A 278500-nucleotide genomic window follows, 5' to 3' on the forward strand; every position below is an offset into this window, starting at 1 on the left:
GAACAGCGAGCCCAAATTGTTTCTTGTTTAAATTGGCCTGTTTTTTTCAGCTGATATCTCACATCATAATCCATTTTCAATTGTGTTTTTTTTAAACTACACAGTATTCCAGTAGACATGCTATCACCAGGTGGTTTTATACAGTATATTTCCTTTGACATCATTTTTTAAACAATGTTAAGAAAACAAAGTCAAAATGTTAGCTTTGTGTCAAGCAGTTTAATGAATTTATATCTGTGTATACAGTAACATCCACTCTGCTGTGTTAGATGATGGTGACCTTCCTAAAGTCCTGGTTGCTGTTTCAATGGTTCAGTGCTGCTTCTGCTTGAAATGAACCACCCCAGCCTGTTTCTGTGTGCTGCTGGGAAAGGAACACTGCACCCTGCTCTAGAACAGTACACTGTTCTAGAACGGTCTTGCACTTGGAATTCTGCTGCTCCAGACAATTAATAGTAGCAGAGTCTCTCCACTTCTTCTTCAACCAATCCCCTGGGGGGAAAAAAAGTAGGGTGTCAGATCTAGACACAGATTAGTGTGTTCCCTATCTATATATCTATAAGAAAGCCCGGTCCCCACAGCTGTGGAGTAATTGTGTTTCTTATAAAGGACAGCTAGCCACATAATACTGCTTGTACTACAACTGCCCTCCAAGAGAAGAAAGAAGACCGAAGGGTTTTGCTCTAGTACTTCCATTAATCACCTTTCCTCCAGACTGACTCTTCTCATTATAGACCTGTATCTAAACATAGGCAACGGCAGGAGTGAATTGAAGCAGAGGGCAAGGATGTTTATATATCAAGAAGAAGAAGAAGAAGAAGAAGAAGAAGAAGAAGAAGAAATGACACCGAGTCTTCAAGGCAAGGGGAAGTGGAAGCACCTGCCAGCGACAGCTTGGAATCAGCTTCCTGCAAGCCTGTGGCTCCCCTGAGACTCAGGAAACAGTAGCCCTCCTTCCGAATGCTTCTTGAAGTGCTCAGCAATGACAAAGCTGCTCACAGCTGCTATCTGGAGCATTCGTCATCACTACTGAGGGTCCAGCCACACTTTCTAGCTCTGACTGAGCTCCCCCTTTGCTCCTTGGAGGAATCTGTATTTCAGCACTCTCTCCGGCTTCTATTGTTTCATTCAAGATTAACCTGTTTTTAAACTAAATGTCGATAGTCTTTAGTTCTGCTGCCCTCAGTATAGCATTGGATTTGACATCAATATTAATAGGAAAAAAAAAATCTAAAACGTTGCCACAAATAATGAACTAATCTAAGAAGCTCTGAACTCCAGACACCTCTGCAAGCACAGTAGCGGTCTTGTGGCTGGAGCTGCGTTACCTGTAGGCTGCAATCTCGATATCCAGGGCCATCTTCTCGCTCAGGAGCTCTTCGTAATCGTCGGCCTGCTCTTTAATCTCCTGCTGAAGGACATTGTGGCTCTCCTGCAGCTCCGCGGCGCAGTCCTGAGGAAACAGAGACACGTCAGAGGGTTCTGCCCAGCTCGGCTCCTTACGAGAAAACTTTCAGTTACACCATTCCCTTCTGACAGAAGTACCTCCACTCGTGTCAACTGCTGGAGTTGGAGGCTTCTAGAATCTGAAACATACAGTACCACTATCTCCAGACCGCCAGGTGATCAAGAAAAGAACAGCACTGCTGACATGGCCACACTGCGCAGCAGTGGCAGTCTGTGAAGTCAGATCTGTCTGGGGCATATACATTAAGGGGTCTGTTTAGTTGGAAGCGAGATTAATGATGATGTGGCTTTTGATGGGCTCAGTCCTGCTCCTCTTGCCTTTGTTTTCAAGTACACCAGTGTGGGGGTGTTGGTAATGGCTTTTATTTGTGTCAAGGCTGTGCTCTCCTCACCTCCAGATGAGCGATCTCCTCTTCGTGGAGAACCTCCTTGTCCTCGATCTCCCTCTCTAGAGCCTCTCCACACTGCCGCAGAGCCTCCAGCTCCTTCTCCAGCTCAGCGATCTGCGGGACGTGCAGACGAGAGGGAAGAGCACAGCACAAAACAGCGCAACTCAAAACAGCACACTGCCGTAACGACTATGGTAAACTTTCTTTATCCCAGATAGAGCTGGAGTTACAACTTCTTTCATGAAAAACTCAACTTTTTGTGCAACTGGTTCTCTTCAGTAGTACCATTTAAATTAAAAAATAAAAAAAAAAACTACAACACATTCATATCACGTCATATCCTGAATATAACAGCGATAGAAATAAGACTCCTAATGCTTAGCAGTTGGATCCATTCCTGCTTTTACTATGAGTTTAATAAGACACACCTGAGCTTGTTACCTGTACACTGTGGCTAATTAAGCTCGTATTAAGCTGGAATGGGCAAAACTGCTATGCAATACCAGTCTTATTTCCATCCCTGTATAAAACCATCTACAGGATAAAAAGTTAAACATGACAACAGATTAATTGTGAAAACTCTGTGACTAGAAGCCTGTTTTTCTAGAATCAGACGAAGAGGCTAAAAAGCAGATTCGTCTTTCTATAAGGTATTTAGAATAGCTTTAATTTCCTCCAGCTGGAAGGCAACATATTAAATACAGAATGGGTTACTTCAAAGTTAAAAAAGATAAGAGGTGAGCACTGATGGGCTGAATGGCCTGTTCTCTTCTCTGATAATTATACAATTATATAGAATTACAGTTATCAGTTCATGTCCACAATGAGCTGTGGAGTTTAACTATATTTTTTGGGGAGATTTTATTTGAAGCGGTTCAGCCAGAACTCGTTATCAACACGGAAGCGAGTCCACATTCAATCAACCATCACTCCTGGGTGCTGGAATTAAACTATGAATGTGGTCTGGACAACTGCCCTTGGAAAATGTAAATCTAAATGGGAGGTTATCATTAATCTGCAGCAGCTGAACTATTAGAAACAGTATGGATTAGACAATTGAGACTGCACAATGGTTATTGGTTTAAACTGTTTTATGAGCAAAAAACTTGTAAGCATTAGAAACCATATAATTGGAGTAACTCACGTCATCAAAAAGGTTATAATGGTCAACAGGCGGTAAACCTTCACCACAGGAGCAGACAAGGGCTTCGACACAATGGATTTGTCTTAATGTTGTCAAAAGGTTCGTCTAGACTTCCTCAGAACGATCTGATTCTCAAGCAGGATTAGACACGAGGGACCACAGAGGTGTTCCTCTAAACCTACCCGTTTCTTCAGTTCTCCGACATCGCTCACGCTTCTCCCTTCGACCCCGAATTCTGTGCCAGCCTTCGGCTTCTTTGTTTCCTCGTCCCATGTGATAGCAGCTGGCTCAAACTGGAAAAGCAGTACGGTTTTGTTAGTTCTCTTGCAGGTCATGACTATGACCCGGGCTGCACACAAACAAGCGATTAATGTGACTCTGTGACCAGACTGTACCTCTTCCAGTACAGCAAGGTAGTCAGAATGAATATGAATAAAGAATGCATACAATACAGCCACTAGTGTCAAGGACAATAGAATAATTCATTCATTTTATAAGGATGATGCTTTAAGATCTAAAGAGGAACTTTACTTTAAGGTAACAGTACAAACTTAAATCGCATCATGTGACTAGCCAGAAAGATGTCCTCCATTCCTAATGGCATCCGAGCCTGCTATACTCTATAGCCTGGATCTGAGGGGGGGCACTGTTTTGAATGCTGATGGATGTTTGTGAGCGAGGATAGGGGAAAGAGGTCAGGGGTCACTGCAGAGATTACAAAGATCAAGAGTGTTCAAATGGAGCCTGATCCTAGTAGTTGGAAGCTGTCTGCCTGGAAGTTATGTATGATGTAAATTATCCTGTATTTGATTCCAGGATAACAGTGAAATGCCCTGCAGCCTCACAGATAAGCCTAGTTATATCTCTGTGTCTTGTTATCAAAGATGGGCTAAGAATTTAATCATAGCTTTATAATTACACCTTCCATCTTCCAATAGTGAAGATTACAAAAACCTCTGAATGACAGACAGTAAAATATAATAAGACTACTACAGGTATTACTTTTTACATACTGTGAACTACCAGTACTGATTTATTAGATTATATATATTATATTAGATTATATCTTTTTTTTTAATGAATTGGATTGTGCCTGATACATACATAACAGTTCACTGGGCTAGAAGGCATGATCGATAGACAAACAGAAGGCATGATCGACAGACAAACAGGCCTATTATAGACATACCAAAAGACAATAAATATGCTCAATTTAAAATAAAATTAAACCGCCCCCTCTCCCCCCTCCCTCACCTGCAGGTTCTCAGCCAACTCCCTATAATACTCCTTGATATCCAGGACAGTGGGGATCACATCAGGGGTAGGGAATGCCAGGCTAACCAATGGGGCACCGTCACTAGGGGCAACCAGGGTCTCCACACGCTGTAAGACAGACAGACTAAAACTATAACTGTGTTATCAGAAACAGTTTTTAAAAATGAAATTACTGAATGCTCAACAAGTCTGTCACAAATGGGTACAGGTGACAATAAGTGGACTGTGTTCCTTTTCCCTGGAGCTCTGGGATACAGTATCCAGGTGTGTCACGGTGTGTATGGAAGTCACTGTCAGTACCAGTGGGTGTGTTATCAGATCTGTCTACCCTCCCATTCTACTCCCACTCCTGTTACCTGGCAGGGGGAGACGCTCCACACTTCATCTCTTGTTCCCCAAATGAGAGTTAAATTGTCTCTTTGTCAGAGAGGGCTGCTATCAGCGCTCTGATCTCCAGCATGGAATATCAGTGACTTTTAGTACAATCCAGTCTCCATGTGGCACTGGCACTAGAGTCTCATTCATTTGCAGAGAAGATGAGAAATTGTTTCTGAACCCAGACCAAAACGCTGGAGGGAAGTTACTGTATCCCTTTTTATTTTTCACCTCACTGCTTTTGATTAAAGCTTTTATTGTTCATTTTAAACTGACATGACAGTGTATTTATTATGAATGAATTTTATCAGGAAAGTGTGAGTAGGATGAGAACAGTATCCTCTGAGAATAGTTTCCATTAGCGCAATAGGGGAAGAAAAACTCCATCCATTACTGATACATTTTCAGAATATGCTAATTAAAATAATTCAATCTCTGAACTTTACAGTGACGCCTTGATAAAAGCAGCTAGGTATGTGCACAAACCCAAAACCAGAACTGAGAACCATACTGATATCTGTGATTCCACACCTTGTGTGCGCAGCAACGACCTAATATAAATCTTAGGAGTGGAAAATTGGAAAGCGATGGTTGGCGGTTTTGGAAGACTCTCACCTGCTCGTGCTCCTCCTGCATCAGCTCCAGCTGCTCCTCATAAATGCCTACCTGCTCCTGCAGCGCTAGGCACTCCGCTGTCACAGCATCCACCTCCTGGAACAAAACAAATAGAGCACCAGGTCTCCCTCGGACAACAGGCCTCAACAGCAGAACAAAACCAAAACAGCTGAGAGAAGAAGGGGAGCTGCAGAATACTGCAGACTGAAACGAGGTGTGGGAGAGAGGTGTGAAAAAAAAGCTAGAGAGTATGTTTAAATTGCCAAGACAGATCGCTGCCAGGTTCGGAGTGTTTTGGTGCTGTTCCCAATGACTTCCTAAACATGCATGTCAATGGACACGTTTATGCTTGCAGCCATAGTGTGAGTCATCGCGTGATCACAATATATGCATGTCAGGAAAAACTGCAACTCACTGCAAATCAGTTTAATACAGAGAGCCTGAGGGAGGGGTGACTGTATTTCTAACTGAGATTATTTGAGATACTATTGCAAGCACTGCAGAGCACAATGAAGCAGAGTAAACCCATATACAAGCATGATGCAGCACAGAGATGGAGTAAAGCATAAAAGGCTTTTAGAAATAGGTATGGATAAAGAAGCATGAAAAAGAACTGAAAAAGCTTGGAATCAGCCTAATGAAAGCAGATTCAAGCATGGCAAATCCAAAAGAAATCATGTTAAGAGAAGGATACTATGCCAATTTAATGGTAAATTACTATTGAAATTGAACATTTTTAAAAGGACTGGAATGTCAATTAAGTAGGCATAATTGCCTTAGTGGATATGTTGTGGGTTTGAGTCTGCAAGTCCAAGTCTGTGTATAGGTGTCTGGCTAAACTGATATATATTCCAGGAGTGAACAAAGACTGATGCATGTATGGAAGTGTTGCAGATGTGTTCAGCAGACACCTTGCACTTTCAGTTTATATATGAGCTGCACTGTACAGTATGTGCTTGTGAGATATTAAAGACAGGGCTCTTTTCACTGAAAAGACCTGATGAGTGAAAAGATATTTCAAATGCTATTCTCGCCACCAGGTGCTCTAGGCGTTGATGCTTCATTTTTTACGATCTCTCCACACGCTTTCTCTTTTGTGGTATGACCTTGGATTCCAAAACAACAGGAGCCAGCTTTTTTGTAAGTAATACCATGCTCAGGCCCTGGTAAAGAACTATTCCGAATAAAATCACAGATTAACAAACAAAGGCAAAAACAAACCAGGGAACAGATTCTCCAAAGATACAGAGTTGGATTGGCTACCTGAACAGAAGGGTTAATACCCCATGATAACACAAAGGAAGGTCTTTCTCTTACTTTATTTGCAGATTGCAGTATCTGACTGCGGGGCTTCTTGCATGTTTAAAAACAGTGCAGTGTTAAAGAATTATTGAGAATCAATGCCATGTTCTGTTGAATTGTCACAGTGGTGTCTCTTCTAATCTACACAGTGCTGGATCTGTACATTATTGTATGAAACATCTTTAGCCCAGAAGCTTCAACCCTATTAATACTACTATCTAGCAATTCCACCTTAAATCAGCTTTGTATGAACGTCAGTCTATATATCAAGGGTAATAGGTGTATGTCATTTGTAATACATGCATTAAAATGTTAAGATGCATAACAACATTGCACACATGAGAAATGCAATGTGCACGCTGCATGATAATATATATGACTGCAAGAGACTCATCTGAACTCTAAAGGGTACTATTCAAAGCTGTTGAGGGGGGGGGGCTGTGCGGTGGCATGTTGATTGTGTTTGATACAATGGTTTCAAAGGCAGGAGTTGGGTTTCACTGTGGCTCGATGCCCAGGGACTCGGCTAAGTTTAGGCTGTTTAGGAATCCAACAGCTGTGGCCGACGCGTCTAATCTGCTGAGCACTGCATGCTGAAGCACAGGGTATGTTAGCCTGCAGTGACACCTAGTGGAGGGGCTGACAAAAGCAGCTTCTGCTATAAAGTCAAGCCCTATTCCCAAAGCTCACAAGTTATTTACAGACTGCTTTGGTAAAGACTGGTTTGATGAATTAATATGTTACGTTATTATCTGTGATTATTATCTGGAAGCTGGTACTATACACCATCGATCTGTGTGGTTCCATTGTTTTTAAATTAGAGAGTAAGACATATTATCCTTGTTCAAAAAATAAATAAAAAAAATGTGGTTTTCTATTACGATTTGCTCAAATCAGATTTTTTTCCAGCACTATTAATAACAACTTGCATGATGTATATTATTCCATTATCTTGCAGTCACCCCTAAAATGTTCTATCACGTGATAGGAAAGGAATAACACTTGACAGAGTCTTCAAATGTACTACAGTATTCACACCCCAAAGTCTGATGCCATTAAACAGCTTCGACATGCATTGGACCATGGGAAGTGACTCGGACTAGAGCGGTTCTTAAAAGTTTCAAGCTGGCATTGTGACATATCTACACTAGTTGAAACAGTCAGCCAATCAGATTGCTCCATGTTTCCTTGCCGTTTTGTAAAGACTACAATTCTCAGCTGTGGGAATACAAGGCAGAGCTGTGTTACCGGAGCGATCTCCTCCCTCTGCAGCTCCAGGAGAGCACGCTGCTCGGAGGTGTGTCCCAAATTCTCTTGCAGGATCAGAAGCTGTTTCTGTCGGGCATCGATATCGGACAGGATCTCTTCCTGTGGAAACAAAGGGGCCTCGGTTACAGGAAGCCATTTAAAACAGGTGCTGACACACGTTAGTTATTTGTTTTAAGGATTTGGTGTGGGCGAGGCGGGGGTGAAAGCTGGTGAAAGTCTTTTACTGTTCACACCTGGGCTGACACAATCGTTTGCTCATTACCTGCCACGCACTTCATACCTTGGGTCTGTCTTGGCTTGATAACAAAAAAAACAACCAAGGATGATTATATAAAATGAGTCTACCTTCTGATTTAGTCAGCACTACAGCCCCACCTGGTGGCACAAGTTAGAATGACCTGTAACAGTAATGTCCCAGATTAAGAGTGCAGGTCCTCTTTACCTTCTCCTTCCTGAGCCTCTCCACCACGGCGCTCAGGTCCAAGATGTTCTCTCGCTGGCTGGTTGAGGAGGGGGAGGTGCGACTCTCCAGCCTCCTCTCCAGCTCCAGGATCTCTGCTTCCAGCATTTGATTCTCCTCCTCCAGACAGTGGGCCTGGGCCAACACAGGGGACAGTCAGAGTGGAACCAGATATCATACCTGCAGCTGCAGCTTTGCAAGTCTAGCACCTTGTCCCAACCACAGCCTGACATTTTATAACTGAAGCCACTTCTATTAAATTCCAAATTGGCTACGGTCTGGTTTTCCGAAAAGCATCGATTTGTAAAATGAACATTAGCAAAGGCCATACCATACTTTGATTGCAAGTGTCTGTGAATTGCAAACAAGGAATCAAGCTGGATTCCGGGGGCTAATAAAGCCTTTTAGGTATCTTTTATGGAGGAGTTGAATGAAAATGTACTCAACTTTACAATTAAAGTGTCGCAGAAAACGTATTCAAGACAAAACTGCTCTGCCTGACACAATGCCTGCCTGTAAACTTACAATCAATCAACTGTATTAACATCTTTTACTGAAAACAGTGAGTCTCTGCTGTTTGTCAGATTGCACTGGAGTTGCTGTTGAAGGCTGGTGACTCACCGTTTCAATGAGGTTGACCAGCCTGTTGTTGAGAGCCGCTATCAGACCGCGGTCCCTCACACAGCTCGACAGACCCTCTCTGTTCAGAGTCCGGGCAGCAGCGAAGTCCGGCTCCACCAGCTCCACACCGCGACCAGCTCTGGAGACCAGACACAGAGAGCGCTGCATTGAGGCGATCGACACAGGTAACCGCAACTCCAGCGTTCTTTAAAAGAGCTCTCATTCTGCATGACTGGTGAAAGGTAGCCAAACTGAAGCTTCATTTCTATTAATGCAGATGTCCAGATCTTCACAACAACGCTCAATCATAATACTAAGGTAAAACTATGAGAACTGAAGTAACTATTTGAGCTAGTGTCAGTCGTCTTAGACGTTTTAAATAACATGTTATTAAGTTCTATTAAATAAAGTAAATAAGTTAAACTATTACACCAACAGCATGTTTAAAAATTTGGAAAACACTCATCTTGTTTTCTTCAAACTTAACGGAAAGACATAGGTACTTTGGTGAAACAACAGCAGCAGCAATTTAGCTGGCATCTTGCAGGCGTGGATCAGTCGCTCACCTGGCTGCTACTCGGTACTGCCCCCCACACTGGAGGCTCGCTGCTGGGCCCGAACCCCACTCCTCCTCCTCAAACAAACGGCGGTAGGACGAGACACGGAGAAGACTCATACTTCCAAGGGGGTGGTGTGCGAATCAGCAGGCACGGTGCAGAGGCGAGGGTTATAAACAGGGAGTGTCACATATAAGGGGAATTTCACACCCGAAAGAGGGATCTCTCATGAGCTCCCGAATAACCTAACTAAAAGTGTGCCATCACCACTCAGGGATTTAGCAGGGAGCAGACACAAGCACAGCACAACACTGCTTCCCGTTAAACCCAGTCTAGATCTTCGAGCACAATATAAAGGCAGAGAGTAAGCAGGACTTATTTTTCATAGTGATTTTCCTCAAATAATATGCATACATTTCCAGTGTTTCTACAGTACACTGGCCATGTTAAAGACAATATCAAGCACATCATTTCTGTGCCTGGATGTTGAGGAATAATGTGTGTACTCATCCTAATGGCTCTCTATAAAGCCTACAGGAAACCACGGAGATTACCAAGTCACAAATCTTTAACCTGCAAAGTGAGGGTTCCTCTGAAAGAAGCCAGCATTAAGGATAAAATGTTGAAAGCTCCATAAAGAAAGACATCTCTTTAACCAATAAAACAACTGTTTGCTTTTGCATTACAGAACGCAGGAGATATTTTGGAAACGGTTCCTTTACTTTGTACTGGAGTATGAATACGCTATTAAAGTTGGAAACGAGGGACAATGCTAACAGAGTTCATTCCTTCCCATCACAGTCACGTTTGTCAGAGAGTCGAGAGCTCGTTGGGAGCTGTCATATCCACTGACTGCAGCATTTATTACTGTAGGTCTAGTTGCAATACAAGGACACACAAACCCCTAGTTTTACATGTGCTGAACCTGTGCTAGGGTGATGGAAACAAACAAATTCACTTAAATATTAGGTGCTGAACTTGGAAGTACTGTCCAATGTTGCCAGGATAAATTTCACACATGGGAGCTGTAAGGGAGGGGTAGTGTTACGGAGTTTGGAGGAAACAAAGCACAGAAAGCACAAATACTGCAGGCGTTCAGGAGCTGAAGGTAGCGTTCCCTGGGAAGAGGGCCTTTGGCAGCAATAGGTTCATTTTGATGATCAGTGGGATGGTTTTAAAACTGATCCCAATCCAGCCCAGCCCGCTTGCATACTTAATTCATATAAACCATGTCTCAGCCTGCTTGCATACTGTACTCTAGACATATGCAATTTGATTGTTGCATATGGCTAGAGCTAAATCTTTACATCTGTCTATGGTGCACATACCAGCTAAAAGGTAGTACCACTGCCTTGTAAAGTTCCACTGCACATCAAGCCTCAAAGAAACTGGTAGATCAAAAAGTCTCTATGAAAGCTTTTCTGCCAGTCCTATACTCTCACCTGTGAGTGTACTTTAATTTATCTTTACCTGTTCAGTTACTCCCAACATCAGTTAACCAAGCAGGCCACTGACAAACCGAGCCTGTACTGTACAGCAAGTCTCCCAGTAGCTGAAGTTGCAGTGGTTTCAAGCTCTTTTCAGTTCCTTTGTAAGGAGAGGCAATGTGAAAACGGACAAAAAACTGTAAATGGAGGAAATTTTTTTTTGTATTTAGGGAGTACCGTTTATAGGACACAGAATTCAGATAAATATATACATAAACATTTTTTAACTGCACTTACAGTACGAGACATTTTTACATCACAGAAAGAAACACTACAGTATGTACACCAGAGTTAAGACATGAATGTAGATAGTTAATGCAGTCTCCAGCGTGCAGTGAGCTGCTCTCTCCCGCTGCACACCGTGACTCATCACTGGCAGTCTGTAAATTGCAAGTCTACTATACAAGTTTCTATGAGAAGCGAAATGGTGATCTAATCAAGAGCAGAAGCCAGAGTCCTGATCCCTTGATATACAGTACCTGGTCAATTACTGTAGTTTTAGAGGAACCCAGTTCCTTGAAATGTAACCTCTTACATTGTGGATTGCACAGTGATAATGATGGCGCCAGATTTCAATCTGTCTTCAAACTTTAGTGTGTATTATTATGTTAATAATGAAGTTGAATAGTAGCCAATAGACCCGGGTTCGATTCTCTGTCTGAATACAGATGGTAAAATAATACAGTTGGAGCCAAAGAGAACTGGGGCTGATGTCTTCCATCCTGTGCATTTCTTACTTTGGATTTAAAAAATAAATAACATTATAATACACCAAATTAACATCCCAAAATGCATGGACATGTAAGTGCGTTTTGGGTTTGCCAGTGGGTGTGCTTGTGGTTTCAATTCTCTCTCAGGTTGAACGCAGGTCCCATTCAATATGGTAGCAAAACAAGCTTCAGTTGACCTCTCATTCCTATAAATACAGTTGCAGAGGAGAACCACTGCAACGAACAATAAAGTGCTCGTCCCTATCCTGGTAAGTAGTGTGGAAGGCTTTACCTTAGCATGTGGGTAACTAAGGGCACGTTTTTACATTGAGGAACCAGATTAGTATCAGGTATTTTGGCACAGACTCTAATGACCCTCCATTTTTTGCAAGGTAGGATGAATACTGCATTATTGAGAAGTACCTGGGAACAGGAGTTGAAACACCATAAGAATCCTATGTTGATAGTTTATGGCTTTCATCATTAACAGCATTGGATATGCCCTGACTGTACACCTTCAAATAGCAGGAGATACAAGTTGTTTCTGGTCTGTCCCTGCATGCACAGTACCGATAGCTGTGTGGGGGTGGTGAGAGGTAGGGTGTCTGTGTGTTTCAGGTGCAGATGTCATCAAGTATACTAGACCTTAAATAGTTATAGCAATAGGAACTCCATTGCGGAGCAGTTTGAGCCATTCCTGATTTTACAGTCTGCTTCATTAGACGCACATAAGATTGTACTTGGTGGTTAAATAAGCTCACAGTTGGATTGGATCACTCTGCCACGCAATGGGGAGTCTTATTCTCAGTCCTGCTTGCTGGTTTACTGCATTGATCGCTCCCCCCTCTAAACAATTCCTCTATCCACAGCGACACACATCTCTGTATTAACAGGCTGCATGGTCAGGACCAGCACCCATGACAGTCTTTCATCACTGCCCACAATCCTTAACCCTTTGCCCCCTTGGTACGTCCTCCCATTGCCACCCCTCCAACCGGCTGGCTGCTCTACTCCTCATCCCCGCCCATTAGGAACACCAGCATGAAGTCTATGGCTTTCTGACGGTCGTGGTGAGTCTGTCTTCCAATCAGGTTGGGTGGGGGTCGGATCAGGAGGCTGGCAAAGAGCGTGGCTGAAACACAAGGGGTGGGTGGTACAGTAATAATTATTATACAGTCTTCTCACACAGTCTCAGTATCTTTACTGAACTCAACAGATTCAATGACATGCTCGCACTGAGCACAATACACCAGAACAAATCTATATTTGCATTCAAAATACCTGACCAAAAATGCTTGTCAGATAATTATGTAAGGAATTGGGCCAAACCAAACGTTTTCAGGACTAAGCAGGTACCTTTAAATCTAGTATCCATCACCCAAAAAAGCAGCTGTTAGATGACCATTTATGGCAATGTGTTACCCTGATCAAAGTGCCACTGTTCGAGATCTGTTCAGCCCCTCTCTCTCACCTATCATACTGGCGTTGAGATTGTTGTCTTCGGAATACTTCAGGAGCTCTCGCAGGAATGCCATGATGTACCGGAAAACATTGCGGTGAGCCCGGGGCAGCTGGGAGATCACCTAGGGGAAAGCAAAGAATTAGAATCATGTGGAAGAGACATCCTTCCACTGTACATGCAATCTACCCTGTGCAACACATTTTACACATATAAAACCATGTGATACTGCAGATCTTGTATAAGCAACTACATTGTCGCTCTGCTTACACTAGTGCTGGAGATAAAGCTGCAATACAGTGGGAACTGACCTAGCAATTTATTCTGGCCACTGTTCAAATGTCTTTTACCGGGATTGTTTGTACAACTGATCACAGTTGTCTCTGCCCCAGGCAGATATGTGTGTTGGCCAGTCACAAAGATTCAATGAACAATGCTGATATCTGCACTGTTTCCTTCAGGATTTCCTACAAGGGCTGTACCTGTCTGCAAAGCCGGCTGTCGTGGGAGCAGTCCAGGCAGCGCTGGTACAGTTCATAACACACCACCGGCTCCGGCAAGGCCTCCAGGAAAATGAGCAGGGCCTCGGCTACTGAATGGTTACTGCCGGCTGGAGCGTTCTGTTCAGGAACCAACACGATGCAGGGGGAGAGGCGTGAAGTCAGGGAACAGGAGCCCCTAGTGCCTCGGAAGCCTACATCAGTTCAACAGTACAGACAGCCTTACTGTCTTTCTGCTTATACACCATGCAGTCCATCTAATTTATGTAGTATTGATTCAGTTTATATCGCCCATCTTACATACATTTAAAAGACAAGACACACTACTAAATAACATCTACTTTTTGAGATGCTTTTCATAAACTACGGTTCACAAAAGGACCCTACTTTCATGATGCAAACGTTGAAGACTATAGATCTGCTGCGGTTTGGAGTGATTCATTAGACCAACTTTGCATTGCAAGGCAAAGTCCATTGCTGGCTTTTTAGCAGTGAAATGTCTGGCTCTTTAACAACCAGCACACTGGGGTAAGACTCTGTGCTAACTTTGTATCTAGGTAATCAAACGCCTTGTTATTTTACCACAGCAGGGATCAAAACCCTTTGCTATTGAGCCACACTGATTACATCAGTTTCATGCAGCCATTTAACTTTTGCAATCTGGCCTGGATGCCTTTTACCATTTTGAAGAATTGTGTCACAAATTCCCTTAGCTGCCTCTGTAACTCTGTACCCACACTGCTGTCTGTAAGCCAAGGCTGCAGGATGTTTAGCTATCTGGAACTGGGACTGCAAAGGATACGGATGGTGTTAGGAATGCTGGTATCCAGACAGTTGATTATAGTCTGCAGCTCCTCCTGCATGCCTGGGGTCTGGAACAGGTCCTCCTGCACACCAGAACACAAAACAGATTGTAGTCTTATTTTTTTTTAACAACTCGTTTTACACTGACATTTTTTCTAAAGGACCCTTCAGTGTTTGTGTGTGTTACTGACCCACCTGTCGACAGGCTTTTGTAAACAGATGGTCCACCAGCAGCCAGACCTCCTTGGGGATTTTCAAGGGTTTGTCTTCAGTTCCAACGTTGTCCACTGGGAGGAGATCTAAACGAGACCTCTCCTGATTGAAAACAAACAATACAAGCTCTGGTTCATCGAGACGGGTCTTCAGAACAGTTTGTAAATCATACTGCTTTCAAGCTTACTGTACACACTGCATTTCCAGCTACTGTAAGAAGTGACTCAGACTATGCTAGGGAGTAACTTCAAATATTAAAACCATGCACTGTCCCTGAACAACTCTTAGCAGCAGGCAGAAACCAAAAATGAAGATCTGCCAACATATAAACCCACATGTGCGAGTGCATTCTAGAACTACCATTCATTGTTTGAATTTTAAGGTTTTTACCGTCTCAGTGAGGCTTTCTTCTCCCTGGACATGATGCAGCCCAAAACAGATGTGTGTTTGACAGAGACAGAGAGAAATAAAGACACAAGACATAAATTGATTGATAGAAAGCAAAAAATCTCCTAATCACAGACTGATGAAAAACTTTTAAGATTGACATGCTTCGGAACCTTTAGGAACAGTGATCCGCTCCAATTAACAGCACAGGTGTAAGATAAGAAAAGCATTGAGAGTGTTATCAATGCAGAAAAGCACAGGCTGATGGAAAGTAAAGCAGCACTTAGGGGGTATTCCTTACTTCCCTACCAGCTTAATGCAAGCAGAGCATTAACCAGCCATGCATTTTGGGCTTACAATGCAGAAATGACTTCACTTATCCACCTAAAGTACTTCATTTTCCCATCCTCACTCCAGTATGCAAGCTGAGAATACAATTTGAAAGCGACACCATACTATAAAGTCATTCACTTCCTCTTTCCAAAGAGTAGTCAGGGTTTCTTTATTAAACAAGCAGCGACCCTCTAAAAATAGCTTCACTTCCTCGTCATAAGGAGCCATGCAGAGATTCTGACGTAGCTCACGTCTCTACTCAAGGCTTGCAAGCTTAGAAAGATAAATTAGAAGAAATAAATAAACCAACAAACTCCACTCCCCCCAAGCACCAGTACCCCACTGCCTGCCCCAGCCCCTCACCAGGTCAATGAGCTTGGTGATGGGGATCTCTCGGATGGGCTTCTTCATGCGACACAGGGTCTCCAGGGAGGTGCCGTAGCAGCTGGGCAGGTAGTTGCCCCCGATGGTGAGGAAGTAGTCCTTGCCCCTGTCGAGGTGCAGCACCAGGATGTCTTCAATGGAGTCCTCAGTGGAGTTGAGCATGGTGACAGAGTCCTTGCTGACATACACCTCCAGGGAGATCTCCACCATCTCATCTGGAGAGCAGACAGACAAGCACAGCCGGCTTACATTCACATATCACAGAGAGCACACAGACGGAAGCATTCAAAGCTTTCTCATAGCATTACAGAAACCGTTCTTCATAGCTCTCCTACTCATTTCCACAAACCTTGGCAGCGTTTTTTTTTAATCTGTTTGGTACTTGAACATTAAAATGCATTGTAAACCAGAGGCTTGTAAGGGGGGGGCCCTTTATATAAAAAAATGTACCACATTTATGTACTCACTGGGCTCCAGGTAGCCATCACATGGCTCCACACGCAGCCAGGGCTTGCAAAACTGAGTGTCGTTCAGTTTGGGGATGAAGGCAAAGTGACAGGGGACCTGCCCATCGTTCATGATCTGGAACTTCGCCCTCTGGAGCTGCCGGAATCTCACGTTCTCAAAGATGAACTGCGGAGAGAAGACTTGGAGATAAAGGAGAACAGAACCGGCACTGGGAAAACATATTTATCGAAAACGGCTTATTACTTAATTGTTTGTTTTCTACCATTCTATCCAGGCCCAGGTTTGCTGGGGAAATGCTACAAGTTTTCTGTGTAGGGCTGCAGCTGATTCTTATCTGATGTACTTACCTCTCTCCGGGTGAGGGACAAGGAGGGGAGGAATTCGTTTTCCATCCTGTCCATCATCCGCACGATTTCTTCAAACACCCTCTTGTAGCGTCGCTCATCCACGACCTTGACCTGCGGGCGAAGAGAGCAGTGGGACACAAATCAGGACCGCACAGAATCAGAAAGACAAAAACAGACTTCAGCATTGTGACTGCTCAAGTATTTGCTGTGTTTATGTTTCCAAGCACGGCTCACAGATGATTCAGTAGTGCTAAAAAGAAACGCAGTTTATAATTTGTTTTTATTCCTACCGATTATACTTGAGGGGTTCAAGGGTAGTTGTCGTGTGCATTCAGAAAAGTTGTGTAACTCCCCATGGTGAGAACATGCACATTTTGCAATAATATTAGTAGCTTCTTAAAGCTTGTTTTAAGGGCTTTGCAAAAAAAATTACTCAGTGAAATAAGGTCTTGAGCAACACCCCCTGGTCTGACCCTTAAGTAATCGAATATACCTGACAACTAAGTAATAGTGTTTGTAGCAGTTTGATGTGGTGGCCAACATACTGTCATACTTAGCAGAGACTTGAAACAGAAGAGGAAGCAGGCCAGGCTGTGTTTTAATATCGGACGCTGACCAGCCTGTATTTATAGATTAATAAATAAACTCATTCATCCCTCAGTTTTAATGCTGGGAGCCGACTGGTTTGCAAGTTACTATTTGAAGTGTTATGCATCCGCTTTGGAGTATTTATAGATCAATAAACGTGCTGATCAGTTCCACCTTTGGAGATCTGACTGTTCAAAGGTTTCCAAGAATAAATAGCTGGTTTGCAATTTGCAAAGCTTTTTGTTTGTAACTTGTAGACAGTTTTTTCACTGTTGTTTATATATTTGCTCTGCCCTTTAATGCTCTATATATCCTGCTGGGGTTTAAGACAGTAAGATCTGCCACTGTGTAAATCATTCAAATATACTTTCGATTGTTTTGTTTTTTCATTTCAACCATCTGCTAAATGCCCAGGGACTGCCCACAGACCAGCAATGAATGTCTAATTGATATGACCACCTGCAATGAAGACCTTACCCCCACACTGAAGAGGGAGCTGACAGGCTTGTGGTCGCTGGTCTGTAGCTTCATGTGGCTCCTGTAGGTGAGCTGCTTCACACTGCTCCCTCTCCACAGGATCCGATCGCACCAGGCAGGGACACGGCACTTCCCACTGACACACCAAAAAAATACAAAGCCAGAGCATGCAGAACGGACTAAATCATTCACACTGGCTTATTCGAGACACCTGCTGGGAGAAGCAGAACTTGAACAGCTGCGTGTTCCTTCTTAACAACTGCTTAGGCTGCAACCAACCTGCCCCAGTGATAAACAACAGGCTTCAAAGCCTGGTTATTAATGACAACAGGATTTCAAACAAAATGAGAAAAATGATCAAACTATACCTGGAGTCCCATCGATCAGTTTTCGGGTCGTATTTGTACGTCGGTATGAAATTGAGCTCTCCTTCATTGAAATCTGTAAACGCTTTCTTTGTCTGCCTCTGGATATTCAACTAAAACAAAAATTAAAATTAAAAACGGTCAGTACATGGGATTTGTTCTCAGCTGTTTAACGAAGACCCCCTTGTGCTTTTATACACTAGATAATCTTCCTGGTTCTAAACAGGAACCAAAGAAACGCCATTTAAAAACATGTGCAGCAGCTCACTCGGACATTGAAAACCACAGTATTCATACCTTTACTGTTTATTTAAAACCACACAGAACAGACCTACAGCCTGTAATAACTGAATGCATTAAACTAGGTTTTGAACAATACATTAAATCTAAATGTGCTGTATTCATTTTAGAAATAATTCTACAGCACGGACTGTACTGAAAACATATTGTACCACATGCAGCCACCACCACAGCAGCAAAAAAATAAATAAAATGCCCCCATTTTAATTAAATGAATGCAATTTCCAATGACAATTTTCAGGTTTTGAGAATTGTTAGACTACAGTATAAAGAGTGCACCAACTCCTCTGCCTCGGCTGGATGTTTTCCTCTCATCCTCCCCTCTCTCACCTGGTCCAGTTCCTGTAGCTTCTTGATTTCATTTTGGCTGATCAGGCTTTTGACGTCCGCTGCATCAGCAAGAAAGAGGCGATAGTTGAGGTCTCCCAGCCAGATCACCACACTGTAAAGGGAGAGCATCAGATTTATCAGGCTGATTGTAACTCATTACATCACTGGCTTACATGCCTGTTACTGGGCGGAAATCCCTTGAAACAAGCTTTAAAATGATACGAGTTCAAGTCAAATATTTTAGTCTAGTTCATCTCCCAAATGGTAATATAATCTGATCCAAGGTCACTAACATGGGATTTTTTTGTAAGCTTCAGACACATTCTCACCATGCGGGGTGTGAGTTTCCTAGCTCTTCCTTTGCAGCACACCTACAGTGGGGGTCTATTTTAATGAAACCATGAAAACAATCTAAATGTTACGCAACCTGAAATTAATCTTGAAACTGATTTCTCCAAGATCCCCCCCCCCCCCCTTGACTCACTCGTGTTTAACAATGCTGCTCGGCGGTTGCCCTGGCACATGGAAGCTCATCCGAGCGCAGATGTCCTTGTAGTCCTGATTGCGCCTCTCAAAGTCTTCCACATGCGCAGCCAGGTGAGAGTTTACGATGCAGAAACTGGTGTTGTGGAACACAAACCTCACACCTACCCCGCCTTTATTACCCTGAACAAATTCAGAACATATTAGATTTAGGAGACACAACAACGGCACGCTCACCTGTGCTCTTCTGACTGTAGACTCATACCATACTGTCATGCCTTTACCAGGTCAATCAATTGGGGACCCATTCTATTCTACTGTGGCTTCAACATTCAATACTGTTTAATGGTTACATTATATTTATTCATATCTTATAAGACTGAAGCACACAAAAGCATTTACTTGCTTTATTTCTCTGGCTGCTCACCATTTTACCCATAATGCCAGTGCCAGTGGATTCTTTCTCCACATCAGAGATATACTTCCGGTGCTCCTTCTTGGCGTAGACGACCAGCATCATTCCCACCAGTCGAATGAGGCTGATCTTGAGAGCAAGGGAGACGAAGCGTTATGAAGGCATGAGCTGAAATGTGTGCGTACAGTACTTGACACTCGCACAAGCCCTGGACCCACTCCTGGATTTCAGAACTTCCTTCAATGAAGTATAGAAGACTTTGATGTTACATACATTCTTTCCTTATATCTGCATGAAGAACTATTAGCAAACCTGCAGACTCAAGGATGAGGTGCTGTGATGAGATCAGAGCAGGTTAACCAGAGGCCTTTCTGTTTAATCTGTCTTGAATAAGAGAGGTTCTGACAGACAGGACTAGATCCAGGGCTGGTGCGAGTTTCAAGCCCTGAGGTAGTGTATTATAGTGTGGTTGCTACTCAGAATTGATGAGTATTTTATGGATGGATTGGGAACATGAAACACTTTCAGTCTGATTCATAGCGCTGTACCAAGCCTTCATTACGACTCTTAATGTTTCAGCACACCACTTTACTTCATTTGTAGCCAACACAGTTAAATCACCTTTTGTGAGAATCCAAGAATGGTGACAGTATCCAGTAAAACGTCAAAGCTAATTCAAGCACGCCCAAGCCTGAATACATTAGCTCATCTTAGGAACGCCCCAGGAGAAGAGAAGATGAGAGCAACATAAAACAATAGCTGCATTCAAATCTATTTCTCTGCTTTAAGAAAGCATGCAAGTTTAAAGTACTTAACTGAGTTAACATTATCCATCAATTATATCCAATACAATTAAAACTGTTTATGAAGAGGACGTGGTCCAGTAGGTAGCAGTCCTGTCCATTACCTGTTATCTGGGTTCATCATTTTATACGCAAAGGCAGACTTTAAATTCTGAAGTGCTTTGTGCATAATGGTGACTCTTAATAGTGAAGTATTAACTTGTCCTGGTGCTGCTGAATTTAGTGTATGATTTTCAGCTGGAGTTTTCAGAGACTCACTTTTTTGTATTTGGCTTTGGGGTGCAGCCCCTTCTCCACAGCGTCCACCCACACCTGCTCCCTCGCCGAGTCGAAATAGAAAAAGGCCTCTGTGCTCAGGTCCAGTTCCTGAAAACTACAGGCACGGCAGAAATAGGAGAGTGATGAAATGCTTTCTGTTGTGCCGCACACTGGAGCAGACATACTAACTTTCTAAAGCTACATGTTAAATCTCAGAGGAGCCTGACTACATCCCATTAGTCCAGCACACAAATAAACACAACATTGCAATTATCTGTCCATCTCCATCTCTCTATGTCTTTTTAGTTCTCCAAAGACGATTACAACCTTCTATATACAGTAGCTATGTCCTCATGTATGTTCCCATTAGTATGCATTCAATATAACAAACCGTAAAGTGATTTTTATTCCTTCCTGATACACATTTTTCAGGTGCTAAAAGTGTACTATATCTACTATAAGATGCTATATCCCCATGCCCACACACACCGGTTCCCACAGCGTGGTACAGTACCTACCCAATACAGTATACATCAGGGGGTTCAGGGTCACAGCTAAGCCAGGCTTCCAGCCCACTGTCAGGGGACTGCCCGTTCACGTTCCACGTTCCCGTAAAAAACCTGGGTGGTGCAAAGCATATTTTATTGCACATTTGAACAATCCTTTGCAAAAGATCCCCACATTCTAAGCAAGTCGCCTCTCTCTCTCCTTTGCCTGCCCATTCAGCTAAGGTTACATTTTTATATCTATTTAATTTTTAGGATCAGGCAAAGCTATCTTGTTTTTAAAAGGTAATTTAGTCCAGCTGCAAGCAACTCCAACCGAAATGATTCAAACAGAATCCTTGTTCGTCTATGGACTTGGTGTGTAATTCTTCAGTATAAGAACCTGCAGTTACTGTAAAGCAAGATAAGGGCTATGAGCCTCCCTGTCCTATTGGGAATCAGTGACTCATGAGCTGACCTGTCTAGTGCATAGTGCTTTCTACAAAGACAGCGTTCCTCAGTGCTTCTCACCTGAAGTTCTGGATATCCACATATTCCTTCTCCTTCTTGATCAGGCAGTGCTTGATTAAACCCTCCCTCTGTCCCGACTGGCTGGTCGGCACAAACAGTTTCCTCATGGTATTGGTCACATTGGGGTTGTCATTCCACTTGGAGCTGCAGGAAAGACACTGATGAGTCACAATACATGCAGGCTGAAAAAGGACGTTATACTGGAATAGTTAGTAAGCATGATAAAGAATGCTTTAGGCAGCAAGCTCAATAGCAGACGATAGAGAATGCAGATGCATTAGGTAAGAAATGAAACAGTCATAAAATAGATGTAAAATATACCTTTACCCTGATTTAAAATGTTTTAAAGCAACCTCTCCATTATAAGTGCTCACATCCTTACTATACATGTTACAACAATACTGGTAAATTACTCTTCTAAAAGCGGTCAGGTTGAAATGCTGCCTAATTACATATACATATTAAAGAAAACAATGCACACAATAGAGAAAGGTACTCACTCTCTATTTTGAGAGGCAGTAAAATGCCCTTCTTTTGCTGGTGAAGACAGGTGCCTCTCTTTTTGGATTGGTGCTGCTGCAGGTGCACGTGCAGGTGCTGGGGCAGGGGTGTGCAACCCTCTCCGAGGCGGGACTGGGAGAGGTGTTTCTTTATGAGTCGGGACAGGCGGAGGCCCACAGGGAGCACTGACCCGGTTGTGCTGGTTCTTTTTCTCCTCCACTTTCAGAACATCACTGAAATTATCTTCAAAACCAAGATCTATAAAAGGAATGGACCAGGTCACTCATATCACACTGGCACTCACATTCCAGACAGCCATGGCATTCCACACTGGTCTACAAATGGCTTTCACTGATTAAAGAAGAAGGTTGTTGCCTGGTGTGCTCGTGTCTACACAAGGGAAACAAGGTCTAGAAAGGGCCATGAAGGAATGGAGTAAACAGACACAACTCAGCTACATTTTAGAGTCATATTTTAGTACAACAGAAGATCCCGCTTTTGTACCTAAAGCAACTGTCTATTTGTTTTCTTAAAATATTGGTAAATAAACAAAAACAAATATAGACACGTCCATTGCACACAGCTTAAAGTGTATTTTTTGGTGTTGAACATATGATACAATACTTTGCTACCTTCTGTAGATACTTTCCAATCAGTCCTCAAAAGCCAGTGGATTATGTGTTGCTGGACAGATCTACAATTTTGTGTTCAGTGCTATGAATGGTGACCAGTTAAAATGAATAGCTTTTCTCAATACAGAAAAGGATTATGATGCTCAAGTGCCAGTAGTACAATCCTTCAATACCTGCCGCTGGAAACGCATTGGTAGGGTTGCTAGCACTGGTAGTAGTGGATGCTGCATTGACAGGTCTGCTTGTGTTACTGGGCCCTGGTGCAAAGTCTGATCCAAATGGGTCCATCCTGCCGGGTGGCTGGCTTTTAGATACAACTACAATGAAAGAATTGATGACATGTAGGTGGCAATATGACTAAATATTATGAGGTTATTAGAACACACAGTAGCATTGAAACACAGATTCATGTTCTGGACTGAGCAGTTTCATGAATATCAAACATAATATATATTTTCTCCCATTGCAGAAGTTACACTGAAATGTGCAAGTGTAGAATGATTTCCTTCCTTCTGCTTAAAATGAAGTAAGCACAGGACCGCTTTCATGAACTATAGAACAGTTAGATTTATTTCAAAGAGCAAAACCAGCAGGTTCAGTCTATACAAAACAGTGAGAACAAAAAAATGTCTATTTTGTTTGTTAAATGAATCATTACTATAAATGGAATACATTATATATTACATTTGCATGCTGTCAGGTAGGCATGAGACAGAACTGTGTCATTTTAAGACTCAATACCTACTTCAAAAACAGGAAGAACAAGTTCTCAAATAAGTAATGCAGTTCAGGGACATGTGAAATGTTCGGCAGACTTCTTGAATGAAGTTGCTTCTTGAATTAAGCTAACCCCTTACCTTGCTGCTTAGCTCTTTTCACCTCCGTTAGGAAGGACAGACACCACTCATCATCTGGGAACTCAAACAGCAGCTCTCCAGTGTGGTCCCCTCGCACCCGGATCCTGCACGAGGCTGGAAACAGAAAAGTAGACAGAGGGACGAGGATGGTTAGAATCTTCTTGAGCAAAGACTATGACATTTCTCCAGTGCAAAAAAAGGCTCAAAATCTCTAAATGTTTCTGTTTACTACCTGCTGTGTGGTTCTTTGCAGCCCTGTTTAACAACAACGTACCTAAAAGTCAAGGCAGGCTGGTCTAGCGTTAAGCCTAATGGCCAAGAGCCACCGACTCACCGTGTGACTTTGCAGGTTAGGAAATAAGGCTTGTTCTGCAAGAGGATGCTTCGACTCCGGAACTCATTATGGTGCAATGGTGTTTCGTTAGTGGTTGATATTATACAACAAGAACAACAGTTGTAGCAGAGGATATTAAACTCCAAAATGAATAGGACACAATGAGAAACCTCCCTATATAAACCTTTGTTCATTGAAACTGCTCAGAGTTGATAATTGATACTCACAATTAACTGGGATGTCTATGAGAAGAGCCTCTTCTGTGTCTGAAAATGACAACAGCAAAGACAAAATCATGTCATGTGACTGCAGGAACCACTTTTCAACATCTGAACCGGATTGAATTGCAGTGCTTCCTGGGTTATTGATTAGCACGATGACGTTTGTAAAACGCAGTACATAGGAAGCACTAGACTCCAAGTGGAAAGATTATCTAAGCTTTGTGAACTAGGCTCTTACTTGCTGTATTACATTAGCACTTTTGTTTAAACATATCAGTTATGCCCAGATTTCAACTAATTTCAGAGAGTTACCTTGTATGATGTGAAACCTGCTGTTAACTGGTATGGTAATTTGTGGCACTGGACTTTTCACAACTACATCAGGATTCAATAAGATGTCCAACCTAGAGAGAGAGAGAGAGAGAGAGAGATACAGTGATCATCAAGAATGTTTACTGATGACATAATGAATAACATAACAGAGGAATGAAATCATGTTTCTGTGCACTGCAGTGCAATGCATTTTAATTTCACAAGCTGCTTTGTAAAAAGTGGTCATGGTTATTTGCATGACACCTCTATATATCAGGATTTCACAAAGGGTGAAGCCATCCTGTGCTCTGTATTAGGAGATATACTGCACTGCTGATGCAGGAACAGGAGCAAGCATCTAAAAAAGTAGAGGTGTTCAAATTACCTGGCAGATGAGTGGCATTTAAAAAGACTTGCAAGTCAAAAACTAAGCTAGTGGTAGAGGCAGAGAATGGAAGCACTCCAACTACTGAGAAAGAAAAAAGAATGCAATTCCCATAGTTCTGCAATCCCCGGTATAGGGCTTTACTCACAGTGTTCCTTTCACTCCACTAGGATTTGGGAGAATTATTATTAAGCCCATGATCTACTTTACCCTCCTGATGTACGCTGGAACCACAAACACTCTTACTCTCTCACACAGCACAACCAGAGCACACCTACAGTTTTCATACTAAGGGGTTGTAAGCATGCGAGTCTAATTAAGCTCTGGAAAGCCAACTAGAATGTATGCATAACGACCCTGAAACCCAGCCACACTACAATACTGGCAGATCAGCTTGCAAAATGATCACGCAGTACCCGGGTAGTGCCTGCAGTCTGGCCCATGTAAAGTCATAATTTACTGTTCTGACATCACAAGCCAGCGGATTATCATTGTCAAGAACAGTCCTGTGTAAGCAGAGCACAATGAAAAGTTACACGAACTTAATCAAATGTCAATTAAAAACCACCCCAACACTTTTGTTTTATTGCCTGAAATTATTCAGGAAATATACAATACATATATTGTACTTCTGTCTTCCATGTGGCACTCAGTGCTATAAACAGTCCAGCAGATCCTTCATCTAATGCAAGACAGAGTGCCTTTATTGGTGTGACCTAATGCTGTTGCCCCAAGCAGGAGGACTGCCCCCTTTTTTGCCCTGTAACATCCTGTAAGCACAAACTTATTATCAAGAGACAAAATGTCATGCTACCACAAGTAATCTTAACAGCTCATGCCCTGACTCTCTGTGCTGCTGAACTGAAACTGAAAAAAAACCACTTCGCATCTAACTTCTGTCTTTCATGGTCTAGATTCTATTGCAGCTTTCTTTGTTTTCTGCCAGATCAGCTCTGCTTGTGACAGTATCAAGCTTTGGACACATGCTACTGGAAGTTGTTCTAGGCTAAAAATGTAATTAATTAAAGTCTGTGGTTAATTCAGGAGAAGAACTGATGCTGCTGATCAACACAGCTACACAAGGAAAATACACAGATACATTATCTACAATATAAAACGCGTTCTTTCCTGCATCCTGCTTGGCAAAGCTGAAATGTTCCGGTTACAGATTATCATTATTGCTCCTGACATTTCCTGAAACTACTGTTAGATGCTGGCTTTAAATGAATGGCTCCGTTGTAATCTAAAAGGGACAAAGAACAAACTACAGTGTCAAAAACCTGGACAAATCACCTGCTGGCAAATGAGACTTTACTGAGGCTGATGTGCACCATACAAGATCAAACTACAGTTGAGGGGATCAATCTATACCCTGCTGGCATAAGGCACAGCTGGATTTTTTTAGAGCATTTTACAGCACTGGTGACTCGTGCTGGATTACATTAACACCCTATCTGTGGTTATCACTGAGCTACACCTTAAAACAGATGGTTGATACAATTCAGCGTAGAAGATACTGTAATGCTACTGCCAGATTCTTCAATGTCTTGGTGAACACAACTTTAATAAACAAAAGAATACAAACTCACATGTACTCTCCTGAGCGTTGAATCAGAGACAGCAGCCTGGGCTCCTTCAATCCGTCCTTCACTGCCAGGCCTCTCACAGCTTAAACACAAGTGTTAAGGAACAAGTGGCAGCCTAGGGATTAGGATGAAAGTTTCACAGGGCTTCTCTCTCTCTCTCTGCACAGTTTTAACTCTGTTTAAGCAATGCTTTTACACATTGTGCTTCAAAAAGGTTGGACCTGATCCTCTCTGAAACCAAAGCAGGCCCACCTCTACCGTGGTTAGGTCTACAGAAATAAGGCAGCGCTCTCAGCATGCCGGTCCTTTATGTGGGATGAACTGCGACTGTTAATCTAAATTCAAACCGGGGATCTCCTACACAGTATGCAGCAGTTAAAACCACTTAATCAGAAATAGCCAAACTAGAACTACTGAGAATGAACTCTGGCAGAATCCGCTTTTCCAGTGCATACAAATGAGACAGAGATTTCAAACTGGAACCCTTTGGGACTCTCAGAAGAGGAAACGTTTTAATCTGATCATTCATTTTTTATTTTATTTTTTTAATTCAGTAGTCACCAATTGATTTTTACCGGGAGAGGCAAAGACAAACACACACTGTCCTCCTAAGCGGTGCCGTCAGCCGACCTCTTCTTTTCACTCTGCAGGCCTACCAACACAGAGCTACAGCGTCGGAGGACAACGCAGCTCCGGGAAGCTTACAGGCAAGCCCGCAGGTGCCCGGCCAGACTACAGGGGTCGCTGGTGCGTGGTGAGCCGATAACCCTCCCCCTTCCCCCCAGCCAATTGTGCGCCTCCCCTTGGGAGCTCTCATCCACAGTAGGCAGTGGAATAGCCTGGACTAGAACCGGCGACATCCAGGCTACAGGGCGCATCCTGCACTCCACACGGAGCGTCTTTGCTGGATGCGCCACTTGGAAGCCCCTAATCTGATCATTCTACAGAGCTGCCTAAATATATATATTGCCTCCATTATTGATTTACTATCACAGTTGGACAGTTTGAAAGGGAAGCTGCTTCACAGGCTGATTGCTCATTTAAATAAAGAAAGCCATGTCAGAAACATCCACCACCACAGCTACAACTTCTCATTTTGACCCTTTTCATAGCAATCACTAAACTCAGCACAGCCTCTCGTTTTTGGTCATCTGTTGCTGGTCACTACTCTGGGGTTTCAAGCAAGTTAACTGGAGGACAACCTGATATTTATTTACAAATACCAACAGCTGCTTTTGAAGGCATGCCGAATCACGCCAAGGACTTACACAAGCTAACACTCAAAGTCCCCAAGCATTGAGGAAGAAACTGTTCCCCTACACCACCACAAGATCAAAGCTAGACAAAATGTCTGATTTATGAATGTATATAAATGGAAGTCTTTCCAACTCTTGTTGCATTTCTTCATGTGTCCACAAACATTGCTAGGGTATTTCAAATACAAGTATGTTCTTCCATATATACTAACATGTTTTGCTCCTCTTCAGCTTTCTTTACATCAAGTACTTGCATTATATTACAAAACACTGTTCTTAACCTACATTATAATAGACAGGCAGCAATGAATGTTCTAGTCCTTGTACTTAAGTATAAAATGTACAAACAGGGATCCTAACCACATTTCTATTTCAGTACTTTTTGTCAGTACATTATAATTTGAACGAGAATGTTGCAGACTGTACAGTAAATGCCTGCGTTTCAGTTGAAATGTATGCATTAAATTGAAAAGGGTTGCCATCGACATATTGTGTGATATAAAATGTACAAGGAGTGTCGCGTGCCACACCTGTTTAACCACATCTATATATAGACTACTGAGGTGCGCTTTGCTCGCCTTTATCAAAGAATTGGCCCAAATATGAGCAAAGAGTCAATACCTTGTAGATTACCTTGCAGATTACCTTTAAAACAGCAAATGTTTGGAAAAATAAATCTGTGCAGCACACAGTAAGTTTTACAAAGGTTGCGTCAGAATGTGAGGTCACATCCTGGCCCATTTCACTTGCAAAATAAATATTCTAGCTATCAACCAATACGACTAGACTTTGAAACCACTCCACCTGTCAGGGATCATTTGCTTAGAAACAAAACCATATGTAAATAATTTCTTAGTCCCTTCTACAAACCATATTCCATTATTCCTGTTGGTAAGATTATTTAAATGGTGAAGGTTTATAAACTACACCAGAAACAGTGTCACTTTACAGAGACACGAATCTAATTGAAATGCATTTCATTTGTCAAAGGGACCGAATGTAAAACACATAACCCACGTAGCATTAAAAATGTTGGTTTTAACTTTAACGCCTTTCTTTACCAGCATGAATAGCAAAAGAAACACAAGACGTTTCGGCAGCTTTTCCTTACAATTCCCACTCAAATTATTTTCCTAAAGGTCCGGGTGTTGCAAGAATTTTAAAAAGCGATGCAACTCAAACCTGCATACATTTTCCGGATCTGAAAGCACTACACTACGTGTGTGGGGGTGTCCTAGAACAGATTATAAATACTAAAGGCGGAGCAGAGGCAGAAGTATCGATTTGACAGGGAATGTGACACCCGTTTACCTTACCCAGTTACCACGGAAAACACTTTTTTTTTTTGTTTTAAACGAAGTGTTATTTATTTTTAGTCGCACTTCAAATAAACTAACATAAGACAAAGTAGCGTCGCAGAAGGTGAAATGGTGTTACAGGTAAGCGTGGTTGCCATGGTAAAGCTGACAACTTCCTACCTGATAAATCTCCCACACCATAAAGAAATATCGCCCGTAATATTACAAACAACTTATTTCAGGTGTGGGACGAACTGCTATGCAGAGGAATTTGTATTTACATGACAAATCAATCGGACAGCCTGATCAAACGAAAACCCAAGGTGCACGATATGATTATACCGTTTGACGTTGGGGGGTTTCTAGAGCAAATGGTTTTGCCTCACATTGCTAGCGATATGTTATAATCATCAAAGGATATTATAATGCACTGATCTTGCCCCAGCCCGAGTCTCACTGCCGACTTGTTAACCGGCTCCATCAATAATTCCGTCCGTGATGCTGTCTGGACTGTGTTGGTTGTAACGTACACTTTGTCCAACCGCTTCCCCTAGGCTCCGGCCCCCAGGCAGGAATAAATCCTCGTCGGTTTCGCTCCCCGGCTACTGACAGGCAGTGCCCCAAACCAACACAGCAGCCTCCCGGCCGCTCGCTGACTACACCCGGTTCACTCTCCAGCGCTGTCCACACAGGCAAACTGTTCCCGGCCGAGCCGAAACACGAATCTACAGTACTCTGAAGCTTCGTGCTGCCCTCTCCCGATCCAAACCGAATTTTAGCTGACCGGTACCCAGTTCTACACAGCGGTCTTGCCTGGATTCTTCTCCCGCACTCACGGTAATAACAGCAGCTCAAGCACCGACCCCACTCCCTGCGACCCGGAGCTTGCCTCAGTTCCGACAGGGAGACAACGGGAACACCTGGCTGTCACAATTGTGAAATATTTATAATACAAAAATAAAACACTGCCATCTAACGTTGAGGACGACTTAATTTTAATACAAACGATTTTGACTTCTAATTCACCACAGGTATGGAGGTAGCCTGTGCTTGCATGTTGATATTGTGGGTGGGTGGTATACTCCAATAATTATTTCCTTCAAAAATAATGAATATAGAATTATTAATTCAAGTGATGGGATGGATTTTTTTTTGGCAGTTTTATAGCTCAGTTGGTTTGACATATCCTACCATTTAATTATCTTTGTCAGTGCTATTAGTAGTTAGTATGAATCATTATCATTAATTATGACATTCCAAATGTAATGTTTAGATTTTAACTGTATATACATCTATATAATTTACTTAAATCTTGTTTGCGACTTTTTTTTCTGAAGAAAAAAAAAAATGACTGAAGACTACTTACAAGCCCAGAATTAAACGTCTGTGTTTATTTGTGTTTTGGGTTTGGGGAATGTGTTCTGGAAAAACGACAGTTTGGTGTAGAGAGCTGAGACTAGCTGACATATCTTCACAGTGGTTTCTGCACAGAGTTGCAGTTTGTTTGTTTTTTATCTCTGGATAAATCAGATGACTGGATTCATACCGTTAACCATGCACATTAACTATGTGTCAGCTTCCAATGTTTAAGAGTATAAACAAAATACCAAAGAATGAGCTGTATAATGTAAAGCTGCACAGCATTGCAGTTTGAGACTCTGCAGCTCAAAGAGCAGCTCTCCGATTCTTCTACTGGCACTCTGGGATAGTGCTTATCTCTGTCTCAGTGCAGTCTGTTCAGACTCAGGTTTTGGCTTGGCAAGAGCCTATTGCACCACAATCAACATTCACAATATTGCATATTGAGTGGGAAAATGACATAATAAAATAAAAACAAAGAAAAGGAGGCTCTTAACTTTATTCCAGTTTAAAACAGGACACATTGAGAACCCCTTTATTGAACACTGTTTCCTAAAGCACACACATGTCAATTTCATTGGTAATTCAGAAGCAAAAGAGTAAAGGAGTAAGTTTGCTCATTATTTAGGTTTTAGGATTGCCTTGGTTTTGGTGTTGTCTTACAATACAATACAAAATAAACATTTAACTTGTTCCATTACTTGTTACAAAGCATAGCACACTATTCAACCACTAGGTGGCACTGATGTAGAAAAAAAATCCCCTTAGAATTAAAAGAATCTGTCTTAAAGGGGAATTGATATAACCATGGCTTTTTATTTATTTATTTATTTATTTATTTTTATCAGAGCTCTACATTCCACAGTTCTATTGTTAATCTCAAGCTTTGAATTAATTGCTCACTTGCTAGTCCTTGTCAGTTTGCATGTGAAGGGTTAGCTAGCCTCCCAGCTGATCTGTGCCCCTACAAAGTCGCAGCAAAATCACAAAAAAAATATATATATCATCTTGATTTGTTGATTAAATGTCTTGTTAGGAAGCATGTGAAACAAGACATTTTAATTGCTTTTTGCATTAAAATATCTTTAACATGAGCATTGTGCAGCCAGCATCATTTAGTAGCTGCTCTGATCTTGTGAATGGCATAGGGGCTCGAGTCCTTGTGCAGCCAGATTTCATTGTCCCCTGGCTCCTTGACCTCGGCTCTGTCCACCAACTCGGCCGTCACCTCCGGGCTGAAGATGTTTTCAGAGACGCGGTAGGAGCGAGTCAGGCGGCGGAAGGAGGAATCAGAGGATGTGTCGTCATCATAGTCCTCGATCTCCTCCCGACTGGGGTCCTCCCCTGGCAGGTCTACCTTCAACTCCTCCTCCAGCTCCGAGCACAGGCCCTTGATGTCTCGAACCAGCGTGGCCTTCAGCCCAAACAGGCAGGACAGGAGGACCAGGCCGGCGCAGATTCCAGAGACGAAGTACAGAGCGACTTTCTCGGGCCACCCTGAAGAGAAAGAGCCAACGCCATGTGAGCCTGCGTCCCACCTGGGTCAAATCAGAATTCCAGCCCCCTCCCCAAGTCCAGAAGGAGCCCCCTCCAGCCTGTACACAGCAAACAGACACGTACCCCGGATTTGAGCAAAGATTTCCAAAGAGCTGGTAAAAATCACCAACTTGTCCTGAAGCCTGGACACTCCTGGGCCTGTATACCAGCCTCCTGCAGGCGAAGAGGGACTAGGCTTAAGGCTTCTTGAGAACCAGGGATATTTAAAGCACTATACAAATTTCCACATTTCACCTTGGGTTCCTTGAGATTCTAATTAAAAACCGACTGTGATTGTCTGATTTAGTTCTTACAAAAATTGATCAGGTCTAAAACTGCTGGATTACATTAAAATGCTCTAAATTTACAGTCAGAGCTGATTTTGTGTTTATCTTTTTGTGACACTGGTGTTAGTCTCAAAACACAGTGCATGAATGAAGGTGAAGTGAATGAGGTGGAGGTTAGTTTTCAATGGGTGAAGGCTAAAAGGTTTTACCGTGTGTGTAGTCCGAGAGTGAAAAGGGGTCTGGAGATCCCCTCCCCAGCTCTTCCAGAAGGTTTCTAGGGACTGAAAGAGAAGTCCCATTAACAAGACCCCAACAGCAAAGAATCATTAAAAAACATACAGTATTTCAGAGCTGTGATATACCATGTAACAATTAGAAAACTGTTGCAAAGAATAATGATACGATGCTACACTATAGAAGTATATAAATAATGGCACAGGGAATGTGCTAGATTCTCAAAGCTATGTACTCCAACCAACTTGATGAATACTCACAAGCCCTCCAATTTTATACCTGAGTTGCTTGATTTTTGGTTGAATTTTTCTTTTCTGCTAATTTTGAGTAAAGAGCTTTGAGAATCAAGCTCAATATTCACTCCGTTTTCTGGCATGACATATTTGCTCTATCCACAACAACAAAATCTAAAAGGGAACCTGGGCATGGTGCTGAGTCTCACTCACCGCACGTGTACGACACCCTCAGGTGCTTCCTCACCCCCGGGAAGCAGGGGTCCCCGAAAGTGTGCATGTCAGCAGACACCGAGCAGTTGGGTTTGCTGTGACACCTCCGAGAGACCTTCTTCAGGGCCGAGGGGGCCAGGCACTCTGCAGCACACACAAACAACATTCATCCACTAGAGGGAGCTCCTGTCAGTAAATGCAGTGAGAGCGGAACTGGTTTGATCATTAACAATGCGCAGGTACCTACAGGACTTTAATGAAAGAACCCAACCTGATTTGCAAATGCCCAATCCAAAATGGTATGGTGGGTGGTCCAAATAAAGCGGTTAGTAAGTGTATATCATTCAAGCTCCAGTGGTTTGGACTGAAAGGAGGGTCCTGTGGACCAGCTTACTGTACTGGAGTTCCACAAGCATCTCTCTCTGCAGTACTCACCAATGTCAGGCCCTGTGCTGTTCCCTTGTGGACACTCAGGGTTCCCATGGTGTAAATGGCCGAACGTGGCTGAGTAGATGGCCAGCACGGTCTGATTCTTACACACCAGCCTCAGCTTCTCATTCTCACACACGACTTTACTGCTGTGATTCTCTGAGGGGGAGAAGAGAAGCAGGCTTGATCTTGCTCCACTAAGATCAGATTCTGCTGTCTTAATCTCATTTAGAAATAAATTCAATGACAAACGACTGGACAAGATATCTTTCGCAATGTCAATGCCTTCTTAAACAAAAGGAACATTTTTTTGTCTGAAGTTACAAACTTTTCTACAGATGTCTGTTTTTTTAGTCATATCTTTTTTAAGTAATCTTCCTGTTTCTTCTCATAAATTCAATTTCTTCCAATAGGAACCCTATTATAATCATATTATCTGGTTGCTATTATTAATGCATCATCAATTTTTGTATCTATAAAATCTATAACCTAAAATCTATCTAATCTACAAGTCCTGTAGTAGCTTCTATTGGAACCACTGTATATCCCAGTAGACAAACTCTCCAGATGCCAACACAAGACAAGGAGATACTGTTTTGGCTCCAGTCTATGGCACAACACTACAACACCAGACAGGGCACCGCATCAGAACAGCAAAGTCTCTGTCCCAACTTCCAACCCTCAATCCTGGATCATGAGGTAAGGCTACTCTAACCCCTCCAGCCCGATACCCCTCACCCCTCATGCCCAGCCCCAGCCTCACCTGGTCTGCACTTGAAGGACACGATCAAGTACTTGCTGGTGCTGGGACAGGGGTCCAGGCCGAAAACACGACTGTTGACAGGCAACTGGCAAGTTCGCTGATCCTGGCATTCAGCAAATACTTTCTGCAAGCAGAGAAAACAGACCATCAAGGAGACAGCGTGCAACAAGAGCCAGTGATGATCGCTGTACTGTCATTAGTGACCCAAGTTAAAATGCACAGAAGTGAAAGCTGCAGTGACCTTAGTTCCTACAGAACATTCTGGTCTTGTTTTGCCTGCTGTGCTCTGTACTTGACCTTTGTGACAATCCAATTGTTGGTTTAAGCTGCCACACCCCTCTCTGTACGGGACATATGTTTCCATCATGGAGAGGGGTGTGGCTGGCGTTGCTGTTTCGTAATTCAACAGATCTGGCCTGTATCCTCATTTAAATAATTATTCCTTCAAATACAGATTGCTTTAAATCCTGTATTGCTGCTGCGGTCCCCAAGCGTTTCCAAGTTTTTGTGTTTAGGGATATTTCCGGGAGCAGGAACAGCAGGAGACCAAAACAATACCCCCAATGTATGTTGAAAACAAATATGTATTCCCTGTTTGAAAATACAAACCTGGACAGTTGGAGTTAATTGAGGACTAGTTTTGAAAACCGCTGCTATGCTTACATGCATTATCAGGAGTACAGTATTAGCAAGCTTGCAGTGATTGAGATATTCCAGGTATATACATATCGCATTGTTCTTTGTAGCTGTAAATTTACACACAAAAAAAGGAAACTGGCAAATAATGTTATCAGTAAAAAAAAAAACGGTTATACTGTTGCATTTTTTAACATATTTTTTGTAATATTTTAATTTAATTTTTTGTGTTGATAAAGAATTTTGCTTTGAATTAATCACTGGCCGCAAAAGTTTGTAGGAAACCTGTACAGTGGGGCTGTCACAGTACCTACTGTAATGGCTATCGAGGACTGGCAGTCCGTGCGCTCCTCCGACGTGTTCATCACAGTCGGGCAGAGATTCTCACTCGGGACCCGGCGTCCGTAAAACGCAGAAAGGACAGTGATGGAGGTTTTATAGGGACACGTGACGGTGAGCCGTTCCCCATCACAGGCGTGGACCGTGTGGTTCTTCAGTATCTTCTGTAGGTAACCTGCAGGGCACACACACACACGCACACGCACACACATACATGAAAACGTGCCAGAAAATAACTTTGTGTTGAATATCAGATTTACTGAATAGCCTACCACCGTCTATTTTGGGAAGCTGTATAAGTGGCTGGTATGATGTCAGCCGGGACGCCACAGCTGGGGATTTTTAGAGAATTTTACAGCCCAGTTTAGTTTGCTGGGGGTTCCTAATGCACCAGGACATAGCATTAGTCACTTTTATTGTCTTGTTTGTAAACGTGATTATTTCAAAGAATTCGAGTCCTGTTAAATGAATGTAAGCGTCCTACAAAGAGCGCCCGCCCAGCCCTTTTCTAAGAACAACCAGTGATATGGTGATCTAGCATGTTCTGAATGTTAGAATGAACTCATAGCTCACAGCGTATTAATCATATTCCGGCAGCAGACCATGCAAACAGGGAAGTAGGCGTTGTTTCTACAGTAAAACACAACTTAAGTATTAAAAGCTGTCAGTCTAAATACATTTGAAGGGGTACCGTTTAAAAAAAAAAGTTATGAAAATCATTCTTAACAAGAACAAATAGATATACCTTTAAGTTATATCGTTGTTTTCAGGGCCAGGGTTAACAATAGCAACTGGTGCTCCATGTCTTTAGTACCTGGGGTTAGTAAATATATTTCAACTCCTACACTGACACGCGCTGTATTCCCTTCCGTTACCCAGCAACGCCCGTACCAGGCGCACGGGTACAATGAACTAGTATGTTAGAACGGGCTGGTACGGCAGTCACCAGAAACACACTTATTATTGTGACAAGCAATGTGCTTCGGAAGAAGAAGAAGAAGAAGAAGAAGAAGAAGAAGAAGAAGAAGAAGAAGAAGAAGAAGAAGAAGAAGAAGGACAGTAATAATATACAAACTGTGTGTGATATATTTGCATTCATAAAACTACTTAAATACAATTCTCATAAACATTTTACGTTGTGCTTTGAGTGTCAAATAGCCCAACAACATGTTGCTCTCATGGGGTCGTTGATTATATAAAAGAAAAAGAAAAAAAAAACTTGTATACTTTAAAAAAAAAAAAAATGTACGGTATATTACCATAAGTTACAATAATGGTGTTTGGAAAACGGGCTGTTAATTCAAAGTGACATGTTTTGTTGTTGAATAGAATGTTATTGGCGACTCCCAGTTGGGCCGGGGTACCCAGCAGGGATGAAGCTATCATTTCAGAACCAGCGTATTCCTACGACTAACAAAAACATTACAGCGTAAACCAGGTACCGCGGAGCGTTCATTCAGCATCACTGTGACCAGGTTCCATACGCGAGCCTGCAAAATGTAGCATAGCATACACTGATCATTCGGTGTAGTATACTTCTGAAATATATGACATGGTCATTTTAATAACTGGATATTATTGGTGAGGATTCTGGGATTAGAGTTAAGGTTTAGCCTAATAGTATAGGTAACTAAATAGCAGAGCATGAACAAAGCCTCAATGATAAATATAAAGTGGGCTGCGGTTTCAATAGACAGCAGAGTTGTGTTATGTTAACATTTATTATCAGAAAACACACATAACATAAACAAATACTTCAACCCTGACTGACCGCATGCCTGTCCCCAAAGCAGAACGCGTAGCAGCTGTTTGGCAACGATTTGCTAGAAAGTGGAGGAGGTTTTCTGAATATAAAAATTCCAGTCCAAAGTTGCTCTTAAACTTTTTTATTATTAATTTACTAAAATGTGCTACTCACCTGAAAAATCAGGAGCCGCCAGCAGACGAGATGAGAAACACAGGAGGGTGAGGGACAGGGACAGAACAAACGTAGAACCGCCTAAACTCTGTACCCCTCGCATGGCGCAGCTGTCACATAGCGGCTTTATGGCAGACCCGTGTAATATGTGATTGAGTTGCGATGTCGTGCAAAGCTGGGAACCATGGACCCGTGCTCCTATTGTCCACGCGACTAAACAATGGCCTTCTTCATTATCTGGTGAAGAACGCTTGACTTGTTTGCAGTTAACTCCAAATCTACCATATCAACTTGGAACTGTCTATATACTGTAATAGTGTATGGAATAACTACATATGAATGTCACGCATTAAGATTTTTTTTTTTTAATAGAGAGAATTGTCCCTTTTCATGCATTCTTCATGTAAGTTAGCAGCATGTTTCCTCCATTCTCCTTTAATATATGGGCCCATGTTTTATTTATTTATTTATGTTCAAAATAATCCTCTATTGTAACATGGAATTACAATAAATATTAATCACATAGTAATGTTTTAATTAAATATTATATGGGTTGTTTAAAATGCACTGGACACTGTTAGTGCCAGGATAAGATTATTGAATGACTTGGAATAAGTCAGTCCTGAGTGCTCTGATCAGGCACCAGGAATTATGTTATTATTAGATCTTCTGTGCCCTATTATCTTCAGGAAATAGTGGCTTCCTCTTCCTATAAAACAAGATGTATCTTGTGTTTTCTTTTTCTGTAGTTCCTTGGTCAATTTTTGCTTCACCGCTGTATTATAAACATTGATGTTAGACTGCCGCTCCCTCGACTTGTGCTGTTAGCCTATTGCAAAGATCAAGGGTGGGTATTAGCATAGCTGGGTTATTATTTAAAAACCTGCAAGCAAACTGGATCCACTAGCTTGAACTCTGTGTAATACACTGCTCCAGCGAATCTTAGTAAGGTCCAAAAAAGGCATCCATTCACTGTAAGAACGAATCATTTGGGAAAGAGATGAAGGGTTGACTGGATCATCTCCTGACCAAAGCCACGGCTGTTTTTGTAGGGCATTTTACAGTACCAGGGAATCTAAATGGATTGCATCAATCACTTTGTTAGGGGTATGTAGTTGATCCAGGGTTATTCCACAGTGCACCCAAAAAAAATTAAAAATTACAGGGAGCTTATCTCTGCAGGGTATAAGGTGATCAAATTGACTCCTTAGATTAAGAGTAAAAGGGACTTTCTCACCCTGACTAAACTTCATGCAGCCGTCTTTAGGAATCCACGTAGCTTTAAAGGTTGTATCTGTTTTAATGACACCCCAGTGCTTATCTCCCCAGGCTGGCTGTTGGATCCTCTGAAGAGCCCCACGGATCCCGGAGCTTTCCTTAGTGGTGAGTACAAAGGAAGTGAAGGTGAAATAACTCATAGGAACTGAAACAGCCTTCACCACCCTTTCCATTCATCACAATATCAGAAAATCCTGGCAAGTCCAAAGAAGGTCCTCCCCTGCCATGACACTGAGTGAGTAAGCCTGCATCGTGAGACCTCATCGGAACCTGCTGGCCATCCCTTTGTTTCATTTCCCTTCCTGGTGATGTGGCGCTACAGTAGTTATATTACATAATGCTTACTGTGGAGTTTAAAGACAGGTATTTACTGTAGTGTAGGGCTATAGTGTTTACGACCTATTTTGTGAATTAAATACAGTATGTAACTAGCATGAAAATGTTCCCTTTGTCTTTGATCTTGCATTAAAATAGTCCGGCATCTATATATAACAATAACCCTAACCCCAACCCCAACCCCAACCCTAACACTAACCCTAACCCCAACCCTAACACTAACCCCAGATACTGAGTCAATAGTACGGCTGAACCTTGAAATACTAGCACTTGTGAAACACCACCATACATGGAACTGCAACAAAATCCAATGCTATTCAGCAGAAAAATCCAAGACTGATGGAAAACTTTTCCACAGAGAGACATCCTCCCCTCAACCAGATTGTCAATTACAGATCCTTCACCCCATTCTCCTCCTGAACTTTCACCTTTTCCCTTCCCTATAATTCAGCATTTCGATTGTATTAAAGTTTGTCAGATAACAGTGATTTACCACCAGAGGGTTTCTCGTGGTTTATAAGAACTGTCAAGTTGTTAGCCAGAGAACATGGGCTTTAAGCCAGTGCTGGTGTCAGATTAACTGGGGTTAAAACCCTGGTGTCGAAACACTTGATTGTTCAGCCTCGCTTGGCTCTTCTACGCTGCACTGAGGATGATGTTGAGTGCTTACAGACCCTGCCTTGGCTTCCTTCCACGTGGTTTTTTTTTCAATTTCCTACATTTGTTGGGAGTTTCCAGTTTGAGGATTTGTTTTTCATCCTCCCAGCTAATGGAAAATCCCAAACAGAAACGCAGAACATTTAAAAGTCTGGTGTTTTAATTTTGATATCTGGGTGAACTCTTTCACTGCCTCTTGTTTGTGTGTTAGCTTTCTGCTCTGCTCATCAGTGACATCATTTTCAAACTGACGTTTATGTTAATATAAGATACAAAAAACAGTTATTTATAGACTGAGCTTTACCGTTGTGTAATTGAAACAAAAAATGTATCAATTGCTTTGCAACATGCCCATATTAACCTAGTATAAGGACTAGTCTGAGAAACTGCCACAGAATCCAGTGGGCAAGCAGGCAGCACAGTGGCATTGCGATAGACATCCCAGTGACCTTCAGGGTGCACCTCCAAGACTAATGTAAAATATTATCACAGAAAAGACAAGATTGCACGTCCCGTGTAAAAACACCATTTAAGAGTTAAAGGACACTATAGCAACTATTTTTGAAATGACTACTACATTACAGCGAAGTGGAAAATGTGACCCTGAAATGTTCCCTAGTGTCTGGAAACAAGGAAACATGCAGCTTACTTACACAAGCACTTCCTCGTGTGGGTAGCTGGACTGGGAGAGACTCCACTCCGATCCCTTTGCCAGCACTCTCAGTCACGATGAATATGTTTTAAGGTCCTGAAACACCAGGAAACTGCCAGGCATTTTATTCTGCCAACTACTGGGGCAACTAGTTGCATGTAACTATACTGGGCAGTGCCGCTACGGATTCTGTTGTGTCTCCTGTTGGTGAGATGAGATGCGGCTAAAATCTCTAAAACCATAGATGCAAACGAGCCTGGTGGTGCATGGTGGTTAGACACTCGCTTGCGGTTCACACCCAGCCTCCTCCCTGTTACAGAACATTGTAACACAGTTTTAAACCAGCTATTCAAATCAATGTGATGTTGCCCTTTTTCTGTTATTTTAAATAATTGACAATGCAAGTATTGTGTAAACAGATGTAAGGCCATGTTTACCACAACAGAAAAACATCTGATCTGCATTTGACAGTACAGTGGATATCGAATATGTCCTCTGTGTGTGGGTCTGTGTTTAATAAGTCATGAATCACTTTGTGTCTGCCTATTACATGTTTCATATTGTTACAGTTTAATAAATTATGCATATGACCACAAACTGAAATGTTTTCAAGTTTCATTGTCCCTGCTGGGCAGCTGTTTACGCAACATAACTAGAATCAACGCCCATCTGGAAAGCCCTCTCGCTGTGTGTCTCTTATGGGTTTTTAAACAAGAGTCTAGTGAGATAGTTTAGTTTTAGCAGGAGGGTGGGTGAGTAACAGTTCCAGGAATCCCCTCTCCCCTCCCTCCCCCTCCCTCCCCCCTCCCTCTCTCCCTCCCTCCCTCTCTGTCTCTCTCGTTTAGGAAGCACTTAGCTGTCAGGGTCCTGAGGGACTGCAGAGCACACTTTAAAGTACTTTCACTCTCACTCAGTCCAGTCAAAGCAGCGGGGCACAGAGGGGGAGAAGCCACTGAGATTGCACGCTGCACATTCAGGAGCTGGGGAAGAGAACATCGCTACTGCTGTGTCGTCGTGGTTGTTGCTGTTGTTGTTTTTGTTGTCACACCTGGAGAAATGTCTCTCAGAAGGTCTGACCCGAAAAAAGAACCCAGTATTGAGCTGTTCATTAAGGTGAGTCCTTTTCAATTCCTTTATGAACCTGAGCTACTTCTGCTGAAACTTTGCTGTAGCACTGCACCTTTGAAAGAGGGCAGGGTCCCACATAGGCAGAAAACAGCAGAGGGAACAACACAGGGATAGTCAATAATTTATCGTAATCCCCAATCGTACAATCAACCACAAACACAACCGTTTTAGATAGCGTCAGCAAGACAAGAAATCGAAGCAAAGTTATGCATAAGAACTACACAAAGCAGCTAATTAATACAGTAATTAATATCCAGGTTTTTCTACGCTTTTTGGATTTGACAGAATGTAAGATGGTCCTTAAACGTCCAGTACACCCAAAATATAAGCAGAACTTTTCCACCTTAAATACCCAATATAAGCAGCACAGCAGTCCAAAGGTGAAATATTACACAGGCTGAAACTCTTAAACCGGGGAGGAAATTCATCATAAAAAGACAGACCCTGAATTGAATCGAACGCTGAGTAATTCATAGACCTCTGTACTTTTTATGAACTTGACCCACTCCTGACATGCGTATCAATCACAAGAGTATTCGATTCAGTAGAGTTTGTTTGATCGAGCACAAGATTGCCAACTCCTAAACTAAATTAAAAACCATCCCTCAACCAGAATTGACATGGTTGTGTGACGCAGTGGGAACAAACTACAGAACTTTACTGTAGTTCCATTGTAGTTCTAAAGATAAGCAATGGCATGCAATGGTTCCAGTGCTTTTAAAGTGGCCACTGTGATCACTGCTGTTGGAGGGGGATACACTATCACAAATTGACAATGGTAAAGGGGAGTTCAAGTCTATAGCCGTGTAGTAAAGACAGCTTGGGACCTGTCAGTTTTGACTGTCTGTCTTCCTTGTCAGTCCGCTCTTTATCTCTACACACAGACTGCGAGGAGTGTTGCCGCCAGCCAGTGTCGTCTTATCAAGCAGCCCTGCTGTTGAGACACTCAGCCCCCCGGGCTCCCACAGGCACCTAGCTGGAGCTGTCGCTCCACTGCCTGATAATCCAGACACCACAGGCAGCGGCTGCAGGTTATGGATCTGAAGGGAGGTTAAATTGAAAAGCAAAAAACGTGATATTTCATGAAACTGAGGCTGTCACTCAGTATTCAGTATGTCTTCAGTATGATAAAAACAGACCCGGTTCAGTGCTGCCTGGGCCAGGGCTCAGAGTATTAAATCACATAAGGTGCTGCCAGTTACATGAAGTGTCTAATTACAATGTATTCACATAGTACTGACATAGTAAATACATGTGTACTGACACATAATTACAATGTTATCAGAAAAGGGTTAGGGTTAGGGACAGGTTTAGAGTTAGGATTCGGGATAGGATTACGATTAGGATTAGGGTTAGGGTTAGGGTTAGGATTCGGGATAGGATTAGGGTTAGGGTTAGGGTTAGGATTCGGTATAGGATTAGGGTTAGGGTTAATTTGTTAGCTAAAGGTCTTGGCTGACCACGTTCACTGTCATTACAGGCAGGTCTCGACGGAGAGAATATTGGACACTGCCCATTCTGTCAGCGTCTCTTCATGGTTCTGTGGCTTAAAGGAGTCAAGTTCACTGTAACCACCGTCGATATGAAAAAGTAAGGAATATTCCTTTACACAGATTACACACACATTTTGCAAGATATGAAGGGAAACACAGCATGTGCATGAGGAGTGGATTCTCAATGAGATTCTTTGGGGTTGAAGGATTTTCTTTAGAGAGAATAGTGTGCTGGAGTCAGAAGGGCTGGAATAGAAAGATATAAATGTTCAAATAGAAAACAATATTAAAATGCTAAAAGAGACTCCCATAGACAGTTCAAGATGCTTGATTTACTGATTAAAACAATGGCACATGAATTGAATCGAGCCAGGTGCAATGGCTTGGGTAGAGTTGGAAACTGTGCTCTTCCTAATATCCCTAATGAAGAGCACAGGCCCCTTTAACCAGGACTGAAACTCCCTTTCCTGTTCTGACTCCAGGAAACCAGAAGAACTCAAGGACTTGGCACCCGGGACCAACCCCCCTTTCCTCCTGTACAACGGAGAGCTCAAAACGGACTTCCTGAAGATCGAAGAGTTTCTGGAGCAGACCCTGGCGCCCCCTAGGTGGGACGCCCTGGCACTTCCTTTCGTTCAGATCACACTGCATGCTATACATGCGACGCAGACAGTGTTAACACGGCTACACTCATGCGATATCACTTTGACATAACGCTTGCTGTTGAGTGTCAGAAATAAGCATTGGATTCTTATGCAATTAACCATGTGCTGAAGTTCCATGTTAACAGACAGTCAATAGATATGCCATGTGTGTATCTATCATTAGAGCATTTTAGCAGCCATTGATTAGCATGTGAAATACTTTATTAGCTTTGAACTAGATGAATAAACAGCAGCTAGGCTGTCATTAGGAAAGCTTTTTAGTTGCTGCGTTACTGTACTGTAGTGTAGAGTAAGAGGCTGATGGGTGTGTGAGAGTAGATAGTTTTCCAGTACAATTACTTGGGGTTTTTTTCAAGGGGAACTTCTTTCTATTTAAATATACTGTTTAGAATGCTTACTGGGTGGCTTCAGTCTGCGCTAGAATCGATGCCTGTAAATGCTGTTTAATGAACTGGTATTAACACTGGCTGGAACACAGCACAGGATTGATCAGGAGGCATTTCTAATACATTCGAGCTGCCGATGAGTTCAGGTGACAACTAGGGTCTAATATGAATCAGTGCGGAGTGAATCATGAGTGTGCGCTGTATAAACTCAACATGAATTGAATGGGATTGGAGTCAGTAAATGTGATGTATCAAAACGTAATAATATAAAGTGTTATCCGAAGGTTTACTTGCAGCCGTTAGCATGTGTTGGTGAAGCAGGGAAAGGTATGCAGTCAGTAATCAGCAGAACCCATGCTGTAAAGCCTCCAGTATCAGTAGGTGCCTCGTGTCTCACTACATGCAGTACGTCTAACATCACTGCTTTTATTCTCTCAATTCCAGGTATCCCCACCTCAGCCCGCAGAATAAGGAGTCCTTTGATGTTGGCAGTGATATCTTTGCTAAGTTCTCAGCGTACATCAAGAACAGCTCAGCAAACAAAAGTAAGGACCGGTGATAAGCGACACAGTTCAATAGTGTTGCAGTGGAAGCACTAAGGTTTAGTCTTAATGTATACACAGCGTTTTACACAGAATCATTATCAAGGGTGTGTGAGGTGTTTATTTCTGGTATGGTAACTGTATTGGGTGTGTGTTTTTATTTATTTCTGAAACAAATTATTTGTATTATTTTTTTTTATTTGAGATTCTATCCATTTGTCTTTTATTTCAAAATGCGCACAAAGTGGTCCTGCTTTTTCTTTTCCTCCTGAGATGCCCTGAAGTGCATTGAATTGTGTTCATTGGATGCACTGGTCATTTTTACCATGTCTGGAAGTCAATTCAGAGAAGGGGGCCACGCATGCTAAATACACTTGAGAAATTCACTTTGAAGTCTTATCTACACTGTCTGGTGTGTAAAAATAAAAGCAGGGCCTCTTTTAAAACCTGCTCATTCAACATCAGGAAGCACATTTCAGTCATGTTTTGATGAGACTCGTTTCAAAATGGGCAGAAAAATTAACTGGATATTTTAATGAATAATAATTAAAAAAAAACTGTGCAGAAACAAATGCTATTGTTATCAGCAACACTGAAAACAAAAGTGCAGTACAAAGATACAGTCGATTCATAATGATAAAGACATATAATAATTCATAATGATAAAGACATATAATAATTCAGAATGATAAAGACATATAATAATTCAGAATGATAAAGACATATAATAATTCATAATGATAGAGACATATAATAATTCATATGGATATACCATGGGTGCTAAAACAATGCTCAGCTGTCAAGTGTTTTTTGAACAAATGAAAGTGCTGCCGTTAGACTGCCATAACAGTGCGACTCTTGTTGTTTTTCACATAGCTATCACTATGCTTCCCTATACCTCTCTATGATATACCATGCCTTCACTCGATGGCTTTTTGCCCGTGACCCTAACGAAGCTGTACCTCCCTGCTCACTGCAGATTTCGAGAAGGCTCTGCTGAGGGAGTTCAAGCGGCTCGATGACTACCTGCGGTCCCCCCTCCCCGAGGAGATCGACCCCAACAGCACCGAAGACCTGCTCGTCTCCCGGAGGAAGTTCCTGGACGGAGACCGGCTGACCCTGGCGGACTGCAACCTGCTGCCCAAACTGCACGTCATCAAGGTGAGCACTCCAGATCCATCATACAGAGCGGGATACGCGGCTGTAGAGACCGCGGCTGCACCCTGCTCAGCCAGACACGTTAGTGCAGTGTGAAAGGAAGTGGGGAGAGAGTAGAGATTGGGTCGTTGATAATCAGACCACTGCGTAAACTAAAGCAGCTACTGTACTTCACTGACCCTGCACATGATTCTCACTGTTACAGTTCGATTTATTGGGTTAGACCTTCAAAGATGTTCACACCAAACTGTCCGTCAATAGACCATTTTTTCATGATGCAAAAGTTTTTTTTTTTTTAAGCTGTCTAAGTATGGATTGTTAATACGTTCTTAAAGACGGAATCATTTCCTTTTTCCCCCTTGACAACGCCAGTAGGTTTCTGTACATTATTTTGACTCATCGGTGAGCAAGACGGGTGATCCATTCACATGGAAACCAAAAGCAAACCCGCAGCAATAAAAACTAGCAGAGATTCGGTCATTTCTAGAAAACTTCCTTTGTCTCGTTGGAGCCTAATATGTGATGAAAACAAACACACAAATATTTTAAAAAAAGATCTTAAAATCTAGTAACATTACTATTCAATGGGTTTTGATGATATCTTTAGGCCCTATTGTTAAAGTGTTGTATTGCTTCGTTCCATATTTCATTGCATGTTCTATATTCCCGTGTGTATCGTTTTTCTAAAATGTATCTAATGTATGGTTTCTCCATAACCCTATTAACTGAAGACTTTGACTTTCCAGATAGCGGCTAAGAAATACTGTGATTTCGAAATCCCGCCTCACTTCACGGGGGTGTTGCGCTACCTGGAGCACGCCTGCCAGAGGGATGAGTTCAGTCACACCTGCCCTGCCAGCGGCGAGATCGAGCGGGCGTACGCATCCGTAGCAAACAAGAGAACATGAACTGTGACCCGCGGCCAGACTCGCACAACTGCACTAACACAGCGAAGATCATGGGCGGCCAAATACATTCACTGAACTTTCTTTTAAGGCGTTGCATTTGTATAGCTTTTTATACTCCTATAGAGGCAAGAATCGTGTTCCTGGGAGCAAACCACTGCTCCGAGTGCTGGAAGAGATAGAGATGATGAGGATGATGATGATGAGGATGATGATGATGAGGATGATGATGAGGAAAGCCCTCTGAGAATGAGGGTTGAGTCTTATTTATGAATCATAACGTCATGGTGGTATTTGCAAATTTGTATTTGAATGTAATCTAGGATCCACAGCCATTTGACATACTCCATTTTACTACACTGAGATATTGTAGACAACTTGTAGAATGATAGATTATATATATATATATATATATATATATATATATATATATATATATATATATAATGTGTGTGTGTGTGTGTGTTATTTGGTATTGTATATAAGGGCTTACTGAAACTGTTTTCGTTTATACAGATTTAAAACCTGAAGTCATTAAAAAAAAAAAAAAAAATACTGTAAAGCCTTGAATATTTGTGAGCCTTTGTACATTACATACTTCGTATATTGCAACAGGTCGCCAACTTTTCTGGAGCAAAATAGGTTTTATGATTGTGATTCGCCAAATATTTTGTTCACAAATATTTATGGCTTTACTGCCACCCAGTGGTGAAAAAAATAAACTTCACCTACTCATTCTAGCGTGCACTTGTGTGTGTGTGTCACTGGCAGCCATAAATGTTATTGTGTATTATAGTGTATAATATGTTTGAGCTTGTGAACGGTGGATTGTTTTTCCATGTGTAATTGTATCAGTTATTTAAAAAACACTGCATTAGCTTCCTTAATCACACCCATTTTTTTTATTAAAGTATTTAAAATATGTTCTCTATTTTCTACTAATGCATGTTCTAGCATTGTGCAACCCACTTTCAAATAACAGGAAAGTAGTATGCTGAGCTTAAATCGTCATTGAAATATAAATTCTTAAGAGATTTTATATCCAAATGAAAAATGCATTTAACAAATGTACAGCGATAGTGTTGCGTGTAATTACCACCCACATATAAGCTTGGATAGCACATAAATAAACCTGAAATTCCAGTCAGATGTTCACTTGTGTTTAATTACAGGAGCTCTGTGCAATCTGTAGCAATGATCAGCATTTTTGGAGACGTACTGCACATCATTTTCCAATATAATACATAGAAAGGCTGACTCGTGTCTGTTTATTGAATAGATTCCATCTGCTGTCCGTCACCCTGCTGGGGGAGAGGGGGCTCAGTTTGTCACACAGTATTTCCAAAAGCAAGCTGTAAAACAAACAAAAAAGAAAGCATTATACATGCACTATCAAACCTCTCTTTATATACTAAGAGTTCTTTTTCACTGATGTTTTAGTTTAGTTGTTTAGAACCACTCTTCTCCTGAGGCCTCAGAATAGCTCTGTATTGTACTGTAAGACCTCTGGTACCCCTGAGTGTAACCATTAACCTGCTCCCCCTGCAACACTCGAATCTAAACAACAAGAATGCATTCTTTAAAGTAAATGAAATAGTGTAGCGAGATGCATCCCACCCTCCCACCCCACTCCCCCGGTGTTTTTAAAGACAGTACTTTGTGCTCCATTCCTCACCTCTCTTGGCTGGTTTTTGTGTGTTCTGGTCTGATTTCACAAAACTGTGGGTTATCAGTTTCTCTGCGGCTGCCAGTTTCAGCACTGCAGACTTGATATCATTGGCCTGAGATCAGAGAGATTTGAGGGGACAAGGGGGAGAGAGAGGGGGAAGGGGATGGAGAGGCAGAGAGAGGAGGAAATGATGACATCACAAACGCAGCGTGGTTCTAGGTGGCTCTGTGGGTTATTTTGAAGCCCAGGATACAGTGAGTAGAGTAGCACACATCTCCAAACCACCACACGTGTTATCTGAACATATCAGGCTGAATGTTTCAGTGAGCTTACATTGAAAAAATGATTTTTAAACATAGATATTGTAATGGAGTTGCCCCTTTTTTATTGATTAAGGTGGCAACCCTCACCAACACAGTCTTCTTTCTTGAAACACAGAGTTAAACACCAGGATAGATGGCAACGCTGTTGCGTGCTTTCACAAAATAAACCAAACAAAACCTAACCCACCTCGGGTTTCTACCTAAACAATTAGACTTCCTGTATAATCTGGGACATGCTAAACCTGTTTACCACAAACAAAACAAACAAGTTCTTTCTTGTCTTCCTCTCTCTTTCAATTCAATTCAATTCAATTCAGTTCAAAGATGTTTTATTAGCATGACTACAGCACAAGTATGCCAAAGCAATTACAAAAATAAATAATAATAATAATAATAATAATAAAAAGAAAAAGAAAAACATCATACCAAGTGGTTACAGAAAATACATCTATAAAAAAAAGATACAATAAATACTTCAGTAAAACAGACCCATATAATTATTTGTACACACGTGTGTGGGACGGAAGGGAGTTTCTGTAAGTGAAGTGTAAGCAGACAGTCTCCTGGTGGAGTCTGTTTGAACACTGTGGTTTTACTGGTCCTGTCTCAGCTCTGATATATTCAGCAGCTGTGAGTGCCGTGTCGCTGTTCTCCCCCAGAATAATTACCATCTTATCCTCTACCTTCAGTGTCCTAAAGTTAGAGCTCTTTTGGGAGATCTTTGTGAAGAAATAGTCTAAATAGTCTGTGATTATATAATGTCTCTGCAGTGCTCTATAGCATTTTAAGGTTTTGTGTTTGTTGAGCCCAGCGTGCCATGAATGGATTTCTAGATTCCTTGCTAATTGCACTGATCAGCCTCTTCTGGGAGTTTCTGTTGTTGCCGTTCCAGTTTGTTCTGTCTGTCCTGCTCTGCTCTGAAATCTTTTTCACAATCACTGTGTCGGATTGCTCCTGGCTACTGACAGCTATAGACTGCAATGATTTTGGGTCGCTCTGTTTCAGGTGTAACCTGACGACTCGTCTCTCAGTGTGGAGCAGTAGTGGGTATCGCCCGAGCTCAGCTCTACAGGCATTGTTTGAAGCACTTCTGAGCACATTTTTACAGAATAGCACATGCATACTTTCTGCTAGGGTTTTATCCCAGTCATTGTAATCTGGGCTCAAGGTTGGACCCCAGACCTCACTCCCATAGAGGAGAATGGGCACAGTAACACAGTCAGATAGTTTGTTCCAGGTTATGATCTGTGGATTGCTGGTATAGAATCTGGTTATGATCAGTGGATTGCTGGTATAGAATCTGGTTATGATCAGTGGATTGCTGGTATAGAATCTGGTTATGATCAGTGGATTGCTGGTATAGAATCTGGTTATGATCAGTGGATTGCTGGTATAGAATCTGGTTATGATCAGTGGATTGCTGGTATAGAATCTGGTTATGATCAGTAGATTGCTGGTATAGAAAATCTCTCTCTCTCTCTCTCTAACAATCTTAACAGCACTGTTTGTACACAGACTTACCATATTGCTGATCTTCTCATGCTGTGAAGAATCCTTGGTACCTGAAAGAGGATCAGTAGTATTGTTATTAGAGGTGAGTGCTCATGAGCCGGCCAGTTTACAGAATGAATAAGCTCCCCATTTATGTACAAACAGGAATGTCAATGGTTGGGTTCTTCCCATTCAGTACAGTCCAGGACCATGTTAATGTCCTTAATGGTTTCATTGCACAGTCCAAAACGTTTTCCCAACCACATCTAAAGCTTTTTTTAAAGACCTCTTACGCTGATGTGAACAGGTTAGGTTGGGTCATCACTTCAAAACTTCACTTTGCTCTGTAATGCAGAGTCATACAACTTGAATGGCTGAGAAACTCAAATGATGAGGTGCTACGTTGCTGTGTCTAACGATACATGTTGAAGCTCTATGTGTGTAACTTTTGTCTATCGGACTCAATAAATGGAAACTTACTAACAGAGCAATTGGTATTGTGCACACTCATTCACAGACATCAAATGTGTTTCTTTACACACACACACACACACACACACACACACGCACACACACACACACACACACACGCACACACACACACACACACACACGCACGCACACACACACACACACACCTCTTGTTAAGGAAACATTGTTTTGTTTTCCATTCTGCAAATTAGATTACTATCTTGATACTTGACGTGTATGCAGTCAAACCTGTTTATAAATGATCCACGCAGAGGTAAGTGGTTTTTAGAGACAGGTGGCCTTCATATCCAGGAGATTTAACACAGGAAAAATAGACTGTACATATAGTGGGATTTACTGTATTAAAGCCCTTAATTGAGATTGCTTTGTTTGTACTTTGAAAGCACCCACCTTTCACCCAGGCAGTCCTCAGTGTGCCCTGTGTGTCCTCATCCTGTGTCAGTAGTAAGGGATACACCTTCTTTAACTGTCTCATCCCTTCGGTTTGATCGTTGTCTGTCAGGTCCCCCTCCTCACTGTCTCCCATCCTCTGGTACAAATCTGTAGAGAAGAGAACAGGCCATGGGAAACTCGTGTTTGCATAGATGTGGCTAAACAAACAGAGTAATCTTAGAAAAGAACATCACACAAAGGAACTTGTTTTACTTGTGTCTGTAATTCATTTTTCTTAAAGAAATATAGTTATTTTTACAAAACTGGAACCTCTACATCTAAATGACATCATTTGAGGTTATTTGAAAACTGCTAGGGCAAACCAAGAAACACAAGTCGCACCTGGAACGCACTGAACGCACTGGACTCAACCCAACCACACGCCCGCCATAGCAAAAACAGATTGGATGTCGCCATAGAAACATCATCAGGGTCTAAGCTGAGCTCTGTAATATTTGATTGAATCTTAAAAAAATCTTAAAGCTGTAATGAAACTCCTAAAAACCAAGCGCGTGGTACCTACCTCCTTGTGGCACATGGTTGCTCCCTGAATACAGCGGGTAAGCCTGCGACCAGCATGTTGCAGACAGCACGGCTACAATCGAAACCAAAGCCCAGGACTGCATGACGGTGTCTCGGTGGTTTCAGGTTTATTCTGCTCTGCTGAGATCGCATGGGTCCCATTTTTATATCTTCCAGCACCATCTATCTTGAGCAGATCGATAGTGTATCATGTCATCTCAGCCTGCCGGTTAATGGATGGACATGACAAGACCCCTCATCACGGCTCTCATTAAGGCACGCTGTCACTTGAAATCTCCCCTATCATTGCTTGTACAGAGAGCTTTGTCAAATGTTTACTCAAAGCTGCAACAATCAGTCCTGGCTATGAGGTCACTTCCTGTGCTATGAGGTTAGAATACAAATACATTATTTCTCTAGTACAATCTATGGTCACTTTTGGTCTGTGACATATGCAAATGTGATGATAACTGTGGACGACAGTGAAAGGCGGTTTTGCCCTTTGCTCTGGTGCGTTCATAGTTTTACCTCTTTCTTGAATCAACAATATTGGACGCCAAAGAGTTTTTGAATCAATGCTGCTGTTTTCTGGCGTCACGCTGTGTCTTTTTCACAGTAGTTTTGATATTTATTTCTTTTCCTATCGTTAATCAATGGGGAGCAGCCAAGCACAGCCCACACACATGGTATTCACAGGAGGCTGCAGAAACAGGGGACAGGGTTCTGGCTGAATGTCACTTCTGCAGTATTGTATCCCTCTTCCAACTCTCTGAAGTGGGTCTCTTGTGACTGCCATACCTTAAGAGAGAGTAGCTTCAAAAGTCATTTCCATTGCTTTATTCCCCTTTCTGTGATCTGGTATCTGCAGTCGTTCTCAATGCTTCTGGGTTCTGATGTTCCAATACTGAGTTCTTGCCAATTCTCTCTAAGTCTGCCTTAACCTTGCCTGGAGAATCTAAGTGCCAGAACAGAACAACCTTTCTCATTCCATTCAAATGATGTGACTTTCAACTCTCCCAGCCCAACCCACTCTCTGTCTGTATAAATGTAGGTGAAATATGAATCTCTGTTTGACAGTTTATCAGCATGATTGACAAGCAATGAATGAAGGGTGTTACCTTTCTAAATCTGCTCAACCAGAGTTTGATGGTTGTCTTGGGGGTGAATCTAAGCAGTTATTAAAAGTGAAATTATCAAAGGTAGTACTTTTCTGAAACTGTCCCAAAACAGCATTGCAACCTAAACTAAATGTCATTGCACCAGCCTACTCTGTCAGGTGCTTGCTTTCTAAAGGAGTGCTTGAGAAAAAAAATGAAATATAGTAAGTACAGGTGACAGAGCTTCGACAATGACCCCGGTGGTTTCTTTACATTTTTACATTTCCATGTGCAACGGGCAGTGCTGTGCGATGAGGTTAAAAGCTCTGCAACCACACCTGCAGACACGCCTGGCTGTCTTGCATGGTATAGAATGTGAGGTGCCCAGCCTCAGCACTGTAGATATAGAATGTTTCCATATTGTCTATGGAAAAGGCCACTTTGTCAAGACTCAATATGCTGCACCTTTTCCACACACTGCATCATCCCTAAACTACTTTCTATGTTTAGACTCCGTCCTTCATAGAATCCAAAAAGCAATGCGACAGATTACAAGGCAAACTGCGTCATTTAACAGCTCTCTCATCCATCAGAGCCTGCAGAGAGATCTGCACACTCTCACCCATCAGAGCCTGCAGAGAGATCTGCACACTCTCACCCATCAGAGCCTGCAGAGAGATCTGCACACTCTCACCCATCAGAGCCTGCAGAGAGATCTGCACACTGTCATCCAGAGCCTGCAGAGATCTGCACACTCTCACCCATCAGAGCCTGCAGAGAGATCTGCACACTCTCACCCATCAGAGCCTGCAGAGAGATCTGCACACTCTCACCCATCAGAGCCTGCAAAGAGATCTGCACACTGTCATCCATCAGAGCCTATAAGTGGATTCTCTTTAATGCTCCTTTCAAGTTTGATGAGAAACCTTTCATTTTGACAAAGAGTCCAGTATATCTCGGTTAAAGCACACCTCATCCTTGCTGTCACCATGTGCGTAGGAAAGGATATTTTAAAGCTCCACACCTTTGTCATTAGATCATTATTTACTAGCCTTACGATTTTTCAATCGTAGATGCTGCTTCCTAATAGCACTAGCAACATTGGGCACTATTCACAAAACATTAAGGTCTGTTTAAGGAATGTTTTACTAAATATTGTACATTTAAAGCCCATATTGTCTCGTTAAATCATGTTTGCAGTCCATGAATCCTATCTTAACTGTTTGGGTGGATTAGAGATTTATGATCATTATTATAAAAAAACAATCCAAGAATAATCTGGGAGAATTGATGTTTGGTGTGAAATATTTTGGTTCTTTTCTTGTGTTTTATATATATATATATATACATTTTCATTTAACATTAACAAGTTTAATTTTCCTTGCACCCAAATACATTTGCCTCTATATGTTTTAATTGACATCATCCATTAGTACATTTCCAAGTGATACATTTGATCATTTGTAGTTCAGTAGTAATAACCATTATATTTATGAATTTGCCTAAATCAGATTTAGCAATTCTATTTTCAAATAGGTCTTCCAATTCTAGTTTGTTCACACATTTTTATTTCAAGATTAAAAAAAAAAAAAAAAAAAAAAAAACCTGAAGCTGTTGGAGAGTATTAAAAACTTTAAAATCTTCTCCGCTTCTCATAATGCCAGACAGGTGAATGATCTTCTAAATGGGTTTGCATATTAGGAGCTGAAGCCACCTTCCTGACTTTGAGTGAAATGTAAATTCATCAGGAGCACTCATAATTGAACTTATAAAGAAATGCACAGTGTTATCTAGAGGCAAAGTATGCACAAACTGTGTATGATTTCAACCTGAATGGAAAGCCCAATATCCTTGCTGTACAGTATCAGATCAAATGATAGAGGGCTTAGCAGGATCTGTTTAACTAAACAACAGGATATCCGGCAAATTAACATTGTGCAACTGTGGATATCAGCAAGGAGAGCTAAGAAAATAATCTGAAAGAAACCCTTTTTATATATATATATCCTTGTTCTAAACGAAAAAACAGGATCAGGGAAATGCATCGAGTTCCAGCATCTCAATAAAGTGTGGCATGTCCCTTGAAAGAGAAAGTTATTTCAAAAGCTGCACAGCAGAAATAAAGTAATAAACTAATAAAGTGAAAAAGGTGACTGGCGGTTCAAGAAGATGTCTTTTTAAAAAAGACGAAGCGTCTGTAAAATTAGTCTGCTGGCCAGGCCCGGGGGCAGCGTGAACGCTGTGGGGGGGCATCCACTTATTTAGGTGGGGGGGCTCAGTTCAGAAAAGACAAATCAATGAGCTCATATTCTCTACTATTTTAATTCACTGTGATGACAATAAATAAAGAAATAAATAAATCATACGACAGCGCAATATTATGAACTATCCACACAGCGCGAATTACCACAGCTCTTTCCTGGGAAGTGTTTCTTTTAAATTATTATTATTACCACATTAGCAACAATACTTGAAACGAATACAATCATACAGTGACTCTACAGAGACTGCAGTAAACAGATTCCATTTAACTATTCTGTCAATTATTCTTTTATGTTTACTGTGAACTAAAACATCACCTAAATTAGCTTCTCTTTTGAATGCTACAACTGGGGCCTTAAGAATTTTTTTTTTCAATTCTTCTGAATTATGTAGAATCCGCAAGTGTTTCCAAACTATCTTAGAAATATTAGGCAAAAGTTTAGAGTAAGTCATTACTAATGGGTCTCTCTTTACCTTTTTATCTCTATTTTTATAATCTAGTAGACCATCTATTTTAAGTGTATCCATTTTCCTTAACTCCGTCTCTATAATGATGTATTTGCATCACGTTGATCACAAATTTTTTTTAAAAAAAAAAGTTGCGTGAAATACAACTAAAGCACCTGGAACAAACTACCTATAGTCCGTAAACATAGCAAAGCCGTCTAACACGTTTGCCTAGAGCCGTCTAGTTTTTGCATATAACTTCTGACAGACATATCTATGCAACTGTTTAATTAATGACCATGTGACTGTGTTTCTATCCATACAGTGCTGAAACTGTTAGTACACTTTCTTGTCATAGTCAACAGCTGTTGCTGATTCAAGTAAAACGGGAAGCACCTCGTAAATGAAGGGCTGCGTTGTTAAATGCACCGATGTAAAGCTGATTCACCGTTGTTAAATTCACCGGGAGTTGCTCGATGAACTGTTGTTAAATGCACCGGTGCGTCACCGCTGAAGCAGCGGATTCACCGGCTTTGAGAGTCGGTGAACTGCAGCAAAACCAAATGACCGCTCCCACTGTAGAAGTTTGTCTTGTATACGGAGATACTGTATTGTCAATGTAATTGTAGATTCAGAGACACCAAATCTTTTAGGTATGGAGTTGTGTATTTTTAAGAAATATATAACAGCGCTAATAAACAATACCACATTTGCCAATTATCCAGAATAGCCGACTGAGCTGGTGACGTACAAGAATTCGATATGAGAGAGAACACATTATTTTATTTTTTTTATCGTGTATGTTATTTGTCCTTTTATAATTCAAACAAATATATGTTACGAAGTTGCGAAAAGTGGGCTAACTGTATTTGAAAGTGTATCTATTAATATATTCATATTAATAAGCAATATTGCAGGCTAGCTGCTGTATGTGTAACATCCAAATTTGCATAGCTTGGGCTGGTATGGCTGGCGCGTATCCATCTAACGTTATCCAATCCACACAGACTCCGTAGTAAAATAAAGCAATACAACTTTTATTCCTCAGGTTTCCACAGGTTAGTATTCACAGTTATTTTACAGGATTTTCAGCGTAATAACAGAGAAGTTATTGACAGGTAATTTCCACAGAATAACGAAGATAACACGACACGTTAAGAAAACCGTGAGGCTCCAAAGCTATGTTTACAACAGAGTAACAAGTGACCGTTATTTTCCGAATTTATACAAAAGCGCGCGAGCCCCAGAACCTAAGAAAGCTCGCTCTCTTAAAGATATACTACCCTATTACTGTAAATGCGTAATAGACAAATATAATGTATCAAAATATGTCTTCTCATAAATAATATAGGCAAAAAATACTAATTGGCTCCTACAGCTGCTTTCTACATTTTAATGTAAGAACAAGTTAAGCTCCTCGTTAGTCGGTTAAAGATAACTAAACCTTCGTCCCAATAAGCGTTTAGCTCTCACAGGTCAGCCACAGCCTTGCATGGCGCAGCAGCAACCTTTCCATTATTAATATTATCAGCTATGTTCATTCTCCAAACGGTTAAATTTCCCGCTCCGATGAGCACCAAGTGATGTCACTTCCGACTCAGCTAGCCTTGACGTCATGAACACGGAAACAGGAACAACAAGAGAAGGGCTGGCAGCTGTGAGTGGAGTTACTGTCGGTAGCGATTGAGCTAAATTGAGTTTTTTTTTAAATGAACTGAAAACGAAAAGGTAAGAACCCTTTTTTTTCTTTTTTTTTTATAACTTTAAAATTATTTTGGTGAAGTAGCTAGTAAATGCACAGGCGATAAACCTATATCCGTGTATATCATTATTTGAGTATTTTTTTTTTAAATTTAGATTTTTAGCCACACGCCAAATACAGTTTAGCTTTCTATTTTGAAAACCAACTGTATTGATGATATGGGATCTAGAGAAGGGTCAGATTGAATTGGTGAAAAATAACTTACAATTGTTACAATATATCACATTATTTTTTACATACAGTTGCCCATTTATCCAGTTCGGTTTTTACTGGAGCAATCTAGGTAAAGTACCTTGCTCAATAGTACAGTAGCAGTGTGGGATTGAACCCACGACCCTACGGTCAAGAGTCCAGAGCCCTAACCACTACTCCACGGTGTTAATTTGCATTAGAGCTGTAGAGGCTAAAAAAAGTGTTATGAAGATCAAACCCTTGAGCAATAATATACAGTGTACTGTACGATAGCGGAATGGACTGTCCCGCATACACAAGGATTACAAATCGGTCATTTCAGGATTGATATATACAGTGTGTTTCTTTTATTTATTTATTAACAAATGCTAAACTTCTAGGGTCACAATTGCAGCGTACCAAATGTAGTCCATTTGATGTGTTTAACTAGTGGATTAAGCAGGATTGTTAGTACAGATATGGAGGATTTTCTGTGGACTCAATCACTTCTACGCTACAATTGACCCCTACTGTTTTACCCAATCAAGAATAAATAACTTCATGTAAACAGTTTTAAAAAGCTGGAGCTTGGGAAGTAAGTGTTGATTTGTTTTTGTAGTGTACTCTAGGATATTACAAAGGAATATTGTATTAATAGACCTATATAATTCGGTATGTTCGTATACGAGGTCACACAATTATGTTTTTCAATAATGTTTTCACTTGTAACTAGAGTTAGCCGTCCCGGGTTCTGCACAACAACGGGTTGTATATAAAATGGAATTATTATTATTATTATTATTATTATTATTATTTATTTCTTAGCATACGCCCTTATCCAGGGCGACTTACAATCGCAAGCAAATACAAATACATTCAAGTGTTACAATATAAGTCATACAATAAGAACAAGAAATACAATAATTCTCAAGTGTGACAAACCACAATTCACTAATACAGCAGATAATAGTGAAAGTTACATCACGATATGATTAAATAGTGATAGTTACATCAGGATATGATTAAGTACAAAATACTACAGGTTAAACACTTGGCAGATTACAGTATTCTGAGGTACAGGATTAAATGCAGTAAAATAGGGGGCAGATAAGAGCAAAATAAAGCATATTTAAATGAAGGGTGATAGTGTCCCAGGATACAAACAGAGGAATTCTACAGGTGCTGTTTGAAGAGGTGAGTCTTAAGGAGGCGCCGGAATGTGGTCAGGGACTGGGCAGTCCTGACATCTGTAGGAATGGTATTAAGTTGCATTTAGGCTAAATGATTCAAGTATAGCCAATGGTATTGATGCCAAATAAAACAGAATATGCAATACTGGATCAAGCAAGCATGGCATCTCTCCTACCATTAGTCACAGATTGACGTTGTTGTTTGCATAAGGCAGTGGCTGTAAATGCAAACCCGGATCACACTCGTGTAGTCTTCTGAATTTGAGTTTAGAAAGTTGTACGTCAGCGTCTGCTTTCGCCTGGAGCTCAATTAGCAAACATTGAGCTTGTTTGCTTTATTGCTTGGTTTTTTTTTTTTATTAATCAAAAAACCACTTGATTGCATATAGTACAATAGGCAGGGGATGCAGACAGAATATCACACAACACCGGCTCTGAAGCGGTGTAGTGGGCGTGGATTGAAAGTCAACATCCCATCTGCATTTTTTTCAAATACAATGGCTGGTCAAGAACGAGGTAGTAATTGGAGACCGGATGAAGTTAAGGATTTGTTAACTTTACAATGTGGGATTGGAAGCTGCTAAACAGATGCGGCACTTTGAACTGTGCAGTAGAATTTGTGGGCACAGGCCTTGCGCAAATCCTGTTCATGTGCTCGAGGGAGCACATTAACTGTATGTGTATATAATAAACAACGCATCAGCAATTTCTGGTTGCTTTTACTTGGTTAAATGTGCAGATGCGTTTTTATATGCATGTTATATGTGCATATGTTTTTATACACACACACACACACACACACACACACACACACATATATATATATATATATATATATATACACACACACACAGGGGTGAAATTCTCAACAAAAAAGTGCAAGTACTGATATGCACTGCCGGGTGTAAACATTTAAAAAAAAAAAAAAAAGACAACTGTAGAGACATCGTGTTATGATAAGACTAATTCAATAAACCCATCAAAGCTTTACACAAGTAAACCCGCAGTAAAAATTGCACAGGCTTATTTTTAAAAACAGTTCTAAAACTAAAGGGACTCTCCAGGTAGCCATAGACAGGTGTTTTTTTTTCTTCAAACAGTTCAAAGGTCTACCCATAGTACCCAAAAAACATTAACTCGATTCTGATGTGCAAGGATGGTTATAAAACATCTGTTGCATAGCAGTTTGACTGGTTTTACTAAGAGTCTAATAAGACACACCTAAGCTTGGTACCTATACACTGGGGCTAATCAAGCTGGTTGTAAAACCTGGAATGGGTGAAACTGCAATGCAGATGGAGTCTTATTTCCTTCCCAGATGTGTGTATAATAAAGTAGTCCAGTGTGAAAGCTTTTCATTGTGCAATATTGAAAACCAGATACTGTAATCATTATGGCAGTAGAAATGTATTGTGTGTGAAAATGACTACAAGTAAATCTTTTTCTCTTCTGCCAGATTCAAAGATGATTTCAGAAGGCAGCTCCTTCATAAAGGGTATGTTGCTGGGGGGTCTGTTCTGCGCGTTGGTGACCCTGTTAGGGGATTTCAACAAGGGGCATCAGTCAACCACAGACCACCATCACCACCACATCCAGGCACCAAGCGAGGAGGAACTGCTAAAGCTTCCCGAGCCCAAGAGGTTAGAGCTGAGCCAGAACATCCGTGTGTACTGCGCCATCCTCGTGCAGCCCAGAGAACTGTCCTACTGGGCAGCTGTGAAGGAGACCTGGAGCAAGCACTGTGACAAAGCTGAGTTCTACAGCTCCGAAAACGTCAAGGTGTTCCACTCTGTCAACCTTGACACCAAAGACAAGTGGCTCATGCTGAGGAACGCTCTGAAACATGCCTACGCCAACGGCAAGGGCTACAGCTGGTACTTCGTGGCACTCCCCTCCACGTTTGCGATTATCGAGAACCTGAAATTCTTCCTTTTGAATAAGGACCCCGGCCAGCCCTTCTACATCGGACACACCGTTAAATCGGGGGAGCTGGAGTACGTTGAGCTTGAGGGCGGTTTGGTGCTGAGCGTCGAAGCCCTCCGCAGGCTGGTGGGGGTGTTCAGTGACAATGTCAAGTGCCCCGAACAGGGCAGCGCGCTTTGGAAACTGACTGAGGAAAAGGAGCTGGCTGTGTGTCTGAAGTACACCGGCGTGTTCGCTGAGAACGCAGAGGACTCGGAAGGAAAGGAGATTTTCAACACCAAATCGGTCAACACTCTTATTAAAGAGGCCCTGGCTGAGAAGCCCCAGGAGGTGGTGAACGGCTGCTGCTCTGACGTAGCCATCACCTTCCACGGCCAGTCTCCGAACCACATGCAGGTCCTCATGTACGGGGTCTACAGACTCCGTCCTTACGGGCACACCTTCCACGATTCCTTGATATTTTTGCCTCCAGTTGATTCCGACAATGACTGAGCTTGGGCTGCATCGGCAGCCACACAGAACTGCAGCCCTGTACAGAACGAGTCTAGAAACTACTTTATCTGTCCAATCTGTTCTCCTTCTAGGGCTTCGTTCAGTGGTCCGAAGGTATGAGGTTTCAACAATTTCAGTAATTCAGCAGCAGTTGTCAGCCTTCAGAGGATCTGTCACACATTGCATTCATGTACTGATCAAAGTTATTATTTTCTTGTTAATGGTTGTTAAAAGCTGACAGGGTGGCTGTTGTGTCATTGTGGTGTGAGGAAATCATTATCTTTTACTACTTAGTGCACCAAGCCTGATTCTCAAGGAGAAACTGAGATTTGAGACCCTGTGATTTATATTCAAGGACATATTGCCAACAAAACATATTGAAGAAACAAAACTGAACACAAAGCTCCTGTACTGAGAGCTCACTTATTTTCTGCAGGTCTGTGTCACGGATGCATTGGTGTAGCCTGTACTATTGCATCCGTTCATCAGACAGTTATGTTGTTGCCACGTACCAGACTAGGGGGTAAGTTCACGCAGAATTTGTCACTTCAGTCAATCTAAATAAAATATTAAAGAGGGCATAACATTGTTAGTGAGTATGTGCTTAGAGGTCACAGGAGAATAAGTAAGAAATGATATTAGTTGGAGTCATATCTTATTCATTAAGAGCCACGAAAAAGATACGTTTCCAAGAATGACAATCAGGCTGTTTTTGTGATGGCAGAATGTTTTGCAAATAGATTTGGTCTATATGAATATGCATGTATTGCACAGGATATGATTGATGCAATACTCTCAATTTAATCAGTTCACAGTCTGCTGCAGTACCTAATCTATTTAAAAGAAAAAATACAAGTACAGAAATCAAAGTACTGCATTTAATTTGGGTGAATTAGTTTGAGACTTTTATATTTAATTTTGTATTTATATCTGAAAATCATGTATAGACGATTCAGACTATATATATCCTAATTGATATTCGAGTCAGAATTAAAGAAGTAAGAAAGTCAGCCTCAATCGGGTCGTTTCATCACCCATGTGGCATGTTTTCCCCAGGATCATGTGCTTTGCACTGCAGTGCTGGTAAATAGGGGATTGGATGATTGATTGTTTATCTTCCATTAAGAGGAACTCGTTCTGCTTCTTTTATTAGTTGTAAGGATGCCTCCTGGTGCCAATTCAAAGGTATTGCAGAGAATAACCACCAATAAATTTCACCCAGTGAAAATGAGTGACATACTGCAATTTAAATAAGCATCTACAAATGTACAGTATAATATAGATAGGAATGTATGATTTAGATAGTCGTTTCTGCTGATAACCCTCTGACATTGACCTGGGGGCATTTATATTTCTCAAAGAACCACCAGCTAAAGGTCATTAATACACAAAATACAAGTCAAGTATTTGTTTTTTCTGTATTTGTTGGGATATGTTAATAATAAATTAACCAAATTGTTGGTTTGCCAAGAAACTGAGATCGTTATCTCGCAATCTAGAAATAACCGTTCTAAAATGTAAAAATCCTGAAATAATGCTGTCGGTCAGCAATGTAGAAAGCTTTGAAAATGATGTATTGAGATCACCTGCATTCATTATCTGCAATAACAAAATATGAGATTCTTCTGTGTTTGTATGTAACAAGTGAAAAAGCATTGAAGGGACTGCAAATGTAAAATGTTTTTCTAGTGAAGTTGTACACTTTGCAGCGGAAGTGACAGCATGTACAGTGAAGTCTCTACAATTGAAAAGTGTGCTCTACTGTCATTCAGGTGGGGTCCACAGAGAAGCTTTCGTAACCCTGAATCTGCTGTAACATGAAGATATTTTTGCATAGCACATCATACTTTTTCTACTGGTTTTGGATAATTTGTGGTAAATACATAAAACCTGACATACTGGGAATAATTGATGGCTTCTTGTCAATAAATGTTTGTGTCTGGATTTTTTAAAAACTTGTTTCTGTAAATGTCTTATTATATGATTTTTTAATAAGTTGGCTATTTTTAATGTTTTAAATAAATCTGAATGCTTTCATTTACAACACATTTTCCACAGATAGTTACAGCTCTCATTTCACACCCTAAATTAAATCACTTTAGCTACACTTTATACTGGCTATGCCACAGCTATAATCCTGATTGAACCCAGGCAGAGCTTCAGTGTTCTGGCACTGCTATCCTCATTGTGACTAAGCTGGGATAGAGAGAACTGCAATCATCTCATGAGAAAAGAGCTAATCTGGGGAACCCCATTTAGCATCAAGCTTCACACTTTAGTACACTTGAAAAAGAGAACACCTTTAGAGCAGAATCTTAATTTATTTGTATTTTGTTTTGCCATGAATCCGGGTTTTCATTGTGTATTGTTATATATTCACAACAAGTCCATTGTCGTACAAAGCAGGTAATCTGCACACATTCCTCCTGAAGTTCCAGCTGGCAGGGACAATACATGACAATGCTTCTGCCACTCCTCACTTGTATGTCTTCATGTGCCACAGACCATCATTTAAATAGTGGAGGTTCTCAACGCCAATTCCTTTGTTGACTTTCTCACTGTATTAAAATGTGTGTGGGGGAGAAAAACACATTCCTCATCATCAGCATTCCAACATGATACAAATCACTAAAAAGCATGACTGCATCCTGATAAAAACAGGTTTTGAACACACCTGCTACTACTGGTATGGTGGAATGTTCTGCACTACACTCTTTAAAAGTAACTTTTTTTCATTGTTTTGTATTTACACCATTAAACTAACACTAAATGATAAGACCAGGGTATGGGGTCAACTCCTGGTTTTCAATTCCGTTAACAATTTCTTTTTAAAATCAAATCTGACACATCACTGATCAAAATCGCAATGGGCAGCGTTCTGTTAAAATGAGATTCTCACAGTGGCAACAAATTACTTCAATTGAATCACTGTTAGTCAGATACACTGACTTCAAATGAAAGCACTTGAGCAATCACAACAAGCATGTCTTTAAAATATCAATTCCAATTCCTGTACCTTTAAAAGGAATTTGATTTGTGAATTGGTTTCTAAATGGAATGGGCCTGAACCCTGTATAAGACAGACACATGTTCTGTTTAAATGTGTGTCTTTTTGACTCTATCTCATCAACCTTTTCCCTGCTGTGATAAGCTGTTTCTTGGAGCATTACACAGCAAAGCTGCATCAACCATCTACAAACCAGGTGGATTCCCTGCTGGCAACGCAAATCAAACCCTTTGACAATTTATACAAACAAATTGAGTACTTGCATGTTCTCTGCTGACATCTTCATGACACCGACGCACAGTGCATTCTGCTTACCCTCTGCCATTATAGCCTGGCACCCGAGGTCAAGGAGCCTACTAGCTGAGGTTCAAAGCCTTACCCGAAAATCATTATTTATTTACTAGAAATGAATTAAGTGTAGTTTGTTTCCTGACTGTACATCAGCAGCCTTTTCTCTGGGATCATGTGCTTTGTATTGCTGTTAAATACTTAAACTCAGGCTTTACTTAACCCTAAACTAGTGTTTACATGACATGGAAGATGTAAATGCAGTACGACCTTATCTGAGGATGCCATTTGGAAAACACTTTCAATTAAAATACATATTTATTATGTGTCCACAAACGACTTTTTCCCCAGCTATTGCCTATTTTCAATATGTCATGCACACAAGGGTTCTGTGTGTAATCTCTCTTAAAATGTGTATGTATTATTTAAGGGCATTTTCGTTTTCCTCTGGAAGGATACAACCACAGTATCTGCTTCTGCTGGGTACAGCTTGGCTCCTGGGGATGTGAGGCCAGGACACATGATGTTTGCTCCACTCAGGACAAATTTGATAGCTCCTTTATCTACCTGCTGATGTGGAAGGATAAAGGGATCTGGGAAAAATATAGAAATAAATACAATGATGTAAATCAGTGATACATTAGACATGTTCCACTACATGTAGACTTGAACTGCATGGGTCAAGAATTTAGAATATTATAAATGTATGCTGATGCACTGAAGCCACAATACTTACAAATTACTTTATGTAATACTAGCCAGGGTACAGCTGATGCAATTGTTTGGACTATTTTGAAGCTCAAAGAGATAAAGTGGTCAGCAATGATATTCTGTTGAGAAGATATGGTGAATCCTATATCGCTATTAATCACTGACTAACTTGACAAACTACAGCTATCTACAGAGCTTTTTCTGGTTATGTTGTCCTCTATTCAAAATGTTATAAAAAGGTAAAAAGAACATATTAATGTTATATTATTAATACTATTACAAAATATCACCATGATCCACTTCTTATTGGAAAATAATTTCATAAAAGCTGAGGCAAAGGTTCATCAAAAGCAGACAAGCAGCTCCCAATATGGCTTTTAAATGTTCTACAGCTCAGCCTACTATATAATACTGGGTGTCTTCACAGCATGAGGAAAACACTCCCATCTCTGAGACCTACATTCACAGTATGAGGAATAACACATCTCCATCAATTCACATGAGGAGCCTGGAAGAGAACGCCATGCTGATCAGTTCCAACACATTTGTAGGTAAAATGCTGTGTGGTCCAGTGGTTAAAGAAAAGGGCTTGTAACCAGGAGGTCCCCGGTTCAAATCCCACCTCAGCCACTGACTCATTGTGTGACCCTGAGCAAGTCACTTCACCTCCTTGTGCTCAGTCTTTCGGGTGAGATGTAATTGTAAGTGACTCTGCAGCTGATGCATAGTTCACACACCCTAGTCTCTGTAAGTCGCCTTGGATACAGGCATCTGCTAAATAAACAAATAATAAATAAATGCATTTTATATGTACTGCACCTCCTCTACAGTATAATCCGCCAGAGAGTTTCCTCCACCACTAGAGATCATTTCAAAAAATACACTTAAGTCTTCTTAGTTTTTAGCTGAAGTAAAGTCACCAGCCACCTGTGATGCAGAAATAACAGCAAGCGCAGGGAACACAGCCTGCATGAAATCAAAGTTGACAGTGCATGTCATAGCTATACTTAACAAAGACGGTGGTGTCTCCTAATTTTGATTTAATTCAGGCCGGGGGTGCATTCCCTTGACAATCAATGAAAAAGAAACCATTGAACCTTACATTTATGAAGTAATCTCAGTGTTGGGTAGAACGGTCCTTCCCTCTGTCTGAAGAACAGCAACTCTCCATTGACTGTCAGGATTTCAATATGCTCGTGGCTGAAAATGTACAAATACCAATGCCTTACTTTAAACATGTAAAGCATGGTTCTTAATCCAAACAGAAATCAATTCATACACTTAAAATCAGAAAGGATAAATGCTAAATTTATAGTCTGGCTACTGCACTTCAAAATGCAAAGTTTCCCCTAGCTGATGTCATGAAATAGTGTAAATAAACTGGTTCAGTACAGTACAGGTGTTTGTGGATATATACATATTACAACTCAGAATGATCGGAGGCGCCCCCAAGGTTCTACTTAGCATTTTAAACTGCATATATGTGAAACTATAAAGATTCAAAAGCGAATTCCGAATACCGTACCATCGAACTATCTTAACCGGGTCCTTCTTCGGCATGATCTGATTGAGCCATGACTCAATGTCCGGGAAATGCTCCAAAAGCTGGTTCTTTATCCCTTTGATAACAGATGTTTTGAGCTGAATGCAGTTGGAAACATTTTCCTTGTCATCAAATCTGAAATCAAATAAAAAAGACAACAAACGATGAAGGCTATGTACTACTGTATGAACCATTTTCTGGTCTAATTTTTATTTTGTGATTATTAATTTCAAAGACAATACAATAAATCCGTTATGTATGTACATATGTTAAATTGAATGCATAAGTTAAAAAAAAGACAAGATTGCATCCAGTTACATTCAGAGTTATCATAAGCGATTGCTTACGGTCAGTTTCTATTCTCATTTTATTTTTTATTTTTTAGGTCAGCTATGAATCTAAACACGTAATGACACTTGTAAGAAGACTTTATACAAACGCATAACTTCATTGGTATACAGTCAGTATATAATCAGTCGTTTTACTGCAATAGCAAAACAGCCACACAATGACAACCCCACAGACAGTCCAACGACAGACAAAAAAACCCAACTTTTTAAACATCCTCGGTGATGGTCTTTTGTAGAATTCGATTTTTGCTGATATTCTTTAGTAGAGCTCAATCAAACCCAAAAAGTATAAATAAGATGCTCTCTCTCCACGCGTCTCCCAGCGCCGGATTCAGATGTGTTTGCAACAGCAACAGACAGCAGACACACACAGCACGACAGTACAGAGCGGAATGCGGTAAGAGCAGGACGTTTGCCATAGAGATTGATGTTAAGACAAGAGCGGTCACATCATTGCTATAATGGATTTGTCACGCCACAAATGTATATAACATTATAATGCTGAAATACAAATTATACTTAAAGCGTTGTTTTTTTAAAAAAAAAGTATTTTAAAGTTTTTATTTTTGTCTGCCTTTGTTTCATTTGTAATTCCTCAATTAAAATTAAGTGTTATGTACATGTTGTTATAGTTCATGTTATACTAATAATTAAATAATTATTAGTATTATTCATGTTTTAAAACCATTTTTACTGGCTGCAAAAACAGCGTGACAATAGTATTGAAAACTTTCAAAAAAAACTTTATTTGTACTCCAAAGTTCACACAGCACCACCTCGCGCCTACTACTGCAAACACCCGCTTTTACACTGTCGACGAAATACTGAAATACTTCCGGTAGGTCACAACATGTCCGTACACAGTTTAAAGTAGCTTTTCAGAATCTATATATATTCAGCAGCCATTTGGACTGTTTGCCACGTTAACTTGGATTAAATAGGCATAATTAATGTAAATCTAATTTTAAAATATTTTTCAATGTGTGGGATAGACGGGCGCTGAAGAGGAAGCAGTAACCAGCCATCTTTTTTTGACAATAACAAGAAAGAAAAGGGGTCTAAAGAGTGGAGCTTTAGTTTGATTTTTATTATCTGTTTCCATTTAGAAAACAATTCAGCATTCAACAAAATCAGAGGGGACGAGGCTCAGAGAAAAGCATAGAGCATCAACGTCAACATATGCAAACAAAACCCTCGTAGGATTAATAGACTGGTTATTTGATTTTTGTAATTTTTTTCATGTTTCCAACAGGTTTATCTTCCCCTAATCCCCCGCCGCCAGCTCAGGAGGTCAGGCCAGCAGCTTCTGATGGTATTAACAGTAGCAGCAACATTAGCTCAACGTCCAAAAAGAGGAAAATAAACAGCTCCGAAAGGGAAGAATTTGAATCGATTTCCTCGTCTCCTTCCAAAAGCATTGGCAATTCCCCCTCCTCCGGTTCTTCTACCTCTCACCACGTCCAGAAGAAGTTGAGGTTCGAGGACTCTGTCGATTTTATCGGACTGGATGTGAAAATGGCTGAGGAGTCCTCTTCTTCTTCATCAACGTCTTCTAACAAGAGTAAAAACCTCTTTTTGGCTGCTGGCGTTGGACATCATGCCAACGGGCTGACAAAAACTTCGACAGGGTCCACAAGCTTCTCCAACAGCAAACCCGGAGCTGCCAAGAAACTAGTTATAAAAAACTTCAAAGGTAACATTTCCTGTCACTAGCCCTGCAGTAAAGCAATTTACCAGTTTCATTCTTGATTAAGAGTTTAGTGCATTCACGTATCCACTCTGCGAGGACTCTGGTATAATGGACAATGGGTAACGTTAACTTTGAAGCTGTGTAATAATGTAGCAGAAACATGTTGCATGGACCGGTATGCTCTTGAATCATGATCAGTAAATCTTCTGGTCGGGGCACAGTGTAGAGAGCTGCTATTTCAATGCATTACCAATAGTAATGTATTTATTGTTTACATGGAACAAGTTGTGATTTGGTATTGCGTACATTGGACAGCTACTGAGGTGCTGACCTGTGTTATAGCACTGCTAGGAAAATCTTGGAATAGTTAGTCGATCAAATTGAAGTGTTTGTATTTTGATTTAAGATTTAATCACGACAGCTCTCAGTATGCTGTGATATGATTGAATTGTGATAAGAAGTCCTCTGTTTGTAGGGATTGCTGATTTTATATGTTTGGTGTTTGTACAAAAACGTACTATGCCTACTAGAAAAAGCTTTTAACAAGTGCCAAAACCATCTGATTGAAGTATTGCCAAGAAAGCAGTCCCTCCTGGGATTATAGCTGCTCTTTGTTGATGTGTTTATCTGCTGTGTATTGACTTCTTCAAATCTATTAAATCCGTTTTTTGCCAGGGATAATCTTTCTTTTGCATGACTAAGGTCCACCACAGTATAGATTTAGTTCAGTGCAGTAGCCCCCTTTAGAATGTACTGTACTTAGGATACAGTTTTCTGTGGCAGTACCTGACTTCAGAAATGTATGTTCACCTCTGAACTATTGGAAGTAGGATGATGAAGCTTTTGTTTTAACTGCTTTTTATTTATTTAATACTACATATGGAGTACACTGAAGACCATGCAAACGTTATCCTAATATTAACATTGGATATTTGTTTATTTATCCACCTTCAGCCTCAGATTAACTCACATTTCTAAACCGATAATTATAATTTTGGGGGACGTGCTGTACATGTTAAGAGCTAAACTGTAGTTGAAATGTTTTTTTTTTTACATTTATTATACACTGGAGCTCAAGATGATATTTCGTTGCCTCCATGCTTTTCAGGGCAAGTAAATGAAAGCTAAGCACACAACACACAGGTACATGTGAAATTGAGGTTCAATGTTAACTTGTGGCTCGCATTGCTTAAATGAGGTTTCGATTTGCAGAGAAACCGAAATTGCCAGAGAACTACACTGACGAGACCTGGCAGAAACTGAAGGAGGCAGTGGAGGCCATTCAAAACAGCACTTCAATAAAATACAATCTAGAGGAGCTTTATCAGGTGAGAAGCACACTACAGCATTAGTGTTCACACCAACAACATCTCATCATTGCCCTTGCAGTACTCATTTAATTTAACGTCTGTGCTTCCACATGGTGTAATCAGGTTATCTGGGCTGGATGTTTGTCACTGATGTACTGAGAGTACAGCCAGACTTCTTTTTGAGCTGATCTGGTGCATGTGGTCTTCTGTTTGTTCTGTCTTGAGTGTACAGAGGACAGAGTGGGCTGATATGAGGAGTGCAGAAACACGTTTTTTTCTTTTTTGTAAAGAACGCATTTACATAGGAGCGTTTACAGGATAACCAGTATAGTATAATGAAAAGTGTAAAAATGGGCATGTAATTAGCATATTGGATTAAGTTACTGGTTTGCAATGCTTTTTCCTATACTAGTAGAGCGCTCTGCAGTTGTGAGTGGAGTTATCTTTTCTAACCAAACCTGTGTGCTACACACTACTCTGCGTGTTGTTGATTACTGTTGATCCCAGCCGTGTTATGCAGCTCTACAGCGCAGTGTATTTTGCTTTGAGTGCTGAGCATCACAGTATTGATTTCATTCAGCACAGCAGCTGTTTCCCAGGGTCAAAATCTATATCTTTGTTTTTTTCATGTTTGTTTTTTTTAAAGCGATGACCTTAACAGCGTTCTAGATTGGGAATCAGAATGTCCTAGGTTTTTATTTAGCTAGCTGTTGTGAGATTTGTAAAAACAAAACAAACAAACAAAAAACAAAGGAAGACATCCTTTAAATAAATTGAATGAGAGCCAGAACTCCACTGCTACTTGTAACACTTGATCTTTTGTCCTATAGAGGTTTATTGTTCAGCTATTTAAATGAGGTCTCAGTATCTTGAAGTACAGTAGATCCCCATGCCTTTCATCCACTGTATACAGACAGACTGACAGGCTCCCAGAGTTTGATAGTCTCAATTTAGTTTTGTAACAGTTGGATAAACAGTTCTCTAGATTCTGTTCATAACAGTAAAAATGTAAGTGTGATGTTCCTACATAGACAGACAAGCATCTCCATATATACCCAGATATTAATGCACTCAATAAATTGTCCACAAAAAATCCAAAATTGCATCACATTTGAACAAACACTTCTCTAGATATCCACATATATCCAAACTAGCAACATCACTTGTAGTACTTTTTAAATAATGGTTTTAATTCATTCTTTGTTCCTTTTCTCTGTTTTAGGCTGTTGAGAACCTCTGTTCCCACAAAATTTCAGCAAAACTTTATAAGCAGCTGAGGGCAGTGTGCGAGGACCACATCAAGGCTCAGATCCATCAGTTCAGAGAATATCCTTTACTGGGTGAAGAAGAAGCTGGACCACAACGGAGTGTCATATTATTGGTTCATCACTATATAGATAGATAGATAGATATAGATCTCGATCTCAAAAGATGTCATGTAGAGGTGTTGCCTGTATTTGTAGTTGATGATGCTGAAACCACACATGATGAGGGGGTAATAATGCCTGTTTGTAATATTTTCTCAGTGTCGGGGCTATAACCTAGACAAATAGCATTAGTCATTTTGCCGTAATGGGTTAAGCAACACTCCTTGGTCCACTTGTGCTGCAGTGACCCAGATGTTATAAGGGTTGTATGCATTTCTCCATAGTATAGCAGCTTCCTTGACCTAACGTTACGGATGCGTTAGACAGCGTGCTGTTCCTGAAGAAGATAGATAAATGCTGGCAGGATCACTGCAGACAAATGGTAAGTTTATGCAATAATGAACTTGAGTGACATCACAAACAGGTGCGTAAACAGGTAAACCTGGACTGACGTCATTACTACGTTTTGTTGTTCTATTTGCAGATCATGATTCGAAGTATCTTCTTGTTTTTGGATCGGACTTATGTTCTTCAAAATTCAATGCTGCCGTCTATTTGGTAAGTGTAGTAAACAGCTTGTGAATGGAATGAGGAAGTCTGTTCAGTCCCAGTGCTTTGGGATTCTCCTGACGAGCTCCATGGCAGGTTTAGAGTAAATTGATAATGCAATATTGGAACAGAACCAGGAACCAATCGGAATGATTGTGAACACCGTAAAATAATAAAGGAAATGTAAAAAAAAACACCAAAAAAACATTGAACTCTTTTTCTAGGGACATGGGACTGGAGTTGTTTAGATTTTACATAATCAGTGATCAGAAAGTGCAGAATAAGACGATAGACGGAATCCTGCTGTTGATTGAAAGGGAGCGAAGTGGTGAGGCCATCGGCAGGAGTTTGCTCCGAAGTCTTCTCAGCATGCTCTCAGATTTGCAGGTAAGTAGCTAATTAAAAGCATTCTCTGGTCTGTTTCAGTCACCAGTCAATACGTTTGCTCTGAAGGCATCGTGTTTTAGTCTACACATCATGAAGGGTCTGCTGTTTCAAATATCTTTTCTGCTCTGACACTTAGATTTACCAGGATTCATTTGAACAGCGGTTTTTGGAAGAGACTAATCGTTTGTATGCTGCCGAAGGTCAGAGGCTAATGCAGGAACACGAGGTAATTTTGACTTCATTAGATGAATGCACTTTTTATAAACTGATCCAATAGCATCAACAACTAAAACTGCACAAGTTAAAATAGAAAGGGGGGTATGCCTTGGTCATTGTTGCAAAACTCTTTATTCAGAAGTCTTTATTCATATTGATTGAATTGGAGTTGAATCTGACAGACACGGGTTATGATGGTTTAACACAGTTTTGTTTCAATCACGTTTTCCATCCCTGCAGAGCTGTATATATTAGATTTTCTTTTTCAGGTCCCAGACTACCTGCACCATGTAAGCAAGCGCTTGGAAGAGGAAGCTGACAGGGTTATCACGTATTTAGACCAGAGCACACAGTAAGCCTTCCTTTACTAATTCAATTGGCAGATGCTGTGTTGAGTTTTTATGTCCGTACTCCAGTTTAACCGGCTACAGTGGCCAGTCGTTAAGGGAGGAGGGGATGGTGTTTATAATAATAGTTCATGCCTTGGTCGTTTTCTAATTTAATTAATTGACTCCAACAAGAGCTTTTCCCTATTTTACAGAAAGCCCCTTATCGCTACTGTGGAAAAACAGCTATTAGGTGAACATCTAACAGCCACTCTTCAGAAAGGTAATTTTTTATTTATTTTGTATTTTCTAAAAGTATCTATTCCAGATGATCCTATAGCTTGACCTGGAAGACAAAACTACAGTTAATATTAGTAGGGCAGTTTCATTCTTGTCGGTATCATAAACCTTCCTGCAGACTGGTGTCTACCACACGACAGATCTATTCCCTGTGCAGCATGTGTTAGGACTCCCTACTGAGGTTTACAGATGTGCTGATACGCATCAGACTTTATATGGGGCGCCTCATACCTGCAGCACAGGAACCTATTCTGTAGTGTGGTGCCAGGGTACATGAACAAATAAAGTTTTACAGAATTTGAAAACTATGATCAAATGTTTTACTGATGATTACTAGTATTCTAGTTTCATTAAGAAGCAAATCAAATGTTATCTGGGAAAAAGTGTACATTTTCAATTGTTATTTTAAATTGCTTTCCCTAGGTCTAAACCACCTTCTAGATGAGAACAGAATCCAGGACATGTCCCTTTTGTACCAGCTCTTCAGCAGGGTGCGAGGGGGTGTGCAGGTCCTCCTTCAGCACTGGATTGAGTATATTAAGGTACTGGTAGTGGGGTTCACAATTCTTCTCCCTTTCTAATGCTTTTTATAGCAGTTTAAGAATAATTTTCAATAAATGCAAACATATTTAATAATATGAAGTCCAATCTTTTCTTGCATGTATTCATTAATATATGTATGGATGCTTGAATGGGTCACTAATAAAGAATATGTGTATGCTGTGTGTGTATTCCAGTTCTGCACCACTCTGTTATCTTTGTGTTTTTAAATTCTGACATGCCTCTTCCACGTTCCTCGGGACATAGACTTGCACGCTGTGCCTGTTGAGAATGCTGTGTAGCTGAACTTTTACTGTGGGTTTACTGTGCGTTCTGTAGGCCTTTGGAAGCACGATAGTAATCAACCCTGAAAAGGATAAGACAATGGTCCAGGAGCTGCTAGATTTTAAAGACAAGGTGGATCACATCATAGACATCTGCTTCTTGAAGAACGAGAAGTTTGTCAACGCCATGAAGGAAGCTTTTGAAACGTTCATAAACAAGAGGCCAAACAAACCAGCAGAACTAATTGGTAATTTTTTATTTTTGACAGTAAACACCTCATTCGTTCCTTTTTATGAGAAGTCATTCTGAGGCCTTTATTTCAGCTGTACTACAGAATGGGTTTAGCAGAAAGCTTTGATGTGACGGCTATAGGGTCAATGATTATAACAACACTGGACATAGTGCAATATTAAATGATGTAAAGGAATATCACATTCTCATTCCCTTTGCTTGGAGAAGAAGACTAAATACAGTTGTATTTTATCAATAGACGCACTGTAATAAAATGTGTGTGGTGGAAATCATTTCTGTAAGCATTGCAAGAGTTTTCTAGAACAAGTTTTGGTAGCTCTAATTTACTTTTCTTTTTATGTCCTAGCAAAGTACGTGGATTCAAAGCTGCGTGCTGGCAACAAAGAAGCAACGGATGAAGAGCTGGAGAAGATGTTGGACAAAATAATGATCATATTCAGGTTCATTTACGGTACAGAACTCGCTCTTAAAATGAACCTGCTGCACAAACATATATTATGCTATTTTCATTGATCGTTCACTTGCAATTGGAGATGAGCGATGCAGAATATAAAATGCAATATACCAATTTACCTTTTTTTTAAATTGCTTGCAACAGGAAAAGATGTTTTTGAGGCATTTTACAAGAAAGATTTAGCGAAGAGGTTACTGGTTGGGAAGAGTGCTTCAGTAGATGCTGAGAAGTCCATGCTGTCCAAACTAAAACACGGTGAGTCAAGTTCCTCCTAAACCATTAAGAGCAAGTGGCTTCAAACTACATTTGAATATTTAGAGATTTGTCATCTTACCTAGAATTCTACTCATTGAGTTTTTTGTTTTGTATTGTTTTTATTTCAGATGTACTGTAAAACTTGAAGCTACTTCTTTTAAAACTGTGGGTTATACTACACTTGCTGCTTGATTGTTTGAGGTGGGCTAGGTGTTAATTGCACTCTAGACCTGTGCAGTGTGTCAGGCTATGAAGAATTGCTCTTCGATTTCTAAAGCTTCTGCTCAGAACTAATCAACATTCTGATCATGTCTGGGAGGGTTCTTTGTTTCAGTTTATTGAACCTTTGTATTGTATTTCAGAATGTGGAGCTGCTTTCACTAGTAAATTGGAGGGGATGTTCAAGGACATGGAGCTTTCGAAAGACATCATGGTTCAGTTTAAACAGGTAAGGCTGAATTGCAAATTAAAAACTTCTGTACAGCAAATAGTTTGTCCAGGCTTCAATTCTATAGATTGGAAGTGTTTACCAATACAGATTGATATGCCTTCATCCCTGCAAGGTTCAACAGATCAATGTTTCTCTGTTGCACGTAATTCCATTCAAACTAGAGACTTGCTGTAATTGAATATGCAGTATTGTGTTGTTTTCTCTGTAAACTGTCCAACAGGTATTTCTGTCTCTGCAGTTGTGTGGTTTTTTTTTTTTTTGTCATTCATGCTCAAGTGCGATATGTTTTTTTTTATCTATTTGTATTTAAACTTACATGCAGTATTGTTTGTGGTTGCTGTATTGAGATCTACTTGGGTTTTATATCACTAAAATAAACCCCAGTGTGTTCACTCAAGCCACTAACTTGTTTTATTTTTTTTCAGTACATGCAGTGTCAAAACGTACCTGGTAATATTGAACTGACAGTAAATATCCTAACAATGGGCTACTGGCCAACATACGTGCCTATGGAAGTTCATCTACCCGCAGAGGTCAGTATTCTTTCAATAAAGCCAAGGGCAAAACAAAATACACGAGAGAATAACAGTTACATGTTTAACAAATAAAATGTTGATACACTACATATATTGATCGTAATATTTTCTCCCAGTATAATTTTCCATGCGTGTCAAAATTAAATTCTCTTTGGCGACGACACCACAGTGCATTTTAAAGACTGGTGGATTTGCACGCAAGGGTCTTGAATTTGGATCCTGGCAGTTGTGCTTGGTTTTGTTTAAGCTTGAAATCAGCCTGGCCGCGTGGCCGTGATCCAGGTCTCGGTTGTGCCACAGAGAGCACTTCTTTAATTCTTCTGTGTTTCAACTGGAGGGTTCCTTGCTATGACTGCTCTGCTAACACTAGGTGCAATGCGCTGGGCTGCATGAGAGCCCGAAACTGCACCAACATTGACTTTCTAAGATCAGGGCTGTAAAAACGTGTTCAGGAAAAGGAGAGCCGCTGCTCTGTGAAATTAATTTGTTTAATGTTTTGTTTCTACATTGTGTTTTTGACCTCTTTTAGATGGTAAAACTGCAGGAGATTTTCAAAACGTTTTACCTGGGGAAGCACAGCGGCCGGAAGCTCCAGTGGCAGTCAACACTAGGACACTGTGTATTAAAAGCTGAGTTTAAGGAGGTAGTCGCGGTTTTTCAATTTCAGTTTTCTTTCCCCCCCAATTATTATTTCCCAAGAATACAAATTGTAGATACTTGGTTTATTGTTTTCCACCCTTTTTTGTTGTTTTTGTCCTTTTTTAAATGTGAATGCAGTGCTGATTCTAAAAACAGCACACTTAAGTATTTTAGCTGATCCTGTAGGGTCAATTGGCACACATTTGACCAATATTCTCCAACCTGAATGGAGGTGTGGCATGTGTAGATGCAGCAATCGTTACACTTTCATTTTTCCAGCAATGCGGCATAATACTAGGAGGTGTTTTATATGTGACCCACATGTTAACGAATGGGCAGGGAGGGTTCTAAGTTGAGTCTTTTTTGTGCACAGGGTAAAAAGGAGCTGCAAGTGTCACTTTTCCAGACTTTGGTGTTGCTCATGTTCAACGAAGGAGAAGAGTTCAGCTTGGAAGAAATCAAACTGGCAACAGGAATAGGTATATATCTCCCACAGCGATTACAAACTCAAAAGTGTTAATTAGGAGAAGCTTAATGATTTAAATCACAAAATATTTGAAAGTCTTTCTTAATGTCTTCCTTGTTAATAATACACCACTTGTAATAACACCTTTCTAGATGCTTTATAAACGAAAGCATGACCGTTCTAAATTGAGATACGCAGTTAAAAGGGTGCAATTGACTTCTAGTCAGACTGAAAGAGCTGGCAGTAGATTTCTTGAGGTTGTTGAATTTGTCATGAAATGTTTTATCTGTATTATCTATACACTGTTTTGAGTAGATCATGTGTCTTGTGATCTGGAGCTCATTTTGACATTTCTGCCGATCGTACTGTTGCAGGTGGTTTATTGCAGTCATTCCTTTTTTTAATTTTTTTATTATTGTACTGCAAGCTGTGGGCCAAAATCAATTTCCAAAGCAGTTGTAATAAATTGTGGGTGTAATTATGTGACCTACCTTGGAGAGCCTGTGCCAAGGAAAGGGAACGTTGCATTAAATTTAACACATACATGTAAAGTTATTTCACATACTGTTAATTCAATGGGCAACTGCAGACATTTCATACTCTGGTGTTAATTTTAATGATCAAACGGGTGGATCCCACTGTGTGGGTAACGAAAGAATGTAAAGAACCTATTATATTGCTTTTGAAGGCTCTCCTTGCACAGGCCGTGGAATATTTCAGCAACGATGATTTTTGTCTTGACAGAGGACGGTGAACTGAGGCGAACTCTGCAGTCCCTAGCCTGTGGCAAGGCCAGAGTCATTTCCAAGACCCCGAAGAGCAAAGATGTGGAGGACGGAGACAAGTTTACCTGCAATGATGACTTCAAACACAAACTCTTCAGGATAAAGATCAATCAGATCCAGATGAAAGAAACGGTACCTTTTTTATTTATCACATGCGCTTTCTGTGGACTGAATTAGCTGTGCCAGAGCTCCGGCAGTGTCGACGTTGGTTAGTCTGATGTGACCTGAATCAATAGCACTGCCAGTGCACTTGCAGAGCACTCTTTATTTATTACAAACACAGCACAGAGGGTACCACCGTATCCAGGCGATGCACGCTTGTAAAGATCAGTTAAAGCTTTATCCAGATGCAGACGTGCTTCAGCAGAGTTTGGGCATTACAGTAAAGCACTGGCATTTCCTCAAGCTGTGTGGGCGTAACCTTCAAACCAGTCCTCTTTGTTCTCCACGGCATACCAGATCATCAGAAAAAAGTAGCAACCTTTTGAAGATTATTTTATTTTAAAAATATATATAAAGGTTTTCTGGGCTATATTTCAGGTCAGCTGTTTCCTTTGTACTGCAGTACATTTTATTTTTCCCAGGTGGAAGAACAAGCCAGCACTACAGAGCGAGTGTTTCAGGACAGGCAGTACCAGATCGACGCGGCCATTGTCCGGATAATGAAGATGAGGAAGACACTCAGCCATAACCTCTTGGTGTCGGAGGTCTACAACCAGCTCAAATTCCCCGTCAAGGTAAGCATGTGACACTCGCACCCGCTGGAAATGCATGGCATCTGCACCTAAGAGACTAAATGAACCCAGAGAGAAATAAATGGACCTGATGAAGGACACTTTTTTTGGGGGGGGGGGGGGGGGGGGGGGGGGGTTTATCTTCAGGCCTTGGAGTCTAACAAATAATAAAATAGTGTTTAAATGATGACGTACAGGATAGACCTTATATGTACCCATTCATTATAGTGCAGTACAAAACATCAGTGATCCACAACTGAAAGAAATGAGAAGGGCCATTACTGTCTGGGGAAGCATTCAAATGGCTATAATTAAAGCATACCACCACTAGATGGTGCTCTAACAAGTCTGTTTCATTTAAACTGTTTATAACTTACATAATTTAAGCCAAAGAATACCCTCTAATTGATGGTTTATAACCATAGTACATACCGAAAGAAACTAAATAAAGCTGTCTCATGATATATATATATTTTTTTTTTAATTAAAAATGTTCCCTAGTAAATTGTGATGTTCGTGTGACATATTCTAGGAGTTCGACTCTGCCACATCAAGAATGCATACAATAAACCATTTATTAAAATAATACCTGCATTTTTAAAATGAGATTTCCAGACTTGTATGATCATATTAAAGTAATACATTAAAGATAGAAATATATATATGGCTTTGTTGCAATTTATATAAAAAAAGCTACCATCTATACAAAATGAAGAGAGAGAGCCAGAACTGAGCTTCTTCCTTAGCATGAAGTCTATTTGACATATATTAACGGTCCTGTGGTATGACATTTCACTTGCTTTATTAATCTGAATGAATGGATTGTGAAGTCACTCATCAGCACTGCAATGGGCGTCTTGCAAACGAGCTGCATCGTGGGATGCAGTTCATGTAGTTTCCAGTAATATAAAACATTTTATATGTATTTATTGATTTATTTTATTTGTTTTTCTTGAAGCCTGCTGACCTGAAGAAGAGAATAGAGTCACTAATTGACCGGGACTATATGGAGCGTGACAAAGAGAATCCCAACCAGTATAACTATGTAGCGTAGAGGAAGCCCTGCACATGCCCTCAGCTGCTCTGAGCACTTGGTCTGGTCTCCCAGTCTCCAGTGGATGTTACTACTACCCTGTTGAACCCACGCAACCGACAACTGAATGGAAGTAGCCTCCTGGAACAAGACTATTACTGGGGCCTGTTTCCTGGGGACTGCATGCCCATTTTCAGAATGCTGGTAAATGCGAAGCAAAGGTTTCAAAGAAAAACTAGACACTTAACAAAGCAAAACAAAATGTGGGGGTCTGAAGAAGGAGATTTGATTAAACTTGTTTTAAAACAGTATTTATTTTGAAACTTATATTCATACATTGTGCGTTTTTAAGGCATCCCAGGACAGTCTTCTTTTTTTTTTTTTTTTACGTTCCACTTTTGTTTGTCTCGCACAACTTGCCCCTGGCAGAGTCATCCTAAACTCGATATTTCATCACAGATTTGCCACTTCTATAAAATTCTAATAAACTGATGTTTGTGCGTTTCATCCATGTCTGTTCAGAACCCAAGACGGAGGAAGTTAGATAAATGCTGTTTATTACACAATTTAATTACACTCTAGAAAGAATACACTTTTTATTAGTTTTTTATGTCTGGTCTGAACTTTTCGTAATCTAAAAAGATGTGAAAAGTATCCAGCCAAGGGTATAAGCCTGGAAAGGATATTGTTGTAATGTTATGTTGTCAGTTTTTTAAGTATCGTGTCACTAGCTTTGATATATCAAACTATTTCAATTGGATCTTTCTTAAATTTAAAAAATAAACTTATTTTCAGCAGAAACGTGCCAAAAAAAAGGGGTTCCACTCATTTTTTTTTTTTTTTTACGGGGGAAAAAAGAAAAGAGCTACAAAACTCTTCTGTTGCTGCTAAACACCTTCATTTGTAAATGCTTATTAAAAACTAGAAGCTGCTTTTTGGAGTCTGTTCATACCTCTAAGTTCTTTGTATGTAGAGAAAATATAAAAATAAAATGTTTTAAAGGCCAACAAGCGAAGAACCACCAGATCGCTATTGAGGGTTTAAACTAAACGTGGCACCTGCAGCTGGAAACTGCTCAATGTTTTAATGTTAACACTTCATCATGATGTTTCTGGGACGACGCTGAAAGGTACCAGTGGTTGTATGCACTAAATAAAGCACTCGGCTTGGTGTATTGCACAGTAACTAGAGGCCTGCGGGAGCCGGTATATTTGTTGACAGTTCTGAGATTGAAGTGTGCCAAGTCATGCTGCGTCAGACTGCTGTCCAGGTTTGAATTCAACATAACTCTTGATGTTTTTTTTATTGCTTCAGATTAAAAAAATGTGTAGACCTGTTTTCTTTTTAGTTTCTATGTCCAAGGTTCTTGTGCTCAAAACCCCAAATCATCTGTTTTCTTTTTTTGTGGTGCAAGAATTCAGGGATGGGGGAAAAGACTCCCATTGCCAAGCGGTTTGATCCAGTCCAGGTTTTACTGTGCTTGTTACCTGTACAGTGTGGCTTATAAAGCTCGCAATTAAACCAGGAATGCGTACAATTGCTGTGGAAGTAAGTTTGACCAGAAATGTATCTTTTGCAATAAACATTGAAGAGGGAATAATAAACTGTAATCATTTCTGCAACCAATAAAAGCACATTTTTTAGTAGTTTCATACAAGCAAAAAGCCATCTTTATGGACTTTTTATAGATTCCAAGAGCAATGTAACATGAAGTAACGAATTGTAAGTGACACGTTTAAGCAGTTTCCTCATGATTACTCAACGCTGCGGCAGTTATCATTTTGCTAATTGAACTTTGAAAGAGGAGGGGAGAGCATGCATTGCATGACCCTAAGGTTGCCATTGTAAGTTACTAGAAGAACCGGGAGGGTTGTAGTTCTTCAGAATTCCTTTTGTAAAGTGTCAGGAAACGCTGAACTCTAGTTCGTAAGGAGACCTACAGTATTATATGTAATGTATGCATTTTATAATACTAAACCATGATTCATAGCAGTCATACACTTCCAAAGTTTACTGGATCACCCTAATTCTAAATCTTTTTAATTTTAGATTAAAACTGAGGAAAGAATAGCACAGTATCAGTGAGCTTTTTTATTTCTTCTAGAGACTTGTTGGTAATGATTCAGATAAAGGCATGGTGTAGCACTGTAGAAGTTCTGTTTTTCGTTTCTGAATTGCAGCACGTTTCCCTGTATTGACTGGTGTTCAGGTATTTAACCCACAATGTGAACCTTTTACAACCCGTACATAGAGCTGCAATATAAAACCTTTTCAGAGTCATCCGAGAACAGCTGGTGGCTATGCAGATAGCACCTGCTGTTTCTTGTGTGTCAGTGGTTTTTATAAGGGGAAGTTCTTTTTTTAAATTTTATTAAACTGTTGCACCACAACCAGTACAATTTCTTCCTGTGGTAACACTGTGTGACATGTCTGTCAAATACTGCTCATAATTTCTGCCCTTGCCTTATGTTCAGCTTTTCAGGTTCTGTGTCTAGTAAAGTGTTGTGAAGCTTAAAATTGGCAAGATCTGAATCATTATAAAGAGGTACAGCCTCCAGGTCAATTTTAACAGTAAAAAAAAATGTTTGCAAACTTAACCAAAGTCAAATGTGCAAGACTTTGAGCTGGAAAGCATGTTTTTAAGGTTGGAGTTGAATCTTTTTGCAGGCATTTTCTCTTTGTATTTATTTTTTTGTTATCATTTTGAATTATTTATTAGTACTTTTTGCATCAGCTGCTGCAAGCTGATATGATGCCAAACAGGATTCTGTACAAGTTTAGTGCTCATGTATCTGCAGCTTCACTACATGCTAACATTGTTGTCATGCCATCCACATTAACGAGTGCTGGTATAAAAAAGAGAAAACAAAGAAAACTGAAACTGAAAGCTACCTGTTTTCTTTTTTAAATAAACACAAATATTTAGCAGGGCTAGGCTTACATAACACATGACAAGCCAGGACCATACCGAGTCAGTCTTTAGGGAAGGGGATGAGGGCAGAACAGTAGTTTCCTATCTGGATCACATGGTTTTTATCACCGTTGAGAAACACTGTCCAAACAAATGAAAATGTTGTAGCTGTGTTCTTCAGCCATTTCATTTCAGCATACTAAGATGCACCATTACGAACAATCTTTACTGCAGAATGTGCTCCCCTCTGCAATGTTAAAGACCCCTTGAGGGTACCCTCCACGTTCTGGGTATTGATGTAATAATCAGTAATACATTCAAGTTTTTGTTTTTTGTTTTTTGAGACCGAGGCCTCATTTACAAGGGGAGCCACAGCCTACATCTTTGGTAGAACAGCTAAAACCTTTTTGATCTTTAGTAAAGGACATGGGTGACAAGGGTATGTTATAGACTGTAAATATATGTTCCCTTGGAACAGTGAGAGGCTGTTCTCTAGTTTTTTGTGTCATTCAATATATATATATATATATATATATATATATATATATAAAAATTAAAATATTGGTTTTGTATGTTTGTTTTTTTGTTGTTTTGTATCTCCATCTATGTTACATTTCCCCTTTAAAGTGAACAGAATAATTTCATAGCTGCCATTTGCTTATATTGGTCTCAGGTGTGCAGTTTTGAAAGAAACACATAGTATAGTAAACATTGGCTTTGTATAATGCATGGATACAATTTGTCAAAATATCACTTACAAGTACTGTTCAGTATTAACATTAACCCCTGTGAATGCTGTAGATAAACTCAATTAGAAAAGGGGTTAGCATGTCATACACAGTAAATCTGTTTTGAGAGCATGTCAAACTGAGAGATCAGTTATATTAAGGTACTTTTATATTTCTGTTACCCTGGGTTACAAATGGCACTCTCATCAGTTTTTTTTCGATGGCCTGTTTTGTCATTTGTCTATTAGCAGAAGTAGAAGTGGGGTATGGAGAAGTATATAATCGAATTATGTTATTTTAATTTCACAGGCAAGGTTACTATATTAGATTTTGTGGTAAACCGCAGTGACAGGGTTTAATCTTTTTTTTAGTGCTTCTGCTTTTGCCTGTCAAAGCCTGTGATCTGTGGTTCATTTTTTAAGAGGAACGATTTAAGTAACTGAAGGGTTTTTAAACTTGAAATCTTACATAGAAATGCCTCAGGGTGCAACCAATCTTGAAATACCATACTAAAACTGTAAGTAAATGACAAAACTAATGTTATGATCATCCTGTTAAAACCACAGGATTTCATAATATGCATAACTAATTAAATCCTGAATCGAGAGCCCCCCCCCCCCGACTCCACACACACAAAGCAGGATTGTTTGTATTCATTGATTAAATTATCATGAAATCAAATCCAAGGGAACACGAACAAGTGAATTATAGGCAGGTGTTTGGAAAGGGGGCTATTTGTAGTATTGAACCAATGACAAGATAAAGGGCTGAGATGGTACAGCAGCTTGCTCCTTAATTCACATTAAGGAAGCCTTTCATCTCTGCAGGCCTGGGTTTTCAATCCAGCTCTGGTCCCATGGGAAATTGGGAAATGTGTTTGATTGAACCATCACACACATGGCAGTCTATGCATTAGGGTTACCAGATTCAGAGTGAAAAAGCGGGACCTTCTTTTTTCTTCAATTCATGAACACCATAGCAACTCTGAAGCAGTTAAAATAACTATATAATAATTCAATTGAAACTTAAATGTTGGGTGTATTTATTGCAGGTCAGAACAATGTATTATATATTTAATACATTGATGATTTAACAGGTTTACTGTGTCTGACCGTGACCAAATAATATGGCTGACACCGTTTTCCCAGACGTCTGGTAACCCCACATAGAGAATCGGGTCAGGATTGAGATGCAGAGTTGTGAGGGAAAGCTCTCAAGGAGCCTGCAGACAAAAAAAATTTGAAAAGTGAAATGCTAGCCCTGTATATTTATATAAGTACATGTTTTATATACAGAGAGTGGGAGAGAGACAGCATAGGTGAATTCAAAGAAGAAAAATCACAAACACAAGACATTTCCAAGACATAAAAGACACTGCCTGTATTTGGTGTACTGCTTGTGGTTTGAACTTCCTGAATTACTGCATTCAATTCAAAGTCAGGTTTAGTTAGTCAGTCACGGGCAGCAGTGTGGAGTAGTGGTTAGGGCTCTGGACTCTTGACCGGAGGGTCGTGGGTTCAATCCCCAGTGGGGGACACTGCTGCTGTACCCTTGAGCAAGGTCTAGATTGCTCCAGTAAAAACCCAACTGTATAAACGGGTACTTGTATGTAAAAATAATGTGATATCTTGTAACAATTGTAAGTCGCCCTGGATAAGGGCGTCTGCTAAGAAATAAATAATCAGTCGGACTAAATCAGACCCAGGCTGAACTCAGAAGGAGTGTGTGAACACTCGGGAAAACGAAAGGGAGAGTGATTCAGGAGGCGCGGCACACACAGTTACCAGGCAGAGTACAGCCAAGGCACGAACATTTCCAGGAAGTCATCTGACTAGTCAGCTAAATATTACGGTTTCCAGTTCAGGTCACATTGGAATTGTGGGCTTTATCAAGCACAGCCTTTCTGTTTGTCAAAAAACATAAAAAATATAGTCTGATTAGAGAAAGGGAAATGTGAAATCTGCTTCTTATGCAACTATTTTTGTGTTTTTTTTGTACTCACGGTGATAGAATAAAACGCCGTTGTGCAAAATGTGGAAAAAGAGGAAGATACACATTGAAGGCGTGTGAGAACATGACCGTTTATAAATTATGATCAGTCTATAAAAGAGAATTGTCGGCATGAATGCGCAAAATCAGTCATAAAGAGCAGCTTTGAACAACAGAGGTGCACAGGGCACGGCTTTTCCCTGGGAGAATCCTGTCCCAGCACGGCTGCTTCCCTGGAATCTCTGCAAATGACAGTCTGCAATTTTAATCTATTCAAAATAACTGCAGATATAACGACTACAATATATTGCTGCACAGTAATGCTCTTATACAACCAAAAATAAACCTGTTAGACTGAAATTAGTATTAGTCTTTTATAACAACGACTCCGCTTGGCGTCAGCTCGTTGCAATGTGTGTATTATAATATAAATGACTGAAGATCTTGAAGCCCTTCCCCTTGCGTACTGCCGCAGCGCTGTTCGTGGTTGGAAGTTTGGAAAAAAATCATGTGACTTTCATTTCCTGCTCTTTGAAGTCAGATCAGTCGCAGCAGCGGATCCTCGGTTACTGTAGTTATTCTCTCTGTCTGTATTCCGCACAAGCTCCCTTTTCAAAACCCGATATGTACAGCTGCATTGGCCTAGCTTTCCTTTTGCTTTTAGGATGTGGTGAGTATGTGAAAATAGCACGTTTTTTTATTGCATTTGATGCATTTTGAATTACGATGGAAACTTTTAATGTGCCTTGGCCTGGTCGATTCCATGTCCGCACTACTCGCTTTGTTTTGTTAGTTAGTTGGTGCTGGCATGCGTCAAAATTCATAGTTTATGTAAACGGTTTGTCGTTTTAATTTGAGTGCGTGCTGTATAATTTATTGTAGAATGTTTTACTTTTTAATTTAGTTTAAGAATTTGTTTTATATTTTTATTCACGGATGTTGTTAGCAAAACAAAAAAGCATTAACGTAATTTAATCTTTAATAAACAATTCTGGTTAAATGCAGTAACGAATATTTTTTTCAACCGTTTAACAGAATTGATTAGTTTATACCACATCAAATATATGGGTTTTAAAACCAAGCTACTGTAGATGGCATTTTTGGCTAAACTTATTTTGAATTTAAGTTACTATATATTAACATATATTTTCTATATCTTTAATACTGGTCTATCTACTGCTAGACAGTAATAAATAGCTGTCATTGTTAAAGTGATGAAGTGAATAGTATTACCAGTAACAGTGTTAGACGAGTTTTATATGCATAATTTTTAAAACACCAGCGACCGTTGCTAGTGTGTGGTGACTTCAGGAGACTGGCCTGCCAACAATGTTCTCTCCAAATTCTAACAGTGCTGTATCAAGCTCTGCACCGGCCTTCATTGAATCTTGTTGAATAGGTTACACATAGGAACCAGCACGGGTGTTTTTTCGTTGGTTTGTTTATGCATTTTTAAAAAATGAACTCGCAGACCTGTTATGACAAGCAAAAATGTTTTCCCTTGCTTTTCACCACTGTAATAATACGCTTATCTAGGCGATCTCCTGAGCCCTTATCTCAAAGTGCATGTGATTTCAGATCAGGTTTCACATTACCTACTTCTGCAAGTCATGTGCTGGTGTCCTAACATGACAAAAACGCTTATGCTGTTTTGTCAGTATATATTAACGGTGTACCTTGGCCTCAATTACCTGTTCAAGGTACATTATGATCATAAAGTACAGGGTAGAACTAACACTGTTCCAGACACTACCAGTACAGTGATACTGTCTCCAGCTGAGCGAGGTGTCCTAATTATATCTTTATAGTTGTACAAATATCTAAAACCAGCTGCATAATTTGGGTAGGAGATTCTTTAAAACACACTGAAGGAAAATAATGAGAAACCTGTTTGTCTCTCTTTCAAACTCTGTCACACATGCATCTTAAACAATCGAACATATGGAAATATATGTACATCACATTTTTATTTGAGTGTATACAGGTATGACATTATTAGGAGGAACGCAGCCTCATTGTACACAGTGAAATGCCAAATAGTGCTTCCATGTGACTTATAGGCTTGCCGTTTCTGGAAGAGTTTTTGGATAGGAGCCCAGATGTAATGTGTGCAGCAGTGGTGGCCATTTGCCCAAGCCACCATATGGGTGTGATGTGATTAAAATATGCAAAGGTGAAAGGGTAGCATGCTGCGTTTTTACTGTGGTGTTCACTGCACCCAGTCCTGGGTTTCAAAATTCTCTTGTTTAGGTATGTTATACCCCTTTTCCACTGGCACGCCCGAGCCGTGACGGCAGGGGTGCTTCTGCACTGGCATGTCCGAGCCGTGAGGGCTGGGGTGCTTCTCCACTGGCACGCCCGAGCCGCGAGGGCTGGGGTGCTTCTCCACTGGCACGCCCGAGCCGTGACGGCAGGGGTGCTTCTGCACTGGCACGTCCGAGCCGCGAGGGCTGGGGTGCTTCTCCACTGGCACGTCCGAACCGCGAGGGCTGGGGTGCTTCTCCACTGGCACGCCCGAGCCGCGAGGGCTGGGGTGCTTCTCCACTGGCACGCCCGAGCCGTGAGGGCTGGGGTGCTTCTCCACTGGCACGTCCGAGCCGCGAGGGCTGGGGTGCTTCTCCACTGGCACGTCCGAACCGCGAGGGCTGGGGTGCTTCTCCACTGGCACGCCCGAGCCGCGAGGGCTGGGGTGCTTCTCCACTGGCACATCCGAGCCGCGAGGGCTGGGGTGCTTCTCCACTGCATGTCCGAGCCGCGAGGGCTGGGGTGCTCTCCACTGGCACGTCCGAGCCGTGAGGGCTGGGGTGCTTCTCCACTGGCACCCCCGAGCCGTGAGGGCTGGGGTGCTTCTCCACTGGCACGTCCGAGCCGTGAGGGCTGGGGTGCTTCTCCACTGGCACGTCCGAGCCGTGAGGGCTGGGGTGCTTCTCCACTGGCACGTCTGAGCCGTGAGGGCTGGGGTGCTTCTCCACTGGCACGTCCGAGCCGTGAGGGCTGGGGTGCTTCTCCACTGGCACGTCTGAGCCGTGAGGGCTGGGGTGCTTCTCCACTGGCACGTCCGAGCCGTGAGGGCTGGGGTGCTTCTCCACTGGCTGTCTGTCAAGACGAGCGAGAACCAAACAGTGAAACTTTGGCCTCACAAAACATCTAAATCTGGCTCGCAGCCAAGCAGGGCCAGGGGCAGATTAATGATTTTCATCACTACGCTGCGTCAGTCAGTACACTCGAGGAAGACGAACAACATGGCGTGTAGCGAGTGGGAGGAGAGAAAAGTGCAGCCTTGGGACACTGAGGAAGTATAGGTGTTGCATCTCAGTTGTATTCAGTAATATATGAAGAATGAAAAGGAAGAAAAACACAACTAACCTCTGGATCTGCCATTCTCAGCTCAAATACAGCGCCTCTTAATACTGCATCATCCACATGCGAGCCAACACGTTCATTGTGTGTTGTTTTGTCATCTTTATTTTCACCCAGATGAATGTTTTAGTATTGGGAGATCAATCAATCAAGGGGTGGTCCAAATAACATAAATGTTGGCATTCTCTCTGATTTTTTTGAACAACTTTGAGCAACAGCAACATTACCCATGCTTATTTTTTGTTATAGCAGGAATCCTCTTTTTTTTCTGAATTTTGCATAATAAAACCAGAATGACATGCATACATCCTCTGCCATTGCTGTAGTCAATGTTTTAAAGAAAACAAGTAAGTAATCAACTTGTCATGTGAGTTAGCCTGTGCCCATTTTTTTTTTTTTTGGCTTTTTTGTTTTCTTCTTTTTTGGTCTCTAAATAGGTTGATAGATACTTTAGTGGTTGTGTGACTGAACATTTCACGCGTTTTAGTTTGCTGAATCTGAATTTGAGGTGTCTTCCGGAACATGCGTGCCAGTGTGGTCAGTTTAATCTAGACTGAAAGGAAAGCTGCTAAATTCAGAAGTGAAACTGTTAACTGCTTGTGTTGACTGAGCATTCATGTAATAGTATACTTTTGTACATTTTAATACAAGCATAGTTCTAAACATTGGCAGTGTTAATATATGTTAAATGTTAATAGCAGTTGTGTAACATACAGGTTATTTTATACTGTAAAGAGCATATTGCCAGGAAAACTTGGAAAGCAGTTGTGTTTTCAGAGTATTTATTAGTAACTAAACTAATGTGTGTAATGTAACTCATCACAACTCCATTAAAGTGCAAAGTTTGTTTAATATTGCGCTGAGATCATGCCGTTTAGACCTAAATGTGGAGGTGTTGAAATGGACTATTTGTCTTAGATTTAAAATGGTACTAATATTTAATACTTCAACTTTAAGAGATAAAATAAGTACTTTAAGTTTTAAAATACTTTAAGATTGGTGTCTACAGTATGCTCAGTCTGAAATGATACAGCTCCTACTTTTCTTAGTGAATACCTTGCATATTTTCCCAAAACATATTTGATCAGTTCAAGGTGCAAGTTTATGCTTTCAATCGACTAGCTATCTGGGGTAGACCTGAATATTTTTATGCACTCTTAAAAACCCAAGGCCTTTTTCTGCAGGAACTATATTTAATTTAATTGTCAGCTGCAATGCAAAAAAGAAATTCAAGTATGGGTGTGAATTTATCACTTGGAATCTGGGGTATGCTAAATGCTGTGAGCCTTTCTATGGCTGAATGGAACACTTGTCACCAGTTTGTGAAGAAGTTATGGATTGCATGATCACTTTGCTATTGCAATGTTCATTCCAAATGCAGCATTTAAGCATTCCACAGGATGCTGACTATTGAGTTGAAGAGAAGAGCCATCAAGAATCGGCAGTCTGTTCTGTCTCTGCTGGATAAGTCTAATGAGACGTTTATTTATTTTATATCCCTCTGTCTCTCATGGGGCTACAGCAGGTCCCATCACAATATGGGTAAAAGATCAGTATCAAAAGGGGATCTGCCTGCACTGCCCCAAATCTTAATCATTAAATAGTTTCCAACAAAGGTCTTGGATGTTTGGAACATCTATATAGACCTGAGGTCAAAATGTAGTGCCAGGATGCAGCTACGTTCGGATCCCTTTCCTGCAGGCTCCCCTGGGTCTTAGTGCTGTTACTGCGCTGGCAGTTGTGAGTCTTTCAGGCATCCTGGTTTTCCATTGAAAAATGACAGTGGCAACAACTGGTGTGTTATCTTGTATATAACGGATATATTCTTTTCATGTAATTGTTGTTCATTTTGTTGCATCCCTAATTTTTTTCCCAAATCCAGTTTTTGACCGTGGGGCAGATGTGATACTGATTTTAATAAATATGTCACCACTGATCTATCTTGTAGTTAACATTGCATCGATCCGGCCAAGCAGATTATTATTTATTTTTTTTCTTCCTTTTTCTTTTTTCATTAGACAAATTAAAAAGTAAAGCAAGCAATCAATTAAATACATTTCAGCAGAATGACTACATTTTTAAAGTATAGGCTTGCCAGTGTTCTAATGCATCCTCCTAATATGTGTGTGTGTTTGTTTTTAACATACACAGGGGTCCTACAGTCTGATGCAACTGTAGCAGAAGTTTTAGATCAGAACAACAAGACATGCATCTACGCTGAAATGATGGTGAATTTCACAGTTCAATATGAGACCAGCAATTCTACACTTGTAAGTGCTTTTTAATGGCTATAGTAATGATTTAAGGTGCGTTTTGGTTTTTGGAGTGTGTCTGGTTTCATGTGTGGTTTGTGTGGCTGTTGCATGCCAGTCAATTTACACTGTGTGTGTGTATGTATGTATGTATGTATGTATGTATCCTATCTATCTGTCCATCTATCATTTGCAAAATGTGTGCAGTGCTTTGCAAAAGTGACAAATATTTAATATTTGAAGGAAAGTGATATTTTAGCTTGGGTTCATGGTATTATTTTAATACTTATGAAAGACCATTTATGGATAGCTCTCATAACATTAAACATACACAATATAGTAAGTGAACCTTTAAAGCACTTGGATTACAAGTTGTTATTTGGGTCCAATCTAGTTGTAAATTTGATAGTAATAGGATACAACCAAGGTCCAGAACCATGTTTAAAAGCATCTGGGTCTCAAGTTTCTAAATGGGTCCAATTTACTGTCAAAAGAACACTTGCAGTAGGGATTCTTGTCCATTGTGTTGGTGCTTTTGGTTACTTGTTGCATTGTGTTCATGCTTTGCCTTTTCTTTAGATTAAAAATGGTCATGTGCCTCCTTGAACTCTCGTTATATTGCTAAACCTTTGTCATTCAAATGTACTGGATCAGTACTGTAGACAGTCATGTGGAGATACAAATAGCAACTGATACTGTACCTGTCATACGTTGATATTCTTGGTGAGTGGTTTATGATTTCACAAATGTACTTTGTATTTTAGAGCACTGCAGAATTTGTCCTGCCAACAAATGTAACAACAGCAGGAAGCATTTGTGGCAATAGGACGGTCTCCCCTTTTTTAAAAATCAGTTTTGGGAATGGCCACTATTGGAGCATTAACTTCACACACAGCAATACTTCGTACCATGGAGATGTTTTTATCTTCGGCTATAATGTCAGTGACAGCACCATCTTTCATAATGCCTCTCAAAAAGGTTAGTGTCTGTGCTCTATTTGTATGGGACAGAGGGATGGATTTTGTATAATTGTGCTTGGTTGCAATTCCCTCCTCCTCCTCCAAGTTACATATACAACTATGTGTTTACAACTGACACCTTGTAATGTAAAAAAAAAAAAAAAAAAAAAAACCTATACAATATGCCCACATTAAAATAAATTAACTAGATTTGACTTTCCTTATTGGATGTGTACAGTTTCTTTACATGTTTTCTTTTGCAATTCATTTTAGGTGTTATCAAGGTTGTGGCCAATGATACAATGCCACCTGTGCCCATGGATCACTACTACAGATGTATGAGTGATGACGTTTTTAAGCAAGGCAATGTCACCCAGACCTTTTGGAACGTCAGTATTCAAGCTTACATTAAAGATGGAAATCGAAGTAAAAATGGTAAGCATAAAAATAAAATGTTCCTTTTTAATGCACGGTATGCGAGTGTGGTGTTTTTCTGCCTGTCCCGTTGAACCAGAACATATTGTGATGTTGTTGTAGTTTTTCTGCTTGATACGTGGTTTAAATCCTATTTGTACATTTTTTTTTTTTTACAGCCACTGTGTGTAGTGCTGATACCCCGACCACTGTAGCTCCAGTGACAAATATAACGACTATAGCTCCAGTGACGAATGTAACAACTGCGGCTCCCACCACTACTCCTAAGCCAACTCCAACCCCAAAACCAGATAAGGAAACCTACAAGGTTTCCAGGGGCAATGACACATGCCTGATTATCACCATGGGACTGCAGCTCAACTACAGCACCAGTGCCCAGGTACGGGACGGCACAATCATTTATTTAATCCAGGAAATGTCCTTTCCTGGTGAACTGCAGTGCAATCCTAAAACCTCCCGATGCATTTAAATATATCTCCACACATTACTAATACGCTCCAGCTGGATATTTCTGTACAGCTGCAACTTTTCTAAAAGGCTAAGAGTACAGGAGAGGCTGTGCCCAGCACATATGGGAGAAAGCACTGGGGTATCTAGCTTGAATTCTTGCGTGTGTTGAAGAAGTGAAATGTGGTATATGTTGCTCCCTATTTGTTTACAGTTGATTTCTTATGTTTTTTATTTTAGGCACCGTGGGAAGTGAAGAACATTGACCCCAATGTAACCACTGCGTCAGGAACCTGTGGTAATGACACCTCCACCATAACGCTGAATGAGAACAACACCATTTATCTTACTTTCTCCTTCGCTAAAGTAAGTCCTTTAGCTGTATCTGAACAATGTAACTATATGAATTGTTCATATGTTAGAGGCCAAATATGCATTCCGATAATGCAACTTTTTGACCGGATGCATTGTAATGCTAATATTCAAAGATTAATGCAATGTTGGTAACCGTGTCTTTTTTTTTTTTTTTTTTTTTTTTTTAAAACAGCACAGTTCAAAGACATTCTATCTTAAAGGAGTGAATGTAACCACAGTTGTCAATGGCTCTGGTAAGTCAAATGAAATGAATTGCGTTTCTTTAAGACTTTACAGTTGAGTTCCATCTAAATAACATTGTCCAGTTTCAGAAAGATGCTTGTTTATGGTAAAGCTATGCATTGTTCTTCTAAGTGGTTTAGCGTGCAAATATACATGGAACACTGTCACTAGAACCAGGTGCATTCCTTCTGATATACAATTCAAAATGTCCAATTAGCGTACTGTGGTTAGGCTGCAAATTCATGCCATAGCGGCATTTTAAAGACACCCACGTCGTGGATACAAGGACAAGCATATTGGAATAGGTTTTAAAACGAGGAGCTTTGTGGAAGTGAAAATGTAGCAGTATGGATGGAGCATGCTTCATTTACATACCTTTATTTATATTCAATGTATCTTGAATGTTTTAGCACAACAACTTGGAATTAACAACAATCTAAGTTACTGGGAGGCAACCCTGGGCAGCTCCTACATGTGCAACAAGGACCAGGTGTTCAAGGTTACTGACAAGCTCTTCATCAACACATATGATCTGAGGGTGCAGCCTTTCAACGTGACCAATGGAGAATACTCTACAGGTATGTTCTGGAGATCTCTATCAAGTAAACTAGGGGTTATGAGGGGTGGATCATTCACTATATTCTGTACAACCTGCAAAAGTGATGCTTTTTATATTCAGTGCATAAAAGACAAATGGCTTAGCAGCTGACCTTACAACTACAGTATGAGGCCCCCTTTGAGAGCCAAGTTTCCTGATTTTTATTGCATGAGAGTAGCTTTTATTTACTTCATGCTAATATTGGACTCTGCTTTTGCCCAGATAAAGTAAGATATATTAGTGGTGCAGGTGAATCAAGACGTAGCTTTGCTGTAGTGTACGAGCCATGAAGTTGGATTGTACATAGTTAGCTCGCTGGATTTTACTTGGGATGTGTGTTACTTTTAATGGTCATGGGTGATGTGCTAACAAAATATTAAACATTCCAAAAAAAAATAAAAATCAGTGTGTCTTCAGTTAACAATATCCGAGTTAAAATGCTCTAACTAAATAACTGAACCTTGCTATTACAATGGACAGTCAAACACACTCTTTCTATTTGAACTAAACTCAAGTTGTCCTGAAAGCCATGTCTTATGTCTTCCGTGTAGCTGTCACTGTTAGAAAAAAAGGGTGTTGTAAAAATTTGGTTCGTTTTTACCCACCTGTTTTTTGCATTCCTAAAATCAAAACACAAAAAAGAATGTGCTTTTTATTAATTTATTCATAATTACATTTTTATGCATAATTTCTCTCTGTCTGCAGCCCATGAGTGCTCACTGGACGACAGCAGCCTTCTGATTCCAATCATTGTTGGTGCTGCCCTGGCAGGCTTGATTGTCATTGTTGTGATTGCTTATTTGATTGGTAGAAGAAAGACCTACGTCGGATATCAATCCCTTTAAAGTGATGAAAATCATGAAACCAGCTAATCACCCCGATGGTTTCGTTCTGCAATCTCACAAAATCACTTTGTGTTTTTTCTTTTTTTTTTCACTCCACGGAGCAAGTGCAGGTTCTGTTTTTGTAATCGACCAGTCTGAGCTAAACTTTCTTCAGACATTTTCCAAGGCCTGTGAAACAGCTGTCTACCAAAACCTACAGGAGTGTCCTGTCACAAGGGAAATGTGTTCAAATTGCTCTAAATCTTTGCACAGATTCCAGATGCTGTCTTTTGTCTGATTTGCATCATGGGTATGCTGTACTAGGATCACCACCTGTTTACCAGTAGCTACTGAGAAGGTATATTGGGCATTATAAGGGAGAAAATAATGACTGCTCTCCCATTCCAAATTGTGACTGTGCCAGCATCTTACTTCTGAGATTTAACCAAGATTAAGACTCATCAGGCAGCTATCCGGCCATAAAACATTAAAAAACTGGCTAGATCTTTGACTTGTAGTATGGAAATATGCAGAACAGTTGATCAGCTGCAATCATTAAATGTATGAATCTCTTGAACTTAAGCAGAGTGTTACATAGTACCCACAGCTGTGTTTTTTTTTATTGACTTAACCACTTATAACCCACAATATTTTTAACAATCTGCGAGATACATTGAACCTGCACTTGTCTCCTGTATAGTTAGCCCTTTGTTTTAATTTCTTGAATTCATCCGTGTACATCTATAACTCAGCCTTTATTTTTTAGCACTTAAATTTGGAAGTTGTACATGTTATTTTATTTCTCTATATACTGTAATAAAAAAAATATATAAAGGGTGTTTGCCACTTTATCCATGCTGCAAATATAAAATAAATAGACAAACAATAGTGAATTGGCCATGTCTATATTTAGTTTAGCCTCCCGGATATGGGAGAGCATAGTACTGCAGATGAGGATACTTGGATACAAAAACACTCCTGTGCAATTGTAGGGCATTGTTCATTGCTTTCCTACTGTCATGTGCACTTTGAAGCTGGCTTAACTTTAAGCTTACCAAATTCCTAATGTGGTGTATTTTGTAATATTAAAATATACGACAATACTAGAAGTCATTGTCGTCTTTGATGTAACAATGACAACAAAAATGGAATCAAAACAGTAAAAAGCTGTGTAGCCAGTGTTCAGATCTAGCTTTATTTCAGTATAGCAGTGCAGTTACACTCTGTAAATAGAGAGAGGTTAATGTGTTTTATATGTATTGAAGGATTGTTTTGGTTGTTTGGTGCCGACCCAAACGCTTCTCACTCTGGCACAAATGCGGAACGTGAAGGTTGAGTTGTAGCTTTTGAAATGTTGCAGTGACCTGCTGGAATTTGGTTGAAAAGGGACTTCTCATAGTAACTAGCAAATATTAGCCTTTATTACCATGATCCCTTTTAAATAGATAGATGCAGTTTAACACCTCCTTATTCTAAATTTGATTTGACATGAAATGCACTTACTTGCTTTAACAAAGATGTCATTCGTAACATTTCATAATGTGTTTAAAATAGCTGCTGCTGCTTTTATGATGCCAGCATGCCTCACTGCAACATTTAGTCTTTTGATTAGGGAGAAACATATTTAAACTGGTCCAGTTCCAGCCAACCATGGGATCATAAAAGGAATTTCTTGTGTGTTTTTTGTCTGCACATGTATATATTCGTTTTTGCACGGATCTTGTGTCATGTGTTCTTGCAGTGACCAGTGCGCTGATGCCTTTTTGTGTTTTCTTTTGCAATATTTCTAAATCGTATAAGTAACTTGCATGCCCCATTTCCACGCTGTTTTAAGGGAATATTAAACGTACAGGGTCCTTAATTGCTAGGCAAGGTCGTAACGGTTTTGTTGCAGGAGTTGCTGTGTTCACTTTATTGCAGCCAGCGCTTGGTGAACCTGTTTCAGTACTGTAAGTGTTTTCACTTAAACTGTGCAGGGAATCTGGAGGATGCTTATTTTCCATTCTGTGTTTTAACACTTATTACTTTTACAGCTGTAAGGTTTGGAGGGTAAAGTAATTCACTTTCTATATATCCACGTCACAGTGCACAAATTCTGTCCCTGTTTAAACAGATCAGTCATTTAGCAGCTGTCATAAGATACTGCTGTTCAGTTTTGACATGTATTGCCCTTTTAGTATTTTTGTGGATATTGTTTTTATTACAAAGGCTGTACAAAACAAGAAGGAGTATTTGATGGAATTAAAAGCTTTTTTTTGTTTTGTTTTGTTTGAAACATTATTGTGAATTAAATAGTGCTGTTATTTAATCAAAAAACACGTTCTTTAACAAAACATTCATTAATCTGTGAACGGGGCCCCAAGATGTAACTAGGCTGGGTACCGATACAAACTTTTCTTCATAGCTGTAAATTTAAACAATCAGAAATTCAGTGCTTTTTAGATTCCCCCCTACAATACTGTTGTTCTCCATATTCATCATGGCTTTGTATAAACAGTTTTATTTTCAGAGGAAATAGTTTGTGAAACTCCCAAATGATTCCATACTAAAACTAAATGATTCTACATTCTTTAAACACTGGCAGGCTGGGATAGGGATGTGTTTGACGTTGCATCCACTTGGGGGCACAGCCATTCAAGCAGGGTTTTTCAGTAGTTCAGTTTAATTGCATTTGTAAGAGATTTAAGATTCAGAGTCAATGAGACGTTCTTCATGAGAATCAGACTTTGCTCCTGGTGCAGTGAAACAACAGCGTGTTTGCGCCCTGTCACTTGAAAAAGGGGAAAAAGAAGCCAGTACTGTAGTTACACTAAAGTGTTTTTTTTGGAAGCTTATTGCCGAGGTTTGCTAACCTCGCTTTAATAAAGTGAATTTCTTTATCCCCTCCTAATGTATTTTTTCACATTTCTGCATCAATTCTGAGTCTTTCTTCAAATATCAAAGGTCACGCAACTCAAATTTTATTCTCAAAATTGGGCTACTAAAAATGTTTGTTGGTTTTGCTAGTCTAGGTTATAAAGAGTTTTACATGTTAAGCATATTAGCTTTTAATGGTTTAGTACTTTTTTTTTTTTTTTTTTTTTTTTTAATTTTGCTTTCGCATTACTTTTCATCCATATCCAGCTGAAGATTGCTCTTCTGATAAAGAAAACTACATTGTGCCCATAGCGGTCGGAGTAGCCCTGGCAGTTCTAGTTATTATAGTGCTGGTGGCATATCTTATTTGGAGGAGTCGAAACCGCAGCGCTGGATATCAGCAGTTCTGAAACAGTGGAAGGGCTTGGAATGTTCCTCGTTGTCAGAGCTAGCACCCAACAGTGCCTTTGCATTGGGGGCAGGAACACGATGCTTTCAATAGTAACGTAATAATGACTTGACGCTTTTTATTTTTAATAACAGAATTGTGTAATGGAAGACCTGAATTGTGTAATGCATTTACTGAACCTGCCACTTCAAATGAATGGGGAAATATGTAATCGGCAAGTAATCAAATACATATAAACAAGAACTTTCAGTAAATGGGGAAAGTCAAATTCTAAATCTTAATTGAATTGCTTATATAACAGTTATTTGGACATAATTTGAAGTATTACTAAACCTGAAACTAATGATTTTCATCTCTAATAAAACTATAGATTTAATAATGAAGAAATGAGCCCAGTTCGCGTTCTGTTCATGTTTTGTGTTTAGAGGCGGTTTATAAAGTCCTGCGTTCATTATTTTAAAGCTGTATATTTTAAATGATTTATTTGTGTTACTCCTGCTGTTGCTGTGTTTTGATGTTTCAGAAGTTCAATGCAAAATGTACTTGTTTGTAAACTCTTTTTTTGCAGGATTACTTTAATTTCATTGTGTTTTTTTTTTTTTTTTACTGCTTGATAGCTGTTTGCCTTCCAATGTTTTGTTTCATTATCACTGAATTTCAATGACCACCATTAGTTTTTTACTGCATTTTGTTATGGCCTATAATTTGCTCAATAAACCTAATTTTCTACCTTGTATGTGTGGCATGCAATGAATTTGGGTCATAATTATTTGATATTCATTTTAATAGGTGGGGAAAAGCAGTCAAGCAAAACTGGGATTTTATATTAAAAAAACAAAATACTAATAAAAAGGTGTGTCTTGATTCATCAGGTGTGTGTGCAATTGTTGCTTACATCGACAGGAACAGGACATTATGAGCGACTGACCTGCTAGCATTCTTAAAGGGTTTAGTGGCCTCTTCATTTTCTCTCTTGTGCTGACTGACCCTCTTCTCTGTCTTCTGTCACAGCTGTGGAGTGCTTCTTGGACTCTGACCTGAGCTTTCTTGTGCCTGTTGCTGTCGGGGTGGCTTTGAGTTTCCTAATCATCCTTGTGCTAATCTCTTACCTGATTGGGAGAAGGAAAAGTCGCACTGGCTACCAATCCGTATAACCCTTCTTTGCTGTGGCGGCTGCTGCTGCTGCTGCTCCTGCTAACACCACTATAATTCTGCTTCTGTCTATTACTAAAAGTTGTAACAGGTCTCCACACTGCTGGCAGGGAGGGCAAAGGAGTCGGTTCTGGAGCAGTTTGTGGCTCCTAACATGGTGGTGTTTTTATATAGATGCTCAAATACCTGGAACCAGTTAACATTTTACTGTATGTATGTATTTATTTATTTATTTATTTATTTATTATATTTAAGTCCCAAACTTTTCTTTTTTTAGTAGATAAAAAGCAGAAATATATATATATATATATATATATATATATATATATATATATATATATATATATATATATATATATATATACAGTGCCTTGCGAAAGTATTCGGCCCCCTTGAACTTTGCGACCTTTTGCCACATTTCACGCTTCAAACATAAAGATATGAAACTGTAATTTTTTGTGAAGAATCAACAACAAGTGGGACACAATCATGAAGTGGAACGAAATTTATTGGATATTTCAAACTTTTTTAACAAATAAAAAACTGAAAAATTGGGCGTGCAAAATTATTCAGCCCCTTTACTTTCAGTGCAGCAAACTCTCTCCAGAAGTTCAGTGAGGATCTCTGAATGATCCAATGTTGACCTAAATGACTAATGATGATAAATAGAATCCACCTGTGTGTAATCAAGTCTCCGTATAAATGCACCTGCACTGTGATAGTCTCAGAGGTCCGTTTAAAGCGCAGAGAGCATCATGAAGAACAAGGAACACACCAGGCAGGTCCGAGATACTGTTGTGGAGAAGTTTAAAGCCGGATTTGGATACAAAAAGATTTCCCAAGCTTTAAACATCCCAAGGAGCACTGTGCAAGCGATAATATTGAAATGGAAGGAGTATCAGACCACTGCAAATCTACCAAGACCTGGCCGTCCCTCTAAATTTTCAGCTCATACAAGGAGAAGACTGATCAGAGATGCAGCCAAGAGGCCCATGATCACTCTGGATGAACTGCAGAGATCTACAGCTGAGGTGGGAGACTCTGTCCATAGGACAACAATCAGTCGTATACTGCACAAATCTGGCCTTTATGGAAGAGTGGCAAGAAGAAAGCCATTTCTTAAAGATATCCATAAAAAGTGTCGTTTACAGTTTGCCACAAGCCACCTGGGAGACACACCAAACATGTGGAAGAAGGTGCTCTGGTCAGATGAAACCAAAATCGAACTTTTTGGCAACAATGCAAAACGTTATGTTTGGCGTAAAAGCAACACAGCTCATCACCCTGAACACACCATCCCCACTGTCAAACATGGTGGTGGCAGCATCATGGTTTGGGCCTGCTTTTCTTCAGCAGGGACAGGGAAGATGGTTAAAATTGATGGGAAGATGGATGGAGCCAAATACAGGACCATTCTGGAAGAAAACCTGATGGAGTCTGCAAAAGACCTGAGACTGGGACGGAGATTTGTCTTCCAACAAGACAATGATCCAAAACATAAAGCAAAATCTACAATGGAATGGTTCACAAATAAACATATCCAGGTGTTAGAATGGCCAAGTCAAAGTCCAGACCTGAATCCAATCGAGAATCTGTGGAAAGAACTGAAAACTGCTGTTCACAAATGCTCTCCATCCAACCTCACTGAGCTCGAGCTGTTTTGCAAGGAGGAATGGGCAAAAATTTCAGTCTCTCGATGTGCAAAACTGATAGAGACATACCCCAAGCGACTTACAGCTGTAATCGCAGCAAAAGGTGGCGCTACAAAGTATTAACTTAAGGGGGCTGAATAATTTTGCACGCCCAATTTTTCAGTTTTTTATTTGTTAAAAAAGTTTGAAATATCCAATAAATTTCGTTCCACTTCATGATTGTGTCCCACTTGTTGTTGATTCTTCACAAAAAATTACAGTTTCATATCTTTATGTTTGAAGCCTGAAATGTGGCAAAAGGTCGCAAAGTTCAAGGGGGCCGAATACTTTCGCAAGGCACTGTATATATATAAACACAAAACATTTATTTAAACTTTTTTCAGAAGTTCTGTCTTTGAAATGTTATTTGGCAAGGGCATGCTTTCTCAAAAATATAAAAGGAAGTCAAAATAAACAATAGCCACTCTGTGTGTGTAGTATACCATTTTTAAAAAAAATATTCATCAATCTTAAAAGTAGTGGACAAGAAATGTGGGAGGCAAGCAATGGAAATGTGTTGATTTTTATATCATATACAGTACATAATGCCCTCCCTTCAGCAGAACGCAGGTTCAGTGCTTCAGTGCTTGCCTGAGTATAGCATCAGCACACTGCGTCCATATTATCCTATGAGATGTTAGCATAAAATTGAATTTTAATAGAGTCGTCTTCACAAATGCTAGTGTTCGACTTCATCTAAATATGCTGTGTTCAATTGTTCTGTATGTAAACAGAAAAGCTGAATCCACTCTTTGAAACATACAGTAATAAGAGCTTCAAATAGTGATTCAGATATATATTAGTGGAGTCTGACAATCGGTGCTTGTTGGGTAGAACATGCAGGAATCGTAGGTGTGACTATACTGTGTACAGGTAGCTACAAATTGAATGATTTTGACCCAAACATAGAGCCTACAGAGACTGCTCTCACAAAACTGGCTCCCAAAGGTTTCTGGGTCCTCTTGAAAATCCTGCTGTTCTGTTAACCCAGGATGATACCCCTGCAGTTGATTTGTTTGTTTTTGACTCTGTTAAATCACATGTATATAATCCCACACTCTTTTATGAGTTGAAAGTACAGAAGGTGGAACAGGACAATTGAACAAACACAAGCTGTATCTGATCATGCCTGATTCTAGGTGCAGCGATTGCACGGTCGTCCTTATCTGTGCTAGCTTTTTATAGTGCACAAAAATATTCATTTATTACAATACAATTATAGTACATGTCATTTTTTTTTCAGGTTACTTTGCCTTCCCAGTTGGGTTATTCAAATATAAAACATGTCTATGTTGGAATCCACAGATGAATATACCTGTATGCATTAGCCAGCTGCAAGATATCCAAAGGTTTTATAACTTCATTTCAGTTTTGAAGGATGCTCTAAACAAAAGCTGTAAATCTTTCACTTGTATACAGACCAACTGTTTTGAGATGAACCACAACAACAACAAAAACATGCATATTGCAAAATAAACCTGAAATGGACAACCAGCTTTGAAAATGTCTTTTTGGTCAACGAATGGAAGGTTGGGGATGATTCGTTTTGGCAGATGGACTTTTATCAAGTGGTTTTGCTGGTGTGTTCCTGCATTGAGAGATGCAGTTCTCTCAACCATGCTTGAAATATGTATTTTTCCCCTCTCCAGTCGCCACTGAAGTCAGTTCTGAATGCACTTGTGTGTTTATGTATTTAGATCAAACCCGTTTCAACTCCTTGCTCAAGAGCTTTTGGTTCCTGAATAAATAAATACAAAGTTGAGCTTCTTTTACAGAACTTTGTGTGTGTGTGTAAGATGTATTTTGAAAACCTGTTTCAACTCAAGGCTGAGATTGTCATGCTTTTGTTTATTATTCCACGCTGTAGAACGTTTGTGCCTGTGAAATACGAAATTGTAAACTCAGTGTGCCCCCTTCTGGTTTTAATACTTTATTGCACCAATCTTTTTGCCTATGTGAAAATACAAAGAGTAGACACTTCTTTCAGATTAGTTTATTTAGTTCAGCCTTTGATTGTGCATATTATTATTATTATATAAATATGGTACATATTTCTCACTCAAAAACTAAATGATGTACCAATCCCCCATCTTTCAACATTTCAAGTATGACTAAACAGTAAGTGGAGCTACACAACAGCATCTCATACAGAAGAAAATTGTATCTTTTAATAGAGTCTCCAACATTAAAACCTGAATTCATAGTTTCAAATTTAATTTAAAAATGGGAATCCTGTAAAACCAAAGCAAACCTTATAAATGTACTGGCCAGCTACCAGCTACTCGCTGTAATAATCCTGGGGTCTGCCGATAACTACTGACAGCAATCCCAGCTTTAGTCATAATAAAATGTATGCGTGAACATGACATTCATATAACCACTGTTAAATTCAACGAAACTGAATCCACTGGTTACAGATTACAAGGTAGTTTAAACTGGCCACACCCACTGCTGCCCATTGCTTCAACACCCTATTACAGTATTAAACAGTTACTTCACTGCTCTGGAACACTACAGAACAAAGGCACAATCTAGTAATTGAAAAAAAGTCATCTCCCTGGATGAAGTAAAATTAGCAGGGCTTTTTACTTAGCAGGCCTTTTTTTTTGCTTGAAAATGTATGCATGAACCAAAAGCATTGAATTAAGATTGACTTGTGTCCATATATGGACTGCCACTGCTTGCTTCTATCGGCATGCTGTTTACAGCACAAGATCATATGGTGCAGTAAACTCCTGCTTGCACAGTGGTATATAGTAGTATAGGGGTCGTGCCTTTCGGTAGGGAAGCATTCAGACTCTACAGCGGTCTGTCCCAGCTTTGTTATTCACAATCACTTCAGAGCTTTCATGAGTTTGGATACCTGGAGCAGGTATAAGCGTTCCTATGAAGTACCAGGACTGTATCGTTCAAAGTTAATATGGAAACGGTCTAAACGTGCTCTTCATGTGGTGTGAGCAGCAGGGGCCCCTAAAGCGCTGTAAACAGCCGAAACGAAGGGCCCGGTTCATGCAGTTCTTCACGCTGGAGAGAAGCTGAGGGGAATTTAAAGTTGTGAACGTGTCAGGGTATCAGGGGCAATGCTGAGTTCAAGGTCAGCTTTGCTTTCTGAATTGCAACTTGAAATGCCCATCAGCGTTTACCTGCAGCTGGATTTGTTGAAATTGCTGGTAAGTATAAGGAGCGCTGATGAATTGTGTGAATGTAATGCTGTTAAAGGGACTGGTTACAGCCAGACAGGGTGCCAGGAGGGTATCCTCTCACAGCTCTGCCAGAGAGCAACCTCCATCCCCACCGGAACTGCCCCAGCCTGCCTGCCCTTCAGTCCAGGGACTCCCTCAAACACACCTGCATGGCCTGCCCCACAAAATGGGAATTTCTGATGAACATATTTCAGTAGCAAATACAAATACATCAATGTTGTTTTAATACATTCAACATTTGTAATTTATTCTTGACAAATGACATGCCCTTTTACATTGGGAGACAAACTGTCCTAGGATAGTAACTATTATAAGTACATATACACTGTATATTCCTATATCAGTAGCTTCGTAGTGTTCATTTTTCAATCATATGTGCTTTTAACCATTTAGTCTACTGACCATGTGCTTAGTGTTTTTTGTAAGGTTTTATCTGGTGATACAGTACATGTCACTGTAATTATTTGGTTAACATATTATTAATACTGTCAAGTTTATAACTCCTTTCTTTGTACGTCGATACAAAGAGCTATAAAGCCACGCTGGACTGGCTTTGGAAATGTTACCCAGCGAAACACAAGGATGGAGTCTCGATGCCGCAGATCCAGATGGTCCCCCTCTTGGGAATATGTTGGTTCTGCTGCTGCTGCTGCTGCCCGGCGAGTCAGCGCTACGCTCCGATCTGGAGTGTGAACGTGATCCTGCCGAGGAAGCGGTCCTGCATGGAGTCACTCTTGATGCCTTTCCCGTTGAGTTTGCACTGGACAGTCAGGGGGTTTTCTGTTGTCACTTGAGGGAAGCGGATTGCCACCAGCGGGGAGGTGTAATTCACCTTTGGGAAGAGGAGCAAGAAAATCACATCAACACTGGAGAGCACATGCAAAGCATATTACTGAATATAGTTGGGGAGAATATTGTGGCTTGCTAGTTTTAGTTCGGATACAGGCAGCATCATTTCTAGAAAGAAAACTGAATTTCCACCACCATCCGCTGGTCTAGACCCCTGAATACACGGGTGGATGACACATGCCATGTTACCCCCTTTCACAGAACCGTGCATTAGTGAGTGCTGGCAGGGTGACAGCTGGAAGGCATGCTAACGGACCATGTGTTACATGCCAAACCAGTTGAGAGTAATGAGACAGAGAACAGGCAGGAGAAGTGAAAGCAAACGCGAAACAGAACAGTGTGCATCTCCCAGCTCTGGTGCAGTCTAATATCTACTTACGTGGGTCAGTTTCCCGTAGTAAGGATAATACATCAGATTGAAAAAGTCATATGGATGGAATTCTGCAGCTCCAAAACGATCCACATCTCCTTTCTGAAATCACAAATAATTACTGAAACCCGTTCCATTAAAATATATGTTAGGATCCAATTGGCTAATATATTTATGAAAACATACAGAAGTATAATATATATATATATACTGCATCACTGATGCATCATTCATATATTACATTTTCTACTCTTGGCACAGTGCGTGATTTTCTACAGAGACAATAGAACCGAGTTTGATAAATCGAATAGTAAATGAAACATTAACACACAGACAGAGAAAAATAGACAGGAATAGACCATTACCAGAGCTTCACATGACACGGTCACTGGGGTCCCTTCTCCAGGCAGGTAACCAATGATCTAAAGATCAGCAGAAAAGAGTAGAAATCATACAGCAGTACACGTGTCGTGTCGCAGCGTAACACCCAAACAAACAGGCACAAGCAGTGCCACGGAGACGGTAGTTTTGTAAAACATCTAACATGCAAACACTGCAGTATTGCAGGGAGACTCACACTGACGTTTACACATGGGACCTGCTGTGTCAATACACGCAATCTGTCACTCAGTTAACTTTCTCCTCACACAGTTCTGCTGCCTGCAGGACCAGCACGCTGTACTGCATCCACTCAGACATTCTTTCCTTGGAAATATCTAGGCACATTAAACGGTTTGTGAACACATACACTTGAGACGTTCTGTGTAGTGTGGACAGTTCTTAATAACGATATGCGTGGGAAAGCCCTTTCGTGCGTTCAGTGGTGCCAGAAAACAAAATAGTTCCAATACCACTTGCAACCACCAGGTGGCAATGTAAACCAATCAAAATCTTAGAAAGCAATGCAAGCAGCTGTAGCATTAACTATCCCCCTATAGAATGTGTGTCAGATAAAGTCAAATGAAGCCTGCTGAATAATGACGTTGACATATCGAATTACATACTGCTTTGCAGTTTTCTGTATACTTAATAAAAAATTGACAAGAATTAAAAACCTATTTAAAATGATGTTCATGATTTTTATCAGACGACACCTTGTGTCCTTATTGGGCCCTTTTCTCAATGTTAACTTGCCCTTTATTTGAAGGCTTGTTCTGATTGCTTCAATACAGTTAGGTGTTCTTTATGAACTGAAGCAGGCTCCTTTTCTCCTGGCATATAAAAACCAGCTCCGCTCTTACCCTGTTCATTTTCAGAAGGATGCACGGCTTCCCCTCCGAGTAGCCAAAGCTTGGATCTTCGATCCCGGAGCAGTTTCCCAGCGAGGAGCGTTTGAACTGGCAGGCTTTCCTCTCGGCGCTCTCCTCTCTGTCGTCCTGCTTGAAGTACACATCAGGGGTGCAGGCAACGTTCTTCCTTTCCTGTTCGACGTCATTGTAGGCTGCCGGAGGAAAACAAGCCCTACTGTCACTCAGCCGAACACAGCGCTGTCAGCTCTACTGGGATTAAGGGAGGGATCTTGTGCTAATACGAAGGTGTTGTTTAGACACTACCAGCTGTATTCAGCACAGTTAAACTGTAGCCTAACTAAGCTTTGTAAGAAATCTTAAAGTGGTCTTAGCAAGCAAATTCTATACATCTTACCTGTGGTGCACCATATAGGTCTCACATATGCAGCTTTTACCCTAAGCAGTGTCTTCAGGGTCAAAGTATATCCCTGGCTGCCCAGTGTGTCAGTCAATAGGGGAAGCAGCTGATTGGTTAATGACACGACAGAAGGCCCCGAAGGGGTGGGGACAGTTTCACTCACCAGGAGAAATGACCAAGGAAGTGAAAGGTTAGCAGAAAGCAAGGCTTGCAAACAAAATATTCTCTTAACCTTGTGTAGGACCAGCTGTGGTGTTTCTTTCAAAACTACACATCTGAGCCCTGTATAGCGAATGCAGATTTACAGAATGTTTTTTTTTTTTTTAGCTGCAATCACTTTACATTTATTAGATGATCAGTCCAAGCACTGTGCAATTGAGAATGATTGTAAGCCACTTCAGTAGAAACACAGGGAGTCACACCATGCTGTAACGTGGATCAAACGGACAACTCACGTGTCAGAAATGCATTCAGGGTCTCCGCGTACTTGGCCCATGTTTTGGGATCCGATGCATTGAACGCGATGTCGAATCCACCGACGCGGGGCGAGATCATCACTCCTGTCGAGCGGTATACAGATTCACAGAACTGCGTTATTACAAGGATCTCCCGCAGGCTCGTGTTATTCAGACGTGTAGATTAACTACCATTCTGAGGTGTGTTATAAAAAGGCAGGGCTGGGCTTTTCCAGCAAACTTTTTCTACTGCCTGTTATCAGTGTTGGAGAAGTTTTAAAAAGTGATCCGTTACTTGAACACAATTGTAACTAGTCACAGTAACCTACCACTTTGAAAGAAAGGAAAGCAGTTAATGGAAATGTAACATAATGTAATGTTTGATCCCAGTGTGTGTGCATGGGGTAGGATCATTGTGCGGTATGGAGTGTTTTACCTGGAGGGACCACCCTGTCTCTGTAGGTGGGTGTGTATGGACTGATAGTCATCATCAAGGCGTACATGCACACCGTGAACATGGCAGCCAGGAAGGAGTAGAAGATCGTGTAGAACAAGAGGATGAGTCCTTGAAGAAGATACAGCTGCATTAATACTTACATTTAATAAGAATAAGACCTCTGAAAGACAAGCTTCCCAATGAACAAATATATCAGCAGGAATATCTAAATGCTTTGGGGCTGTCCTGTCTGTTGTGACATTGCTATCCGCACTGTCAGATAAGAGCATTCTGAGTAAACCTTCAATAGCTTTTAACAGACAGTCGTTGGTATCCATGTGCCACATTAGAAATCCATGGGATCAACTGTATCCACTGAGTTAGAATAGTGTGACATCACTAAATCCATCACAGGACCATTCTCTAGCAAACCGGGACCCCATCTCCCCATTGTAGAGGATTCTCATCTCCAGGGGGTATTAATGGTGCTTTTTTCATTGCACAGCATGGGCTCCTTTGACATCGCAATAGTGAGGAGCCCCCTGGGAACTCTCCCATCTGCCCTTTCACTTCAACAGCCCTTAGTGTGGGACTCAGATCACTGAATTTAACCACGATACTCAGACTCAGAAAATAAGTCCAATTCCTCCAAAGCCTAACCACTTAGTATCTGAAATTCAAAAACCGTTACTTTATGTTTTTGCCTAAAAACAAGCACTAGGACCAAGATTACATATATATAATCCACATTACCAAAGAAGGTGCAATAACTAAGAGAGTGGTCTCTAAATGGGGTCTTTTTACAAGCTGACATGACAGAGCACACAGCAGCATCCCTCCTGCTCTGGTTCATGAGCCGTCGGAGGAGGAGATGAAACGGTTAATTGGATTTGCAGCTCTGGCTGCTCTGCGGCTCCAGGACTGTGTGAGGACCCTCAAGGTCACCAGAGTTTTGGGAAACCAGTTAAGGAGACAGCGGAGTTGTATGAGAAATCTGAGACCTGGCAAGCAGACACACAATTAATAAGGTTACGTGGGGAGTTTGTTTTTCCCAGGACAGCTTGTGTTGTGAGATACTGAATCATCTTATCTCTTATCCCTTATACACAGTGACCTACAACTCTACTAACCAAAGCAGGTAAAGTACAGTACAGCTGCATGTTCTGACTGTTACAGTGTGGTATATTCACAACAGCAGGTTAACTTCAATGTGTGGAGCTTTATTACTCACTAAACACCTCATTCTTAAAACTTGAGCACCTTTAGCAAGCATAAATACTGTAGTTCTTTGATTATTTGAATTACACATTTTCACAAACATGCTTTATGACTGATTACAAACATTGACCCCTAGGTCTTCAGCAGCATGTTCTGGGCTAGGCTGCTTGCCACCTTTGAATTCCATCAACTCTGAGATCAACGACAATGCTAATTACAGATGTGTAAATACCGCGGATTGACAGCAGACTTCATTTAATTAACGCAAATGGGGAATTCAAATAAAAAGACGAACATAACAGATCATTGCTTAATACAGCCCTTAACGTTTCGTGACAGTGTCTGTCTGTGTGTGTACTGCTCCTCTGCTCTAAATGGACCTGCCTGTACTCACCCCAGCTTTTCCCTGACCTCCCCATGAACGCATGGGTCTCGGGGTTCCACCAGAACAGCTTCAGCTCCTTCATTACTTGCCCCCATGATTTTTTGTTTTTTCTCTCTGCTGGCATCTCGTCGTCGTCTTCCTCCTCCTCCTCCTCCTCTTCCTCTTCCTCTCTGCGGGGCTCGGCTGTGACTGCCTGAAGCAGGGACAGAAGAGAAATGAGAGGCGGGCCTGAGATTACTCCAGACACCGATCCCAGCCACACTAGAGTTCCAGTTCTTTAATAAGATGCACCCTGCTGATGCCGAATGACTGAAGAATATATGTGTTCTTTAAGTCTTTTAAGATCTTCTCAACCAGTTTAGAAGCAAATACAAAAACCTTCAAAAATCCATTACAGAAGGTCCAAAGCCAGCAGGATTTAAGGATTAGGATTTCAAGTGGATTGGAACACTGATATTACTGACAAGCGTGGATCTTACTGCTTTGGAAAATCACTGCTTCCCTCCCAGGTTATACAGCTGCCATGCAATAGAGTTTGAATGTAAAGAGAAGTCAAGCCCAAGCCCACAGTGTCTTGAAGGCTGAAGTAAAGGGCTGTTCTCTCATGTGAGGAAGAGCTTCGATCTTAGTCCTATCCCGTATTCTCAGGATGACTAGTTAAGAGGAGAAGCAGCTTATCAGCCACATCTAGAGGGGACTGGGCTAAACATAGATGATTAAGGTAATTGAAGGATTAGTGGCGCTAGACAACGCAGGTCATTACAGGAAGACATCATGTGAATAGTCATTGGTATAGCACGCGGTGTCCGGCTTACACTGAACTCAGCCTAAAGAAACAGAGTTCTTTGTTTTTAAAGAGAGTAGTCCACAGCTGTAAACACTAAGACTTGTCAATGTGTCTTTGTCTTAATTGTGTGTGTAGCATCTGAAATAAATTAGCAGCAAAGATACCAAACAGATGCAGTGAAAACCCAGTAACAGCATCAGTACAGTTAAGTTTCTTCTTCTTCTGGTAAGGGATGCAACAGGCCCTTCCCAGGGCGACATTTTCCTATGCTGCAGATGTGGTATTCACAGTACCCTGAGGGACATGTGGTCAATCGCTGAGGTCAGCAGCGCTCAGCTTCAATGAATACCTCGGGATCCCAACTCACACTGGGCCTCTAAGCCGACTTTCTATAGTGGCCTGAAGCAGATTCGTTTCACTCAGGCGTTTTTTCGACAGAAAATAATAACGTGTGAAACATATCCTATCAAAGTGTTTATACTGCGGTTTTTAAATAACTTGTTTTTTTAAAAGAAGAAAATCACCCGCTCATTTTACAAAAACAGAAACAAACAAAGAAACATTATTTAAAGTCTCTTAAAGCACCCTCGAGCTGTTTTTGTTTGTGTGTATGTTTGTTTGTGTGTTTCTTGTAACATTACGCTGTAATTTTATCCTTTAAAAATGATTTCATTTTAAAGACTGGAGCATTCGCTTTGAAAAAGTGAAGATCGCCCCTCTAATATACTGTGGTGTGCATCCCTCAGATTTCAAATGCATTTATTTAACCAGGATAGACCCCTTGAGATATACATCTCATTTACAAATGGGGTCCTGGCACCGTTTATATTAACAGTACCATCGTAGCCTTGTCCTATGCGCAGAGGGGTTACCCAAAATAATTTTCTTGGTGGCCAAAAAAGTTATGATTGGTGCTTATTTTCTGTATCTTTAAGACCAATCGTATTCATCTGGTCCAGTAGCCTGTGTTGTTTTTTCAAAGCGCTCATTCATAAAACACAAAGTCGAGCTTGCCGTTGTAACTCACCGGGTTTGAAAGGTAGTTTCCATGGTACTGCTCGGTGGCTCCTCCCGCGGTTGAATTCTGTTCCATGACCTGGACAAAAGAAAAACGTACTTATTAAACCAATCACATCTACAGCGCTTTCTCGCATAAGAAAGCTCTGTCAGCATATCCAACAAACCATTGACTAAAAAACGGCATCATATTAGATTTTTTTTTTTTTTTACAAAAGCCTTACTTTTTACATAAGATGCATATATATATATATATTTAATGTTCTATACAACTTTTTTGTATTTATCAGAGTACAAAAATATTTACCTCAAAAGTCTCTGTTTGCAGTGGTGCTCTGGGTAGCGTGTATCCTACGACTTGACCTCACAACAAAAAAACAAGCTGTCAAAAAATAACTTTTGATGGTTGCGAGCGCATGCAACGAGAGCTGTGGAGCGCTGGAGGAGAAGTCGTCTTCTGTCCAGTTAGCCGGTCAATGGATTCTTGTTGCGGGAAAAGTGTTTTTTTTTTTTTTTTTTTGTTCCTCCTTTTTCTTTCTATTGGCAGCGAGACAGCTATCCAGTTCCGCAATATTCTACACACGCACACAGAGTCTCACAGCAGCGAAGCCTCGCTGGGTTAAAAGAAACGATTTTGTTTCAAACCAATGTGCTTCTGTCAATCAGCACTATCCTCAAATTGTTGCATGGACAGAATATTCATACCAGTTCTATTTTTACCGTCTTGGCTCCGAGGCTCGGCCAGCGTCTTGAAAATGTGCAGGGTCAGTTTACCCAGCATATATATATAAACCTGAGACTCTCCCTTCATACACCCTACAAAACAGCTTCATAATCTTCCGCGTATCACTTTGTTTTGTTTTTTTCCCTCATACAATTCTCAAAGCTCACGAAGTCTGGATATCCTGGAAAAACAGACCGTTTTTATTCTTTTTTCAATATTCCGCTCTTTTATAAATTATTTATAGGGTGATCAAACAAAGAATCTAAAAAAATGCTGTGACACCGTTTAAGATTTCTATAATAATCTCAAACTACTAGGATGAATTAATTCTGGACTGTATTAACTAGGAGGGTAGTACGTTCTGGATTCTTATAATGGTACAGAATGTCACTTGAACTTTGCCTTATTGTAATGTACATGAGCGCAGCAGCAGGGGGACGAGGTAACTCATATGCAGTAGTTTGCTAAATAAGACGAAGGTCAGTGAAGTCCAAATGTTTTCATTGTCCAGTAGTGCAGATTGGAGCCGGATAAACGAGGCAACCGGGTGCAATTTGGAGCTCGAATTCCCAGAATGGAATTTGGGGAATGCGCAGGTCAGAGGTGACGTAGCGTGCAAGTCAAGTCAACATAGCATCTCATGTCAGAGCAAGCACTTTCCCTTTACTCGTGTAGAAGAAATATCAATACAGGTTGCTTTTAAAATGTGTTAAAGGGCTCTTTTTAAAGATACGCATCCTTATACAACATTTCATTTAATACACATTTAAGAAGAGACCCCCTCCGTGTAACGGAGGCCGAAGTGTGATAACGTAACAGCTCAATACATGTTTTTTTCTTTGTGGCGCTAATGAACTTCCATAGCCATAGTTCATAAGTTAATGTTACATTCTGAAACTAATCATGTGAATATTTTACCGTAGTCTCCTTCCCTATCCGTAAAGTGCTGTTGAAAAAAAAACTCGAGTCTCAGATCCAACGATAGATGGCGCCAAAGTCAACAGAGAAATGTAATGTCAGCATTCGGTGAGAAATTACAAATACATGTAATGTAAATTGAAAATCCTATGGCGTATGATCGCATTTTCATAGCATTGTAACATATTTTTAAATGTATGAATATTTGTTTATATATAGTTAAATAATAATAGTGTCATGTTGCATTGTTTTGTGTTGTTAATGCTTTAAATTAAGGTGGTGTTCCCCTTTAAAAATAATATTCAAACCACATACAGTATACTTGAAATGGTTTCGCAACAGCAAATAACAGCTCAAAGAGGAGATGTATTTCAAAATAAAGAAAGGATACAACAACACAAAAAATACAGTACCAATTTTTATTTAATTTTGCATCTATTTACATTTTTTGTTAAAGATAGTTGGTCGTGGTTATGCATATTACAGGTATAATCTGTGGAGTTGTACCGTAAATAACAGTGTATGTGCTTGACAAAGAAGGCTCCATGACATTTTACGTCAATGAAGCCAACGCAAAAACAGAATGAAGCCAGCAAAAATGCAAGACAAGATATGTAATCATCTCATATTCATAATTCCACGGCTGCTGGAGGATTATCATGTGTTGTTAGATACAGACGCATGCTCAGTTCCCCCAGCTGCTCCATACCGCGCCGCTCCGCTTTCCTGGAGACCGGACGAGGGCCAGCTGTGAGAGCAGCGCAGTTGAAAATGAGACTGCAGCAGCGGGGAGAGCGACTGGCGCTGGGAAGAGTTGTCTGTCTTTATCGCTGAAAGACAGGAAGAAACCCCCGTTGACCGATGAGACGGGAGCCATAGGCCGCGTCTTTCAAAATACTAGAGGAATTCGTCAATGCGAAGAAAACCACAAATTAAAATCACAGGAAGGGCACGATGCATCCCGGACTGAGCCAGCGAGCTAGCAGAATGACTGTGCCCCAGTCTGATGGTAAGTGCAAGGTCAATACAGATGCAATGGGACGGAACCAGTGTGCAGAAGGTAGCACCATTGCATAGTATTGTGGTGTAGGTGTATTGCGCTGGGAATGGCGTTTTCATTAAAATAAATTAAATCAATCAATGCACTGCACGCATGCCTACATAACGACCCTTCATCTAAGTGTGCTATTGAATTGTGTGTGATTCCATATCCTCTGTATTTCTAACACGTGATGTTATTTGGGTGTACAGGAGTTCCCAGCAGGGTGGTGTAGGACCGTGTTGTTTACCGTGGTATAGTTTAGTACTGGAGGTTTATGGTGGCTGACTGATCTGTGAGGGACCTGAGGGCATTGGGGCTCGTGTGCACGCAGGCTGGCTTCTATGCTTCAGTCACTTCCATTCAATAAGAGGGGTTCTGTTTGTGTTTCTGAAACAGCAGGTTGCGGTGTGGGCAGGATGTGATGTCTGGCTAGACAGGAGGCTCAGGTGGGGGGAGTTTCCCCGTCAATTCAAGCCAAATGTGTTGGCGTGTGACTAGTTGGGGACTTGATTTGAAGTCTATAAATAGTAGCGATAAAGTTAACCCAAGACTGCACTTCAGGTTTATCACAGAGTGGAACAAGAGGGCAGAAATGAAAGCTGAGGAAATTTAGGTTTAGAAGGCAAGGTAGCAGGAAGCACTTTTTGAAACAGCCTACAGGTGACCTACAGTCATAGGATCTAGAACACTGGGAACATTCAAAATAAATAAATAAATAAAAACCTGCTCAATTGTGACCTTTTAAATGACACCCCCCTAGCAGGGGTGAATGGTGCTCTAACCAGGGTCTGATATTTATTTGTCTGTTGAGCGTGTTCACCTCTCAGAGTACAGTGCCCTTTTCAGGTACAGTAAAACCTCTGTTATCCAAACTAATTGGGATCAGGGGGTGTTTCGGATAATCGAATTGTTCTGATACTCGAATTAGGACAGTGACATCATTTTTTACATGAGTTCCAATCAAGAAACCACCTAAAAAGATCAAACTCCCCCATGTACCTGTAAATATGTAACACACGTAGTACTGCCCTGGTCTGTAAATCCCAGAGGTGGAGGGCAGGTTAGCCCTGTCTCTATGACAACGACACGGCAGATAAGCTCAGTACACAATTAGCCAGGCTAACAAGGGGCTTCCGGATAACAGAGGTGTTCAGATAATCGGGGTTTGGATATTTGGGGGTCAGTGTGAGATGCCTCTTTCATTTCTCTGATTCCCCTTCGAGGGCGGGACAGTGAGACAGCCCAGTCTGTAAACAGTATATGAGCACTTTAACTGGGTCCCAGAACACTAACATAATTGCATATATTAAATAGATAATATGCTGTATTTGTAAAGCAAATTAATAAACAAGCACATTTAAATAATGTTATATATAACCATTCATTTAGATGGGACCATCACACGAGTACAAAAGGGGGTGTTAAAGTATTAAGGGCACAACGAATTGACACAGTTAGTGTGACATTCCAGCCCTCATGCCTAGTCCATCTGCCATCTCCCTGTTCTTTCACAGCTCCAGTGATGTACAATGCTGCTAGTCTGCTAGTCAGGGATGGAAATAAGACTCCTATTGCATAGCAGTTTCACCCAGTCCAGGTATTATAGGGAGCATAACAAGCTCAGGTGTGTCTTTTAAACTCACAGTAATACCAGGAACGGATCAAACTGCTATGCAAAGGGAGTCTTATTTCCATCCCTGCATTATTTATGGATAATTAACCTTTTGTTTTGTACTTGCTTGTCCTTTCATCTGTAAATCACGAGACAGAAACACAAGAGAATGAGATCACCGGCAGGGCTAAAAAAAAACCAAATCTCCTACCTGGAAGCGTTTATTCAATTTCCAGAGCTAGTGAGAGAGGCTGAGGAGTGTGTCTTCAGTACTTCGTTGAACTCGTGTACTGTATATCTGTTATGGATCTGCTGGGATCGCAGTGAACCTTTCTTCTATGAAATCCTCCCATGACAAGGCTCCCAGTGCAGTAGGATTTATACTGTTGCTAAGGAAAATGTTTTTGTTGCTGCTGTAGAAATGCACATTTATAAACGTCATGCCAGTATAATCTAAGTCTCTTTCTTCAGCCCTGGCAGTAGCCTTGTTACTGTTTCTTCCCTGGTAGTTGCTTTTGTACTGGTGTAAAGACCCCCCACAAGGCTGCTAGCAATAAATATTGTGATTATGCTGTGATCGTGAAGCTCTATAAAATGGATTGCAGTTTACAGTTGGCATCGCTTGTGTAAATTTTTGTTGGAGTTTAGTGTAATCATGCCATTAGGTGAAGGGGCTACAGAAGAGTGAAAATGCAGCTCGGATGTGCACACAGTCATAAACATTTCATTAAAAAACGAACAAGCGCCTTTCTGCGGTTTGCAGCTCACGTGTGAAATTACCTGGGGGCCACCTGACAAACACGTGTCGGTATAGGGAGGCAGTGCGTGCCGTAACTGTAGATCTGTGCCCATTCCTCAATAACCACACAGAAGAAGTGTGTGCCACACAAACGAGGAACACGATGCTTTTACCACTGCAGAGCAGAAATCTAAAGGAGTTCGCTGAAGGAGGACGGGCAATAGGAACTGTTTAATAGCGTTTTAGTGTTTCAAAGCAAGCCTGACCAGTGTTTATTTGGCAAGCCAGGATTACGATTAGATGCCAGATGGAGCCTCTTACCCTTTCATGCATGAAATATCAGAAATCGCTGAACGAAAGTAGTTTTGGACACATAATAAAAATGGTTTTAATTGTATTTCATGGGGGGAAAAAATTGCATCCTCATATGAGGTCATGCATCTGTGTCTTCCGTATGCCCCCATGTAAAGACTAAAATATATAGTTTTTTATCCGTCTCCAAATGACATCAGCGATGCATGAAAGGGTTAATGAATACAGGAAACTGGAACTTTTTGAATCTGGCCAGCCCTGTTTTGTTTCCCTGCTAACCAGGAGGTCTCTGAAATCGAGCTGCAGAAGAGAGGTGGAAAAAGCTGAGATGTCTCTAACAGCACGTGGTGATTGGTCAGTTCTTTAGGTTCTAGTGTGTGCAGCAGTGCCAGGCAGAAGCAGACCCTGCTGTAATAGGAGCTGTTCCATTGAAAATCGATTGGAATGTGGAATCCTATCCACTCAGAGAACAGGGTGTGCAATCAAATAGAAACCTGCGCTATGTAGCACACACTTGTTTCTATACCTCCCTTGTCTGACATGTTGTCTGTACTATATAAAAGCACCTTGCTGTTACACGTCACTTTAAATCACAATGGGCAGAACTGAGATCTGACAGGTAGCAGTGATAACTTCAAATACTAGGTATGAAATGCTGATTTTATACAGGGAACCGTCTCAAAAATGAGGACTCTGTTCTGGAGAACAGGCTGCTACCAGCTTCCCTGAAGGAATTCAAGACAGTAAACACTGAGAAGTGTGCATGTGCTGTATCAACACATTACAGTCGAGTCAGTGCTTCACTTACTGCCAAGGGGGTGCTGCACCCTATTGACAGTGCTATGGCGTGTGTTTCATACCCGCACTCTCCTGCCTGCTTTCCCCAAACTAATCATTGTAGTTGCCTCTGTACAAATCGACAGTGTGTGCCTCAGATGTCTGCCTCCTTGTGTTTTGATTTGAAAGGTTTCTACGAGCGAAAGAAACGCAACTCCATCATGGTGACTGTCTCTCTGCTCGTCATCTCAGTGCTGATCCTCATCATAGGCGTGGCTGCTACCACCAGAACGCAGAACGTCACCGTGGGAGGCTACTATCCAGGAGTCATTGTAAGTAGTCCTTCATATTTCACAGTTGCCCCGTTACCTTCACAAGCAGTTCTGAAGTAGAGGTTATAACCTTCCTTTTTGTTAATGGAAGGATATAGGAAGGTATGTGGCTTCTGGCAGTGGTATTTCCTCACACCCAGAGCCAGTGAAAGCGTTATTCCGGGGGAGGGGTACTGCAAGGACTGAAGCTGTGAGGGGAGCAGCAGTTCTGTCTCATCACGGATGTGTACTACGATGCTGGACCGCTGGACAAGTTCAAAGGAGATGGTGCCAGCTTTGAATGGCCTGCTTGTGGTTCATCAAAGGAAGCTTTAATCACTGCATCAATAGCAGCTTTGTGTGACAGTGATGTAGTGTTCTGGCTGGGCACAGGCCCCGCTCATGTGGGCTGGCTGCCCTGCTCTGCCTTTCATCAGTGACGCTGTTATTGTAGTGCTCTGGAGTTGAATTGACCTGATCGATCCCATACATTCATTGTCTCCTGTCAAATGGGCCAGTGCGTGTACATTTCATTGTTCACCAAGGAAGCCTACCATGTGACACGTCATATATAGTAGACCCCGCTAACGATACAGCCACCTGAAGGTTGATTGTATCTGACGGAAATTATTTCACGTTACAATTAGCTGCGCCGTTTCATTGTTCTTATTTAACTATAGCTTAAAATAAGATTGCATTTGCTGCTGTAATACACAAGCTCGTTTTAACCCCACTATTCAAGGTCAGAGCAGCCAGATAGGAGTGGGGTGGGTATCTGCTTGATATTCTAGATTTATCTCTGTTGCACTGCAGCTGGCAGGCGTTCTTCCCATGGCTCTCACTGTATCGCAGCCTCAAGCTCTAGTCAGCAAAACCACATATTCTCCAGGTGTAAAAGCTCCTGTTCCTTCTTACCTGTCAGATTTGAATTCCAAATCCGCATTCCCATCTCAGACATGAATGTTACCAAGGCACTTTTTTCTTGTTTTTTAAACAATAACCGAAGCCTCAAGGGAGTGACCCATAAATCCTGTAAATCAACAATGCATTCTGGGTCTGGATTGCAAATACAACGTCTCCTCCATGAAATCCAGGGAAGCCCCAAGTGAACCCTAAATAAAGCTGAGGCAGGGTGGAGGAGGAGAGCCTCTGTGCGGAGAGTTGTTACTGCGATCAAGGATACAGATCACAAATGGGGCCTTAACGTAGGTGCAGGATGGAGCTCTGCAGCGCCCCCTGTATTTCACAATGCCAGCGTTCGCTCTTTCAGTGAATTCACAGATGGATCATGTTGACAGTAATTTGTGTTACATGGTACAGTAGAAGGACCCTTTACTAATTCACTGTTTTCAATATTTCTACGTCAGATAGCAAAAAAATAAAAACGAGGGGCCACCATATAAATCCCTGTTTTTATTTTTTAAATGACGAAAGCACGGCCGCTATATTAGGACCTTTGGAAACTCCAGTGCACTGTCTGTCACGATTAAGCTTGTCAATGAGAGGCAGCCGCGGCGCAGGAGAAACATCTAAACATTCGGTTCAGAAACTGCATCTGAGCTCCGACGCTGTAGATCACTTCTAAATATGGCACGCCCTTCTGTGCTGAGTGCTGAGCTCAGGCAGGACACTTTGTTCCCTCCAGTTCTATTTACTGTAGCACAGGGGCAACCGACCCTGTGAAGTAGTGCAATCTCAAAAGTGTTCATTGTTAACAAACTCAGACACTGTCTAGACAGGCTGGAGAGCCAAACAAACAAATAACCTGTAGAAAGACTGCAGGGAAAGGGATTTATCCAAGATCTACTACAGTAGTATGAGGCTACCATTGGTGGGATGGTATTTTTGGTTTACCAATGGCAGAGCTTGTTAAACTTCACTCCCGCTATAAGATGAGCAGTAAGCCAGTTTTTTTTATTCCTGTAGCTTTAAAACTTAAAATAAAGGACAGTAGTAGTGCATGACTCCTTTCAATAATATTCTTGCTCTGTATTTACATGGCCAGTGATACTGCTGTCATACAGTATGCGACAGGTCACTGCCTGCAAGTACCCTTTTAAATGCTTCTTGTTGTTTCTTGTTTTCTTACAGCTTGGCTTCGGATCCTTTATTGGAATAATCGGATCCCACTTGATTGAAAACAAAAGGCAGATGGTACGTCCTGCCTGGTTTTCTGATTTTACAGATCCGTTCTGCTGCTCAGTATTTACCACTGCCTGATTATTTGTGGTAAATACTGAGCAGCAGGGAGTGATTGCCGGTGCTTTAAGAAGGACGGAGTTAACTGTAGTTCAATGCTTGATACGGGGCGACTAGAAACGTTGAGTTGTGCTGCAAGACGTACCCGAAATAGAAAGGTGAAACTGGAGGAGGATGGCGTGGCTGCTGGGAATGTGAGGATGGAGTCTGGAATGAATGGGACTGCAGGAAACACAAAGAGCAGGAGCTCAAGCCATCAATACTGAGGCATTCGAGCAGATCCGTGTTATATGTGTGTGAATCCTTTCATGAATGAAATATCTGAAAAAACATGAAGTGCTTTTGGATAATAAATATATTTTTTCATTGCTTTACTGTATATAGGGGGAGCTTCCTCACTATCTTCTAGCCTCACATGAGCCGCAGGTCCTCATATAAAGACTAGAAGAGAGGTTTTTTAAATCGCCATGCAAGAAAGCATTAAAGTATATGTCACATTCATTTCTTACTTGCAGGTTATCCAGTTACGTGTGTACCTGTAGGGATCTGCGTTGTTTTGCTTACAGGATTATCTTCCAGGCTTTAATAACTAGTCCATGCTTCTGAAAAGACTCCCTAAGTCTGATTGCTAGAACGTGATTGATTGTCCCTCCCGGCTCCCTGGCAGGGTATTGTTTTCAGTGAGACGTGCAGGCTTGCTGCTCTGCTGGCTGCAGGTTTGCAGCAGAGGGTGGGTGTGGTGCAATGGAATGCTCCCTGCATGTATTTACTGAAAGGTACAGATTGCTCTTGAAGGGAACCAGCGTGTCCGAGCAACGACTGATCCCCAGACCGCTCAGGCTTTTTCTGTCTCTATGTAAACCTGAACTAACATGGTCAGCTGCTGGTTTATTGGGCGGAATAAAACCTGTTCTTGCAAGAAAGAGCCCCACTTAGTTCATTTAAACAGGTTTTACTGGATGTTAAAAGCAAGTGGCAGCAATCAGGGTTTTACAAACAGCCAACGCAAGAGACTAATATATTACATTGGCAAGTCGCCAAGCTTTTTTAAATAAAAAGAGATGTTGTAATCTATTTGACGAGGGCACACTCCAGGAGTTGACACAGCAGTAAATTTGAGTAAAAGCCACAAGGTGTGATTAAGATGTTAACAGAAATGAGGTTTCAGCCAAGCAAACAAGCATTATTAATACTGGGGGGGGGGGGTGTCAGCCCGGAAATATAGAAAGAGGCAAAGCCTGTACTTTACTGCAATCCTCCTTGGACACAACAATGATATATTGAGATTCAAGAAGCCTAAGAGATGGGCAGCCAGTCTGCAAGGATTTATTTATTACTAATAAATCACTTTAATGTGAGCATGACGCTCCCCTGTGGTTAAAAATAAATAAATAAAAAAAAGAGTATTATAAAAATAGCAAGGCCCGGATATGAGAGTGGATTCATTACTCGCAGTCCACTTACATCTGATCTGTGCTCATCCGTTTCTTGTTGATTTCAATGTACAGAATGGTTTTTTTAATGTTACTCATAATACTATCTCCTGGTACATTTGCACAGTGTTTTTTCCCATGCTTCCCCTAGTTTACCATTGTTCGCCATGTTTCGTAACATGCTGTACCATGCCTCTCTGGGCTTTACAGTGCTGACCTGTGCTGTACCATGCTTCCACTGTGCTTGATTACACTTTGCTTTTCCTATGGGAAACGTTTCTAAGGGATAGTATAGAACGTGAGTGATATGAGACTATTTCCTAGTGTGGAATGTAAGTAAATCTATGAGGGTATGTATGGGACGTGCCCTGTGATCCTCAGAAACAGCACACGTTGACATGCTTGTGCTTGTCTTGTTTTTCGTACTGCTGAATGTCTTCGGAGTGAGTTATGTTACACTGCTGTGTGTCTCAGCCCGGTTTAGAACGAGGCTGTGTGTTGTTCTGTTTGTCTCACCCCAGTAGAGGCTAACCGGGAATGGAGTGAAATTCAAGCATCAAGGGGCAAGGCAGAGCTCATGCTTCATTGTCAGAGCAAGTGTGACATCTAGTGGTAGATGTGTGTAATGCACTGTGTTGACTAAACGGGCAGGGATGTAAATAAGACTCCTACTGCATAGCAGTTTCACCCATTTTAGGTTTTACTATGAGCTTGATATAGTTAACAAGCTCAGGTGTGTCTTATTAAACTCGGCGCATGAATCAAACTGCTATGCAGTGAGAGTCTTATTTCCATCCCTACACTGCCTTTCAAATCAACAGATTGAAAAACAAACTTGCAGAACTGTGGCCAGTGTTAGAAAACTCTCAGAAAACAACTTGTGTTTTGCTAGTTTGATATTTAAAAAGCCCGACGTTTCCCTGTGAATGACGTGTCCTGTTTGTGTGCTTGTCCCTACAGCTGGTAGCCTCCATTGTGTTCATCAGCTTCGGGGTGGTGGCCTCTTTCTGTTGTGCAATTGTAGATGGAGTGTTTGCGGCGAGGCACATTGTAAGTATGTACAAACCAAACGGAATGAAGAGCCTGTAATGCTGCCAGGGCTTTGCCTAGCAGATAGGAAACGGGCTGGCCTCTCTGGACAAGGACAAGCTCTTTGGAATGCTTTGGGTAGATCAAGCATTCCTGAAGACTAATGCACAAAGCCTACAGTACCTCCAGAATATAAATATGTGTACATTTCTTGTGTTTATTTTGTAACCTCCAGGATCTAAGACCCCTGTATGCAGGACGATGCCATTACTACTCATCTGTTGAAGAAAAAGACGTAAGTTTCCAGCGACTGATGTTTCTGCAGCGATTTGGAGAACGCTTTCATTAGTACACAGTGGGCATGGAGGTGAAGCGGTGTAGCAGAGGGACGTTAAAGAAGAGAACCCAGTAGTTGCTTGACATCTCTTAGGTCTTGGTGTGTTGGTAAATGACCTGCAACCAGCATTGTGAGCGTGCATGAGTCTTTTGAAGTAGATATTTTAAGCAGTAAAGAAGACTTCACACATGCTCCGTTGCCTTGCTCTCTTCCCTCTTTAGGTGCCTTGTCAAATGTCGTCACGAGCCTCCTGCAGCCTCAAAGTCAAATCCAACACGTGCTACTGTTGTGACCTCTACATCTGTGGCAAGTATGTTTGCCCTGTGCTTTCCCCAGGTTTAAATCCCCGTCACTTCTATTCATACATAGCTTTATTTCCCAGTTTCAAGCCCATCTCAGCTCTAAAGTCATCATTGGTACATAAACGCCTTCTCCTTCTCTAAGCGTTACACTCCACTGTCCAATGGCAGCCTGTTGTCCATCTCTCTACAGATCTCGCAGTGAACTGGGGGCAGGATACCACGAGTATGTGGACGTTCAGAGCTGCCAGGACGTGATCCATCTTTACCACTTGCTGTGGTTTGTAACGATACTGAATATCGTGGCCCTGTTTCTCGGGATCGTCACAGCTGCGGTGCTTGGAGGATTTAAAGATATGGTAATTTAGTTCTTTAGCTATTTCAGCTTGTATTCTTGCATCCTCTCACAATGCCTGTCGCTCACAGGTGGGGGGGGCTCCATATTATTTTCAACTTCTGCCAAGTACAGGAAGCATGTTCTTAAATTTTAAAAGGCGAGTGACATTGTATGGATAATTACACAGAACCACTTAACAGGCTCAAAGAGAACGTTAACTGAAGATGAGATGCAAATTAAAAGCAGATTTGTAGTTTTGAAAATGACACCCTTACTACAGTGTTATAAGCAAGAGGCAGAACATTTGAAAGGCTTGAAATGATTTATTTTTAAACTAAAAGAATCGTGAATCAGCAGGAAGATGTACTGTTAAATATCCTAAATATATAAGTGTCCTTTCTGTTGTGAGGAACGTGTAAAGAGAACGAAGAGAGAGTGATGTTCAGTTTTGTGAGTGTGTGTTTTTACAGGGCCCTCCTCTCGCCTCCTGTGAGCCGGAGACACTGCCCGCCCCGATGACCTGTGAACCCCAACAGCAGGTGACCCCCTACAGCAGCTACAGCGCCCCACACCTACCCCCGTACACTGCCTACGACCTGCAGGTACAGCACTCTCCCGCAGCCACGGCTCGGATCAAACCTCCACTGGTAAGAGCAAGACACCCCCACCCATTAACTGTGTCCCTCTATTCCCAGAATTCCATCATCTTCCCAGCAGCCACTCCGTCAGGCCTTTCAGATGATTCCCAGTCGGGCTCCAGCTACATGTGGGCGTCCCCCGCCCCTCCGCGTTACTTCCCGCCCTACTTCTCTCCAGATGAGAAGCCGCCCCCCTACAGCCCCTGAGGACAGGCTCCAGACCTCCTCACGCATTGCTGGAGACACTGGCAGGAACTTTAATGTAACAGGGGAAGGGTTCTGCCATCATCATCCCTGCAAAGAAGACACTGTGATTTTTTTCTACAGGAATTTAATTTCGGAACTTTATAGACCGGAGCACCGTGCACGCTACTGTACAGTACTGTGGAGGCTTCTCCAATGATCTCACCGCTCACGACAGCGAAACCTGTCAGCAGCCTTGCCTGAGCTGCTTGTGTTTAAGTGGTTTTAAGGAATGATAACCAAAGCCTTCCATTTTCATTGCTGTGCGCTGAAGATCTTTTGGTTCTTTGCTTTAAAAAAAAAAAGTAGATATTTTAAATCCACTACTATAGATTCCAGGTACCCAAATGATCATTAAAGACAGGAAGAGGAGCCAGTGCCAAGAAGATGGGGTTTAAAAGACTTGGTTAGCATGCCTTTAAGGATCAGGGTTATTTCTGAACCTATTGATAGGAGGGCTTTACAATGTGAAAAGTAACTTTTATTGGACGTTTTACAAGCAATATAATAGGTACAGTATGCATTTGCCTGTCGTTGAGGAGTTCCCTAACCAGGTATACGAATAAGAAGACTTTCCTCCTCTCCAGCCACCATGTGGACATCTCCAGGTAGCAAGCCATGATGACGGCTTTTAACAGGACCTCATGGACAGCACGTCACTTACTGGTCTACAAACAGCCTTAAAAAAGACCTTTGACAATACCATTGTGTTAAACATCATCATAATAATAAACCACTGTATGAGGGGCTTTTACCGATGTAGCAGTTTCAAGACAGTGAAGTCCATTAACCTTACATTTCAAATGTGCTTTCTGTTATAACAGTACTGAAAAGTGCCAGAACTGTGATTCATGTTGATCCGCTCCATCTCAAGAAAGAGGTTTGGTGGAGGATTGTGCCCGCACTGCCGTTGAACTAAGATAGCAAATATAACGTTAGTTTGGAAACGTCTTGGCGCAATCCGGTGTTTAACTAGTTTTTTTTTTTTTAGGGTTTTAGCGGGGCAGATCGGTTCTCCTCGGAATCCCGCGAAAGTAAGCGGGTCACCTCGGGTCGACCTGTACCCTTTCAAAAATTTCTCACGAGTTTTGAGCGAGGAATTGGGTGTCACCCCGACTCATTATTTTCCTTACTCATTAGTTTAAGGCATGCAATCCAGTGTTTTAATTTGAAAGTGCTTAAGCTCATGAGTTAAAAGGTACAATGTCAAAAGTTTTGATTTGGTTATATTACAATGTCACTCAACTTGCTGGCTTCAGCACGTACATTGCTGCCATGTGTTATCATGTGGAAGAGCCCATGTGCTTATTTTGTTTCTTGATTGTTTTAAACCCTGGACTCCATAACTGGATATTACAATAAGCAAAAAAGTGTGTTTATAAATATCACAGCAGTATGTCATTTTGTTTGCATATACTTTGTAATAACACAGCATCTCAAGACATGGTAGAAGGTTACTGATGAACTCAGAGGGAAGAAAATATTGCTTTCCTTTAAGTGAAAATTCAGTTATTTAAAAGGTGTGCAGCAGTGACGACATCATTTAGATCTTTTATTTAACATCATGTAGTCAAAGAAACTACAAAATAATATCGCAAAAAGTCTACCGGAAGCCATAATACTAGTACAGTATTTCATGTTCCATTTAAAAATGCCATTTGTCAGCTTTTTTCGTTAAGTATGTGGGAGAACTACAAAGCGGTATGTAATTCAATATGTTAACGTATCATTATTCAGCAGGTTTCACTCGACTGTATGAGGCAGTCAGTTGATTCTATAGGGTGCTGCAAAACTTCTGGCCACAGCTACACAGTAGATTACATCAACTGGAACCTGTCATCACTAAAGAGTCTTGCACTGAAGTGGTCTTATCTCCCTGCAAGGAGTTTAAACACTCAGTTCATACCTCACCACTTACTTTTCTTACCTTTTCTCCCCCTTCCTATTCTGTGCATTAGTTAGCAGAAATAAGTAGCCTTTTAACATGAAAGAAATTGGGTAACTTCAAAAATTACTTTATTAAGAAAGCTGCCAACCACTACATCCAAAATGCACATATGAACATCCTCCTGTAGCTCAGTCTATATACAAAATAATTGGGGACTAGCGTTCTGCTAGCTATCTTATCAGGCTGTTCTCATTATGTCAGCAGGTTTTGTACCTATGATGTTACACACTTGATAAAGACATTCCTCTAGGGCTGGTTTTATTACACATTACAGCAGATGTTACATTATTGCAGATGTTTCACAAGCCGTGTGCAGACAGGCATTGTCCTGTTTGACGTGCCAGAAATGGCAAAATAGGAGGTGTTCACTTCTTTACTTTGCTGCTGCATGGTGATCTACACGTGAGTTATGAACCTGGAATGAAGATAGTCTCCAAAAATGTAAGGTTGTAAATGGTTTAGTTTTTTCACCCAAAAAGTGTTGAATTTTATTTTTTTTTCCATGCATTCTTTAAGGACTAGGCTTGCATTGTTTTCTCAATTTAAAGGCGTTTTCTAAGAACATGTGTCCGTTTATGTATAAAGGAATAAAACAAACTGGATTTATTATTATTATGATGTTATTTATTTTTGCTCGTGCTATGAAGAAATGTGTACTGTATGTTTTTTACAAAAATGACAATTAATTGAGATGAACATTTCAACTCTTAACATTGAGGTTACATTTTTTATTTATTTTTTTTAAAGATATCATGCTCCTCCACTGATGAAAGAATGTGTTTCTCTTCTGATTGGTTCACCTGTCCTCCCATGTTTTTTCCTTGGGAAAAGAAATGTCATTGCTACGGATACATACAGTGGATTACCTGGGAATTGTAAAAGTGTCCTGCGCAGAATGCAAGCCCAGTGCTGGAAAGCTGGAAAAGAACTCTGAAACCAACTCACAACAAAGAATTTCTGTATCGTGGTTTTACGAGATTTTAAGATGTTCCCCTTCATGACACAAACGCTGAAAGAATGTATATTCATAAAGTTTTATTTAAATTTTCGAAAGCACTAAGAACTATAAATAAGATACAAGAAACAAAACAAGAATCTAACTCCAAATACTATGTTAAGTAACAGGCTTTAGTACAGTTATTTACAGACGTTGTTTGAAAAGCAGAAGCACTGCTTTGACAGTTAATTTTGACAGTTGGAAAATGAGGCAAGCACTGTATTGTAGTTTAAACAAACACACACACACAAAAACAACTTGATCTGAAGTGCTTTCTACTGGCCAGCACAGGGTTACAATGTCACAGGCACATGTAGCAAATAGTGCTATAAATAAGGGTTCTTAAGCATCCAGTATAAATCACGAATGCACATAATGACCTTATTATCAAGAACATTCAATCCACTGACAACCTTCAGGCTGCCGTGTCATATTCTGCATGATTTTCTAACACCATGAATCTATATTGTCTCCCCACGCTAAATTGTACTCAGAATTACAGCACGGTCTTGGAGATGCATTACATGTGTCCAGCATACAGAATACGTTTCCAGTAGACCAGAAACCAGAGTCTTTTCAATCAAAATACCTAATCGTTGCTATTGAGAAGTATGGGACTTTTCACCCGAACTACAAGAAGCATTTCACCCAGAACCATACCAAGACCATTTAACAGTGCAGCCCTGCTTTGCTTGCCCAAATACCTTTTTAAAACAATCAAACTATTGATAACTTTGTTGCTACCTAAATTGCTTTAGGTATGACTAGCATGCCAGTGGCATACTACAAATAAAGTGTTTTGAACTCATGAAATCATGAACACATTCGGTGTACAAGACCTTTACAATAAAGACAACCTGAGGCTGCATGCCGTCCTCATCTTGTCTGGATTAGCCCAGCGCACTTATATATCACTCTCCCAGATCCAGACTGCCCTAGCTTCAGGGATCTGTGCATGCAGAGACAGCAGTCAGCCTCTGGGGGTGCAATGGGAAGTGTATTCATATGAAAGCATGATCTGTTATAAAAATAAAGTAAAGTCTGCTTGTTGTCACCACAGGATGGAGTTAGAATAAAAATAGCGGTGTCCTCTACAAAATGAAATCAATAACTTCCTCCATAACAAAACAACCATCCCTGAACCGCAGTGCCACACATTGCCATGCACCCATGCCCAGGGAACGTCGAAGCCGTTGCTGATATTTGATTATTAGTGTCCAGCCATGCATGTGTTTGCCTGGATACCCACTGTAAATCACATTTTTGTTCTCAATCCTCCTTTATTATTTTTGACACAGTTTAATGTTGAGATACAGTTCAGGTTTGGTCCGTTAGATCAGGGGGTCAGATTGACACAGGGATATTTTTTCAGCCCTGTTGACCCCCACCCGCAGTTACACGCTTTTTACTAATACAGTAGTAAAGTTACTGTACGTCATAAAGCAGATTCCACTGAACGTTCATATTCTACCAAAATATGAAAAGAAATGAAAATGAATTTAACATGGTGACAAATATGTTTGCTAAAATGGGCTTTTTCCATTGGCTGCACTGTAAATGCATTATTTCTTTAAGAGAATGATACTGTTTCTCCTAAGGGTGAAGTCAAATCCTCCTTTTCTGCACACATCAGATGCGGAGGGCTGTTAGTTACAGGGAAAAACACAACTATCACTATACGTTACATTTACCCCCATACATAAGCACTGGGCAGGTCAGCTAAGAATCCTACTGAATGCTAAAATTCATCCTCAAAACACTAAAGTAAAAAGTCATTGGAACAAAGTGCTAAACCTCAACTCTGCAACTGGGATATTTCACAGTGAAAGTTAGACAGAACTACATTTCCTATGCATGAGCCACATAGTGCCATATCTGGAATCAGGGTTTAGGTCAGCTCTTTTCCTACACGGAATTCAATTTTACATCAATACAATTAAGCACTTCAAATAGCTATCCCTTTTTTATTCCCTTCAGCTGATTTATCTTCTTTTCTTACACTCTACTGTACAGAACATTGTGTTACTTTGGCGGATCTACACTAATTGGCTTGGTGGCCTTAAGGAGTCAACCGGCTGTGAAAGGAAAAAAAAAGGAAGATAATATGTCAAATATCCAGCACCATGTTTCAGAAATATCCCCTTTTCAGACAGCAGACAGATCACTCCCCTTCTCTCTCTAACACAGCAACTACAATTCAAGATTAATTTCCATTATAAAAAGCATTGCCTACTCTTCAACATTATTCAAATAGTGTATATTATTCAATATATATATGCCGAACTGTTAATTATGGACATCAACCTGTGAACGTAAATAAACTGTATTGTACAGACCCTCTGTTAGGACATCATTCCTGCACTACTTACATCCTTACATGGCTTTATCAGTTAAAAAACATGAAAGCTGGATGTTTCTGCTAAACATGAAAATCAGGTAAAGCCATTCATGACCTTGCTTTTCTATTGAAGGAATAGGCTTACATAAATGCTGAACATGCAGAAGTAACAGTATGCAGTAATGGGTTCAAGACAGAAAAAAACAAACATTACATTTAATGATTTTCTTTTACAACTTGTATTCTGGACATTGCTGTTTCTGCTTTATTGTCTGTTTTTATTCTTAAGTTAATAAAAAAAATTTAAAAATGAATAGCACAGGCTTTAAACCAGTTTGATGACTCACTGACCCTAACCCACCGTCTTAACCATTCCGCTCCGGTGAACATTCAAAATACCCACCAAAAGTACACCGTATTACACCTTTCTAAACAGCTGAGAATCTGAAGATATTAAGAGAATAATGTTTTCACTCTGTGATGAAATACACCCTACAATTACCTAGTTTGAATGTTAAAAATATTTTTTCTTTCATAAATGTCTCTAAGTGTAATTTAGGTGATCTGCTACCTAAAAACTGTAAAAGCATCACTGGTAACCACAACTCACGAACTAGGATCAGAAAGAATTCTATAAATACTGGGTCTGGTTTTCATTTCACACCAGATTGTTTGACAGGTGCATTCTTGTATGTAAAGCAATTTCGTCTGCTCTCCGGTAATGCTGCGCTCTAAAATCATGGTATATACGGAAACCCAAACCTAAGATACTGAACTGCTGCACGTATCTCTAACAACTTGAAACAGTTGCTTCACATTCTAGGAAACCTATGCCTTGCAGTTCAAAGAGCATCTCATTTTGCAAATGCTTATCTTGGAATATAATCTGTAACTTGATTTCTTTTTTTTTTTTTTTCTAACCCAACTATGGATAACAGAACTTATTAAAAGAATACTTTTAAACAAAAAGTAACCAGCTAAACGTTATAGTTCACCTACCACAATTAAAAAAAGAGAGATTTAAGTGACCAAGGTTGCTTACTAAAACCTAGCTGCCTCAGGCCACCAAACCAGTGCTACGTTGAGACGTCCTACATACATGTGACTCAGATTCACACCCGACATGGTTTTAGAGTAGGAGTTTGTCTTGGACCACAAAGAGCAGAAAAAAAACAACTTGCTGTCTGCAAACTGCTTTCAGTAGGACTCTGGTATAACAAATTCAAACTCGGAAGTGCCTTCAGAGGGATGTACGTAAGTCGCTGGCTGCCCCGACCCAGGATGGACAAAAATATCATCCCAGTGCACTACCTGCTTGCCCGTTGCGAGCGGCTGGGAGCCTGGGCTGAACCCGGACCCCGCTTTGCTGGGATCCACATGGTACACGAGTCCGTCCTCGTTTATAATGGGTATTCCACCCGAGGGGTTGGAGACGTAGGAGTACGGCCTGAGCTGCAAGGATTTGCAAGGGAGCAGACGGTACAATTTGGATTCGTTGTCGTCCTTCTCCTTTTTCCCAGAGGGATCCTGGTTGTGAACGGACTTGCAGTGCGAGGACAACACCTGGTAGTTGATGAAATACTCTTCGCAAAGCAAGCACTGGTAGCGGCGCTCTCCTGTGTGATGGATCTCGTGCTTCGTTCTGTACTCGGCGAGAGCGAACACCTTGTCACAGTAGCGGCACGGGTACTTCCTCTCCCAGGAGTGGGTGTTGAAGTGCCGCCTCAAGCTCGTCAGGCACACGTACGACCGCTTGCAAACAATACAGATATAAAAGATCCGTCCGTCCATAATCAGCTCATAATGGTCATCGTGCTTCACTCTGATCTTTTTCCGGCTTGGGGAGGTGTCCAGCTCGTCACTTGCAGCCGTTCTGGATTTCTTCCCCCCACCGGATTGGGAATCTCCTTCCCCGGGGTCGTCTTTCACTGGAATGACGATGTCATAGGTGTTCTCTCCAATATTAGCGTACACCTTGCACCCAGTTGACAAAGCGTCGATTTCAGCACCTTTGTCCAAGGTTATGATCTTCTTCCCACCCGTGATGTTTTCAGAGTCCTTCGCCTCAGCGGCTCCATTTATGGAACGGCTTGCCGACCCTATGTCTGAGAGCTTGATTTTGAATTCCCCAGGTTTGCTTGCAGCATTCTCTAAGAGAGCGATCACCTGCTTCTTCTGGACTCCTCTGGCTTCATGGTTTTCCTTTGCTTTAGTGCTGGGGTACATGCCTGTCGGGGAACTAGTCACTGGAACTGGGGTGGATGGGGGGCTGCAGAAGCTGTCCCAAGATGAAGAGCCGGTTGGAGAGGCAAGATTCATGCTGGTGTCAGGACTTTCATGCTCCAGGAGGGAGGCGAGGGAACTGGAGTCAGGCTGGTTATGTGAAGAGCTTGTGCCAGGTGCTGGATTAGCTTCCTCCTGTTCACTAGTGGGTATTGTTACCACACTAGAGTTTTTCTCACTGCTGCCCTGAATCAACCTAGAGGAGCTAACAGGAGCAGGCGGACTGTTTTCTGCGGTCTCCTCTTCTTCTAGGTCGATAATTTCAGAAGGGTTGGTCTGACCTTGTGTCGCTGTGCTGTTGGACTGACATTGTGTCGCTGTGCTGCTGGATACACCAGATTTTGGGGGTGTAATTTCAGAGCAGAAGATGACATCGTCGCTATCTGAATCATCGTCAACAAAACCTTCGGACTGCTTGAATTCCTCGCTGGACAGAGAGAAGGCCTCAGTTATAATGGGCATGGCCTCACCACCTGCCTCTTGGGTAATTAGATCATTTTTGGCTGGGATATTTTGCGAGCCTGGGCCTTTGGATGCTGAACTGGAACCCACACCGTCCGGTACAGAATCTTTTGACAAACCAGGTAATCCTTTGACCTGGGAGAGGGGCAAACCCAGGTTAGCAATGAATTTGACTCCTAGCGTCTGACCAGACTTAATGAGCTCCTCCAGAATATCCGATCGGACCCGGATGATTTTTGAACTGTAAATGTAATTCAGTATTTCTTCAAAAATCTCCGCCTTTATGAAGTTAAGCTCAATCACCTGGCCAGCAACTGAAAAAAGCTGATGGAAGTAAGTGCTGGAAGACGACAGGATGTTTTTGTGGGCTCTGAATTTACGGTCCTGTACGATAATGGTAACATCGCAGAAGAGTCCAGTGCTGCGCTGCTCATTGAGAGCCTTCAAGAGTGTCCCAGAGTACTGAGAGTCAGCTGCTGAAATTAGCTTAATGCTCGCCATCCCTGCAAGTTGAAAGGAAAAATGTTGCATTAGCAGGCGTCTTACAGAAAGCATTACAAAATAAAAGGATCTCATAACATACCCGTAACATTTCAGTATAGGATGTCCACATAAAAACAAAACTTTACTTTTAAAAAGTGCCATGTACTTTCAATGATTATTTTTTGTACACATGCCTCAGTCCTATTTACTGCATATGAGCAAAATGCACACCACTGGCAGACAGACGGCCTGTGTTTATTCTGCAACGAAGTACTGGCACGTCAAAGCGCTGATGACAAGCTGTGTTATGGAATAGGAAGTAATAACAAGTAGTACATACAGCCCACTTCCTATTTGATTGATTGTTGCACTACAAGCTTTTTTTGATTTTGTAACTCATGCTAAAATCAAAAAGGTAGTAGTATCAATTTGTGAATGGATGTAATAGCAATTATAGGTGACTATGAAACCCATGTGTCTGTCAAAGCAACAGTATCTATCAGTCATTTGCCCAAATCCCATCTCCAAGCGTGCATATCATAAAGACTCGATCGGTATCGGTGAAAGTAATTTATTTTGGAAGTCCGTAGGTCAACAAAGTATTGTTAATGCATTTAGTACTGAATGTCTATCCAGCCTCGCCGATTTCCGTTCTTGTTTACTTTTGTTTATTGTCTAATTCCAGACTATGCTCCACAACGACTACGAATATACTTATTTCGAAGCTGTGGGCTAGACTTTTCCTAATAAAAATAATAAAGGAACATTTGTATTTTTAAAAAATACAAATGTCATCGCCTCCTACTAGAAATCTTCTAAACTATATTATAAACTGCGGTCCAATGCAACTTTTTTTTATAGATAAATAAACACACACATACATACATACATACACTGGACCTCGACATTCAATGAATACAGTACGACCTCACTAATACACTAATCGGTATTTCGAATCGTTTCCCCTCACCTTTGTTGATTTAATAATGAAGGCAGCTGGCGTAGTATTCTTGAACTTACTGCTAAACATAAATATAATTATTTCTCTATTGTATCCAAATCACAAATACCTCACAAAAAGACAACACAAAGATGCGAGCGGTTTGTGAACCCAGGGAAATACTGAGTTGAACAAGGCCTACTGCAGGCTTCCGAAGCCTCCCTGCTGACGAATACAAATCTAAACAAAAACACGTTAATTTCAGAGATGTTCTAGTTTATTGAAACATTTATATGGCTTGTGGGCGACTCGGACTGCACCTTGGGGGTTCATTCTTTTTAAGAAAAAAAAACACAAATATCTATTGATGACTAATAAAGAAAAAGCGAAGCATCAGAAAAGGAAACTGCTCTTTCTTCCTGGTTCATACGAGGTTGCGGCCTATTTGGAATTAAAATGCTTTCACCTTTTCATAACAGGAATACAGTCAGTAACCAACAGTCGTCGTGTTTAAATGGGGATGTTATCGTGTAGCTGATCGTTACCTGCAAAAACAGTCCTTCTCTTGCTCCTTTTTGGCACTATCCTCGGCTTCTACAAACAAAACAAAAAAAAAAAACCGCAGCCCTCCTTTCAGCAGCCGAAATGAAAGAGCTGCCACTGAATTAATCATGTGGGCCAGCAGGGATCGCTAAAGACACCAACTGAAACATTACAATGTTTAGTATTAAACAGTTAAAGATACTACAGTACTACAGTTGAACCTCTCAAGTATACAATGAATAAGAAGGGATTATTAAAAATACAGAACAGCAGTGAATTTAGAATGGCACTGTGCAAATCAACTCTTTACTTTTGTTGTATGATTGCACGATGGCCTCTATTATTTCACAAAAATAATTATTGCAAGTATTTTCTCATAAACGTACACTTGAAATTATTATTTATAGCTATACATATGTCGATACACAGTCCAATGTTGCCTTTATAAACATTTACCTTAGGAACTGATCACCCTGGTTCACACAACGAGAGGGGACATTTTTCAGCAGTGCACCAGTTTCCTGTGTATGTCCAGTAAACAACAACGTCGGAGGTGTGAGTGAGTGAGTATGGGCACGTTGTATATTGAAAGGTGTGTTTTTAATATTAACCGGTATTTTTTAGTGTTGTAGTCTTGTAACGTTAGTGTTTTATAGTTTAAATATGTAAACCTTGACGAGCATTGGAACATTTGTCGAAGTAGGTCTTAGATCCACACTTTCAATAAGGCCTCACTTGAAGGTAACGGTGTTAGTCTAACGCTTCACTAGTATTACTGTACTGTAGTTACAAACTTTCATGAAAGTGTTTTAGATTCAAAACTGTTAAAATGTGTGTCGTGTTGCAGTACTGATGTACCCGTTTAGTACTAAAGTGAAGCTTACCCTATTTAATAAAGTAGTAGTTGACAGTCCTTGGATATTATAAATCCAGTACACAAAACACAGTGTCCAGGGTTAAGGTAGTTTGAGAGTACATCAAACAGCCTTGTCAAACAGCCTGACCTGTGGTATATACCAGGCTTTGAAATAAGACTCCTGTTGCATAACCACTCGGTTTTACTAGGCGCTTGATTAACCAGTGTGTATAGGTAACAAGCACAGATGTGTCTTATTAAACCCAATGTATAACCAGGAATGGATCAAGTGTAATGTGGGTCTTATTTACATCCCGATATAGTCCAACAGTAGTCCTGTATGCCAGGGCTTCACAGCCCTGGTCCTGGGGACCCCCTGTGTCTTCTGGTTTTCATCCCAACCGAGCTCTCAGATACTTAACTAAACCTTTCATTGAATGAACTGCTAATTTGCTTCATTAGACCTTTTTACTTGTTTTCAGCTCTTAAACAGTAGCAGATTTCAAGTTAGCCGTAACATTTTCGAAGTAACTTGAAATTTTTTAGGAGGCTTTTAAGGTCTAATTAAGCAAATTATTGGTTTAGTTAAGTACTTGTCAGCTCGGTTAGCCCAGAAGACACAGGGGGTCCCAGGACCAGGGTTGGGAACTCCTGCTGTATGCCATGAGACAAGTTGTTTTTAAAATGTAATTTACTATAAATCCAGTTATTTGAATTGTAAGCTTTACAAACAGAAAATATGTTTAAACAGAAACCCAATCAGTAATGTTGAACTGTCATGTGAGTGTGCAGTTTTATTTTATTTGAGTGCATGAAACTTTGAATGGTACTTAAAAAAAAAAAAAAAAAAAAAAAAAAAAAACAAGATGAATCTTTATCAGCATGCCTGTCCTTTTGGTATCTAGTTGTTTTAACATGTTTTATCAAAGGGTGGTGTCTTTGTACTATAGTGCCCTATTTTAAAGATCAAAGAACACATCTTAAATACTGGCACTCATTTTTATTTTACAGAAAAAAAAAATTGACCTGGTTTGAAAAGGATAATTGTGCGCCATGCCGCCCATTCATCGGTCAAGAAGTCACAGTTCTGAGCCTGTCCACAGTCCCAGAAAGAAAAAACACAGCCGGTCCAGAAGCAGGAGCTGGAGCCGGTCCAGAAGCCCGCCAGTGAAATCCAATAAGCACAGCACAGGGTTTTTTAAAGAAGCGAGAAAGACAAGGTGGTCTCGGTCTCATTCCAGGGAGAGAGGTGGACCTAAACTCCCTACTGAAAACCAGCGCAGCCGATCGAGATCCAGAGAGAGGGTCGTGAGATCCAGCCAGCGGGATGTAAGGTCCAGCTATGGAAGTTACGATAAAGCACGACCGGAGCATTATGAAAAAAGAGAAGATGTGCTTCGGCAGAGACAGGATACCTTCATATCCAGGTTTGTTTGGTCAGCCCTCCGAAAACTAGAACTCCAGGCTGCTTACATTTAAAAAAAAAAAAAACCTGCTTTCTTGATTTGCTAATAAAGGTGACACAAAACTTTTAGGTTTTTTTGTTGTTTGTTTTTTTAATATAAAGTACAAAAGGTTATGAATTTGTTTATTTGAGCTTGTTCTATTTTCAAAGCATTTTCTTTAAATAAAATTGTCTGAAGTTTATAAGTTGTGGTTGTGAAAGCTATTTTCTCAGTTTCTTCTGTCACAGTAAGTGCCGGTGGCTCTGAGTTTGTTCAGCTTCTAAATACTGCCACTTTTTAAAGAAACCAACCCAATGTTTTGCATTTAAGGCGACTGCAAGAGCGTGAGAGAATTGGAGAGTTGGGAGCACCTGAAATCTGGGCAATGTCCCCAAAAGTTCCAGAACCAGAGTAAGTGTAGGAAGTCTTACTGTATAATGAAGTGTACTGACATTAAGAAAACCATCGTCATTATAATAGTGTATTATAGAGATGCATGTTTTGTATTGAGAAATAAATATGCGTTGGAGTCATGAGCCATTACTCTGACAATACAATATTCTGAGCATCTGTTGCCGTTTCTCTTGGATGGTGTACTGAATGTTCCCTTAGCTAAAGCATACAAACAATTTTAAAGGGAGTTTTTCTTTTTTCTTCTTTCAATTATCATAGAAATACAGTAGAAGCCCATTTACACTAACGGCTCATCTTTCCCACCAATATTTAAAACAAAACTATTAACCCTTTTACAGTTCTGATGAACACACTCCGGTAGAAGAAGATGCTAAAAACAGTTCTGATTCAAGTTCACAAGGTAAAGGCTTACTTACATTTTCATGTTGGAGCTGAAGGGGTTTAGTACCTTCAGATACTATTGTTCTGGTGCTGGTTGCATTTTAGTTGTGCTTTTCTTTTGTAGAAATCAGAAAACTATTCTGGATCCATTGCTGTAATCTCTGGTAACCTTGGTGCTGCATGTTTTCGCGTACAGATAAAAGGAAGAAGAAAAAGAAAAAGAAGTCGTCGAAAAAGTCAAAAAAGAAGAAACACAGAAAGCATTCTGAAGAGAGCGACAGTGAATCAGAAAGTGCTTCCGAAGGTAATACATCTGAAAATATCTGCAGTGTACATTTCAGTGAAGGTGTAAAACACACGTGCCGTGATGTCAGAATGGAATCTGTAAAATATATTTTATTATTCCTAAAAAATTATTTGAGGATTTTAGAAAAAAATAATATATATGTATATCTAAATATTGTCTCATCTTTGCTAATCATTTTTTTTATGATTTCAGATGAAGACAAGAAGAAAAAAAAGAAAAAGAAAAGCAAACACAAAAAGTAACTTGCTTTGTTTATTTAAGGGTAAAATGTTTCACCGGGATAGATGTGCTAGTTTATAAATTATGTAAAATTGCTAAATATGAATAGAAGCTAGACCTTTATACATTTATCATATAATGTACCGTGTACAACCAGTCTAGAAACTGTCTTGCTCCAATGTATTCATTTTCAATAGAATCGCTGTATTGATGATTGGTCAGGTAGGTGTCATTTATCAACAGTTACGGGCGAATGTAAAAACTGGTGTCTTAACCCATCGTTCCTTCTCATGCAACACTACAGGAAGAAGTCAAAGAAGAAGAGGAGTAAAAAGAGCCAAAAGGAATCCAGTGACTCCAGCAGCGAGCAGTCAGAAGAAGAAGAAGAAGAACAGAATGGTGTGCTCTGGGTGGAGAGATCTAGTGAGTCCCCTGGCTGTAGGGAAGCAAAACAGAAACTGCTGCAGATGCTGCTAATAATCTGTTACGTTTGGTCACCTCCAAATCAAACACCAGGATGTGGCGCTAAATGTCTGAAAGTAAAACCGTTTATATTAGAAGTCCCACTGTCACATTTTATTTGCTGCTGCCGTTGGATTGGTCTCCCCTTGAAGTGTAACATTGTATCATCAGCATTCAGATTCTGTTTTAAATGATTGCTTTTCCAGGTAACAAGGACGAATGCGCCGTTGGTCCTGAAGCTCCAGTTGAACACATGTCTCAAGATGACAAACCTTTAAAGTAAGTACCATGGAAAATAACAGTGTCTTCAGTAAGCATCCGGTCATTGTTATATTTTTGTTGTAGAAATGGTAAGTATTTTCAGTGATGTGGTTTGTTGGGGTTACTTTGAGAGTGAACTGTACGACCCTTATGATGTTGTTACATATTCTTGCATTTCCTACTACAGCATGTTTTCCTACCAAGTTGCAAGCTAATCATTTTATTAGAGGTGCTGTCTGCCAGCTATGACTGTGTTCCCATACGACCCCAGTAAAAACACTTAATTGCAGATTTATTTAAAACAATAGACAGGTGAATTGCAAAAAATTTAGGTTTTTGAAACTGAAAATATTTGTGTGTGTTTTATTTATTTATTTTCTAGTTTCGGTCACGCTCTGCTCCCTGGAGAAGGAGCAGCCATGGCAGAGTATGTTAAAGCTGGGAAGAGAATCCCTCGCAGAGGTGAAATTGGGTTGACCAGCGACGAGATTGCAAACTTTGAGCATTCTGGTTATGTGATGAGTGGCAGCAGGTAAGATCTTTAGTGCACGCACACTGCTGTCTACATCTGACTATATAATATATCATTTAGAGTACAGCTATGGCCAAAAGTTTTGCATCACCTAGAATTTTAGGATTGAGACAAAATAAAATTAAAAAAAATGTACATAATTTAGATATTTTATTTAACATCATGTAATCAAATGAACTACAAAAATGATATCGCAAAAGACTACCGGAAGCCATAATAGTAGTACAATATTTCTTAGTTAGATTTCTTAATGTCACATTTTAAATTTGTCTGTTTTTTGTTAAGTATATGGAAAACTAAAAGCGGTATGTAATTCTGCGTGTTAACGTAACATTATTCAGCAGGTTAATTTTGCTTCGTAAAGTCCAATTAAGTTCTATAGGGTGATGCAAAACTTTTTGCCATCGCTGCAGTCCTGCTAGTGCTGTAAAGATAGATGCCATATTGTTTGCTTTTCCTGTAGAGTACCTCACTACCAGCATGCTGTTTCTAAAGGGGTTTTGGTTGTTTGTTTTTAGGCATCGTCGTATGGAGGCTGTGCGTCTGCGAAAGGAAAACCAGATCTACAGTGCTGATGAAAAGAGAGCCCTGGCATCATTCAATCAGGAGGAGCGGAGGAAGAGGGAGAGCAAGATCCTGTCCAGCTTCAAGGAAATGGTGTACAGGAAAACAAAAGGCAAAGACGACAAATGAAACCCCACAAGGTTGTTACTTTTCACGGCAAACGGCTGAATCGCAGCTGTACGTTTGGGAGTTGTTTCATTTGTTTTTTTTCCTGTAACATAGGGAGAAATGTGTTTTCAAATTTTTATTTCTTTTAAAATATTCCAAAATCTGTTTTCTACGTTTATTGGTGGCCTGTTTATAAAATACACTTTTTTTAGGGCAACCTATTTTTGTAATTCATTTGGGTGTTTTGAACAGTAACAAAAATGTAGTATTTAAGTATATATAGTGAATCAGTCTTGCCACTTCAAAAAATGTATATAATACTAAAATAAATTCTACTAGTTTCCAAAATGAAAACAGGATGTGATATAAAACCGCTTATGCAGGCTACAGTCAATAGCTAATGTACGTTCAAACAAGAGCTGTGATGTGATGTGATGAGTTAACAGGTTCTTGCTCAGCTTGATATAAATACTGCTGGACGGCTGGGTTTGATGCATCAACAAATTAAATTTGTATCCGAACCTGTATGTCTTTTAAAAAATAAATAAATAAATAAATAATAATAGCTGTGCTGATCAGGATATGTGAAACCATCTGAAATCTGTTTACCTGCCTCTGAGCAAAGCATGTGCAAGTAGTCCCAGTTTTAGCAGGTAAAGTGATGTTGAAATTGGGTTTGCCTCAGGTTTAGTTTTCATTGTGCTGGTGTGTTCTGCACTAGGCTTAAAGTTTATTTTGAATTGAACTGTAGTTTTTAAAAGTGTGTTTGCATTGTCACTGTGTATTTATGTCTTTTTTTTTCCAAACTGGGTGAATGGAATACACCATATAATAGGCTGTTTCTGTGTCTTTCCTTGTATTAAATTTGTACTAAAACCCAAATGTGTGCATTTCTTTGAATCTTGCAGTACTTCATCTTGTGGGAACATGTATGCTTTCTTTTTTTTATTTTCTAATAGAAATTTACAAAGTGTGTTAAGTCATGCTGAGCATGTGATAGCAGGACTTAATATAGAGCTTCCTTGTTATTTTGTTATCTGACATGCACTTCAGAAAAGTCCTGTCAGCATGGCCTGACCATGAATCATTGAATTGTGAAACCGAGGCAGGACTGGCATTTATTTAACACAAAATACAAGTCCATGTAAAATACTGTTTTTATTTTTTCTTATTGATTTTATTGCTTCAAATAATGAGTTAGAAGTTGACAGATTCCTGTAAAAGAATCTTACTTTGAATGATGTCTTTCAGCCACTTTTCTCTAAAGCTTGTTTGACCTGGCCTGTGAAATAAAGCAAGCAATAAAAAACATTCATATTATAGACTTTGTACCTTTCAAAAACAATACCCTGCTCTCTCTGCAGGTACTGCATTACAGTATTGCAAATACAATATTTATGACCAGGAAATGATATGTACTTGGCTTATTATTTATCGTTATATTGTATATTTCTAATTCATAATGTTGTCCAGTATAGTGGATGATGCTGGTTTACCTGTGTATGAGTTGGTTTGATTCCACAAGATAGTACACTTCTACGGGAAAGCTCTGAGAATTAAGAGCAGAAAAGAAATCAAATGATAAAGCCTGATTGCAGATTAAAACTTACACAGACACGATCACCAAAGCATCTGCATACATTTAATTGATTTCTGTCAATATCCGAGGCTTGAAACTGTATTTGTACAAGACTGCATTCAAATCAGACTGGATGAGGTCGAACTATTTTTGATGGATCTTAAGACCTACTCTTTTCCTGATTCATGTAATTACTTAAAAGCAAATCAGACCAAGTTTGTACCAAACTCTATAACTGTACAAAAGTCTATTCATATTGGATCATCAGCTAGTATTCTGTGACTGACCTGGTTTTCAAAGGAAATGTTTTTCAAAATCCTTGTATATGACCTAGATAGTCTGTGCGACAGGGTCTGTTTTTGAGACAGTCGACAGATGAAAAGCATAATTTTAGTATACTGTGTTGTGCTCTGCGTGGTAGCAGATACCGTGTTGCCAACGCCTCCTATTTTAACAGGCTGTAATGTGAAGCTGTTGTCCCTACAGTACCTACCGGAGGTTTAACCTTGGAGATCTCTATAATGAAGTAGACACAGGCTGTTGCTCTGGGGATTGGTTTCCTGCGTGTGGGAATGCTCCATCTCACTCTGTAGTGGTATTGTCTGCTAAATTCCAACTCCTTCTCTTGCAGAAAGTCAATGCAGTGAAGCCAGCTCCTATGGCATTCCCATGTCTGGAAAAACAATACACTTTGGAAAAACAGGTCTGAACAGTAAAGGCAGCCAGCAAGGTGGCATAACATGGGGAAACTTTTCCTGAAAGACCAGCCGAAACCTTGCTCCCTGATTTAAAAAAGACCAAAAAAGCAGGGCTTAGTTAGATGGATAAGGTTACAAAGATGTACTAAACTGGAACTGGTATGAGGCGCTATACTATGTAAAAAGACTATCTTCAAATTTATTTTTGTCTTTTTGAAGGTCAATAAAAATGATTATTAGGTAAAAAGATTCAGTATTTCACTAAATTGGGTTTGAAAAATATTTGAAACTGGCTCATAAGTGCCAAAATAGGTACATAACAATAAAGTTAATTTTCAGTAGTCATTTCCCTGAACATGAAGCATTTGTTTCTTCTGGATCTGACTTACAGAAATATACTCTTCAATTTGCTTCTGGCCCAGCTCTATTGTGAAATCCTTGCAGGTACTCCACTCAATGTTCTTCATCTCATAACTGCACGATTCTGAAAGCAAGCAGTCCACAGGTAACCTGCGCTTTCATTGGACACGGGATCATTTTGACTTTAATAAAACAAATCCACTGGAAGAGTGAATTCAGAGTGCTTTAAAAACAACCTTACCTGTTTGATGTTCATTCAAGTCTAGTAAATAATTCTGCGCATTTTCCAGGGCAATGTCGATTATTGTGGAGGCTTGTTTGTTGAGCGCGATGTCCACCTCCATGGTGATTTGAAACAAAAAAAAACTGTTAAAGAAAATATGTATTTAATAACGAACGACACTAATATGCGTTATTATAACATCAGGTATATTTCCGTATCACTCCCCACTCAACTGACTATAACCATACACCATTTATAATCTTTGATACTATTCGAGAAACCATACACCATTTATAATCTTTGATACTATTCGAGATGCAGTGTTTACTGTTTATTAACTGTGCAATGCCCTCTTCTGAATGCTTTTGTTTACATCGGTTACTGGGGCGACGGACTCGTTCCTTCCGCTACGGAGGACTGCGTGAAGTGCGCACTTCGCTGCTTTCTAAGAACGACTCTATCTTTGTAAAAGTGTGTTTTTGGATCCATTCGTTGTATGTATTTCTTTATGTACGATAAACAAGATTCGTGGCGAGCCTACCATCCCACACACGCGAGTCTCTATGTCATGGAAGTAAAGATTGCTTTGAAGTCTTCTGCACTGCGGGCTTTCAAATAGATGCTCCCACTCCAGCACATTGTAATAGTGATATTGAATAGCAGCGTGTCACGGCTCTTTTATCAGTGTGCAATCTGTTTTCAAGAGGCTTGTTGACCATATCAGACATTCAGAACTGTGGAGGGTGGCTCTTTTAAGTTGCTTTCGTTAATAATTGCAGGTTACCATGGGAACAGTAATGGATCAGTGTCATATTAATTACAAATAATTAAAAGCAGGGTTCTTTATTTTACATCCCCATTCACTCACCTGCAAGCTACTTTCAATCATTTTAGAAGAGGTTGTCTCCTGGTTAATGCATTATGTTGTTTTAGCTCTAGTGTCTGGGAGCTGCAGTCTGTATATATGGTCTAGTAGTGTTTATAATCTTACAGCTCTCAATTCTAACTATAGGTCTTCAGTATATAGAAATTGATAAAAGGAAATGTAGTTCTTTTTTCCCTTGGCACTGAAATTACCTTCATAAAGAGTTCTTTGTGAGAATCTGCATGGCGGCACCAGTGTGGACTGAAAAATCCCAAACCGCAGTTTAACCCATCTGTGATTTTTACTATCAAATTATTGTACAAGAATATCATGATGTGGCAATGCTTTGTGTTGAGCCATGCTTCCGCATTACAGTGCATTCCAATAGCATTTCTAAATTGTGCAATACGATGCTGGGAATTTGTCAACCATGTGCAGGCAGTGGCGTAACTTTATTATTTATTTATTTAGCAGACGCCTTTATCCAAGGTGACTTACAGAGACTAGGGTGTGTGAACTATGCATCAGCTGCAGAGTCACTTACAACTACGTCTCACCCAAAAGACGAAGCACAAGGAGGTTAAGTGACTTGCTCAGGGTCACACAATGAGTCAGTGGCTGAAGTGGGATTTGAACCGGGGTCCTCCTGGTTACAAGCCCTTTTCTTTAACCACTGGACCACACAGCCTCCTATAAGTGGGTGAGCACACAGTACATAGAAATGTCAGTTTAGGACCATTTCTACTGTTCAAAATATTTTATTTACATTAGTGACCTTCTGTGGTTTAGTATTATAGCAATGTAACATACCCTACAAAACAACAGTGCTAATCCCATTGACTCACATTGAATGAGCTGTTACTTGTGTTCTAAATCTTCATAACAGAGTGTGTTTCGTAGTGACCGATGATGACACATGTAATAGTACAGGTCAGCAGTCAGTAAGTTCAATGCGATCCTCAGAGACTCAGCCCGGTCTGTGTTTGGACTCCTCCTCGGGAGTGCACTTCTCTTCAGCGCCCCTCTGGTCAGTCAGCAGGCTCTCCTCCATTTCGGGGCTCAGGGGCTGCAGCGGAGTTCGGCTGGGATGGAACTCGTTGCTGGGAACTGATAAGTGAAATATTGCCAGTCAGGTTAAATGCTATTGGCCCTGGTCTGCATGAGATCAGAAATAAAAATGCTTGGAAGTTGAGATTTTATCTGCAGGTAAATGTGTTGATTTAAAAACAAGAAAAGCTGTCCTTCCTTTACCATTACTATTGCGTACCAATCAATGATAATTAACATGTGCAGTGAGTTTTAAAAGCCGATTGGAAGCACATTGTCCTCTCATCCTGGGTGCTGGAATTTTTATCGCTGTAGCGAGGCTGTGAACTGACAATGAAAGTACGTTTTAAGGGAATTCCCTGTATAAGTATGGGCACACCCTAGTTGATCTATACAATGAGACCACTGTAGACTTGTTACATTTTAATAATCCCCAAGTGGTTATTTTGCCTCTATTCCACCTTGCTCAGGCTTGCTCAAAGAGGTCAAATATGGGGGTGACTCCATTAAACATGCAAAAATATCCACAAATGCAGAAGCAGCAATGAACGATGATTAAGAACAGAACAGACATCCTGGGATAAAAAGTACATTCAAAATAAAACATTATGCAAATTCAGAAAAAAATCCTGACATAAAACAAACAGAACAAACTTGTCTTCCAGTTTTTTTTTTTTAAAACACTCTCTTCCTTGTCAGGTAAGATACAGACTGAGAAAAACCCAGGTTCATGATTGGCGAGTAAGTTGGTAAAAAGTGCAGCAGAATGAATAGTGAAAGCACACCGAAACCCTGCCATTGTGCTGCTCAATAAAGCAAGGGAAACAGTCTTAACGTCTGCTTGCGAGCAGTCCCGAGCACGGACACATGCCACAGTGTTTTCAGCAGCACAGCAATACAAATAAATGATCTCAATTCTGTACAAACCACTGATACATTACAGAGCATCCTTTACTCATTTCATTTGTATTTTTATTTATATCAAAATAAAGTTTTTTGCAATTCACAAACTGCTTCAAGACTAAAGCTTTTCATCTTGAACATTAACAAAAGGAACACACTTCAAATAGCAGCTCATCCACACTACTGGCTACACTTTACCTAAACCTTGTTTTTACCAATGCATGTACTTACAATACAAATGACATGATCAGGAAAAGAACTTTGTAAATGCATGTTCCATCCTCACAATCACAGAGTTGTGCCCATAAAGTGCATGCTAGTCAGAGCTGCTTGTAGTTGATGTAGCTGTATTTTGAAGTGCATCCAGTAAAGAATTGTAAGACTATGTTTGCTTGTCTTACCCCTGAGGAAGGTTTGCCTAGGGGCCTCAGTGATGGGGCTGGCGGTGCTGCACAGGGGAGTGGAACAGGAGCTCTTCAGACTGGGCAGGATGGTGGAGCAGGTGTCAGAGTCCCGGATGGCTCGCCCGTGCTGGTACGCAGAGGGAGACTTGGAGGGTGTGCATCCCATCCTGCCTGTCGCACAGCCCGGGATGCAGATCCCAAACCGAGTGCTGGCTGCTGAGAGCTGGCAGCGTGTTCAGCCTGATCTGACTGCCTCTTTAGTGAAGGGAGGGGTTGAGCTCAGTATGCAATACACAGTGATACTGCTTCTGTTCAGGTTCTAGCCCTCAGCTTCTTTCATACATCAGCTAAACCTTTCATGTTTTAAAAATAGCTGAAAAGGGTAGTTTTGGACACATAGTAAATACATATTTGCATATTGCTTTATATGGGGAACAAATGGTATTCTCATATGAAGCTATCATGCATTTGCGTTTTCCGTATGTCCCCATATAAAGGTGAGGTGACCATGTGTGACATTTCTTATATATGTTACATAAATATAATGCAATGTGCATAAATCAACAAAAAGACTAAAATGTGTGACAGCTGCTTATAGAATAACCTTTTGAAATAAGAAAAAGAAATCCTGATTGTCTGATTACCAAGGTCTGGTCAGGTCATGTGCTTTCCATACCCCCTTTGAGTCCTGGGTCCACAACTGGACATATGTGGTAAATATATCAAATGACTGGTGTGCTGAAATAAAGATTCTTCCAGTAGAAAAAGTGTACAATCCTAGCATGTTAGAGGAAAGGGAAAACATCTTTATTTCCCTATGGACTGTACCTTGGAACTCCACCTCAGAACTCTGTGTCACAGTGTTCTTAGAACATTCATCTGTGAGTCACTGTGCAAGGAAGCATACTCATGATGAAAGTGCCATGCTTTAAGTGAATATCAGTCACATGACAGCATAACTGTTTACAAGAGCCTTGGTGTCTAGCATACTTTACTATCTCCTACATCATCTTTCTACAAAAAAATAAAATAAAACATTTATAATTTATTTCCAAATAAAAAAAACAGCTTTTTATCAGTGTTGAGATTTCTGGTATTGTAGAGTCCAAAGCTCTTAATTAAAGGTGCAATCAGAGTAAATTACTGACGGAAACCTAACAATAATATCAGAGAAGGATTGCGTTTCTCGAGAACTCTTATAGCTGTCTTTGCCTAGGAAAACCTTTACAAATTGTCATTGTGGCGCTTAGGCATGGTTTGATAAGTGTGTACAGTATCTTTGTAACAACCAAACTCCTGTAACAATTGCTGTAATTTAACAAGATCTTGTGTAACTTACAAACCACCCCGCCTTGCTAAAAGGGGCATTATTTTACCAGAAGAGAAAATGCATTTTTTGTGCCTCAATGACTCAGCAGGAACCGCCTACAAAAGGGTGCATGAGAGAGCTGCAGAGACATTGAGCCGTGTGTATCTGACCTTGTGTGTACGTGTCAGTGGCTTGAGGCTTTGACAGCAGCGATGGCCAGGTGGACTGGAACAGCGCTGCTTTGTGTGGCTCTCCTGCAGGGATTGAGAATGACCACCACCCTCCCCAACGGAGCCCCTCTCTCAGCATGTGAGGACATGATGCCTCAACACTCCGGGGTCATACCACAGCCTGGCCCGGCGCCCTACACCATCCAAGTCAGTAACAGCTCCTATGAGACCGGGGTGCCAGTCACAGGTAAGCAATCCCAGAGGCCAGGGCTAGGATTTCCTTCCCTTGATGCATTGCATCCAACACGCTGGGCATTTAGCATTCAAGCCAGCCACAGTGCGTTTCCCTTCATATTTGCTGGACACCTTTTTATCTTTTATAAGATCCGTGCAGTGTAATAGCAGCAGTGTAGAGTAGTGGTTAGGGCTCTGGACTCTTGACTGGAGGGTTGTGGGTTCAATCCCCAGTGGGGGACACTGCTGCTGTACCCTTGAGCAAGGTACTTTATCTAGATTGCTCCAGTAAAAACCCAGCTGTATAAATGGGTAATTGTATGTGTAAAAAAATAAATAATAATGTAATTGTATGTAAAAATAATGTGATATCTTGTAACAATTGTAAGTCGCCCTGGATAAGGGTGCCTGCTAAGAACTAAATAATAATAATAATAGGTTTTTAGTTCTTGTTGCTATGCTTCTGTTTTTCTCCTCCACTCTTTAGTCTTCTCTTGATGTTTGGGAGCTTTCCAGCCCATGAAGCTCTCTGCTCTCTTTCCACAGTTCTGGACAGACAAATTCATGCAACCCTATGCAACTGATCTCTTATTGATTTCTTAAGGGCCAATCGTGTGTCAATTATAATTGAATGCAGAATATAAAATGAGTATACTAGAACACAGTCCCGCATAAAACATGAATTCTCAAACTGAACGCAGCAGGGATTCAAGGAAATGCATGCACATGGATTAGGGAGTGGTTAACATGTAGAAAACAGAGAGTACTGATTAGAGGAGAAACCTCAAAATGGAGCCAGGTAACCAGTGGTGTACAGGCTAAAATAATTGAATCTGTTCAGTCTTGAACAAAGAAGACTATGCAGTGATCTGATTCAAGCATTCAGAATCCTAAAAGGTATAGACAGTGTCGACCCAGGGGACTTTTTTGACCTGAAAAAGGAAACAAGGACCAGGGGTCACAAATGGAGATTAGATAAAGGGGCATGCAGAACAGAAAATAGGAGGCACTTTTTTACACAGAATTGTGAGGGTCTGGAACCAACTCCCCAGTAATGTTGTTGAAGCTGACACCCTGGGATCCTTCAAGAAGCTGCTTGATGAGATTCTGGGATCAATAAGCTACTAACAACCAAACGAGCAAGATGGGCTCCTCTCGTTTGCAAACTTTCTTATGTTCTTATGTTCTTAACATATGACGGGTGCTTCTGTTACTGGCATCTCAATGCGTAATAATTGATAACAAAATTTAAGCCCGCTTATAGCACACATAAGGCTAAATTCCCTAAACTATTTAATCGTCAGTAGCAAAAAATAAACAATTCTGGAAGACAAAAATCTGACAATGCGGAGTAAATGTCTTTGAGAATCTAGCCATAGTCTTGAAGATTCTCCATGAAAGATGCGTTATAATATATAATACATTCATTCCCACTGCGTTGCGCAATTGTGCTCCAGACTTTAATGTGCATGAAGGGTCACTTATCCCAAAGTATCAATGATTTCATAAGTATCATCATCCGATTGCCCTTGAATAGGTAACAATAACATTTTAACTACAGTTTAAAGAGGATCACGTTTCTAGGCACACCGTTGCCAAGCAGGTTTTGGGTTCAGACCAATTACTGCGTACAGCAAGATGAAAGAGATGGAAACAATAGCATAAAAGAGATCGCCACAAGCCAGTGACAAAGACTGGATCCTCGATATTATTATTCAGGTAAACAGTAAACACTTCAACAAGAAATACGCCTTTAGGGTGCAGATCTGCACCGTACCTTCGTGTAACTACAGCTCACAAAACTGATTTCATGTTAGCTGCAGTTCCAGGAGCCCAGTTAAACCTTACCATATCATTCTAGAACTACTCACTTCCATCATTACATTAAAAAAAAACCATGACGTGCTTCCTTCGATCCACTAACACGTTCCAACCACGGGACGACCAGATCTGCGGCGTCATATTTACACCTGACCTGACGTAACACTAGGGGGCAGTGTGGGACCATTATCAGGGGGATGCTTTTCTCATGAGCATCACTCGAAGCGTGACCTGGTGTTTAAAAGGCATGCCCTTTCCTCTTCTTGAATAATGGGGAAAACGGATTCTCTGCGGCACTGCTAGCATAAACATGGATTCGTCCATGTGTGTTGTAGTATGGCACTGGTTCTAACGGGACTGATTTCTATAGATCTTACTCAAGCAGACAGTCACAAAGGATCCCGTGCAGTGTATGTTAGGAGTTGTGAAAACAACTGGCAGAATAATATGAATCTTACTAAACAAGCAGCATAAGGGCTTGTAGCTATTGATAGGTGTTTTTGAAAATAATGCTACATTTAAACACGCTGACAAAATACTTAATATGTTTCCATTTTCACGACAATTACTCCCTCGTAGCCTTTTTATAGCTGGGTGGGGCACCAGTGATGTGATTAAACCATCATCATCTGTATCATCTGTGATTCTGGGCTGTGAAACTAGGAGCAGATCCTGACTGTGCGCAGTGGATTTGCTTGGGGTTGCTTTTCTAACTTTTCAAATTGGATTTGTTTTCTGCAAACCCGTTGCTTCGATACCGCAGCTGGTACAGGCATTGATTTCCCTGTTCTGATGTGATTCCTCACTCCAACACCCACCCCAAGCCCCACATGAAACACAGAAGTCTTTGATGTTTTCAGCTGCTTTCCCCTGAGTTCAGGACCGGCTCTTCGGGTCCAGTTGTCTGTCTGTGTAACACAGGCTAGATCGCCCAAAGTGCCTTTTAGAAGTAAGAGACAGATCCGTCTAGAGATCAGCCAGTTTGACTTCCCTTTGCTTGGCTGGGAAGGCACTTTCTGTGCACTAATGGCACTGGCAATGAGAAAGGCTCTTAGCCTACATTACACATGGCAGGCAATAAGAACCGAAGGGAAGCTCCTGAACTCACAGTCGAAGCACATTAACAAATACAAGCTGTTTCTGTAAGAGCTGCACAGGATGATTGCCAGGGAAGGGGATGCACGAACATGCTACATGGATGTGCAGGGGATATGAAAACGCTCTCCTAACCCTGTGAATGGTTCTTTCAGTTCGGATCCTGGGTCCGGTTTACAGAGGGCTGCTGCTGAAGGCTGTCGTGCCAGGCAGCACCAGTGCTCTGGGTTTGTGGCAGGACCCCCCTGAAAACACCAAGTTCTTACAGGTAGGTCTTCACAACCCTTGCTGTTTCTATCAAAACTGCACATGTGTATACAACATATAGAAGCGCACAACAGGTAAACGTACGGAGTGATTGTGTTCGCTGAAATCACTTTTAACCACTTCAGATAAGCAGCGCTCATATAAAAGCGCATGAGGACGCGTGCAGTTACTCAGAAGCAGTAGCCAAACGTTTCTGTTTCAAGCAGCATTACATCGTCTTTATGTCCAGTGTTTTACTCAGCTGAGACAACACACGTGTAATAATTATTGCTGTTGGTTGTGTTGCAAGTGTTCGGGAAACCGGCAAGGCGCAATCACTCACGCAAACATTAACCCCAAGAACGACGAGACAGTGTACGAGTGGATCCCGCCCTCCGGTAAAAGCAGCATCCAGTTCATGTAAGTGTTTCACATTTCCGATTAGGGTTTCCACTATGTTGAAAACATTGAAAATTATTTTATATCATTTTATAAAAGTACCAGAAACAAAGTTCATGGTTCTACATACGGTTTTGTAGAACACGCAAAACCAACACGCAAAACTGCAGATTTTCTAGCATGTGATCTAACATACACTGTAACTTTTGTTAACATTAATTCATATTTCATACATACATATGCCTGCTAAACATGATGCCAGTTTCTGTAAAAAGTATTTGTTCAATTGAAGATGCTATTATATTTTTACAGGGCTACTGTGGCAGAAAACCGCCAGCTTTACTGGCTGAATGTGAAATCCAAAATGTTGACAGGTGAGAAAGCAGACTTTTCTGACGGTAAAGATGCTCTTTCAGAACAACAAAAAAAAGCACTTTCTTAAAAAGTTGTCTGCATTCTGATTGAAGTGCTTTCACGGGTTTCCGTTGCATAACATTATTTCTCAATTTGAAATACAGAATCATATTAAGCGGTCCTAACAAAACTTTTGTTTTAAATTCCAAATCAGGGTGTGCTGCTGGGACTGGGGCAGGTCTGCTGGTGCTTCTGTCCAGTCTGCTACTGGCTCTGCTGTATTCCAGATAGACAGCAGCTCCTGTTGTGCAGCCTAACTGGTCCTGGATACAATCTGAATTGAAGCGCCCTGGCTATTGCCAGCCCAGTGCTTCTTGTTGGCATGTTTATAGCAGCACTTTAATATTGATTTTAATAATGCTTTAAATAAGCTTCTTTTTTTAATGCATACTGTTGTAACAGTTCTATATTAAAATATTTAGCAGTGGTAGGTTCTGAGTATCATTGTGTCTTGGTTAATTAGATCCTAGACTGGGTGCTGACACACCTATACTTGTATGATTGTTATGGCCTCTTCATAATTTGTATTTGATCCATGCCTGAATGCAGGGATGGAGATAAGACTCGTATTGCATGGCCGTTTCACACATTCCAGGTTTTACGATGAGCCACAGTATATAGGTAACAAACTCATAGTAAAACCAGGAATGGATCAAAATGCTATGCAATAGAATTTCCATCCCTGAAATGGTCTCACATCAGACCCAAGCTCCAGTCGGAATGATCCAATTACATTATTATGATATGACACATGCCTGTGTTTGTTTTAAGCAGCCCCAGGTTTGAAAGTGTGAAGTGCTTAAACCCAGGACTGTAGCTACATTACCTTTACCTCAGAGATCCACAACATTAGCACTTCCAGTGGATTCCGTTGCAGGACTTTGTTCCAACCAGTTCCTTCCCTGATCTCAGGATAGGCAGCACACCACTTTAGTCTACAGTGCAACCAACAGATAACCGTTACAAAGCAGATGTGTAATGTGCAACTATAATACACATACAATGATATATACCTTTTACATGGTTTGCATTTCCTTGCTGAATTAACAATACTAAACAACCTACAGATTGTGTAATTGCTGGTTTGTAGAATGCAAGGCATGCTGAATAAAAAAAGAAGTACATTTGAAAACTATTGGTTATTTTTTGCATCCCATTTCTTGTTCACACACACACACAGGACTGGATTAATATAATACACTATCAGGGGAGGAAACGTTGTTCTGCAGCTTGTTACAGACAATGCAAACCTTTATGTTGGTGAGTGCCAAATTTAAGTAAAAAAAAAGCAATATTATTTAAGATTTAATACTGTTATCCATACGCCCTGCGTACGCCAATCAGCGTTTCAGGAAATGTAAAAAAAAAATAAAAAAATCATCAAAAACGTTGTTGTGTTTTAACTTCTGAGACGAAGTTCTGGAAAGGAACACAAGCACCTCAGATCAAACTGTGTTCACACATTATATACGTTTATTAATGTACAGCATGGGTCATCAAGATCAAATTCAACAGCAAGATCACATGCCGAGCAGCAACCCCACGGCTCTTCAGTCAATGTTTTCCAGTCCCTGTTGATGAAATAAGAAATACAGATCTAAGTGTGGAGACGGGTGTACATCGCTGTCTCTCCATGACAGGAAATGCAGAAGGGTGACGGTAGGTGAACCACAACTCGCTGCTACTTGTCTCCATCACGATTGTAACCCCATGAAATGAATGAATATTTAATGCACTCTATTTAGATATAACCCTTCACTAAAGTGCATTTCATGCCCACTTGAGGTCTAACCTTTGATTTGTGATGCACACCATGCCCCGATATTCTCTTATCTCTCTCCATCAGGTACCACTGGTAGGGATACCGGGCGACTCTCTTCTCCTGCACACAAACGGAGAAAAAAAAAGAAGCTGTACTGTCATTGTAAAATAACAAAAGGAAGAGGATTTCATCGATGTGTCAAAAAAAAAAAATCTAAAAGCACGTCAACAGGAGCGGCTCACTGGGTACCTTTGTGACCATACTGATTTTAGACCATGGTGTTTCAGTTTGCTTTCGAGTTCAGGAAGCGAGTCCAGCTACCTAATGAAGCAGCCTGGTACAGCTTAGCACCCTGCAGATTATACACGACGCGATATTTATCTCTCTGTTGTGCTGTCGAGAGAGATTCGAGAGACCGCTATCTTACAACATGTAGACTGATATTTACTGTATTTACAGTATTGCACCGTGCACCCTGCTCCTGCGTCACGTGTCTGTGTGTAATACCTGCAGTCCTATCCTCGCCTTGTTCAGATGAAAACACTTACCTTGCCCCCGTTTGTGAACTTGTGAATCTGAGCCGTGGCGACACCAGGGATGACCATACAGACTGTCATGATGGCAAGACCTGGCAGGATTTCATACCACATGGTCGGGTCGTGTGTATAATAATAATAATAATAATAATAATAATAAGGACTGACGTCACGTAATCGTGTTTCTACCCCAGCTCTCCTCTGTGCGTATCCTGGGGGTCACCCTCTCCTCACACACTTCTGACAGAGAATCCGGTACTTCCTGTACAAAACGAGACAGGAAAAACAAAAACGGTGCTAATAAAACAGCAGCGCCACCTACTGAAGTAGAAACGGGAGTTCATCTAACACCGTATGTAGTTTCAAAAATTAGATTGCACATATTCTTTACTGTTATATTTCCTTCCAGTTGCAATACATGTGTCTAGTTTTTTTTCCATTGATATTCTGTAACGCAAACTAGATGACAAGTGTATGTAATCAAAGCCATCTATACTAGTGAACATGCACTGTCTGCGTACAGCAAGTACTGCTTATCAACAGCAATATTAAAAAAAACGGATTAATTTAACAGACAATTTGCTGATCAATACTGGAAGTGGTCTCTCTCTCTCTCTCTCTCTCTCTCTCTCTCTCTCTCTCTCTCTCTCTCTATATATATATATATATATTAATAATAACACATTAAAATGTAAGAGGGCAGTGAAAGAAACTATAAAAATGTAATAAAAAGCTTTTAAATTGTATACTACTACTACTACTACTACTACTATTAATAATAATAATAATAATAATAATAATAATAATAATAATAATCAAAGAAGTGATTAAAGTTTGTAACAAGGATGATAAATAACCGTGTTTACTTGACTGCCGTAACAAAGTTAAGCATAATATCAAAATACAGTACGATTGTACAATTAAGCAGAGTCGATACCAAGAAATCTCGCGAGACCTTAACCCCACGTCGCTGGACTAACCAATCAGAGAGAGGTGTCGCTCACAACACAAATCCTCCCAAACAGAAAGTTCGTGCGCCGCTGCGTCGGGTCGGTGCTGTTTGAATATCACACGAAAACCCACAGCAATCGGAAATAAAGAGGATCATGAAAGAGGATAAAGAGAACGCCAGGCCGAGGGAGAAGACAGTGGACACGAACTATGACGAGAACGAAAAGTGCGAGAAGCCCAGTAAAGAGAAGAAAGAGATCATGACGAAGGTAGATAGCAGCCATAGCGACAAGTGGGAAGGGCTGACACAGGCCTGAGCTCAGCTGTGACTGACCGGAGCAAATATACAGAGCATCTCTCAACTGAATAAGGAATATCGAGAATGCACAAGAAGGCGGTGTTACTGTAAATTAAATGCAAACTATTCTGTCATATTCTTTCTTTAAATATGAAGAAATGATATGCCCTCATGCCGCGGGGAAACTTGCGTCTCTCGTGTTGTCTTTGTCGATTTTAACCACAGGTAGCATTTCTTACTTTATGCAAAAACTCGCTTTTATTAGTACTTTTTACCCCTGCCCAAGCTACAGTTGTAATAAGAATAAACTGTCGATGATCGTTAATATCTACAGTATCTGCGTGTACTGTGTGTTTTTCTCAAGTTAAAAGTACTGTAGACTGCAGCTGTTTTTGCCACAGTCAGCGATGGGGTAACACACAGGCTCCTATATGTAAACCATTTCGGAGTTGGGTTGAGGTTAAGAGAAATTACTGCTGTTTTATTTTGTATTTGTATTTTTTTTAAATAGATTTGCTAATCATTTTCGGGTAAAGTGACTTTAATGAATGTTAAGTGTTCAGAGTGACGTTGCCCCATCTGTAATCGCCGTGGTTGAGTGATCCGGTGTTTTCCGTTTTGTTATTATCGAGTAAATGTGACTCTTCTTTTGGCTGGCAGATTGTTATCCGACGCCTTCCTCCCAGTTTGACGAAGGAGCAGCTGGAGGAGCAGCTCGAGCCCCTCCCCGAGGTGGATTATGTTGAGTTTTTTGCCAATGATACAAGGTGAACATCCCATTACAGATACTGTGTAAAGAATACATAATGATGCAAACCATTCCTGGCGGCAAGTTAAAGGTTAAAATGTGACTACTTCAGAGAAAACTTTCTTCAGTTCGCTTCTAATTCACATAGTTTGAATGGACCTGCTCACTAATGTGTAAAGAGTCGGCTTGCAGTATGCATTGCTATTGTGGAAGCATACTGTGTGTTAACAGACTGCCGATGAACAGGTACCAGTTATTAAACTACAGGAAGAGTTAAGAACAGTTTGAGTTAAAAATAGATTAATGTTACAAAAGTCAATTTTATTACTTTCTTTAATCGAAGCCTGGGGCTCTGTTATAGTCATGCTGTACTGTTTAGCTGAGTCAATTACTATAGTTTTATCTGGATACACCATTGACTCCAGGCCACTCATTTAAAGGAGATTACTACCTCATTGATAAATAGGTTTAGTTAAGTACTATGGATCACTAATTATAAACTCTATTGAATTCCTAGACTTTAGCTAGATCAGGCCCAATTCAAAGACACTTGGGATGCTAACACTGTTGTTTTTCTCTCTTCACAGCTTGTATCCACATCTGTTTTCCAGGGCCTATATCAATTTCAAAAACCAAGAAGACATTGTTTTGTTTAGAGATCGATTTGATGGCTATGTATTCATTGATAACAGAGGTACAGTCATTTTAGTATTTGAGATTCTAATGTGTTGTTGATATTTCAGTAGAGATCTCTAATAATCTCATTGTGGCTCTTTTCTCTCGTAATTATTGATTTGATCACAACAGGCCAGGAGTACCCGGCTGTTGTGGAGTTTGCACCTTTTCAGAAAATTGCCAAAAAGAAGAGCAAGAAAAAGGATGCCAAAGCTGGAACGATTGAAGAAGGTGGGGTACTTGGAGGCTTATTTTCTCAATTTGATCTCCTGTATAAAGTGATTAACTCATGACATGCAGGGTGATTTTTCTATTTTCTTTCTTTAAATACCCTTCCTTTTTTTCCAGACCCAGATTATAAGAAGTTCTTGGACATCTACAATGGAGATGAAGAAAAGTTAACTTCTACTCCTGAAACTCTCCTTGAAGAAATAGAGGCCAAAACCAAGGAACTAGAAGGTGAGTTCACTCTGAAAAAACAAACAAACAGTCCCTGTAAAATGGTGAGACTTTCTGCCAGCTGACTTTGTGTTTAGGTCACACACCGTTTGATTGGTTTACACACATTTAACAACCTTATTTCTGTTTTCATAGCTGCAAAGAAAACTACTCCACTTTTGGACTTTCTGAAAAACAAACAGGTAAATATATATTTGAATGTGGTTCTAATAAAACATAAGCCTATATATATATGTACCTGGGTATCTTTATTGTATAATCCAAGTAAAGATACAAAACTCAGAGATGCCCAAGAATCATGAAATATATATATATATATATATATATATATATATATATATATATATATATATATATATATAATATGAAAACCACTTTTTATGTACTAGTTAATATTGTGTCCATTCACTACTCGATAACATTGCCTCACTGCTTCCCCCTGTGGATTTTGTTCTTGCTTCAGAGAATAAGGGAGGAGAAGCGAGAGGAGAGGAGGAGGAGGGAGCTGGAAAGGAAGAGGCTTCGGGATGAGGATCGCAGGAAATGGAGGGAGGAGGACCGGAGGAAACGCAAAGAGACTGAAAAGCACAGAAAAGGAGGCGAGAAATCAAAAGAAGAGCCAAAAATGAAGGTACAGTCCAGGTAGCACCTGTGTGTCACTGCTGCCTTCTATTCACCCTGCTTAACATAGCTTTTTAGTTTCTGTTGACCACTTAAAAGTCATTATCTTTGTTTCTCGCAGGGAGAACAGCCAGGAAACATGTTCAGTTTCCAAGTGTAATAATATTAACAGATCTTAATATAAAAATAGTTTGTGGAAACTAATTTAACTTCTCTTATTGACAGCCCACTTGTTATTGAAAGAAAAATTAAATGTCTCATTATTTTATTGTATATGTAAGTGTAAATAAAAATCATGCTTTCCCCTCATAGCTCCTGAGGAAGCCAGAAAAAGGAGATGATCTTGACTCGGACAAAGTTAAAGAGAAACCAAAGAAAGTGGAAAAGGAGAGGATAAAGGATGACAAGCCCTCTACAGGGGTTGGGGGTGAGCTGAAGAAACGTCAGGAGAGTGCACACTGGGATGAAAAAGGAAGGAAGTGAGTGTGGAGTGCTTGCCTTATGGTTTTGTAAAGATGGTGCTGGTGACTCCATCTGAGATATCTGTGTGTTCATTGTGTGCCTTCTGCTCTTGGTGCAGAATGGTCAGTTTGTTTTTAAATGAAGCCGATAAGCCTGCGGCTAGCTACAGTCCAGGTTCCTTAGCCTTGTTACAAGTAGGACTGCTTACTCTTAGTTAGTAAGGACACACAGAAAACCTTTGTTCCACAAACTGTGCTGAATGAGCAAGTTACAATTGGTCATTTTCTGGAGAGGTGTTTATTTTAATACTGGTTTTACTTGTATATTGTTTTGGTCACTGCAGGACAGAAGAGGAAAGCCGAAAGGATTATAGAGACAGAGACTTTGAGCGAGACAGAGAAAGGGACCGGGACAGAGAGAGGGAGAAGGAAAGAGAGAGGCGTCAGAGAGAGAAGGAACGGATGAGGCGCCAGGACGAGGAGCGGCGCCGGAGGAGGGATCGACACGACCCTGAAAACACGTACAGGAGGCGAGATGAGGAAGTAAAGAAAGAGAAAGACCGCGTGTGGGAGAAGAAGAAAAGCGACAGCGCCGCGGACTCCACATCCAACCCAGACAAGCCTGAAAGATCAGCCAAGGAGGAGAAGAAGGATGGGCCCAGCAAGAGGGACCGTTTGAGAAACAAGGTAAGTAAGGGCTTACCTCGACTCAGAACGTTTTCTACAATCGTAGTACTGCTGTACAGACTGCTGACTCCTCTGCATGGTTCTTGTACTGCAGGATCGGCCGGCCATACAGCTGTACCAGCCTGGAGCACGAAACCGCGGCCGTGTACCTGCCAGTGCAGAGTTTCCGGGTGAAGAGCAGACCCCTGAAGGGGAGACCAAGAGCCCTCAAGAGAAAGGAGAAGAATGACAGCAGAGATGAGGAGGGAGGTTCCCTGTCATCAAGGCAGCCTGGCAACAGAGCATGTGCTGCAGCAGTGCCTGCCATCATCTGCTCCTTACTTCCTTCCAGTATTTGGGGGGGGGGGACAGACTGTGCTGTTTGAGTAAACCAGGGAAGCCTCCCTGTCAAAATGCTGAACTGCTGGGGCAGTATGAGAAGCCAAAGCATGCAGGGACCAAGCGAACCTGAAGTGACCTTAATGAGGCACAGAGCTGGATATATAGATACAACAGTGCAGTTTTTATTTGAGAAAGCAAAACATGCTTTGCATCCTTTATTGGTTTGCAAGAACACCTGCCTAGTTTGTTCTCACCTTTAGTTGCATTTTTCTTAGTCTACACTTACTAGGCTTTGCATTTAGTGTTTGATCAGTACCTGAAACTATTTATGTTCAGGATAAGCCTGGCTGATGCAACTTCTCTACCTGTGGCCTTACACATTTTCATATCTCTTAAAGAGTGTAGTTTTTCCCATCACAAGACTTTTTAAAGCAAAACTGGAAAATATCAATAGGGTGGTTTCTGAATTCCTTCTTACATACATTTAAATCAATTCCTCAATCCAAGCATGTTCATTTTTATACAGTGAAGCTTATGAAGGTCAGAAGAGTGGTGTATACTGTACACATTCTTTTTGCAGTGCTGAATACACAAGTGTACAGTTGTTTAATATGAAAGGAGTTCTCATGGTGACCAATACACCAGCAATTCTTTTTTAGTGCCCTGCATAACGCATCTCCTCAAACTCCATCTGCAGCATGACGCTGGATTTATCAACACTGTTATTTACAGTTTAGAAGGTGGAAATAATTCATTTAATCCTGGAATGTAATGTTTTGTTATTTCCCACATATGTGCTTGAGCTCTGTGTGTACAACTGTAAGTCTTGTTTAAGCTGTTTTAATAAAACTGTTCAGCAAACAAGTTTGGCTTCCTGTAGATTGTGAAAAGTAAGTTGTGTTCATTTCTTTTGTAAGCAGGCAATAAAAATTAAAACATTAAAAAGGTTTGCTCTGGAGTGAAAGACCTCTATTGGGATTTGAATATTGCTCAACAACACAGGTGAGCTTGTGCTCTTAACAAAATCACAGGGGAGCGTGTCTTCTTGAGAGGGGTAGAGGGTATTGAGAGTTGCAGTGTGATTGCAGAGTTGTAAAGCACCTGCCAGTCACATAGATGACAATATCTTAGTCTATGAGTGTATTATTTGGTATCCCCTGGCAGTGGGACTCCTAGAAATGTCAAACCTGCACGGTATTCCTACCTGTGCCCCATTATCACACACAAAGGGTTTGATTGATATCGGGTGCTAGTGTTAGCATGACCAGGAGAACTTTGTTGGCTATTGTAGTTTTTACTGTGAGAGGTTTACACTGTCTTCGGACTCGCTTTGAAATAAACATGGCTGTGGAAAGACAATTTCACAACATATTCAGGGTTTTAGGCAATTCCATTATAAACCTAATACAGAAAAGTGACGTTTATTTTACTTGCTTGACTAAAAAATAAAATTTAGAAAATTGTTCCTTAAAACAATATAATAAAATGCTACTGTTTAAAAAAATAAGTATCATGCCTATTCAAATGAAAAATCACTCTCTTTTCAATGGGAAAACACGTAGTTATTATTATTATTATTATTATTATTATTATTATTATTATTATTATTATTAAGTTCTTCACAGTGTCCATTCTGTTGAAATCCACTTTAGCGACACACTGGTCCCTTAAGTATTCACCTGATGTCTCGCTGGATCCGCTGGGTGGCGCTGTGATGTGGAAGCCTCTCCAACAGCTCGCTGCGAACGTTAACCTCTAGCCTTTCCCAGAGGTCTCTCTCTTTGCCATCCGCCATTGTGGTGATAGGGCTGCGGGTTTCACTATGGTAGGGAAAATCTTTAAACATCCTTAATGTTCATATACAAAAACAAGCTTACGCCTCTGAAAATAAGTTGTTTAGTCGTTTAGGTAACCAGCGATCGTGTTATTTTAACAAAAAGCTAAAAAGCAAACACAGAAGCGCTCGGATTGTCTTCCTCAGTCCCGATCTGTTTCAGCTTGCCTTTCTCATGTCAGTGGAAATTCAGCAAACGGCCCCGCTCACTGTGCAGTTTGTAGTCTGTGATTACAGTTTTTGCTGAACATATTTAAATTACTTGGGTATTGTGCGCTTTAGTACAGGAATTAACTGCGCCGGTTTTAAACGGAGCGCAAAATCATAATTTCAAGAGACGATGATTTAGGAATCTCCGTTGTTTTAAGATGCCGTTTTCTTGATCCATCGTGATTTCCTGATCAGGCGCCCCTTTGCTTGTGACTTTATTTGAATAAACTTTTGGGATAAATCGGCTTCCAATGAGCGAAAACTACTCCTGCTATTGACGTGTAAACACAGTGGAAATGCATGCGCTGTAATTAAGTGTGGGAGACGATGAAAACACAGTAAACTTGTGTTGGTAATTTGCAACTGTCTGCCTGATGGAATGACTTCAGTATACTAACCCTGTTTCAGGGGTGGAAGGAAGACTTTTTGAACCATGCCATGTTTCAGTGGAATTTTAATCCGACTCACCAGTACTCTGGAGGGCTGTTTCATTATCCGCATTGTTTCAATGGAATCTGAAGGCTTGTAAATAGAAATGTTTGCTTTACATTGTACCTGAAAGTGTTTGGGGTTTATAAAACCGAGACCTGCATGCTAATGTTTGTTGTATCTTTTTATCCCATAGTCATCCCACAAGACCTTCAAGATCAAGCGCTTCCTAGCGAAAAAGCAGAAGCAGAACAGGCCAATTCCTCAGTGGATTCGAATGAAAACTGGTAACAAGATCAGGTGAGCTTCATGGACTCTAGTGGGATAGCAGACTTTGTGCCGTACTTGCAATAAAGTTTTACATTTCTCTAACTTTTGTGAAGCTCCTGTTCATTTGATCTGAACTTGGCTCTAGGGAGCAGCTTGATTTGCACATGTTCCTGCTTAATCCAGAGGCATCAGTAACAGCCCTGCTTCCATTATCAGCACACCTCTCCCCAACCTGAAAATGCAAACCTTACCAACATTAATCTATCTGAATAGCAACACAGCCCTGCTGTGGTTTTTAAAGGGAACGTTCTCTATAAAACCGATGCTGGTTAAAGCTCCAGGAGCATGTGGCGCCACACAGATCCACAGCCAGTGGTGTATGCACATGCGTGTGTTCATTAGGCATATTTAACCCTCATTATATTAAGCTCAGTGTTTACTAGAGATGTATTTTTCATGTTTTGTTGCTGGTAAGCTATTAAAGCAGGCTGCAATTACAGTGCTTCATTCTGTGGGAGGACTGCCATTAACCTGCTGAGAGTAAATGCTGCTGTGAATTTACTGGCTTCACCTGCTTGTGGTGATGGGCATTCTTTGTGGCAGCTACAAAAAAATCTATAAATTATTCCAAATGTCACTTCAGAGAATTGGGATTGTAATCTTAATGGGAATGTAAACAAGTGATTTTTTTTTTTTTTTGACATTGTACAGTTAGTGACGCCTAATCAGGATTTCTGCTAAAATGGGATACAATTCTAGTGGACTGTTCTGTTTGAAATTCAGCATGATGGAGCTTGATCTGCAACACTACAGTTTGCTATATGCAAGTTTAGGCACATTTTGTATGAATTACAAAATCAATTGTAATAGGGCTAGTTTAGTCCTTTAGATAAAAGCTATAGTAGGCAGAATGAAATGGCTTTAGATGCATCCCTTTCTAAGAGTCATTCCGTTTCTCACAAGTTGACCCTTTATTCTGCTCCAGGTACAACTCCAAGAGGAGACACTGGAGAAGGACCAAGCTGGGCTTGTAGGACCAGCGGCTGCTTCTGGACGACATCACCACACATCCATCCTGCAAAGACTCCTCTCTGTGGAAGCCCAGGAGAGAAGCCATGTCGCCAGTGTCCGACTGCCTCTCTTTTGTACAGATACTCGATTTGATCGTTTGTGCTCAATAAAAGCGAGAATTGGAAAAATCAAAGACTGATGTGATTGTTTTTAGTGAAAACGGTTCTCCTAATCTAGAACTGTATTTATTGCTTAAAGTGCTTTTTAAGTTACTGGCTGCAGTTTGTGTCCAATTTCTCGGATGACTATTTTATTCTCCTGTTTCCCAGTGTAGCTGTCCTCGGATGCATGGTAAGATGATTTCAAGCACTGTGGTCTTGAGTAGTAATAGTATCCACCTTCAGTAAGGCTTAACGTTTAAACACATGAAGAATCACTACCACACTTAAATGTGTATCTCTTTTCAGTGAATGCTTCTGATCCCCTGCATGTGTGATCTCTTTCTGCTCTGAGCCATGTGTGTTGACTCAGCCTGCCCTGCGAGTACTTTACTGGTCATTCTCCAGAGTAGTGGTGATGCAGCATCTAGTGCTCCTGGGGACCCAATGTGTCTTCCAACTGAGCTCTCAATTACTTAACTAAACCCTTCATTGAATTTCCTTAATTAAACCTTTTGTTTTCAGCTCTTAAACAGTTGCAGATTATGATTATTATTTGTTTATTTAGCAGACGCCTTTATCCAAGGCGACTTACAGAGACTAGGGTGTGTGAACTATGCATCAGCTGCAGAGTCACTTACAATTACGTCTCACCTGAAAGACGGAGCACAAGGTATAATTAGGGTCTAGATAAGTATTTGAGAGCTCGGTTGGAATGAAAACCAGTAGACACGGGGTCCCCCAGGACGGGAAGCCCTGTTCTAGTGTGAACTGCCTGATCTATTGAGTGCTGGAAGGAAAGGGCTTTCAGATTGAGGGCCTCGATGGATTTCACATGCTTGCATGTATTAAGCTGATATTTATAAGCATCATTCCAGCAACCATGAGAATTTGTAAACATTCAGCCTCTCTTGTAGGTTTATTGGTTTTGACTGGTGGTAAAATTAACAAGAAGCAGCTGCTGGATTTCTGCTTCTGAATTTCCACAAGAGGGCGGTGTACCGGTTCAGGCAGTCCAGTATATATACTTCTGATCCTGTATGCGTTTCACCAGTTGTTAATCAAATTAAAACGTGGTCAGCACACGCCTCCAGACCCCACACCTGCTGTGTCAGGCTGGTATTGTAACTAGCACTGGGTTTCAAAGTGCCTCTTGTATAATGACCTGTGCTTTTTTTTCTTTCTGTATGAGATAATCCTATTTATTTTGGTTTTATTATAGCGCCGTTGTGTTCATTGCACATTTAGATGAAGGAAAGCTCCGTGTAAAATGGTTACTATTGCAACCCAAGCATTTGGTACTGTGGAGGGGACCAATTAAAAATGCCTTTGTGTTGATGCAGTCTTCCACCAGGGGGTGCTGTGAAGGTGTTCCTGAAAAGCCAGCCTGTTCTCATTAACATTGGTGTTGTATTTGCCAACGATAGTGAGAACTGTATGTGGGGCAGAGCAAACAAATACACGCTTTTTTAGTTGTTATGGTGTATTTCGGACGTGTTTCTTTTTAAACTACTTTTCTTAAAACGTATTAAGTCCTTTATCGATCCTAAATAGTTGCCTCTCGGAAAGCGTGAATTTTAAGGTAAGGTTGCTTAGCAACGTTACATTATCGGGTTCTGATAATGCATCTTCCTCTCAGCTCTAACAAAAAAATATCAGTTTAACTCCAGAGTAATTGCTTTATAATTGCGCTGGCCGACAGAAATGAAATAACTACATCTCAGTGAATAATGCATAGCATACAACAGGCATGAGATTCGTGTTTTATCCACAGAAGCTTTCGTTTGATTAACTCCACAGACGCATGTGACGCACCTTCGGACTGCAGTCACATCTGGACAGCACTGGGTGCCGTGAAAACGCACAGGCATACACAGTGCGATAGATCTGGACTGTATTTATAGAAAACGTATTTGGTTTTACAACAAAAGTGCAATTTACAATATTTGAAATCATATACATATATTGACATTTTTATATTTTAACAGCTCTGCATACGACAAGTAGCATTAGCAAATAAACCATCATAAAAAAATGTTAACAAAAACGATTTAGTATATATATATATATATATATATATATATATATATATATATATATATATATATATATATATAATATTTACAAGATTAAACATAAATACAACATTTATGGAGTTTTGATTGACAATACTATAAACATAATGTACCATAACTACAGAGTTCTGAAGTACCTCATAATGTGTCTGAAATTGCTAATTCATTTTTGTTTCAATTAAAGCCTCTATAAAAACGTAATACCATTTCATTCCAGCCAGGTCAATTCTAGAACCCCCTGTGCTTCAGTCAGCGGACCCCCCAGAATCTATTTGGCCTCTGTTTAGGAACGAAAAGAAAGATCGGAAGCGCCTCCGGAAAGTGCCGAACCTGGTGGTCTCTGTTTTGTTGACAGAACAATCTAGCTCGTCTCTGGTATTCTGAGAGGCGCTGTAGTGCGCTCCGCCTGTCCCGTTGTTATTTACATTGTGGTACCCAATGCTCCCAGTCTCTTCATCCATGGCCCCAGTGAGCTCTCTTAATTCGGTGGAAGCGTTTCTTTTCAGATATTGCCAGGCTTTCTTTCCATTGTAATCCCTGGCATCCACATCGGCGCTGTACGCCCCCACAAGGATTTTAATCATCATGTCCTGTCCGTGCATGGTCGCAACATGCAGGGGAGTGAGACCCCCGCTGGCTCTCAGGTTAACATTCACAGGGAAGTCCTTGCTTTCTGCAAACCTCATCAGGTGTATCAACGTTTCGTGTTGCCCATGCTTGGCCAACCAGTGGATAACCGTAAACCCTGTCACAAAATCCCGTTTAGTCAGCAAATTGAGGTCCTCGGATAAAAACTCGACGATGGTATCGTAATTCCCATCGACTACTGATAGCATCCAGGCGTGCTCCACGGGATCCAGGGCCAGAAACGCGCGGTTGTTATTTTCCTCGTTAGTGAGATCAATGTCCGGATCGTTATCAGGGTCCCCTTGCACGCTGCAGCTCTTTGACGACTGCAGTATGCTCCCCAATCCACTGTGCAAGCCATTGTTCAAAAAGAGTTCTTTTAAATATTTTTTCCTCATCGCTGGCGTAAGGGTGTATTTTTCTGCCGCTTCGCACGGTAGTTTCTGTGAGATGCTCTGGACGGCTGCTCCGCCGCCGCCTCCATCAGTCTCCTTTACTTCGGACTGTCTCTGGAACTTCTGCCTCCGCGAGGAAGCAGGCAGCGGTCTAGTGCGGACCCTGAGCGAAGGCTGCAGGCTCAGACTGAAGTCTCCAGACGCGCCTTTCACGGGGACGTGGGAGTCTCTCAGACTGGCACTTAGTAAACCGCATTCCGGATCCTCCCCCTCCTTCAGCAATGCTGGCCTTTCCTGATGAGAATCTGAAACACCGCTTCTACCGATTGTATCTGCCAGTTCGGAGCCGCTTGCGCTGCCATACATATTTGGAGCGATACTCCTCCTTTCCTGTAGACTGATGGCCCTTGTATGATAAGGAGCTCTTTTGCCCAGTGTGTATATCGTCCAGTCAAATGATCACTGGATGATTTTTTTTCTTCACTTCTTCTGCCGGACAAAGAAAAAGAACATTTAAAAACATCAGGTTTTTTTTCTACAATAAAATAATCAACCAAGCAAATATGCGCAGAGTGCCGACCAAATGTACCACTGTTTACCCACCGAATAGCGCGACACGCTAGCTGAGGAAGTATTGATGAAATCGTGGTGAACTTTCTTAAGAAACAACGAGCACCACCCATTTGACATCTGTTCCTCTTTCACATGTTCGTTTCCGTCTATAAAAACAGAAACGCAACGATATGAAACTGAGCACAAGAGTAGACTGTATATACAGTCTCTACATGTTTTTAAAATCGTGCTATCTCTGCTTTACTTTCCCTACACCTCATTGTTCAGGCAGAACAATCCTATGCAGACAGTTTGATAAACTGCCAGTGCCTCCGCATTGTATAATACAGTGTGTGCCTTGCTTTCCTAATCACCTGTTATGCCGTGTGAGTTTCTTTGGCCGGTCTTGAGCAGTGTCCTCACATTTCTTACTCCAGGAAAACGCGCACACGCACGCACTCCCGTCTCCAGTCCTGTTCAAAGCGCTCATCCAGTCTGGTCACAAACATATTCAGCCTTGTTTGTCTTTCCAAACGCTCCTCCTTCACAAAAAAAATTATTCTGCTGAACACGCCTTTTCTCAAGAGGCTTTAAAACAGCGTCTGTCGAGTTTGGTCTTCTTGAAAGAAAAACAGTGCCATCCAACTGTGTTAATGAACTCAAGGTTCAAAGTTACTCCGTGCCAAGCACAGGACCAGAAGGACACGTGACTTTTTATAAGCACCACGCTACCAACTGAAACACTTAATACATAACCCATTAATAAGGAAGAGAATATCCTCACTTGAACACGCGAGCTGTGAAACCTACGCATTCACAGTCTCTAACTCAAGTGTAAAAGCCGTACTTTGTAATTAACATCCAAACCCTGCCATTAAAAAGAAACGTACCCGGCTCTGACCGTCTCACTCCCGGCTGGGAATGGTAACTCTGTCTTGGGCAGGCTTTGTTTGTTGAAAGTTTGTATGTTTATTAAGCAAAGAAAAAGAACAAACGCGAGGCCTTCATCTCAAATAATAAAGTCCGTTTGTTTTTCTGTTACTGAAGGTTTCTTTAAAGATAATAATAATAATAATAATAATAATAATAATAATAATAATAATAATAATAATAATATCACAGACATTCATTTTTAAACATTCCACATATATAAAAACATCCACGTTACAGAAGGGGCATCAGCCGTACAGGTGTCACGGTAACTTGTAACCAGCAGTACAGGAAGTGCTGTTCACCTCATAATAACAAACCTACACACCTGCAGTATTATTGGAAGTTGTTTGAAACACGACCACTAGGGGGTGTGCAGCTGCAATTTCTGTCCCCTCTATTAACAGTGGTTTTGTATAGAGGTTTTCCATTTTGCTAACACACAGTTGCCACAGGTGCAGAGGGGGCAGAAATTACAGTTGCACACCCTTTTGTAGTAATTTCTAAAAAACAATTTAACAGAAGCCGGGCCTCGTGGTTGAAAAGGACATAGTCTGTCACAAAAACAAACCTGTTGCATCACGACAATTTTTAGTCAGCTTATCAGACCAACACCAAAGCAGCTTCCTGTCGTAGTTGTGTTCTGAGAAAGTGTTTCAGACATTCAGACAAACAGGTTTTACCTTTATAAGAAAATCTATTTCCTGTTGATTCAGATACTACGACAAACACACCGTGATACAGCGAGATAACATCAGGCTTTCTGATGACGTCATTGAACTGCCTCTTGCTTAGTTTCTATATCAATAATTGCAACATCCTGAGTGATTCAAGAGTCCCACTCTTTCAATCAATTACAACTGCAATGCAGTTTTGTTCAATTGCAATCCCAGTTATAATCATGCTGCAGTAATTACAACTCTAATTACAATGGCACTAAAAAATAGCATAAGCAAATCCACACATGAGCATGCTTCCTCTGTGTATTCAAAATCAGCAAACCGCAATCCCAGGCGCACACTCACAGCCATGCAGCGGCGGTGTTTAGATCACAGAGTGACGGAGGGGCAAAAAGGCTGCAAGCAGAGAGAAAAAAAAATCTGTGCATTGAAACTACCTTAGGAGGATGTAAACAAACTGGAAAGCCAACTAGGTAATGCTTGTGGGTAACAAACGGTACAATGTGGAAGAGTGTAGTCGACCAGGAATCATACTTTAGAGTAGTATAGTGCCGTGCAGTGTATCACTTGCACTGGTACACGTGTCTAATATTGATATTGAATTGTCTTCTATGAGCACTCAATATTCACAGTATAGAATATAGACCCCCTGCCTGCTGCATCTAGCACACAGGGAAGCGTATTATAAGAACCTAGAGGACTGCCTGCCCTGCTGCCCATTATAGGAGATTCTCCTATCATTTCTCATAGGCAGCTTATTAAACTGTAAATACTGCACTGTATTTCACCACGATGTATTCTCAAAACCTTATATGTGCTTTCAGTGGTGAGGTATCTTCGTGTAACAAGTATTTAAATTCATGGCCATGCCTTTCTTTAATAGACGTTAGAACGGACCATCTCAAAAGAGGGGGTGGAAACCATGCATATCACATTCTAAAGAAATACTTTTGAACGGAAAGTTAGCCTCAGAGGGTACTAATAAGACCCGTGCACATTAAACATCTTGTAAGCTGAACCGCACGCGTTGAGCTGCCTTTGTCTCTTGCGTCTCGTACGTGCTGTAGCACGCTGTGCTGCGTGTTGCACTTGGTTTGCTCCTCGCTGTAATCATTTTCCTCTGTGCGGAGGCTGGCGATGTTTCCTGTTTAGGGTCGATTTGCAAGTAGCTAAGCATGGCGGCTACAGAGATAACTCGGCAAGCGGTGAGTTCGCTTTCATTTTGTGCTGGTTTAAAATTGATTATACAAAAATGTATGTTTGCAATACGCAGGATTACAACATTGAGACTTAAAAAAAATATTTCCTCTAAACAATAACCTCGTTTTTTACGGTAATGTCAGCTAATGGAAAAATACATGCACTTTGTAGATTATTGTATTGATACGATTACTGCATTTCCAAGAAGAAACTCGTATTAATGCTGCAAATGTGGTCTTTGATTAAATAACAAATTCACAATGAAGGCGCAGTACCGCTCCTCTCAGTTAAACGTGCTTCTGATGTGTTGACTAGAATTATAATTTTTAAAATAAAATATACATTTAAAGAGTAGTTTTAATTACCACATTTTTGGCACTAATGTTTCTCATCACGTTTCAGCCGTTCTTTAAACGGGAGTAGCAGAATATTGCAAGTTCTGATGCACCATATTCAATTCCGCTATTTTGCATTGTGTTTGAGTCCTGTCACTCGAGGTGCACGCTGGGCGTTGCCTACATTGAATGAATCAATTGGGCAAAACAAGTGCACTTGGTTGCATAGTGTTGATAAACAATCTTCTACAGGATGTGAAAAAAATAGCTTGCTAACCTACCCTAATTTGATTATTGCAAAGACGCCTTTTAGCTCCGGGAAAACACTGTGAATAACCATAAGTAAAATTGATACTGTTGTAAGTTTGCAAGAGCGCAAAGGATAATATTTATCAAACTGTTAATTGGTTACAGTACTGCACAGTCCCCAGTTTGTTTGTGGAACATTCACAACCCTCCACAAATTAACATCAGGAAATAACTAATTATGAGAGCACGGGCATTTTGCCACGCCAGTTGGAATTAATGCTTATCCCGCGGATAGCGTGATGAGATGCTAGGATTTTACCACATTTTCAAAAGCAGCCCTGCGTTTTGCAATCACAAATTGACCCTCGATAAAAAGTAACCAAAGTGTTTTTTTTATTATTATTTTTCCAAATGCAGAACTACTGAATGTATACAGTTTCAACCCGACACCTTTATGTATCTTCAACCCGTATTTAAAATAAGGCAGTTGTTACTAGCAGTAGGATTTTTACTGGCACCACGGCAGCTGATTCCACAGTAGCTCCACAAAACAAATTCTTAATGTAACCACCCATTCTACTGTCTCTAAACGTAAAGTAAATCATATACAGAAGCATTTCTGTTCTTTCAGCACTGTTGCTAAACTACTGGCAGCAGTCTTTCTGGAGATTCGTACCGGCAGAGCAGTTTGTACTGGTAATAGGAAACCCCATAAAGACAGCTGGCAGTAGATTTTCACTGATAGTGACCACTTTGTTAAAATGAACGTCTTTCACAGGTAGGCTCTATATCTCAACGGCTCTGATTGTAAACCCATTAACTGGCGTGGCAGTCCCACACAGCCCTTGTTCTTTGTTTAATCTGTTGCACAGCTGGCTTAAAAATGCCGATCACAAGTAGCCTGTTCTGTTTTAAAAAGTGTGAGGTCATAAGAAATCTGGAGGAATTTGATACAGTATTAGCTTTCTATCCAGACTCAGTGAAAAAACAAGTTGCCTCTCCCCCCTTATTTTTAGTACAGTTTAACACCCCCTGTTATATTTGAATCGTTGTGCTAATGGCTGGTCAGAGCTACGCATCTATCTGTTAGTTTTAATATTTCTAATGTGCTGTCGTCAGTGTCCGGTTGTGAGTGCTGCTTTCATAGCCCCCTGGTACAATCAGGGGTCTTGCGGGAGGATGTTAGTGTCTGTGAATCATTTTGAAAGTGGAGTTGCCGGATTGTCTGTGCTTGGAAGGATTTGTCTGATGAAGCTTATGCATCAAGTGTTGCAATGAAAAGGCTCTAATATTCACACTTCTGAAATCAGCAGGCTGTTGGGTAGATATGTAAATGCCTCTCTATATGTACATATTGATTTACTAGCTCTGCAGTAATTTGACTTTCTTCCAAGTTAGATTAATTAAATTAAATTGCGTCAGTCATTTCTTCAAAGCTACTCCAGAGGCAGCAGTGCTTGCTGCTTAAATATCGCTGATCAAAGCTCTGATCCCTTATTAACTCATGTGGCATCATGACCAAAATGTGATGTAAAAAAAAACTCAACAGGACCATCTTGCAGTCATTTTAATTTGACCGTGACTTTAAACACTCCACCTTAAGATTTATTTCAATGAGAAGTCTTAATCAATGCAACTGTGAAGATATTCTCGTCAAAACTTTCTTTTAAGTGCTGCCCTGTATCATTTTCATTTATGCTGCTGGACAGAAGCATGTGTGAATGAAGTAGTGAATGAGAAACCTGTTTTGGATGCGGTGTGGTGGGAATGTGAATGTTGTATTTCGGTATTCCTTGTAAGTTGCGTTCTCAAGTCCAGCAGTGGCCAGGCTCATCACTACAGAGGCCGGCTCCTGACCAGCTGTGATGTCATCAGAGTAGATGCCAGAGCTAATCCAGAGATCCGAGTGATTTAATGTGACTGTGTGAAGAGGCTGCTGTGTCATTTGATTGGGTTTTTTGCTTGAGAGTGTGTGTCAGGAAAAACCGTGGTCCAAAAATAATACCAGAATCACGTGTTATGCAGTGCCCACTATGAACAGCCTGCTGTCTGTTCAAACAAAGTACCAGTCTTCAAGTTTTTCTACCCCTAAAACCGTAGTATTTTCAGTATTTGAGGTTGGCATATAAAAATATAGTAGGACAAATCTGCAACGCTTTTGCTCCTCCACTTGAGTTCTAAATGGACTCAAATGTGTGTAACTAGTGCAGCGTTAATGCAGGGACTCTTCTGCATAGTTTTGATACAGTGGGGTCTGGGTAATACAGCTAGGTCTTAATCACACCTGGGGTGAAGCACAAGCAGGGTTAAAGGGCAGCATTTACTGTTTATTTGTAGAAAAATAAGAGGAGCAAATTTCAAACCTCCTGCCCAGTGTGCTTGTGTGGCCTTGTGGAAATGGAGTCTGAATCGGTTTGATCAGGTGTTCAGATGCTGTACTTCCCCTCTCCTGTATGGTGACTGCTTCCCCCGGTGTAGTAGACTAGCTCACAGGGCTGCGCCGTGCACTTGAGGACTCAAAGTCTAGTCTTCAGCTCAGCAGAGCATGAACTACAAAGAGCCGTCAGTGCTTTCCATATATGTAAGCGTGGTCTAACTGCTCACCACAGCCACTGGGAACCTGTAGATGAAGTTCACAGAATACACAGGAAACAGGAAGTCGGGTCACATGAGCACCATGCAAGCACGAAAGATTGGGGTTTGCCAGATGCACGCTTTTAAGCTCTTGAATTGCATTTTGGTTAAGAGTGCTGTGACGAGAATGAGGCTTCATACCATTGTGATGTACAGCTCAGAAATGACTTTGCTCAGGATCGCCTGATGAGAACGGTGACTTTAACAAGATCATACCTGGGACATGACAACGTGGAAGAAAGAGGAGTTACAGAAAATAATCAGACCCCCCCGTGCATTGTTTAGCAACTTAAATACCACAGAATGTGCTGCAAGGAATTCAAGTTGTTAAACAGGTAATTCTCGCTGATACTGTGTAAGAAGTGAATATACTCTGAGAGATACGTGCATTAGTCCAGGACCTGGGTTGGGCTGCTGCTAAGTACTTTCAGTTTACTTAATGAATGTACATTACACCACTGCACAATCCTCTTGATTAAATGTAATTGTCTCATTTAGAAATACAGTGCATCTTCCTTGGGAGTCCCAAGCATCTCACGATGAAATCCAGTACCTGTTGTTTGACATTAAAACAAATTCCTACAATCCATTCAGCTATTTGAGTAGGTTTTAAATGGTGGCAAACAGTAAACCAATCATGTATTTTTGTTTCATTTTTAGTCCTTTTTTTGTGTTTTGCTTAATTAATTTCCATGCAATCCATGCAATTTGTGTTCGCACCCTGACCCACGTCCTGCCTCTCTTGTTGTGTGTGTTAACAGGGAGAAGGTCTCCGTACTGTCCCTCTGTCTGGCCATGTGGGCTTTGACAGCATGCCGGACCAGCTGGTTAACAAGTCCGTTAACCACGGCTTCTGCTTCAACATCCTCTGTGTGGGTGAGTACCAGAATCCCCACCATACATTATTTTAAATATCAGGAAAATGAGGTGCTTGGGGTACAGTGCTTGGATGCTGCAGGTTTTCACTGTCTTGTATGAATGATCTTTGTTATGTAGGTTCCTTCAGACGTTGTAGGAGACAGTTATCTAATGCAAGCTTTTCATATCTAGTCTGCCAGTTAGAACGCAAGCCCTGCTATAAATATGCATGATCCCTGACAGTCTTGGAAGTACCAACAGCTGTTTAAAATATTAAACTGTCTGTCCCAGCACTGTTTCAGCAGTACCCGTGACACAGATGTATTCTGCAGCTTCTTGAAAGTCTTGCTGCTTTCTTACTGTATACAGTAGCCAGTAGATTTCTATCCTGGTAAAAGTCTTCTGTTGTTGTTATCCATAACAAGTGAGTGAGGTCATACGAACGACAGTGCAGTGGAAAATGTTTTGATGCCAGAGTACAGTAGCTTGAAACTGACCATTTCACGAGCTAGGCTGCTGAGGTCCCATTTTGCACGTTTTCTTTTCTGATGAATTGATAATAAAATGTCGGCAGTGCACAGCATCTTCTGGCACCAGTGCACCAGAAAACATAGTTTTCCACGTATCCATCGAGTCAAGCAGACTCTGTATAACAGCTTCCATATTAAGACACAGTGAATGGCGAGTCATCTGTGAATGCAGCTGCAGCAGCTTTCTCTCACAGCTTGATTGATCCACACTGTACTGTTACTGGACAGTGTGACACAGCTTTCAGATCACAGGGCTCTTTTGAAGTGTAGCGTTCACAAAACCAAAGCGGTGCAGTAAATCGAATTGTTGTGCAAAGCAATTCTTTTGAGTAGATCGTAGCTGTTTCATAAACTGCATTGTAACCTTGTCACGGGGGATCAGTTGATCCATGAGTCAGTGAAAGTGCAGGTCCACCACAAGTCCTTCTGTTCCAGAAATCAAGCTGTTTTTCTCCGACGGTGTGTCCGTGTCATGAACAGATTACTGGATGGAACCTCCAATCTTTTAATGCTGTGCTTCGGTGGAGCTTGTTGGTCCACAGTGCTGGTTACTTCACTGTAGGACAGCCAGTATAGTATGTAATAACTGCAGGGCTTGGACAATTCTGGAACAGACTTAATGTTTCTACCCCCAGTTTCCACGAAGGAATTGTAGGCGACGGTTGATCACTTCCGATATGTTGAACTCCTTGTAGACTCGTCCTGCTGAAGTAGGTGCTATCAAGGCTCTCCATAGTGGCACTGCACCCTATTGACGGTGTTATGGCGGGTGTTATATATTTATTTATTTTTTTGGGGGGGGGTTTCTGTTGTCACTGATCTTTTTTTTTTTGCCGGTTGTCTATATAAAATCTGAAGCCATGAAAACCCCGAACGCACTTTCTTCAGTGTGTCGTGTTGTGCTGTTTCTAGGTGAAACTGGTCTGGGGAAGTCCACTCTGATGGACACTCTGTTCAACACCAAGTTTGAAGGGGAGCCCGCCCAGCACAGCCAGCCCGGAGTCCAGCTCAAATCCAACACCTACGAGCTGCAGGAGAGCAACGTGCGCCTCAAACTCACTGTGGTTAACACGGTGGGGTTCGGAGACCAGATCAACAAGGAGGAGAGGTAGGCAGCATGGCTTTCAACCAGGCTCCTGCTGCATAGCAGGGTTACCTGTTCCAGGTGTTACTACCAGCTTGAGTAGCCACAGTGTGTAGGTATATGTTTGAAGCCTCCACAGTTCACATGTTAAAACTGCTGTGTCTGTGCCTGCAGACGAATTTATAACAATTGAAACAGTGTTTAGTTTGTTATAGATTAATATTAATATAATGCTGCTGTCTGAACTTGGAACCTTTTTTTACATTTAATGTAAAATCACACTAGAGATTCATACAATGTGCAATGTCTGCCACAGCTTTCAATAACAAAGATTAAGTGAGTAACGTTCAACGTGTGTGCTAAAGGAACCAGTTACAGCTGTGTTAATTCAGCCTTAAAGCCATCTTGTACAGATGAAAGTGCAGTTATTATAATTTTCCAGATCAGTTGACCGCTAAGTATAGAAAAACTGAAGATATGCCACAATTCTTAATGATTAAGTGCTTTGTTTTGTCCCGTTGCATTTCCACCTCTTTACAATCCTGGTTAAGACAGTTTAATGGTGCTTGAATAGAGCTGCTCCATTTAAAGGAAAGTATACATTCTAGACCAGCTTTACTAGTATTCACATATGAGATGCATAGAGAAACCCTGATATTTCTGATGTGTGCCTGTGCTGAATATATGGTGCATTAGGGTAAGTCAGCTTCTCTTTCATTTGGACCATCAGTCTCAGGTTTTGAAGTGTTCATGGTATATACAAAAACTAAACAATAGCGGTCTGTTTTTAGGGTTGGGGTCACTTCCTGTTTTACAATTCCCAATTCCTTCGAAGGAATTTGAATTTTATATTTCAGAGACGAAGTGATTCGTTGCCACTGTGAAGAAGCTCATTTTAACAGAACACTGCTAATTCCAGTTTTGATGAATGGTGTGTTGGGATTGATTAAAGGGAATGGGAATTGGAATTGGGAATTGATTGTAAAAAGGAAGTAGGAAGGAGGAGTTGACCCCATCCCTGTTTGTTAGTGAGGGTGCTGTGTCCCCTGGTCTATTGCACTTTGGGACCATTTTGAGGGTTTCGTAGGTTCAATGAAACCATTTTTGGGACCAAGTTTGCAGAAATACTTTGAATGTCCTTCGCTGCCCCCAAGTACACTTTGCTGGCAGTTTGGTTTAACTTTGTTGACCAGCCCGACTCTGCCTCTGCATTTCACCCTCTTTGTTCTGAAGCTACAAGTCAGTCGTGGAGTTCATTGACACGCAGTTCGAGGCCTACCTTCAGGAGGAAATGAAGATCAGACGCACGCTCCACAGTTACCATGACTCCCGGATCCACGCCTGTCTGTACTTCATCGCCCCCACTGGCCACTCGCTGAAGTCCCTCGACCTGGTCACCATGAAGAAGCTGGACAGCAAGGTAAGACTGAAAAACTCCAGAATGGAAATAAGGCTTGATCCATTCCTGGTTTTACTGTGAGTTTTTAATGACACACCTGAGCTTGTTGCAGACTAATCAAAATGGTATTAAAACCTGGAATGGGTGACTCTGCAGTTCAATGGGAGTCTTATTTCTATCCCTGGAAACAAAATCTTGCGTCAAATCAGACTTGTCGTTAATTGTAACTATAACGACAAGAATGAAAATAACTGGGCAGATAGTTAAATGTTTGTTTTAATGAATTGCTATAGTGTGTTTTACCTGCTGTATCAGGACAGCCCTGCTCTATAATTGTGACCCTGCTTGTTGCATCATATTTATATTTTAAAAATACTTGCATTAGTCAGTGCTGTGTGTGTGTGTGTGTGTGTGTGTGTGTGTGTGTGTGTGTGTGTGTGTGACGTAACTGGGAAACTTGTGTGTTGCAACAGCTGTTTAAAAATACAATGTGTTTAGTCATTGTTCTAAATTTGACAGATTAGCCTGGGCATGTTTAACTCTTTCAGTGGAGAAATATTGATTTAGAATGCATCAAATTGCATAAATAGAGCTTGTGTTCTGACTTGTCAAATGTATGTGGTAATTCATGGTTTAAAATGTTCATACACGGCAATTATTGATAAAGGTCTTGTGCTTGGCATAGTCGTGGTTTGTGTTGCATTCCCCTTTTATTTGCACCAGCATGGATTTCCTCTGCGTCCTTGTTTATAACTGCATGAGAAATGTGTGGCTTCTTGGTTTACAGTAACTTACAGATCATAAAATGGTGAAATGCGGAGCACAGTGAATTAGTTCAAACTCCTCCATACAGTAAAGTACATTGCCAAAATGGTTGTCTTCTGTGAATCCATGGGTTGTCTTTCTAAAGTACTGTCAGCATCACTTAACTGCGTGTAAACCAAATTCATCAATTAACACAAGAGACTGTAGTGGGCTTGTTTAAGATAAATATGAGCCTGTTTGAGGAAGACTACACAAAGTGCTGTACATGTTTTATTAGGGGATGTGGTAATAAGCTATATTAAGCTGTTCATCACTAGGTTAATGATGTGATTTACAGTTAGTCCACAGCACTGTAACAGTCTTCCCATTTTTACAAGTTTTGGAGAAGTAAAAACTTCTGTCTCGAACCATTTAAACAGCCTTCAAAGTGCTGTTAAGCCCTGCTGAAGCAGACAGTCGGGGTTCACTTTTGATAAATGGTCTGTAGAGCAGAGAGCTTTCCATCCAAGTGTTTTTTTTTTTCCCTGTGCTTTTTGTTTTTATAAACTCCAGCTATTTACCTCCCTCTCAGTGATCTCAGTCTCCCTATCCAAGGTTGGAGTGCTGTTGTCTGGACACTGACTTACACTCTACCGGCCTTGCAGTTCTCTGCCAGCATTGAATTCCCTTTTATATTTTGACGATTGGGGTGATTGGTTGTTTTTTATTTTGTGGAATTTAATAGCATAAAGACTTGACCATTGTTTTTCCCTTTCTAAAAATTCCCTTTGAGGATAAAGAATGGTATGGTGTTGTAAAAAAACAGAATATATCTTTACAGTAAGAGGGATGGAAATCTGTGTGGCTGTTTAAAACTTGGCCCCAGATGTCACGACTTCCTGTTGTCTTAATTCAGTAGTTCAGCTCCAGTTTTTGAGCAGTGAATCTGTGTGTCTTGCAACATGATTGCTGGATGGTAGGGCATTTTGATGTAATCTGCTGCTGGTGACAGGTACCAGTTGTGGGGTAGAATGCAGCTGCACATTCCTTCCTGAAGGGGGTGCTGTGGAGCATATAAGGCTGGTTTCACAGACTCCAGATAACACATTGGTTCAGTCTGGGAAACCAAAGGCATTAAATGATTGTAACATCCCCACCTTCTCCAGTTCCCACAGTTTAAGTCCCTGGTCTTTTCACCACCACCTTTTTGTTTCTTACAGGTCAACATTATACCAGTCATTGCCAAATCAGATGCCATCTCCAAGAGCGAACTGACAAAATTCAAGATCAAGATCACAAGCGAGCTGGTCAGCAACGGCGTGCAGATCTACCAGTTTCCCACAGATGACGAGACTGTAGCCGAGATCAACGCCAACATGAATGTAAGATGAACAGCTCCCAAAAGGGCGCTCCCTCCCTCCCCCTCCGCAGCCCTCGCTGGCCCTTTGCTGAGCGTTTCGATATTCAGAACAGCCTTTGCTATGTCAAGAAAGCTCCTTTCTTGTACACAGCTCGATATAAAGACCAGTTCACCGTTAAGAACACTTGCGATTCTGTAAACTGGATACGACTCATGCACTCATAATCTCTCGTCTTGGTTATTGCAATTGCTTGTTGGTAAACCCGTCACTAAACTTGGAAGGCTTGAGGTTGTCCAGAACACAGATGCCAGACTGCTTTCCCACACTCGTCTCTCTCCACATGTTACTCCAGTGCTTAGGCCTTTACTTTGGTTACTAGTAAGTTAACAAATTGACATTTAAAGATGCCCCAATAACTTGTATGGTTTAGGGCCATCCTCTCTCCAAGAACTACTAACTCAGGATATTCCTATTCGTTCTTTTGAGATCAGAAAATGCAGAAGAGTTAGTTGTTGCAAAAAAATCGTCTTAAATCGGCTGGAGCCTATTCCAGTTGACGTTAGTCAGGTTGAAACATTTGAGTCTAAATTGAAAACAAACTTTTTTATTTATGTAATTGGTTGTAGCTGGAGTGTATTGCAGAAATTCACTCTTGTTTTGTTTTTGACTTTGTACAGCGCTCTGGGATGCCATGGGATGAAAGGCGTTCTATAAAAATACATTTGTATTGTGTAATCTGTAAATCTGTGCTGACCATCTCTATTTGACTCGTCCCTTGTCATAACAGAGTGATTGCACGGCATTCAGGAATGAGGAAGCCCCTTGCCACAGCACTTTAATATATTATTAAAATCTTACAAGGAAGCACAGTAGCACAAGATCATTGATCAGTGCTTTGTGGTCACGAGAGATACTTAAACAAGATGATAGGGGTGATTTGTTAAGGTTGCATGTTTCGATAGTCGACTACATTAGAGGCTGGTATCTCTAACTCTCTGTCTCTGTGTTGGGAGGTACTATCCATAGAACATGTGTCCATTCCCCCTGGTTTGTCTGGAAGAAGTGGAATATTCCCCTTTCACAGCGGGAGTGAAGTGAAGATGAACAAAGGCTCTTTGGAGCTTTCACTTTGAGCATGTTTAACAGCTTGGAAGCGAGCCCGCATGCACTGCCTTTCCCACTGTCTTCTATTTATTAACAAACTCGACTATTTTAAGCACAAGAGTTCCTATTTTCTTTAAACTGTCCGTGTCGGCTCCACTGCCTCAGGCAAGGAAAAGGACACAGAGAGAGCTGGAGTCTGGCACTGGAGGGTTCCCAGCAGGGAGGAGGAAATATTTGAAAAACACACACAAGTCTAAGGACTCAGTTTTTAAAGTAGATTTAATAATGAGTGTATACGATACTGTTCTCACTGACAGTAGCATATTGCTGCCTAGTGGACATGAAATGGTATTCCAGAGATTTAAAAATCTAACCCAAACTAGGCATTTCCTACGGGTATGATTTTTTTCAATGCCTTCCATTATTATTTTTTCTGCATATTGACACGTTATTTCTCTTAAGTGAGGATGCCACCATGTATATTGGGTACCTGTAAAAAAAAACTATTAAATACAAAGCCATCTCTATCACCAAATCCATCTTTGTTGGTTCTTTATCCCTGAAAACTGTAGCCTGCATGTATTGCTGTGAATCGTGTTTATATAGCAGTTTATTTATCTCAGTGTATGTAGATATACCTCAGTATAGATATAGTTCCTCTACAAGAGCAATGTAATAACCACCGCACAGAACTGACACTTTGAATCAAACACATTATTGTGTTCTCAACAGTTTAATGCCAGTGCACATGAGTCAGCAGTAATTCTGACTGGGCTGTAGCCTGGCATGCAGAGATTTGTAATTCCTATGAGATAAGAGATTTGCCAGGGCACACGTGAACTGTGTTTTGTCTGCCTCCTGAGCTACGCGGTTTCCAGTTGCAGATAGTTTTTAATAGAGCGCGCCGTGATGTCTGGACCCACGGTGATACCCTTGCACTGTGAGGTCCATGCAGAGACAGTGATTACATGGAAACAGATATGCCGGCAGCAACTAGAATCAGCCTGAAAACAACCATCAACCTGCTGTTCCTAAAAGCATGTGAAATAAACACACAGCTTGCTCTGTTATACTGTAGTGGGGCATCGCTATTCCGCATAGTCTCACACGAGTACTATGTTTTAGTAAGAGTCTTGTGTTCAGTGTTTTATTTCTGTCTCTACAAATAGAAGTGAAAGCTTGGTTCAGGTATATCGCTGATCTCTGGCACGGTTTTTATTTTTGTTTGTTTTCAGGCCCATTTGCCATTTGCGGTGGTGGGAAGCACTGAGGAAGTGAAGATTGGGAACAAGATGGTGAAAGCTCGACAGTACCCCTGGGGGACAGTCCAGGGTGAGCAGCTTTCAGATCCTGGCAGAGGGAATGAAAGGAGAGCTCTGTGAAGAACTACTCCTTTATTCTGGATAAGCATTAGGATCCACGTGTTAATATCACTGTATATACAATATCTCTGAAAAGCACATACTTTATAGTGTTTCATAGATATAGAGAATACTGTTGCAATCCATTGACTATTAATAGAACATCATAATTCAGTTTCAGCTCTGTGTATAATATATATATATATATATATATATATATATATATATATATATATATATATATATATATATATATATATATTCAACTGTCCTATGAATAAATCTTTGTTCTGCTTCTTGCATGTGGACCAGCACAGCTCATCCTATAGTGTCATATGTCTTAGTCACATAGGGTATAACAAAAATATTACCTTCTCCGTATTCAAGAAGGATTAGAATCAGTGTTGTAGCTGTTGGTCAGACACTGATGTTCTTGCAAGGTTGAGTTGCCACGTGCAGAATGAATTGAATGGAAAGGAAATGGATGGCCTAATGACTTTGTGTTCGTCGGCTCTGTTGGACAATGTGTGGATGTCTGTGCTGCTTAATTAAAAAAGAAACACAAGACATGCCATTTAGACTAGTGAAGCTATCCAGCAAGCGTTGTGTATATATAGTTAATAACTGTGTTACCCTAAAGAAATAGAGATGCAACATCACAAGCGACCCAGAGGGAGGTATCGGTAATCAGGCAGCATGTTGCTATCTAGAGCACCAGCCCCCACTCTAGATCAGAACTGTGCGAGTAACTAGATGTCTGCGTTCCCAGTTGAAAATGAGAATCACTGTGACTTCGTGAAGCTGAGAGAGATGTTGATCCGAGTGAACATGGAGGACCTGCGTGAGCAGACCCACGCCCGTCACTACGAGCTGTACCGGCGCTGCAAACTGGAGGAGATGGGCTTCAAAGACACGGACCCCGACTGCAAGCCCTTCAGGTACTGGCTGTGGAGCTGGCAGTATAGGGTGCGATCCCCACTGCCGACTCTGAACCACACGGAACCTCACACGGTGATCAGTGTCTGCTTCCTGCCACTGCAAAGAACACCCCTAATGTCAGGAGAAGAACTACATGAACTGATCTGTTCTGAGCCAAAATTATTATTGCAAGTCACGTCCCGATTGCAACCTATCAGCAGCAACTGACTTGTAATGTGTTGAAGTGTTCGGTGGCTTCCTCTAATCCAGTTCAGAGTGTACTTTCTCTTGCAATGTTTGCTGACGGAGCAGAGAGGGTGCGTGAAGTACACTCTGAACTTGATTAGAGGACGACACCGAACACTTCAAAACATACAACACATGACTGGATCAAGTGTCTGAAAATCAGATCTCTAACTGTGCATGTCTGTCTGTTCAGTGATATTTCTAAACTTGTGTAATATGTATTGTTCAAAGTGTGTTTTCAAAAAGCGATCTAGATTTTCTTGAATTGATATGTTGATTTTTATTTTTGGACAGTCTGCAGGAGACGTACGAGGCCAAAAGGAACGAGTTCATGGGAGAATTGCAGAAGAAGGAGGAGGAGATGAGACAGATGTTTGTCCAGAGAGTCAAGGAGAAGGAATCTGAGCTCAAGGAGGCAGAAAAGGAGGTTAAGGAGGAGTTCCTGCATTTCACCAGGATAGCTTAAGAAAAAGAAATGCCATCAAAGTTGCAGCTATGCAGCGGGCATGTTCTAACATTGGGGCCAGTTACAGTACGAAGACAATCCCATTCGCTTCAGAGCAAACCAAGGCAGTTAACCCTTTTTTTTTTTTTTTTTTTTTCTTTTTTAGCTGCACGAAAAGTTTGACCGCTTGAAGAAGCTGCACCAGGATGAAAAGAAGAAGCTGGAGGATAAGAAGAAGCTCCTGGACGACGAGCTGAATGTCTTCAAGCAGAGGAAGACGGCCGCGGAGCTGCTGCAGGCACAGGCCCAGCAGGCCGGAGGCTCCCAGACCCTCAAGAGGGACAAGGAGAGGAAAAAGTAAGTATGGCCCTCATCCTGGAAATCCAGGCTGCTTCATCAGTCAACCTTAAACAGTTGAAGAAACTACTCTAGCCTAGACTTGACTACAGAATATCTTGTTAGATCTGTGGGCATTCAAAAAAACAACTGGAATTGATTCCGGGTGTGTTAAAAAAACATTTAGTGGAATAATCTTATTCAAATGGGAATCCGTACCAAACTGTGGTCTATGCTTTTAGCAGGACTGTCTAAATGGCATTGAAATGAAAGACAGATGTGCTTTCTGGTCTTTTTAAACTGTTGCATATGTTTTAGAGGTTTCTGCACTGCACCATTTTAACAGCAGAAGTAATCTAAGTAGTGGTTTAATCTGTAGTACTGCAATCCCACTGATAAGTGACATTGGTTTTACTTCACATGCCTTTTGGCTTCATGTGGACACTTGATGTATGGTAAGTTACACACACAAGCACAGCTGTACAAGTGTGTGTCTCGCATAAGCAGCATGCATTAGTTTACATACAGATGCATTTGGAGTTAACTAAGGGAGGGGGTGGTGTAAGTGTCTGCTAAGGGAAAGCAAGTACTGTGTGATGTGATTTGAAATATATTGCAACTGTAGCAGTGGATGATCAGAACAGTGAACCTCCATGGTTCTGTTGATAAAGTGTTTTACAGTGTTCTCCCGTGTTGCTCTGACACAGAGCTAGTGTGTGTCGCACTGCTAGGATTGCTCCCTTTAAAAGAGAACAGTGAGCATACTGTGTCTAATGAGAGAAGCCACAGGTCAGATTCCACACCTCCCATACTGCTCCTCACTCTTCACTCCATGGCTGTATATACAAGCTGCTGTAAGAAGGCTGGCGTGGGATTAGGAGGAAAGTCTGTCCTTGCACGTAGCCGCGTTTCTTTACTGTTTGATTATTTCCCTTCAAACCGTTCTTCGTGCAGCAGTCAAGCAATCGCGGTTTTGTTTTTCACTGCAGATTTCTTCCAAGCACACTCTGGGTCCGCCTCCCCTTGTCAGTGTCCACATTTCATTTGTGTATCATGGCGTGTGTTTTCATTCATAATGGTCAGTGCTGTCATTGCCCCTTCATCAGCTTGTCACATGTGTGCTGTTTTACAGTTAACCCTGCTGTGTGCCGCATGATGCATGAGACCCATTGTCCTGGTAAGGCCAATTTACTAACCGTGACCATACATAGCAATGGAATGAATTGAGAAGGGGGGGTTTAATGGCAGCCGCTCTGCAACACTAGGAAACGGTTAACTTTTTATACTGGGCATCAGGCCAAATGTAAATCTGATTAATGAACTAATTAATTAAAGATGTTTTTCTCCAGGCTAGTTCTTTGAGGAACAGCAGTCTGAAGCTGTGGAATGAAATAGAAATACAAGGTTTTAGCAGTTAGGCACAATAGGTCATTAATAGGGTTATTTTCATGGATGGAAACTGAATGGGATCACCCACAGCTTGGCTCTCTGATGGCCAAATCAAGCAGCCAGGAAACATCAGCGTTCTGCAGCTATAACTTTCAAGGGTGGGATCCCTGTGACAGAACGCTTCAAGAGCGAAAGGATTACTAAGCTGAACTTCAGAGTCATTCATTTAAATCAATGCATGACTATCTAGTGCTCCTTTAGACTGATCACATCTCTACATTAAGAGCCCAAACATATAGTTTTTACTGCTGGAGCAAGAGATTACCCTTCTTGCAGTTTAATGTTTAAAACTGTGCAGTTGTGAAAAACCAAAGTACTTTGTCATAGTTTTTTTTGTTTGTTGAAATGTTCATTCTTTCATTTGGTTTATATGAAGTTGTTTAAAGCAGTGCTTCAGTACTGGCTGGAGTAAAGGACAGCGTGCAGGCTTGACTACTAAATAATGGCTGTAATATAGAAATTGCAGTGTCAGGCACGGAGTATATTAGCCATTCTACACTGTAGCTTGCTGTTCCAGCCCACTCCTGAGACTTGAAACAATATGCTGTTGTGAGATCTCCCTGTTATTCATGAAGCCTAAACAATTGTCGATTCAGATCAAAACCAACAATAGCCGTGCACATGTGCACCATCTGTTACAAAGACCTCTCTTTGTTTAATGTTTGCAGAGCTTCTTTCAAGCGGCTTCATTTGTTTTTTTTGTACTTCTAGAATTTAGATCCCCAAAGCTAGAACGCGCAGTTCTAGGAAGTTTTGATTCTCTGGAATCTATGCAGGGTAGGACGCATGAAAAACCTCCCAAATAGCTACAAGCCCTGTAGAAACACATTGGCTTAAAACCATTTACTCCAGTCTTTAATTAAATCCTATTTTTGAAAGGATAAAAAGCTGCTGATTTTACAATCTAGAACCAAACCCACCCTGCACATTTGAAACAGTTTCACAGAACAAGAACAGGATGCCGTCAGCATTATTTATCCATCTGAACTGTCAAATATCCTCCATGAGATTTGAGTAGAAGCAGCACCACAAGGGGTATGAAAGAATGTGACGGCTGGATCAGTGTTTAGGATAATCTGGACAGACACGCAGGGTGAGCATCACAGAGCACAGTTAGTGAAGGGCTTTAGGCCACACGTTGATTTGAATCAGTCTGCATCGCTGCCTGCACGCCATTTGGTGCAGAGATGGACCGTGTGCCTCCAAATGCAGGGAGGCTGTGCTGAGATATAGGGGAGCTTTGTCTGTTTATAAATTTATGTTGGACCTTTCATTGGCTTTGTCTTGGTAGAATTGTGTAAATCTGTTCATTTTAAATGAACCCGATTGACGTGTAATGATTACTATATCTGGACAGCTGCCCGTGCAGTGTCCACTTTGACCAGCTCTGGTGACCGCATCCCTGTGAATCATTATTGGGGTTTCATTGCTTTGACGATGAAGCAGGTTTCCATAGTCGAGTCTTTTATTTATTACTGCGATAAAGGAATCTCTCATTCAACTTGAATCTGAAAGCAGCTCTTAATTAAACCTGTGTGTTTAGCTACCGGCAACAGAGAGTCGAACCATTATTCTCTTCAGTGTGGTTCAAGGAGCACACTGAGAACCTTTTTATATTGGAACATTATAACTAACACCTGGCTCCTATAGGGCTGTAGTAATGATCAGTACAGGTTCAGTTTATGTCTAGTAGAAGTGCCTGCTAGCCGTACCTCGTTTAAGTATCCCCACCCTGTAGGAAAGAAACTATGATGTAAAATAATATGAGGGAGGCTCTTGTATTATGAAAATGTATACAGGTAATTACTATAATTCATCTCAGTGCTATCTGGAGGTTTATCTTGCATGTTTCATTGTATTGTTTATTATTAAGCACCATGCATTAGGTGTGTTACATTTTATATTTGACATTTTATTCAGCTACTGTAGTATTTGTTAGTGTCCATTCTAACCCGTAGAGAACATTAACCCTACTTCTCTTTCATTTCCAGTTCAGGCTTCCTGTAGAAAGTCCTCCCCCAGCAAGTCCATGTGTTCCTAGTTAAGCTGCAGTGTGTGCTCCCTGCCCGCTCCCCCCCCCCTACCCCCACTCCCCCTCCATGTAGAATGAGAACCTGGCTGTGCTGAGTGGAAGAAACCTGCAATAACCAGGAGTGGGACTGCTCAGTGAATTGCATTGTGTTCTGGATTAATTTGTTTTGCTGCTTCTCACATTTGCACGATGGCGTGTGCTGAAAGAGTAACAGGAAAAATAAACCGCTGGAAACAAGCGTTTCATATAGCTCTATATGTGTGTTCAAATATAAATAAACATCCAGCATGGTTTGGAAATGCACGGGTACAGCTGGCCTCCAAAATTATTATTATTATTATTATTATTATTATTATTATTATTATTATTATTATTATTATTATTATTAATAGTAATAATAGGAGTGGTAGTAGTACTTCTAATATGTGACTGATCATGAGATCAAGTAAAGATATTCCATGCTTTAAGCCTGGGTGTTTCACTTTATTTGAACCCACAGTACTTGTTACATGCATGTGCAGAACATAATGCTTTCTAGTAAATGAAGAGCCATACCTCACATTTCATTTGCACTTGTACTTTGCTATTTAAAGCTTCGGGGATTGCAAGTATTGGCTGTACTGCACTGCTAAGCACATTATACAAAAGTATGTTTACGTGAACTTGAAATCCAAGATGTGAATTCTTCTATATAGAGATGCACCTTGTATCGGCGCAGTGTTTATTGACACACAGACAGGATTTAAAGGGACCGGTTTGTAAATCTGTGTTCACAAAGTACTCGTCTTCACTGAGGAAATAAAGGGTCATTCACACCAAACTGCTTATTGATTACTGAAGTTGTTGTGTTGTTTCAGTTTGCCTTCTAGAAAGAACTCTCCCGCTCTTCTGGGTTATTCTTGTTAATTCAGAACCATGTGGGATCTCAGGTGTATTGGATTCATGGTTTGTAGCCTACATAGGTTCAAGAGGTTTAGCATTTTATATAATATATATATGGGGCTGTTCCAGGCCAGGTCTTTTTATTCCAACCATTCCCTTCAGTGTTCACATTATCCACATAAACCAGCTCCAGGGATGGAAATAAGACTCCTATTGCATGGCAGTGTCCCCCATTCCAGGTTTTACTACTCCATTAGCCTCGGTGTATAGGTAACAAGCTCAGGTGTGTTCTATTAAACTCCTAGTAAAACCAGGAATGGATCAAACTGCTCTGCAATGGGAGTCTTATTTCCTCTCCTGCAGCTACTTGCCTATTAAACCTGTAATGGCGCGGTAGTGTTCTGTGGCAGTCCCTTGCATCATGTGTGTATTTACTTTCCTTTGCAGTAATCCATGGCTCTGCACAGAGTAGTTGCTCCTCCCCATTCATTACTAAGGAACCAGGCGTTCACTCATTTGTTATTCTGACCAAAGGCCAAGCAGCTCCTGGTATAAGGATGTGGACCGAGCTCTCGCTGGTTAGATATTACAAGACCACACCTGTGAGAACATGAAGGATAAGCTATTGTAAACTCTTCAGCGTAGCGATAATAATACTAACAGTGTTTCCAACTAACCATTGCTAGAACGTAGAGCATGTTTCTGCTTGAACATTTAATTTATATTTTTTTTAGAAGCAGGTTTATGAAGTTTTGTTTTCTATTTATCTTGTGTTTTTCATAGGATGGTTATAGTTTAAGCTATTGGTATAAATGGTGGCGTATCACACAATTTGTGGGAGAGAAAACCCCATTGAAGTATGTATAGGAAATACACAGTGGAACAAGCCTGACTGAGTCAGCTTGAAAGAACAGCACAAGCAGTCAGTTTGTATGAAATTGCTAAATTGTACAGCAGATGCACGCGTGACGTGTCCCTTTTTTGTTCTGGGATCAAAGATAATTCTTGTAAAACGAGTCTCTCTATTTCAATGTGCACGTTTTAAACAGAACTAAACTGATGCACGAGGAAGGGTTGCCCAAGCAACTGATAATTCATTGTGATTTAAAACAGGAGTAGTTCAGCCAAGCCAAGAATAAAACTGACAACTAAAAAAAAAAAAAAAAAGTGCTTCCTTCATTCTGACATTTAAGTTGTTCCCTTTTTAATATGAAAATAGGCAACTTTAGAACATTAATGGATAGTACATAGCTTGCTCAACCATTGCTCCAATGTAGAAAATATGAGGTCTCATAATCTAAATAGAAGTGTATTTGTTTTTATTATTATTTGAAACTTCTTGAAGGTTTAAGCCACATAGAAGAATCCACTTTCTTTCTTATTTTTTTGAATTTGACATTGCAGTATTAATCTGTTCCTCTCCGTTGGCCACGCCTCTCTGCGTTTCTTCTCTGCGCTGCACTGGGAATGGCCTGTGGCTCTTAACTAGCAGATATCACTTTGACTGGCTGCTGCTGTAGCTTCCTCCTTTTTTTTGTTAACTTCCACTTTGTTTCTTTCTCTCTAGCTTCTTTTAAATCTGTCTTCGCCACCTGTCTGAAGAGGGGGATTGCAGCTTCCACAAGAATTAGGCACCCTTTCCTGTTTGTCGGGTTTAACTTTGATTCTGTGTGTCCTGTTTTTTTTAAGCAAACCCTTATGTGAGCTTTACATGGTATGTTTGGGTTTTTTTTACACAGTTCCAGCCTCAGTAGCATTGCAAAAGGGCCTTGAAGACCTTTGGTGGTCTTTTATGATGATCAAAACAGCTATGGATACTTAATACTGTCTTCCCTAAACTACTTATTTGTGACAAACGCCAGGAATAATACAGGGTGGGGGGATGTCCAGATTCACCGTCATGGCCTGGCTGAATGGCCATTGTTTCATTTATAAGGGCTTTTCAGTGAGATACATGTGATCCAGGGATTCCTTGAGGTCACTGACCTGTTCATAGTGGACAGATGGATGCCTCCCAAAACTAACATTGCACCTGGCATGTGCAGATCAAGAAAGAACAATGAACGAAGGGATTGTCGGATTCTCCACACACACAGGTCAATGGGGTTAGCATGCACAGCAGCTACCACTATCTCTCTTTCAAACCCATCACGCAGAATACAGCAGGGTGCCAGTAGAATAAATTGCTTGAAAAAAGTGTGATAGAAAATGTCTCGTCAGTATTGTGGAATAATGGATGATGGATTGTGTATTATCACAAGCCATCGAGGGGCTGTGATGTGAATTGCCGGGTGAAACAGATTCAATTATAGTGCTTGTACGTGCATTGTAAAAAATATTTATATATGCAAGTCAGTTAGCTGTGTTTGTTTCATATACTGAAGAAGTGAAATACCATGTGGGCCCACATACAGCGTCTCTACAGCGTGCTTTTAGTATTTCTGTCTAATCTGTATGGTTCTTGCATGTCTTCCCCAGCACTGTGTTCTGTCTAACATGTTTTACTGAACTCTTATTTTGTAATAATGAATTTTTGCACTGCTCATTTCCAGAAGAAATGACTGTATCCCTCTTTTGGTACTGAGTTCTGACCCTTGTTTTTGTGTTAAATTATAAACAGAAACGATTAATGTTTTAATTTCTGTATAATTTGATATATTTGTTTCCAAAATACTCTGCCAACTTGACAAATGTATTAAATCATATAGAATGAGAAATTGCCAGGAATGGTGTGACTTGCATAGTTTATTTACATACTTTATAGTAAAGATATTTTGTGGAGTAATACTCATAAAAACAAAAGTGAAAACTTGCATAAGAATTTTAAAATAACTATTGACTGTCCTGCATACAGAGCTTGTTTTTTTCTAGTTTAAACCTTTTTAGTCAGTTAGTGTCCTAGTTTGTGATGCCATGTATGTCAGAAGAGGTTCTCCCATACATCAGCGTTAAGTACTTCACTGGACTATGATAGCATTGGTGTACGTTTTCAATAAAATTTCAAAAAAATGTGTGTGTATTTTTTTTTATTTGTTGTTCAGTGTATGGTATGTTAGCATTGTCTTCAAATGATATGTATACACAGCTGCATGTTTTTCTAAGTGATTTTCCAGATGCAAAGACATGAATCAGTTTCATTTTGTTAGATATGATTCGGGGGGATAATCGTTTTATTGCCCAAAAGACTTGTGCGAATGCTTTACATGGATGCTGCTGTCAGATGCTCCTGACCCTTCTGAATGCAGTACCTTCATAGTGTGTAATAAATGACACGGGACGCTCTGAAAGGTGAGTTTAATAAATGACACGGGACGCTCTGAAAGGTGTGTGTAATAAATGACACGGGACGCACTGAAAGGTGTGTTTAATAAATGACACGGGACAACAAATGTCAAAATGATTCTTCTCATACTCCAAGTATCTGTGTCCACAATCTATGCAAGGGCTGCAGAGCTGGGGGGATGCTGACAAGAGTGATGTGTGCTACTTCCTAATGGCATCGACTCATGCCTGTCAAGACAGCAAGTCATGTCAGAATCTGGCCTCTGGGCTGTGGGGCTCGTTTTTGTGCTTATGAACATCTGGAGTTGTAATAGTGGTACATACTTGTAGAGAGATATCCACGTCTATCGACACCCCCAGCCAAAGCCATACACCCCGATTCAATTACATTTACAGCCTGAGAACCTAAACATGGGTGATTATACAGTATTTACTTAAGATGTGTCTACTGTAATGCTACCCAACGCTTGTTATTGACTTTCAAGATCTTTAAAACACTATACAAAGTTTACCAAAATATATGTTATGTCCTGAATACGCAAACAAAATCATTGCATTGAGAGAACCATGTTAGCTGGTATGTCTTTAAAAAAAAATGGAGCGGTTGATGGACAATTTAAAGCGTGAAACATCTGGATATTCCTGCTTATTACCAGGAGCACAGCCACGGAGCAGCGGATTTAGACAGACTGTGCAGCGGGCTACTTCACTAGCATACTGTGCTGGTCCTTCTTGTGGGACTGGGTTCTAAACCAGCTCGTTCCTTCCTTCATTTTCAAGGAATGGGTTAATTTCCTGTAAAGTTCTTTGGAAGTGAGCTGGCACAGTGGGCTACTGTGCTCTTTCTCGTTGGTAGACTGGGTTCAAATCCTGTTAATTCCTTTCTTTATTTGAAAGAATCGGTTAGTTGACCTTGCAGTCAGTGTGAAATACAGATTTCCTGTAGGAGCTAGTGGTGCAGTGGGCTAATCCCATAGCCTTCTTTCCCTTAACACGGCGGTTCAAATCTCTACCGATGCTGCAGCCCCGTGGCGAGTGAGTGAAACTGTCATGCCATACAGAGTGTTTTGTTTTGTGTTGGGCGGTGAAACAGGCAGGTATTTACAACCAATACACTTTCCAGGCAGCGTTGTCTTCAAGGCAGATAGGAAAAAGAACACAGCTTTTGATGACGGTACAGGGAAAAGCCCTCCTCTTTCTCCTTGGACTTGCACTCTAATATTTTAAACAATAAACTGCCTTTGCATCCGTGTGAAAAACCAACTATGGCCCACACTGAACAGCAGACGGAGCTAATGAGAGGTAAAAACACGTAAGGAAAACAGCAGCGCACGTACACGCACGCAGCGCTCCGCGTCCGGATTAAAAAAAGAGAGAGAGAAAATATTTTACGGTGTTAACCTGCAACGTAGAAATCAAATTTCATTCCAGACGTCGTTTTATAAAATGAAAACCAACCCCGTCTAATTCTTGTATTTCCATATGTTATTGTTTTCCCACACTCCACCACGGCGCTGGCGCCATGCTGATGGCGGAGGAGATGTAAATGGCTACCCAAATGGCCGAAGGGTTAGCCTCCTGTAAGGGGGACCGAGAGGCTCTGATACGATACTTGAATCAGTTCAGGCAGGTCTCCGAGAGCGATAAGCACTGGACAGCGAGGAGGCAGTTCCTTGTGAAACATGTATGGGATTATGAGGTCAACACGGACCAGCTGCTGTCCCTATCAATGGTGTGGACCAACCACGTCTTCATGAAATGCCGGTGAGACGCATCAATAATTATATTACTGTACTGTACTGGGCACCAGGGCAGCTCGGTCGGTCTGTCATTAATGATAATGTTTGTTTACATTGATTTTTAATGTTACCCAGGCCGTAGGGTGTAATAAACTGCTTGCTTCGGTGTCAATGCTGTTTCACATCGCTGTTGCACTGCTGTGCTCGTAAATTTGACACCCTGGTTTATTCTAAGTGTGTTTATGTCGTTCGCTAGGAACCAGACAAACCTCTCTGACCCTGCTGTTTGTTACGTAACTGATGCTGGGTTAAAATGATTTTACCACGACCCTGAGAAACACTACCCGGTCCAATTCTGTATCATAAACAGTGTACTGAACCTGGTACAGTCTCTTGTTACGCAGTGTGTACAAGCACAGCCACATACTGGAAAATATGGTGGAAAGTTCTGGAAACAACTGTGTCCCTTATTAAAACTTCCGCTACCGGGTGAGGAAATCGACACACACAATTGAAAATACTCTCCGTGAATAACCTAATCGTTTAATAATAATGGTGACATGTTACGAGTCAGCCTTATATTTTAATATCTTGGCTTGCAAATCGGGGCTCTCGTATGTCTTTGATCCGATTTCCTTGAATATGTGCTGCCCATTGCTTTTCATATTGTAGGTAGGATTATTAGCTTTGGAGGCAAAGCTAAATTGAGCAGCTGCCTGTCACACACTTCCCTGTGTCGGGTCAGTCCTGTTAGCTGATTTTCTATATGTTTCTCTCATAGGTTATCATATACGCCTCTCCCTGTGAGCGGATTTGCGCAAAACGTTTTTATTGTAATGATATATATTCCTCTGTCATTTATTTTATTTTATTTTTCTATTGTATGTGCAACTTGTCTAGCGTGTTGATTGTGGCATGCTTCACTTCACATTCGGATTATTCCATAGTGCCTGGTAATGTTAAGCTTTCATTTTCACTAATTCTGTCTTCAGCCATGGTAGGCAATGTGTGTTTTAACTGTAATGATTTCCCCAATGGCATCCTCGAAAGGAAAGGTGTTTCTAACCTCATTCAAAGATCCAGAAAGGCTGTCTCTCCCTGCAGCACACGCAGAGCCGCACAACACAAGCTGTCGTTTTCTGTGCCGCTGGGGGGCTCTGTTCTTGTGCAGAATTTGCCCGTGGGAGGTGGTGCTCAGGACCATCTGTCCATTGTGCAAAACAAATAGATGCATGTTGTGATGCCAAGGCATCTCCTTCCGCTGTGATAGAAACCAAGAACATTCAAATGTTCTGTTTTTATTATAATGCATTTTGGTTGACAAAGCCATCATTTCTCTTAGTGAGGGCAGTCTTCAGGTTTCATTTGACCACTGCAACATAATTATGAGATGTATTAAAGGCAAAGACTATCCACTGTACCATGCTAAGGTAAAGCATTGGTGGGTTGATCGTAAAGCTCTTGTAATTCTTTCTTGCAGGTATAGCCCTGAGATCATGCGGAAGGTCCTTGATATGGCTGAAGGGATTGACATAGGGGAGATGCCGTCCTTTGAGCTGGTGCCTGGAGCCACAGCAAACAAGAGACCAAGCTCTTCAAATGGAGGTAAGGAACTTTGTTGATTTCTCTAAATATCATCTTTGTCTGGTTGCTGAGTCAGGTTTTTTTTTTAATGAAAGTAGAGCTAATTAAGTAGTTCCATGAATCTTGCCTGTCATGAACTTCTATATGCAATGTAGGTCTCCTGTACAGTTCTGAAAGAAACATGCAAATGTGTATTTTTATTTTTAAAAATGTTATCTTGAAGAAAGACTTCTTTTTTTGGCCATTTCACCAGGAGAGTGAAACTATCCCCACGTCTTCAGTACTTTCCTTTTTTTTTTTTTTCATCATGTAATTTACCAAACCAGCTCCCCCTAATAACTCCCAGCCAGTGACATGCTGTGACTTGAAAATGACCTAGGAAGTGTAACGGAAAGAGGGCTATCTGAAAGTACTTCATGCTAACAGAGAACTTTCTGTTGCCTACCATGATGGCATTACATTATTTATTTAAATATATCATGTATGTCTTTCACAACTGCACGTTCTACTTGGCAAATGGAAACGCATGACAGGTAAGAGTCATGGAATTGTTTAATTAGCTAAACCCCTTTATAAACAGAATCACACTGCTCTGCCACAGAGTGTAGAGATTTTGAAATGAAGATTTGAAAAGTGCTAAACAAGGTTTGTGTTCTTGCTGCTGCAGGTGACGTGCCGGTGAAGAAACCAGCAGTGTCCAGGCTTGTCACCAGACCTCGATTCGAGCCCGTCCACTTTGTATGTAGCAGCGGCACAGAGGAGAAAGAGAACGAGAAAAAGCACACAAGGAGCGACATGGACAGCGGTGGAGAGCGTGCTTCTGATGCTAACAGCAGACCTACACAAACTGCCCAAGACCCCTGCTTTCAGAACACTACTCCATATGTTTTTGACTCGGGAACAAATCAAGAAGATTGTGACGCAGCAGCCAGCACTAGCGGTTTTGGTCTTCAGAACCAGGACAAGACCGCCTCTTCAAACTTCATGACGAAAACGCAGCAGGACTATGCTGCTAAGTATGAGGCGCATCATTCGAAGCGGTCTGAGAGTTCCCAGAGTAAGAGGGTGGAAGAGATTTGGGGCAGCACTCCAGCCAGCTCTCGAGATGTCCATAGGGGGTTGGGGTTTGCAAAGCAGGAAGCACCCGAGCCTAGTGGGACCTTCAACAGGACCAAGCAGCCAGCTGAGAGGAGCTCCCACCCTTCCATGTATGATTCTCCTAAACCAGTTCCTGTCTCTTCGGCCACGATCGAGGAGAAGCAGAGGTTGATCATCAGGGTGGCATCGATAGTCTGCATTACCTATGCTGATCCCACAACTTTGAACTCTGGGGACATACCCAATTATAACTTTATACTGAGCCGCAGCATCCAAGCTTGTAAGACCAACCCTGAATATTTCTACATCTCCCTCAAAGAGATCCCTCCGGCTGACCTCCCAAAGAACAGAAAGCTGCCCACGGACGGCTATGCTTGTGAGTTAAGGTGCCAGCGTGTCTACCTGGCGACGGGCTACTCTGGCAGCAAAAACGGAGCCAGGGATCGCGCATCAGAGCAGGCAGTGAAACTGTTTTTAAAGCCTGTGGAGGTGAGAGTCGTCCGCCGCAAATTCAAGCATGGCTATATCGACGACTTGGTCGTGTGTCAGACGCACGCCCACAATCTCAGCTTTCCTCCGGCACTACGGAACCCAGAGGAAAAGCCCCCGTCAGGCCCCAGAGGTCATTTTGAGCCGGACCCAAGGAAGCACTGGAGCACGTTTGTCATTGTTGACAATGCTCACGATGCCATATGCATCCTCAATAACTCGGCTGCCTTCAACCGGATGAAGATAGATTACAAATTCAACAATATCCCCAACACCAACACCTGGCAGTGCAGCGTGTACCTGCAGGATGAGTTTGTGGCGCGAGCGAACGGAAACAAGAAATCCTCCAAGCATGCGGCAGCAGAGGAGGCCCTCCGCAAGCTGCGGCAGAACCAGCCGGCAACACCGCAGTTTCCCAGGTCGAACCATCACAGCGACAACGGTGGCCGCCACCACCAGTCAACCGGCAGGAAACGGCAGCTGAGCGAGCTCGTCATCTTGGAGAATTCCGACAACGCCATCTGCATCATCAACGACACGGCTCAGTTCAACAAGATGGCAGCCGACTACAGGTTTGTGGTGATGCCGGACCACCGGTGGAAGTGCGAGGTGTACCTGGAGGGCCAGTTCGTTGCCGCGGGGATCGGGCCGAAGAAGATCGTGAAGCACATCGCGGCGGAGGAGGCCCTGGCCAAACTGAGGCAAACGCAGGCGGTGGTGAAGTCAAACCTGAGGAAAGAGGGCAACGAGGAGGCCATCTCTCGCAACCAGATCCAGGCACACTCGTCTGAGGAGGCCATGAAGCAGGAGATCAAGGAGGACAACATCGGCAACCAGCTGCTGCGGAAAATGGGTTGGAAAGGAGGTGGTCTGGGAAGAGAAGGGGAGGGCATCGCAGAGCCCATCAAAGTGAAAGAACAGTTCTCCAGGGAGGGCCTCGGCCTGGACATGGACAAGGGAGGCAACCGTTTAAACAAGAGAGACATCGAGGAAATCATTCGCAATTACGCCTGCTCGGAAAGGCAGGACGATTTGAGGTTCTCTACTGAGCTGAACAACGACGAGCGCAAGCAGATCCATCAGATGTCTCAGAAGTATGGCCTTCGCAGCAAGTCCTACGGACAGGCGAAGCAGCGGTTCCTGATAGTCAGCCGGAAGGTTCAGAAGGAGCAGTTGATCGGTCAGCTTTTGCAGGAAGGACAGGTTGGCCGATACGAGTTGGTGAAACCTCAGGCCCGTTTTCAGTAAACACATTTTGTACTGTAATTGCCTCATTCCTCCCAAGTTAAAATATTTTTACCAGGAAATGCTTCAATTAAATAAAGTCAGTCAGAGTCATTTTGCTTAACATTGTATTGCCCTGTGCTTTCCTTTCCATTTCTCACTCTGAGATATAAACATGCAGGCCTGCCCCTTGCCATGTGTTAATTTTGACACCTGGTTCTAACATTTGTAGCTTGCAACAGGACTTGCATTATACTTCCAGAGACTGGTTAGTAGACTGGTGGGTAGTGTGTTGAATTTTTCAAGAGAAATATATTTGCAGTTTATGGTGGACATTCGAGGAAAATGAAACAAGAATACAAAGGTGAAATTGGATGGGGTCTGTAACATACTACCAGTAGATCCAATCCCATTCTTGGATGACTGACTTCTATTATATATAAACTTATGGAAACTATAATAAGATTCAAAATGGAAAATTACCTATATGGTAACAATATCCTGGGAGACAGCCAGCATGGTTTTAGGAAAGGGAGATCAAGTCTAACTAACCTACTTGACTTTTTTGAGGATGCAACATTGAAAATGGATAACTGCAAAGCATACGACATGGTCTATTTAGATTTCCAGAAAGCTTTTGACAAAGTCCCGCATAAAAGATGAATTCTCAAACTGAACGCAGTAGGGATTCAAGGAAATGCATGCACATGGATTAGGGAGTGGTTAACAGGTAGAAAACAGAAAGTACTGATTAGAGGAGAAACCTCAAAATGGAGTGAGGTAACCAGTGGTGTACCACAGGGATCAGTATTAGGTCCTCTGCTATTCCTAATCTACATTAATGATTTAGATTCTGGTATAGTAAGCAAACTCGTTAAAATTGCAGACGACACAAAAATAGGAGAGGCAAACACTGTTGAAGCAGCAAAGGTCATTCAAAATTATCTAGACAGCATTCAGAACTGGGCAGACACATGGCAAATGAAATTTAATAGAGAAAAATGTAAAGTATTGCATGCGGGCAATAAAAATGTGCATTATAAATATCATATGGGAGATAGTGAAATTGAAGAAGGGAACTATGAAAAAGACCTAGGAGTTTATGTTGACTCAGAAATGTCTTCATCTAGACAATGTGGGGAAGCTATAAAAAAGGCTAACAAGATGCTCGGATATATTGTGAGAAGTGTTGAATTTAAATCAAGGGAAGTAATGTTAAAACTATACAATGCATTAGTAAGACCTCACCTAGAATATTGTGTTCAGTTCTGGTCACCTCGTTACAAAAAGGATATTTCTGCTCTAGAAAGAGTGCAAAGAAGAGCAACCAGAATTATCCCAGGTTTAAAAGGCATGTCGTATGCAGACAGGCTAAAAGAATTGAATCTATTCAGTCTTGAACAAAGAAGACTATGTGGCGATCTGATTCAAACATTCAAAATCCTAAAAGGTATAGACAATGTCAACCCGGGGGACGACTTTGACTTGAAAAAAGAAAAAAGGACCAGGGGTCATAAATGGAGATTAGATAAAGGGGCATTCAGAACAGAAAATAGGAGGCACTTTTTTACACAGAGAATTGTGAGGGTCTGGAACCAACTCCCCAGTAATGTTGTTGAAGCTGACACCCTGGGATCCTTCAAGAAGCTGCTTGATGAGATTCTGGGATCAATAAGCTACTAACAACCAAACGAGCACGATGGGCTGAATGGCCTCTCCTCTCGTTTGTAAACTTTCTTATGTTCTTATGTTCTCATGTTCTTATGTTAATGATGTGTTCTGATGGAGGGGCAGTGTTTTTGTTGTTGTATTTTAAAATATGGTAAATTGATGACATGCAAAAAAAATGTCAAAGGATCTAATAAATTCCTCTTGTCATTATTTTATTTTGTTATGGTGCCCAACAGCTTGTCTTTTCTTGTTTATTTGGAAATGTGTGTATTCACTAATATAAAAAAAAAACACTTCAAGAGTTGGAATCAAAATCCAGTTTGATAAAATGACAAAACTGAGCCTGTTGTCAGTGGTTTAGTTGAACCAATGCACCCTGCACCCAGACCCTGCAGTAGTCCATGAGCTTGTGTTTCCTGTTAAGCCAGCAGTGGAACGGGCACCGCTGGGCCAGGCTGTTGTGTCCTGTTTGTTCCAGCCCCTCAGTGAGTGGTAGGGCTCAGACTATTTCACAGCACTGGCCACACATAGTCTGAGCTACTGAAGCCTATATTGTAGTGTCTACTGCTCATGTTGTAATGAAAGTATGCAATGTTGTTTTTTCATGGTGTTTCCACATTATATGGACACAAGTAATGGGATGTTTACAAAGGTTAGGGTACGCATTTTACAAGCATGTATAGATGTATATTAAGTCTGTTTTTTGTAATTTACTCAAACAAAACCTGTTTTATTATTGAGTAAAACCTCCAAAAACATAAGCAATTTAAGTATATTTTTTGTTTGACCCTTCACATAAAGTATCAAAGACACTCACTCTTACATTGACTGATAGTTAAATGTTTTTATTTTTTTTATTTACAAGGTGAGAAAATGTACAGTTCCTTACATGGGTTACTAGTGCAAAGTTATACTGTCACTCAAATATCATGTGTGCATTAGAAACGATACCAGACAACTCAAAATGCAGGGTCTCATCTCTCGCCCCAAGCGAACTTCATCAAACGAGCAGAAAAGTATAAATGTGCCACCAGGCAGCCAAGCGTGCCTTCGGACAGCTGACATTTTCTTGTGGAAACAACACTTAAATAAAATCTTCCAAGTGAAGCATAAGATCACACAGACACAACAAAGACAGATCACCCAAGAACGTTACCACACACACACACACGCCCCCACCCCGCGTAGCCTGCCCCTCTCAACTTCTTCACAGGAGATTCAATAGCACATTCTCTTGACTTGTGAAAAGTAACCGCCGGGCTCGATTCAAGTGTTCATCAGGAACATTTTTTGTTTTCATTAATTAACCAAAAATGGTAATTCAGTTGTAGTATCTGCTATTTAGACTAACTGCTGAGTTAGATGATTTTATTGTTTGTTTCCCCCCCACTCCCACAAAAAAAATATACAATACACCTCGAGCCAAAAGAATAATGCTGTGGTTTTCTTTATCCAATTCCTAATAGTTTTTGAAAAAGTTACCTTTTTTTCTATGCATTACTTTCAAGGAAAAGCCTTGATTTTATAAGAGAACAGTTTGACATTATGGCAAATGGATCAGACAGCATCTTAAGAATGCAGTCCAGAGTCTGAATGCATACAAAACAATCCTCTTGGATATACAGATCATATACAGCTCAACAGGACAGTTCTTTGTGAGTTTTTACAGCGAGTTTAAAATAACACACTGTCGGGAAGATAAGAGCCATACTAGCGCCGCGGCGCACAAGGGTACCTTGGATGCAGAGGCAACTAACTGGAACTCCTACCAAGAAACAAGGGGGCATTTAACACAGCTGCCACTACAAAACATCCATCGTGAAATATGAGACTGGGGGGGGGGCTGGTGTGTGACAAAAACAGAGCCTATGTAATGGAAACACTTTCCTCAAGTAACCCAGGTATGGTACATTTGCTTCAATGTAGATGCAGCTTTGTCCAGGGAAGAAGTTTCAGCAAGGAGGGGTGTGGTGTGTGGAGAACGTGGTGGCGGCACAACAGTACTAACTTGCAACAATTAGGTAATGCCTTATGATGCGAGGAAGAGGAGGAGGAGGAGGAGGAGGGTGGCTCAAAGACTTCCATCTCATGGTTTGTATCTTGAGGCTGGATAGTGTTCGTACTGTACGCGCTGGCCTTGGTCAACAATCACGCCAGCTCTGTTCCACGATTGCAGACACACGTTTCTCATATTCACGCTTGTTTTCCTGGTACAGCTGGGCTGCCTGGCTGTTTGCTGGACTGTTGGGGTTTGGCTCATCCAGTAATGACTGTTTAGAAGGAATATAAAATGATATTATATATATATATATATATATATATATATATATATAAAAACATGCTTATGAAGCATCCAGATTACGGTGTCAAAGAAGTGTGTCACAATAGGCAGCAACAGCATTATTAGGGAATTGAAATTAAAAATTGTAATCTCATCGATGTGCAAGTATTCTGTTTAAACAGAAATATCAACTGCTTTTGAAATAACGAACATTTGGGGGTTAACTCACCTGTATAGAGGTCAAGATAGATGAAACATCATAGGTTGGACTCCAACGATTCTGTAGAATATCCAAACATATACTACCATCTGCGTAGACTGAAAAATAAAAAAAACAATCCATAATGCTGCATGATAAATATTGCTGCTTCTTTAAACTACAGTGGTAAAATAAGCGCCTTCTGGCTCCTCCCAGCATCCCAAAACCTGTCCTAGGCCCTGTACCAAGAAGTGTAATCAAGCAGATTCAAAAACATCAAGTCTTCACACGTTCAGGAAATGTGGGCACCTGCCATGTTGCTGAAAAGGGTTAATGGGTTTGAAAGGGAACATGTTTAAAGCTGTATTCATTCACCGTAAACACATTCCTACATACCAGCACTGAGTTTTAAGAACGCTCTAACTGTACCAGAGGTATTCTATTACAAGAGGAGCTGACTGGAGCAGCTTTGCAAGAAAAAAGGCATTTCTTGTGATTTTTTTTTTTTATTATTATTATTTTAAAAAACAGCAAATGCAATACTGCAGTGGCCATAATTAAGATTTGTCAATCGATAGTTAAATCTTTTCAAGCCATGAAGTTTATTATTTTAAAGCAAGTGGTTTTTGTAGCAATATAGCCCATCTCATTCACTTGACAAGTCAAGATAATAGGTAAACTTGAGTACCTTCAGTAATAAACAATGCCTCAGCTTGATAAACAGAAGCATTGCTGTGCTGCATGTGTAGCTTACCATTTGGATGAAACATTTTTGAGACAAATCGAACTGTGGGAGGTTTGTTCGGGTATTCTTCTGTGAATTCTATTGTCAGTTTAAAAGTACCTAGACATCAAGACACAAGTTTTTGTTAGTTAACATATTCCTACAGGTTTGCTTTACTTCAAACCTCTCAATCAAACTGCCTGCCATCTGATAGATTCGTGGTATGTACAGGAGAAGCAGGCAGGAGTGGAAATGGCACAATACCATTTTAATTTCCCACTAATATTTTTATTCAATTCAAGGGGTCTACAACAAATCGACATGTCAGTTCATGAAATGTACAGGGGAAAAAAAACACACAGCATGAAATATGACATTACCACATTTGAAGAACATAGTTATATAAAATATATTTCACAGATATGTTTTAAATATATGTTCTTATCAATGTTACTGTCCTTAACAAACTACAGGCCTGCAAACTAGATTGCATCCAATTCTACAAAGAAAAGTAGAGGAGCAAGAGAGACACACTAGAACAATCCCAGGATCAGAGCAAACATCACGACAAGGTTTCAGCTACAACTGAACAGTCGCCACAGGTTTACCAGTTAAAACCAACAGAATCTCATTCTGAATACACAAGCTCAAAAGAAAACCCCAGGAGGTTGCTGTGGCAACCTTGACATCAACACTGACGGGAGGAATCATATTCCACAATGTCTCATTGTTTAGATATGCCATGGAATCCCCAGCCGACAAAACCCACTCTAGATGCCGCAATCGATCAGAAGACTGCAAACATTGAGATAGAGGACTGCTGTTCAGTGGCAGGATGCAGAAAGGACGAGGACATGACTAGTACGCTACGCTCAGCATCCCTTCAAAACTAATGCAAACTGGCATTTATCAGTCCAAAACGGTATATGGTTTTGTTCTTCGAGTACAGAACTATTTGCAGTGTCACTAATCCAAGAGGGATTGCAACTGTAGCATTGTGACATCAGCAAACCAGCTGCTACTACTAAGCCAGATGGCAATATGCCAGCTCCATTTATAACTCCTAGATACACAGGCAATACAAGATCACAACACCCTCCTCATTGGTTACTGTGGTCCCTCCAGGAACAAAGGTTAAAGTGTCCTTGATCATTACACTGAGCAGAGAAACCTGCTTCATGTACCTCCCTCTGCACTTCACTATCTCAGAGGCACTGTGCAGCAGGTACCTTCACAGGTGCACACTGGTATCACTTAACTGATACAGTTTCTTTTAATACTGACCATGCAAACACTGCATGCCAGATGGCCACTCAGCTGTGTGTGTTTCACACGCAATCTGTTTGTCTGGCTTGATTTTAAAGGCTTCGCAGTAGTGCACTGGAGTACACTGTTTCAACACAGTGTTAATAAACAAGAGGTTTCATGCAGGATGCAAGAGCAATAACCAAGCAAGCGAGTTCACCATCACATCCTGCCTTCTAGGCTGAACAGTATGCACAGCCTGTAATGAGCTGTTTAAATGTAGTTAGTCTGTTGATCCCTTTACTAAGGAATAATCAGTTCAGTCAAAGCATTACGCAGAGACCGGATATTATAAATATGCATGGCTTGATTACCACCGCTGTTACATAAGCAGATACCACACAATCTGTTCTCAACCTTTTGGTAGAAAGCAAGATTCACACGCAAGAACGGGGTGAGCAGACAGTGCATGACAACACTGAGAACAACACTCCATCCCCAACACTCATCACAACAAGTATTCTAAACATGAGCGAGATTGAGAACAACACTCCATCCCCAACACTGTTTTGTGTTTTGAATCTGTCGCCACGCATGAAAGTGTTGAAGTGGGGCAACACATTTATTTATTAATCTTTTCATTTATGTATTTATTTTATACTTACCGTCTTCAAATGGTGTTCCTTCTGGTCTGGAAAACAAACATACAAAATAAATATTGTTAATACAACAAAATCTGGAAACCCCGAGGAATTCCAACACTGCAGTATGTAAAACAGCCTCTTAGGTATACAGCAAAAGAAAAGGGCAGGTATAGTAATACCAAATACAGCAAAAGAAAAGGGCAGGTATAGTAATACCAAATACTCACAAGAGAAGAGAACAATAGGTCTACAGGGCAAATTAGGCAGTATCAGAATTAACATGCGGTGTGGGTGAATCAGGTTTTTCACTGGTGTGGTATGCATACTAGGTTAACTTTACCATATAGAAGACCTATTGAACTAAGGTTAAATGACATCGGGAGATTACTATGAAAAGACTACATTAGTCCAGTTGTGAGCTTTTATTCTGACAATCCCACAGAATGCACAGATGTATTAATTTTCTTAAGGCCGAGGCATCTCGTAAACAGTCCGCCTGTGAGTAATATTAATGAGTGTTACTTGGATAAGGTGAGACTGTGTGTGAATACGGTACGCATTTTAATTTGTACAGGTAGCGACAAACTAAATGTTGTTCGATTGCCTTATTAAAGTATCACACATCAGAGCAGATGACGCAAGGGCGATGTCGCTGTCGCTGTCGTTCACGTTCGTTAAACCACAAATATAAAGTCCTGGTCTTTCTTTGTGCGGGCAGCGGTGCACGGCAGTGAAATCGTTTCGTTTTCGGACAGCTGAGGTGTCATTGTTTTTTAATTAACAATAATGCCATGAAGTTTTCTCCCGGAACAACCTGGATAAAATATACTTGAATAACCCAGGAAAATAAAAGGGAATTGAATAAAACCACAATAATATTAATAATAAAAAATAAACCGACCCGAATATAACAGCATTCCAGACCATGATGTTATTTTCTGAAGGGGCGCCGCTCACTCCGGCCGGGGGGTCCTCTTGCAGTCTAACAATTAAAACACAAATATGTTTTTTTACATTGTGCGACTACTGTAATAAACACTCTCTTCCCTATCCCGAAAACGAAGATACGCCAAATTCTCAGGCAACTTCCACAGACTCTGCTGAGACGGGCGCTGCGGAATTTGCGTAGTCCTCGGATACTGTATTTACACAGTTTCAAAAAAGTCGCCATGTTAGGTCTCAACAAAACGCCCCATATCACTTGCTTTGTAATGTTGTTGTTCTTACCGTTTAAAGTCTCTCATTAAACGCCGTCTAGCTGGGGTCGACATCTTGAAGAAAAATTAAAAATGAAACATAAACTATTTTGGGGGGTGGGGTGGGGGGGTTTAAAAAAAAAAAAAAAAAAAAAAAATTAGGCAGCGCTGGTTATAACAGAGCGGTTGTGAAAGCGCCCTGAAGCACACACGGGATCGTTACACAGTGTTCTATTACCCGAGTCAGGATCGCGAAAGACGCGGGACTGTACCACTGCACTCAACACAGGGGTGGCTTTGTACCGCTCCAACATCACATTACTCGGTCATTTTAAACAATAACCCTTCAAATATGAAAACGTGTAAAGTGTCTATTTTGTAACAGCGTATAAAAACCCAGGGCGGACGTTATATACACCAGCGTTGTTACATTACTTTCTTTTCAAATGCTACATTACTTTATGTTCAGCATTTTACAGATAGATTTTTAAAATATGGCCAATATTTGTTCAACAGGAAAGCCAAGCTTGCTGGAGGTGGTGTATTCCTGTTAATTGCACAGTCCGTTTGCCTAACTGTGTACACAGCTAATCAGTGTAATACACAACCACCTGGAGCAGATAACATGTGTCAATGTGTTCACGGTTCTGTGCAGTCAACATATGCAGCAGTCAGATGCACAATTATGTTAAATACATTAAGATTGTATATTTAAATTGCATGTGTATTGTATATTTAAATTGCACGTCATTTACAGTAAATCTTTGAAATATATATTAGCTTAAATGTACTGCAATAATTCTGCAGTTACTTTTGAGGTATATACCAATAGTAGTCTCGTCTTCCATTTTAAGCAAATAAATCCTTTCAGAACATTTTTTACTGGTGGCGTTGTGTAAATGTGCCACCAGTTTACAATATAATTTGTTGCTGTGTAGTTTCAGTAGAAGAATCTCTGCACTCCATGTGTAACTATAGGAAAATAAATCCAGCTTTAATAAAAAAAAACAAAAAAAAAACACAATACAGCTTACCACAAACATAAAACTCATATTTAACAGTTTAGGATTTACACACATCTTAATATAAATTCAGGACAACACATTTTGAGACATATATAAGTACAAAAGTACAAAAGTAATTCAACATTAAAAAGGAATGTAACTTCATGTATGTGGGTAACACTACATTCTCTGTTATGTACAGCTGGGTCTGTGAAACTAGCCATGCACGTTCTATTTTACAAAGCAACACTGATTTGTGATCTTAACCATTGGTCAAACCGTCTTAAAAATTTCACAGTGAAATTCATCAACAAAAAATAAAACTTGTTTTGAAAAACTTTCGCCTTAGGGACTACACAAGTGTTTACTCTCATAAGCAATGTCCAGCTGGTAATATAGAGTTAAAAGGTGGCAGTATTTAGACCTGCTACCCTTTAGATCATTAAAATAGACCCGGTCCTCTGCAAGTAGAAGCATGTCTTTGTCATCCCTGCCCGTGGGTTTAGCTAAAGGGGTCTGTTCAGCCTGGGAATTGTCTGTGTATCCAGGGATGGGTCTCCAGGCACAAGCGCCTTACATAGAAATAAAAACAGCATCTAAAAGAGAACAAGAAAGCAAAGCAGAAAATCAATGTCTTGCACATACACTGTACAGAGTCAAACAGATCCTGTTTCTCAGGGCTGCCAAGATGCAGAGTCTGCTCAGATAGCCAGCTGTTTTCTGTCCATCGCTGTAGCATGACGTCTGGAAAGGAAGCAGCAGTGTATTATAAACCACTGTTTAAAGGTTTGCACCACGGTGTACAAACACTGAAGCTTCACAATGGGTATGTAGTGTATTCTTGGTATTTCATAATATAAGGTAGAATAAACATTTCAGAGAGGACGGCAATAGTCTAAACAATAGAGAAACGTGTACACTAGAGTGAAATCCAGAGCCTCCTTTTGTTCTATATTTCTCAGGAAACACACACTCACATAAACCAGCGTCTTGTTGGCCTCCACATCCTGAAACGTGTTGAACACACTCTTCACATGCTTGGCTTTTATGAATAAGCCGTCTGAAAAATGAACACCCATCAGAGTTAATCAGCAGCAAGTTACACTTAAAGAGTGTTTTACACATTTAACTCCTTTAATTTGATTTATTAAAATACCTAAATACGACCCTCAGTGACAGGAGAGTCAATGTCAAATGGAATGAACTGTGCTATTTGTATGTCTGTTTCGTTAGGTAAACAGTAACTTGGTTTGATTATGAAATATCAACTAACTTCAGTCATCACATCCCGGCAACCTTTTTAAAACTCCCATGTTGCCTCAATATGCCTCTTAAAATAATATCTGCCATGCACCACTAACCTGCCACTAGAGGAATTACTACCTTTGTTCTATGGGGCATTTCTTACTCATATTTCTGATATGTAACTCCGATATGTCCTGCACTCTTCCAGGAACATACAGTAGTTTAAAATTTGGCAATGCATCAAATATAATTATAAAAAATATACACACCCAGCATTTCAATGTACTGGCTCTCTGCAAAAGAATGTGCAGGTAAAAATACTACTAGGCTAGTCTCAAAGGAGTGCTCACATGGAGACAGGATTTTCAGCAGCAGCTCTTCTGCCCTCTCTTTGGTCTGTTTTTTCTCTGTGCTCGTTCTCTCTGGGCTGGGCTCTGCAGGCATGCCGTTGGGCCACAGCTTATCACACAGGTGCTCAACGCAGGCTGTCACCTGCTTCTCGTTCAAATGAAGCTTCGATAAGACCTTCCTAGGATCAGAGGACCGAATGAGTTTCAAAGACGCCCACTGTTTTCCATTGGCTCCAATCGTGTATTCAATTCATAAATGGGACCAATTAAAGCCCTGACCACGAGCATCTCATTGAATTATGCTTATTAACCTGTAATGTATTCCAGAATGGAAAGTCAGTCACAAACTCTGCAGTCATTTTAGGGTAAGGTAAGCAGGGATGCAAATAAGACTCCCATTGCAAAGCAGTTTGCTAGGTTTTACTATGAGTTTATAAGACACACCTGAGCTTGTTACCTATATACAGTGGGTAATCAAGCTCGTAGTAAAACCTGGAATGAGTGAAACCGCAATGCAATTGGAGTCTTGTGGTTAATAATTTGCTAAACAGACTCCTACATTTCCTTAGGTATTTCCCAAAGCTCTCTCTTGGTCAGTTTGCATGGGGCTGCAATCCTCTACTGTACATCTTCATTGTAAACACTGACCAAATCCACCACCGACTATAACCCCTGTGCATAGGACTCAGTTGAATCAATTATTCCTGCATTTCAAGGGTTAGCACAGCTTCGTTACCTTCACTGTTCAATCATTCCCATTCAAGAAAACAGAACAGGAATTGGTGGCACTCGTTCTGTCAGATTTGGAACAAATACTTTGTTGTGTGCCACAATTATCTAATAAGCAAATCAACATAAAAACACAACCTGGTTCAACTTACACTGCCAGATAGGAAGATGGAATGAATTTCAAACAGTGTACAATAAACGAATAATCTGAAAGAGAAGAGCAAAATACAGGTTAAATAAAACTGTTCTCTGTGGCCTTCTTACAAGATAACCCCGTGACCATTTCAAGGTATCATGCTGTACTTACTAGTTATTTCTTTTAAAAGCTCAAATATTGCTTTGGTCACTTCCTTCTCAGGTTTCTCTGCCTTTGTCTCTTGCCTCCTGGTGTTGAGTTTAGCTTTTCCTTTTTCAGTCTTGCCTCTTAACCTATTCCCATCGACCACATCAGCTGAATTACACGGGGGGATTCCGTTTGGAAGGGATGCCTTAGAACCGGAATCTTCAATACAGCATTCCATCTTGGAGTCTTCAGAGTCAGATGGATTACACTCACTGTCAGCTGATCCAATCAGGAGGGCTCTATACGCTATGTTGGACTGATCCGGATTTGGTTTGTCTCCTGAATGGGTTCTGTCCTCCCTGCAGACCTCGTCTCCACTTGAGTCAGTGCCCCCCCAGGCAGCTGGGGTAACCAACAGGGGGGCTGCATCTTCTACTAAGTGATCTCTGATGGGGACAGCATCAGTTTCCAGGTCCCCTCCTCCTAAAGATGAGCTAGCAGCATCCATGCCATCAATTTCATCAAGAATCACTGTGTCTTCAGAACAATTCTGGTCCTGAAAATTATAAACAATTGTAAAATCATAAAATACTGTGATACTGATATATAGAGAATACATAAGCAGAGACACATTTGTGTCTTCTAACTCATTTCTTAAATTGCTTTTAAAGTTGCTTCAAAGACACTGGAGTCATTTATAACCCCGTGCTAAGTTTCTGCTTCTACTTGCAGCAGGAGAAGGTTATACTGTAAAACACACCTTCAAGCTCTGCACTGTGTGCACAAAGAAATAAATCAATCACAAAACTGCGTCTTTAAAAGAATTACACATCCTCACCTCTTCCTCCGTCTCGCCAGGGGCAAAGAAGGAAACTACGCTTCTCACAAGCCTCCACACTTCCATCAAAGGCTCTTCGCTTTCAAGCAGGGATTCTGGGGGCTGCAGAAAGCTGAAGAGCTCCTCACTCTGCCCAGCCGGGTGATTCAACACCAGCTCCTGAGGAAAGATGTTGAGGAAGAGAAGATATGCTGGAGGCGGGCAAAAGTCCAATCAAATCAAATCATCTGTGATCACATGGACTTCTTCCCAGGGGTCACACTTACCTTTAAAAAATCTTCAAGTTTCAGTCTGGCTTTTTCTAGAAACTCGTCATCAGCAGGTTGCTCCCGGCTTTCCACAATGTCAGAAATGGATGAGAAATCAGGAACCTAACAAACAGAAATAGAAGATGTGGTATTATCAGTTATAAATTAATTTCACTGAATGGAAATGCATCTTTATTTATAATTGCACAGAGAGGATGTAAAGCTGTGTGTGTCTCAGGTTCATATTCTGGTTACACAACAGCGCCAGCTAGTGTTTCCCACAGTCCACCTCATTATTTATTTATTTGTTAGCAGACGCCCTTATCCAGGGCGACTTACAATTATATAGGTGCTGTAAAATGCTCTAATAAAACCCAGGGGTGGCTTATCCCAGCTGGGTTTGGGCTGATCACATAGACACCACTGCATTTACCTCTTTCAAACAACTCAGAAGCTGCTGAAATGCCGTCAGGGTCTGTTTCACATTCCACTGGAAACGGTCATCTCTTTCTTCAATGTGAATGGTGAAAGACAAATCCTCATTTTCTTCCCACACCTGCAAGTCAACACCGTTTTTATGTTGTATTATTTTAGTGAAGTAAGCACAGATCTTACAGAGCACAGGATGACACACGACTATCACCTACAGACACATTCTCAGAATGCACGACAGTGCCATCTACAGACACATTCTCAGAATGCACGGCAGTGCCATCTACAGACACATTCTCACAATGCATGACAGTGCCACCTACAGACACATTCTCACAATGCAGGACAGTGCCACCTACAGACACATTCTCACAATGCAGGACAGTGCCACCTACAGACACATTCTCACAATGCAGGACAGTGCCACCTACAGACACATTCTCACAATGCAGGACAGTGCCACCTACAGACACATTCTCAGAATGCACGACAGTGCCATCTACAGACACATTCTCACAATGCATGACAGTGCCACCTACAGACACATTCTCACAATGCAGGACAGTGCCACCTACAGACACATTCTCACAATGCAGGACAGTGCCACCTACAGACACATTCTCACAATGCAGGACAGTGCCACCTACAGACACATTCTCACAATGCAGGACAGTGCCACCTACAGACACATTCTCACAATGCGTGACAGGCGCTCCACAGCTCTTCTGCATGTGCACACCTACCCTGCACTCTGTTCTCATCACATGTGGGTTATGTGTGCATCAGGTGAGCTGGAATGACCCAACAGTTACTCTCAAACGTTCCTCAAATCAGCAGTCATGTTCTGCAGGTGAAGAATGCTTCAGATCTGCAGTTCTGATAAACAAGGCTTACCTGTGAAACCATTATCTTCCAATGTCCATCTTTCCACAGTTCATATGGGAAAACAAAACAGGTCTCTGGGTAACTGATAACACTATCACTCTCAAGGTCTTCTGTATCAGCCTAAAAAAAAGATTTAAACAAAAATGAAAGGCTTTTAAATTAAAAGATAAGAAATAATTTTAAATGGGCAAGCTGGCTACTGTGCACATGAGCAACTGGGTCAGAATGTGGGAACAGGATTCGAATTCTAAAGCCCAATGTTACTTTAAATAAATAAAAAAAGACATGCCTCAGATAAACTGGGTTGAGAATCCCCCAGTTTTCTGAAGCTGAGATTTCCAGGTTCAGGATCTGCGTCTTCTTTACGAAAGCTCTGCTTCTTGTTTTTCTTTTTGGGTTTCTTTATTTTGAAAAAATCTGCAATCTTTGAACCTAGTTAAAAAAAAAAAACATGCATTAATAAAAAAAAAAAATAAAGCAAACAGATTTGATTCACAATTAAGAAATTACATTTACCTGCAATTAAACACGTGCTTGGAAAACTACACGATTAAAAAGGGAATTTTAAACCGGGAGTTCAATTTAAGAAAACTATAAACCCAAGTTCTATAAAACCCACAAGAATGGTAAATCGTTCTGAGAACACATATACTCACGCATCTTCTTCTTTTTCTCTGGTGGGTTTTCAGTCTCTTCCATTGTCGGTTCTCTGCGAAGTGTAGTTAAGGACAGACAGGTGAGAAAAAATGATGTTTCCACAGTAGGGATTAGAATTTGGTTATAGATTATGGCAAAAAGGTAACAGCAATAACAATCCATGATGTGGTACTGCCCATTTCCTACCTCCAGATTGCCCTGAGCAGAAACGTGAAGGAAAACCTCTGATCTGGCAACACTGTTTGAAACAGACTTTAAAACTACTCGTGTAAAAAGTTGTCAGGAAAAGAAATGACAGATACATTATTTAAACAGTTGTAGCAAAATGTGCAGATTTATAACGCTATATTTTCCAGAACCCCGCTGCTTCCTCTTTAAGGATGAATAACAGGATGCATTTTACAAAAGGATTTTGGTTTAAGCATTGAAAGAGCATTAGGAACCTGCCAAGTATAAAGGGGTGTGTTTGTACTTACTGTGGCTTGTCTGCTCTCTCGTCTTCCTGTGGAGGATTAAGTTCTGCTTCAGCTAACAAGCCCACCACCAACTGGTTTAGATGATCTGGATCTGACAGCATGCTAATCATAGGCTCTAAAACTAAAGAGACAAGGATGCCAGTAATGCAATCCCCGGCCACAGACTACATGAAACAAGTGGGTGCACATGACATATACGGTATCAACATGAGGTAAAGAACAGTGCAGTATAATAAAGGGCCACAAAGTGTTTATTGAAAATGTGATAAGCGGTCTCCAGACATGCACAATACAAAAACCTAAGTGTGACAGACAGATGGAAGGACGGACAGACAGACACACACACACCTCCATATATCCCCTGAATATGGTGCTCTCAATAGCTTATGATAAATAATGTTGATACCATGGATCAGCGGTTCTGCAGATGTATGCTGAAAGGTAAGTGTGACACAGATGGACAGATACGTTTCATGACAAAAGAGGTTCTTTAGATAAACGTCCATACGAACACTTCCTCTAAATGAACAAAGGTATAGGCAAACACTGACAACCGTGCCCCTTCCCCTGTTCTCTATAGCTGTCTGTGCTGGTCTCATTGGAAAGGTCCATTCACATAGCTGAACAATTCCTTTCAGCCATTTGCATTAGGTTCTTTCATGGTGCTGATGTGTTTGTTTGACTAGGCATTGCTCAATCAGGAAGTGATCATCAGGTCTGCTTCGTAAGTATTACTTAACCTGACACCAGATAGAGTGAAAAACAATTGTGTACCACAGAGCACACAAGCACAGAAAGGGGGACTTTTCTCAGGGCTCCATCTTAGCAATTTATATATATATATATATATATTATATATATATATATATATATATATATATATATATATATATATATATATATATATATTGCATCACACAAGTGTAAATGAATAGAGAAAGATGCAGTCAGGAAAACCTACCTACCTTTCAACGATACAACTTCAGTCACTAAATGCTGCATATAATTCAGTCCCCACAGCGAGGGAGGGAGCAGGTTGCAAATCAGAACTTCAGAGCACTTTCTGAGCAAGGCCAACTCTTCATCCCTGGACTGGGACTGCTTCTTCCTGAGAACACGCAAACAGCTGCTCTCAAGCTGAAATACTTGAAACTGAACAATGCGCTGACACTTTGTAGAAAGCTACATGGACAGTATAGAGTATTACAATATGACCTCTAGCTGCATACATAAATGCATTCACAGTGTGATTAGATTCAGCCAAACGCTCACAGAAGTACTAATACGCTTGAATTTAACTAGAGTCTTTCGATTCTATAGACTCATGATATTATGACAACGGTATATTCAATGGTACTTTGATATACTTGTGGTGTGGTGATGTGCCCTGGCCCTGACACTGTATCAAACAGGCTGAGCAGCTGTGATGTTGGAACTTTTCATGAGCACTAAAGGGGACTAATGCTGAGAGTCTTTTTTTCTGCAAATTTTATCTGATTCCAGTGAACTGTCAGTTGGGTGCTGGTATTCACACGAGCCACACTTCCTTAAATTTAAGACAGCTGGTATTTGGTGCAAATACAACTCTGACTCACAGGATATTGTGCAGCAGGCTATCCCTGGAACTAATTTAAAGATGTACTCGCCAGTTCACGCCCAGCCTCTGCCCTGCTGCATTTACAGCATCCCTGTGATCTGTGGTGTTTTTAAATCTCTATCGCTCTTGTCTTGTTTGTCAAACGTTTCAGTAAAAATAAAATACCGACATGGTGTTTGTAGTTAGGACAGCAAAACAGTATGCAAGCTCAGAGAGGTCTATTTGGCTGACCTATACCCTGCCGGAATAAAATGTGGATTGTATTAATAATATAATAAACGAGAACATTATGAGATCCCAATGAAATAACGCAGAAAGCCGTTTACAGAGTGAGCTGCCAGCCTTACCCTTTGTTCAGCCTGCTGCTCTGGAGATGCTGAGTGAGAATGCGGACGACCCCCACAGCCAGTGTCATCGTCTCCACGTGTCGTGTTGTCTGAATGAGCTGATCCACGTCGGTGTGGAACTCCTGTAGCAGGGCCTGGTGGAGCACCTGTCTCTCTCTGGGCTCAGGAACATCATACCAAAGCAGGACAAACTGGGAGTAAGCGCACTCAAACACTGAGGGGGAGAAAGAGATCCAACATCATCCAAAAGACCATCTTAAAAGACCAACGCCATCAAATATCATACCTCAGCCATTTTAAACTGCAATAGAAAATGCAAGCCTACCCTTTCCTAGAGCCTGCTTTAGGTGAGGATACTGTGTCACTGGCTGGGACTCCTGGTTAATATTGACATAGGAATCAGTGTCATCTTCACCAGAGTTGTTTTCTTCTTGTCTGGTTTCCTATACAAACAAAACACACATATAGGGGTTGCAACATTCTTTACTTCTTTACTGAGCGGGGTGTTTTCAAAGCTACAAATCTTCTTCCATTTTCTATTTGAACTTTCTGTTGATGTTGAGCCTTCAGGGAGACTGTTAACGGCAATGCTATACACTTACACGTCCGATTGAATAACTCCATAGAACACGCAAAAACAAAGAGTCACGTGGGATTGCATTTTAATACAACAACGCATTTATCATTTACCATTTGAAATAACACACAGTATTAGCTTTAAAGTTACATACATCGTTTCCCCTTATCCCCGGGTTCACACACAGATAGCAAGATATAACTAGCCTGACAAAAGACCACATCCTGTGGTTCTTAACACTTCCGTCTAGTGTTAGTTTCATATAAATATACCAGGGGTTAAAATTTGCGCTGTTTAAACTGGCGTATACAAATGTTGTTTTATACGGTTAATAATTGAGACTATTGTATTACACAATATACAGTAAAACCAACAGCATGCAAACGCCTATAACGCGTCACAATTGCCGGTACTGCAGAAACAGAACCACTCTCGAGTCGACCGAATTTACAGTACAAAGTGAACAATAATATAAATAACTTGGTACTCTGACATTCTTAATTTAAGCTATGTCTTAAACTAAGAATGTCTAAGCTATGTTGTGTGCCATTCAACGTACCCTAGAGACTAAAAGCTTTAAGTTTCTTCATTATTTTTTTAAAAAAAGTTTATTAGGAATGTATTATTGGAGACTGGATTTTCAGGTGAGCCATGTTTTTGTTTTAGTAAAGTCAAATTGCGTGCCTGCAGCTCTGTATACTTAATCTCACAATCAGTTGTTAAGCTTGCTCGGTTAAGAGCCTGTGTACTCCACTCCACTCCAGTCATGTTGTAAATATCAATGATTGAAAACAAGCAGCGGCACACTTACCGTGCAATGCTCTTCAGGCACCTCTGTCTGGGTAGCAGTTTCATTTCGAGTCCTTCTAGCAACAGGGATCTTTGTAGTAGCAATCGTACAGAAACAACAGACTGCTGTTTGAAATGCTGTCCATATACCGTCATAAAATAGCGAGAAAACAATCAGAACTAAAGTGATCCAGTACCGCCAGTGCATGGCTTTCAACTTGACTAGCTTTTTAAACATGTCTTTACATCGGCGGTTGCTAGCTATACTAGCGGTTTTGGACGCGGTTTGGCTGTCGTGTAATTGGTCGTCGTGCTGTTTCGATTTCATTTCTCTCCTAAGGCGATCTCAGACAGACAGACTAGCATAACCGCTTTCCCGGAAACAACAAGAAAGAAAGGTGGCTACAAACCGACCCAAGATCATCAGAGAGGGTGGCTAAAACGATCCTAGAAATCTTGCCTGGCTAGATAATTATTGAGCAATGCTATCTGGTTTCGCACGCAAGTACGTGGCTGTCAAGATATCTAGGCTTATGAAGTGGTGCTCGATAATCTGCCAAGGTGATCGAGTCAATAATTATTGACAGTAACTAAAGAGGGCTCGAGCACTGCTGGTTCCTAACCATACATGTCATCATTTTACACCAAATATGGTAAAAAAAAAAGAAAAAAAAAGAAAGCGTTAGATTGAAGCAGAATAGGTATGAGGTGGGGGAGTTTGCCTTATACTCACACAGAAACCAGCCTGGTATCCTAGATCAGTAACGCATGGATGTGTTGCCAGGGTACCACGACTTTCATAATGCAACGATAGTGTCTTGAGGTGTCCAATGGTATCACTGAAGAACCTAGACACATATCGCATGTTTGCTAGGAATATAATCGTGTCCTTTGCCACTATTACTGGTTGGTGACCCAAATCAAACGCAGTTGTATTCTGCGGAAGTCATTCATATTGGCATTGATTGTGGAGATGCTTCCTTTGGGAATGTTACAATGAGAGAATTGGAAACTCGAGTTGTTCTTTACCCGCTGCTATTCTTGTCTCTGCTTTCTGTGCGATAATAAAAAGCTGATGCCAGTAATGGGTCCCATTCAATCTGCTCTCAACTGGTCACTGATTACCCGACTCTAAGTGTTTCATTTACCTCCCACTGGGAGAGATCTTTTGAAGAAAACCAGTTTACCTTAACCAGTCTTACTGCAGATCTAATCATGTCTCGTTTCTGTTGAGTTCTGCCTTCAAATTAAACCAGCTTAGATTTTAAAAGCTGCTTTCAAAAACAGATTTGGAAACATCAAAACACACATGAACCTTTTCGGTCGGGTGACCATATGTCTCAAGGTTCACTGGGTCAGTTTCTTTTCATTCACATCCCTATCCATACCGATAGCTTTTTCTTCAGGGCAGGCTGGACTACAAGTACCAGAATGCACTCTGTTTTGTGAACCTACACCCAAGTGGTCACCCTAGGAGCTTTCTTCAGTGGAAACGGAAAATAAGATTGAGTAGTTTTCAAACACAGGACGGGGTGCAGTGCATGTCGAGTGAATATACTACTGTTGAATTATGAGACTGGAGGTTTCATGCAGGACTAAGTGCAGAGTGTACAGAGGACCCTTCCAGTCCACAGCTTTGATCCAGTCATGTTCTGAATGATTTAATTAAATCAATGAAACCTCTATCCACGTCCTAGAGTAGTCTCTAATTTCATTATACCTATTAAACCAGGACAGAGTGACCTGCCTCTGGTACAGCACCTCCCCGCATGATATTAAAGCGTTTCAAAAACACCGCACAGCTTAATCACTGAGCAGACGCTTTTCAATACTGACCAGGTGACTGTGCGATGAACCACTGCCATCTTAACAACGAGTGAAGCCTGTAAAATGGGTGTATGAAAAACAAACAAACAAACATTACTGCCTTCAAAACTGACATTTCAAACCCACGAATTAAAAGAACAAAGCACTGAGAATAGCGTCAAAGTTTCTGTTTGCAGATTTCATTCCAGTAACATGGCATTTAAAAACACGCGTTACACTGAAACTGTCAAGATCGATGCGGCTTGAAGATGGATATGGAAAAGCCATTGACATTATGCTGCGTAGCTGTTTGAGCTAGATAGGAATGACTGAACCACTCCTTGGGCTACTGAGCTAAGAGCTCTTACTTTTTGATAACGTTTAGAAATGCCTCTTCTAACCCCTCTGATCCACACTAATGTTTTTTTTTTTTTTGATACTGTATCTTTGAAAAAAGCGCAAGCCCCATTTCTTCTTCTCCCCACAAGGTGGCGCTGCATTTACATGTGTGTGAACGGTAGGCTCCCTCTGGCCCAAGCTGGAGTGTGATGATGTAAGAGGATTCTACGCTGTTGAGCCGACGCAGTCTCCATATAAGGCAACCATGAGAGTGACTCACATACGTCAAAGGACTAACCTTCACGTGGGCATTCCTGCTCGTGAAAAAGTCATGGAGTTCCCTTGCAGTTGTGAATCTCAGAGGTGGATGGAAAGAACGTTTGATATAGTAAGATTTTAACAGTAGTATACATTTTAAAATAAATAAAGTCGGTCAAAATGTGTTTTAACAGTTCCCGTTACTCTAGGAACCCTCGTGAGTAAAGCGCGTCATTAACCTACAAGCGTGCTCTTGATGACGTTTTTAATTTTTCATTTTATTGTTACAATATACAATTTGAAAAACAGTGTTTTCATTCAAGGAAAGGCTGACAGCAGAACAAAATCTCTTGATTTTTCTTTTTAAATATAATTATCATTCTTTAAAGAAAACTCTCCCTGAGCCCCATTTCTGATAAAGTAAATTGTTGGCAGCAGTGTGGAGTAGTGGTTAGGGCTCTGGACTCTTGACCAGAGGGTTGTGGGTTCAATCCCCAGTGGGGGACACTGCTGCTGTACCCTTGAGCAAGGTACTTTACCTAGATTGCTCCAATAAAAACCCAACTGTATAAATAGGTAATTGTATGTAAAAATAAATAAATAATGTGAAAAAATGTATAATGTGATATCTTGTAACAATTGTAAGTCGCCCTGGATAAGGGCGTCTGCTAAGAAATAAATAATAATAATTTAACAATCTATTAAATGTGAAGGAGACAGCAGATCATTTAGCTCGAAGTACTACAGACTATGGGAACAGTAATCCCTATAAAACCCAATGCAAAGGGAAACAGTGCACAGTAAAGTATTCTTTTAAAGGGAGACGTTGTCCTTATTGCCCTTAGCCTGTTGTAATCTCATTGAAGCAGTACGCTTGAATGCATGGCTCACATGTCATTTCCTTCTCATTTGTAATGAATTGTTTAGCTGTTCAATCACAATGTGATACTAGCGGTGAGGAGAGGGTGATACTGCCTGTGCTGTCCCAGCTCCCGTCAATACAGCGCTCAGATTCAGCTGACTGTGGTTCTTTGATCGTTAAATAAAGACAACGCAATGAGAAATTCGACAGACTTTGACCTGCAGTGTTATGACGAATATATTGCTGAATGGCACCCAGGTGGCAGCGGTCTGTGCTCCTCCCACATTCTCTTCAGCAATTCCAGCGTTCCAACGAGTTGATGTTCCGTGAGATGACGTCACCAGTCAAGCGAGGCTAGTCACGTGTACTAGTAAATTGCAATCCCCATCGTAATCACATGAAGAAAAAAAAATCTATGCATTTAAAGGGCCAGTATACAAATACAGTGTCCAGAATGCATCAATAACTGTGTAGTTTGGGCAGAACCAAGGACTGTACCTGCGGCCGAGTGCTGGACAATCTGCATGACATTTTAAGACTTAAACATATTAGATATCTGTATGTACTGCTTTTGAAAAATATAAAACAATATAATTGAACCAAGGTTGTCTAAATATTTTCCTTAAAGGCCCTCTCTAGTTTATTTTTTAGCACTAATGCAAACAATGTATGATCCACGTGCAAACGAAAATCCACATTCCACTGACGTTAAAGGGATGAGAGTCGAGTGCTACAGCCCCCTCTCTCTGCAGCCAGCAGCCCCTGGAAAACACTGCAGTCAGAGTACGGAGTTGGTGCAGAGCATGCGCGCACGCTGGACGCTGCTGTATGGGCTGTCAAACCTAGTGTCAGACTCAGCGGTGAGCGATCAACGGGATTCGTTCTCTAGCAGCTGGTTCTCGCCAGTCAAGACCACACCACTGTAATTCTATACAGTAGTGTGAAGGAAACAAGTTACTTAATAGTTTGGCAAGCCATTGTATTTGGTGGCAGTGAATAGGGAATTAACCAAATATCTTAGTATTGCAAAAGCTTTGCAGACCTGTAGCCTTGCAGCGTAAGTGTTGTGTTGTTCTCTTTGGTAAACTCACAGCTGTGTTGTCAAGTAGCAGAGTCGGGTTGCAAGCATCTCAAACACGTGTAACACTCCCAGGCAAAGCCAAAGCCTTGCTTCCCACTGTCTGCACTCATTTAACATAACATATCTTTACAGACTGCTGTGCCTGTGTCAATGTGGCTTGCAAGAGTCCGGATTGATACTCCATTATGTATTTTTTTTTTTTTTAAGCTTCAAAGTCACTTGATCTTTGTTTTGGTGCTTGTGAATTTAATGCTCCCTAAAGGCACAATGCTGGCGGGCACCCTGTGGCAAATTTGCCCAGTGTATTGACTTTTTTTTTTTTTTTTTACAACTAGCCTATACCATGGCATCACTGCACTGTTCACCTTGCATGGTTCATATCTCTTAGCAGAGCATGAGGATTTACTCCCATGTGAAAATGTGTGCAACGCACCATCAAGTCAGTGAGAAATGAGTGGAATTCCATTTGAAGGCTAAACCAGATTGACACAAACTACAACGCCTGTGTGGAGCCGGTTCCTCTGCCTCATGGAAGGGAGTGACAGAGCTGAAACACAGACACAGCTGCAACCAGCTTGCCCTGGCTTATTCTAACACAGCAACACAGGCTCCTATTGCAAACAGACAATGATATACCAGTTCAAAAGAACCACATCACACATGAATAAATCGTTCTTCATACATACATACATACATAATAATTATATATATATATATATATATATATATATATATATATATATATATATATATATATATATGTGTGTGTGTGTTTTTAAATTAAAGTCTGTGCTCCCAAGCCTATTCCCACATTGTTAGTGCTCTCTCATGATTTGTTTACAGGCAATCTTCACTGCTCATATCCACACTATTCTCTCCTTACTGTTCAACAGGTTTACACTCAACCTGGCAGGCATGATGCAGGGTGCTCTGGATTAGAAGTGATCAGGGATTCAGAGGTCATTTCTTGGCCATTGACTTTTGGTTTGTGACCTTGAGGACAAGCCATTCAACCTGGAGGCACCTAAAAATGAAAGACTGTAGCCCCCACCCCCAACCCACTTTCATAGTCTGATTATATAAAACCATATTTACAGCAAAACTGTCATTCCCATTCACTTCTGAGCACCAGATTAATCAGTCACTGCAAATATGTATTTGCTACATTACATTAATATCTTGAGAAGGTTGCAATGCATTGCTTGGTAATCAGACAGTATAACGATGGCTTGTATGTACTGGCTATCTAGGATACAGAGTAAGGAGATCTGTATATTCAGCCATGACAGGAAATGCCTCCAGCAGCAGCAGCAGGTTAAAAGGCCACTCGAACTGCATTAGAATGCACTTGTGTGGGGGAGGGGGACAGAGAATGTGCTATTTTTAGAAGCCAGGACTGTAATCCAGCACATCCATCAGATTCTTTAGCAGTAACACCCATAACCCCCCACCCCCACCCCCACCCCCACCCCAGATAGCCAGCTCTTTTCAGCCACTTGGTGTTACCTGGGGAGAAGCAGGCAGCTCTAATCCTTTCAGGTCAGCATGCTCAATTCTACCACCACGGGACAAGCTTGCAGCCCTCCATGCATCCCCCTTGTGACTAAACCTGAACAGCCACCCGACCTGGATTGCAATACCCTCCATAGCAGGGAATGCACGTGCCAGGAGTTTATTATCAAATGGAGGTTCTGAGGACTAAGCTACAGGAGTAATTCTGGCACAGACGCCATGACTTCCTCCAGTACACATAGTGAACTGACCTTGTATTGTAGGCTGCCACGTAATTCGTTATACTTGGCACAGGTTACAAACAGTTGGCGTTGGCTTTAAGCCAACATAAAGCACTAAGCACGGACTGGCTTTACTACATTCCAAAATCCATCTGAGCTTTCAACAAGTGACCAGAGCCAAAACCTGGGTGCTGTGCCAGTTCAAAAGGTGCCAATATTTACTACTCTCTGCTCACAAATAAAACTACCTTCAATCCTATCATTGGGTCATTGCTTTTATGGAATTTTCACTGCACCACTTTATACTCAAGCACTATTATAAAAAATAAAAACCAGTACAAAATGTAAATTAAGTTAATTTAAGAGTTTTATTTTTTGTTTAGGTTATGGTTAAAAACAGACAGGCTGAATAAAATTGTAGAGCTCTTGGGGTCGGGGCATTTTAAATGGGAATGACATTGAATGAAAAATAAAAATAAGTGGTGTAAAGTAAAAAGAGATCAAGTGATTGTTTCCCAGAGTTCAACTAGTACGAAACTAGCTGGTCCCTATAAATAAGGCGGAATTTATGACAGTCCTTCCAAAATGTACAGAGATATGTTACATATAAACACACCATTTCACAACAAATCTGTTAGCTTAGATGACCTTCTTCAGCTCATCGTACAAGACAAGCACAAAGGCCCCACCCATGCCTCGGAGAACGTTGGACCAGGCTCCCTTAAAGAAGGCTTTGCCACCTTCATCACGAAGAATCTTCCTCCAGCAGTCAATTGTGCCGCTGTACATAATGTCAGCTAGAAATTAAAGAAATAAAGAGATTACTCCACTGAATTACACAAATACAAAATGATACTTCTGGTCCTTGTTTACAACAGTCATGCTAAGATACCATGCAAGCTAACAGGAAGCCCTGTACTGTCTCAGGTTAATAGGTCTACATAAGGCACTACACATCAATGCACAAAAACAATATTCTGTGTTGAATTATAGCATTTGCCAATGGAGGTGGACTGCTAGGATTCAAGCCAGGCAGCCCCAGTTTAACAGATTCTTTAAAAGGAATATTTGCATGGTCTTGAAAGAACAAGGTCAGCCACCCAGTAACGTGCCAGGGTTAAGTCACAGTATGGCCATTTAACATGGAGATCGCCAAATATTAAAACAAGACACGATACAACTTAGGACTACATAAGAGGTGGAGGGGCTGTAGTGGATGCGTGCACGGTCTGGAGCTGAACTTACCTCCTTTACGTCCGGACTGCATCATCATACGACGACGGACGGTATCGAAGGGGTAGGAGGCGAGACCGGCAACGGCGGTCACACTCTGGGCGATCATCCAGCTTACAAGAATGCTAGCGTTCTTGGGATCTGGCAGCATACCTGGGGGGAGGAAAAGGCATTGTTTTAGTTACATAGACGACAATATAAAAAAGTCATGCAAAGAAAGCCACAGGAGTATCTACCTCCTGTTCAGAGGCTCTGTGGGTTGCTTACCTTTAGCCGTGTCGTAGACGCCAAAGTAAGCCGCTCTGTAGATGATGATACCCTGGACGGAGACGTTGAACCCCTGGTACAGCCCCTTGAGGCCATCAGACTTGAAGACCTTCGTCAAGCAGTCGCCCAGACCGTTGAATTCCCGGGTGGCACCGGCTTTGCCAACATCGGCGGCCAGACGGGTCCTGGCGAAGTCGAGTGGGTAGACGAAGCACAGGGAAGTGGCACCAGCAGCACCACCGGAGGCCAGGTTACCAGCGAAGTACCTCCAGAACTGGGTGCGCTGGTCAACACCGCCCAGGAAGACCTTCTTGTACTTGTCTTTGAAAGCAAAGTTGAGGGCCTGAGTGGGGAAGTACCGGATGACATTGGCCAGGTTTCCGCGCCAGAAGGACAGGAAGCCCTGCTCTTTGGGGATACGGACCACGCAGTCAACAATACCTTTGTACTGTTTGTCAGCTGTGATCTGTTTGCTTGCATGTTGCACCTGAAAAACAAAACAAATGCAGTTTCCAAAAACTGATGCATTCATTGTGTGTGCCCAGTTAACCTACAGAGTACATTTAAAAAGAAAAAAAGTAATCCCAATATTAATTTCACATTTTGCTAAATTTGCAAAACCTCTTAAGGAAGGGAAAAGAGAAGTAGAGGTTAACTAGCACCGGTATACTGCTGCTTCCCACTCTCCCAACTTTGATGAATTCAAAATGGAGCAGCCGACTACTACTGGCAAGGGCACGTGCCTAAATAGAATTAAATACAAAAAAATAAATAAAATAAACAAAAAACCCTTTACAAAATATTGCCGGGCAATTTAAAACGCGACAAATGTGATTTCCAGGTAAAGCTCGCCAGTGTGCTGGCGTAACCGGGTGCTTTAGCAGCCACCTTGACAGGACAAAGGCTCTATTGCCGGTACCGACAATCGTCTTCTTATGGAGTAAAAGGCGTTACATTTTATAATTTAATTCTCACTTATTAGTTGGTACTACAAGCCCAAATAAAAGACCCGTTTGCGAAGTTTGCAGTTCTAAAATTCCAGCTAATCAATAAAACCTTCACTTCCTGTAACTCCAGGGCTCTTTGGTTGGGCCTCCCCTTTGTCACGACCTTGGGTTGGAAGCAGAAATCAATTGTGACCTTTCTGCACAAAACGGACATGAACTGCTGGCATACACTTTCGGGTAAAGGTGTAGTCTGGGAGAACACACAGCAGCCAATTTGAGAGACCCCTAGCCCCACTACAAGTAAATAACATGAAAGAGAACTGAACCGGCATAATACAATACATTAAATAACATAAAAAGGGTACGTTTTCATGCTCAAACTAGCTAATACAGCCCGATTAATGGTTTTACTCTATGTTTAAGCAAAATAATTGAACAGACTGCGGTGTCTTATTTGTTCACCGGCTATTCATTATAAAAAAATGTACAATAGACATATCTATGAATAATAATGATTAAAGAGATTCGACATCTCATATTTAACATTGCTTTCGGCTTGACCATGGATGCTCCACTGTTCGCAGGACTTGACAGGGAATCCTTTCAATAGCTGCCGTCACTGTGAAGCTAGCCCAGAGTCACTCATCATACAGAAGGCTGTCTAACTTCTCAATACTCGTCTTTACACAGCAAACCGATGAAAAGCCCATGCTTACCTGCAGAAGCAGCTTGACTCTCTCAATTGGTGCCACAGCTGTTTTAGAGACGGCAGCGGCGATACCACCAGCCAAGAAGTCCTTGGCGAAAGACAAAGCGACGTCAGACATTGTATCTGTTAGTTCAAGCAGCAGTATATAATTACAGGTAAACCCTTCAGCCCTGAGCTCTACGCCGGCTCTGTCGAAATGGCCGATTTTTATAGCGCAGAAAGACTTTAAATTGGAAATAATCGCGAGACACAACGGGAGTACAGCGAACAGGAATGCTATTGGCCCTTGGGGCGTTTTAGGGCGGAGTGAAGCAGTGAGCTCGCGTCGTGACGTAGACAAAACGGCGTTACTAAGTAACAGAGTAACACTGCTTCGGAAAAGTGTACGAAATTATGTATCTGGAAAAAACAGAAACATTGTATTTCTCAATTGATTTTCTCACACAATTACATCATAACGGGCAAACAAAACCAAACAACACAAAACAAAAACACAACTGAACGTGCGGATGTAACTAGTTTTTATTTATTGATTTCAAACTAACCTTAAACTGTGGCTACTTCATCGTAATGTTATGCCACCTTTCAACAAGTTTTTATCACAATCACAAGTCAGACGAGTAGAAAAAAAGAGTACTGAACACGGCTCGTCTTCAGAATACGTGTGTTAAAATAATGCTTTAACTGTGCCACCAAGGTCACACCTGTCTAGATTAACAGACAATTGCTAATTAATAATGACAACGCAAATTAGAAAATAAATGCCTTTTTAATCGTTCCCCATGTGAATCAATAAACCCCCACATTTCATAGACAGACACTGCCACTGCGTTTAATACATAGAAGCATTAACCCTTCGAGAGTCACCTTCATTCACTGTGACCTCCAGATACGTGTGCACTCGGCGCTTTCACTGTAATACGGTTACAAGCGTAACATTTCAAACAACTGTAATACCCGAGGTTAGTTATAAAAGGGTTATGACAATGCGAATAAATAACACATTGTGATACTGCTTCAGAGGTATGTAATTAATTAAGAGCTGTCATTTTACCTGGATATTGTTGTTGTTATTATTATTTTTTTGTTTCATTTTTATTTTTTCCTAGTAGATGTTGCATAGGATCCTATGACATAACACTATAAACAGAGCGTATAGACGTCATAAGCAGACAGGGCAGTCTGCATTTGGTGTTAAAATTGCTGTGGAACTCTAGTCCTCCAGCGGTACCCCTATGATCAAGCCCTTCCTGAGAGACCAGCTGATGAAGAAGCAGAGGAAATCATTACTACTACTGCGTCAACCTCTGCATTTGTGCCATTTGATCAATCTGCATTTTGAAGCCATTTTAATTAACAATTTGGAATAGTTTAAACCCTCAACCCTCAGAGAACGAAACTTCAAGGACCTCTTTCTGCAGGTCCATCACTTTTGACAGTGTGCAGTCAACGGAACCCCCTGCCAACCGAGCTCTGATCCCCAGACCTCTGTCTAACTCAGCCTTGCCCTTGTGACTGAAACCAACTTGCCACAGGGAGGCAGGTTTAATACAGTTCGCTACAACAGACATGTGCATGACAAACTATTCAGTCATGTGACTGCTCATTCAAACCAAGGCCAGTGCTAAACTGAATGTGTTTCTAATATTTTGTCCAACCCTAGTGCCTGTATTTAGCGACCTGTAAGCATGTTACAATGAACTTGACAGCATGTCTGCCCTCAAATGTACAGATCCCTGAACGGAATAATTAAAATAAAAAAAACCCCAAAAAACCACCACAACACGGTTTGTTCCAGAAAAACACCTGATTTTATATATAAATACAGTATTAAAAGAGCTGTACTCAGCAGCAATGCAATGTATGTAACATCAATAAAACAGCATTGAACAGTATGAACTTGTACATTGCGAATAGTAATAAAACACATCACTGTTTTTCTAAATCTGCAGAACAGTTTTTTTTTAAAAATTGAAATAACTCAGGACTCTGTGAATACGATCCGTTTAAACAACAGTTAGCTATAAGCGTGAAGACGAAAGCATTGCATTAATTGTGACTGAAGCAGAACATACCTGAATTCAGTCCAGGAGTGTGAGCTTAGCCTTTACAGGTTTGGATGATTTGCTTTTTCAAATCTGTAGATTCCAGATTTTAAAACAGAGCATCGAGTAACTGATAACTCTTTGAGTCTAAAAACCTTCAAGTACGCGCGCCCCGTGGGGAAAGGAAAATAAAAGTGGAATCAAAACAAACAACTCGGAAGACGATCATTATTCAATTAATACTGTAACTTCCTGGTTATTAGTTTTGTGCAGTTTGTCACATGAATGTTAAAATGCATTCATCTCAAAAGCAAGCGTGAATGACGGTTCAGGCTTTTACACCATTTTCATATCAAACCGGCTGTAATTTTAAAAAAACCCCTCTTTTTTTGCTGTTGCTATTTCTGAGACTAGGGGGTAGCAGTGTTGCCAGTGATTCCAGTAACATGCACTAAAGGTCTTTCTGTAAGAGAAGAACTCCTCTTCCTGCTCTTCTATGATTTTGAGGTTCATCTCGCGTTGAATAAAAAGCTGCATCTTCAGTGCGTTTGCAGAAGAGGTATTGCTTGGTTGAATACTGTAGTCTCTGTTGCTTTTTCCAGGCTCAGCCTCACCACCTGTTGCTCACAGTGGACTGCTCTGATTTAAAGCTCCTGTTCCTCAGCAATCTCCTCAGTTCTCTCAACTCTTGGGGTCCGAGGCTCTGGTCCACTCCAGGTGCCAGCTGGTAACTGAGTGGAGACACGATATAACCGTTCTTATAGAGGCAAACGCGCTTGCAAAACTCAAAAGAGCTGAACATTAATCCGAAATACGGCACAATCTGAAAAAAAAAAGGTGGTAAATTAACAACATACAAATATACTCAAATATTTAAAAATGACAAAAAAGCTTGCTGTAGCCAAAGTCTCACTTTGGCATGAAGATTTCAGTGAAAGTGGTACAGCATGAACTGGGAAAGTCCTTTAGGAGGGGTTGGTGCGTAAGGCGGACTGGAACTTGTGACAATGAGTGGGAACATCATATTTGTCTAAGGGGTTGATTTGATCTCATTCTAATTTACTGGAGCATTTTCACATCGTTCCGGCAGGTTAGAAGTTGATCAAGCCAACCCCCTGGTCTATAAATCACTCTGCGTTGTGTGGAGAGTTACACGGCAGCTGACTAGCACACTTCACACAGTACATTCTCAAAGCAGTCCAGGGAATGGAGCTGGCACAGCGGGGAGTTCCAGGCAGCACATTCACATCCACTACTAAAAGATGTGTTCTGTGGGAATGGTGTTAATCTCTCACAGGGCTAACTGGGATTCATAACATTTATTATACTGTGCTTATTTATTTGCCGTTTCACTCTTTCTGTTTGATTAGCAAAAGTCTGTTTTGCTTACCTTTTTATTTAAGACGCATGGTAACAGAGGGCCCTGTATTCAACATTTCAACACAAGGCAAGGCTACTCCTGGAAGGCTAATTAGGCACGCTGTGCGTCTAGCAAAGGTTCTCAAACTGGGGGTCTCAGAAATGCTTCAGGGGGGTCTTGATACATCAATAGCAGACCTACTGTAAGTTAAGTAAGGGTGACCGTGCATTGCAGCAGGTCTTCTATAGAAAGCTGACCTTGCATTTTGTCAGATAAAGAATACAACTGTGGACTCACCTTGAGAAGGTTGGCAGTCAGCCCGTTCCACAGCCCCAGGAATCCTTGCGCTTTCACTACCTGTCTGAAACAGTCCACCATGCCAGTGAAGTGAACATCGACTCCCCCATAGTGGGGCAGGACTGGGCTCTGAGCCTGGGGAGGCAAGATGAACAAGTCTGAGCAATGATGCGTATTCCACTCGGAAGACCCCTCAAAATAAAGACATGTTTTAAAACACCCCAAGATTTGTTTTAGTGATTCTCAAGCTTTTATCCACATTTGTAAACCTGCAATATCTGCTCTGCACATGTGTTAATGGGCAGTGTTCATTTCGAAAGGAACTGCAATCTGTAATATATACAAGCTGCATCTCCCTGTTGCCAGATTCAGTCACAATGGGGAATCAGAGCTGAGATACTGACAGAGGGCTCAGTTGACAGGTGCTTCCGTATACAAATGAGATGCAGTGATTAGTGCTGTCTTGACACCTTATTGACAGTGTTATGACAGGTGTTACTATTTTCTGTCTATCTCAATGTCTTGCTGCTGTTGTCACTATTTTCGCTATAGTACATTTCCCCTGTCACAGCGTGTGTCTCTGCCCACAATCACAGCCATGAATTAGTGCTCACTGACTCAGACATTAAAAGTCTGGAAAACAGTTTTCAGCTGCGCCCTTCCCCCAGAGAATCTTGGGAGCACCGTCTGACAGGCTCTATCTCTTCAGTATGCTGCGTACAGGAAATGCTTGTTTGAACCAGAGGGTGTCACACCTAGAAATGTTATCGAAACAGTAACCAGTTACCACCAGTAAAAAATAAAAACTCCACCCTCTCCCAATAACTATACTCAAACACAAACACACACAAAGCTAAAAGAAATGGTTGTCACTGCCTGTCCCTAGTAAGAGATTACATTTGTATAGCATACTAGGAAACTATTTTTAAATATGAACTGGAGCTCAAGTATATAGTTGACATTAAGGTCTAGATTCTCACGTTGGTCAAAATCATGATCTGTGTTTATAAAGCTTGTTACCTTAAATATTAGGTCAGTTTTCAGTTATAGAGTGAAATGGAGGCAAGCTACCTTTGGTGACTGTAAACAAACAAAGCTTGTTTTGTTTCAGACACCAAGGAAGACGAAGGGGGCAGGCAAGGTCATTCAAAGACAGTGCCCAGAACATCAGAAAGCCACACTTGCACTAGGGAGTCTATCGTGCTTCTGAAAGCTCTGTACTTTGAAGCTTGAGGCTATTTTTGAATTATCGCAGAATTCCAATGGAACACAAAGACCAGAGTAGAACTCGGGGCGCTATGTTCCTTCATTGTTGCTCAGTTTTTACCCTGTACGTTTAACTGGACTGGAGTGTCATAGAGCATTCCATCTGTACAGTGAGACAATGGATTTGTACCTTCGGTCTGCTGTGAAGAAAGCAGTCTTTGACCTACGAACACTGTATAGCGATCACCGAGTGGTTACTGATTACAACAGCTGTGAACTTTATGTGCAGCGGGACAGGTTCATTTATAGCCTTCAAAGTAAATTATACTGAGAGCAAGACGGAACAGGTTCAGGAGATTCGGTGACCCTAGCCCACACCCATAAGACAAATAACTTTGCAGTTTGAAGTGTTCAGAGGTCAAATCATTACATAAGGAAATACACAATACTGTTGCACAAGCAGAAGTTCTGTGTAAGTTCCCCAAATTACAAAGCATGTGACTACTGCAGAATGCATGCCTGTGGACTGTTTGTCTTTTCAAACAACATTTAGCAAGAAAACAGTTTACAGTAATGCGCATCAGACTGTAGCTAAGGTACTAGGGTGCTTTCTAGTGGCTGGAGCTTGTAAATGCATAAAGCAGGATTCACAGGGGTTGTTAATGACAGCCCACCATTGAGTCAGTCTACACTGCTTGTTATGTTTTTAAATGGGAAAAAAAAATCCACCTCACTTGAACAAGCTATCTTTCTCTCATTTACTATTATAGTACAGTAACTCGTCGTGGATCCGCGCGTCACATATCTGCCATGATCAAGCTCTTCAGCACTCTGTGTGTGTGTGGGAGTGAGAGAAAGAGAGAGTGTGTGGGAGTGAGAGAGCACCAGAACCAGGGCTGGATACCAAAGAGGGAGTAAGTCGAAAAGGGAGGGGGTTAGGGTTAGTGTTAAACTAGTGATGAGGGCGTTTGATGATATGGTTCAGGAAGGTGATTTCAGGTAAGGGAGGGGGTTCGGGTCAGGGTTAGGGTTAAACATGGTTCAGGAAGGTGATTTCAGGTAAGGGAGGGGGTTCGGGTCAGGGTTAGGGTTAAACATGGTTCAGGAAGGTGATTTCAGGTAAGGGAGGGGGTTAGGGTCAGGGTTAGGGTTAAACATGGTTCAGGAAGGTGATTTCAGGTAAGGGTTCCTACCTGCATTTTCCTCTTCACAGTTTCGAAGGGGAAGGAGAGTGTTTGAGCCACCCCTGCAGCCAGGCAGCCATTAATGAAGTTCTGTAGTGGTGTGAATCTGAAACTGGGCTCACCCCACAGTTTATCCAGGTTCATGTAAACCAAGAACGAGCCACAGGAAAACGGTACAGCACCTACAAAACGAAAGCACAATTAGCACAGCCGTGTAGCGCCATCTACTGGATTAACAAACACTCTTGCTCTGAGCAGTTGGCAGAAAAGCTTGGATTTCATGGAGCTACAACTACAGAGAACTTCAAGTGTTTCAAGTCTATGGGAAGACGTTTATCCCCTCGCACTCACTCACAGTGGGGAAAACAAGTTGATAGTTCAGATATTAAACTAAATGTCTCCTTCCTCTGGACAGTTCCTCTTTCAAGGAGGAAAGACAAAGTCTATGTACCTGCAGTATATAAAGAGATCTGCTGCTCATTCCACCAGCGCATACTCCAACATTTACATACTGCAGCGTCTGCCCTGCTGTATTTGCATTTCCCATCAACCAGCCCGCAGAACATCACACGCAGGGATTACAGTGCAAACGATGCGTTGTACTGGACTAACACATGCCTGCTCAATCTGCATGCTCTGCTTACCCATGACTGTTAAGGAGGCCCCCCGATAGAGAGCCAGGAAGCCTTCCTTCCTGTAGATGCAGCGCAGAGCGTGCAGCACACCCCTGTAGGCAGGATCCAGGCTGTTCTGCACGACCAGACGGGTCTTGATGACGTCACTGGGATATATCACCAGGGCAGCCACGATTCCGGCCACGCTTCCAGCCACTATGGCTCTCCACTGGGAAACACGACCCAGATCATCCATGTGCAGCTGTATAAACCTGGAATTTAAACAAGCACATCACCAACACGCTAAATCAGAGATGAAACGGTACATCACAGTCCAATGTACGGATAGGGGCCTCCTTCAATCCCCACAATCTGCTAGCTCTAAACCATGGGGGCACTGTGTTGAATAGGCCTGTCTAAACTGAAGCATGCTGTTTGCTGCCATGTACTTTTAATGGGACAACAGAACCGTGCTTTTAAACGGATTACCACAGAGATCATCCATGAAGTAAAAAATAGCAACACAACATTGAAGTGACACTGATACTGATACTGTTACTGCAGCAGGCTGTGTAATGGTACACCCTAACACTTTCATGCACGACTACCTCACATGGGGACGGATACAAAAACAACAGCTCTCTGGTCTTTATATAGGGGCCATGGGGAAGACATGCATCTTCCACGTGCCATGAATCACAACCTGGCAAAAACGCGCTTCCTGGAAATCAAGGCTAACGCGTTCCAATGACAAAGCGTCCCAAATGACGTCGAGATCTCCTGAGCGATGCTGCCTTGCCGGATTGGATAGCGATAAAAGGCGTGATTCTAATTCGGGTCAGTGCTTTTGCGCCCCTGAATGGCAAGGAACGGGAGTAACCCAGATCTAATTATGAAAACAAATCCAATTCAGGAAATAAATAAATGCACTTTAGAGGGGAACGAGAACCACCACAAGTGTTATACATGATGCCGATTTATTTAAAATCTAATCTGCATAATATAATAACAACAATCTACTGTACTCTGATTCTTTCTGATCCAATAAGAACCACGGATTACATATGCCACTATACAGCCATATATGGGACACGTATGTAAACATGTCGACACAGATACTTACGTAAGAAAAGCATTAAAGATAAACTATACATTCCCGTTACACTCGCATGCACAAATGATATCTTCGCTTATCTATAGCGTTCTTTTGTTTGTTTTTTGGACGGTTTTGTGGAAACTGTATTTTAAAACGTCTTACCTGTTGTAAGTTGCCAGCTGCACCGCGCTGTAAGGAACGATACGAATACAAGCCACACAGTTCCCTTTCCAGAAAGCTCGGAGCCCTTCTTCCCGGTACACGGTGTGGAATGCATTTAGAAAGCCTCTTTTGCTGTGAAACGTCCCCACTTGCGTTACTATTTTAACGACGTCTAGCGGAGACGTAGCCGTTCTACTAAACACGCCTGCAACCCCTCCAGAAATTAAACTCTGCGAAGCGCTCATTCGGTTATCCCTCTTCATACTGGCTGTCATTTATTTAGACAGTTCCACGGGTTTACAGAAGCTGCATATCGAATAGCCAATAACAAAGTTCTTAACATTGCAACGGAAACAACTGAATGCTAGCGACGGCGACAGTATTAAAAAAATATACTGACTTCCTAAACCCTGCCCAGCAAAACAGTGAAACGTAGACAGTATGACGTTACGCACGCAGCTGGCATGGACTGGAGCGCAGATTGAATAGGGGGCACTCTTTGATAAAACATAATATAAAATACATCCAGTTATACGTTTTAGATATGCTGGTTAATTTGATCGATTCTGTGTTACTTGGGGATCCAGGTTAAATATCCTTTGATATCAGCTCCCCCGATGGAAACCTTTCTTTCCCAATTCAAACTACAATTTCTGTCTAACATCTGCATTGCCATCCTAGCTGACACGACAGTGGTCCCTCCCTCCAACTTTCACCCCGTGAATTTGAACCTAGGCTAATTCTCACCCCTAGACGATGCACAGACTTACTAGTAATGAACAGCTGGTTTCATGAAAAGGAAATGGCCTGACGCCATTATTATTATTATTATTATTATTATTATTATTATTATTATTATTATTATTATTATTATTATTATTATTATTATTATTAATAATAAATGTGTTGTTGTGAATAATAATAATAATAATAATAATAATAATAATAATAATACGCTATTGTTAAATCGACTGAACAGGATCTTTGTGGCGGTTCCCAGGGAGGGTCTGTCCCTCGCCAGGGCTAATGATTTAACACGTGGTTTGGAATAACTAAAGCCCTCAGTGCAATGCTTGAGAAGTCTCACTTTCTTGAGCTGATAGATGAACACTGCTGCTCAGAGAGGCTCAATACCTAACACGAAGCTGCAGGCCTGCTCTTACTGTTGAGCTGTTCAGCAATACTATAGAGAGAACTGATAACTCGGTTTGTAAACACAATCCCAGCACATGGCATGTTTTTAAATGTCTAGAAGCTCTTCAATACAGGCTGTGGTTCAAATGCCACACGTGCGCCTATCCTTGATTGGCTGGTGAGATGGACCCATGTGACCTCATCCAATCAGTGGCCGCTCTTTCCTCTTTTTCTGCAGAATTTAGGTCAGGTGGAAGCTTCACTGACAAACCCAGCCAAGTACGTATCTGCCTGGTGTAAACCCCAAAGCAGGGTGCGAGGAGGAACACAGCGAGGCTGAGGCAGGGAAGCATGTACTGTGAGCTTGTGAAGAGGACACTGCCTGTGCAGACGTGATCGCACATGCCTTGTGTCACGATTTACACTCCCGCCCGCCACAGAACATACATACAGAAAAAAAACATCCATTAATACTCCAGCCACATTCGCTAACTAATCCACGATCACCGCCGTTTTACCATTTCCTTACTGTTTTATTTCGATACCTTGTCGACGTTGTCTTTATCGAATAAATAAAAAAGCTTTCGGTCCCCGGTTCAAATCCCACCTCAGCCACTGACTCCTTGTGTGATCCTGAGCAAGTCACTTAACCTCCTTGTGCTCCGTCTTTCGGGTGAGACGTTGTTGTAAGTGACTCTGCAGCTGATGCATAGTTCACACACCCTAGTTTCTGCAAGTCGCCTTGGATAAAGGCGTCTGCTAAATAAACAAATAATAATAATAATAATAATTTAAATAATCTATTTTTTGATGTTGTGTAAAATGACCAGAAGACGGCGCTCAAAGCCCATTTTTTAAAATCCTCAGCGCTGGTGCGGCGCTGTTACAGTCACTACCACCAGGGGGCACCTAACACGCATTGTCAGCGCAGGTCAGGTGAGAGGGCAGCAGTTCACAGATTAACAATGCAAATGTGAACAAGCAGGTTTCATTCAAAGATGAAAGAAAGAAGAGAAGGGGGTGGGTGTTCAGTTTCCTCCTTCCTAGAAATTCACAGCCTTTTTTTCCTGATGCATTTCCTCTCATGAAATTAGCACTTTTTTCATTACATACACATGCAGCAGTCTCTGATTTGCAGTGACTTTTTGCTTCAGGTACATACACAAAGCTATTTACACCAGAACATCTCAGCATGGTAAAGCCTAGCTAAGCAGTACGATGCTCAGGCACAGCAAGTGTGGCAGATCATGGTAAAGCACGTGATGCAGTTGTTCATTATCCAGTTCAATTGTGGAGATGCAGTGCAGCTACATGGGTATAGACAGCTGTCTAACTACCTGCACAGTTCTGTTAGCCTGAATGAAAACTTTCCAAGGGTTCTGTGTGTCTGATCCCATAATTATTATAAAAAGCATGTGCATCAGAGTGTGGTATTTTAAATAATGTCAAAACCGAGTCGTCAGAGGAAGATGTAGGCATGATAAGTTTGTTATAACATGACACTGGATGAAAGTTAACAAACAGATGAGTAACCTGGGCTGAGAGCTGCCCACCTCTCTTCAGACTCTCTTTGGGCTGCTAGACCGTCCCACACGTGTTTTTCACAGCACAGTGAGGCCGGTGTGGTGAGACAGGTGATGCAGCCAGCTCCTGTATTGTGATTAATAAAGCTGTCCCCTTCGCTCCCAGTGGGGGCTTGTAGCACTTTTCCTATGGGAGGCTCTGTTTGTTTTCAGCTTGTGTCTGCCCAGCAGGAGCGCCTCCCTCCCCTGCTGAGATGACAGACTCAGCTCCTTGTGAAGCGCTGAGCCCCTGTCTGAAGTGTAGCCACTTGGTTTCTTTACAAAGGCTACTGGAATAACAGAGCCCCCTCAAAGGAAATGACCCTGTCTGTTCAAAGAGGACAGCTCTGCTTTTCCTACCTTTCAGATAGGAAGGGGGGGGGGGGGCTGTCTCCATCCTAGACGGACACCATCTCAAAGCATCGTTGTATTATTTATTAATATCATTTTAATAAATTATTTCAGAGAGCGTTTACTCCAGTTATGAATTATTTTGAAAGATGGAAATTCAACAGTAATTCACACATCTGAGAAACAAACCACCTGAGAGTGCTTAAGAGATCTTCAGTTGAGCGACTTACATGTTTGATATTAGTTTTGCAAAGTCAATAGAAGGTAAATTAAAGACTGGAGTAAACTTTTGGAAAATATGCCCCAGTGTCTCAAACTGACTGAAGTCCTGCACTCTGAGAAAAGAATGTTAAAGTGTTCCATTTAGAACCATATGGTTCTAAATGGAACGATTTGATCAAATAGATTCAAATATGAAGCATGAAACCCTGACACTTCTACTTAGAAGCCCTTTGGTTTCACATGGAACCCTCAGTTGTTCAGCATAGAAGAACAGTTATTCATGGAACCTAAATAAAACTAGGGTTCCAGGGAAAGCGCGGAGGAACCATATGGTTCTGTATACTGTAGAATGGCCAGATACCCTTTTATTCTTAGAGTGTGGGCCAGGACTCTGCAGGCTACACAGAGACACACAACATGCCCTCCCAAATTACACACCCCAGGTGAGTAAATACACCTAATACAAACTTCACTAAATCCCACAGAGGGAGGCGTATGAAAGTAACATTATAAACGCTGGCTTAGCTAAACCCATTGGATTAACATTAATGAGCTGTGGTGCCACATGCTCACAATATTGATAAAGTGTTGATGGCTAAGGAAGGTAATCTAAGGCTGGGACAATCCTTACTATTTTGAAAGGGCCTTACTGGGTTAAATAACTCATGAGACATTCCTTTGTGAATAGCATCCAATATCCGCATGTTTCAAGTGCCAGCCTGGGGACTGAAGCTGTTCCATTAAAATTCCAGTCTAGGGTTTGCAGACTGTCCAGAACTGAGACTGGTCTCTGGACTGTCCCCACAGCAGGAGGTTCTGTCCACTCTGGCTGGGACAACAGAAGATATGCTGGGAAGGGGAAGAGGCTGCGTGTCCCATCAAAGCTGGTCCCTTGTTAGCACACCATGAGCCCCAGGGCGGCTTGCTTGTTTCTTGAATGGCTTCAGATTGTTTGATCTGGTATTCAGTAGAGACACTCCAAAGAGAACAGCACTATATGTTGACAACCATTGGGACACATGGCTGGACCGCATTATTCCAATGCATTCAAGAACTTGGTGGTGGTGTTCAGTGGTAACTCAATGAGCTTCACTCTCGCTTCCTACAATTTTGCTGCTGAAGTGTCCTTGCCAGTGGCACAGGTAGCAACTGGCAGGGGGAAGACAAGCTGGCTGTCAGGGGCATTGTCATTCACTGCATGCAGCAGCACATACATGCGCATGCTGCTTTAGGTGGGCGTCCTTGATCTTCCTGCCTTTCTCCTCTGGCTTTGAAGTGGAGTGGAGGGGACCCATTGACCCCAGACTGGCTCAGGGATGCCTGACCCCAGGTCACAGACACCCCTTTAGCTCCATTCAGGTGCACCAGTGCCGGGCCTCCTCGTATTACTGCACAGGTTCACCTCCCGGTCAGCCACATGCCTACCTGCCAGCCCGGCTGACTGATGATGCAGGCATCTATCTGCATGTGCTAACGGATGAGGGAAAGGCTGTTTCATATTATATTTGCAAGTCTTAAACGGTTTGAGGGTGCTTGAACTAGGGTGAGGGCTTCACGGCTGGAGGATGTTCCTATATGGAGGTCTTGAGCGTCTGCAGGCATTGGCATCCCATGCCACTCATTTCACTTAAGCTGTTAATAAGATGTGGGTGAAACTACTCCAGTATCAGAGCCTCCTTAAAAACTGAACGCTAGCTTTAATGTCACCTGCTTGGCTGCTGGTTCGCCTATGGGTTGGATCAGGGTAGCTTGAAAGGGCTTGTATAGTCCTGCTGCTTCCACATAGCGCCAGGCTTTTGTTTCCATGGCAACTGTGCTTGTCTCAGTGCCGCAGAACAACAGATTGAATTCACAAACAAATGTATCCTTTTCTGAATGTTCTCCACTTTCACATATACTGCTAAACCTTAGCATGTCAGGCAGTTAATGTAACGCATTGGAAATTAGCATTGTTTGTCATTGGATCCCAGTTTGGCCACATTGACAGTCAGTTGTAAATGTATTGTATTTCAGTGTAAAAGGACCTTCACTAAGCCAATGCAATGAATATCTCACACAGGTCTGAGTGCAAACTCCTCAGGGGATACTATGTGTGAATCTCTCTTGATATCCTGGTACCTGTGCTAACAGGATCTTCAACAATGACAATATCAACATTTGCAGTTTTTACTGTATTCAAATGCTCAGATTCCTTTGCATTTCACAAAAAGAAGCTTTTTTTGCAGATCATCAAGCCAGCCTCCATTCTGAATGGCTGCTAAGGGCAGCTGGGCTCTTCTGCATGCCATCAATGGCTTGTGGCAATCACAGAGGCAGCAGCAATAAAACTCTCGCCTCATTATCAGGAGGCGCACTTAATTACAGGGCAGGGATATGAGAGTGGAAGAATGAGTCTTGTCATAAACACAGCCTCTCGACAGTGGAGAGGAGCATGGCCACACAAAGCTTTAAAACTGCTCAGAACGAACAGCGAAATCATTTTCACAGCCGTGGTAATAAACATCGGAGAAGAGCGACAAGAAAGGCCCCAATGAGCGTTTGTACGCTAATCGGAATGGAGGATTGTGGGTCGGAGCGGACATCATAGTTTCTGATACGGAACCTGGAATTTAAAAGGAACTGTTACACAAAATCTGATCAACTCCCTGACCGCTCCTGAAACTCAGGCAAAACAGCAGCCTGGACCATGTGTGCCACTGTAAAAAAAAAAGGCCAACAACACACAGCCTTTGCAATATTCTTTATTAGAGCAATCGAGCATAATTACCAGCTGATCTGTAGGGTGACATCAGCATGTCAAATTGCTAGTTGCCGATATTAAAAGGCAGTAATGAGTAAGGCTTAATAGATAGTGACAGGAACCATTCTCTGTGCTGGTTTTTTATTGCTGTATCTGGACTGCATTAGTGCGAGGCCAGATGGCCATTGGTCAGACACTTGACCTTTCGGGTCAGGAGGCTCCCACAAGAAGCCTGGGCTCTGCTGCTACTGTAACCGCCAGCCTGAATGCAAGCCTTTGAAGATACAGATAGTCAACAAAGTGCCTGCGAATGACTATAGGAGACAAATAGGCTCTTAAGACACAAGCAAAAACAATGTTTGTGTCTTCTTCCACTTCAAAGGGTCAAACCGGTTTGATATTCATCTCTTCCCACTGATCAGTGTTGCTAACAGGGAAGGGGAGGGGGCTGATTACAAAAACAAGCAGGGCTTCCCTCAGGTTTAGCCTGCGGGGGCTCTGCGAGGGCTAGGCTCGCTCTTTTCAGAGACGGGCCTGTCCTACATGATCTTTTATCAAGAAGGGAAAGGCTGCAGACCAGGGCTGGGGTGTAGGAGTTACTTCAGTTTATTCCATATGAAACGCTAAAGTAGACTAACCCTTTCTGTGTAATTCAAACACTGAAAGATTGCTGTCCGAGTTGGAGCACTTCTATAATGGAATGCGACACACAATGGAACAAAACCTGTGGTCATGTTAATATGGTCCCATTTGTTTCTGTCTGTAGCTGCTGCATGACTGAATGAATAAATACAAAAACGATCGCAGGTCTTACAGTTTCTAAACACCCAGCGCAGATACCAACAGGAATGATTTCATTAGAAAGCAGTTGTCATTTAACTGTAGAGCTGTCCAGCTTTTTCTGAAGCAGCCTAACTAATAGGAACCTGTGCTCCTGGCTCTGACCACTCTAAAAGCAGCGCCGGACACAGCTGGAATGTCTAACAGACCCAGAGGCAAAGGGTGGCATGTTACAACAACACACTGTACAGGAAGCCAGACAAAGACATTCTGACAAAGCCATTCATTTACAAGTAGTTAGAGGGAAAAAAAGCAACAATGAAAAATGTGTAGGCCTGTCACTTCATAAATGTAGAGGCCTCTATTCACAATCATTCCGCAGCCTGTTTTCATTAATTAAATACACGTGAGTATTCAAACTTTATTTTGATCCCTCAAAATAAACTGCATATTCCATTAATACATGAAAATGCTATTTACTAAAGGTATGGTATTAATACTAACATTCGGAAGGCTGTTTTCCAAATGCTGGTTTGGATAGCAGGAGCTTCTTGATACAGTGCTTTCTGGTAATGTGGCCATTTGTTTTATGAAATCAGTAATAAAGCCTGGATAAGAGTAGTGTGCAGGATGTCAGTGATAATTGCTTTGCATGAAGCCCCTCATATTCAGATGAAATACCCTGCAATGCAAATCGTAGAGCAGCTCATTTCTAAGTGATCATTTCCTCCATAGCCGTTTTCCTTTGAGTTAACAGCTGGTTACAATCGCCTCCCAGTAAACAGACACGAGGGGGTCATCATGACAGGCCCCAGTTCATTGGAATTGCAGGCTGATTTATATGCTGTCAAAGGTGTTTCGAGTGGCTAGCTACCCGGAGGCCTGAGTTTGAGTAAAACGGTGCAATGGTCATTTAGCTCTTTCAACACAGCAGAAATGTAATAAGGAAAGAAAACTCCACTCAAAACTGCAGCCCACACTAGCAGTGTCCATCGCTCCACTCTAAACTGCAAATATACTACGCGTATTGATCGATTTTTTTTCAGTATAAGACACTGAGACTGAGATACACCTTGCACAGCACCCAATGTTTGTTTTTTAATACTCCAAACCCTTCACCTTAGCTATTCCATCAAACTCCATAATAGACAAAAGCCATGTACACTGCAAACACGCTCTCTGAAGCATGACAGCCATTTACTGTTTAAAGACTGCAAATACATAGCTCTTGAAGTGATCAATATCCACATAGCCACTGTGGCTGGGATCCCATTGCTTGGCCGAGGTTTGTTTTTTTGGGTTGTCTATTCTAAAGCTGTGTCACTCATTAAATTGCAATAATGGCACCGTAAACCTTGATGAAGAGAACTGCAATTATGTTATACTTAAAACGCTATCATAGCTATTGTTTCAGCTCCCCTTGGCCCCTTGTTCCATATAGCTAGATTTTAAACCACTGTTTAAAACCATTCTAACTACAGCAGCGCCATAATTACAGCAGCGCCATAAATACAGCAGTGCCATAAACACAAATGAATCCTATCCTGAGTGGCTGTAGGAAAGACAGAAGCATAGAAACATAGAAATTTTGGGACGTGGCGTGCAAGTTATTTAAAGAATTTTTATAAATACAGACGGATCTTCTAGAAAGCAGAAAAAGGAGGAGAGAAAAACAGGACAGAACCAACAGGAATGATATTTAGTTCTCCCACGAGAAGCATTTTACCTCTCTTGTATCTGAAAGGTCAGGGTAAACAGTAGTTTGATATGAAGGACTCACAAAGTGGTGTGAAAAGCCTGCTCCATTACTGACTGTGGGCTGGGTGGAGATGGCCCAGGCAGAGCGCCTCTCCTGATTGTTTGCCGGCAGGCTGAATGCACGGACCCCATTGTTTCTTTCAATGCATTCGCTCCTTTAGTGCTTTGTCTTCTAGAGTGCTGCCACTTCCTATCCAGCAGGGTCAGGGCAAGGTCGTGGCTTTGGACACCAGTCTATTATTTTGTATAATTTGATGCCCTGGTGCTGATGTTTTTAGCAGGTCCTGGACAGATCACTAACTCATTGTTGGGCAACACAGCTTTGATTGCAAATAGACAGAGGCCAAATCTTTGCTAGCGGTACATACCTGTTTTATTGATTTTGATACCAGGCTTCACATCTATAGATATTCTTGAGATCAAACAGTCTCTAATTCCTTCTTGTTGGTTTCTAGTAAATGTTTGATATAGAAGAAGTAAGACAAGATCTAGTGGTACATCGGAGTCCCTCTAATACAACCACCAAGAGACTGGTCAGAATGATAAACTATAGCAAAGCTCCAGTACAGCAGAGAAACAGGGAGAACTCTTATTGATACAAAAACAAAACAGTACAGTACCCGGCATTATGGTTATGGTTTGATGTTCTGCACAGGTTCATATTCTGCACGTCATGTTTCCCTTTGTGGTTTGGCTGTGACAATGGTGCTCTTCTCTTCCAGAATGTAAACCGGTGTTGAAAATAACGCTGAAAAAAAGATTAAACTGAATCGGATGCAGTTTTCATTTCAGTTTCATATTGTTCGTGCTCTGCCCCCTGTCTTCCAGGGAAAGAGCAAGCGGCTGTGCTGGGATTGTAATCTTTTAATGAACGGTTACCAGGACCACGGCAATCAAGGCCTGTGTCTGATAAGCGAAGGAAGGAGCTCAGGGCGGCCGCAGCGAGCTGTGATTGCTTTTCTGGCTGGTTCACAGTTCTGCTGTGATCGAGGCTCAGCCCCATGGAGGGAGGCTCCTCTGCTGGGGCTCTTAACTGATAGGGATCTGGAGCAGCCTTTGATCTTTAAGAGACTGATTACAGGTTACAAAGTGTTGTGATGATTAGAGATCCAAGGCAACATGGCAGGCACAAACAAGGACAGAGCGGCTCACTTTCGTTGGCACATGTGACAGATTGGTGGTACTTGAAGCACATTCCTTGGTGCAAACCAGTGACCTTAAGAAAGAAGCACAGGATCTGCAGATCAGTTTCTTCCTATGAATAGATTCCAAAGTGTTTAATCCAGATATTTAGCTTTTATATTCCTGTCTAAATGTTGTCAGAAATGTGCATGTGAAATATAGGGATGATACAGTAGTAGCTATCCAGGGTTCTTTGTCATGTTCATTATTTGTTCCTAGTCTAATCCATCTACACATTCATGTATATAAATGGCACCTGTACATATTGTTAATGAACACTGCTCTGGGGAATTTCATTTTAAGTTCTTCATAGACAAAAGTACAGTACCTGCAACGTCTTTGTACTATTTATTAGAACACTGCCCTTTTATAAAACACCTATTAAAGTCAAGGAGAACAGCTGTTTACAATTGTAAGTATTTTTTTTTTTAAAGAGCAGTCTGATTTCCATTACACGAGAGTAGATGTTAAAACTTCATGCTGATTTGAACTCGGCTCTCGCCAAGATAAGCACCAACTAAGACGTAGCTTTACAGTAAACTAATGTGATCCATATGCGTCTCCATCCATTTACGTTTCCTTCCATATGATGATGTAGATATCCTTCTGTCTGGTGTTAATGGCTGAAGTGTAATGCTGGCTCCAGGGATCAGCTTATTTTGCCTCCCTGGCGCATCAGCACACACAACGGTCTAATCAATTTGAATGACAGAAAAGATCAAGAAAGAGGAAAAGGGCAATATTTCTGTCAATGCGTCCCCATTCCCCAGGAGCCCTCGTTCCACACTCGGGCGCTGTTAACAGGACACTTGCATGTCACATTTCAAGGCTCTTCAGGGAGCCTGAGTCCTTCACAAGTGAGAGGTTTCCGTCAGCGTTGATTCCAGCCATTCCCTTTGTAGAGCACACAGACCCTGGCGTTCAGCACAGGCCCAGGTCTGAGACAGATGCTTGGCTGGCTGCTCCTCCCTTGGGGGGGCGCTGTCTGGGGGGGTTTATGACTCCCGACAACTGGCCAGTAATGGAGCAACCTGCAGCGCACCTGTGCCTGGGTTGCCCTGCACCAATCAGCTTGCGGACAGGGCAGACAGCAGAAGGCGCAGGTAATATACTTTGAGAAGGTGGCCGGTTGAAGCAATTGATGTGGCTCAAACGCATGGTCATTTCAATAGCAGTAGAGAAGGGTGTCGATCACTCTTTTGATGTTCCTGATATGGGGTTAAATGGGAGGGAATCTGAACCTGAATGGCTGGCTTCTTTAGACGCCCTCCTAAAGTAATGAAGCATTCAGCTTATCATTAGACAATATTAGACAGCATTTTACTGAATCACGACATACAGAAGCTGTCCTTTATCATCATCCTAGTTTCACTGTACAATTTGTTCATGAAAAAGCACCAGTGGAGCTGATGCATTACAAGAGCACCAACAGCCTACATTTCTAACACAGTAACAGCTACTGTTGAAAGGAAATGCAACAATCTTTTTTAACTAGTTATAATAGCCCTTAGTTCCGGTTTCTGAGGTATTTGAGGTATGAACAATGGAGAGTCCTTCTTCTTTTGCGTCCGCTCAGCATGCTCATGCTGCTGTTTACTGTACGGTGTGGGGGGGGGGGGGGCAGCATGCAAGTCTCCAGCACAGTCCCACACAGTATCCTAGTCAATAAGAGAAGAGTCCTAGAAAGAAGCAAAGCCACTGCAAGCGCTTCAATCTCTAATTAATAGGATTACGATGTTGTAAGCGTCATTATCAGCTCTCTTCCCAATATATCAAAGCCCTGTTCAGTGACAGTGTTAGAACATTAATGGTGCGAGTTTGTCATTCAAGTGCTTGTTTGTGTTTAAACACATCTACTCGTTCCAATTGAAACAAACCATGCCTCTCCTTTCTGTGACACATTTACCTTGGTCGTACTGCTTTTTTTAAATCCTGTAAAACGTCGCCTTATAAGTTTTTATTTTATAACATTATTTTAACTTAAAACGTGCAACACAAACACACTTACACACACACAGTAGTCAAATATAGTTATTTTCTAAAGCCACTTTATGTGCCTTTAATCTCAGGTATCAGGTAATAACTGGATTATTAGTCTCATTATTAGGAAACAATTTCGATTCAATATGTAGTAAATAGTATATATTAATGTAAGCCTCCTGTGAATGTGTCGAACCATGCAGATAATGTATAAGGACCCCTTTTTTAAATGTATTTATTTAGTAATATGCTCAACCAAAAAGTATTTCAAATGTTGTGCCTGTAGCTATTGCCATTAGAGGGACCCCTTGTTCAGCCCCTTCAGATCACCCTGTTTTATTTTGTAATAGGACAACGCCTGATTCTGCATCACATCAATGACCAGTGATTTATTCTTTTTAAAATCGTAGCGTGGGGTTTCAAAGCCCTTTACTCCAAATTGTCATTAGCACATTTTTGTCAGCAATAAAAAAAAAAAACACACCCAAGATGCCAAACCAAACAAACAAACAAACAAACAAACAAACAAACAGAACTCTGACATTTCATTCATGTGCTTCTTTGAGTAAATAGCTTTGAGAATCTGGCCCACAGTCTTAAATTCACTCTGTGTTTTATAGTGTGATATACAGCAATGACAGACTAGTCTTTAAGAGGCAATGTTTTCAAGAGAATCGATAAACAGAATACACTACAGTTATCTTTAAAAAAAAAACCTTGTTAATCACAAGTAATAGAAAAGAAAAAAGCAGCTGCCAAATGACGTGTTAAATGATGATAGCTTTTAAAAGTTTACCTGGGTACATTTACACAAAGCAGGTCAACTTTCAAACCATCCTCTAAAAAACACAGGCCAATAAATACACAGCATAAAGATGGGGAAAGCATTGCAAACTGCAGAATTGAATTCTGGTAAATTTGCACAGTAATGAAATTCTGCAGTTCCCAGTGCTTTACTCGTTGTTATGCTGTGTATCTGCAGTGCTATGCTTTAACATGATTAACCTACAGTCTTTACATTGCGTTACCCCACTTCTCTGGGATTTCCATTGCAGACCACTTCACCGTGCTTTTTTTAGTGACCTGATTCAATGGCTGGGATACAGTTGTTTTTAACCAGTGCTATCCATATAGTGGCTTTTAGCACGTACTTAAAATTAAATCTGTGATATTTCCAATTATGTTATGCCAAAAAGGTCAGCGATCCTTTACACAGTTTTTGGTTGCTGTGTTAAGCTTACTCCAAGCTGCCATTGGAATGCCGTGATTAAAATGCAACCCTGCCTGTGCAGTACAGAAAGGAAGCAATGCAACTGATAAGAAAGAAAGTATGTGTGTGGACATCCAGACCTGCCATTGACCTGCAGGGGATCATTCCTGCTGAACAATAAATTAACAAAGAACTGGGAGATCAAAACCCTACAGAGCAGTTTTATGAGTGGCATCACTTCCCTTCCCCACTGCTGGGGGTGTGACAGTCACACTGTTAAAGTGTCCAAAGAGCTTTCAACTCCAACCTCCAGGGCTGTGACTATTACTGGACTCCTCACCAGTTTGAGAGCCCCTTTCACTCACTGCACTGTTTGTGCCCGCTCATAAAATACCTTCCTTTCTGTAAATTGAGAATGGGAATTCAACAGTAACCGCTCCTGCAGGATTAATCATGTCGTTTATAAAATAATATAAAGACACAAGTGTCTGTGCACAGCGTTTCAAACTAACAGACACAGCTTGGACTGCTTCTGTTATATTCATGTGGTCTTTGGTTGTTTCAAACACATTTATCTTAATTAAATATGCCAGTATCTCTACACTAGGGAAGAATAAAAATGGCAAAGCATTTACTTGCTTTAAATGGTTACATTATTTGAGTTGTTGGTTGGCCAAACTCCTAAAAGATGTAGGAATGTAGGAGGGTTATCTTTACCAGAACTAGAAAAATTATTGATATTGTTTTTCTTGTAGGTACCCGTCCTCACAAACGGTTACCATGGTGTTTATTCACATCTGTGACTCAGGAGTCCAGATTTTCTATAATACATGTATAGCCTTACACTGTCATATAGTCAATTGAAGCTATGCTCAGTTAACTGCTTGTTTTTTTTCCCTTGCCTGGGGTTTCTTTGTAAGGAGGTTGGCTTATGAAAGAGGTCCAATGTTCTCTGATAATTTAAGAATAACACTATAAGAATTTTTTTCTTTTAGTGAATGAAAGTTTATTAAGTTAAACTGTTGTTTATTGTTTTGATCAAAATAAATGTAATTTGTACTGTATTTACAAAAACAATTGTATTTATTGAACGTTACGGGTGTGTTTATTCAAATCGTACTTACCGGTAGATTTTTTTTTTTTGTGACCCAAGTGTCTACATTTTCTAATAATATTACACTCTAATTATTTTCTCAGAAAGTGCAAGCACAGATTGCCACAAATCTTTCACTCAACGGTCGTGCAAATATCACCCTCGCATCTGTTTAACATTCACCAAAAACAAGCATGGACCAACACTAGGTGCCTCAGATTCAAAACAGTCGATTTTGAAAGGTAAATAAAAAGTGTGGTTTCTATATTTCAACAGCTGTAAAATAACAGCTACACTATGTACCGTGTGCTGGTTTAAGTGCGCTCTTTTTCTAACTAATTGGAGCTGAACCCATTTTCAGACAAGCAACTTGTAGGAGGGGTCTGTTTAACTTAAAGATTACCTGAGTGGACTTCCTGAAACGTCAGTTCCTATTTTCTGTGGTCTGAAACTGGGAAAAATGAACGTACAATAACACCTGAAACTCGGCGCATAGACACATATGTAAGTTCATTTTTAACTAGATCTTACTTATTTATTACAATAGTCGATCTTTATTGTTATCAATTAGAAATGATAACTGGAAATATATGTATATTGTGTTTCTTTGTAACTTTGGGAGAGACGAGCCTGGAGTAAGTTTCGGTCAAGCAGGTGAGGCAAGTCACGCGGCCCTAAGAATAAGTATATTTTGTAGCTTGGTTTCAGTACTCATTTATATTTATGTGCCGCGGTTAGTGCTTTTATTTTAACGAGGCTGTGATATGTAGTCGCTTGCTCGGTCAGTTGAGTCCATGTTAAATATAAATTATTTAAATTGTCGCCCTCAAAGCAGACCTTTCTGAAAGTGGCACGTTTGAAAGCTGTTTGCTTGCTTCAGGTTTAGTTATGTGTTTCTTTGTTTACATCTTATTCGTTGTTTCGGTGTGTGTTTTAATTGCAGTTACACAATTGTATCCTTATTAGAGCATATGGTAAGTTGTCTACCTGACGCAAGTGGCAAACACGTGTTTTATTAACACCTTGTTAAAAGAGAATGCTTTTAGTCTGAGTCGTTCTTTAACCTTTACCCGACAGTTCTGATCGTCTGTGATTGGTGGGCAGCAAAGCTGGTATTTACCTATACATAAGATCTGCCCCTCCCCTCCCCCAGCAGCACGTGACTGAGTGAGGGTAGCCTCTGCTGATGTTTACTCTGGGAGACCAGGATGTAAACATTCACACCCAGAGTGAGAAAATGAACCATTTCTCTCTTGGGTCTGGGGACATCAGCCCAACTCGGAATAGTGCTTTCCATTTACTTTCTGTACAATAAAAAAATATTATTTATTTTATTTTATTTATTTATTTAGCAGACGCCTTTATCCAAGGTGACTTACAGAGTCTAGTGTGTGTGAACTATGCATCAGCTGCACAGTCACTTACAACAACGTCTCACCCGAAAGACGGAGCACAAGGAGGTTAAGTGACTTGCTCAGGGTCACACAGTGATAGAACAAAAGGTTGTAGCCACCAATCATCCACAGCATATCCCTAAGGGATTGCAAACTTTCAGCATTGATTTGTGTGTGTGTGTATATTTAACATGGAAAAGGTGAAAGTGCTGTGCAATAGGAGTCTTATTTCCATCCCTTAAACAGCACTTAACTGATTTTTTGGATTAAAAAAAAAAACCAGGGACTTAAAACAAGGAAAGGCCAAAGCATTTCTCATGTACTAGCTGTAAAAGAGGCATGTCGATTGTAGCTGGAGAAAACAGTCCCCTTTGCCAGTATAGTATCCTCTCTGAAGACTGTTACCACCTCTACACTCTGTGCCCATGTGTCGTTATTGCCTAATTATGATTCAGTTCTAGGGATGCCACGCCTGATTTGTAGGAAGTGAAGAACACCTTTTATTGAAGGGAAACTCCAGTAAGTATGATGCAGTGTTACGTTACTGTCCTGGCTGTCAGAGATCCATGACTAATTCACCAGGCATTAGCAACCCGACAACTGTACCCATAATACCAGGTGCCCAGTCTTGCAGGAAAAATGTAAAGTGGATTACAGTCTCACAGTGGATTACAAAAACGTTCTGAACTGCATTCTCAATGAGTGATTCAATAGCTGGGCTGCACTGTCATGCAGCTTGTGTGGCTCTCAGGCTGGGAGAGACAGCAGTGATCCTTTCCCACCCTCCACCTGATCATGTGTGTGTGAATAATGCAGGAGCCTGCACTCCATTGCTTCTGTCTGAGGTGTAGGGGTTTGGTTTCAGCTAGGCAGCACCCAGCTATTGAGTTACTTGTTTGCATGAAACCACTGTGCACATAGCAACGCTGGCAATGTGCAAGGCAGGCTGAAAAGGGGTAGTGCATTTTATTTCTTCCTTGTAGATATCAGAAGCTGATTTGCTATTACGGATCGGTGGGTGAACTCTTAGAATTTGGATGAAAAGCGGAACACTTCAGAAGTGAGAATCCCCTGAAGTGGTTCCGCGCCATGGTGGAGTGATGTCATAGGTTTTGTTTGCTTTTTCATGGAAAGAAATTCAGCTGATGCCTGTGGTTGACTTGACAGGTTTGCTGTGGGTCTGGCACACCTGACTGCAAACCCAATTCCAAATTCAGCAAAGTGACAGAGCAGGGCTCCTCTGATTGTTTTCAGCAGCTTTGTTAGTAATGCTGTATTTGTCGTTGTTGGCTTCAGACTCACTATAGCTTGATCTTATAGGATATCTGTTGGTGTTTCTTAGTAAAGACGGTTGACAGTGTGGATACAATATTAATGCCTTATTTTCTGAGCTACTGTATCTTGCTCCACATACTTTGAATGTAGATTGACTTTTTTTTTTCAGGTGCTGACACCTGATTGGCTGAGCCATCATTGTTTTATGTTGCCTGACTGAAATTCAAGAAACATTGCACACAAATTGACCTGCCTTGTTTGTCGCTCTCCTTCCAGAAATGCACGATGCGTCCTTTCTGTTAACCTTTCTACAAACCCTGGGATGCTGAGCCACTGCTTAACAAAGAAGAGGAAAAATAAATAAATAAAAAACAGCAGCACAGAATTTCCAGCGTTTCACTGAAAGAGTGAAGCTGGACTAACTCTATCGGCCACCATGACGGAGCAGAGGAGCCAGGCCCTGAAGACACTCAGTCAGCTCTGTGCGGAGTGTGGGCAGAGTCACATGGCCCCTGAGAACCACCTGTATGACTACCAGGACGAGGTGGATGACGAGCTGTCCTGCCTCATCTGCCTGCAGCCCTTGCTGTGCCCCATGGACACTCCTTGCGGGCACACGTACTGCTTCCAGTGCTTGGACAATTTCCTGAGGGAGCAGGACTTTTGCCCTGTGGACCGGCAGAAGCTCTACCTGCGGCAATGCCGGCGGTCCAGCCTGCTGGTCAGGAACCTGCTGGACAAGCTGTCGGTGCTCTGCCCCTTTCAGAAGGACTGCGGGCTGAAGATGCAGCGGTGTGAGCTGGAGCCTCACCTCCGGAACAGGTGAGGCAGGTTTGTGATGAGTGGAGGGGGTGGCACAGCAGAACCAGCACGGACTGTAACTGTTTAGTGGGAGGTGCTGTGGCTGCACAGTAATACTCTTTTGAATGCGGTGCTTAAACATTTCCATAATGTAAGCTTCTGTTTTAATGATCTAAACCACAGCAGATATATATACTGGCATCCTTTCGCTACATTAATTCCTGTGGTGTTTTCTTATTGAATACCTGCAGCTATAGGAATAAATGGTGTTTTTTCTTTTAATAGACTCATTGGGAATGTAAGGAAGTAAGAAGGTCTGGTGTGTGAAAGTTGCTGAGCTTTGAAAGGAATGCGAGTGTGCATGAGTTTTGTGGAACACTGCATTGAGTTCTATGGAGATGTTTTTCTCATTGAGAAGCAGCCATGTGAATGATGCGAAGGAAGGGGAGTTTCTAATCATTCATTTGCAGGGAAACACTGTTCTGTACACACAGTCAAAGTACAAAAGGAGTTCGTACAGGCAGCGACCTCCCTGTTTGTGAAGCACAGTGTTTAGCAATGCATTTTTGTTTTGTTTTGTTTTCAGGTGCCCAGGCATTAAGAAACTGCGAGACGAAGCAGAGAGGAGGAAGAGGCCCCACTGGACCGAGATGAAGGCGGTCCGGGCCGGGGGGGAGCTGTCTGCGGAGGCTGCTCCAGCACTGCCTGCCCCTGGCCTGGCTGCAGGGAGCTCCACCCCAGGGGCGTCCCGGAGCACCCGCCAGCCAGGAGTGGTGAACCCAGCATTCGAGGAGAGCGAGGACGGTAAGCACTGCAAACTGTATTGATCCTGTATCACAAAGCCACGGGCCAGCTGTAGTCCACTTTAAAAGTCTTGTCCCCCATGTTCACAGTGTATATTCTCTAGTGTAGAGTAGTGCATTTGTAGTATTCAACCAAGGTGAAATGATTCATTGTGTTCATGTGGCTTTATTGCTTACAAAGAGAGTCGATTATTACACAATAACCACACCCATAGGGGTATTGTGAGGCACCAGGAGTGGCTAAACAACTCTGATACTTCAAGGGAGCGAGGGATCACGCTACAGTAAGTTTGACAACGGACTGACAGAGGAAGGGAGGTGGGGTTTCGTAGTTCTTATAACAATACATGTTCATTCAGAAAGCTACTTGAAACCAAGCAATCCTGACACCTGCTCTGCTTTTAAATTGTGCGCTTGTTTTAAGGGCATTTAAACCAGTCACTGCCGACAGTTCTGGAAGACACTGTAATCCTTTAATTTTTTGCTAGGCAAGGTTTGGGACACAGTTTTTTAGTTTCTCACTTCATCTTGCCTGGGGTCACATTTGTTTAGTATTCTTTTTTCACATGCTGTAAATCCATTGTCTGAACACTGGTACACTGGAAGTGAAGGGATGGGCATGTGCCACCTGGTTATGAGAACAATGATCAAAACAAGTAAGGGGGTGATCTGGCACAGCATCATCTTGATGATGATGACAAGAGGCCCTGTCTAAAGCCACTGCAGGATTCAGTCTTGCCACTGCCTAGACTGAGAGCACACCCGGTCCTATCTTGTTTGATGGACTTGCTGTATTTGTGTTGTCAAGGTTTAAAATGCTCTTGTCCGATCTGTGTCTCTCATATCCGAATCATTTGGGAGAGGACCCTGTGCGGTTTAGTGATTTTAAGTACTGACTGTAATCGAAGTGCCACTCTATAAATGCCTTGTGTGGTCTTGGGTGTGTAACTTTCCTAGCTTCGGTTCTCTGAGGAGCTGCACTGACCAGCCGTCCCTGGTTTACTCGGGTGTTCCTCTGCGGATTGTAGAGACACTTTAAGGAAACGCTCGCAGGTTTGTTTTTGTTTTCATGTTGGGTCGCAGTATTTATGACTGGCACTGTTTGTTTGCATTTCAGTCTGTGTGCCCTTGAGTGGATCTTTAGCTGCTGCTGTGCAGTCTTTTGACCTTCTGATTTGAACCGGCCATTGATCTAGTTCAATTCTTTCAAAATGTGGACCCTTGTGCACTGATCGTGTTGCGAGTGTGCCTTCACTTTAATACAGACACTGAGGGCCATATTTTCAAAGGGTTTACTCCAGTCTTTAATGGAACCAAAAAGCTTTATATATATTCTAATTTGTTCTGCTTTAAAATGGACCCTAGCCTCCTAATGACTTTCTAGAGTGTGAGATTGAGGACCCTGCATGTTGTACACTGGCAGTAACTTGCTCTACATTATAGGAAGTGTGTTTTACACAAGATCTTATTTACATGTATTTATTTGAATGCCGTTTCTTTCCTGTCTCTTCCAGACTCTCACCAGCGGTCGAGCCTTGTGGCAGAAACGAATGTGGTTGAGCTCCGTCGGGATAACCCAGAGGAGGGGCTGGGGATCCGGATCGTGGGGGGGAAGGACACCCCTCTTGGGAACATCGTGATTCAGGAGATCCTGAGGGACTGCCTGGCTGCCCGAGATGGAAGACTGGCCCCTGGAGATCACATCCTGGAGGTAAAGACCATATTATACTTCCCTCCCTATTATTCAGTGTGCCTTCCTGGATGATCTCTGTACCAGAAGTGGTCCAGGAGTAGCTTCATGGTCCTGAGTTGCCAGAAACCTTGTTGCATTTCTCTGTGTTTGTTCACTTGATTCCCCTTTGTGGTATTGTACAGGATCACTGCTTGTAGCCTTGGTGTCTTGGTGTATAGTACCCTGTGCAAAATGCTTTGCTAGTTTAAGTGGGGAAGCGAAAGTGACCATTGGAATGAAGCATGTTTAGGGTTGAGCCGGTTTACTGACTATTCGTGTGTCACAGGGCTGTAACTATCATATATTGATTGACTGACTGCTACTAGGCAACCAGCTTCAGGTTCAACACAGCAGTGTTTACATAGTGTATTAGAGTAAGCGAGGCGTGTTTAATAAAAAAGCAGTTCTGTAGCCCTTGATCCATAATGAGTTACGAGGCATGAACCTCCTATATATATTATATATATGTAATTGTAATGCAGAGATGCTGAATCTCTGGGCCCTTGTGGTTTTGTGTTCAGTGAACTGTTGTCCACAGCATGAATGCTTTTTTTAATATTTTGATGCATGATTGTTCTGCTTGCTTTAGTTTATTATTGCATCTGCCTCGCTTGTACTTGCTTGTTAAGGCTTGTGTTGGAAAATGCTCAGATAAATCCTGCAGCATGACAGAGCTCATGAAACACACACAAACAAAGGCACTTGCGTGACTCCTTGTGCTTGGAGTTGATCCCTTTTTTGATCAGGGTAGGAATCCTCTGTCTGTTGAGTTGAGATGGGGATTAAAGTTGTAGTTTTGAGCCACGATGAAAAGAAATGTATCTATTTCTAACCGAGGGGTGTTTCAATTCAGTGACAGGAACAGAAGAGGAATCTCTGTCCTTTTACAGCCTCCCCATCGCCTGTGTATCTTTGTAAAGGCTTGTTTGTTTTCCTTCAGTAGTCTGACTGTAACTGCATGTTGGCGCACTGCAACGTCTGGTGTTTCCTTACAGTTACCTCGTCTAGTTTGCACACGGGCTAAAGTATCCCCACCACAGTGTAATAAAGTGCTTGCAGAGCTATGACGCTATTACCCCACATGCAACAGTACCGGCACTTCATTTTTACCAGCACAACGGTGGGACCAATTCACAGTTATTTTTTTCTGTCTTTTTATATTCATAAAATGGTTGTTCCTGATTGTTATTGACCTCTTACAGTAATGGTCGGTTTCATCTCTGTTTTATTTTTTTTAATAAAAAGCGAATGGAGCCCAATGCTCCAGCACCTGTAGCTCCAGAGACCAGGTGTAACCTGGATCAGTTCACTCTTGCAGCTTTGTTTCCTTCCAGCGTTTCACTCTCACTGTTCTCTGCCCCCTTTTTTTTTTAAAGCAGACAAGCTGGTTTGTATTCCCCACAAGTAGTTTCAGCTGACACACGCGTCCTCCCCTATTGAAACCTGCTTGCTACAGTCAGGTGGTTAGAAACAACCTGGAAGCAAAACAGAAATTACACATTATCTGCAGAGATAATGTCTGAAAGCAGGAGATTCAAGAGCGGCAACCTTCTTGAATTTGCAAAAGCTACCCCTTTAAAAATCGAAAGGTAAAAGGCTGTGTGCCAGTACGCCTCCTAGTCTCTTTCCAGTCTACTCACGTTCTGCCTTCCCTTCTCTTTAACCCCTCGCTGGGCTGGGCTTGTAAACTGGCATGGATGAGTGGAGCTGACTACACATTCAGATTAGTCCAGGGAAATCTTGCCTGTGTTTAGTTGGAATCCTGCATTAGCTGTACTTGGACCCAGTCCAATAGCAGTGAGTAACATCAGTCTTTGGGCTTGTTGGTATAAGATATGAACTTGTTTTATCCAGATGTAATTTAACATTCACAGAGCAAGCCAGGCCTTTAATATGACAGCACATGTGTGTGTAAAATGATAGAGTAGTGCCTGTGCTCGATAAACTGCAATGGAAATGGTTACAAAACAAACTGAAAGGTTACTTGATTTACTAATGTTTCCAATTCCCGAAAAAAAAACAAAAAAAAAAACTGCTAAAGATCAAGTGTGTGTGTGCTGATGTCTGATTGGCTATGCTATAGAAGGCAATGTTATGGAGGAACTGTTTGCCTAAATTTGATGTAACCTTGTCCCAAAAGTTATTCCTCATCATGTGGCAGTAATGGTATTTTTTCACAGTACTGACACTGGCTTAGCTGTTGAAGGCTGTATCTTTGAAACCAGTGCATTAAATAAACTAAACTTTCCTGTTCAAATGTGATGGGTATGTTAATCTGCTGCATGCATCCTGTTTTGCAGGTGAATGACATCAACATGGCCAACGTGCCTCACAGCCGGGCTATAGCAGTGCTACGGCAGCCCTGCCCCGTGGTCTGCCTGACGGTGATGCAGGAGAAGGGCTTCTCCCCCCGGAGCTCCCCTCCGGAGCCGACTCCTCCCCAGGGAAGGGTGATCCAGGTGACGCTGATCAAGAGGGACAGCTCGGAGCCACTGGGGATCAAGCTGGTCCGCAAGCCTGCTGAGACCGGGGTCTTCATCCTGGACCTGCTGCCGGGGGGCCTGGCCGCCAAGGACGGCAAGCTTCGGGACGACGACAAGGTGCTGGCCATCAACGGGAACAACCTGAGGCACGGGACCCCTGAGACCGCCGCACAGATCATCCAGGTACTAGAACACCCCGGGAGTGTGGTTTACAGGAGAAATGCAGGAGAACCCGGATCAGCTTGGATTGACAGTCAGTCTAATATAAACAAGCTAGAAGATTCCCAGCTGTCCTCATCAGGACTGGGATGTAATACAGAAATCCTGTGTTTATGTGCAGTCCAGCGAGACGAGGGTGAACTTTGTGGTGATGAGGCAGGGGGAGGAGCCCGGGAGAGAGACCCCTGAGGAGGGAGGATCGAGCGGCGAGGGATCCAACCGCTCCCAGAGGAGACCCGAGCTGCAGCACTGCCGTCGCCGCTCCGCCTTCCAGAAGGTGAGGAAACAATTGCCGCCTCTCTCCAAGAACTCGCACAGCTGTTCACAGTGCAGAAACGCAGGGGGAAACCTGTGAGCAATGCAATCTCTTTACTTGTTGTCGTTATGCAAAAAATAGCTGTTAGAATTCTAAAATGAACAACTTTGGATGACTCGCAAGCACATACATTAAATGTCTGAGTTGTTTATTTTTGGTTTGGTAACATTTATTAGGTACAAAACAAATTGTGCCAATGATGAATTAGCATTAAAAATCTAGCCCTCTTCCAGTGACATTTTCCTAAATCATCCCTTCTTCTTTTCATTCCGACATGCATTGCTATAAATCCTTGGAAACTAGTTTTTGCCTGTTTTTATAATAAGCCACAGGGTTAAAGCCAGTGGCTGTATTAATGAAATTCCAATCCCAGAGCGCTGGCTTGACGCTTCGTGATAATGAGGACCCACCACAGTGCTTGTCTGAAAGGACACTTGCTGGGAGAAGCTGGTACTGCAGACGTTTTCCATTCTTTTCTAGTCCCAGCCTGTTGGGAGCCTGCTCGTTTTTATCATGGTGTGCTGGTGTTTCTGTTTAGGGGTTCCTGAGGTTTTGCCTCCTTTTTTCCTTTAAATAAATCAACCAGGATCTGACTTGCAGACCACCATAAATCCCAGCGTTGTCTTCACAGCGTGTTAGAGGCGTGCAGACACAAGATGATTGGCAAATGAGCAGCACCTTAAGCTGTCACGGCAGTCACCTGGTGGTCTTCAGAGTAGACGTTAACTGTAGCCGCGAGAGATAACAGATCCTCCTTGTTGCTGCTTTCTCCTGATCAAAGGGAGCGGTGGTGGTGGTGGGTGCAGTGGTGCGGGGATCAAAGGTGCTGGCAGTTTGTCTTGGCCTGCCGAGTTCATTCCTTCACCCTGTCTGAGAGAGGAGGAACTCTCCTGCTGGGAGAGGCTCAGGCAGCAGCCAGGCCCCTGGCAGTCTCACTTCAGAGAGGACTGTGCATTTCAACATGTGGAGCTCCACTACAAGGACTTCAACATAGACAACTACAGACCAGCCTACAAATGTGGATTTGGTTAAATAAGCCGTTGATGTGTTTAATATTTGATATGTAATTTGCTGTTTTCACACCAGTCTCGATTAAAGGTGTTACGTGGGAGGGCATGAATGTGACATTCCTTTAACATTTATGAAAAGAAAATCTGGTTGTTTGTCACCCAAGTTCCTTCGCGTTTCTGGGTTCAGTTATGTTGCATATTAATGTGTGTCTCTCTCTGTGTGTGTGTGTGCGTGCCTCTCTGTGCGTGTGTCTCTCTGTGCGTGCGTGTGTGTGTGTGTGTGTGTGTGTGTGCGCGCGCTCCCCTCAGGACCCCCCAGCTGGTTTCTCCAGTCAGGAGAAGGTGGTGCTTTTGAAGAAGGAGCCCCGCACATCTCTGGGCATCACGATTGCAGGGGGGCGGGACAGCAGGAACAGGCTGCCTGTCCACATCACCAGCGTGCAGCCTGTGGGGTGCCTGTACCACGATGGCAGGATTAAAGCAGGTGACTCCTCACACCATTCCAAAGTGGCTGAATTGGGCAACTAACATGATTTCATGTGTGTATTGGAACAGTAGTTAGCAAACTTTTCCCCCTTTTGAAATTAATTGGGGGGGATGAAGTCCATTACTTGTATATTATAGAAATACAATACGTTTCGCGACCCCTGCCGGAAGCGCTCTGCGACGCTTGGCAGGGCGCCGACCCCCTGTTTGAGAGCCCCTGTATTAGAAGTGTGCTTTGACCCCTGTTGTTTCTCCTGCACAGGGGACGTGCTGCTGAGCATTAATGGGGTGGACCTGACCCAGCTGACCTATGGAGAAGCCGTCTCGGCACTGAAGGCCCACGCTGCCCAGTCCGCAGTGCAGCTCCGGGTGATAGAGACCGCGACAGAGCAGCCAGGGGAGGAGGAGGATGAGGAGGAGATGGAAGAGGAGCAGGCAGAGGCAGGCAGGGAGGAGGATGGGAACTGGTCCCCGCTGTGGACCATGTGGCTGGGGTTACCTAGGTAAGCACAGATATATTAGAAACGTATCAAAGTACAGGTGCGTTCTACTGAGACGTCTCTATTTCTATTTTTTATATATATATATATATGTGAAGTACAATGTTGTTATGTACCTGTGTGTCCCAATAATTTAGCAGCTAATTAAAGGTGCTGATTGCCTGAATGCTTTTGAAATGGAAGCTTAAAAACATAACGCACTATAAAGTGAACTATGGGTTATGCAGGTACAGATCAGTATGAACCATTTTTCTTATTTGGCGCACATCTGACTTCCTGCTTGTGAATTTCAGCCATCTCCACTGGTGCCGTGAAATAGACCTGCAGAAGACCACCAATGAGAGCTGGGGCTTCAGTATCGTGGGCGGGTTTGAGGAAAGCCAGGGACACCAGCCCTTTTTTATCAAGACCATTGTTCCTGGAACGCCAGCTTACTTTGACGCACGGCTGAAGTGAGTCCAGTCTGTCTCGGCTCTCAGTCGCTGTCTGTCTGCTTGTGTCTGTGTGCCGGTCAGGCTTCAGCGGAGTGGCTCCTCGTCTGTCAGGAGCCTGTTTCCATGTGTCTGTGTTGTACACTAAATCCAGCAAGCTTGAGACAGGCTGATAAACCCTCACTGATTTACAATCTCCTTTCATCACAAAGCAGGGGTTGAGTGGGGAAAAAAAACCCAAATGGCATTCCCTTTGCTACCCACTGCAAAACCTCATGTGATCAAATGAGGCTGTTTAAACATGATCGCATGAAGAGGCTTTCACAGTGTTTATTTCTATTACAGTTGTAATCTGTAATGTCCTACAGGTACTTGACTTAACTAAGTTTGTATTGGGGAAATAGATGGTATGGATTTAACTGGGGTGAATTACAACATTAAACAGCAAATAATCTGCAGCAAATAGTTAACCCTGTACATAGATAATTATAACCCAGCACCATAGTTATGGGTTTAATACCAAGGCTGTCTGCTTTTTTAATGTAATATTTATTCACATTTTTATTGAACAGTAATGTATTGCATGCATGGTCCAGAAGGTGCTATGGTTTGGGTTGGGGATCCCCGTTGAGTGTCGCTGCAGAACTGGTTTCAATGGTAAGTGACTGATCCACCTCTTGCTTCCAGGTGCGGTGATGAGATAGTAGCTGTGAATGGAGACAGCACAGGAGGAATGAACAACTCCTCTCTGATCCCGAAGATGAAGCTTCAGAAGAACAAAGTCTCTCTCACGGTGGTGTCTTGGCCAGGGAGTCTGATCTAGCCAAACCAAATCGCTACAAGGTCATATCTGAACTGATGTGTTCCCATCAAACCCTTCAAGTAAACACACCCCCCCCGTGGAGATCTGACAACCAGTAAAGCACGGTGGAGGTGCTGTAATAATTTCTATATGTTTGTAGAGGGGAATGTGTTAAACCCCTTGAAGTTTCAAGAATGATCTTTTAACCAACTACTGTACCTGCCAGTTTGCACTTCCTTCTATCCCTACATCGTAATGAAAGCATTAATACCAGCTGTCTGATGTGGCTCTAGGCTTGCCAGTGTGCAAGTTTAACTTCTATGTCTGGAAGTGACACTAGTACTGCACTGTAGTCTTGGTGTTGCAGAGCACTGTGCCATGTTTAACACAAATGCATTCCTTTACCCTTGCTTCAGCAATTATTATTTGTTTATTTAGCAGACGCCTTTATCCAAGATTACTGACAGAGACTAGGGTGTGTGAACTATGCATCAGCTGCAGAGTCACTTACAACAACGTCTCACCTGAAAGACGGAGCACAAGGAGGTCAAGTCACACCGTGATTCAGTGAGTGAGCCGTGATTTGAACCGGGTACCTCCTGATTTATAAGCCCTTTAACCACACAGCCTCCTAGCAATACGTTTTTCAACATTTTGTTGAGATATTGTTATTCATACATTTTAATGTGGGGCATTAGCCAGGAGACGGAGAATCTCTCCTCAGACCATCCTATTGTAGCCAGGGCATTGACAGTATATGGCAAAGGTAAAAGGAATGGGTTTCGTATAAACACTGCTATGCCACTGTTGAAACCCACCAATAGAAATCTCCATAATCAACACTGGGAGGTCTTCTAATACAGCACTGTCATTTTCAAACATGTGTTCATTGTTCAGTAAGCCATTGTATACACCAAGGACCATCATCCATGATTGATTTTATAAACCAGGCTGTGTCCGTGTTGCATACAAATGCTGATCTGGTGGCATTCGTGTGTCATTTTTATTTCTCTCAATAATGGCATCCAAAAGGGATTTTTGAGGAAGGACGATAAACACTACGTAGAAGGATCCAGACCGCTTTATTTATTTTTTATAACTAAACACAGGGAGTCATACCAAGATAAGGGGTAGAAACTGGCACCAGGCCGGTTTCGACTAGTGGAATTGGAGCCTGTTGGAACTGCTGTCAGTGAAAAATTAAAATACAGTTTGTAGTGTGAGGATAGGGGGTAATTGAGGGGGTAACTGGGGCAGAAAAATCAAGGGGTATCCTGGCAAAACTTGATAAGCCACGTTTAATTATCTGTAGATAATCTATACTAAATTCATTTTAACAGCAAAGTACAGATTTGTTTGAAAACTGAAATATTTGTGGGTTTGAGTTTAGTATTTGCAATTACGTTGGTGGTAATAAGCAAAATGACTTGAATCTCAAATTGATGGAATTTAGAACATACCTCAACTGATGGCCCTTTTTCTGTTTAAGCCTTAAATAACAGAAATGGTAGTTTCCGTTTGTTGCAACTTGCAATAACAAAAGAGAGGTGCCTTATTCTCTGCGTGCGTGAAGTTGATTTGTCTGCACCCTTTACCAGCCCATTGGTGGAAATGTGCCTGTCCTGTACTGCCAGTACAATCAGATTGCAGGGATCTCTGTTTCACTCAGAAACAATGCAAATCTACTGTGCCTTCAACCATACCCCATGGTATTTTCCCCCAACCATTGCCACTTTGTGATTTAAACCCCTATTTAAAAGAACTGCATGTTCCTTCTCTAAACTACCTTCTAGAGGCTAAATGAACTTCATTCGCGATCTACACAGGGGAACCTACACAAGAATTATTCTTAAAAACTTGTACAAACTTTGCATTACTCAAGATTTTGATCCTGTTTGTATGTTGTGGATTTATGTAAAATGTAAGTTCTTGAATTTGAGCCTTTGCTTGTTTCTGACACCGGGTTTTCAATCCACTTCAGCTCTGTAAGCTAGTAAGCAGTTTGTTATACAGTGCAGTTCTGAATGTATGCATGTGGGCTAATGCAGGTGGCCTTTGTTGCTAGCAACGAAAATGTACCTTTCAAAATCCTAACTACCTACGAGACCTTTGAGCTTTCAATCCACACCAGAAGCACACAAGGTGTTTCCTTGCAGGGGGTCAATTCCTGTGAGGTGAAGAAGCACATGCAGATCTGTGTGGGACAGGACTCGAAAATGCCTTTCCTGGCCAATGAAAGAACATTTTGATGGGCTCCCCACCTCCTCATTTCCATGTGCTTCTCAGGTTCACAGGTATACAGTTCTGCATGGCCTGAAACATCTAGACGTGTACGCACTGCTTTTGGAAGACTTCAGAATAAAGTATTACAGAATAAAGCACTTTTTTTCTTTGCTCTTGCTTTTTGTTGTGCCAATGCGAGAGGCACGTCTCTTAGCACCATCCATCTAGCAGAGATTGCTTTTTCAGTTTGTAAGAAAATAAAAAGAAATCACATTTAAGATCAATTTTGTTTTTGTTTTTGTGATACACTTTTTTTTTTCCTTAAGGACTGACACTGTCATTGAATTATTATTATTATTTTTTTTACAGTTTTAACTTGGACAGTCAGCACAATCATACAAAAATATAAATGTAAAAAAAACAGTATTTGAATTTGTGCCCCTGAAGATCTGTACGTTACTGAAACAAATTCAACTAAACTGAATAAGTTCTGCCTTGCCATTACAGCAGAGTGGAGAATTACGCTGTTACACATTTCCCAACCCTGACTGTATGTTGTGGAGAAGTCTTGTTTGCTAGAAATGATTAATAGCTAACTGATCCTTTCATTCTCAAAGGAAATGCTGCAGTTGGAAGTTCACTCAGCAGCCAAGTAAATTATATTCAAACAAGTATATCATACAATTCTTTAAATATAAAATAAAAAACATAACCCTGTCTCAACAAATGATCTGATTTGAGCCTAAAATCTGAATTTGCAGCAACGGTTGCAGAATTTATTTTATTTTTATTCTTCAGGAATATGTCAAACCAGAATGCAAGACGGCCCCTGCGTTCGATAGGGCTGTCTAATACAGAGCACAATCTTGTTATTCTTGTACTTGTGGCGCCTGTGGCTTTCGCCTTCCTCGCCCTCGTGCTGCTTGCTGCAAAGAGAAGGGGTTTATCAACCCTGCTGTTTAGACATATGCAGCAAATACAGACACCTCTTTAAATGTTAAGGACCAGTATTGCAGAACATTTGTAATAATGTTCAGAATGTGCATGCTGTGCTACTATGCACCTGTCCACAGATTGGGCGCAGTGTGCAATTGACATAGCAGACAGCCTGGAAGTTACTTGAGCCGATTTGTTCAGTCTTGCTTTATTCTGCATTTCCAATCTGGTTAAGTGTCCGCCATGGCTTCTCTCCCAGTACCCCAAATAGCACTAGGCTCGCTATCTGGAGCTGGTGCCATTTTCTCTGTCCCACCTCAACCTGACGTACGGCTCGTGCATCAAGCCACTGCACCAGCTGAGCGGATCGGAACCTGCTTGTACTTGCTGGCAGTGGGGGTTTGGTCTCTGTCCCGGTCTCGCTCGCGCTCCCATTCTCTCAGAGAGCTCTGATACTCCCAGTGACTGGGGCTGCTGGTGCACTGTTGTCTCCCACAGGGTGTGGGAAGAGGAGGAGGAGATAGGGGGGTAACTGACGAAACTGGAATCTGCAGGAGTGAAAAACCAAGAAAGATTCAATGTGTCTCTCTCCTGGCTCCTAGTTTGAGGTTTTACATTAGAACACAATGCAGCAACTTCAGCCCTCGACTGACTGTGTGTTTTTTGGGTGTTACCTGCACATCATTGTTTGGTATCTCAAGTATGAAGTCGTGCACTCCAATATTGTTCCTGATGAAGCAGTTCAGAATGCAGGGCAGGGCAAAGTCTTAAAGCTTTCATTTAAGGGAGCAATAAACATCAGATTCCAGAAGCCTTGACATGCATTAGGTAAAGGTTATGACATCACCTGCTGAGCGCATTAAAGTTTAACTAGTGGCTCTGTCAATAAGTAACGACACCTTCCCCCCCTCTGAATGAGAGTGTTAATATGGGCTGTCCCATAAATCAATACAAAATAGTAATACAGAGTGGAGTACTTTGAAGAAATGGTTCTGCAGGGTGGAGTACTTGGAAGAGATGGTTCTGCAGGGTGGAGTAGTTGGAAGAGATGGTTCTGCAGGGTGGAGAACTTCAAAGAGATGGTTCTGCAGTGTGGAGTAGTTGGAAGAGATGGTTCTGCAGGGTGGAGTACTTGGAAGAGATGGTTCTGCAGGGTGGAGTAGTTGGAAGAGATGGTTCTGCAGGGTGGAGTAGTTGGAAGAGATGGTTCTGCAGTGTGGAGTACTTGGAAGAGATGGTTATGCAAACTTAAAACTGCAAAAGGTTGATCTGCAATAAAAACCCTACGCTAGCTCACATAAGTCCAACACTTCCCTTGATCTCACTTCTCACGTCTCCACTGTGTCACACTTCCCACCCTGTGCTGACAGTTCCCCCCTCAGAGCAGCTCTTTACACTGACACAACAAAGTGTTTTTTTCTTGAAGGCTCTGCTGGCCGGTGACGGGAAGTAGTGAAGGTCTTCATTCCCTAGCTGGAGACATACAAAGCATTCAATGAACTATGAACCAATGAAGGGGTCCCCAGTGGATCTGCAGTGCCTTCATGAGATCTCAGCACTGTAGTGGGAATTGAACTAAATACATTATTTAAATGGCATCAGTATGATTTAGGCAACTTCATTATACATGCCCTGCTGTCTGAACCCCAAAGAGCTCACACTATTTGAAAACCCTGGAACTTGGTATTAGGATGTGGTAATGTGTTTTTGCATGTGCTTATTGGAAGGGGCATGGCTGCACTCCAGTGAGATCACTGTGTGTCTGTCATCGTGTGCTTGAGATCACCTGGCGGGTGCAGGGGTGGTGGGTGTAAGACATGGTCAAACTTAATGATAGACTGAAAACACTGAAGCCCTCTGTCCGGGCACAGATTAAGTGGAGTGTGAGCAATGGCTGTTATTGTTTAGGGGACACTTAGGGAAGTGTGGTTATTTTACTGCCGTCCATGATACAGCTAATCAAACAAAACCTAGTTTGCTCATTTCCCTTAGGAAGCGCTGTATCACCCGTTGATGTGTCAGTCTGTTGGTCGACAGTGCAGTTATATAGATCACAATTGTGTAGTTTTACAGAGCTATCAGTGATACAGTACCAGGCACGCAACCACGCTGCTTTTATTATCCTCCAGAGCCCTGGCTTCCTGTAACCAATCATGCAATTAGTTTCAGGGTTATAAATGACATTCTCTATTCATACTCCAAAAAGACACCTTCAACAATTTTTACAGCCCTACGTTGGAAGCGATGTGTAAATGGTCTGGATTGGGTTCTCTCTGCTCCGCCCTTCTGATGACACCCATCTACCCACCAATCGCATCAATGGTCCCGCCCAGCTTGCTGCAAAGTGCGTTTCATCTCATTCAACTCTGATTAAGTGCTGTATTTGCAAAGCCTACATAGTTGAGATAAGCACCACCTCCCTGAAAGAGACTGCTTCCTCTTCTCCAGCTGTGCTCCTCCAAAACTAACTGCAAATCCAGTACCATTTTGAAAGTAATCAGCAGCCTGTTTGCATGGCATCAGCTTCTTTTTTTTAAATATATTTATAGAAATTCATACAATCAAAGTCAATCATGTCCATCATTTGGCTAAATTGGGGGGTGTTAGTTTGGAGACCAAGTCAATTGAGTTTAATCAATTCAAGTAATAGACTGAGACGGCTGTAAACACGTTTATTAATAGTTTTAACTGAACCATGTTTACCCAACAGCAGACCGAAAGGAAAAGGGAAAGACTGTGTTCACCCACTCAGTAAAGACACCATAACTGCACTTACTGTTCACCCACTCAATAAAGACACCATAACTCTGCACTTACTGTTCACCCACTCAATAAAGACACCATAACTCTGCACTTACTGTTCACCCACTCAATAAAGACACCATAACTCTGCACTTACTGTTCACCCACTCAATAAAGACACCATACCTCTGCATTTACTGTTCACCCACTCAATAAAGACACCATAACTCTGCACTTACTGTTCACCCACTCAATAAAGACACCATAACTTTGCACTTACTGTTCACCCACTCAATAAAGACACCATAACTCTGCTCTTCCTGTTTGTATTGCTGTATTTTAAGGTTTGAGCTTAGCGTGTGTTATCCATGCAGTTCTAGTGTTAAAGAGAAACACAGGAAGCATGCTCTGTGCACCAGGGTGGAGGCCCCGCCTTGATTCTGCCTGCCTGGGGAGATGCAAACTCGGCTTTGTATTCTGGTTTAACGATGGTAATGATCATCGAGCTCATATGCAATAACAGTTTACTGTACATTATGCTAATGTCTCGTAGTGCCCTCTAGTGTTAGCTCCTCTTCGTCACTCCAAACATACATGTGTGATGGCACTCCCGTTTTAATGTTGCCAATGGGGACCTTAACATCGTCACCATCACTATCGCTGCCACTGTCCTCTTCTTCAAGATCCTCATCGCTCTGAGCAGCCTGCAATGAAGCAGGACCACGTGACCATTGCGGGAAACTAATGTGAACTCCTTTCCAGTTACAGTGGCTGTTTATTTATGGGCTCATTTGTACTGGTAATAGGAAACCCCAAAAAGACTGTTGCCAACAGACCTTTTACTGGTTCTAATCACTGTGTTATAGTTTGTTCTGTGTTCTGAGCCTCACTGGACGATCATAACAGATGGGCATTATTTCTCTATGTTTATACAGTAGCAGAATATCCCTATACTGTATAAAGAAAATATTATGAACCAGTAATCAGAAATTGTATATCATTTTCTTGCTGCATTTATACTTAAAAAGTGTGCATTGAAGCTGGTTTTATTATATGAAACACATTTTGCGATTACACCGCGCGTAAATCATATAAACATAGAAGCTTAAGAATTGCTAGTATGTCATTTCAGTTCCACACTAATTAAAGCTAGGGAATTTAATACATTCATATTGTAGATATTTACCCCCGTATAGCCACTGCTCCTAGGTCTCCTCGGGTTCAAACCCAGCACTGTGTACCGAACTCGCTCGCCATGACGCTGAAACAATGCAACAACTTATTGCTGTAATCAGTGGGTACTAATAATACCTGTATTTGGTGCCTACGTTACTCTTTCTTGTGTTCTACAGTCAAAGGGTCTATATCCTGCAGAGCCCTGCCCTCGTGACATTTCTCTTGGCATAGCAGTAATAACATAAAGGTTGGATCCCCCAGGTCTTGGCGCCTTCTGTAAGAGACTCAAACTCTTTCTTAAATATTCTATCCCGGTCCTGGTCTTTCTCCTTTTTTGAGGGGGTGGGTATGTAGGATGGAAAACTACCTTTTGAAAGGCATGTTGGACATTAGAATGTGTTACATAAAAAGGTCACTACAATAAAACTTCAACCACATGAAGCACAGATTTCAGAATATTTTTGCAGAACAAAGTACTACAATGCAAAATGCATTGAGTTAAATAATAAATACAACGGTTAAAAGAATTGGCAGGGGGGGCAGGTTCACCTTGAACTTCGGCAACACCAATTGTGCAGTAACGATGTTAAGTGTTGTTGCAACACTGTTTTGAATACATTGCGTTTTGTTAGTTTAATTTGAAAATAACATCACTGTTGAACAGTTTGCACTAAACTAATTTTTTTGTTTGTTTCTGGATTCGGCAGCCTAGAATTTACACTAGCCAAAATTAGAAATAAAATATTTCTACCATTATTTTTTTTTTTTTAAAGATGAAGCGTTTTTTATAATTAGCAGTACAAAAAAAAAAAAGCTTTGAAAACACCCCTTTGTCTGTTAAACCAGGCAGCGATCCAGACTTGGGAAGAGCAGACAGCATCTACAGCAGCACTTCTCTGAGGTTCACGTGATCACACACAGACAGCGTTGGAAGTCCTGTTACTTGTATTTTAGCATTGCAATCCTGAGATGTGTTGCTTCTACTTCACTGACAAGCTAATAACAAAAGCGGCATTGACAAATTCCCACAGGTACGCCATTCTGTTACATTTGGCACGTCCCCAGCAATAGTGTCCATCCATTCAGCAAGCGTCAGATAGCAGTTTGTGGCTGATATGTGTTTAAGGTTCCAGGAGGGGTGACCACAGTCCTTGATTCCCACACAGTAAACAGCCTTTGGGAACTGTACATAATGACTGTCTGAGCTCACAGCCCCTGTCTGCTTCTACCTCAAGGAATTCCCTTGACACAAACCACCATGCAAACTAATATGCAGAAAAATGAGTATCACACAGATCAGCTTATAACAATGATGGTCCCCCCCCACCACAAACTTCCAAAAAAAATAAATGAGTTTCAAAAACAACAAATATTTGTTACTGTTAGTACACCACCTACAATCTTCCCTGAAAAACAAGCACCACTAGCTTCCAGTTTTAAGACTGGTGATGTAATAAATACTTCTCAATGCATATACACATATTACTCAATACCAGCACACTTTTAAAGCTTTAGATCAAACATAAAATACAGATGCTTTTTATTTTATTTGACAGCATAAAGGTGTGAAACAGGAGTATATTATTTTACTAAAAGTAAATATATAATTCAATTAATATGAGGCAAATCAGGAGTTCTCATTTAAGTTTTTTTTAGCTTGAAGTGTTTCAGACACTTTTGTTACATGTAGGTGTGTGTTGTAATATATTGTGGTGTTTTCAATAGTTTAACAGATTCTTGCTCAAGGTTACCAGATACTGACTGGACTATTACAAAGAATAACTAATAAATGGCAGAAATCATATTCATCATGTTATTTTATTATTATTATTATTATTGTTATTTTAAATATCAAAATTAAGAGTACACACAATGATGCAAAAATACATTGTTTTCCAATTTTAGGTCAACTTTTGGGGGAATCATATTTGAAGAAAATGTCCGACATGGTTTTAAGTTACAAAGAAAAGAAATAAGTCTCACCCGCGGTTGTGTTATAATGCTGAAGCGTACGACCTACCTAGACTGTCCAAGCAGGCATTTTTAGTACAAAATAACCACTGTCACACAAGCACCAGCCCCGAAAGAAGTGGATGGGTTGTAATCAGAATTGTAATTAACATACAGGCAATCATGAAAGAACCATTACGAAGAGCATGCCTGGCACTGAAAGATTAAAAACAGAAGACATAAACAAGAGCTACATGTAACAGTGTTCTCTTTTAAAATGGCCAAAAACGTGTTTAACTTCATTTGCTTTTTCATTGGCTGATCCTGGCAGGGTACAGGTTGATCAAATCAACTGCTAAACATGACAAAGGAATGGTCTTGGACTCAATAACAAAAAAAAAGTTGTAATAGCCATTTTTTTTTTTTCTTCTTGCATCTCGTAAGTTTAACACAATCACAAGTCTCTTATTGTTTTGCCCAAACATTACATTTTCACTTTAACTTAAGTGAAGCCCACTTAAAGTGCCATTGCACTACAAGTCTGATGAAAGTTCTCTGCTCTGGGGTGTTAACTGTTGCTAAGTGTTAAAATGCTTACTTCTTTTACGCTTACCCATCGTCAAAAATATGCAAGCCAAATACAGGTGCTGGCCTCGGGGTCGATGTAGCAGCAAGAGTACAGTTTAGTGTCAAATAGAGTAAGATTGATACACATGAATATCCTTTGCATATTCACATAAAGGTTGAACATCTGCAGTCTTTACAGAAAATATAACAGCACTCTGTTGGGGTGCTCCTCGTGAACGGTTTCTAATTACAAACATCCCAAATAAGTTCAAAGTAAAAAAAATAAATTAAAAAAAGGAAATTTAATTGTATATAACAACTTGCTGTGTTACAGGTAATAGTGCCCCACCTAATTCTCACAGCTTGTAACACAAGTGCAAGGCACAGGTGGAGTCCTGCTACCTGTAGGAGGTGAACTTAGTGTTGTGTTCAGTAAAAACAGGGGAATCATTTAAGACACACACATATCAACACCAAACACCAAAACAATAAGGGACTGAGAATGGTGTTACACTAATGAGAGGAAAGACATTAGTCATTACCTCTTTAAATGAACCCAGAGTTACACTCCAGATTCCTTCTCAGCTTGCTGAAGTGCAATATGCAGTCCTTAATCTGGCATTATGTACATAATCAATATGGCTTACTAGGTTAAACAGGTCTATACACATTGGAAAGTTGCTTAGAAATCTCATTCATAACAAATCTACATTCAATTCTTGGCGATACAATATAAGAGCTATATTACATTCTGTAAACAATGGCATACCACACTGTACATTTTGTACTGAAGCACTATTTACATGTTTGTTTCTTAGCTTTCCAGCAAAAAGTAATTTCCAAAGTGCAAAAGAAATGATGCTGTCTTAAACATGCTCCTAAATAAGTATGTTTAATGCAAAATGTTTCTCTTTGTCTTAATGTCACCCAAATAAAGCTATGATTTTTAAATACGATTATAAAATCTAATGGTTAGTGATTGGTATACAAGGCAGATAGGCTGCCACTAAAACAGTGCAGCAAAAAAGAAAGGTGATGAATTTGTAAAGCAATTTTAACTTGGGCTCTGTAGCCTACCCAGCAAACAAAAATATCAATAGTCTTTCGTTCCGTAAACTTGGTAACTCTGCTGGAATAGGCTGGAAGTTAGCTATTTCACAAACGATCTGAGGCACACATGTACATGCGGCATGCGTGTGGCACCTCTTTCTTTGCACATTTTAGACAGCATCAATATTAAGGTCCTCTGTGGCAATTACCTTATTTGTGGTTCAAAACAAGGTTCTGAGTGCAACAAAGGAGCATTGCTTAAAGTAAGGAAATGAAAGTGCAAAGTTTGCTCTAAAGGAAAGCGATGGTGTTGCGATTCTACTGTACAAAGTTCTAAGGAAAGTTATAACACAGCAGCGTAGACAATCATCTGTCCAACCTATCTACAAGGCACTAAGGTAGGAATGAAAGACCATACAGCAGGAGGTCTCGTACACTTCTTCAGTCAGGTCGAAATATAGGATATTTGGGCAAGAATTCTATAAGAATTACCTAAAAAAAAAAATTAAGACAATTTTACTCACAATTATCACAATAAAGCAAGTAATAATTATTGAAAAACAGGGTGCTTTTTTTGGACAAGATAGTGTTTCATAGAAAGACCTGCAAAGTAAGGAAGTGGAAATTTAAAGAAACAGGTGTTCATTTTTAATGGTGATCACAATACAAAAATAAAAAAAATACTTACATATTCCATCATGTTACTGCTTTCACATTTCCTTTTACTTAACTTCCAGTGCAGCCCAAGCTAGATAATTAGATATGAAAACCTGTTAATAACTTTCACTACAAAAGAGCTGTATTTCAGACATGCTTAAAAGGCTAACTTGGTTTGAGGAGAGAAAGTAGATTAAACTGTGACACCACATGGAATTTTTTCTCTTTCTAAAATCTCAGCTCAAAGGGCACCTTTCAATAGCACAAGAGATGCCCCTTACTGTAAAACTATTAGAAAGTAGACTAGATGACAACCGACTTGGCTAACGCCTTCATCGCTGTTACCGTTTACCTGAGTGTTTCTTGGAGGTTTCCCATCCAAGTACTGACCACACCCAAGTCTGCCTACAGCAGCTCCTGAGGTCTGACAAGATAAGAATACCAGGTGCTGCACGCATGAAAACTAAAGCTGGTGCTGTGTCATTTCAAACTGATTGCAGATGATTTAATAACATATCATCTGCAGAGTGAGGTTTGTCTTACTTGAAGGACTGATGTTGTGTGTAAAGTAATGTCAGAAGAGGTAAGCAGCTGAATGAAGCGATGAGATTGATAATAAAAATGACACCTATTATATACTGACCGTCAGCACTTGTCTTTATTTATACTATCAGTAACTTGTTTAAATATTCTACCTACCCTGTATTTCCCCCCCTCATTGCTGCAAGAGCCAAACTTTAGTTTCTGGTGTCCCTATTTAAATGCAAACATCTCCAATGTGCCAATCCTAGCCTGCAATGAAAAACACAAATAACATCTTCTTTAAAAAGTCTTACTGATTTCTGTTTACCTTATGGTACAATCTGTTATTTTCCCATTCTAACAACTTCTGAAGTGATCTTCTTGTCTAAAAGAAAATAAAATATATTTTAGACGAACCCCAATACGTTTGTGTAGTGTACAGTTCTACTGCTTTCTTTGCCCTTGATAGCATTCCCGAACTTGTGCAGTAGACAATTATATGATCAGAAAATTCATTCATTAAATTTGCCTCATAGCTTCTAGGCACCTGGTTTAAATGCATACTGCAATACTTATAACTCACAAATTAAATTAAATTCATTAAATGCAGTTAACTGACCTCAAATGCAGAAACAATGTAAAGGATACGCGAGTATAAGCATTTATGGAGACAACTACTAATTTACTAGCTTGTAATGTTCATTTTACCATCATTCAAATTCCTCCTCCTTTTACACATTCCTGTTTAAACAGAGGCTCAACGGTGTAAAACAGTAAATTAATATGCCCTACATCTAACAGTATACTGCCTATTATCTCCCAGAGCTGCAATATAGGCTACCCATTAAAATTAGCCTCAACACAACTAGTGAAATATTTGGTTCCAACACAGTTGATCAGGTAACAGAGAAAGGCCATCAGCTCACAAGAATACTTACTCTTTTGTTAAGACAAATAACAGGCCACAAACTGCAGCCCAGTGTGCAACAGCAACAAAGGCAGCCACAGAGCAACCATTTTACATTTACAGGGAGATTCTTCTTCAAGCAGGCATTGACGCGGCCGATACTCGTCTTGAATTCTTCTGAAGCAACCTAGTCCAGCAGAAAGAAACAAAACAGAAAATACACGAGGAACCGTAAGCAGCTACACAACCAACAGTATTATAATGACGCTCCTCAATTAAATAAAAATGGCTTATATTGAATATGGACATTATCAAATGAATACATTTAGAGTGAAGTTGTTTTTATTTGTGGGGAAGGACAAGATACTGACCTTCCCCAAACACTAAAGGAAAACGTGGTTGCCGAATGCCAGGTGCGGACTGCTGCTATATGCATCGGTATTCGTATTAGATATTCATGGTAGTCTTGCTTTGGGGGTGCAAAATGTTTCGCAGAAAAATAGTAATCTTAAATAAATATCGTAAGAAAATGAATACTTTTTGACAAACTAGTCCCTACCAAAGCAGAAATCATGTTTTCCACTCTTTTCCAGATCAAATGTCTGCAGATGTTGTCCAGGTTTTCTGATGAAATCTTTTAACTGTGTGTTCTTAAGTTGCCTGGCAAGCTTTTGTCTTTTTTGCGCCAAAGGGGGACAAAAAGAGAGATAAGCATACAGCCCGTGGCTGCACAGTCCACACTCCGTGAATGGATGCCAATTCCTTTCAGGGTCTGTACGCCATAAAACAGGGGTCGTAATCTTTTATGACAGGATACGAAGGTCCCTTTGCAAACAGGGAGCATAAAGCCCAGCAGGTCTGATCTGCACCCTTCAATCATAATAATCCTGACCACATCCATCACATGTCACCCTGGGTCACAATGCAAGGGCTACATTTTATTACCCTGCATTTCCCAATGCCCAATCGTCTCCCCACAGGCCTCTTTTTGTTTCAGGGTCGAAGTCAGGAAGCTTTTCTCTCTTCTGTATGGTTTAGTTTTCTGTCATTATTTTGTCACCTGGAGCTGTATGCACGAGCATTGAAGTCTTTCACAAATACACACACATTTCCTCCTAGGAGAGCTTACTCATTGACAGGGTGCCGCTTAAGATTCTTCTCAAAGATGCACCTTGCATTCCCTCCAGCAAATTAAAACAGGCTTAATATAGGGCTGGTATGAATTACTAGTCAATTGTTTCAAAGATCACGCTCTATATTGATTGATGTCATAGGAAAAGCATCCTAGAACTAGGTGTTGCATGGACGCCAGGCGCTTTACAGTTCTGATTGCGCTGGGCACATTCATTCTTTCAGCCACTCAGCAGCCCTTCGCCAATAGGATTACATAAACAAAGCAGCAGACAGAAAAACAAACCGGGGTCTTGACTACAACAGCACTGTAGTATAGGTCGATTTAATCAAATGTATAAATCATGTTAGTACCATAAATTATTAAAGAGAAGTTAAAAAGGGTAAGTGTACACAGGCTTTGATTTATGTAATAGAATCCATAATGTTTACAGCTCGTTGATAAAGGACGTGCCAGAGAGTGACAGCAGGCCATTGATTTCCAGGAAAGCTGCTTAACTTGACAGCATTTATTTAGTCACCTGTTAGATTAACACCAAGTTTAAACAAGATTGAAACAGTTTAATCATAGGGGGTTGCAAGCATTCATATGTACTCGTAGTACACAGTTTGGCCAAATGCTTCCATCACTAACTGTAAAGAGACGTACCTTTCCAGTGAGAACTGAAGGACACTCTGTATCAAATTTGTTGCTCAGACCAAATCTGAAAATAAATACAGAATAAATAAATAAATAAAGGGCTCTCTAAATCATGTAATGCATGCAGAGTACCTTAAAAATACAAACAGGAGTCAGACACCAGAACACAATCCGGATTATGTTACTTATTCAATTTTTGTAATGGTTTATTATTATTACTATTTTTTTTTAGGATATGAAGGTTATTTTTCTGCATGTGTAGTTCTCTCACAAACTTCTGGTTTCTTTTTAAAAATAAATTAAAAAAAAAAAACAACGTAATGTTAATTTCAAAACCAGCTTGAATGCCCATTACTTAAGGTGGGGGAACTACGCAGTGAAATGTAATGTTTTCACGAATACCAAGAACTGCGCATTTAATCACACTTCTGCTTTTCTCTAAAGAACATTCAATCATTGTCTAATTTATTTATGGGTACACGTTGTCATTTCGTGCAACATTTAGTGGGCGCAGAGTATTGAAGATTGGTCCTGTGAAAAATGAACTACCTCCAGACAGGAATTGATTATTCACAAGTGTACGCGAGTAACCGTTAGGGCATTTGTGCATATCTTTTTTGACATGTAGTCCAGAAGCGTTTAAACAAGTCAACACTCATTACTCTATGGTAATTAATTTCATAACCAACCGTACAGCGTAACTTTACACCTTACACCTGCCGGGCAATCCCGAGTATCAATGTCATAAAAAAAAATAAACCGTCACGTCTTGTTCTGTAACTAGCACAACAGACAGGTATATATTAGAATGGGGCTTGAACTGTAGCCACTTTAGAGCGCCTTGCCGTCTGAGCTGGATGCAATTTGCTAAGAAAGTCCCCGGCTTCACGCTCGGCCTACCCGCTAGAGGACCAAAAAAAAAACACATTACGCGACCCAGCGCTTGTAAGTGAATAATTTGGACCCCGATGCTTACACCGTGATGTGTCCGGCTCCCCGCATGATAACCGGCTCCGGGCAGAATCTCACAAGCTGCTCCTCGCTGACCACCCTCTCATCCTCTTCGTCCAGTTCATAGATGGTGTCAAAATCCGCCATGTTGGGCAGCAGGACGCTCATGACGTCAGTCGGCTGCAAACACAGCGGCTGCGCCCATGGGCACCGAGGGCGCGAGGCAGTGCGCTGCGTGACTGCGCAGCTTCTACCTGCGGGACACGCTCAGCGTGAAGGTACAGAATAGGTTAGGAGACTTTACTGAACATCTCATTGTCATAAATGTAGCACAGACTTGTTTTTTTTTTCTTTTTTTTTTTTTTTAAAATAATAATAATAATAATAATAATAATAATAATAATAATAATAATAATAATAATAATGTGTAAGACATTAAAGCTAAAACATTTTATTCTGTCCCAGTAAATAAACCAGATAATCTTAAAAATGGTACACACGTGTGGACGAGATATTACAAAGTGTTGTTTAATAGCCTATTGCAGCAGTGTGGAGTAGTGGTTAGGGCTCTGGACTCATGACCGGAGGGCTGTGGGTTCAATCCCAGGTGGGGGGCACTGCTGCTGTACCCTTGAGCAAGGTACTTTACCTAGATTGTTCCAGTAAAAAGCCAACTGTATAAATGGGTAATTGTATGTAAAAATAAATGTGATATCTTGTAACAATTGTAAGTCGCCCCGGATAAGGGTGTCTTAAGAAATAAATAATAATGTTATGATTTGGTGTTAGGATGAATCTTAAAAGTGTTTCTTGAAGTCGATCGACGTCTTCCAAGATCATTTGAGCTGTCACGTACTGGTGTCTTACTGCTGGATTGTAAAGTGTGTATGATACTGTGGTGTTTAATATAGGCCTAGGATGCATTTTAAAAAAGCAATTGAATACTGCAACTTTATTAAAAACAATCTTTATTTAAAAATAAATGGATCTCTTTCAAGCTGGTGGGGGTTAACAGTCCCCAGGGCCTCCGCCAATTTTATAGACTCTCACTATTGGCAGTAAAACATAACCTTTGAACTGATAGCTGATGTATCCAGCCCCGTTTCTTTAACCTACTCATAAGAAAGACAAGTTGCACGAAAAGGGAAATACAACTCTGAAGAAGGAAGTCTGTGAATAATATGTACAAAGGAGCCCCGATCCCTCCGGATGGATTTCTGTATTTCAGGAAGCCAGGTCCATGAACTTCACATCAAATATACTGTTCAAGAGAGAGAGATGCCATTTCATATGGTGGCCAACCCAACCGCTGTATTTATCTTTCCAATAATGATGCATACGTTCGTAACAATAGCATCAGGGAAATTGAGAATTTTTAGCATATTTTTGGTTATTATTATTTCAGTTCCTAATAACAATTCACAGATGTGTTTAAAATGTGCTGCACAGTAGGGTTGTAACCTATTTGGTTTTACAGTGTGCCAATATATTGCCACACACTATATAAAAAAGGAGTTATTAGTTAAATATTGAAATATAAGTTGATGTTTAATGTAGAATTCAGTCTTGACAGAAGCTGGTGTGATCTTGGTCCATTCTCTGATATGACGTCTACCCAGCAGCTCAGGTTTGCTCGAACTTTCACCTGCATTGAACTCAAAAGTAATAAACGTAAAAAAAAAAATACAAATGATCTTACTTTTGAAAGGTAGCCTTAAACGCTTTATACAAAGGGGCGAGCATTTAAAAACGTGTTTTTAACAGCGGCTTATGTTTTTCTGAATAACATTTATACGGTGATGTTGTTGAAGCTGACACCCTGGGATCCTTCAAGAAGCTGCTTGACGAGATTCTGGGATCAATAAGCTACTAACAACCAAACACGCAAGATGGGCTGAATGGCCTCCTCTCGTTTGTAAACTTTATATGTTCTTATGATCTTTGTCAACCCGCTAATCGCACAACTGTAGGCTATTTAATAGCGTTTTCTTTTTATGAGTACAAGAAATAAGATACTTACAAAAAAACGCTGTTAAATACAGTTTTGTTATGTGCGATTAGCCGGTTGTCAAAGTTTTGATTTGGTCCCAACCTTAATAAACGAATTCAAAATCGGGTTCCTCCCAGTCCTGACCATTGTAACTGCCCCACTCAGTGCTTTGTTCATCCACCTCAGTGTCAAAGGTGTTTTGCTCCATTAAAATGCACGCTGGAGGTTTACGTCTTTCAAATGTAAATAATGTGTAGTGGATGTCAAAGCAAACACTTAAATCACTCCGTACATTTTCCAAAAAAAAACCTTTTATTTACAAATTGATTCTTTTTTTTATTTTTATTTTTTATATAAAATGTACCCCGTAATTCATAGTTAATAATATCTTCAGTACAGAAATAATTACACCGGTTTGTTTCAAAACAACAACACGCGTGACTTCATCTTTAACAGAATAATACAATTATGAAAGGTCTTAAACCGGTGAGTTGTCGTGTTTGTAGAAATGTCCTGCAATGGCGCATTATACTGAAGCGTCCAGACTTTGTATCCGCGTTGTCTAATGTATATAAAATCTCCTGCTCCACACAGTGGTTATAACGTGTCTTCATGAGGGGTGAGCATTCTGGAACCGTAGCCCAGAGGGTTGCACTAACACGGTGTATTCTCCAATAACAATCTGTTCAATTTATAAGATTTTTGCTTTCTCCATTCATTCATGCAAAGGCATGATGTAGGCTTATCAATCCACGAGGAATCAATTTCTAAGTAAGAGTGTCGGACACAAACACATCTAAACCCTAAACTAAATATAATATTAACAACAAAAACAATATTATTTAGAAGAGCATCCAAACAATTTGCAATTCAATAAAATCTGCGTCGTATCCTCGTATCCTGAATCCAGAATTTTTTTTGTATGGATTTTAAAAATAGCAAACCCATGTTTGGAAATAAAAAGAAATTCAAGATGTTCAGTAAAACCGCCCTTCTTTGAAGATAATGGAGTGCTCGTATCGTTACTTATCCAAAGTCCAGGTGTTGTTTACAGGGTGACTGTAACTTGCTGTAAATTCCCAATTGGCGGTAAAGTGTTCATTCCGGGTGGAGGGAAGATATGGGCGTTGATACCGGGACTGAGAGAGCCTGGTAGCGGGAGAGGGCTCACGGACCCCGGGTCACTGTGCACGGAGCCCCCGCTGCCGTCAGAAAGACCCATCTTCTTTTTAATAATCTTCCTCTCTTTGGCTCGGCGATTTTGAAACCAGATTTTCACCTAAAAAAAAAAAAAAGTACATGAATCACTTTGTGGTTGAAATCTGTGGATTCATTTTTTAAAATGATTATTTATTGTTGAGTCTTTTGAGGAGTTCATATTTGGAATCCTATTGGAAGGAAGGGCACCTGATATAAATTGATGCCCCTTTATGCAATGTTAGGAGTTTTTAAACGAAGTCTCATGAGAAAGCCCCTCTCACAGAGCTGCTTCTGTCAAGCCCTCGCTGCTGAGTAGTTATACACGGAGAGCCGGTTGAAATCATACCTGTCTCTCTGAAAGCCCGAGGTTCGACGCCAGTTCAGATTTCCTTCTGATTGTGATGTATCTGTTGTAGTGGAATTCTTTCTCGAGCTCGAGCCTCTGGTGATCCGTATATACCACCCGGTATTTCTCTTTCGTTCTTGTTTTACCTGTTAAAAACAAAGATAGGATCATTCTTACCTTGCACGTAAAACAGCATTAAATACATCTGCAGCGGAGCGGCTTAAGAAACGCATTGTAGTGTGTATTTGAATTGCTTTCGACTATTGACGCACACACAACACAATACACGTGAATGTTTTTACACTCAAAGGAAAAGCTTTCATTTCTATAGGCTGTATAAAAAGAATACAATGATATACAATCAATGCATTGAACCACTTTCAAGGACTAAATATCATTAATATTGTACTGACAAAAGAAATAGTTGAAAAGAATAATAAATAAATAAATACATTAAACCATTATAGAATACGTTTTAAACTAACCGAATCATTGATATTACAAGATCTGCATTAAATCTATTATTTTATATATTATACCATACTATAATGTACTGTATTAATATTACATTATATTATATTATACTGTACTACATTATACTGTATTATATTATATTATATTGTATTATATTATACGATACTATAATGTACTGTAATACATTATACTGTATTATATTATACGATACTATAATGTACTGTACTATATTATATTATATTATATTATATTATATTATATTATATTATACTATATTATATTATATTATACTGTACTATATTATATTATATTATATTATATTATATTATACTGTACTATATTATATTATATTATATTATATTATATTGTATTATATTATATTATATTATACTATATTATATTATATTATACTGTACTATATTATATTATATTATATTATATTATATTATATTATATTATATTATATTGTATTATATTATATTATACTATATTATATTATATTATACTGTACTATATTATATTATATTATATTATATTATATTATATTATATTATATTTAATGTATTTATTTTTGGTGTCCCGATTTAATCAGTAGGGATGTATAGACCCTATATGTAAATGTTCTGTCTGATCTTCCCGGGCTGTTTTTGATGTGAGTTTTGGAACAAACTGCTGAACAAAGACACTTGGAGAAGTTCCCTGAAGTCCATTGATGTGTTAAGAGGAAACACACGACACACAAAGAGGTACAAGGCGATCTTATCGAAGCCCCTCTCCGCGTAGCGATCCCAGGACAAGCGTGTTTGACTTGCAAACCACTTAACAAACGTCGGCGGCTTTCATCAACTGCCAAAAGGAATTTAGAACTACGAAAAGCAGTTTAGTGGGCGATTAACAGCGGGAGATTACAGTTTAATAATAATAATAATAATAATAATAATAATAATAATAATAATAATAATAATAATAATAATAATAATAATAATAATAATATAGACTTGATTATAAATAACTTCGCGTTTTAATATACAAATCGAAACATTTCTTATTTTAATAAATAGAATATCATTCTCGTTCAGTGATGATCCACAAATACACGTTAACACTTCCACCAAATTCTATACATTTTTGGTGATCGTAAGTTTAAACTGGAATGATAGCATTAAGAAATAA

The 278500-nt window shown here is 41.1% G+C and overlaps 27 protein-coding genes and 2 non-coding genes across 49 annotated transcripts in view; 13 read left to right on the forward strand and 16 right to left on the reverse strand.

Moving 5' to 3' along the window:
* Positions 1-204: 204 nt before the first annotated feature.
* On the reverse strand, positions 205-11076 carry LOC117412215 (alpha-internexin-like). Of its 2 annotated transcripts, XM_058989369.1 has the most exons (11): positions 10945-11076; positions 9484-9594; positions 8918-9056; positions 8279-8431; positions 7816-7935; positions 5266-5361; positions 4255-4383; positions 3183-3293; positions 1860-1970; positions 1329-1453; positions 205-492 (listed from the first exon to the last, which is right to left on the reverse strand). In XM_058989369.1, the coding sequence occupies exons 2-11, from the start codon at positions 9591-9593 to the stop codon at positions 450-452; spliced, it is 1137 nt and encodes a 378-aa protein (XP_058845352.1). In that variant the 5' UTR covers position 9594; positions 10945-11076; the 3' UTR covers positions 205-449. The 2 variants fall into 2 exon arrangements, with proteins under 2 accessions (XP_058845352.1, XP_034759543.2); XM_034903652.2 differs by lacking the exon at positions 10945-11076 and having other exon boundaries at positions 9484-10923.
* Positions 11077-11105: 29 nt separating this feature from the next.
* LOC117412214 (inositol polyphosphate 5-phosphatase OCRL-like) lies at positions 11106-29908 on the reverse strand. Of its 3 annotated transcripts, XM_034020366.3 has the most exons (24): positions 29405-29908; positions 26433-26512; positions 24459-24550; positions 24153-24191; positions 23592-23705; positions 22908-23051; positions 22102-22360; positions 21602-21745; positions 21104-21205; positions 20586-20700; positions 19537-19653; positions 19111-19292; positions 18627-18738; positions 18000-18109; positions 17632-17767; positions 16567-16677; positions 16219-16384; positions 15731-15966; positions 15038-15061; positions 14630-14749; positions 14433-14517; positions 13613-13740; positions 13143-13254; positions 11106-12803 (listed from the first exon to the last, which is right to left on the reverse strand). In XM_034020366.3, the coding sequence occupies exons 1-24, from the start codon at positions 29462-29464 to the stop codon at positions 12679-12681; spliced, it is 2913 nt and encodes a 970-aa protein (XP_033876257.3). In that variant the 5' UTR covers positions 29465-29908; the 3' UTR covers positions 11106-12678. The 3 variants fall into 3 exon arrangements, with proteins under 3 accessions (XP_033876257.3, XP_033876258.3, XP_058845349.1); XM_034020367.3 differs by lacking the exon at positions 15038-15061; XM_058989366.1 differs by lacking the exons at positions 24153-24191; positions 24459-24550; positions 26433-26512; positions 29405-29908 and adding an exon at positions 23824-23868.
* A 918-nt stretch (positions 29909-30826) lies between these two features.
* Positions 30827-37098, reverse strand: LOC117411969 (protein eva-1 homolog C-like). 2 transcript variants are annotated; one of them, XM_058989367.1, is made up of 8 exons: positions 36931-37098; positions 34988-35187; positions 34038-34161; positions 33281-33433; positions 32846-32989; positions 32375-32446; positions 31963-32052; positions 30827-31839 (listed from the first exon to the last, which is right to left on the reverse strand). In XM_058989367.1, the coding sequence occupies exons 1-8, from the start codon at positions 37031-37033 to the stop codon at positions 31454-31456; spliced, it is 1272 nt and encodes a 423-aa protein (XP_058845350.1). In that variant the 5' UTR covers positions 37034-37098; the 3' UTR covers positions 30827-31453. The 2 variants fall into 2 exon arrangements, with proteins under 2 accessions (XP_058845350.1, XP_058845351.1); XM_058989368.1 differs by lacking the exon at positions 31963-32052 and having other exon boundaries at positions 36931-37097.
* Positions 37099-40707: 3609 nt separating this feature from the next.
* Positions 40708-47054, forward strand: LOC117430213 (chloride intracellular channel protein 2-like). The gene is made up of 6 exons (XM_034050046.3): positions 40708-40966; positions 42462-42571; positions 42957-43082; positions 43970-44070; positions 45047-45228; positions 45972-47054. The coding sequence occupies exons 1-6, from the start codon at positions 40910-40912 to the stop codon at positions 46131-46133; spliced, it is 738 nt and encodes a 245-aa protein (XP_033905937.2). The 5' UTR covers positions 40708-40909; the 3' UTR covers positions 46134-47054.
* A 9405-nt stretch (positions 47055-56459) lies between these two features.
* On the forward strand, positions 56460-62358 carry LOC117412652 (C1GALT1-specific chaperone 1-like). The gene is made up of 2 exons (XM_034902738.2): positions 56460-56593; positions 59445-62358. The coding sequence occupies exon 2, from the start codon at positions 59453-59455 to the stop codon at positions 60401-60403; it is 951 nt and encodes a 316-aa protein (XP_034758629.2). The 5' UTR covers positions 56460-56593; positions 59445-59452; the 3' UTR covers positions 60404-62358.
* Positions 62359-62704: 346 nt separating this feature from the next.
* LOC117412653 (malignant T-cell-amplified sequence 1) lies at positions 62705-66645 on the reverse strand. Its single transcript, XM_058989372.1, has 6 exons — positions 66506-66645; positions 65935-66087; positions 65512-65609; positions 64158-64291; positions 63674-63741; positions 62705-62961 (listed from the first exon to the last, which is right to left on the reverse strand). Exons 1-6 carry the CDS (start codon positions 66514-66516, stop codon positions 62880-62882), a joined length of 546 nt encoding a protein of 181 aa, XP_058845355.1. The 5' UTR covers positions 66517-66645; the 3' UTR covers positions 62705-62879.
* On the forward strand, positions 66525-79817 carry LOC117412675 (cullin-4B). Its single transcript, XM_058989371.1, has 21 exons — positions 66525-66699; positions 67555-67995; positions 69205-69320; positions 70525-70628; positions 70982-71051; positions 71154-71227; positions 71443-71605; positions 71742-71831; positions 72091-72173; positions 72363-72430; positions 72871-72989; positions 73327-73519; positions 73871-73975; positions 74123-74233; positions 74596-74681; positions 75110-75217; positions 75750-75863; positions 76233-76338; positions 77070-77242; positions 77695-77847; positions 78803-79817. Exons 1-21 carry the CDS (start codon positions 66525-66527, stop codon positions 78896-78898), a joined length of 2748 nt encoding a protein of 915 aa, XP_058845354.1. The 3' UTR covers positions 78899-79817.
* Positions 79818-84959: 5142 nt separating this feature from the next.
* On the forward strand, positions 84960-98668 carry LOC117412412 (lysosome-associated membrane glycoprotein 2-like). Of its 3 annotated transcripts, none has more exons than XM_058989373.1 (9): positions 84960-85175; positions 90017-90135; positions 90882-91095; positions 91350-91511; positions 91670-91890; positions 92199-92324; positions 92506-92566; positions 92966-93133; positions 98254-98668. In XM_058989373.1, the coding sequence occupies exons 1-9, from the start codon at positions 85130-85132 to the stop codon at positions 98394-98396; spliced, it is 1260 nt and encodes a 419-aa protein (XP_058845356.1). In that variant the 5' UTR covers positions 84960-85129; the 3' UTR covers positions 98397-98668. The 3 variants fall into 3 exon arrangements, with proteins under 3 accessions (XP_058845356.1, XP_058845357.1, XP_058845358.1); XM_058989374.1 differs by lacking the exon at positions 98254-98668 and adding an exon at positions 97101-97978 and having other exon boundaries at positions 84961-85175; XM_058989375.1 differs by lacking the exon at positions 98254-98668 and adding an exon at positions 93859-96867 and having other exon boundaries at positions 84961-85175.
* A 3395-nt stretch (positions 98669-102063) lies between these two features.
* LOC117412583 (protein ATP1B4-like) lies at positions 102064-111113 on the reverse strand. 2 transcript variants are annotated; one of them, XM_034021071.3, is made up of 9 exons: positions 110760-111113; positions 110463-110531; positions 108658-108841; positions 107046-107174; positions 106610-106714; positions 105749-105948; positions 104873-104929; positions 104517-104609; positions 102064-104120 (listed from the first exon to the last, which is right to left on the reverse strand). In XM_034021071.3, the coding sequence occupies exons 2-9, from the start codon at positions 110526-110528 to the stop codon at positions 103959-103961; spliced, it is 996 nt and encodes a 331-aa protein (XP_033876962.3). In that variant the 5' UTR covers positions 110529-110531; positions 110760-111113; the 3' UTR covers positions 102064-103958. The 2 variants fall into 2 exon arrangements, with proteins under 2 accessions (XP_033876962.3, XP_058845360.1); XM_058989377.1 differs by lacking the exons at positions 110463-110531; positions 110760-111113 and adding an exon at positions 109128-109276.
* A 1331-nt stretch (positions 111114-112444) lies between these two features.
* On the forward strand, positions 112445-125962 carry LOC117411935 (transmembrane protein 255A-like). 2 transcript variants are annotated; one of them, XM_058989381.1, is made up of 9 exons: positions 112461-113103; positions 116766-116908; positions 118979-119041; positions 121480-121569; positions 121784-121843; positions 122107-122195; positions 122378-122543; positions 122992-123123; positions 123217-125962. In XM_058989381.1, the coding sequence occupies exons 1-9, from the start codon at positions 113049-113051 to the stop codon at positions 123364-123366; spliced, it is 948 nt and encodes a 315-aa protein (XP_058845364.1). In that variant the 5' UTR covers positions 112461-113048; the 3' UTR covers positions 123367-125962. The 2 variants fall into 2 exon arrangements, with proteins under 2 accessions (XP_034759460.2, XP_058845364.1); XM_034903569.2 differs by lacking the exon at positions 118979-119041 and having other exon boundaries at positions 112445-113103.
* Positions 124403-124552, reverse strand: LOC117412707 (U12 minor spliceosomal RNA). The gene has a single exon (XR_004660780.2). It is a non-coding gene; the product is annotated as a U12 minor spliceosomal RNA (small nuclear RNA).
* Positions 125963-126370: 408 nt separating the features above from the next.
* Positions 126371-133617, reverse strand: LOC117430440 (transcriptional regulator Kaiso-like). Of its 3 annotated transcripts, none has more exons than XM_034050461.3 (2): positions 133399-133617; positions 126371-131933 (listed from the first exon to the last, which is right to left on the reverse strand). In XM_034050461.3, exon 2 carries the CDS (start codon positions 131929-131931, stop codon positions 129883-129885), a length of 2049 nt encoding a protein of 682 aa, XP_033906352.3. In that variant the 5' UTR covers positions 131932-131933; positions 133399-133617; the 3' UTR covers positions 126371-129882. The 3 variants fall into 3 exon arrangements, with proteins under 3 accessions (XP_033906352.3, XP_033906353.3, XP_058845361.1); XM_034050462.3 differs by lacking the exon at positions 133399-133617 and adding an exon at positions 133320-133393; XM_058989378.1 differs by lacking the exon at positions 133399-133617 and adding an exon at positions 132884-133000.
* A 244-nt stretch (positions 133618-133861) lies between these two features.
* Positions 133862-139549, forward strand: LOC117411990 (NF-kappa-B-activating protein-like). Of its 2 annotated transcripts, none has more exons than XM_058989379.1 (10): positions 133862-133988; positions 135264-135679; positions 136028-136108; positions 136450-136511; positions 136689-136796; positions 136992-137037; positions 137323-137441; positions 137687-137759; positions 138124-138273; positions 138792-139549. In XM_058989379.1, exons 2-10 carry the CDS (start codon positions 135306-135308, stop codon positions 138964-138966), a joined length of 1188 nt encoding a protein of 395 aa, XP_058845362.1. In that variant the 5' UTR covers positions 133862-133988; positions 135264-135305; the 3' UTR covers positions 138967-139549. The 2 variants fall into 2 exon arrangements, with proteins under 2 accessions (XP_058845362.1, XP_058845363.1); XM_058989380.1 differs by having other exon boundaries at positions 133864-133959.
* Positions 139550-140097: 548 nt separating this feature from the next.
* Positions 140098-142155, reverse strand: LOC117411991 (A-kinase anchor protein 14-like). The gene is made up of 5 exons (XM_034019903.3): positions 141824-142155; positions 141612-141706; positions 141018-141197; positions 140442-140494; positions 140098-140227 (listed from the first exon to the last, which is right to left on the reverse strand). The coding sequence occupies exons 1-5, from the start codon at positions 141924-141926 to the stop codon at positions 140143-140145; spliced, it is 516 nt and encodes a 171-aa protein (XP_033875794.3). The 5' UTR covers positions 141927-142155; the 3' UTR covers positions 140098-140142.
* Positions 142156-146502: 4347 nt separating this feature from the next.
* Positions 146503-152026, forward strand: LOC117412639 (putative defense protein 1). Its single transcript, XM_034021163.3, has 5 exons — positions 146503-146750; positions 149809-149921; positions 150210-150319; positions 150611-150672; positions 150867-152026. The coding sequence occupies exons 1-5, from the start codon at positions 146546-146548 to the stop codon at positions 150941-150943; spliced, it is 567 nt and encodes a 188-aa protein (XP_033877054.3). The 5' UTR covers positions 146503-146545; the 3' UTR covers positions 150944-152026.
* Positions 152027-152163: 137 nt separating this feature from the next.
* Positions 152164-153275, reverse strand: LOC117430935 (NADH dehydrogenase [ubiquinone] 1 alpha subcomplex subunit 1-like). The gene is made up of 3 exons (XM_034051529.3): positions 153023-153275; positions 152505-152594; positions 152164-152283 (listed from the first exon to the last, which is right to left on the reverse strand). Exons 1-3 carry the CDS (start codon positions 153122-153124, stop codon positions 152263-152265), a joined length of 213 nt encoding a protein of 70 aa, XP_033907420.1. The 5' UTR covers positions 153125-153275; the 3' UTR covers positions 152164-152262.
* Positions 153276-154000: 725 nt separating this feature from the next.
* On the forward strand, positions 154001-159095 carry LOC117430367 (regulator of nonsense transcripts 3B-like). The gene is made up of 10 exons (XM_034903624.2): positions 154001-154230; positions 154920-155026; positions 155595-155701; positions 155815-155913; positions 156031-156141; positions 156277-156323; positions 156605-156772; positions 157075-157241; positions 157568-157910; positions 158005-159095. Exons 1-10 carry the CDS (start codon positions 154117-154119, stop codon positions 158137-158139), a joined length of 1398 nt encoding a protein of 465 aa, XP_034759515.2. The 5' UTR covers positions 154001-154116; the 3' UTR covers positions 158140-159095.
* Positions 159096-159947: 852 nt separating this feature from the next.
* On the forward strand, positions 159948-162178 carry LOC117430890 (large ribosomal subunit protein eL39). Its single transcript, XM_034051468.3, has 3 exons — positions 159948-160056; positions 160901-161004; positions 161960-162178. Exons 1-3 carry the CDS (start codon positions 160054-160056, stop codon positions 162006-162008), a joined length of 156 nt encoding a protein of 51 aa, XP_033907359.1. The 5' UTR covers positions 159948-160053; the 3' UTR covers positions 162009-162178.
* LOC117963567 (small nucleolar RNA SNORA69) lies at positions 161455-161585 on the forward strand. The gene has a single exon (XR_004660781.2). It is a non-coding gene; the product is annotated as a small nucleolar RNA SNORA69 (small nucleolar RNA).
* A 2092-nt stretch (positions 162179-164270) lies between the features above and the next one.
* Positions 164271-166492, reverse strand: LOC117412156 (ankyrin repeat domain-containing protein SOWAHC-like). 4 transcript variants are annotated; one of them, XM_034020170.3, is made up of 3 exons: positions 166167-166492; positions 165844-165959; positions 164271-165726 (listed from the first exon to the last, which is right to left on the reverse strand). In XM_034020170.3, the coding sequence occupies exon 3, from the start codon at positions 165604-165606 to the stop codon at positions 164464-164466; it is 1143 nt and encodes a 380-aa protein (XP_033876061.3). In that variant the 5' UTR covers positions 165607-165726; positions 165844-165959; positions 166167-166492; the 3' UTR covers positions 164271-164463. The 4 variants fall into 4 exon arrangements, with proteins under 4 accessions (XP_033876061.3, XP_033876059.3, XP_058845365.1 ...); XM_034020168.3 differs by having other exon boundaries at positions 164271-165729; XM_058989382.1 differs by lacking the exon at positions 165844-165959.
* Positions 166493-168414: 1922 nt separating this feature from the next.
* Positions 168415-189573, forward strand: LOC117412179 (septin-6). Of its 5 annotated transcripts, none has more exons than XM_058989387.1 (11): positions 168415-168607; positions 172582-172696; positions 174121-174316; positions 175526-175712; positions 177656-177817; positions 180136-180232; positions 181031-181199; positions 181720-181852; positions 182037-182227; positions 183339-183383; positions 188137-189571. In XM_058989387.1, exons 1-10 carry the CDS (start codon positions 168578-168580, stop codon positions 183340-183342), a joined length of 1284 nt encoding a protein of 427 aa, XP_058845370.1. In that variant the 5' UTR covers positions 168415-168577; the 3' UTR covers positions 183343-183383; positions 188137-189571. The 5 variants fall into 5 exon arrangements, with proteins under 5 accessions (XP_058845370.1, XP_058845369.1, XP_058845366.1 ...); XM_058989386.1 differs by lacking the exon at positions 188137-189571 and adding an exon at positions 185647-186507; XM_058989383.1 differs by lacking the exon at positions 183339-183383 and having other exon boundaries at positions 187017-189573.
* Positions 189574-190954: 1381 nt separating this feature from the next.
* LOC117963515 (NF-kappa-B-repressing factor-like) lies at positions 190955-197871 on the forward strand. The gene is made up of 3 exons (XM_034903840.2): positions 190955-191615; positions 193071-193195; positions 193842-197871. Exons 1-3 carry the CDS (start codon positions 191398-191400, stop codon positions 196007-196009), a joined length of 2511 nt encoding a protein of 836 aa, XP_034759731.2. The 5' UTR covers positions 190955-191397; the 3' UTR covers positions 196010-197871.
* A 614-nt stretch (positions 197872-198485) lies between these two features.
* Positions 198486-204177, reverse strand: LOC117412373 (ubiquitin-conjugating enzyme E2 A). Its single transcript, XM_034020711.3, has 6 exons — positions 203977-204177; positions 203651-203731; positions 202771-202796; positions 200891-200980; positions 200167-200255; positions 198486-199926 (listed from the first exon to the last, which is right to left on the reverse strand). The coding sequence occupies exons 1-6, from the start codon at positions 204018-204020 to the stop codon at positions 199798-199800; spliced, it is 459 nt and encodes a 152-aa protein (XP_033876602.1). The 5' UTR covers positions 204021-204177; the 3' UTR covers positions 198486-199797.
* Positions 204178-204971: 794 nt separating this feature from the next.
* Positions 204972-214918, reverse strand: LOC117412044 (uncharacterized). Its single transcript, XM_058989388.1, has 16 exons — positions 214425-214918; positions 213362-213479; positions 213037-213250; positions 212058-212200; positions 211093-211213; positions 210616-210668; positions 210249-210391; positions 209969-210079; positions 209076-209198; positions 208661-208765; positions 208395-208553; positions 207581-208112; positions 207426-207480; positions 206545-206723; positions 205927-206009; positions 204972-205545 (listed from the first exon to the last, which is right to left on the reverse strand). The coding sequence occupies exons 1-16, from the start codon at positions 214728-214730 to the stop codon at positions 205456-205458; spliced, it is 2535 nt and encodes an 844-aa protein (XP_058845371.1). The 5' UTR covers positions 214731-214918; the 3' UTR covers positions 204972-205455.
* Positions 214919-220830: 5912 nt separating this feature from the next.
* Positions 220831-223837, reverse strand: LOC117412258 (ADP/ATP translocase 2). Its single transcript, XM_034020469.3, has 4 exons — positions 223645-223837; positions 221982-222468; positions 221727-221867; positions 220831-221278 (listed from the first exon to the last, which is right to left on the reverse strand). The coding sequence occupies exons 1-4, from the start codon at positions 223753-223755 to the stop codon at positions 221121-221123; spliced, it is 897 nt and encodes a 298-aa protein (XP_033876360.1). The 5' UTR covers positions 223756-223837; the 3' UTR covers positions 220831-221120.
* A 1769-nt stretch (positions 223838-225606) lies between these two features.
* LOC117412257 (solute carrier family 25 member 43-like) lies at positions 225607-232072 on the reverse strand. 2 transcript variants are annotated; one of them, XM_034903906.2, is made up of 5 exons: positions 231602-232072; positions 230374-230615; positions 229739-229911; positions 227340-227474; positions 225607-226413 (listed from the first exon to the last, which is right to left on the reverse strand). In XM_034903906.2, the coding sequence occupies exons 1-5, from the start codon at positions 231874-231876 to the stop codon at positions 226327-226329; spliced, it is 912 nt and encodes a 303-aa protein (XP_034759797.2). In that variant the 5' UTR covers positions 231877-232072; the 3' UTR covers positions 225607-226326. The 2 variants fall into 2 exon arrangements, with proteins under 2 accessions (XP_034759797.2, XP_034759796.2); XM_034903905.2 differs by having other exon boundaries at positions 225607-226505; positions 231602-232071.
* A 13914-nt stretch (positions 232073-245986) lies between these two features.
* LOC117411761 (ligand of Numb protein X 2-like) lies at positions 245987-260366 on the forward strand. Of its 2 annotated transcripts, none has more exons than XM_034019500.3 (10): positions 245987-246117; positions 248559-249104; positions 249670-249887; positions 251401-251597; positions 253919-254284; positions 254442-254597; positions 255956-256130; positions 256395-256635; positions 256926-257084; positions 257751-260366. In XM_034019500.3, the coding sequence occupies exons 2-10, from the start codon at positions 248719-248721 to the stop codon at positions 257884-257886; spliced, it is 2034 nt and encodes a 677-aa protein (XP_033875391.3). In that variant the 5' UTR covers positions 245987-246117; positions 248559-248718; the 3' UTR covers positions 257887-260366. The 2 variants fall into 2 exon arrangements, with proteins under 2 accessions (XP_033875391.3, XP_058845373.1); XM_058989390.1 differs by lacking the exon at positions 245987-246117 and adding an exon at positions 246236-246267.
* A 6375-nt stretch (positions 260367-266741) lies between these two features.
* LOC117411860 (cysteine-rich hydrophobic domain-containing protein 2-like) lies at positions 266742-273618 on the reverse strand. Its single transcript, XM_034019663.3, has 6 exons — positions 273343-273618; positions 272376-272430; positions 270627-270782; positions 270017-270073; positions 269198-269257; positions 266742-269001 (listed from the first exon to the last, which is right to left on the reverse strand). The coding sequence occupies exons 1-6, from the start codon at positions 273483-273485 to the stop codon at positions 268951-268953; spliced, it is 522 nt and encodes a 173-aa protein (XP_033875554.1). The 5' UTR covers positions 273486-273618; the 3' UTR covers positions 266742-268950.
* A 2058-nt stretch (positions 273619-275676) lies between these two features.
* Positions 275677-278500, reverse strand: part of LOC117963427 (homeobox protein CDX-1-like) — a 5146-nt gene continuing 2322 nt past the window's right edge. Inside the window, exons 2-3 of the mRNA XM_034903471.2 lie at positions 276854-276999; positions 275677-276586 (exon numbers count right to left, since the gene is read on the reverse strand). Of these exons, the coding sequence (XP_034759362.2) occupies positions 276356-276586; positions 276854-276999 (377 nt within the window). The 3' untranslated portion in view covers positions 275677-276355. The remainder of the gene's footprint in view (positions 276587-276853; positions 277000-278500) is intronic.

Source organism: Acipenser ruthenus, chromosome 16, assembly GCF_902713425.1.
Source record: "Acipenser ruthenus chromosome 16, fAciRut3.2 maternal haplotype, whole genome shotgun sequence".
In the NCBI taxonomy this organism is placed as follows: Eukaryota; Metazoa; Chordata; class Actinopteri; order Acipenseriformes; family Acipenseridae; genus Acipenser; species Acipenser ruthenus.

Excerpts from the sequence above, each read along its gene's own strand:
- LOC117412215 (XM_058989369.1), bottom strand. The coding sequence starts at position 9,593 with ATGAGTCTTCTCCGTGTCTCGTCCTACCGCCGTTTGTTTGAGGAGGAG. Across the intron at positions 9,057-9,483 it reads CAGTACCGAGTAGCAGCCAG|AGCTGGTCGCGGTGTGGAGC; the intron begins GTGAGCGACTGA and ends TCTGGTCTCCAG. Across the intron at positions 1,971-3,182 it reads TCGGAGAACTGAAGAAACGG|ATCGCTGAGCTGGAGAAGGA; the intron begins GTAGGTTTAGAG and ends CACGTCCCGCAG.
- LOC117412214 (XM_034020366.3), bottom strand. The coding sequence starts at position 29,464 with ATGGAGCCGGTTAACAAGTCGGCAGTGAGACTCGGGCTGGGGCAAGAT. Across the intron at positions 23,052-23,591 it reads GAAAAGAGCTAAGCAGCAAG|TTGTATCTAAAAGCCAGCCA; the intron begins GTAAGGGGTTAG and ends CTTTCATTGTAG. Across the intron at positions 15,967-16,218 it reads TGATGGCTACCTGGAGCCCA|ATGAGATGGTGGAGATCTCC; the intron begins GTGAGTACATAA and ends TCTGCTCTCCAG.
- LOC117411969 (XM_058989367.1), bottom strand. The coding sequence starts at position 37,033 with ATGCGAGGGGTACAGAGTTTAGGCGGTTCTACGTTTGTTCTGTCCCTG. Across the intron at positions 34,162-34,987 it reads AGTCCTCGATAGCCATTACA|AAAGTATTTGCTGAATGCCA; the intron begins GTAGGTACTGTG and ends CTCTGCTTGCAG. Across the intron at positions 32,447-32,845 it reads GAGGGTGTCGTACACGTGCG|TCCCTAGAAACCTTCTGGAA; the intron begins GTGAGTGAGACT and ends CTTCTCTTTCAG.
- LOC117430213 (XM_034050046.3), top strand. The coding sequence starts at position 40,910 with ATGTCTCTCAGAAGGTCTGACCCGAAAAAAGAACCCAGTATTGAGCTG. Across the intron at positions 44,071-45,046 it reads GAACAGCTCAGCAAACAAAA|ATTTCGAGAAGGCTCTGCTG; the intron begins GTAAGGACCGGT and ends TGCTCACTGCAG. Across the intron at positions 45,229-45,971 it reads CCAAACTGCACGTCATCAAG|ATAGCGGCTAAGAAATACTG; the intron begins GTGAGCACTCCA and ends TTGACTTTCCAG.
- LOC117412652 (XM_034902738.2), top strand. The coding sequence starts at position 59,453 with ATGATTTCAGAAGGCAGCTCCTTCATAAAGGGTATGTTGCTGGGGGGT.
- LOC117412653 (XM_058989372.1), bottom strand. Across the intron at positions 65,610-65,934 it reads CCGGTTAAGATAGTTCGATG|CCACGAGCATATTGAAATCC; the intron begins GTACGGTATTCG and ends GTACATTTTCAG. Across the intron at positions 63,742-64,157 it reads CAGAAGCAGATACTGTGGTT|GCTATAATGGCAGAGGGTAA; the intron begins GTATCCTTCCAG and ends CTCGGGTGCCAG.
- LOC117412675 (XM_058989371.1), top strand. The coding sequence starts at position 66,525 with ATGGTCTTTTGTAGAATTCGATTTTTGCTGATATTCTTTAGTAGAGCT. Across the intron at positions 66,700-67,554 it reads ACAGTACAGAGCGGAATGCG|GTTTATCTTCCCCTAATCCC; the intron begins GTAAGAGCAGGA and ends TGTTTCCAACAG. Across the intron at positions 73,520-73,870 it reads CAAACCAGCAGAACTAATTG|CAAAGTACGTGGATTCAAAG; the intron begins GTAATTTTTTAT and ends TTTATGTCCTAG.
- LOC117412412 (XM_058989373.1), top strand. The coding sequence starts at position 85,130 with ATGTACAGCTGCATTGGCCTAGCTTTCCTTTTGCTTTTAGGATGTG. Across the intron at positions 92,325-92,505 it reads TTACTTTCTCCTTCGCTAAA|CACAGTTCAAAGACATTCTA; the intron begins GTAAGTCCTTTA and ends TTTTTAAAACAG. Across the intron at positions 92,567-92,965 it reads CACAGTTGTCAATGGCTCTG|CACAACAACTTGGAATTAAC; the intron begins GTAAGTCAAATG and ends TGAATGTTTTAG.
- LOC117412583 (XM_034021071.3), bottom strand. The coding sequence starts at position 110,528 with ATGGAACAGAATTCAACCGCGGGAGGAGCCACCGAGCAGTACCATGGA. Across the intron at positions 107,175-108,657 it reads GAGGTCAGGGAAAAGCTGGG|GACTCATCCTCTTGTTCTAC; the intron begins GTGAGTACAGGC and ends ATCTTCTTCAAG. Across the intron at positions 106,715-107,045 it reads AGACAGGGTGGTCCCTCCAG|GAGTGATGATCTCGCCCCGC; the intron begins GTAAAACACTCC and ends ACCGCTCGACAG.
- LOC117411935 (XM_058989381.1), top strand. The coding sequence starts at position 113,049 with ATGCATCCCGGACTGAGCCAGCGAGCTAGCAGAATGACTGTGCCCCAG. Across the intron at positions 116,909-118,978 it reads GCTACTATCCAGGAGTCATT|CTTGGCTTCGGATCCTTTAT; the intron begins GTAAGTAGTCCT and ends GTTTTCTTACAG. Across the intron at positions 121,844-122,106 it reads CATCTGTTGAAGAAAAAGAC|GTGCCTTGTCAAATGTCGTC; the intron begins GTAAGTTTCCAG and ends TTCCCTCTTTAG.
- LOC117430440 (XM_034050461.3), bottom strand. The coding sequence starts at position 131,931 with ATGGCGAGCATTAAGCTAATTTCAGCAGCTGACTCTCAGTACTCTGGG.
- LOC117411990 (XM_058989379.1), top strand. The coding sequence starts at position 135,306 with ATGCCGCCCATTCATCGGTCAAGAAGTCACAGTTCTGAGCCTGTCCAC. Across the intron at positions 136,512-136,688 it reads TTCTGATTCAAGTTCACAAG|ATAAAAGGAAGAAGAAAAAG; the intron begins GTAAAGGCTTAC and ends TTTCGCGTACAG. Across the intron at positions 138,274-138,791 it reads TATGTGATGAGTGGCAGCAG|GCATCGTCGTATGGAGGCTG; the intron begins GTAAGATCTTTA and ends GTTTGTTTTTAG.
- LOC117411991 (XM_034019903.3), bottom strand. The coding sequence starts at position 141,926 with ATGGAGGTGGACATCGCGCTCAACAAACAAGCCTCCACAATAATCGAC. Across the intron at positions 141,707-141,823 it reads CTTGAATGAACATCAAACAG|AATCGTGCAGTTATGAGATG; the intron begins GTAAGGTTGTTT and ends GCTTGCTTTCAG. Across the intron at positions 141,198-141,611 it reads AAATTGAAGAGTATATTTCT|ACATGGGAATGCCATAGGAG; the intron begins GTAAGTCAGATC and ends TTGTTTTTCCAG.
- LOC117412639 (XM_034021163.3), top strand. The coding sequence starts at position 146,546 with ATGGCCAGGTGGACTGGAACAGCGCTGCTTTGTGTGGCTCTCCTGCAG. Across the intron at positions 150,320-150,610 it reads AAAAGCAGCATCCAGTTCAT|GGCTACTGTGGCAGAAAACC; the intron begins GTAAGTGTTTCA and ends ATATTTTTACAG. Across the intron at positions 150,673-150,866 it reads GAAATCCAAAATGTTGACAG|GGTGTGCTGCTGGGACTGGG; the intron begins GTGAGAAAGCAG and ends ATTCCAAATCAG.
- LOC117430935 (XM_034051529.3), bottom strand. The coding sequence starts at position 153,124 with ATGTGGTATGAAATCCTGCCAGGTCTTGCCATCATGACAGTCTGTATG. Across the intron at positions 152,595-153,022 it reads AGTTCACAAACGGGGGCAAG|GAGAAGAGAGTCGCCCGGTA; the intron begins GTAAGTGTTTTC and ends GTTTGTGTGCAG. Across the intron at positions 152,284-152,504 it reads GTGTGCATCACAAATCAAAG|GGACTGGAAAACATTGACTG; the intron begins GTTAGACCTCAA and ends TTTCATCAACAG.
- LOC117430367 (XM_034903624.2), top strand. The coding sequence starts at position 154,117 with ATGAAAGAGGATAAAGAGAACGCCAGGCCGAGGGAGAAGACAGTGGAC. Across the intron at positions 154,231-154,919 it reads AGAAAGAGATCATGACGAAG|ATTGTTATCCGACGCCTTCC; the intron begins GTAGATAGCAGC and ends TTTGGCTGGCAG. Across the intron at positions 155,914-156,030 it reads AGCTGGAACGATTGAAGAAG|ACCCAGATTATAAGAAGTTC; the intron begins GTGGGGTACTTG and ends CTTTTTTTCCAG.
- LOC117430890 (XM_034051468.3), top strand. Across the intron at positions 161,005-161,959 it reads AAAACTGGTAACAAGATCAG|GTACAACTCCAAGAGGAGAC; the intron begins GTGAGCTTCATG and ends ATTCTGCTCCAG.
- LOC117412156 (XM_058989382.1), bottom strand. The coding sequence starts at position 165,606 with ATGTATGGCAGCGCAAGCGGCTCCGAACTGGCAGATACAATCGGTAGA.
- LOC117412179 (XM_058989383.1), top strand. The coding sequence starts at position 168,578 with ATGGCGGCTACAGAGATAACTCGGCAAGCG. Across the intron at positions 168,608-172,581 it reads CAGAGATAACTCGGCAAGCG|GGAGAAGGTCTCCGTACTGT; the intron begins GTGAGTTCGCTT and ends GTGTGTTAACAG. Across the intron at positions 181,853-182,036 it reads TCAAGGAGGCAGAAAAGGAG|CTGCACGAAAAGTTTGACCG; the intron begins GTTAAGGAGGAG and ends TTTCTTTTTTAG.
- LOC117963515 (XM_034903840.2), top strand. The coding sequence starts at position 191,398 with ATGGCTACCCAAATGGCCGAAGGGTTAGCCTCCTGTAAGGGGGACCGA. Across the intron at positions 191,616-193,070 it reads CACGTCTTCATGAAATGCCG|GTATAGCCCTGAGATCATGC; the intron begins GTGAGACGCATC and ends TCTTTCTTGCAG. Across the intron at positions 193,196-193,841 it reads ACCAAGCTCTTCAAATGGAG|GTGACGTGCCGGTGAAGAAA; the intron begins GTAAGGAACTTT and ends TTGCTGCTGCAG.
- LOC117412373 (XM_034020711.3), bottom strand. The coding sequence starts at position 204,020 with ATGTCGACCCCAGCTAGACGGCGTTTAATGAGAGACTTTAAACG. Across the intron at positions 203,732-203,976 it reads TTAATGAGAGACTTTAAACG|ACTGCAAGAGGACCCCCCGG; the intron begins GTAAGAACAACA and ends TTTAATTGTTAG. Across the intron at positions 199,927-200,166 it reads CTATCTTGACCTCTATACAG|TCATTACTGGATGAGCCAAA; the intron begins GTGAGTTAACCC and ends CCTTCTAAACAG.
- LOC117412044 (XM_058989388.1), bottom strand. The coding sequence starts at position 214,730 with ATGAAATCGAAACAGCACGACGACCAATTACACGACAGCCAAACCGCG. Across the intron at positions 209,199-209,968 it reads GGAAGATAATGGTTTCACAG|GTGTGGGAAGAAAATGAGGA; the intron begins GTAAGCCTTGTT and ends GTTGACTTGCAG. Across the intron at positions 208,766-209,075 it reads TTCTGAGTTGTTTGAAAGAG|GTTCCTGATTTCTCATCCAT; the intron begins GTAAATGCAGTG and ends TCTGTTTGTTAG.
- LOC117412258 (XM_034020469.3), bottom strand. The coding sequence starts at position 223,755 with ATGTCTGACGTCGCTTTGTCTTTCGCCAAGGACTTCTTGGCTGGTGGT. Across the intron at positions 222,469-223,644 it reads GAGTCAAGCTGCTTCTGCAG|GTGCAACATGCAAGCAAACA; the intron begins GTAAGCATGGGC and ends TTTGTTTTTCAG. Across the intron at positions 221,868-221,981 it reads CGTCTACGACACGGCTAAAG|GTATGCTGCCAGATCCCAAG; the intron begins GTAAGCAACCCA and ends TCCTCCCCCCAG.
- LOC117412257 (XM_034903905.2), bottom strand. The coding sequence starts at position 231,876 with ATGACAGCCAGTATGAAGAGGGATAACCGAATGAGCGCTTCGCAGAGT. Across the intron at positions 230,616-231,601 it reads CAGCTGGCAACTTACAACAG|GTTTATACAGCTGCACATGG; the intron begins GTAAGACGTTTT and ends TTTAAATTCCAG. Across the intron at positions 229,912-230,373 it reads GGCCTCCTTAACAGTCATGG|GTGCTGTACCGTTTTCCTGT; the intron begins GTAAGCAGAGCA and ends TTCGTTTTGTAG.
- LOC117411761 (XM_034019500.3), top strand. The coding sequence starts at position 248,719 with ATGACGGAGCAGAGGAGCCAGGCCCTGAAGACACTCAGTCAGCTCTGT. Across the intron at positions 251,598-253,918 it reads CTGGAGATCACATCCTGGAG|GTGAATGACATCAACATGGC; the intron begins GTAAAGACCATA and ends CCTGTTTTGCAG. Across the intron at positions 256,636-256,925 it reads ATGTGGCTGGGGTTACCTAG|CCATCTCCACTGGTGCCGTG; the intron begins GTAAGCACAGAT and ends TGTGAATTTCAG.
- LOC117411860 (XM_034019663.3), bottom strand. The coding sequence starts at position 273,485 with ATGAGCGTCCTGCTGCCCAACATGGCGGATTTTGACACCATCTATGAA. Across the intron at positions 270,783-272,375 it reads CTTCAGTTCTCACTGGAAAG|GTTGCTTCAGAAGAATTCAA; the intron begins GTACGTCTCTTT and ends CTGCTGGACTAG. Across the intron at positions 269,258-270,016 it reads ATAACAGATTGTACCATAAG|CTTGGGCTGCACTGGAAGTT; the intron begins GTAAACAGAAAT and ends CTAATTATCTAG.